Below are 283,996 nucleotides of genomic sequence, written 5' to 3'. Positions count from 1 at the left end.
TTAAGTGCCTTTTTCTCAGAGCCACAGTGATCAGGGGAGTTGGGTTTTTCATCTTGTCACCAGCCTCATTCTTTGAGAAGAGGTTTTGTTTTCTCCCTTTCATCTGGAGACACAGTCTCAGAGTTCTACCCAGGCGTTGGCTGGGCATGGGATGTACAGAGCGCTTATTTGGGCAGAGTGACCTTCTGAAAATGTGTTTCTTTTGTTTTAAATCAGTCATTATCTTATTTGAAAGAATTTTTACTCAAAAGCTGCTTTTAAAGTGTGACCTAAAGGTGGGTTTTCCATGTGGCAAACTCAGCAAATCCCCTACGAGCCCCCAGTTTGTGAAGCACTGAATGTCATACTTAGGGCAGCCATGTGCCCTCTGCTGTTGAGGATAATTTCAATTTAAAATATTTTGGCCCATTGTCAAACCATGCAGACCAATTTGGGTTTGAAAAATCCGCTCTTGCAGTTAACCCCACTCTGCGCTGAGAAGCTGCGGGAAGATAAAGTGGTGCTTTGGAGAAGGACGTGATTGCGGCCCTCCCTCTTTCCCTCCCAGCTCTCCTTTCTTTTATGGTTTGTAGTTATAACCAAGATTTATGCCTGTTGCTCCACAAATCTCTCTGCCATTATGAGTTTGTCTGCACAGTCTAGAGACGGGGCCGACGCTGAGCGACGCTTGAGGTAAACCTGCGTGGGGTGCTCCCTGACACCGAGGCCGACAGGAGCCGACTCCTGGCCCCCCTGGATGGCGCTAGACTGCCCCTGTCGGGGAGAAGATGTGCTGCCACCTTTGTGGCCTCTTGCCTTTGGTGGCCCTGGGGGCCCCGCTCTCCTGCTTGTGCTCACAGAATCTGCGGGGTGGTGCCCTGGGGTGGCACCGAGAGGCCTTTCTCTGTGTGTCCGCCGTGGTCCAGTCAGGCCATGACAAGAGCATCTTCAGGGGCAGCGCTGCCTTTTCCAGCTTGGAGGGGAGGAGCTGCTGATAGAGTCAGGCACACAAGTTGATCATACGTATATACGTGGTTTAGTTTTTCCACAGTTTGCTGAAAATGGGTTTTGATGGAGAAGCAGCAGAGTAAACGACATTCATTAAACATCTTTTTTTTCCCCTTTCCTTATACCTTCTGTTTGCTGTATCCTTTTCTTTGACTCATATCAGACCTCTTGTGAAATGAAGTGGCAGCACCAATAAATACCTATTTTTAAGAAAGTGTCAAGAGCTTTCATTAGAAATGGATTCACTGTCATGGTGCCGGGTGCTCTTGACTGGGCAGCTCCTGGCTGGTCACATCCACACCCACACCCCTTCTGCAGACCAGGAGGGTGTCAGCTTGTCTTGAACCTGTGGGCCAGTGGATTTGTTAGCGAATTAGGCAGTTTTGTTAAATATGCTATAAACAGGTGAAATATAATGTGAACAGAGTGATCTATAAATGTTGTAAACATAAATGTAAAAGGAGGGTTCTGTGAAAACTAAGCTGAATGTTTTGGTAAATGCAAACTGCTAAAAGGATTGCTGTCTTTTTAGGTGTGAGTGGGGAAGATCCTAACAATCTAGAAGTATTCTGTGCTTCAGTTCGTTTTGCTAATGTCTTTTAAGGGCTCGCTTTGCTTTAGAAATTGTGAAGGGTGTGTTATGGGTGAAGTTTATGCAAGAAAGACGTCTGGGAACTCCAGTCTGTGGGTCCCACACTCAAAGAAAAGGTCTTGGCTCTACATCAAAAGATTAGCAAATGACTGCAGGTTTGTTTATAGGTTTTAAGTTAATGTGAAACGTTTAAGGTATGTAGATAAGACCCCATTTTTAATGATTCCCTGCTTTAACTGGTTTTTCAGTTAACTGACCAATTGCTAGCTCTGATCACATAGGCCAGGAGGACTTTTGCCGTATGATGTGCTGGACTCCGTGCTGGTTTCCTTTATTTCTGTGATCTTGTTTCATCCCAGCAAACCGGCGAGGATCACTCTTCCTCAGTTTACAGTGAGGAAACAAGCCCAGGGCAGTCAGGTGCCCACAGCTAGTCAGCGGCAGGGCTGGGATGTAAACCCTAGCGCCCACACTGCTGAGCTCTTCTCTCCATCAGACTTGAGCAGGGTGGGAGGGCAGGCAGGGGCAGCGTGCCCGCCCCGCAGAGCACAGAAGTCTGGGAGAGGGCTTTGGCTTGTTCAGGTGCTGCCTGGTGAGTCTGTGCTTCCTCTGAAGCCTCTGCCTTCACGCGCTCTGGCTGGTTGGAGTCTTTTGTATGCATCTTAGCTGTTGAAAAGGCACCTATTAATTTATCAGAGGTGATGTGGGCCTCCTCGTGCTTGGAGGAGGCTTCTGCACCCATGTACCTCACTAATGACAGGCTACGGGATGGAGGCGAGATAATAGGATCTTTCATCTCTGTCTGTGGAGCAAGGTGCTATGTCCCTGGTAGCTTCTAGGGGGCAGCAGCCGCTTACCGTTCCCTCTCCTGCTGGCGGAGGGAAGGGTCCACAGCTGAGCGCTCCGCTTTTGACTCCACATAAGAAACCGCAGTGTTGAGGATCTTCCGTCTCTGCTTTCTCTGCCCCCTCAGATAAATCCTTTATCTGTGTCCCCATCAACATCCACACATCCTTCACTGTCAGAATTAAGGCGGCAGAACTCACTTGCTTTGAAGATAGGAGAATGTCTTCAGGAGAGTAAAATCTTCTTGTCACATCTTACTTGTTGCCATTGATAACCCACTCTAATACTGTTTGGATGTTTTGAAACTTTCCCCTGTGGACACGGGTCTTTACTCTGTTGGGAACACCACTGTCATGTGGTTGATCGTCTGTCCTTCATGTCGGCAGCATGTGCCCTAACTTTCCCCACCCCCACTCCCAAGCCCGGCTTACGGAGGTTTCTCTTCAATTCTAAATGACTCATTTCATAAGCACATTACGGAGGAAACTCTGGATTTGCCAATCCTTTTAGCCTTTGGGACCCAAGATGCATATGGCCAGCTTGTGCCTTGCTGAAGTGAACGACTGACTACCCCCATCCCAGAAGCACATATTTCACCGTGGCCCTGACTCTCAGGTCTTCTTCCAGTTGTGTGGCTGAAGCAGGGGACAGGAAGGAGGAGGGCTGGTTGCAGGCAGAACCGGGGTTTTGCAGTACACACGGAGAAGCAAATTGGCCGCGACGTTTCAGCCCTGTGAGGTTTATCTAGGACTAGCTGAGACTTCTCAGTCCTGACTCCACCGTGGGAGGAGCTGGTGACCAGTGCTCCCAGGCTCTGCCTTCTTGCAGGCTTTCATCCGAGGACCCTGAGGACCCCGGCACGCTGGGGAAGGGTGGGAGCTTCCATCCCGGCTCCGAGAGTGGCTTTCCTCAGAGACAAAGGCACGCCTCCTAACCTCACCTCTCCAGCTTGCTTTCTGTCGTCTCTCTGAAAAATGGCGGTTAATAGAATCTGCTAATGAACAGAAGAAATAACTAGAAATAGTGGCAGATCATTTGACAGCAAAGTGGTTTATAACTTTTGTTTATCAAACGATGATGATTATCATTATTGTTATTTCTTTTGGATTTTTGAAGAATTCAGCCTGGTCTCCAGAGCCCCATTTATAAGACACTTTATTTCTTCCTTTGTACTGTCTAGGAAGAACTTTATTCCAGTGAAATCCAGGTCTGTGGTTCCGCACCCCTCTCCAGCCCCTCCCAGCCCCATTTTTCCGCCTTCCTCTCTGCTCGGCTTCCATTTCCCTCAGCGGGGCATCCCCTGCTGACCAGACCGGCAGCGCTAATACCAGCTGGAGGAACGCTGCCGCGTTTGTTTTTGCAGTTCCTGGGTTTGGTTTAATGTACAATTGATTTTTTAAATGTATTTAATCATTTTTTTCTTACCTCATAAGGATTAACCTGCACAAACCTCATTTTATCCTAACTGTGGCTTTGGGAGGAAGGAAGAAGAAAATTGAGTTTCTCTAGCTTATTTTATTCTTTCACTTTTTATTTTCTGAATGGCTTTTCCTGCCGAAGCACCTCAGTAAAATACAATGTATTTTAGTGGCCATTACTTACTCATTACTAACTGGTCTCTCCTGCTTCCCTTTGTCTGTGAACTAAATACAGGGGGTCTAATGATAATTGGTAGCTCTATCATAGACTCGCCAATTATAGATCAACAGGGAAGACAGCCCAGTGATGGTTTGTGGTTGGCACTGGCTCCCCACCCGGCAAACCTGAGTTACCATTCTGCATCTGCCCCTGAGTTGGGCTTGACCAGATCGGTCCTTTCCTAACTTTGTACCGTGGCTTCCCTAATTGCATCACACGGTCTCCCTGATGTACAGATTTCAACTTCATTTTATCCCTACATGTGCTTTTCATGTCCACGTTGTCCTTTCTTAGTTCCTGCCTCTTTGTCATGTCTACACAGTATTAATGCGGAGAGGTTTTTGTTTCTGTTTTCTTTGCGGCTCCCTGGTGCCTAGAATGGTTAGGTGGCAGGCTACAGACAAAAGATTCTCTTGAAACCAGCGGTTTTCTGTATAGTTTTGTCTGCCGAGTCCAAGTAAAGGCAAGTCTTGGTGGGTGCCCAGTTCAGCCCCCTTTTTGAGCGTTTATCTGAGTTGTATTCCAGCTTATCCACTTTGCTCTGGCACAGGACGGGGAAAAGTTGCATCTCACTGTTAGGCTGCCAAGCTCTTGTGTAGGGCTGCTAGGTGCTGAAATGGCAAAGGAGTCCCTGTGCTGTATGGCCACATTTCCAAGCAGAATACATTTTTCGTTTGTTTGTTTCCTGGGTATTTCGCACCTAGGCCCCTTGCTGAACCCTGTATGCAGTGGGCACACATCCTTATCCCTCAGCTCCCAGCAGGAAGTAGGCACTCAGCACATGCTTGTGGCGCGCACGTGTGTGTGTGTGCGTGCGTGCGTGCATGCCCGCGCGCGCTCACTTATGTAGATGGTGATGGTGAGCCAAGGGGCTGGAGTGCCCAGTCGCTGCCTGCTGGGAACTTAGGGTGCAGCATTCCCACTGGTACGCAGATGTTTAGTGTACCATTGCCACGTAGGCAACATAAAGCGGGCATTTTATGAAAGGGAACATCAGAGGAAACATTATGGCTGAGACCTTTATAGCCTTTCCATTATTATGGTTTAAATCTTGACAGTCTTTATTCACAGTGACACTGAGACCAGCAAAGACAGTGCTCACTCCCACCTCCCCGTTCTCTCTCTCCACATCCTGTTCTGTAGCTGTGATAGGCATCGTTAAGTGTGCAGGCAGCAGTGCTGCTTTGTAGTTTGTCTAGAAACAGCCCCTTTTGACTCAGAAGTTGGAAACCAGATGACTCACCATTCTGTTTGTTTTATTGCAACTGTCATTTCATAAAATGCCCTGAAACCTTTAAACTGCAAATGCCTAAGTAAGGTTTTCGTCTTTCTGTTTTTATTTTGTTACCTCTTCTGTTATCTGTGATCTTTTCTTTCATGTCTCTCTTTTCTCCTTCCCGTTCGTAATTATTTTCCCTTTCATTTGTCTCTCTTGCTCCCTCTTTCTCCCCTGCACACCCCCCACCCTCCACCCACTGCTTTGATGATGATCGTGATGGCATCTGTAGTTGAAGTAGTCTCCGCTAACATCATGATGAGTTCTCTCCAGGTTTACTGCCATCAGATTGAGAGTCTACGCCCCCCGGTTTTTGTGTGTGGTTTAGAAATGGAAACATCCACATACGTTGAATTTTATAAAGTACTCACTGGCTTCAGCTCTAGAAGCTAATGCCATGTCAAATCGTAACAGGAACTCACTTTTTGTGATACTGCATTTTGCAAAATCGTGGGTCTCCCCGCATATCCATTTCCCCCCTTGAATGGGTACCAGGATCACAGTGTGACTAAGATTGCTAGGCTTTCCTAGGACGGCCCGTAGGGTTCCTACACAGAATGTTGATTGCCAGGAGAGGGCCTTGATCTTATTAACCTTTTTCTCTCCTAAGATGGCATTTACCTGGAATTCCTGAAGTAAAAGAGAGCATTCTTACGGCTTGGGTGGGGTGTCGGGATCTAAATTTTTAAGCACTTGAGCTCTCAAACTAAGACTTGTCGGATCTTTCTTCCTGCAGTTTCTGACACTGTGGCACTTGACTGAGTCACCTGATTGATGACATGAACATCATTGGGTGTTAAACACCTGGCCAGGGAAACAGGGACCCTCTGTGGATTTACTCAAAGGATGGCAGACAGACTGTGGAATTTTAATGAAGGTGGGGTGGGTCCCTGATGTTCATCTGCTTTGGAACATAACCAAATCCCAGCATTAACTTCAGGAGTATTTGTGGGAAACCTGCACTGGTGTCAGTGGTCATATTCCACATTTATCAGTTTCATAAATCCTACTGAACTAATTTTAGAAGTAGCTAGCTATAATGAAAAAGAGCAATTACTTCAGATGCACAGGAGCCTCTCTTAAATGTTCCTTGTTGTTTTTCTTTTTCTTTTTTTTAAAGGCCTTTGGTCTATTTGGGCCTTCAGAGTGAGCCATCCTCTGAATTCTGTGGCAGTAAAACTTCTTTCCTATGTATCTCTAAGGAAGGAGAGTATTTTCTATGCTGTGAATGGGGGAAAATATGATATCATTACAGTATTTAACAAATTTGATGGCTGTGAGTTTTAAACATGAGTTCTGTTAATCTGCAGGGCAGCTTTCACCATAGAATGCTGTGTTTTCACCCACTTGGCTCGATGTCTGTTCCTGACACAACCACTATTCCTGCTGCTGGAAAATAGAAAACCACAGGCTGTTAACTTAATACTCTTCCCTTCTGGGGCTAGGGTGGGAGCAGGGCGGGGGCAAAGCGGGGGTTCAAATCAAGATACTCTCACTCCCCACTGGAGAGAGATGTTCCCTTGTTCCAGCTGACAGTTTGAACAAGGATTCTAGAGTTTCTGGCCGTATTAATTAAACCTCAGTGAGGGGTGCCCTGCACATTGACTCCTTGGGACCAGGAGCAGCCTGCCAGTGTCTCTTCACAGGCTCCCTCTGGATTGCCTACCTATGGATGTTTTCTCCCTTCCCGGGCAGGGCCTTTTGGAGGAGCAGGAGGATCATTTAGTGCTTGTGTCCTGTTCATTCGTTGGCTTCTCTGCTGAGCTATCCAGCAGGGGTGCCAATTCTTCCATTTAGCTGACTATTATATAGCCCTTAAAAGGGAAGGGTTTATTTTAGCTGGCTGCTATATTGATTGCTATAGGGCCATTTCTGTTTGCACTGGCTGCTATATTGACTGGGAAAGGGAAAGGGGCCGTATTGCCGGGAGCTGTCATACTGACTGTTACAGAGAAGATCTGTATTTAAGCAGTACCAGTGCACTGGGATCTCCCAGGCAAGATATTAATGCTAATTCATCCACTCACCCCCTGCTGTGAGTGTTATTTGTTTAAATCTGTAGATTCCCACAGCGCGTTTATATCCTCACTAGAGTGAGCTCGGCTCCCTGTAATTATTTAACATTATATGCTGATATAAATTGTAACAGTTAAAGAATGGTAATGAGTAGCCAAAAAAGAAAAGAAGAAGAAAAAAGAAAGGAAACAGGAAAAAAAAAAGAAAGAGAGAAAGTATATTAAAAACCCATATAGCGTATACATATTATAAGTTTGTCGTGTGTGTGTGTGTGTGTGTGTGTGTATCTATGTGACATTTGAAATGGCAGAGTCAGATTCTGAAACAGCAGTGAAGAACGTCTGGCATCTTTTCTCCTACTCCCAGTTGATTTGTACAGTGTGGCTGAGTCCACGTATTGTGCACCTGTGTGTGTGCATGTACGCATGTGCTCATGTCGCCCGCCAGAAAGACTGTACTGACGTGTGCTCTGATGTGCTGTTTGTACACATGTGCGTGATTACATACTGTGTGTGTGTTCCATGTAGTGGCAAGAAATTTATCCATTAGCAATTCAGCTTCTTGATGAGTAGCTGATACTTCATTCTAGCTTCCATGCTGGCACAGGAACTCTGGGCCTGAGACCCACCTTGGGGAGAGCCAGGGGGAGTGCTCACTTGGGATGAACTCGTAGGCCATTGGGTGTCACTGTCGCTCTATTGTCTATAGTTGAAAGAGGGCTGTTCCGCTGGGGAAACTGGATTTCAAAAGAAAGTTGTTTTTCTGCCTAAATGGAGCTGTCGTTTGTTTGAGCTGTTTGCATTTTGCGATCCCCCGTTAAAAGTAGTTGTTCTGTTGGCTGTTTTTGCCGCGCTAAGCTGGGCATTTTGATTGTTCTTGAAAATTGTGTGCTGACCGTGAGCTCTGTTTGGATATCAGCTGGAGCACACCAGAGGAGGGCTTCCGATGAGCAGAAAAGTTCCACCTTAATTGGAAACCCACTTAACCAAGGAGAGAGGACCTGGGCAAGAGCTTTAAAAAGGTGGAAGAGAAATCTCCTTGCACGCCCGAAATTCGGCCGCCCTCCTGGCCCTCGCAGAGGTGGGAAGAGTGCCGAGCGCTGGTGGCAGAGAAGCAGGCGCGCCTCTCCCGCTGGCGGCTCCCGCAGCGTGGGGCCGTGCCAGGCTTCGCCACAGTTCCTACTGTGTCAGTTTAATAAATGCACTACTTAAAGCATGAAATCACAAAAGAAGAAAGAGAATGCACTTATTCAGACTCTTAATACATTAAAAATAAGGCATTAAAACTCGGACTTTTTTTTTTTTCTTCCAGAATCAATAATGAACAGGAAGGGTTGTAGACATTAACAGTCATGGACATTCAAACTCTTATACATAAATTATCTTAGAAAAATGCACATAAGACTTGAATAATGTAAATACATTAATGCATTTAATAATTTAAACATTAAAGAGCAAGGAGGAATTTGAGGCAGAGGCTGTTCTGAGGTAAGGGATTGGTCCTAGAACCAGTGTGTCCCAGGATCGATGGGTGATTTCCCCTTGAGACACCCTGGAAAGAGAGTGCCTGGCCGGCTGCTGTGAGCTCCCATGCCAAGACTCCCTGGACATTCCTGAACTCAGCTACCTCTCTGCTCCTTATTTTGGCATATCCTGACCTTCTTCCTCGATTCTTCGTTTTCTCTGGTCCTGTGCTTCCAATTGTTTGTTTGAAAATTAAATGCTTCCACTTCAAAGAACAATGAACTTTGAGAATGTCTTGGTTGGAAAACCAAACCAAATTAAAAAATCCTTCACCCAGCTCTGGCTGCTTGTGGTTTGGAAACACGGAAGCAGTGGCTCCTACAGTCAGTCTGTCAGTCGTGCTCTCAGGCTGGAGCTCTACTGCAGCACCAAGGGTAGTGGATCCAGGCTGGGATATGCTGGTGGATTTGGAGCCAGATCTAGTGGGAAAGCAGAGATGGTGTGTGGTGTTAGCCTCTGGGGGTTGGCCATCACGATGGCAGGTCGCCATGCCAGGAAACAAGACAGGCGCTACGGAGTTAGACTCAGCCATCAGTGATCATGCCTTGCTTTAATCTGAGGGTTTAACCATTGGGTAGACTGATGTTACTGTTTTTTTCCCCTTTCTTCCGAAATTGTATTCGCAACGGCAGAAAGTCACTGGAACATTAAAGCCGCCTTTCCTGGCAGAATACAGACGATCAAATTTAGTTTTTGGCACCTACACTGTAAAGTCCCCTGGGAAGAACTAAGAAGCTAGGATAACACAACTCAGATTTCTATGATCCACCCCAGTGATGTTCTCCAGTAGCGCCTTACCCTCGTTTTATAGCCCAAATCACGAATGAGAAACTGGGAAAACCTCAGACCGTGTGTTACTGGGTACATAGTCTGACAACTTTACCTGTGGAAGAGGTATGTTTATTTGGTCCGTAAAACAACTGTTGCCCCACTGGGTTTGCTGTGGGCCTGAGGGACCCTTGCGAAACAGTTGTCAGATGGTAGTGACTGAACCAAACCTGTTTTTATTATTGACACATCCATTGGCATCTTCTCCTGGATCTCAAATCTCCTACCTGAAACTTTACCTGGGGTCGTCTTGATTTGACCCAGGCCTTGTCTGTTCCAGCATCTGTGGTTTTGTTTGCAACCATTTCCAGTCTTTGTTATAGCCAAAGGCAGCCTCTTTTCCAGCGAACATGGTTACAAGCCAGCTTTTAACCACTTTCAGGAGGGTGGCTATAGGCTGTCCTGGCATGTGCAGCAAATACAGACAGCATGAGTCTGTGCTGCCCAGAGCAGCCAGAAGGAAAGCCAGTTCTTTAAAAAGTGCTAATCGGGTGTTGGCTTAGGAAGGAGTAGTATCAAGAATCAGCGAGGACCACCTGGGAACAGCTCTTGAGGTCTGTATATCGTCCTTGGGATGTGCTCAGATTCTTCTCCAGACCTGTGAACAGTATCCTCAGTATCATGACCCCTTTCCACCTGTTTTGCTTTAAAGAGGCATGGCTTTTCTTACCAGTTGTATTTCAGCTTTGGGATGCATGTCAATCCCAGGCCTGTTGTGTTCATTTCTTTTCCGGAGTTTTCAAAGCCCAGGCTGCTCCCTCTGTTGCTTGTCCAGCCTTGAACAGTGGCTTCTGCCTGCACCCTCTGCTTTTCATCCCAGCAGAGGGACGAGAGGAAAACCAGGGGAGCATTCAAACCGGGGAGAATCTCATTCTCTTTGGATTTTGCTGGTCACACCCAGGAAAGCATCATTCTCTTCCCTTAAGTTCCAAGAAATGTCTTATGGCCTTAACTGCGTCACGGGCTTGTGCCGGTCGGGTTGTATGGTGGAGCGGGGTGGGGGCAACTTCGTGCTCCTGTTGGAGGTGCAGTGCTGGCTCATCCGGCAGAGAGAGCCGCTAGCACCGATCAGGGGCCAGTTCACCCCTGTGACACATCCCTTATGCAGATTTCCTCGGAAGAGAGAGGAGTCAGGTTCATTAATTAAAGGAGCCTGGCTCGAGCGCCCTGTAATTATAGGTGCTAGAAATCTGAATTTTAAGAGGTCTGTGCAGCTGCATTTTGAAAAATGCAGGGAGGCACCGAGAAGTACAGGCTGTGGGCAAGAATGTGGCTGAACCAGATTTGGGAGGTTTGGGATTTGGCAGAATTCCCCTTCAAATTCATATTTATTCGTCCTATCTTTCTATCTTCTTTTTTTTAAATGGGAAGCTGAAGCTCTGATTTTTTTTTTTTTTTAAATGAAGGTTACACCCTGTGACAGAGAGGCTGGCATTGTCAGAGTATGGAGGGCAGAAAGGAGTTGCTGTAAACTGGAAGATGCTTAGTTTTTAAGGAAGCAAAGGATATCTTTGGGCTCTAGGGATGCAGTGTCTGAAAAAATTAAATTTTTTTTTTTTTTGAAGTGAGTGAGGGGAACGGGGAGCAGAGGTTAACTGGGTGCAGGAAGCTAAGTCCGGGTGCATGTGGGACTGCAGTCCCGGTACCCACTTCTCTTCCCAGAACACTGTCTCCTCTGTCATAAATCACTTTTTGATGTGAACCCAGAGGTACAAGCAGACAATTTTAGACCTTTTGGGAAGTCCTGACCTGTCCCTTTTCTTTCTCATTTCCACAGTTATTGGTAGCATGACCTTTTGCTCTGGATACTTTCTCTCCCTCCCTTTTCTTTTTTATTTTCCTGTATGATTTATAAGGTCTCTTTTTACTTCTTGTTAGAGACGTTTATTTCAGTACGTGACTATTTGCATCTCTGTTAATTAACCATGGCTCATCTGGGATGTGGATAGGAGTGGAAAGAGTTAGGATGAGTAGGGATTCCCTCCTTGCCTCCCCGAGGAAGGAAAGAAAAGACTAGTGGTGAATGGGGGCTTATCAAAGGCCTGTGTGCCTGAACACTCAGGCAGCTGCCACCAGCCTCCTTTCCCCTGATTGGCTTTGTCTCCTTGGAGGTATTGTAAGCATCCTCCCATGTCACAGCTTGGACCCTCTGCCCCTCCTCTGGAGTTTGCAAGGGGCTGAAAAATTTTTTTTTATACAATATATATATTTTAAAGCATTAAAAAAATATTTATTTTTGGCTGCATTGGGTCTGCGTTGCTGCGCGCAGGCTTTTCTCTAGTTGTGGCGAGTGGGGGCTACTCTTCATTGCTGTGCGCGGGCTTCTCATTGTGGTGGCTTCTCTTGTTAAGGAGCACGGGCGCTAGGTGCGCAGGCTTCAGTAGTTGTGGCACGTGGGCTCAGTAGTTGTGGCGCACGGGCTTAGTTGCTCCGTGGCATGTGGGATCTTCCCGGACCAGGCATCAAACCCATGTCCCCTGCATTGGCAGGCGGATTCTTAACCACTGTGCCACCAGGGAAGTCCCTATATATATTTTAAAGGATACTCCTCTGTACTCTTACATTCTTGTATGTATGTTGGGAAACCTACTGATTGTGAACCCATAAACTGCGGAGGAGAACAAAATCTCAAAGACTGTCATTTGGTGTGTTTACAGTATGCAGATTGCAGTTCCAATTAGATTGAAACCTCCATTTAGCAGAGTGGTTTTGTGAAATAAATAACTTTTGAAGAAGGCCTACTATATATAATAAATACATATTTTTCCTTCAGTTGCTGGCATGGAGCTTCCTGCCTTCCAAACACTTGCCCTGAAATGCTGATTCAGAAGCAGGCAGCATCCTTGGGCTCTTTACAGAAGAAATGTTTCTCCTTTGCTTTCCTGGCACAGGGATTTCATCCTTGATTTACAGTGCTCAGCTTGTTAGCGCCAGCGAAGGGGAGCTGGTGTGAAGGTCATCATGTCTGTTCTGTCCTCTCAGAGAGAGAGCGAGGGGGGGTGTGTTTCTCCCTGTGCGCTTGCAGTGGTAGTCGTGGGGTTCAAGTGCCCCCCCACCCCGCTTCTGTGCGAGGGAGTTGGTCAAAACTCTGGCGTCTCCTTTTCCACCCTCTGTACTACCTGTCATTCAGCAGGGGGTGAACGATTTTGAAAGCCTGATTCAGAATTTCAGGAAGACTAGTGGCACACCTAGTAGAGAGCTTTCTCCCTACACCCCTTCTCGTAATCTTCCCCTTCTCAGGCCAGCTGTGACAAACTGACAGAAAATTAACAGATCCGGTCCTGCTATTAGGCGAGTCCCTATGCTGGAAGCCTCTCTGGCTTTATGCAGGTCCTTAGCAGCCCCGTGCATGTGGGGGGTGGTGCTCTAAGTGGGCCTAGCAGAGAGGGCAGTGAATGCTGTGGGAAAAGCAAACAGAATGCTCTTTGGAAGAGAGAGTACTTAAAAGGGAGAGAGGGGCAGTAGGTGCCCAGCTTGAAAGCACCTGGTGGAAATACTTGGACTAGCAGGGTTGCGGTCCTGAACACCACCGCCTGTCTCAGGGAGTGGTGAGCTGGGTTATAATAGGATGCCTAATTACAAAGAACATTTTGAAGGCCACTTAGTCCCAGGTCAGGCTCTGCATTAAGCGTGCTAATCCTTTGCCGTAACACTGGACTGGAAATTGCAGAATTGGAAGTACGCAGTCTGTTGTGTCTCAGCTTTGGCTTTAAATATTTCTATATGATGCTGCCCTGTGTGGCTTTTTCTCAGCTACCCAACTTCTCTTTCTCCTGTGGAAAGAAAAAATACATCGTGAGAATATTTTCGTCTACTCACCGGTGACTTTGAAAACTACTTTTCTACTTCTGTTATGTGGTCACTTTTCTCATCTTCATGATTTGAAATATTAACATGTAGGTAAATATAGTAACATGTAGGGGCTACACATAGGTTTTGGTCCTAGGACCTGGCATGTTGGAACAGAAAGAAACACCTAATTGCATCAAAACCACTCTAAGTTCATGTATGTGGAGCCCATCAAGCTGAAAGCATCCAGACAGCATCTGCTGTTATCAAATCACTCATGAGTCCAGCTAATTAAAATAAAGCTTCATTTTTCTGAACCATTGTTTGGCAGGAATTCGAAACAGGTCTAACCCAATTTCTGCGTGTTTATGAGCCTTTATTATATCAGAGGTACTTTTCTGTAAATGTACAGGGCAGTGTTAAATGAATTGATCCACGCGGTATCACTGTAGACGCGCTGTGGACTTGCTAATGATTTCCCTTCCAGCTTTCTGGTTTCCAGACATACTCTTTAAAGCTTTATGTTCTCTTTCTCTATCCTCTGCTCTTTGTCCTCTGCTTTTAAAAAAAATTAACTTGAAAAAAAATATTTGGGCTTCCCTGGTGGCGCAGTGGTTGAGAATCCGCCTGCCAATGCAGGGGACACGGGTTCGTGCCCCGGTCCGGGAAGATCCCACATGCCGCGGAGCGGCTGGGCCCGTGAGCCATGGCCGCTGAGCCTGCGCGTCCGGAGCCTGTGCTCCGCGATGGGAGAGGCCACAACAGTGAGAGGCCCGCGTATCACAAAAAAAAAAAAAAAAAAAAAAAAAAAATATTTAACCTTCTTTTTTCATTGAAAACAGGATACGCTTTATATTTGTTCCCTAATGAAGTTTTCTTTTCCATTTCTCTCTGTTTTTTTTCTTCCTCTCTTCCTGTTTTTGCTCTTCTTCTAGGGGTTAGGATTTGCTTCTCTTGCTACTTTCTATTCCCTTCTTGTCCCCCTTTCTTAAAAATTTTTTTTTTAATTTTTTAATTTATTTATCTTTGGCTGCATTGGGTCTTCATTGCTGCACGCGGGCTTTCTCTAGTTACGAGCGGGGGCTACTCTTCGTTGCGGTGCGTGGGCTTCTCACTGCTGTGGCTTCTCTTGTGGAGCACGGGCTCTAGGCACGTGGGCTTCAGTAATTGTGGCATGCAGGCTCAGTAGTTGTGGCTCGCAGGATCTAGAGCGCAGGCTCAGTAGTTGTGACACATGGGCTTAGTTACTCCACGGCATGTGTGATCTTCCTGGACCAGGGCTTGAACCCATGTGCCGTGCATTAGCAGGCAGTTCTTAACTACTGTGCCACCAGGGAAGCCCCTTGCCCCTTATTTTTCTCTCTTCTTATCTCTCTTCCCTTTTACGTTTTCTTCAGTGCCTCTCCTCTCACCTTCTCTTTCTCCCTGCTCTCTTCTTTCCACCTCCTCCAATTTTCCCAATAAAAGGTTTATATCTTTGTCTCTACATGCAAGTACAGATTAGGGCAGAAAATGGCTGCCTATGGGGGTAAAGGGATCTGGCTGTTGGGAGATGAGGTCAGCCTGTTTTGCTTCTCTGAATTTGCTTGCATACTTTATTTTAGGTTTTAAAAAGATTTTTCAAACCACATCTACTCTACTTTATAGTCTAATGCTACTTTGAAGATCAAAAGTATTATATAAATGCTAACTAATTATTCCTTGTAACACTTTGGTGAGTCCCTATGCAGTTATAGTTCCCTTTTACAGATGAGGAAGCAGAAACAAGAAAGGTAAGCAACTCTCTGAAAGTTATTGAAGAAGTTAGTGACTGAGTTAGAATTAAGCCCAGGTTACCTTTGGCTTTGATTCTTTTTTTAAAAAAAATATAAATTTATTTATTTATTTTTGGCTGTGTTGGGTCTTCGTTGCTGTGCGTGGGCTTTCTCTAGTTGCGGCGAGTGGAGGCTACTCTTCATTGCTGTGCGCAGGCTTCTCATTGTGGTGGCTTCTCTTGTTGCAGAGCACGGGCTCTAGGCGCACAGGCTTCAGTAGTTGTGGAACGCAGGCTTCGTAGTTGTGGCTCGGGGGCTCTAGAGTGCAGGCTCAGCAGTTGTGGCGCATGGGCTTAGTTGCTCCGCAGCATGTGGGATCTTCCCAGACCAGGGCTTGAACCTGTCTCCCCTGCATTGGCAGGTGGATTCCTAACCACTGCACCACCAGGGAAGTCCCTGGCTTTGATTCTTGATTACCACCTTCTGGGAGTACTTTTTACTTTTCTCTCTCCGTAAGGATCATATATCTTTAAGATGAGGGTGAGAGAATACGAGCCCCTCTGCCCTTCTCTTCATGTACTTTTAGCCTTCTAAAGTTTCATTTGTAGTCTTTAGATGTTAAATGAATTTCTAGGTAATTCCTGGGAAAGAAGGATGCCAAACCACTTATGGGCTGGTAAAAACTCTGTCCATTACAGTCTCAAAGCAGAGCACTCACTTTCTCTTTCCAGCGGCTTCCAGTAAGTGGGCCCACGTCACACGCGCTGGCCCCGGTGATCATAGCGTTGTAGGAAGCACTGCCATATTTGATTGAATTTAGCTATTCTGGAATGACGTGTGTATGAAGTCGTCTCTTGCATTACTGTGGCCTTTATTATTGCTAATGCATTCTGACATTACAGGTGTAGCCTTGGCTCCCCAGAAAGGGCAAGGCTGCTCTTACCAAGCTTAAGAGCATGAAACTGTTATACAGTGAAACGGGTGTTCACATTTAGTTAATAAGCAGAGTAAGGGAAATGCTTTTATAGAAAAGATAGCCAAGTGACAGAGACCTATCCTCATTCCTTACCCAGCATTATTTCAAAAAGTGGATCAGCTAGTAGTATTCTCCTACAGAAAACTAGAGTCAATGGATAGAAGGTTCAGGAAAGCAGATTTCAACTCAGTTTAAAGAAGGACTCCTGAAATGAATTGGTAATCTTTTAAGAGAGTGAGTTCTCTGTTCATTATAAGCATTTGAGTGGAGGCTCACTGATCATTTGTCAAGGTTGTTGAGGAGGGGAGTCCTAGGTCAGGTATGGGGCCGGATGGCTTTCCTTGTCCTAGATTGTAACTGCAAAAGCAGCATCTTTGCTTGTTCTTCTTGGTTTTTTTAAGTGCCTGGTGTGCTGTGTGGACCCAGTGAATGCTTAGTAACTATTCATTATTTAGTCTTTGGCTTCCTGCTTCTTAAATAACTTGAATAAAAACTGTTTTTGTTCAGGTCAGGGAAGCCACCATCTCTGCCAGCCTCCTGGAATAAGTCACTCTGGATAGCCACGTTTTCCAGATGGCCATCGAGATCCGTATGAAAACAGAGCAAAACACTTTAAAACTTTTGGCTGGGAATTACATAAAATGGGTTATATGCTTTCTCACTTTATTAGGCAGAGTAGACTATAATTTAATCCTGATGACTCAGTATCATCATTTTAGATGTACATGTTTATATTGTGTTGGAAGTGTAGCTCTGTTTTCAAAACCTGTTGAAATAGAGATCTGTTGTGTATTGGCCCCTCCTCTGAATGACTCCATCTGTGCCGAATGACCCCGGGCTGATAGACTCTTTGAGTTGTCTGTTTGCTTTTCATAGATGATTCTCTCCTGACATTTGTTGCTAGGCTTTTTTCACTATCTGGTCTTTGGTCTGTGAGTATCTCTTGCTAGCTGGCTCAATTCTCCTTTCTCATTTGCAGTTTTTAATCTTCTGTGATTTGGACATCATTTAACTAAGCTTGTATACGAAATAAATAGTAAGTAATGTGAATAAGTATTTGCTATGTGTAATATATGTGGAATTTGTCATTTCTTTTTTGGCAGCAGCGATTTCTTCTCTCTTTCCCTCTCTCCTTCTCCTTCTTTATTTGTTTCCTCCTTTTCTTGATTGGGTGAGATTGGAGAGCCGAGCTCCCGAATGGTTGTTTCTGGTCCTTGACCCTTGCCCATTTCCCTGGCCTGGGTATCATAGGCTGCCTGCTGGAGTCAACTGGAAATTATAAAATGATGCAGTTTGGAGGGTCCAGAAGGCCATCTATTTAAGCCCTTATTTTACAGAAATGAAGGACTCTGAAGCACAGAGTGGGGGCGTGAGGGGCCGGGTTTGAGGACATAGCGTCAGGGTTGGACTCGGTGTGCAGGGTTCTTGAGACCTGGCCCGCGTTCTGCCCTGCCACTCTGCCACGTTCTGTTCCCTGCCAACTTTGAACATTTATTTGTTTCGCTGTGCCAGGTCTTAGTTGTGCACGCAGGGTCTTTAGTTGTGGCATGCGAACTCTTAGTTGCAGCATGCATGTGGGATCTAGTTCCCCGACCAGGGATCAAACCCAGGCCGCCTGCATTGGGAGTTCGGAGTCTTAACCACTGGACCACCAGGGAAGTCCCTGTTTCCTACAAACTTTGAGCAAAATGTGTGCGAATGCGGAAATAGAGCGTTTCCACTGGACCACCAGGGAAGTCCCTGTTTCCTACAAACTTTGAGCAAAATGTGTGCGAATGCGGAAATAGAGCGTTTGTGTGAGGTAAAATCATGGAGGAAAATTCTCTGCTGGCTGTGGGCAGGTTAAGGATTAAAGTACATAAACCAGGGCTTCCCTGGTGGCACAGTGTTAAGAATCCGCCTGCCGGTGCAAGGGACACAGGTTCGAGCCCTGGTACGGCAAGATCCCACATGCCACAGAGCAACTAAGCCCGTGTGCCACAACTACTGAGCCTGCACTCTAGAGCCCGCGAGCCACAACTACTGAGCCCACGTACCACAACTAGTGAAGTCCGCATGCCTAGAGCCCATGCTCCTCAATGAGAAGCCCACACACCGCAACTAAGAGTAGCCCCCGGTCGCCGCAACTAGAGAAAGTCTGCGTGCAGCAAAGAAGACCCAATGCGGCCAAAAATAAGTAAAATAAATAAATTTATGTTTTTAAAAAAAGTACAGGGCTTCCCTGGTGGCGCAGTGGTTGAGGGTCCGCCTGCCAATGCAGGGGACACGGGTTCGTGCCCCGGTCCGGGGAGATCCCACATGCCGCGGAGCGGCTGGGCCCGTGAGCCGTGGCCGCTGAGCCTGCGTGTGTGGAGCCTGTGCTCTGCAACGGGAGGGGCCGCAACAGTGAGAGGCCCGTGTGCCACAAAAAAAAAAAAAAAAAAAAAAAAGTACATAAACCAAAAAAGGCTTCTGTATGTTGCAGTGTTTGGCTGTGTTTGCACTCAAAGCTGATATTGATATTGTAGGAGAAGCTTTAATCCTTTCATTCAAATTTACAAGAAATGCTGTTTCCTTTTAGTTTAAAAAAAAAAAAGTCCAAGAGAGCATTTGATTTGAGGAACCAAAAGTCTAGAAAATGTATCCGGGAGTCCTCGTCAATTTGGGGCATAATGAAATATAAAAAATACTCAATAAAAGCTCCTTTATTACTTTAACTGTTTAAATGTGGAGTTTTTAGCCATCAGGTTAATGTTTTGGTATCATTGTTTTATTTGATTGTGAGCACTTTTCCAGGTAGCTCTGCCACTAGAGCGCTAATCAGATTCCCACAGATGAATGGTGCTAGCTGCAGCCTGACATCACCGCATTTTTGCTTCGACATTATTTTATTTGGTTTTCCTGTAAAAGTTAATAACTCTGTGTCCATGTGTTTAAACAGGCAAGAAGAGAGAGAGAAAGGACAGTGAACAGAAAACCATGAGTGATGTCTCGGGAAGCTTTTGCCAAATTGAGGAGATGTAGGGATTTTTGTGATCTCAGGGTCTTTCACCCTAGCACAATTAGGGTGTGGAGAATCAAGAAGATTGCAAAGCAAGATGGTGATTCTTAATCCTTCCGATAACAAAAAGTGAACCTCTCTCTGTTTCCCAGACAGAGCTGGAAGGAATTAGAAATGAGTTCCCATTGATTTAGAGGAGGAAGAGGGTGCTCAGTAGGATGGATTTGCTTAATAGTGAAAACTGTTTAAGTTTTGCGTTAATTGTAAGTAAAATACATGCTCATTTTAGGTGACCGAGATTGCTAGCAACATCAGATGGAGGGCAGAAAGATCTTCTTTTTTATCTTCCTGTTAGAGGTAGGCGATCTGTACTGAGAGCCTTCATGGCCAAGATGGCTCTGGTGTCTAATAGGCCTTTGTTGAATCATTTATTTTTAAAAGTGTATTTGTTTATTGGAAGCTGTGGTTGTTGGTAATAGGAATGTTTATGGTGTTTAGTGAAAGGTTACTGAATGGTTCAAAGCCATGATGATTACCATTTAATTCTTTTTGTGTGCAGCGGATTTTTTTGCTGAGCTAATAAACATTTCTAAATTGGGGTTTATCAGAGGAGGCGACTGGACTGATATCTCTTGATTTAGATTCTCTTCCAGATTTACATCTTGGTGCTAAAGACTGTCTGTGGGTACAGGTCTGACAATGGGTACAAGAATCAGTTCCACAGTCCTTATCTCAGTGCCTCTGAAAGATGTGTAAAAAGCGGTGACTCATTCATCATCTGTGTCAGAGGCACGGCTTGTCTTGCTTCTCTGTGCTACACTCGTGGGGATGGGTTACTCCTGAAGTCGGCGAGAGAGGCCTGACCCATGTTAGATACCCTTTTTTAGACGGTTGAACTGGCCACCAGCTTACTTCATACAGATGTGACCCCACTTGCTGCCAGAGCTGGTTTCCCCTGCTCTGACTGTCTTGGCAGAGGGTCTGTTCCTGTGCATTCTCCGGGGTCAGTGTGCTTGGTGAAGAGGACGACTTTCCCCTGCGAGGAGCTGATTTCATTTGACTGTTTGAGTAGAAACAGTTTCTAATTCCTGTCATCTTACCGTAAATTTGAAGATTTTTGAGTGCCAGCTTTCTCTCTATTCTGAATCATACTTTTGGAACTCCTACTTCTAGTTTTTCCCTCAGACCATAGAAGAATCTAAGATAATAGCAGGAACCAGGACTTGGTGGTCTTCTCTTAGTAGCAGATCTTAATCGTTCGCTTTTTTTCTGCTTTCTAGAGGATCTGAAGACGATTTAAAGGCTACCCACATTTGTCATTTCCAAGTTTTTTCTTGCTATCTTTTTGGATTCGAGCTGTTTCTTAGCTGTGACTACTACTTTTTTGGTATTCAAATCTATTTTTTAACATTTAATCTTTCTCCAACTTTCTTGTAGGAGTGCCATTTAGCGACTCCTCAAAGTTTTAGGTTTTTGCTCTGTGTGGGGTGATGCGAGACAGAATTCCCTGATCCAGAGCTTATCTTCCTTGGAAGGCAGGAGCCCATGTTGTTGCCCTCAGAGCGGAAGGTGCTCAGCCCGTCGTGAAGGGACCCCGCCCTGCACCACCTGCTGGTCATCTGTGCAGCGTCTAAAACCCCCAGTGATAACTTGACATGGGAAGGTGTCACTGTCCATCTTCATCCCCTTCCTAATCATCCCACATCTCAACAGTGCCTGATCAGAGAGAGCTTTACCAGTCTGTGTCTGGCCTGACTTCAGAAGAAGTGGGAACTGAAGCTTCGTCTGCTGAGCCTGCGAAGGTGCTGGAGTTTGGGAGAAGTAACCTTCAGAAAGCATCAGATCCAACGTGTGGTGGAGAGAAGGGATTAGGAAGTAGAGGCAGTGGTATCATTAGGAAGGTCCTGGGCACCGTCTGCTACATGTTTTTAGTGTTGGAGTCACCAGCCACCGCCGCTGAGTGAGCTCACAGTTCTCCTAGGGAGCATCTTGGACACTGAGTCATTACATTCCTTTGCAGTGATTCAGCTCAACAGCTTGACACCTTCATTAATTTTACAACATGAAGCCTCGGTGCTCCCTGCTTCCTCTTTCACGGGGCAGGGGAATTAGAAGAATATGGAAAATACAAAAGCAAGGGAAACGGGAAAAAGGAGCAGTCAGCGCGCTGTTGACAGGCACCGTGTTAGGAAATCGAACTCCTTGCCTTTTCTTGGCATCCCCTGGGACCGAGCACCCAACTCTTGCCACACAGTGCTGGCACACATAAACCTTTTTCTTTTTGTTCCTGGCACACCCGCCACCCCTCCAACTTGCAGCCAGCTCGTTTGCCTTCTCTGCTGAGGTCACTGCTACCGTGATCCGTGTATAATGGCATTTTCCTCCTCTTTTCAGTGTGGAGGCTATTACGGTTTCTTCTCTAAACAGGACTTCAAACAATTTGCTGCCAGTTGGATTTCAAAGCTAAGGAAAAGGCAAATGTCATCCTTTTTTTCTCTCCTCTTTGGGTAACTGCTTTGTTGGTTGCATCAGAAATTAGAGGGGCTGCTATCTAAATTCAGGTGGGGATGCACGGGGACAGGCATTTAAATTTGCTTTTCTTTCTCCCTGAAGGAGAAAGTCCTTTTCCTTCTCAACCTTTCCTAAAAAGGAACTTTGATCTTCTCAACCCAGAAACAAGGGTTTTTATTTCCTCTACGGCGGGCATGTGCACTGCAGCGCTCTCCATGGCGCGGTTACGGTTGCCCTCTGCATCAGCAGCTCTGCTTGTCAGGCTTTGCTACTCAAGCACCAGCTCCTCTGGGCTGCAAGTCGGCACCCAAAGTACTCTCCAGAGTCACCTTTGTGTCCCTAAAATCACTGTCACTTGATATTAAATAGTGCCTGTTGGCTTAAGATGCTTTTTATTTCCACATACATTTCTGGAAGAACTAGTTTAATAAGATAACAAAACAATGACATTCTGACAAGTAGTTCATGCAGTATTTTTAACTAGGGCCAAGAAGAAAAATTTACATGCAGAGATAGTTCACTTGGAAGGGTAGTTTTTGTGCATATGACGTTGCCACTCTTCATAAAGGCTTTTACTACATATATCAATGTGTTTTAAGAAGAGACTAGGGTCAGTAATGCATGCTGTGGAATTCATGCAGATTTACACAATAGGCCTTAACAAATATTGTGTTCTATCATGTCAACTTGTGCACTTCTACCAGAGATATTTTATTTCTTTAATGTGAAAAACAAAAGGACAGAGGAAAGTAAAACAAAGGAAATTAGGGCCCACAGCTTAATTAGTATAGGGTTGTAACCCAAATCAACAATGGGAAGGATACAATGACAAAACCCAGGAAATTCCAAGTTGAAAGAGAGGCTCTTTCCGTTAACTCCTTGAGCACCAGGGCAGTCGCTAGCTCACTGCTCACCCAGGTTCAGGAGGCTGGCTCAAGTACAATTCACTGTCTTTATTTTTGAACTTCCTGGCTTTTGTTGACTTTCCCCTCTCCTTTTCCCTCTCTGATGTAAATGAAACATACCTCTGTGTGTGTGTGTGTGTGTGTGTGTGTGTGTGTTAATTGTAGGTAAACGGGCGAAAAGTACCTCTTGATTTTGTAACCCTCAGAGAAGGAGAAAGGGGGAATAATCCCTGTCACTGTCATCTGTTCATTTTTAATGAGCAATTTTAAAAAATTGAAAATAAAAGAGGAAAATGAATAGGTGTTGAACCAGCCCGTGATATGTAAATGCCAACTAGTAATTACCTAAAACCTCAATTTTCATTCTGTTTCATCTTGCAAAACATTTCATTTTCCCCGAGTGAAAACACTTCGTTCAGGCTCGCGTGACGGCTAGGGGGCACTTTGGCTCCGCGCTGCGGCCGCCTCGGCACGGCCGGCTCAAGGTTATTCCCCTCTTGCCATTCCGGTGGCTGTGCTCCGAGCGGGCGTGGTGCCCTCCCCCCACTCCCACGAGTCTGGTTTTGGGGAGCCTTGTTCCTCCTTGTCCTTGCAGAGGATCGTATTGAATTTTGGCTGATCGAGCCTTCCTCTGCATATTAACTTTCCCCTCTTACCTGCCTGCTAGACCCTCGGCTTCCCTGAGTTGCATTTCACACTCTGAGAGCAGCTTTCTGCCAGACTCCCTTTCTCCCTTGGAGATTTCAAATGCAGCAGTCTCTATATTCTGTTTATTGCTTCCTCTTCTTACCTTTTTTTTTTTCTTTTCATTTTGGCGGCTGGGGGCAGCTCTCCTTGACTGCAGCTCTCCTGACACACTTAGAAAGATGATTCTGACATTTCTTTTGCGTACTTATAGGTTTTCTCTTATTCTGCTTTAGGATCTGACACCTTTTGGATGTATTCGTGCAGCATCTTGGAATGTGGTTTGGGGATGCCCCTACTTCAGGGTGGTTGCCCTCCCCAGCCTGTTCCCTACCTAGAAAGAGGGCAGGTAGAAGTGAGAAACAACGGTGAGCCTGGCTGGGACTGTCAGCCGCAGATAAGAAAGAATTCTGGATGCAGAAAACCAGAATTATGTTGACCTAGGACCCTGGATCCGAGAGTGCTTTGCCTGGAGTCTCAAGGAACACGGCCTCTTTAGTGAGATATATAGCATCATAATTAGCCCGTTGCATTTTTTCACGAGTGCTAGCATCAGCGTTCTACGATGTGTTTCTCTGATTAACAGCTGCTTTGCAACTATTTCCTTGTGCCACCGATGACCGTATTTGTCAGGGAACTCCTGACAGAGTACTGATTTCTTGCTAAAACGCAGCATTTCTGTTTGAAGAGGTTTCTCTCATTCTAGGCACTGCCCGGCTTTTAGAGTCAGTCCTTGTTAAACCTTGAGTTGGCTTTGGTCTAACGGTTGTTAACAGGATTCTGGGTATCTATCTACTTCAGAGTACGAGCGTAGGAACCTTTCACGGGCAATTTAATCTTCTGAGATGCGCACGTGTGGCGCTGCAGTGTTGGAATGGGGTTTGGGGCCTGTGTGTTGGTCATTTTCTTTTGCCCTCTAGTTGTGATCTGTCTGGGTTAAAAAGGACTTGGCTTTGGTTGTTAGCGTCATTAATTTTTGAATATTTTTAGTATTTTAAAATGGCTAATGAATGCTCACATTTTTAGGAGATAGCTGTATATGTAGCACACAGGAGTGCTGGAACTGGTGACATTCCAAATATGTGTCACTGGAGACAGTGCATCAGGTTTACGTGTCAGGTGCAAAGTGCCAAGGCTCCCTCCAACCCCGGTTCGTTATTAGGCAAGCTCTGTCCTCCCGCCCCCCTTGTGCAGAAAATACAGCATGCGTTCTGGAGGTTACAGCGTGCAGGTCTTTTGTAGGAGAGTAGAAAACACCTAGGAAGCATGTCTTCAGCGAGGACTGTCAGGAACCACGCTTCTTCTCACCAGGGATTACTTACCCTACACAACGCATTTAACAGCACATAGTTCATCGTAGATAGCGCCTGAGTATCCTGTATTCCATTGATTTATACAGTTACAAATCCTGGTCTCTCAAGCACAGATCTCTCTCAATTGGCCAATCATCTTGGATCCAAAGGTGTTTTTCAACCTGAAGTCCCCTCCTTTTTTCTTGGGTTACTGGCAGTCACTCCAGTGTAACCACTGCAAAGGCAAGGATTTACTCCTCTTTGCACCTTGATTTATCTCTAGCTTTAAGTGATGAACGGTGAAAATTAGCAAATTTCCCTAAAATTGCGGAGTTGATGGTGACAGGGTTGTTTTATTTTGCTTTTTGAAGGAGGGAGGTGGAACAAAGGGTCACAGGAGTAGAGGTGATGAGAAACTTTGCTTCTGTTTTCTTCTGAGTTCATCATCTTTATTTTTATGAAACCAGCTACTGGTAATTCACCATGCACTCATTAAGAACTCTCTTAGTGCAAGAGAAGGGGAAAGGAAGGCCAATTCCATATTTATCACAGACTCAACAGCAAGTGGCTCCAACAATGGCATCAGGTGCTTTGCACCAGAATTTTCCCTGGCTTGCTGCACTTCCACAATGTGTGCAATAAAGTTCCCGCCTCCGTTTTACATCTTTGACATTGAGGCGGAAGATTTGGCCTGAATTTGTGTAATTTAGTTGGGCACAAATATAACCCATGAATAGTTACATTCATCTCCTAATTAGAAAATCAAACGATAGTAAAGGACAGGCAGCAGGCACCCCATCATTTCACCCAACAAAAGCGTGTTGTGTGTGTTGGACCTTTGCAGAGGGGAGAGTCAGTTGAATTGATTCATGAAGTTAATGAAAAGTGTCCAGCAATAGTCGAGTGAAAGATGCAAACTGAGGGCACTGTCAGTTATCTAGAGTGTTCATATTGTTGCAGTATGGGGAAAGGTTTTGGGAAATCTTTTACCGTCTATGTGCGAATCATAGGGCTTGTAAAATTCTACGTTGGTCGGGCCCTTTTCCACCCTATTGAAGTGCCAGGTCCTTATCAAGGAGAGAGGAGAAGAGTAAAGAGTAGCTGAAGAAATAATTAGCAGAAGGAGAGCGGTTTTCATATCTGGATACCTTTCTTATAAAGCACATTATGTTGAGGCTGTTAGTTTGGATACTTCATATTTTTGCATCTGGCCTAGTGATATCGGTGCTGTTAAATATGTGATTTGCCTGTCGCCTGCCTTTTCAGACAAAGATCGAGAGGAATGTAAACAGGCCCCAAATATACTTGATGTAGGTGTTTGGCAGTATTATTTTATATGGCTTGAAATTAGTGAATGGAAACTTTAAAAGAAATTGTTCATATTTTTGCAAGTTTGAAGTATGCCGGGACTTTGTCAAATTCCCCTTAAAATAAATACGTCAATTTCACCTCCCTTCCAAATTCATTTATCTTGCTTTTTTAAAAGGTGTTTTCTACTTTACCTGATGTTTAAATTGGATTCGCTCGTTTATGCTCTTCTTTGCTCTATCCCCCACGTTTTTCTTAAATGAATTACTAATGACAGAGCACTCCATCATTCCCTCTCTACAGCCACTTTAAGGAAAGCATGGTGATCTAAACCTTTTAACCTATTAAACATGATTTTTCCCAATTGAATCAGACCCACCACAGGTGTAATAACTAATCATTTAAACTACACCTGCTATTATGTATTTTTAAGCCATTATGCATGTTGGATAGATGATAATTCATGTTTATTGCATTGTCCGATGGATCCGTTTTGCCTACACTAGGCTGATTAATGTATTTAAAGAAATAAGAGATGCAATTTTAAAAAAAATTGATGGAATGCGCCAAGCACTGCATTGAGTGCACCATTAAACCCATCAGAACTTTGCTCTCTGACCAGAAATGCATATACCAAGGACTGTATTAAAAAAGCAAGGTGAAACCTGTGCTTTTTAGTGGTGGGATTCTGTTATCTTTCTCTGTCATGGAAAATTTTGGAAGGAGGAAGGAAAGGTTTACGCTTCTACTGGTGAATGTCAGGAGCTATGCTGTCAGCATCTCTGGCTTAAGACCTGCTTGTCCACAGTTCCTCTGATGCCTGGGACACGTACCAGGGCGCGTGAAGCCTGCCACACGATACAAATGCCCTCATCGTCTTGGGCATTGAAGGTGTATTTTTTTCTCCAGGTGAAGAGCAATGAACCCTGAGGCATCTGAGCTGTGCAGATTGGCCTTGACCCCGTGGGGCCTGGGGTGGTGTAACTGTGGCCAGGCCTCTCCTCCTCTTGGTTTTCTCCTTCGCCACTTCCCCTTCGCTCTTACGCCCTTTCCGTTTTCTTTCGCCTTCCTTTCTGTTCCATCTCCTCTGCTCGTCCCTCTGCCTTCTTCTGTCATGTTCCCTCCTTCGCCCCACTCCCTTTCCTTTTTCTCTCTTCTTTCTTCCCCCCGTTCCCATCTCTTCGTTAGAACGCATCCGTTTTGTTGGCGTTTGTCAGATTTTTCTTGATTTCGGTGCAAGCTGAGGAGACCCGGCCGAGGGGCGCGGGGCTGCGTATATAGCTTTGGAGTTTCTAAAGTCTGGGGCATCGGTTTTTCTCTAGCCCAGAACTGGTTGGTTGTCAGTGCAGTTCACGGTGGTGCGTAGTACACTCGCAGTGTTGGACAGACTCTAACCAGTCTCAAGGAGCACTCGTGCGTCTTATCACTGACGGGCCCAGGTCTGCCAGTCTGGCTACCTGGTCTGTCCTTGAGGGAGAGGGTCTGAGGCAAGCCTCCCATGGAGGGATCTCAGGGAAAGTATATGAGGGAATTGCCGCCAAGTTTTTTCTTTCTGCTTTATCCTATCTTTTGTTACCAGAGAGGTCTGTCTGGTCTCAAGATTAAATTCATATAAAATATGAAGAGGAGATTTGTAACTTGTGTTCCATTTATAGCCACAGTACTTTCTGTTTGAATCTCTGTTCAACTGCTGCCCTTAGTTTGAAGGATCTTAGAAAACTTCCTTATGTTTGGCCCCTTAGAAATTTTTTCTTTCAACAACTTATGAGTGAACTGCAGGACCTGTTGACTTCACCTGTACCTTGAGACTACATCATTCTTTTGGTTTTGATGAGATCATTTACAGCGGCCCCTTTCCTATCGGGGGGCAGGTTGGCATTTCCCACCCGTTGGACTTAGTGTCCAGGGTGGAGAGCAGACAGGCGGCATGCAAGCACACGCTTCGTGTGTGCTGAGTGGCGTGAAGGTTAATACCATCAACAGTTTTCCTTCCATCCCCTTCATTCGTAGGTTAGGAAGATTTCATTAAATAATATCATTACCAGAGGTAGGTAGATAATCTGTCGGTCTGACAGCTTGTAGCCATGAAACCCCAAACTTTGTCCTTTGAGGGCTCTTCAGAATTCAGCTCCATTGCATGAGGGGGACCAGTGTGAGTGGCTCTGTGTGTCACGTCTTCCAGAAGCTTTCCCAGCCAGCGCGTGCTCAGCACTTTGCCAGTCTCTGTCTCTACAGCGTGCTCTCTTCCTTTCAGACACTAGCAGCGTAGCTGAGGAAGCAGCCTGAGCATTGGAAGACAGCGCAACTGTGTCTTCAGTTACGTGGTGCACACTGTAAGCGCTGAAGAATTTAAGAGAGTGGGGAGACCAGAGATGGCTTGCTTACTTAGGGAAGGCTTCGAGGAGTTAACACAGCCTGTGGAGGGGCTGTGCTGCTGCTGCTGCTGCTGTATGTGTAATGTTTACACAGATAGAGGCAGGAAAGGGAGGCCTTCTAGAAAAAGGGCATGGTGTGGGCACAGGTGTAGTGACGTGGATAAGCACGGCCAGGGGAGGGCTACCTGCTGAGGAGTATGAAGAATCAGCTTGAACAGGGAGAACAGGAAAAGATTATTGCAGCTCTTAAAAGCTAGGCCGAGGGGATTAGATTTGATAGAACCAGATACAGGAAGCCAATGAAGGTAGGGAACCGACATAGTCTTTTATTTAAGCAGATTTTAAATGTGAGAAGTAAGTGGTTAATTTGACCACAGTATTGTGCTTATTTCTATGGACCTGGGATAAACTGGTAGGATTTTTAATCTTGAAATGCAGACTACTGACGTTTACTTTTCTTCTCTGTTTTATCTCCCCTACCAGATTGCCACAGCAGTGAAGTTTCTGCAGAATTCTCGGGTCCGCCATAGCCCACTTGCAACCAGGAGAGCATTCCTTAAGAAGAAAGGTACAGGTTCCCCGTGGCCTTGCGCAGTGGCCTACACAGAGGGGCTGGGGGAAGGGCGGATGGAAGCCACAGTATTGATGAATGATCTCCTATAGCTGTCCCACCGTTGTACGGGTGGGGGTGAGGGGAGCCCCCCGGTGGGGATGCAGCTTCTTTCCTTACAGTAGAGCAGAGGTGATAGGATTCAAATAATTGTGAGCACCAGACGTAAGGCCAACAACTTAGCCCAGGACAGCCTGGCACAGGCAGCGTTCAGCAGCAGAAGAGGTCCATGGATAAGACTGGGGAGGACTCCTGCTTTCTGGTCTGTTCTTCTGATAATGACCCTGGCTGCAGAATGACTGGCTTTAGGTTAGGAGGTCAGCTACTTCAGTAAAGAATGAGGAAGAAAGAAATGAAGGACGAGGGAGACGAGAGGACTACACAAGGTCAGGTTAAGGTCAAGCTTGGGGTCAGTCTGATGTACGGATTGAAGTGGTAAATGACTGGTTTTATGGTATTTCTGTAAGCAGGGATTAAATGGATCTTGACAAATTCAGTATTGTCCGAAGCAGACAGAATCTATTTTGGTCTTATTGAAATTTAGGACATGTTTCTTTTTTTTGCGAAATATAAAAAAAACCCAAATCAAACAAAAAAAGAAATCTGACTTTTCATTCTTTGAACGTTTAATTTTCTGGAAAGCTAGGAAGTTGTTTAAAGGCCCTTAAACACCATGAGGGAGGGAAGTGAGTTTTCTCCACCCCCACTGAACAAAACTCTTTCTCCTTAAGGAACCGGAATGTCGGCCTCCAAATTCTGGGTTTGGGGCTTGAAGTCATTAGTGGCTGGAATAGAAGACAGTGTGGTTTGGTGGTATTTCTTAGGTCTGCTCCACGGTATCCCACTGAAGTGATGCCGCAGAACCTGGTCCCAGGGCTGTGCTCGCAGGGTTTGGGCAGAATCAGCCCCAGCATTTCATTCACAGGCAGCTGTTTAGAGGCAGCCTCAAGGCCGGTCCCTGTGACTGAGTTGGTGATGAGGGCTGCTGGGCGCTTCCTGGCGGCGTGATGCTTGCCCCCATCAGTAAGAGATTATTAAAATTTGGAGTGCGTTGGCTGGCCCCCTCCGCTCTGCAGCCATCATGCCGTAAAAGAGTTTTTCCTTGAAATATGTGTACCTATGGGGAGTAATTAATCATAAAAGCTTAGGGATTTCAGCTCTCTCATCAAAGCATTGAAGCTGGGGAAAGCTGAGCCTAAAAGCTGTGCTGATTACCCGGGGTAACCTGAGACAAAATCTATGGTTGCCGAGAGATCCTTCGCCCCAGTATATTGTGCAATATTATAACTGCCTGATCTTCTCTTCCACTGACAATGACCAGTTATTCCTCATTTTCTCTCAAACGCAGCTGGGTTAGAATTTCATTTGCAGAAGGTATTTAGAGCAATTTAGAGACAAATGTCTCTGGTGTTTGCTTGGCACTTCCCCACTGCAGGCTTTGCTGAGCAGTTTGAGTATCAGGAGCTCCATCTAATCTGCTTAATTTTAATAAATCCCTGACTGGGAGAGGGGGGGAAACAAAGGAAGAGAGAGAAACTCTGGGCCAAATAATACTTCTTTTTACTTAGTTGGCTAATAATTACTGTAGAAACTGTTCTGTACAGTTACTATTTGTTGCTCCTTAAAAAAAAAAAAAACCGCAAACAGCAATCAATTAATTAATTCAACTAAGAGTGTTTACGCTGCGCTGAGAACAGAACAGACAAAATCCCTGCCCTCTCAGAGCTTCAGTTCTACCAGGGGAAGGCAGACATAGCCAGTGCTGTGTGGGAATGGGTTGCACTTCTCAGTGGGGTGATTAGAAGGTGTCCCTCGGGGAGGGTGACATGGGCGCAAAGACCCGAAGGAGATGGGTATTTGTTGGTACAGAGTGGGCAGAATTGCTTCCCAACCCTTAATGTGGTTAGAGTTTTTCGAATTTTTGGCAGCAGGAAACTGGAGAGACATCCTACCTTTCTTCTTCTAAAGAGAGTTTACCCCACACTCAGACCTGGAGTCACTGGACTTAATCATCCATCTCCATTATCCTCTAAAACGCTGCTTCAGTCAGTAATCATCTGCTTCCGAGTTGTATCCCAATAGGGTAAGTTCTAGCAGGACCTTTGCTGGGCAGAGAATTCCAAGGTTTGATCGGCATCTGGGGAGGAAGAGCCCTCTGTGGATTTAAACCTCACTTTTCACATTTCCGGCAGTTCCTGGGGTCAGGCATACAGGATCCTGGAGCTCGGCACCATGGCTGATGGGTTGAGGGAGGAGGGGCTGTTGTGAAGGAGCGCGTCTGCCCTGTCCCTGACAGCAGCTGCGAAGGAAAGGGAGTTGGCTCACTGGTCTTTGGGGGTACGGAGCGGAGCGTGTCTTGAGGGGAGGGACCAAGGTCCTGGCATCCTCCGGTCCTGTCTCCCCACAGGACCCGTTGCAGTGGTGGGTCGGAGCGCTGCCTTCGGCCGAGCTCACAGCTACTGGAGTCTCGGCTTTTCCTAGTAAATGTCACTTTGGGGAATTGCATCGGAGCACTGTCTTGAATTATGATCTCGACTTTCTTTGTTGTTGTTTTTTTTTTCTAATAAACATCTCTTTCCTGAAAAGGCAAATCCAATTTTGTTTTTCTTTTAATATTATTTAATATTAAATGTAGAAATTGAGGCCCCTGGAGTGCGTGTCAGTTCAGCGGAAAATGGGGGTTACTTCAGGCACATCAGCTGAGGTTGTTTTATTGTGAAGCCGCAGCCCCGAGCAGGGGCCTCGTCCCCTCTGTTACTGACAGGTTAAATGTGTGCCCTCTGAGTTTGGGGCTGGGGAGGCCGGGGGCAGTGGATGGGATAGGGTTGGAAGAGCATTGGTTTGCAAGGGTCTTTTGTGTTCGTGTTTTTTTTGTTTCTTTGAGATCTCTTTTGGATGCTTTAAAGTCTGAACATGGAGTCATTAATGAGAAACATGACGTTATTAGAATCATTTTCTTTGAAGCTTCTACTGCCAGTTTGTGTAATTTACAACATTTCTTTCTTTTATCGGGAATTTTTTGGATGCAAGAGCAAAGCAGCTGTTCACCTTCAGAGTATTAGAATAAGTGTTTTTGTTTTCCTTCCAACCTCTTGATTCTGCAGATGACATCAACTGCAGACTCAACCACACATGAAGATAATTGGCCTGTGTGGGGTGTAAGCCCTCATAGAACTGGTCTATATATAGAAGCAGTTCTTGCCAGGCAGGGATCACATCTGGGGCTTTAAGCAGGCTGCAATCCAGGAGGTTGGAGTAACTTAAAAAACAGCAGTAGGGTCAGTCCAGAAAGCTAGAGGCTTGGATATTGTTGTCAGTAGGCTTATGTTGACTTGACACCTTGTCTGACCACAAAATGCAGGAGGCAGTCTGCTTGCAGACACGTGGCAGGCTGGGTATAAGGTGGGTAGAAGCGATGCCTGTTCTCGTTGGATGAAGAGGTAGATGAGGTGGGGAGAAGACAGAGTCGTCTGTTAGCCCCCTCTAATACATCTGTTGCCAAACAGGGTTCTAGAAAAAAGCTGAGCATCATCTGCTTTTTTGTGTAATTCTGCATGTGGGGGGCCGGGGTGGTGCTGGCTGACCCTTTGGCTTATTGTGCCCTTCTCAAGTGTCTAAATAAAGGGCTGTGTTCTCCCTCATCTAATACATAGTCCGGGGTGGGGGGAGGGTGAAGGAAAACGAAACAAATAAAACACACTACCATGCTTTCTTATTCTAGAAGGTGAAACAAGATCTTATCTTTCTTCTGTTCCTGGAGGCGGAACCCCCAGTAGCAAAACTGCCTCCTTGCTGGAAATGAGCTTGAGGAAGAAACCTGATGGTCTTCACCTTGGTAGTGGGGTAGAGGTGAAGGGCTTCTGTCACTGGAGTATTTTAAGGGGGAGTGAATTCTTACACAGATTTCAATTTAACTCTCTTTTATTACTTTTCTTTTTTTATCATTTACATCCATTTCATGAGGTAGTTTGCATGTCCTTGAATGGAATCTCGTTACCATGAAAGCTTTTTTAGCATTGATTTCATAACAGTCTTAATTTAATAGCTCCATCATTACTGAGTAGCTCTGGGAGTGGGGCCTTGGCTTTCCAGGTCACTGACCTTTTAATTACAAACCTTGTTCTGATGGCCAGGTTATCGACTGGACAGCTCCCAGCTTGTGCCCCCAGGATGAAAACGAAAATAACTGTGTTTTCTCCCCCATCTCCAGGAAACAAAATTGTAACCTCATGTGTTTCTAAAATTAATTTTCTCCTTCAGCTTTGCTTTATAATTAATTCTTTAATGTGTCTTAGTAAAGCCAGAGTATTTTTATAACGCTGTTTTTTCTAGAGCTTGGGTCCAGCGGATAGTGGAGAGGGGGCGGGGAAGGGGGACGAAGAGCTTGCCAGCCACCACCCCATGCTTGATCGGGGCCGTTTCCTCGTCCTGTGGCTGAGCTGGAAAGAACAGTATCGGCCCTTCTGATTCTTTGTTACTGAGATGTGGATTGTGGCATCAAGATGTGGATTCATTCCTGCATTTGCGGGGGTAATTGAGCCTTGTGTATCATGGACATTTTAAAGAGACGTTCCTGTTCTGAGAAAAGAACAGGGTTGGTTGAGTTTTCTTTACTGTGTCTTAGCTCTCTGCTAGTTTTGGGTGAGTGGAGGGAACTGGGACCCTCCATGCGGGGTTTCTGCTCAGTTAGGAGCTTGGGTCGATCTAGGTTCTCTCTCACTGATGATGAAGAGGGAGAGAAAAAGGGGAGGACTGTGGCCTGTAAGTAGGATGACCATCGGTTCTGGTTTGCCCAGCACTGTCCTGGTTTTAACACTGGAATTCCTACCTCCTGGGCAGCCCCTCAGGCCATACAAGCCTTACTCAGGAGTGAGAGCTCCCGAGAGAGGCGGGTGTTTTTGGAAGCCGGGGGAAGAAGTCCACTAGCAGTCGGTCCCCGCGAGTTCAGCCTGCCATCGAGTGGCATCTTCCTCAAACGTTGCCCACTTGCACTGCCCCGGCCCGGCCCGGCCCGGCCGGCCGGCTCTGACGTGGGTTCAGTGCAGGGGCTCTCTGGTGGGGAGGCCGTGCCCTGCAGGCGAGGGAGGGCTGCCGGAGCCGGCGCAGACAGGGCTGTGTGTGGCAGCCGCATGCGTTCCCGAGGATGATTGAGCATCTCCATCCATCTGTTGTGAACGGAAGTCTTCCTTCCGTGCCAGTCTTGCATCTGCGTATCCGTCACCTGCTGTTCTGGACCAGCCTGTTCATCACACTGACTGGTGTTCCCCCCATCAATTTTCGTGCTCCCCTTGTAATCCAAACTTGTCTTAACGCCACAGATTTTTCTCAGCATCCAGGATGAGAGCTAGAGCAGCCAGACTAGCTGAGCGTCGTGGCTTCTCCATTCAGAGGGGGAGCTGGGAGCACTTGCTCCCTGCCAGAGGGCTGAGTCAAGTGGGTTTCTACACTTCACCCTGCGACGGGGGGACGGTAGCACTGAGGAGCTTGGAGGGGGAACCAGCTCTTTTAGATTTACCGAGTTGTTCTGAGATTTTTCTCTGAAAATGAAGAATGACTCTTCCTTTCTTAACTTGTGTGCCTGGAACAATATTACAAAGAAAAGCAAAGCGACACCGTCATGTACGGTAGTATCATTTTTAAAGGTTTTTTTTTTTTTTTTTTTTTTTTTTTTTTAGAAAGGTAAGATATGTATATGGTTTCAAAAATTCAAACAGCGAAGAAGGATAGACAAGTGAAGGAGTCTTCCTGTCATCTCTCTCCTGTCTCCCTCACCATCCTCTGTCTCAAGAGGATGCTGCTTTGAACAGTTTTTGTGTATCATTCCAAAGATCTATCCATATAAAAGCACGTTAATATTTATTAACATAAACACCTTTTAAATACAGTGGTAGCATATTTCACACTTTAGCTTATACTTGCCATTGTATCTTGGCACTCATTTCACATTAATACGTACAGATTTGCTTCATTCTTATCAGTGGCTGTGTAGTATTCCATTGTATTCCTGTATCATAATTAATGTTTGAGTCAGTCCCAAGTTAGTGGACATTCAGGTTGATTCTTGTCTTTTGTTGTTTCAAACAATGCCTCAGTGAATATTCTTGCATATACATTTTCTTAAAATTTCAGGAGATCATGTCCCCCCCAAGAAAATAAAACTGTTTTCTAATATAAACATGACTATAGGTAGACAGAAATTAATAAGAGAAAAAAAAAACAGTGTAACAAATTATAATTAACACAGCACAGATTTGGATTCTGAGGGGACATTCTGGTCACTGGTTACATGAAAAATGCGTGCTTTCTAGAAGAATCCTTTTTTAATCCCATTTTTTGAAGGGATATGGGCTCATAAATTTAATTTGTGATTCAAAATAAACATTCAAATAAATGGAAAGCTTCAGAAACTTGAAAGTTAGTACCTGTTTTCGAATGAAGTACATACAGTTCATCAGTATCCATGGGGGATTGGTTCCAGGACCTCCAGGGATATCAAAATCCAAGGATACTCAAGTCTCTCATATAAAATGACATAGTATTTGCATATACCCTACACACATCCTCCCATATACTTTAAATCATCTCTAATTTTACTTACAATACCCAATACAATGTAAATGATGTAGTTCCCTGTGTTCAGCAAATTCAAGTTTTGCTTTTTGGAACTTTCTGGAATTTTTTTCTCGAATACTTTTGATTCATGGTAGGTTGAATCTGTGGATGTGAAATTGGATAGGGAGGGCTGACTGTCGTCCCTCAGTATCCAAGCAGGGATTGGTTCCAGGACCCGCCAGGGATACCAGAATCCATGGAAGCTCAAGTCCTGTAGTCTGCCCTCTGTATCCAGCTTCAGCATCCATGGATTCAGCCCTCCTCACGTTGTGTAGTACTCTAGTATGTATTGACAAAAATACGCATGTAAGTAGACTTGCGCAGTTCAAACCCGTGTTGTTCAAGGGTCCACTGTATGGCTTAGTTTTCTTTTGTCGTAGTTGGATGTGTGTGGGTCCTGGGCCATAGGTTAGGTGGTCACCCTTTATTCAGTGCCTGGTGTGTGCAGAGTACTATTTATTACATTAGGGCTTCATGAAAGGAAAATGAGGTACTTGTTTTACAGACGAGAAGCTCCTTGGGAGGTGGGAATGGATGCTGAGTGCTTATCAACCCTATCTATGTCTGTCCATGAAACATAGCAGTACCTCAGAAGTCAGCAAAATCTGATGAGGGAGCCATGGAGTATAAAGTTCAGTAAGACTGTGAGCTCCTCAAGGGGGGTGACCACGCCTCACCCTCCTGGCGTCCTCAGCAGCGACATAGCAGCCTGGGTCAGGGGCTCACGAACGAGGGGTTGAGTGACTGGGTGGCGAGAGTTAGAAGACACTTACTGGGGAAAGTTTCAAAAGGACGTCAGTTTTCCCTAAGTCTACAGTTTGTTTATTTGTTCAATCCTGCATACCTGTAAAATGGTTTCAGAATTGCTATCCCATAGGCCTTTACCCAATACTCTAGTGTTTATATAAACAGTGTTTATATGCAGTTCTTTTGTCTTTAGTCTTATTGAATCCAGTGAAAACACTCTTTTTTTCAAAGTTACTTAGGTCAGCAGAGTTCAGTTTTGACCTAGACATTGAGGGAGGCAGTGGGTGTAGATGGTCAGAGAGGAGCGGGAAGGGCATCGTTCGCGAGGGGAGGCTCACACAGAGACATGTGTGCTGTTGGCTGGGTTGGCCCATGGGGTCCTCGAAAAAGAAGAGAACTGAGGTTGGTGAGATGGGCAGTGAGCGAGGAGCCAGTGTTAGAACTCAATATTATAAGTAACAGTTGAGAACGCTTTCTGAACCGGTTGAAACTCTGTGAAACTCTATTTGAGGACATTACTGTGGACTCTGTATTTAAACCGAATTGGCCTGCCGATAATAAGACCAGCTACAAGGAAGGTCCTGTCAAGTCCTTTGTTAGGTGTAGAGGGTAGCCGTAGAAATGGAAATAGAAATGACAACATATTTATGTAGAGAACTTTGTGGTTTACAAAACACATATATTAATTTCTTCTTCACTGTAATCTTCTCCGTGATTGTAGGCAGGTTAATAGATATTTGTTGAATGAATGACTACATGATTTAAATCTCCCATTTTACAGATGAGGAAACTGAGGCACAGAAAGGTTAAGTAGTGCACATTAATGGCAGAAATAGAACTAGGAGCAAGTCTTCTGACTAGAGTTCTTTGAACTACACAATCTGCTTTCTGGAAAGGAAGGACAGAACCACAGACATGGTAGAAAAAAAGAGTAGGCCACGCTCAAATGTAGATGGGGTGTGTGAGGTGAAGGAGATGGGACTGAAGGTGACCCTCAGGGTTGTTATATTGTGTTAAGAGGCTTTACTGATGTGTAACTGACATACAATAAACTATACATATTTAATTTGTACAATTAAAAAAACTTGACCTATGTATATGTACCTGTGAAACCATTGCTGTAATCAAGAAAATGAACACACTGGGACTTCCCTGGCGGTCCAGTGGTTAAGACTCCGTGCTTCCACTGCAGGGGATGCGGGTTCGATCCCTGGTCAGAGACCTAAGATCTTGCGTGCCATGTGGTGTGGCAAAAAAAAAAAAAAAAAAAAAGACATACTGATCACCCCCCAGATGTTTCCTCATGCCCCTTTGTTTTCTTCTTCCCCCCAACCCCCAGTAACCCTGGTTCCCAGGCAAACACTGATCTGCTTTCTTTCACTGTAGATTAGCTTGCATTTTCTAGAATTTTATATAAATGGACTTGTGTGGTATGTACCCCGTTTTTGGTCTGGCTTTTTTTTTTTAACTCAGCATGATTATTTTGAGATTCATCCATGTTATTACATGTGTTAGTGGTTCATTCCTTTTTCTTGCTGAATAGTATCCCCTTGTTTGAGTATCCTACAATTTGTCCATTCACCTGTTGATGGACATTTGAGTTGTTTCCAGTTTTTAGCTATTAAAAGTTAAACCTGCTATTAACATTTCTGTATAAATCTTTGTAGGGACATATAATTCCTCTTCTCTTGGGCCAGCACTGAGGGGTAGACTGTCTGGATCATATGGTAGTTATATGTTTAACTCTTTAAGGAACTTCCAAACTGTTTTCAAAAGTGGTTGTTCCATCTTACGGTCTCACCCGTGGTGGATGAGTGTACCTAGGGTTTTGAGCCTGGAGAAGAGGAAGCTGCCGGTGTTATACTTGTAATTTGTTTTCACTATTAACACCACGTGGCTTTTGGAGCAACTAAGTAATAGGTCCAGTTTGAAATACTTCAGCTTGGGATGTAACAGGGCATAGACTGCCTGGGTTCAAATCCCAGCTACACCACTACCTCACTGCGTGGCCCTGGGTAAAATAGTTAACCTCACTGTGCTGTGGTTTCTTTATCTGTAAAGTGGCGTTAATGGTAGTATTTACTGCAAAAGTTTATTGTAAGAATTAGATGAAAATAATGTGAAAAGTGCTTAGCAGAGTGCTGGGCACTAAAATAAGGGCTTAATTACCATTGACAGTGATCAACAGTGTATGTCCTCTTAGAAGGTATATTCTTAATAGGCCATAATCATTTTGCTGTAATGTTATGTTAAAAAGTCAAACTTGGGGCTTCCCTGGTGGCGCAGTGGTTGAGAGTCCGCCTGCCGATGCAGGAGACACGGGTTCGTGCCCCGGTCCGGGAAGATCCCAGATGCCGCGGAGCGGCTGGGCCCGTGAGCCGTGGCCGCTGAGCCTGCGCGTCCGGAGCCTGTGCTCCGCAACGGGAGGGGCCACAACAGTGAAAGGCCCAAGTAACGCAAAAAAAAGAAAAAAAAAAAAAGGCAAACTTGTTGGTATCATAAAAATTCATGCAACAGGAACCTCTAGGAATTCTGAGCAGAGAGGAATTTAATGTAAGAAGTTAGGCATTTACTCCCTTATGAAAGGGCCGGAGGGGCGGGCACAAGGACAGGCCTCCAGGAGTGACTCCAGACACTGAAGGGCTGACTTGCCGGGAAAACTGCTCCTCTGCTCAGCCAGGAAAGCAGGGAATTAGGAGGCTGCCGCTTGGAACTCTTGAGTTCAAGAGCACACCCTTTTTGCTGTGTCCCAGAGATCAGGAAGTCACTGCTGCCACCACTGCCGTCCTTGTGTCCTGACGTCCGTAAAAACAGCGACAGGACTTTGGAATATGAACTCGGCTTCTACCTCTGACAGAATTGCCTCTTGACCCTCATGAACGAAGCTGGAGGCTAGAGATTGGACACTGTAGTAGGGAACCTTGGTGTTTCCAGTATTTGCTTGACAGTGTCCTGGTGTTTGCAACCTCAAATGCAGCGGGTACAGGTCTTTTGCCTCATTTCCACTTTCTGAATCACCTATGAGTGCACCTAATTCCCAGCCAGAGTTCTAGTAGCCGAGGAGTCTGGGAAGTGCTGCTGTTAGTGTTCCAACCTCTGGTGTCAGAAGTCCCACTAGAAAGAGGTGGGAGTGGATGCTGAGTGCTATCGGAGGAATCCATAGGAGAAAAAAGATTCACAAATGCAACATAATTGCCCCCAAACAGGGTACCAGCACATTTATATCACAAGCCTCTTTCTTACTGAAGGCTTAACTTGGTATTTTTCAAGCCATTTCGATAACAGCCTACAAAATGAGGGAAGCATTCATTTTGCTGCAAACGATGCTAACAGAAAGAGTCAGCCAAAAGAGAGTTCGTGTTTTCAGTCTGGAAGCAGGTGGCAGTGGTTTATGTGTAAATATAAAGTACTTCATTCACCACAGAGCAAACTGTGTATATATAGGAGAAAAGGATACTTTTTTAGTTAACTGTATTTGTTGTTTTCGAGAAGAGCTGGGCCTTTAATTGTTAAGAAAAGCAGTAGTGATGTATCTCCAGTTTGTTCCAGAGATAAATATTGATGTGTTCTGTATCACCACTGGCCTTCTGAGATGATTTTAAGAATACTTATCCCTCCTTTCTGGCCTCACTTGGGGATGTGAGTTCTTCTAATGAGATTTGTCTGCTAAGGGTAGGCAAGGGAGTTTTCACCAGAGGGACTGTGTGAGACGTGGGTCTGTTGGAGCTGCTGGAAAATGTTGGAAGTAGGGAGGGACTTCTGAAACTTAGCATAAGGTAGAACTTAAGGCCATCTACTGAAAAATATTTTATGTTGATTGGACTATAATTAGAAAAATTTTTAATTAACTTTGGATAGTAGTCATTCACTAATCCATTGTTATATTAACATTTTTGAGTCTATGTATGCCTTATAAAAATAAATTTATCTGCTGCTGCTGTGTGTGTATATTAGAGTATGTGATTTGTGGAGCATAAGTTAGCGTGCTTTTATTTTAAATGTACTTTTCATTGTAGACTTGCTGGGTTGGTCAGTCAACAGCTTTATGTTCTTTCTCCATTTTTGAAGTAGAGGTAACTCACTAAAGGTCTTCAATAAGTAGAGCGTTGGGGCTGGCGCTGTCTCTCTCTCTCTCTCTCTCTCTCTCTCTCTTTACACACACATGCACACACACACACCAGCTCATATTTAAATTGCGCTGAGAACTGAATGACTGTACTGATTTTTCCATTCCAACTTTAAACAGACCTGTGTTTGGTTTCTAAAACATTCTGATAGGAGCTGGGCTTCTCAGATCTCACCCCTTTCATCAGTCAGAAGACTTGGGAATGCTCTAGTCTCTTACTGTTAATTATTCTTTTTAGTTTTAAAGCCCTTTAAAGTAATCTTTCTGTAATTAGATTGTTGAGTAGATTGTCTTTAGCAGTCTGGTGGTCTTTAAATTTTGTGTAGATTTTCAGTTTGTTAAATGATTGCAAAGGCTTTCATAAAATTGAAGTTTACCTTATCATGGCATTTCAGGGGAAAAAAATCATGACCCCCGGTGATAAATTAAATATCACAACCGTATAAATGTCATCTTTTCAGTGAAACCTACAGTGCATAGGAATGGGACTCTCTTGCACTCTGTTTTTGGCTTCAAGCTGGATATGTATTCTTAACCAACAAGAAAAATATTTTGCCACCAACAGTGGTGAACCTGTGGAGCTGAAGAACAAAGCCATACCTTCTTCTGCTTTGTCAATCACAAACAGAATTGTCAATTAAATTATTCTAATTGCAAAATTTGGGGTCTTGGCCGAAAGAACACAGGTTGAGTTTGAAGAAGAGGCAGTTTGAAAAATCAGTTTAACTTTTACAAGCGGAGCTAATTTGTACAGAATGTAATTGGAAGAGAGTAAATACGGAGTTTCATGATGACCTCTTTTGAGTTCATTTCTGGTATTTACTTATTTTTTTTTCAAAGGCTGTCCTTTATGCAGCCTTGGAAAGAGGAGACTAACTACTAAAATAGAAATAACAGAAAATAGCACTGTTCTCTGGAAGCCCTTAACACCTGATTTTGAAAGAGTTTTACCATTCATTCGTTCATCCATCCAAGTATTTATTGAGTGCATATTTTTTTTACTGTGCTGGTCCTGGGACTGAAACTATAATGGTAAATAAAACAGCATTCTGGGGTGGAGACAGACTCCCCCAGAAATGTGAAATGTGCAAAATTGTTACAAGTAAGCAAGGTGCTACCACAGAGAATATTGGGAGGGCTGAGGAAGGCTTTCTTTAGGAGGGTTGCTGAAACTAGAATGTGAAGAACAAAAGCAGAGGGACAGCCAGCTCAAAGACGCCAAGGAAGGAAAGGAGGTTGACTTGATCTAGGGACCCATGGTGGGACTGTAGTTGTGAGTGAAAAGAAGAGGGACCTCTCAGCAGCTTCCATCTGGAGATGCCATTGGAAAAAAAAGTTTCTGTTGGAGTTTCATATCCCCCAATCTGGAATCTTTCATATCATCAGTTACCAAGTTCAGCTGTATTCACCAGGCATTCCTAGTCTACCGTCTGCTGAGCTCTATGCTAAGTACAGTTGGGACACAAATGGTCCATGCCCTCGGAGAACTTGGTGATGAGACAGTAGGAACTACTTAGTAATACAGTTACTGTAATTTATAAGCAAGCCTGAGATGATAGATACAGACTGTGGAGTAACCACCAGCATATGTATTCTGCTTTATAATTTAAAAGCATTCTCACATGCATTTGCTCATTTAATCTTCACAGTAACCAAGTTATTTCCTCAAAAAAATGTGCATGTGAGCGTGGAGATTTACGTAAGTCCACCATATTTGAGGAGCGGGTCTCTATGTTATCACCAAGTCATTGAATTTCAATGCACCGTCTGCTCATGTGGACCAGGGTGTTGTCCCTGAAGAATCATATTATTAAAAATGAAATTATTTTGCCCACGCCATTTCATATACATTTCTATTATCAAGAATAGAAGATGAATTTTAGTTTTATTTAGTTCTGGAGGTTTTCTTCTTGCTGCCTTCCACAAGGGCACAACCCAGAGAGTCCATCCTGATGTTTGAGAAGAGGAAGGCTTGGACTTGCGGAGGGCGGTTCTGTTAGAGAATGCCGTTGACTCTGGTGTTCTGTACGGAGCCTTTTATCAGGACAGGAAAGGGTAAATAGGGCTATCTCTGCACCGGAGGAGAGGTCGAATGGTTGCATTACACAATCTTCTAGAGCATCTTGCAGCAAATACATGGGTTATATTAAAAATTGCAATCATATCATTTTTTATAGTAAATTGCTGACCTTATGCAGTAGAATCAGCTTTATTGAATTTCGCCAAAAATGCGTTTATAATTCTGCCACAGACACGTGATATTCATGTCCTTGCTGTCCATGTGGAAATGTCCCTTTTTACGATGTTAACCAGATTAAGTCGAATGTCTCCTGAGCTGCTGAGCCTCACCTTTAAGATCCGCTCTCAGGAGTCGGACCTCCACGGAGCAGCGCTCGCCTCCCTCAGTTCGGACATCAGCGCACAGAACGCTGCAGTCTGGCACACTAGGAAGCCTTGCCCCAGTGGCACAGGTTTGGACTTGAGATTATTTCCAGGTGGTACCAGGGCAGTTAATGTATATCGTGTATGCTGAATGCTCACAAGGCCTTACCATAATTACTGTTTGTTTTGAGGGAATGGTAGGTATTTGTTTAAAAGGATTTCATGCTGAACCAAGAGTATACAGGTACAGTTAGTTCTCAGCTATTCACTTGTGAATATTCATTGCAAAAGTTTAATCTTAAACCAGTTTTCCTTTAATTCTCTGTAGCTCTGCTCCCTCTCTAACCAGTGTGGGATCACGAGGCAAACTAATTTTAATGTTAATCTAACAGAAGAAGCACAATCAGGAAGTTGTAGTGCATATTTAAAGTGAAACGTCAGACTTTTTAAGTTATCTGCTTTTTAGAATCATTTGCTTTGAGTTTATCTCTCCTTTTCATGTATCTATTATCTACATACCTATACGTGTGTTTGTATAAATTGCTGGTTCCCAGATAATTTTGCATACAGAGGCAGTATGATACAGTGGAAAAATCATCCATCCATCTATCCATTTACTGACCATTTATTAAATGTACATTTTCTTCATGTCCCAGCGTTTATGCTAACGCTGAAATTACAGAAGTAAAGTTTAACATCAGAAGTCTAGTGAGATTCCATGGTATGCAAACAAGTGTAGGATGGGTGATAAAATGTTACAGGTGCTGTAATAGGTATCGGTATAGAGGCCCAGAAGAGGGAGCGATCGGTTTCGTGGTGGGTGAGGAGGGCTAGCAGGGAAGGGTTAAAAAACGAGGAGGGTACCCTTATAGGAGTCCTCCAAGAGGATTAGTAGTCTTTAGGGTTTGGGGAGTGGTGGTGACTTTAATCCATGCCAGGGTGGGATGGGAACATAATCTCCAAGGAAGAAGTGATCCGGAGAATCAGGAAGCAGGCTGGTAAATTGGAGAGGTAGGCAAGGGTCAGAACTTACATGTGTTAACGCAAGGGTTTGGATTTTATTGTGTGGACAGTGGGGAAGCCATTGAAGAGTTTTTTGTGGCGTAGTAATGGATCCTATTTGTGTTTCAGGAAGCTTGCTCTTCGGGTAGGGTGGGCAGTTAGGAGTTCACTGAGAGAATCCAGGTGAGAAGGGCAGTGTGGGGGTGGAGAGGATGATGAGTTAGGGAGAGTGAGGAAGTAGAATCTGCAGGAATTGGTGGCTGAATAGAGTCAAGGAGTGGAGGAGAGGGAGGAATCCGGGCCTGGGGAGCTGGCCTGGAGGAGAGCAAGTGAAGGAGTGGAGGAGTGCTGGACCCAGAGTCAGATGGCGTGGGGCAAGGAGGCCTGGAAGGGAAGTCCTGTAGACCCCGGTGACGTGGCCAGGGATCCTGCGGCTGGAGCACCACAGTCTGTGTCACTGTCATTGTCAAGCTATGCAGCGTAGGTCCCCTGGCTCTCAGAGTTGCTTCCACAGGGTGACCGGTAGGCTTACTCTCTCCACATAGACATTAAGTGGTTTCACTGAAATCTGAGGCTCTCTAAAGAAAGAGAAGATGGCATTTGTGAAGCAAGTGTTATTTTATCTGGACGTGGCTTCTCGGTGAGAAGCCTGTCACTGCTTCCTGGTGAAACCTGCCTCTCCTGCCAAGAAGAGGGTCCCAGTGAATTGGACCATGGTCATCGTGGGCTGCTGCTCCCACTTGCCCCTGAAAACGTCCTCCCGAAAGCCCCTTCTCCCCCCCGTCACCTACTCCTCACTTGCTCTTCTCTGAGTGTGTCCATTTCTGTCATGTTTGTATGTATTCCCGCTGATCTTTTCGTTCGTGACACGTGGCTTTGCTGATGTGGCCTCCAGGGGCTCCCCGCACACTGGATGATGTGGTGGTTACAATGGCCTGACCCTGCAGGTGCCTTGGTTTTCTGGTAGCAGGTGGCCTTCTCGGTACCTTAACTCTTACAGATCGATGAGTCAGAGGGGTAAAAAGTTGTGGAGCTAAGGCAGAGAGCCCAGTGGTCAGAAGCTCCAACAGGAGTGAGGGTGAAAAAGATCTGGTTAGTACATGAAACGACTTCCTGGGAGACGATACTAATTTCCAGGTCACCTGTAAGAGGGATGGAGAAGAGCGTTTTGCTTCTTCAGGCTCCTCCTGTGGCGGCGGTCCAGCTCTCCTGTAGGGCTCTCAGGCACTGTAGCTGGAGAAGTCTTCCTTCCCAAGGGCTGCGGCCTTAGACGCCCTTGCAGCTCCATCCGGTTCCATGCCCGGGGCCAAAGTCTACTTGTGTTGGCACTGAATTGTGATCTGCAGTTTCAAAAAGCATATAGGTTGTATACTTTTAAGTATATCTGAAAGCAGATTTCTTCTCTATAGGCGCCTTGCTCATTTGTCTAGCCTTTCCACGGAAAACAGCCTCCTTGCTTGATTTGGGGCTGCTTTAAAGCACATGCTGAGCATCTCTGGGTCTCACCCCTCCCGCCTCCTCATTAAAACCACCCGCAGGACTGACCGCCTCCCCCAACAACTTACACCAGCCCTACCTCGTGTCTCTACATTGACCATTTCTGTGTGAGACCCTGGCTGTAGCAGTTCGCTTGGTGGCTTTCGCCTCTTCCTTCTGCTTTTGTTGTTGTTGTTGTTGTTAAAAACTTTAAATAAATATTAAATTAAAAAAATTTTAAGTGAATGGTTTGGCCCTTTGGTATTGTTATCCATTCATCTCTGGTGGAGTCTTCAAGACATTGACCTAAAGAGCCTTCCTCCTTCCTCCTTCCCTATGTACATAGTGGGGAGAAGAATGGGGAAAATTACAGAGAAAAACATGTTAAAAATGATTTTCAGTGTAAAACAAGACAGGGAAAAATCAATCTTCAAGGAAACCCAAAAAAAGCACCTCTCATTACAGTAATTAAACGGCAGCATTTAACCTATCAGAATATGCTGTATGTGTGAGACAAGCCAGGGAGCTGTGTTTGAAATTAGAGCTCTAATCCTCAGGGAAGAGAATAGTTAAATAATTTGTTTTTGAGGTGCGAGAGCAGACCTGGGAAGGTGTGAGTGTGTGTGTGCATGCGCTTGTGCTCGTGTGGGTGCAGGGCTGGGGCTGTGTTTACCCGGAATACCCTGGAGGTCGATATTTATCAGCACCTGTGTGCTGTCAAGAAGCACACAAGCTGCCGTTGCCCGTTCATTAGGTTTTCAGAAGAGCCCAGCGTCACCTGTGGCTGGGCATTGCATCAGAATAGAACTTGCTTCATTCTGGCCCTCTGGGACTCACAGGAATAGATTTGAGAGACAGGATGAGACAGACGGAGAAAGAGAGACACAGGAATTGGGGGAAGGAAGAAAGCGGAATAATTTTCGAGAATGCACGGCACAGACTCTCCAGGACAAAGCGTTACAGCTTGTTGGGCTGGCACTTGGGAAGGGTGGACATTTCGCAGAGCACTGGGCAAAAGGGATGGCTCACAGGCAACCTTCTCCATGCAGGGGTCCCCTGCCAGTGTCCACTGATGTTGGCAGGGTCCCTTTTGTGCCGTGAGGCAGTGTTGGGGTTTATGTGAATGACAGAGATTGGCACAGTGTCCTGTCTGCCCGCATTAGTGGCTTAACCTCTGTCTTTCTATACCCCTGGCTGGAGTTTGGGGCATTGTTCATGCCCTGCCCCTCTGGAAGCTGCTGCATTTTTCTCTAGATATTCTCAGAGCTTGGCAGCTGCAGTCGGAATTCCACAGGATAGGCTGCCATGTGGCAGAGGGGAGCCTGCCCATCTGTTCCTGCACCCCCCTCGTTAAGGGATGTGTTCTTTGGTGACTTGGGGGGTGGGGGGATGCTGAGACACATGTGATCCTTTTAGGCTCCCAGTCTCTGTGGTCCCTGAGACGGCAGGAAGGGTTTCTATTATACTAATAAGGAGCCCTGGGGATGCTGGTTACAGTGTGATAATCGTCCCCTTGGAGGGCCAGAGGCGTGGTGTGCACTAACCTCGTCCTGGGGGAATGCTGATGAAACCCGGACTCTGCCTCAGTGCCTGATTCGGGGCCCGGGGAGCGGGGGAGGTTGCCAGTGTTTCTCTTGGTTCATTATTACCAGGCTTGCTTGTCTTTGGGGCATTTCATCAAAACTTCTTTAGTTTTCCTTAAGAACTTTGAAGAGCTGATGAGCCTGATGGAAAATTTTCTGTAATAGCTCACTACAGCAGCACCTTTTACAGATACCAGCTGATTAATCCTCAGAGCGTCCTGGGGGCGGTGGAGGGGACACTAGTGGTTCTGGTGTTTTTTATCCCCATGTTATAGACTGAGAGACTGAGTCACCTGGAAGAGACTGTGGCTTGGGCCAGAGGGAAGGCGCAAATCTGAAAGCTGAGGTTTAGAGCTCCCTACCTTTTGGCTTCTGTTGTAACTACCTTAAGTCATTTAGGAAATCACCCTGGGTTTTGCCTTCCCATCCTTTTTGTTTTTTCCACTTGCCTGCTGTGTCTTAGACATAACTTCATATCCATAAGTATAGATCTCGTCAGTTTTGATCATTGCCAGGTATTCTGCTGAGAGTATATACCATAGTTTATTTTAACCCATCCCCGTGATGGACATTTGAGTTATTTTCATTTTTCACCATTATAACATCTCTTCTCTAATATCCTTGAGGAATGGGTATTTTCTTACTTTTTGGGATTACCTTTATAGGGTAAAATCCTTTGAGTTGGAAAAGAAAATGGGCTTGTTTTCATTTTCCTGTGCTTTGCTGAACAGCCCCGTAAAGAGGCTGCTGCAGCTTCCAGCCTCAGCACCTAAGGTCAGTGCTCTGAGCATGAGTTCCAGCTCCATGGTGTCCCTCCGGCCGGCTTTCAAGATTTCATCTTTCAGTTAAGCAGTGAAACTTCCTGACCTCAAGAGCTTAGAGATGCTTGCCTGTTTGTTTCTTTTATCGTTTTTGTTTTCTTTTATGGAATTTGTTGTTAGTAGAGCAACGAGGAATATAACAGTTTTTTCCTTGGGACCAACCTGGTTGTTCTAGTATTCATTGAACAATCTATGTCTTCCCCTACCCATTTCACCTGTCACCCTTGTCATGTACTAGACTCTTAAAAATACTGATGTGTGATCAAGGACATTCTTTGGTACACTTTTTGTTTGTTTTGCTAATACTGCAGTGTCTTTATTACTAGGGATTTGTGATGCATTTTATCTGTTACTATAAGTTGTACTCTTTCTACATTGTTATTTTTTAGAATATTCCTGGCTTTTCTGGCTCTTGTATACTTTAAAACTCATTTTTAGAATCACTTTATTGCATCTCCTCTTGTCCTTCTTGATCCCACCCTACCCCTACCCATGGCCAATTAAAAATAAAATCCAGGCTTCCCTGGTGGCACAGTGGTTGAGAGTCCGCCTGCCGATTCAGGGGACACGGGTTCGTGCCCCGGTCCGGGAAGATCCCACATGCCGCGGAGCGGCCGGGCCCGTGAGCCATGGCCGCTGAGCCTGCGTGTCCGGAGCCTGTGCTCCGCAACGGGAGAGGCCACAGCGGTGAGAGGCCCGAGTACCGCAAATAAAATAAATAAAATCCTTTTGAAATTTTGATTATGATTCAAAATAGAAATGCGGCTTCCCTGGTGGCGCAGTGGTTGAAAATCTGCCTGCCAATGCAGCGGACACGGGTTCGAGCCCTGGTCTGGGAAGATCCCACATGCCGCGGAGCAACTGGGCCCATGAGCCACAATTACTGAGCCTGCGCGTCTGGAGCCTGTGCTCCGCAACAAGAGAGGCCGTGATAGTGTGAGGCCCGCACACCGCGATGAAGAGCGGCCCCCGCTTACCGCAACTAGAGAAAGCCCTCGCACAGAAACGAAGACCTAACACAGTCATTAAAAAAAAAAAAAAAAAAAAGTGTAATAACTTTAAAAAAAAATAGAAATGACTTTGGAAAGAATTGCCATCTTTGCAATGTGTTACTCTTTCTCTCCATGAATGTGGTGTATCTTTAAAGTAAAACCTGTTCTTCATTGGTGACATTTTACAAAGTTCTTGCATAGTTTCTGTGCATTTCCTTTATTTTTTTATATTTAAATATTTTAATTTAAAAATTATTTTAAAATATTTATTTAAAATATATGTATATATTTATTCGGCTGTGCTGGGTCTTAGTTGCGGCATGTGGGATCTTTTCTCTTTCTTTTTTTTTTTAGTTGCAGCATGCAGGATCTTTAGTTGTGGCATTGCTGGATCTAGTTCCCTGACCAGGGATCGAACCCTAGTGCCCTGCATTGGGAGCACGGAATCTTAACCACTGGGCCACCAGGGAAGTCCCTAAAATTTAAAAAAGTTTTTTTTTTTTTTTTTTTTCGGTACTCGGGCCTCTCATTGCTGTGGCCTCTCCCGTTGTGGAGCACAGGCTCTGGACGTGCAGGCTCAGCAGCCATGGCTCACGGGCCCAGCCGCTCCGCGGCATGCGGGATCCTCCCGGACCGGGGCACGAACCCATGTCCCCTGCATTGGCAGGCAGACTCTCAACCACTGCACCACCAGGGAAGCCCTAAAAAAGATTTTTAAATTATTTTTTTTATTGGCGTATAGTTGATTTACAATGTTGTGTTAGTTTCTGCTATACAGCAAAGTGAGTCAGTTTTACATACACATATATCCACTCTTTTTTAGATTCTCTTCCCAAATAGGGCCTTACAGAGTATTGGATAGAGTTTTCTGTGCTATTCATTAGGTTCTTATTAGTTATCTCTTTCACATAAATTAGTCTGTATATGTCAATCCCAATCTCCTAATTTATCCCTCCCCCACCTTTTTCCCTGGTAACCACAAGTTCGCATTTCCTTTAATTCTAAGGATTTTTTATTTATTATTGTTGCTGTGGGACCTTGACTTTCATTATATTTTCTAACAGATCTTTGCTAATATTTAGGAAAGGTATTGATGTCTTTGTTTTTTATTTATTTTTTTTGCGGTATGCGGCCCTCTCACCGCTGTGGCCTCTCCCGTTGTGGAGCACAGGGTCCGGACGCGCAGGCTCAGCGGCCATGGCTCACAGGCCCAGCCGCTCCGCCGCACGTGGGATCCTCCCGGACCGGGGCACGAACCCGTGTCCCCTGCATTGGCAGGCGGACTCCCAACCACTGCGCCACCAGGGAAGCCCCGATGTCTTTGTTTTTAAAAGTCATCATTGTATTCTCTTTAATAGTCCTAATTGTTCTTATCAGATCTTTTAGGTCTTCTCAGTAGTGTATCATGTGAAAAATAGTAATATTTCTCACTTCCAGTGTTACTGACTTCATAATTATTTTGGCTGGGCCTTCTAGAACAGTATTAATTGAATATGTGTGCCCAAGGAGTAAAATGGTCTGATTTCATTACCTCCTTCTCTTCAAAGCATTAATTTAGAAGTGAAGGGCGTGGCAATAGAAAAGAAATAGAAGAGAAATAAGCATCATGATCCCTAGACTTTTCAAAGCTCTTGTTCTCCATGGGACTCTCTTTTTCACCTGTATTGGCCAGTATTTATTCTTTGCTCAAAATTGTTTGACATGCTCATAGTGGCTTTGTATCAGAGGAGAAAGTCAACGTTATTTCTGTTTTTTCAGGCAGAAGAACTGACAGTAGACGTGGCTTCCAGAAGTCACTTGGCCAGTTTAGCTTAATGAGTAGATGTTGAGAGTCACTGCTCCTCATGTGAAACAAAGCCCCACCAGGGAGCGGAATGTAGGGGCGCGGGTTCATCCTCGGAGTTGCCCTGTTTGCTTGCACCACTGCAGCCCTTCCTACAAACCGTGTAAGGTCTGAGTAGGAAAGGGCACATTTTTGCCTGAAAGAGCACATAAATACTGTGGGACATCAAAGTAACTGTTTGTTCTACGGAAGTGGGTACCTCCCCATCTCAAGGACAGGCATACTAAGGGCAGCCTCTGTGTTCTCAGGACACCGATTATGTGACAGCGGAGCAGTGGTGTGTTGCGGGTAGGGCACAGGTGTTTGAAGTCTTCGCCGTGTCTGGTCCCCTCTGTGCACTGCCCCCAGATTGTAAGATCCGAGCTCTGCTTTTAGCTCGTCTCTTCCCCGCATGGAAACTTGGGGGTAGTTTTTCATTTCTTACAGGTTAAAGTCTTGACTGCGAATACTCTTTCCAACCTCATTTTTATCTCCATCTTTTTATTTTGAACAACTTCAAATTTACAGAAAAATTGAATGGCGCACTGAGCGCTCAGATACCTTTCTCCAGTTTCTCAGTTGTTAACATTTTGCCACATTTGCTTTCTCTGTCTGTCTCTCACTGTCTTAAACACACACACACACACACACACTTCAGATATCATGCAATGTGGTATCTGAAACCATATCAGTAAACTTGCATATCCTGTTGCATTAAAATCCCTTGGTCTTAAAAAAAAAAAAATCCCTTGGTCTGTCTTGCACTTTGAGTGTATATTTTACTCATGTAATTTTGTAAAGTCCTGCGTTGATTTTAGGAAAATATCAGTTCACTAAGGTATGCACGGCTTCCAAATGTTCACATACTATACAAGATAGAAAAAAGCACCCTCAGTATCACCATGATCTCATCAGAATTCTTTAAGTATTGGGAAACTGCCTAGCTCACAGTGGTGGATACACGTTTTCCAAAATTCTAATTTCAGTTGAAAGTTCTAATTTTATTACTGACGACAAATACTGTCAGTATGTTTTCCTTGAAACAGCAGAGGCTCACTTTGTTCAGTTTTGAGGAATAGTTTCCAAATACCAAAGTCTGACTTATCACAGTTTCTGTGCGCCTCACTCAAGTAAAACTGGTATCCAAGGAGTTGAGTTGAGCTAGGTCAGCTCAACTCAAAACAGTCGCCCAAGTGCTTGTCTGGGTGTGTGTACGGGCCCACCATTGTACTTCAGCACACAGTGGAAGTACTTTATTCTGTCACACAGAATATTACGAAGATGCATACTCAAGTAGCAAAGTTTAATAAAATTAATCATTTTTACTCTTTCATCAAAGACAATCTTAAGTGAAATGGGCTTCTTTTTTTTGCGGTACGCGGGCCTCTCACTGTTGTGGCCTCTCCCATTGCGGAGCGCAGGCTCAGCGGCCATGGCTCACGGCCCCAGCCGCTCGGCGGCATGTGGGATCTTCCCGGACCGGGGCACGAACCCGTGTCCCCTGCATCGGCAGGCGGACTCCCAACCACTGCGCCACCAGGGAAGCCCTGGGCTTCTTTTAAACTGCAAGTGCACAGGAACAGAAAATACAGTGAGAAGCCAGTAGTTTTCCCTACCACTGCTTTTACACTATCACTGTAAATGTCCACACAGTGAAAAAGGCAAGTAATGTCTCACTGCTGGCTTAGAGAACAAATTAGTGGTTACTGGGGGGTGGGGAGGGGCGAGGAGCAATAAAGGGGTGGGGGAGTGGGAGGTACAAACTGTTGGGTGTAAGATAGCCTACAAGGATGTATTGCACAACAGGGGAATACAGCCAGTATTTTGTAATAACTGTAAATGGAGTGTAACCTTTAAAAAAAAAAAGTGTGGCCGGGCGCGGTGGCGCGCGCCTGTAGTCCCAGCTACTCGGGAGGCTGAGGCAGGAGGATCGCTTGAGCCCAGGAGTTCTGGGCTGTAGTGCGCTATGCCGATCGGGTGTCCGCACTAAGTTCGGCATCAATATGGTGACCTCCCGGGAGCGGGGGACCACCAGGTTGCCTAAGGAGGGGTGAACCGGCCCAGGTCGGAAACGGAGCAGGTCAAAACTCCCGTGCTGATCAGTAGTGGGATCGCGCCTGTGAATAGCCACTGCACTCCAGCCTGGGCAACATAGCGAGACCCCGTCTCTAAAAAAAAAAAAAAAAAAAAAAGTGTGATAACCATCTGAAATAAAGAGTATAAAGTGATACTCAAAAGAAAGGAAGTGCAAGAGACAGAAGAGGGAAGGTAAGAAAGCTCTTCTTTAAAGATACTGATAATAAATGCTTAAGAAATCATAAAATTAGAAAAATCATAATATTTAAAAATGCCAAAGACATAGTTGATTCAAGCAAGGATCTCCAGTGGATGCTAAAACCACTGAGTGAAAGGTAACAAGATAATATGATCTCAGAGAAGCACTTCTCAGATTACTTATTAATTACAAAGTGGGGAGTATACCTTTACAATGGAGAGATCTGGTAGTCACCTCATCAACAATAAGAAGAATGTGACATTTCTCACCTTCTGATGTGATGCAGTATTAAGTACACAACATTCTTATCAAGCATTCTCACCAAAACTGTTTACTCGTAATCTTATCAAGAGGAAACAGTGAAACAAATCCAAAATGTATGGTATTCTATAAAACAACTGACCTGACCTCCTCAAAAAAGTCAGTGACAAGTAAGACAAAAGGCAAGAGGACAACCGTATGCTAACACATATATATGGAATCAAAAAAAAAGGTTCTGAAGAACCTGGGGGCTGGACAGGAATAGAGATGCAGACATAGAGAGTGGACTTAAGGACACGGGGTGGGGGAAGGGTAAGCTGGGACGAGGTGAGAGAGTGGCATGGACATATATACACTACCAAATGTAAAATAGATAGCTAGTGGGAAGCAGCCGCACAGCACAGGGAGATCAGCTCGGTGCTCTGTGACCACCTAGAGGGGTGGGATAGGGAGGGAGGGAGGGAGACACAAGAGGGAGGGGATATGGGGATATATGTATACGTATAGCTGATTCACTTTGTTATACAGCAGCAACTAACACAGCAATGTAAAACAATTATACTCCAATAAAGGTGTTAAAAAAATAATAAAATAAAAGGTGTAAAGAGTGTGTAAAAAAAACAAAGGAAAGAGGACAGTTGTAGGTAAAAGACACAGCAATGAAATGCCCTGCATGAGCCTAAATTGTCCCCTGATTACAGGCTACTAGAGAAATTTGGGGACAACTGGGGAAATTTAAGTATAGAATGTATTTATCAGACGACTTATGGACTTAGTGTTAATTTTCTCAGGTGGGATAGTGTGGTGTTGTTATGTGGGAGAATGTCCTATCTTAAGAGACATATGCTGAAGTAACTAGGGTTGAAGTGTCATGATACCTGCAACCTATTTACAGAACAGAAATAGAGTCACAGATGTAGAAAACAAACTTACAGTTACCAAGGGGGTAAAGGTGGGGGGAGGGGTAAATTGGTAGATTGGGATTGACATATACACACTACTGTATATGAAATAGATAACTAACAAGAACCTATGGAACAGCACAGGGAACTCTACTCAATACTCTGTAATGACCTGTATGGGAAGAGAGTCTAAAAAAGAGTGGATATATGTATATGTATAACTGATTCACTTTGCTGTACAGCAGAAACTAAGACAACATTGTAAATCACCTATACTCCAAATAAAAATTAATTACAAAATAAACCCCATAATTAAAGTTCTTTGGGGTCTTTAATACTTTCTAAGACCATGAAGGGGTTTGAGAACCACTGCCCTAGAGATTACAGTATGCATCCCCCCCCACCTTTTTTTTTTTATGGAAGCATAGTTGATTTACAATGTTGTGTTTCTGATGTACAGCAAAGTGATTCATTTATACGTACATATATTCTTTTTCATATTCTTTTCCATTTTGGTTTACTACAGGATGTTGAATATAGTTCCCTATGCTATACAGTAGGACATTGTTGTTTATCTATTTAATATATTAGTAGTGTGTATCAGCTAATCTCCAACTCCTAATTTATCCCTCCCCCACCCCCTTTCACCTTAGGTAACCGTAAGTTTGTGGGGTTTTTTTAAAATTAATTAATTAATTTTTATTTTTGGCTGCGTTGGGTCTTCATTGCTGCACACGGGCTCTCTCTAGTTGCGGCGAGCAGGGGCCACTCTTCATCGCTGTGCGCGGACTTCTTGCAATGGCCTCTCCTGTTGTGGAGCACAGGCTCCAGGCGTGCGGGCTCAGTAGTTGTGGCACACGGACTTAGTTGCTCTGCGGCATGTGGGATCCTCCTGCACCAGGTCTTGAACCCGTGTCCCCTGCACTGGCAGGCGGATTCTCAACCACTGCGCCACCAGGGAAGCCCCATAAGTTTGTTTTTTATGTCTGTTTCTGTTTTGTAAATAAGTTCATTCATATCATATTTTAGATTCCACATATAAGTGATATCATATGGTATTTGTTTTTCTCTTTCTGGCTTACTGCATTATTTCATTCTTTTTTATGACTGAGTAGTATTCCATTGTGTATATATATCACATCTTTTTTTAATGTGGTTTTTTTACTTTTTATTTTTTTAAATACATTTATTTATTTATTTTTGGCTGTGTTGGGTCTTCATTTCTGTGTGAGGGCTTTCTCTAGGTGCAGCAAGCGGGGGCCACTCTTCATTGCGGTGCGCGGGCCTCTCACTATCACAGCCTCTCTTGTTCCGGAGCACAGTCTCCAGAAGTGCAGGCTCAGTAGTTGTGGCTCACAGGCCCAGTTGCTCTGTGGCATGTGGGATCTTCCCAGACTAGGGCTCGAACCCGTGTCCGCTGCATTGGCAGGCAGATTCTCAACCACTGCGCCACCAGGGAAGCCCTAATGTGTTTTAAAAATATATTTATTTTTTATTAAGTTTGGCTGCATTGGGTCTTTGTTGCTGTGTGCAGGCTTTCTCTAGTTGTGGCGAGCAGGGGCTACTCTTCATTGCGGTGTGAGGTCTTCTCATTGTGGTGGCTTCTCTTGTTGTGGAGCAGGGGCTCTAGGCACACAGGCTTTGGTGGATGTGGCTCGTGGACTCTAGAGCTCAGGCTCAGTAGTTGTGGTGCATGGGCTTAGTTGCTCTGTGGCATGTGGGATCTTCCTGGACCAGGGCTCAAACCTGTGTCCCCTGCATTGGCAGGTGGATTCTTAATCACTGCGCCACCAGGGAAGTCCCACATACCACATCTTTATCCATTCATCTGTCGATGGACATTTAGGTTACTTCCATGTCTTGGCTATTGTAAATAGTGCTACTGTGAACGTTGAGGTGTGTGTATCTTTTCGAATTATAGTTTTCTCCAGATATATGCCCAGCAGTGGGATTGTTGGATCATATGGCAACTCAATTTTTAGCTTTTTGAGAAACCTCCGTACTATTCTCCATAGTGGCTGCACCAATTTACATTCCTACCAACAATGTAGAATGGTTCTCTTTTCTCCACACCCCCTCCAGCATTAATTATTTGTAGACTTTTAAATGATGGCCATTCTGACTGATGTGAGGTGGTACCTCATTGTACTTTTGATTTGCATTTCCCTAATAAGCATATAGTATGCATTTTTTGACTTAGATAGTCTTCTATAAGTGAGGATCTTATCACTTTCCAACAGTGCTAGCACCTTAGAATACTTCAGTTCCCTTTACCTGCTTCCTGTCGTTTGTGTTACTGTCGGATTTTATGCAGTTTAGTACCAAATATATTTCAAACCCTTCAAGGCATTATTATTATTTTATATAGTCAGTATTTCTTTAAATTTGTTCTTTCCTTTACTCCTTGTACCTTCCTGCATGTTCCACACTTCCAGAAAGGATCATTTTCCTTCTGTCTGAAAAACTCCTTTAGTATTTCATTTAGTACAGGTCAGCTGTTGATGAATTCTCTGATTTTGTTTGTCTGAAAATGACTTCATTTCACTTTCTAATGGGCTTTTATATTCTGAAATGATCCTTTTAATACTTAATAATATTTTAAAGTAATTTGCAAGAGTAGTACAAAGAATTCCTGTATACCTTTCACCCAGATTACTGAAATGTTAACATTAGCTTCCTCGTATACTCTCTCTCTTTCTCCCCACTTTTTCCTCCCTCCTCCTGTCCCTCACTCTCCCTCTCCCCTTCTTCTCCCTCCATGTACACTTTTCACACACACCTGTGTGTGTGTGTATCAAAGTCAGGAAAATAAGTTGATAAAATTCTATTATGTAATCTATAGACCTTACTCAAATTTAGTCAGTTGTCCTAGTAATGTCCTTTATAGCAAAAAACAAATTTTTTTTCCAGTCTGCAATCCAGCCCGTCCTTGTATGAGTTGCATATGATTTTTGTATCTCTTTAGCCTCTTTTAACTTGGAACTTTCTTTGTCTTTTATGACCTTGACATTTTTGTAGGATATAGGCTAGCTTTGTACCCTTACCTCAGTTTGGATTTGTCTGCTGTTTCCCTATGGCTAGATTTAGTTCATGTATTTTTCGTAGGAATACCACAAAAGTGATTACTGTTTTTCTCAGTGCATTGTATCAGGAGGCACAGGACATTGATTTGTTCCACTGTTGGTGATTTCACTTTGATCTGTTGGTTGAGGTGGTATCTCTCAGGTTTCTCCACTCTAAAGTTATATTTTTCCCTTTGTAATTAATAAGTGTCTTTTGAAGAGATACTTTGAAACTATATAAATATCCTGTTTTTCATCAACTTTCACTCAGTATTTTTAGGATCCATTAATGATTCTTAATTATTAGGAAGGTTGCTGAGTCCTCATATCAGTTGCCTCGTATCAGTTATGATGAAGCTTGCTGAATGCTGATTTTCTAATCCTTTCACTTTTGAAATATACTGTTACTGGCGTAGAATTCTAGATTGGCAGTTATTTTCTTTCAGCAGTTTAAATATGTTATTTCATTATTTTCTGGCTTCCATCGTCATTCATCAGTCTTACTATTGCTCCTTTGAAGTTAATATGTCTTTTTCTTCTCTGGCTGCTTTAAAATTTTTTTCCTCTCAGTTTTTTTTAAGCAGTTTTACTGTGATTTTCCCTAAGGTGGTTTTCTTTGCAGTTATCTTGCTAGAGTTTCATAGAGCCTTTGAATATGTAGCTTGATTGCCTTTTGTTTTATAAAGTTATTGACCATTTTGTCTTTTGTCTTTCTATTGTTTCTGTCTTGCTCCTTTTCACTTCTCTTTTTTGGACTCCAATTTTAATTACATTAGAGCATTTTCCCATGTTTCATATATCTTTTGTGCTCTGTGCTGTATTGTCCATCCTTCTCTTCTTTCTCTTTACTGACCTGTATTCTGGTTACTAATACTCTCTTCTGCTATGTCCAGTTTGATGTTAAACCTGTCTACTGAATTCTTAATTTGAATTAGTGCATTTTACGTTGATGGAGTTTCCATTTGATTCCTTTGGATCTGCTCTGTTTGGCTTGTCACTTTGTGTACCAGTGTCACACTATCTTATGTTTTATTATCTGTTAGAGTTAATCTTCCCTCATCATCTTTTCAGTTATTCAGAATTTTCTTGGCTCTTCTTGTTCGTTTCTTTCTGTATAATTTTCAAACTAGCCTGCCCGGTTAAAAAAGAAAAATAAAGATTGTTGGTGTTTTAAAAATTGGAATCACATTATTTTTATATATTGATTCAAGACAGATGACATCTTTATAATATTGATACTTCCTATATAAGAATAAGGTTATCCTTTCCAATTTTTCAGGTTTTCTTTAGTATTCCTTGGTATCTTTATACAGATCGTGCCCATTTATTTTGAAATTTCTATCTTGATATTTTGTCTTTTGTTGCTGCTTTGAATAGTATCTATTCTTTAATTATGTCTTTCATCTAGTTTTTAAATTCAAAGGTGATTTTTATATATTAATTTTGAATGTAGGCACCTAGCAGAATACTTATATTGCTTATAATAGTTTTTTTTTTGGAGTTCATATTAGTTTTCCAGGTACTATTTGGAAATAATATTTTTACCTCTTCTTTTCCACTGTTTCTATCTCTTCTTTTCTTGTCCAATGGCATTAGCTAATACCTCCAGAAAAGTGAAAAATAAATGTGATGCTTTTGTGAGTATCCTTGCTTGGCTGTAAGTGAAATGCTTTTATGAATCCCTGTTAAACATGATGCTTCCCTGGTGGCGCAGTGGTTAAGAATCTGCCTACCAACGCAGGGGACACAGGTTTGAGCCCTGGTCTGGGACGATCCCACATGCTGCGGAGCAACTAAGCCCGTGAGCCACAACTACTGAGCCTGCTCTCTAGAGCCCATGAGCCACAACTGCTGAGCCTGTGAGCCACAACTACTGAGCCCGTGACCCACAACTACTGAAGCCCACATGCCTAGAGCCCGTGCTCTGCAACAAGAGAAGCCACCACAATGAGAAGCCCATGCACTGCAAGGAAGAGTAGCCCCTGCTTTCCACAACTAGAAAAAGCCCGCACGCAGCAGCAAAGACCGAACATAACCAAAAATAAATAAATAAATTTGTAAAAAAACCCCAACATGATGTCAGCTTTGGAGGGCTATGCTAACTCACATGTATACAAGTGCTTACCCCCCTCTGTCTCTCCTTCTCTTTCTCTCCCCCGCTTCTCCCCTCTGTTTCTCTCCCTCCTTACCACTACCCCGCCCCTGTCATATTAAGGAAATATTCAGTTTTTTTTTTTTTTTTACTATTTGAGGAGTGGGGCAGATTGCTTAGTGTTCTGTGTACTTGCCACTTATTAATTAATTTTCAGACTTCCTGCCAGAGCTGTAAAATTTCCCTCAGTACAGTCAAAGATATCAAGTAATAACCTATTTTTTTTTTCTTGGTGCCATTTGCCCTCCTGCTCCAGTCTGAACTATTTGCTTTTTAGGTGTGCTGTATAGCTGTCATCCTTTCACTACTATTCTGGGTAGTCCTTTTTTCTTTCCCCTGTGATTGATTTCCTGTTTTCTGGCTTCTTTTCATTGTTCTTTCTTGGATTGCTTCTTTGGTTTGGTGGAACAGAACCCTCAAGAAGCTTCCTAAGAAGGTGTGCATGAGAGGTAAACTTTTCTACATCTAGCATCTCTGAAAATGTTCTTAATTTACCTACATAGGTCATTTTTAGGTTGGCTGGGTTTAGAATTCTAGATTGGAAATAATACTTCTTCAGAATTTTGAGGGTACCATCTATTGTCTTCTAATCTTTTAGTGTTGCTGCTGAGAAGTCTGATGCCATTCAGATTCCTGATCCTTTCTGTGTGAACTGTTTATTTCCCTTTCAAAACTTTACTTGTTATCTTTTTAAAAAATTTATTTATTTATTTTATTTTTGGCTGCGTCGGGTCTCAGTTGTGGTTAGCAGAATCTTTGTTGCGGCATGCGGGATTCTCCGCTGCGGCACGTGGGCTTAGTTGCCCCACAGCATGTGCGATCTTAGTTCCCCAACCAGGGATCGAACCCATGTATCCTGCAATGGAAGGCAGATTCTTAACCAGTGGACCACCAGGGCAGTCCCTACTTCTCATCTTTATTCTACATATTCTGAGATTTCACAGTGATGTGCATCAGGGAGGTTTTCTTTTTTTTTTTTCTTCCGCATTCAGTGTTGGGCACTTGGTAGACCCTTTCATTAGAAAATCCATATCCTTCAGTTTTGTATTATTTTAAAAATAATTTCCTCTCCTTTGTGTTCTATGTTCTGTTTTCCTAGAACTCCTGGTAGTTGGATGTTAGGTGTCCTGGGTTGACCCTCAAATATTTAAATAACTTTCTTTCCTGTTTTCCATCTTTTTGTCTCTTTTTGCCCTATTTCCTGGACAGTCCCTTCCAGTAGTTATCTTCTGAAAATTTTATCTTCCAGTAGTCTCTTGAAAGCTTTTTTCTGCTGAGATATTTAATTTACAGTAAATTGTGATATCTTTTTCTCAGAATATTCCTTTTTTTCTAGCATTCTGTTCTTGCTTTTTGAATGCAACATCTTTTTTCTCTGAGAATATTGTTATTTTCTTCTGTTTTCTAAGTAATTTCTGTTTCCTCTGAGTTCTTTTTTATTGTGTTCTTGGAAATCTGATTGTCATTTCAAGGTTTCCCTCAAATGTCTGGTGTTCCTTGGCTGTCTGTTATTTAAGAGAGAGGCCTTAAAAAACTGATTGGAAGGTCTCTGGGCATGAATCCCGTTTAGCATGTTAATGTAGGATGAGTTAAAATCAGGATCAGAGCTTTGTGTTCAAGCTGCCATGTCCAAATGGAAGTCTCCTTAAAAGGAAATTTCAAGAGCAATTTTTTTTTTTTTTTTTTTTTTTTTTGCGGTACGTGGGCCTCCCACTGTTGTGGCCTCTCCCATTGTGGAGCACAGGCTCCGGACGCGCAGGCTCAGTGGCCATGGCTCACAGGCCCAGCCACTCCACGGCATGTGGGATCCTCCCAGACCAGGGTACGAACCCGCGTCCCCTGCATCGGCAGGCGGACTCCCAACCACTGTACCACCAGGGAAGCCCCTCGAGGAATTTTGACTATAAAGATTTCACTGTATGTGTAACTTTAGAGTCTGCAGCTATGGTGTGATCCCATTTTATGTTCAAGATATTAATTGCTTCTAGATGGTGGGCATGTAGGTGATTTTTCTCATCTGGTTCTTTTCAACTTTTCTCTATTTAAATGGTTGTTTTCAATTTCTGAATATTGCTTTCATAATCAGAAAAATATCAAAAGGAGTGAGTTTTATCTGTGCTCCATCTCTCAACCACCATCAATATGTAGGATATTTGGGAAAAAATGAAGTAGAACATGGAGTTTTCAAGTTAATTTAGTGCAGTCAGGTGACTAGATACTGGATATAAGTTAAAGAGATTTTACTCAGCTGTTTCCTTAGATCAAGAATTTTCTGAAATTAAGAGCTGACAGACTGAACTTGTTAATAAACTGCTCACTGGATTCCATGAGGACAAGAGTGATGCTTTAATCCTGTTCACTGATTTATCTCCAGCTCCAGCACAATGTTTGACTTAGTAGGCTCTCTATAATTATATGTTGATGAATAAATCAATTAACAGAATGTGCCACTGCTCTGAAAAATGTTACTGGAGTAATCAGATACTTACGTGAGAAAAATTAACTTTGACCCTTACCTCACAGCATATATAAACGAGAAAGGTAAATCTATAAAGCTTCTAGGAAAATACAGCAGAATATCTTCATGTCCGTGAGGTAAGCAAAGATTTCTTAATTAGGCCATAAAGCTCCCTACCATAAAAGAAAAAAAAAAGGTTACATCAAAATAAGAAAAACTGGGCTTCCCTGGTGGCGCAGTGGTTGAGCATCCGCCTGCTCATGCAGGGGACATGGGTTCGTATCCCGGTCCGGGAGGATCCCACATGCTGCGGAGCGGCTGGGCCCGTGAGCCATGGCCGCTGAACCTGCGCGTCTGGAGCCTGTGCTCCGCAACGGGAGAGGCCACAACGGTGAGAAGCCCATGTACCGCAAAAAAAAATAATAATAAGTAAAAAAATAAGAAAAACTTCTATTCATGAAAAGATAACAGTTAGAAAGTGAAAGGACAAACCTTATACTGGAAGAAGTTATTCATAATATAGGTATCTGAAAGAAGTCTTATATCTAGAATATATAAAGAATGAAAGCAGGAAGAAAAAGCCAAATAACCTAATTTTTGTAAGTGTACAAAAAACTTGAACAGGTATTTTAATAAACATTTCTTAATGGTTAATGAGCCTATAAAAAGATTCCTAAAAAAAAAAAAAAAAAAAAGATTCCTGACATCACTACTCATTAGAGTAATCTAATTTAAAACCACAGCAAGTCACCACTGTGTACCCACCAGAATGGCTAAAATTAAAAAGACTGAGAATACCAAGTGTTGCTGTGAATGTGGAGCAACTGTGACTGTCATACATTGCTGGTGGGAGTGCAGCCACTTTGAAAAAATGGTTTGGCACTTTCCACAAAAGTTAAATATATGCTTGTTCTATGCCCTATCAATTCCATTACTAGATATAGACCCAAAGGCAATGAGTGTATATAACCAGGAAAAAAACCATGCAAGAATGTATGTTGCAGTTTTATTTGAAATAGCCAAAACCAGGGGGAAATGTCAATCAACAGAGGAATGGGTAATTCATGGTATAGACACCCAATGGAATATTACATAGAAAGAAAAAGATAAATTACCAGTCTGTACAGCTACATGGATGAATCTTAAAGAATTCTGTTAAGGAAGCCAGATATAAAAGAATACATACATTTATATGAAGTTCAAGAACAGGTAAAACTAATGTTAATGATCAGAGTCACAGTGGTTATCTTGAGGATGTAGATGGGAAGGGCTGCTTTATGGGGTGCTGGGAAATGTTTTGAATCTCAGTCTGAGTGGTGGTTACACAGTGTATTCATATGTACAAATTCTTCAAGCTGTATACTTAAAGTTTATTATCTCGCAATTAAAAAAAATTAGGGCGTACCACTATTATACTAGAGGTAAATAGGATTTAGAACTTTTAAGCCACATTCAGAGGGAAGAAAAAATGATCAGATCAGGAAAGGGTCAGGAAAGGAAAAACAAACTATAAAACTAGGGGCAGTGAGCACAAATACTCATAGGATTTTTTTTTAAAACCCTTATTAAAAGACAGATCCCAGACTCAGTAAAACCTGAGGAGAAAACAAAGACCAGCTTTATGCTGTTTGTAAGAGATACACCTAAACCAAAACAACATAGGAATGTTGAAAACAGGGGATGAGCAAGGTGTATCAAGCAAATGCAAACCAAAAGGAACAGAGTTGGCAGTATTCACGTTAGGCAGATCAGAAATTCCAGGTTAGAAAATATTAAGAATGCACGGTCAATGTATACCATTACAAAGTTCATTCCATCTAGAAGACATAATCATGAAACTTATGCACTTAAAAATATTCTAAGTATATAAGGCAAAAGCTATTAGAAATATAAGAATTTAAAACCACATAGTTGAAGATACTAACACACTTCAGAATTTAATAAAAGGCAAAAAGTAAATAAGAATGTGAAATAATTGGGTGACATCATTAATAAATATTCCATATATAAATATATAAAATCTTAAATAAAACAGGGAATATTCAATTTTTCAGTACCCATGATACATTTATAAAAAATTATGTAAATTGGCCACAAAGAAAAATCTCAATAAAGTCCAAAAGGCAGAAATCATGTAACTCCCCTTCTCTGATCATAAGGCAGTAAAACTAAAATTTACAATAAGAAGCCCTGCAAGAAAAATTTGGCCACTTGGAAAATTTAAAACACTCTTCTATAGAATTCCTTTCCTCTACTTTGTTTGGATTTTTCTGATGTTCTTCTAGCTTCTTGAGATGAGTACTTAATTTATTTTCTTTCTAATTTTTATTTATAGGAATTAGGGAAAAATGGTGAATAGCACTGTCTGATATTCCCTCAAAATAGAATCCTGAAGTGAAGTATTAAATCACAGAGTATGATCTTTTTAAGACTCTGGTTATGTAGCATTAGTTTTCTGAATAGCCATACTAATTCCTTTACCAGGGTCTGAAAGTATCTGTCTCAATATACTAAATGTGTCTGGTCTCTAAAAAGCAACAAAACAGCAACAAGACCACTTTATCAGATTGTTTTAATTTGCATTTATTTGATTAATAACAAAATTGAACCTTTAAAATATGTCTATTTCTTCTTAGAAATGTTATTCCAATCCTTTATTTTCCACTGGGCTATTAGTGCTCTACTTCCTGATTTTTTTTTTTTTTTTTTTTTTTTTTTTTGCGGTATGCGGGCCTCTCACTGTTGTGGCCTCTCCCGTTGCAGAGCACAGGCTCCGGACGCACAGGCCTAGTGGCCATGGCTCACGGGCTTAGTTGCTCCGCGGCATGTGGGATCTTCCCGGACCAGGGCACGAACCCGTGTCTCCTGCATCGGCAGGCGGATTCTCAACCACTGCGCCACCAGGGAAGCCCTCTACTTCCTGATTTTTAAATGCCCTTTGTATATTAAGAATATTAATTCTTTGTCATGTTTGTAAACGTTTTCCCCATTGTTCCCTGCCTTTTATGTTTTTTAATATATAAAAGTGATTATTTTCACATAATCAAATCTATCAATCTTCTGATATTTATTATTTTTATGAAAGAGGTTCCTTCCTTATAATTATTAAACAATAATTACAGTAACAACAATACCAACAGCTAACATTTGTTGGGGGCTGATTATGTGTCAGGCAGTGAGCTAAGTGCCCTTATTTAATCACAAAACTTTTTGAGGTAGGTTTTTTTTTTTTTTTTTCATCGTCTTGCATTTGAGAAAGAAACTAGGTTCTTTCTCAAGAGAGATTTAGTAGTTTACCCACAAATACAAACCCAGTGATAAGTTAATATTCACCCACATTTTATGTTAATTTTTATGGTTTATGTTTTTGTATTCAATTCTTTAATCCTGAAATTAAAGAAGTGATATGAAGTGAAATTCCTTTCAATATCACTTTCCCCAAAACAGTCCTTCAAATAAATAAATAATTTTCCCCTTTTCTTTGTTTTGCTTCCTTAATATAACAGTATATAACAAGTTCCCTTTCAGGGATATCTATTTTGGTGGGTTTTTTTTTTTTTTTTTTGACCTATATGTTCTTACACTATATGCCACAGTGTTTTAACTGCTATATCTTTATCATCAATTTTAATATGTACAAGAACAAGGCTCACTTTATCATTCTCTTTCAAAATTATTCTGATTTAGAGATCTGGCTTTCAGTATTGACTGAATAGCTTGTATCAGACTAATATTCCCACCAATAACAAATGTAAATTCTGGGCAAAATATTTTAAAACATTGGTTGAAGGCACGGGAGAACAACCAGAAGCTTAGAGTTTGAGTCTTATCAAGTTAGAGGGGTAGGGACTTCCCTGGTGGCGCAGTGGTTAAGAATCTGCCTGCCAGTACAGAAGACACAGGTTCCATCCCCGGTCTGGGAAGATCCCACATGCTGTGGAACAGCTAAGCCCGTGCACCACAACTACTGAAGCCCATGTGCCTAGAGCCTGTGCTCTGCAACAAGAGAAGCCCGTGCACCACAATGAAGAGTAGCCCCTGCTCGCCACAACTTGAGAAAGCCCACATGCAGCAACGAAGACCCAATGCAGCTAAAAAAAAAAAAAAAGAGGGGGTATTGGTAAACACCTTGGGCTTTCCTTTGAAATCCCAGAAGGACTACCCTTAGAAGCAAACACTACATTGTACGACTGTGGCATTTTTCCTAGGACTGAGCACAAAAAAGAAAGAAAGAAAGCACAAAACTGAACCTGCCCCATATCAAGGTGATTTGCCAGCAATTTAACTGCCTACTATAATAAACCTCAGTGCTTTAGAAGGAGAAAACAAAATTCAGAGTCTCTATAGCCTGTAATCCACAATGTCCAGTATAAAATAAAAACTTACTAGATACGTGAAGATGAAGAAACAGGAACCTGTGACTGTTTCAGAGTGAAAAGTCAATCAATAGAAGTAGACGCACAGACCAAAAAACCTTTAAAATAACAATGAAAAATTATGTTTAAAAATACATTTTTAAATGGATGAAAGGGTGAAGAGTTGGTGAGTTGCTATAGAAATATTGAAGATATAAATAGAATGAAGTGGAAATCTTAGAACTGAAGAATATCAGACCTGTCACTGAACTTTCACTGGATGGGATTAACAGCAGATTGGGCACAAGAGAAGAAAGGATCAATGATCTTGAAGACAGGTTGATAGAAATCATCCAAACTAAAGTACATAGAGGAAAAAAGATTGAAAAAATAGGACCAGTGCCTCAGTGACGTGTGACTCAATATCAAGTTGCTTAACATATGGGTAATTGCAGTCCCATAAGTTGAGAAGAATGAGGCAGAAAAGAAATTCAAAGAATGTTGACTGAAAATTTTCCAATTTTGATTAAAACATACCCACACACAGAGCAACCCAGGAAGCATGGCCAACCCCATGCAGGATAAATACAAAGAAAATTACATCTAGGTATATCATAGTGAAACTGCTGGATACTAAAGATAAAGAAGGGGGCTTCACTGGTGGCACAGTGGTTAAGAATCCACCTGCCAATGCAGGGGACATGGGTTCAAGTCCTGGTCCGGGAAGATCCCACATGCCGTGGAGCACCTAAGTCCAAGTGCCACACCACTGAGCATGCCTTCTAGAGCCCGCGAGCCACAACTACCGAGCCCATGTGCCGCAACTACTGAAGCCAGCATGCTCTAGGGCCCACATGCCACAACTACTGAGCGTGCGTGATGCAACTACTGAAGTCCGTGCACCTAGAGCCCATGCTCCCCAGCAAGAAAAGCTACTGTAATGAGAAGCCCATGCACTGCAGCAAAGAGTAGCCCTCACTCGCCGCAACTAGAGAAAGCCTGTGCGTGGCAACGAAGATCCAACACAGCCAAAAATAAAATTAAAAGGATAAAAAGAATAGTGATCAGAATGATGGCTGACTTAACAGTCAGAAGGCATGTAGCCCAGTAAACAATGGAATGATATCTTCAAAATGCTGAAAGAAAAAACAGTCAGCCTAGAATTCTACACACAGCGAAAATATCATCAAACATGAAGAGGAAATATATTTTTAGGTGAAAGTTGAGAGAAGTTGTTGCCGGCAGACATTTATTGTAATAAATATCAGTAGAAGACCTTCATACTGAAGAGAAAATAATACCAGATGGAAATTTGGATCTTCAAGGAATAAAGAGCATGGGGAATATTAAATACGGTGGTAGCTATAAAACACTGTTTTAATTTTTATTCTTAAATTACGTAAAAGCAATAATAAGATATTGCTGGATTTGTAACACACACATATATATGTATTTATGATGAACGTTAAAACACTAACACAAAGACAGAAGAGAATGTAAATGAAATTGATTCTTAATAAAATATATTAATGCATACAATTTGGCACATATATGTATAGTGTTAAGGTTCTTAATATGTAAAGAGGTGCAGTATTAATTCAGAGTAGACTCTGATAAGATAAGGATGCATATGGTAATCCCTAGAGGAACAAGTTTTAAAAAAAATACAAAGAAGGATATCTAAATATCTAGTAGAGGAGACAGAATAAGCTACCAAACATTCCTTATTATTATTATTTGTTCATTCTTATGTGCTTATACAAGGTAAGCTTTTAAAACTTTTGAGAAAATTTAAAATAATCGGGATTTTTATTGGAATTGTGTCAAACTTTTCAAATTAGTTTGAGAGTGCTTTCCCCCTTATTTCCATATCCTTTTATTCCTCTTTGCAAGATTTTCTTTATGTACATCTAACATACTTTAAAATTATTCATAGTAATTTTGTTTCATAATAAATTTGTTGCTACTGTGAAAAGAATTTCTTTTCATTTTACTTTTAAATTATTACTAGTGCATAGAAGTGCTACAGAATTTTATTATTTAATTTTTAAAAATTTTGTTTTATTTTTTTGTACATCAGGTTATTAGTTATCCATTTTATACATATCAGTGTATACATGTCAATCCCAATCTCCCAATTCATCACACCACCCCCTCACCCCCGGTTCCCCTCATTGGTGTCCATATGTTTGTTCTCTACATCTGTGTCTCAATTTCTGCCCTGCAAACCAGTTCATCTGTACCATTTTTCTAGGTTCCACATATGTGCGTTAATATACAACGTTTGTTTTTCTCCTTCTGACTTACTTCACTCTGTATGACAGTCTCTCGGTCCATCCACGTCTTTACAAATGACCCAATTTCGTTCCTTTTTTATGGCTGAGTAATATTCCATTGTATATATGTACCACGTCTTCTTTATCCATTCGTCTGTGTATGGGCAGTTAGGTTGCTTCCATGTCGTGGCTGTTGTAAATAGTGCTGCAATGAGTATTGGGGTGCATGTGTCTTTTTGAATTATGGTTTTCTCTGGGTATATGCCCAGTAGTGAGATTGCTGTGTCATATGGTAATTCTATTTTCAGTTTTTTAAGGAACCTCCATACTGCTCTCCATAATGGCTGTATCAATTTACATTCCCACCAACAGTGCAAGAGGGTTCCCTTTTCTCCACACCCTCTCCAGCATTTGTTGTTTGTAGATTTTCTGATGATGCCCATTCTAACTGGTGTGAGGGGGTACCTCATTGTAGCTTTGATTTGCATTTCTCTAATAATTAGTAATGTTGAGCAGCTTTTCATGTGCTTCTTGGCCATCTGTATGTCTTCTTTGGAGAAGTGTCTATTTAGGTCTTCTGTCCATTTTCTGATTGGGTTATTTGTTTCTTTAATATTGAGTTGCATGAGCTGTTTTATATATTTTGGAGATTAATCCTTTGTCCATTGATTCGTTTGCAAATATTTTCTCCCATTTTGAAGGTTGTCTTTTCATCTTGTTTATGGTTTCCTTTGCTGTGCAAAAGCTTTGAAGTTTCGTTAGGTCCCATTTGTTTATTTTTGTTTTTATTTCCATTACTCTAGGAGGTGGATCAAAAAACATCTTGCTGTGATTTATGTCAAAGAGTGTTCTTCCTATGTTTTCCTCTAAGAGTTTTATAGTGTCCGGTCTTACATTTAGGTTTCGAATCCATTTTGAGTTTATTTTTGTGTATGGTGTTAGGGAGTGTTCTAATTCATTCTTTTACATGTAGCTGTCCAGTTTTCCCAGCACCACTTACAGAAGAGACTGTCTTTTTTCCATTGTATATCCTTGCCTCCTTTGTCGTAGATTAGTTGACCATAGGTGCATGGGTTTATCTCTGGGCTTTCTATCTTGTTCCACTGATGTATGTTTCTATTTTTGTGCCAATACCATATTGTCTTGATTACTGTAGCTTTGTAGTATAGTCTGAAGTCAGGGAGTCTGATTCCTCCAGCTCCATTTTTTTTCCCTCAAGACTGCTTTGGCTATTCGGAGTCTTTTGTGTCTCCATACAAATTTTAAGATTTTTTTGTTCTAGTTCCATAAAAAATGCCATTGGTAATTTGATAGGGATTGCATTGAATCTGTAGATTGCTTTGAATCTGTAGATTGCTTTGGATAGTATAGTCATTTTCACGATATTGGTTCTTCCAATCCAAGAACATGGTATATCTCTCCATCTGTTTGTGTCATCTTTGATTTCTTTCATCAGTGTCTTATAGTTTTCTGTCTCCCTAGGTAGGTTTATGTCAGGTATTTTATTCTTTTTGTTGCAGTGGTAAATGAGAGTGTTTCCTTAATTTCTCTTTCAGATTTTTTATCATTAGTGTATAGGAATGCAAGGTATTTCTGTGCATTAATTTTGTATCCTGCAACTTTACCAAATTCATTGATTAGCTCTAGTAGTTTTCTGGTGGCATGTTCAGGATTCTCTATGTATAGTATCATGTCATCTGCAAACAGTGACAGTTTTACTTCTTCTTTTCCAATTTGTATTCCTTTTATTTCTTTTTCTTTTCTGATTGCTATGGCTAGGACTTCCAAAACCATGCTGAATAATAGTGGTGATAGTGGACATCCTTGTCTTGTTCCTGATCTTAGATGAAATGCTTTCAGTTTTTCACCATTGAGAATGATGTTTGCTATGGGTTTGTCATATATGGCCTTTATTATGTTGAGGTAGGTTCCCTCTATGCCCACTTTCTGGAGAGTTTTTATCGTAAATGGGTGTTGAATTTTGTCAGAAGCTTTTTCTGCATCTATTGAGATGATCATGTGGTTTTTATTCTTCCATTTGTTAATATGGTGTATCACATTGATTGATTTGCATCTATTGAAGAATCCTTGCCTCCCTGGGATAAATCCCACTTGATCATGGTGTATAATCCTTTTAATGTGTTGTTGGATTCTGTTTGCTAGTATTTTGTTAGGATTTTTGCATCTATATTCATCAGTGATATTGGTCTGTAATTTTCTTTTTCTGTAGTATCTTTGTCTGGTTTTGGTATCATTGTGATGGTGGCCTCATAGAAGGAGTTTGGGAGTATTCCTTCCTCTGCAATTTTTTTGAAGAGTTTTTGAAGGATGGGTGTTAGCTCTTCTGTAAATGTTTGATAGAATTCACCTGTGAAGCCATTTGGTCCTGGACTTTTGTTTGTTGCAAGATTTTTAATCCCAGTTTCAATTTCATTACTTGTGATTGGTCTGTTCATATTTTCTCTTTCTTCCTGGCTCAGTCTTGGAGGTTATACCTTTCTAAGAATTTGTCCATTTCTCCAGTTTGTCCATTTTATTGGCATAGAGTTGCTTGTAGTAGTCTCTTAGGATGCTTTGTATTTCTGCAGTATCTGTTGTAACTTCTACTTTTTCATTTCTAATTTTATTGATTTGAGTCCTCTCCCTCTTTTTCTTGATGAGTCTGTCTAATGGTTTATCAATTTTGTTTATTTTCTCAAAGAACCAGCTTTTAGTTTTATTGATCTTTGCTACTGTTTTCTTTGTATCTATTTTATTTATTTCTGCTCTGATCTTTATGATTTCCTTCCTTCTACTGACTTTGGGTTTTGTTTGTTCTTCTTTCTCTAGTTCCTTTAGGTGTAACGTTAGATTGTTAATTTGAGATGTTTGTTGTTTCTTGAGGTAGGATTGTATTGCTATAAACTTCCCTCTTAGATCTGCATCCCATAGGTTTTGGATTGTCGTGTTTTCATTGTCATTTGTCTCTAGGTATTTTTTGATTTCCTTTGATTTCTTCAGTGATCTCTTGGTTATTTAGTAACGTATTGTTTAGCCTCCATGTGTTTGTGTTTTTTACATTTTTTTTCCCTGTAATTGATTTCTAATCTCATAGCATTGTTGTTAGAAAAGATGCTTGATTTAATTTCAATTTTCTTAAAGTTACTGTGGCTTGATTTGTGACCCAAGATGTGATCTATCCTGGAGAATGTTCCGTGTGCACTTGAGAAGAAAGTGTAATCTGCTGTTTTTGGATGGAATGTCCTGTAAATATCAATTAAATCTATCTGGTCTGTTGTGTCATTGAAAGCTTGTGTTTCCTTATTAATTTTCTGTCTGGATGATTTGTCCATTGGTGTAAGTGAGGTGTTGAAGTCCCCCACTATTATTGTGTTACTGTCGATTTCCTCTTTTATAGCCATTAGCAGTTGCCTTATGTATTGAGGTGCTCCGATGTTGGGTGCATATATATTTATAATTGTTATATCTTCTTCTTGGATTGATCCCTTGATCATTATGTAGTGTCCTTCCTTGTCTCTTGTAACATTCTTTATTTTAAAGTCTATTTTATCTGATATGAGTATTGATACTTCAGCTTTCTTTTGATTTCCATTTGCATGGAATATCTTTTTCCATCCACACACTTTCAGTCTGTATGTGTCCCTTGGTCTAAAGTGGGTCTCTTGTAGACAGCATATCTTTTGGTTGGAGCATATAACCCATTCACGTTTAAGGTAATTATCGATATGTATGTTCCTATTACCATTTTCTTAATTGTTTTGGGTTTGTTTTTGTAGGTCCTTTTCTTCTCTTCTGTTTCCTGCCTAGAGAAGTTCCTTTAGCATTTATTGTAGAGCTGGTTTGGTGGTGCTGAATTCTCTTAGCTTTTGCTTGTCTGTAAAGCTTTTGATGTCTCCATCGAATCTGAATGAGATCCTTGCAGGTAGAGTAATCTTGGTTGTAGGTTCTTCCTTTTCATCACTTTAAATATATCGTGCCACTCCCTTCTGGCTTGTAGAGTTTCTGCTGAGAAATCAGTTGTTAACCTTATGGGAGTTCCCTTGTATGTTATTTGTCATTTTTCCCTTGTTGCTTTCAGTAATTTTTGTTTGTCTTTAATCTTTGTCAATTTGATTACTGTGTGTCTTGGTGTGTTTCTCCTTGGGTTTATCCTGCCTGGGACTCTCTGCGCTTCCTGGACTTGGGTGGCCATTTCCTTTCCCATGTTAAGGAAGTTTTCTACTATAATCTCTTCAGATATTTTCTCAGGTCCTTTCTCTCTCTATTCTCCTTCTGGGACCCCTATAATGCGAATGTTGTTGCGTTTAATGCTATCCCAGAGATCTCTTAGGCTGTCTTCATTTCTTTTCATTCTTTTTTCTTTATTCTGTTCCGTGGCAGTGAATTCCACCATTCTGTCTTCCAGGTCTCTTATCCGTTCTTCTGCCTCAGTTATTGTGCTGTTGATTCCTTCTAGTGTAGTTTTCATTTCAGTTATTGTATTGTTCATCTCTGTTAGTTTGTTCTTTAATTCTTCTAGGTCTTTGTTAAACATTTCTTGCATCTTCTTGATCTTTGCCTCCATCCTTTTTCTGAGGTCCTGGATCATCTTCACTATCATTATTCTGAATTCTTTTTCTGGAAGGTTGCCTATCTCCACTTCGTTCAGTTGTTTTTCTGGGGTTTTATCTTGTGCCTTCATCTGGTACATAGCCCTCTGCCTTTTCATCTTGTCTATCTTTCTGTGAATGTGGCTTTTGTTCCACAGGCTGCAGGATTGTAGTTCTTTTTGCTTCTGCTGTCTTCCCTCTGGTGGATGAGGCTATCTAAGAGGTATGTGCAAGTTCCCTGATGGGAGGGACTGGTGGTGGGTAGTGCTGGCTGTTGCTCTGGTGCGCAGGGCTCAGTAATACTTTAATCCATTTGTCTGCTGATGGGTGGGGCTGGGTTCCCTCCCTGTTGGTTGTTTGGCCTGAGGCCACCCAACACTGGAGCCTACCCGGGCTCTGTGGTGGGGCTAATGGTGGATTCTGGGAGGGCTCATGCCAAGGAGTACTTCCCAGAACTTCTGCTGCCAGTGTCCTTGTTCTCACGGTGAGACACAGCCACCCCCCGCCTCTGCAGGAGACCCTCCAACACTAGCAGGTATGTCTGGTTCAGTCTCCTATGGGGTTACTGCTTCTTCCCCTGGGTCCTAATGCACACACTACTTTGTGTGTGCCCTCCAAGAGTGGAGTCTCTGTTTCCCCCAGTCCTGTCCACAAGTCCTGCAGTCAGACTTCAAAGTCTGATTCTCTTGGAATTCCTCCTCCTCTTGCCAGACCTCTCAGGTTGAGAAGCCTGACATGGGGCTCAACACCTTCACTCCAGTGGGTGGACTTCTGTGGTATAAGTGTTCTCCAGTTTGTGAGTCACCCACCCAGCAGTTATGGGATTTGATTTTATTGTGATTGCACCCCTCCTACCATCTCACTGAGGTTTCACCTTTGTCTTTGGATGTGGGGTACCTTTTTTGGTGAGTTCCGGTGTCTTTTGTCTTTGGATGTGGGGTATCTTTTTTGGTGAGTTCCGGTGTCTTCCTGTCGATGATTGTTCAGCAGTTAGTTGTGATTCTGGTGCTTTCGCAAGAAGGAGCGCGAGCATGTCCTTCTACTTCGCCATCTTGAAACAGTCTCTGAATTTTAAAAAATATGTATTTAGCCATCTCATTAAACTTTCTTATGGTTTTGATTGATTTTTCTAGATATATAGTCATATTGTCTACAGTTGATTATTTTGTGACCTTCTTTCTAGTTCTTAAACATTTCAATTTTATGTCCTGCCTTATTGCATGGGATAGAGCTTCAGGAATAATGTTAAATGTTAATGGTGAAAGTGATAATGAGTTTTATAATAAATAAGACTTTTTCAAAAGAAAGAAAGAAAGGGTTGTCACTAATTGTTACAAGTACCTCTTTAGAGTTACTAAAAATTTGCAGTCTGCTAAAAACGAATATGCTTTATTCACACTTACACAATGAACAGATACTCAGTGCGTGCCCATTTCAAGTCAGTCAGTGTTTTAGGCTTCAGGGGAAACTGTAATGAATAAGGCAGACAGTGAAGTTCAGCAACATTAGAAAGCTGTATGAGAGAAAAGAAAGGTTACAAAGCCATCTGTGTTTGACAACCAGAGAAATATTATATAGGTAGTAATCACTGTAGAAAAATGCTTCTGGCTGGGGTGATCAGAGAAAGCTCTGGTGGTGGATGAGATAACCCAGAACAACTGACAAGCTCCCAGAAGCCCTGGGAGAAAGCTACTGCAGTGGGTGGAGCCCCAGGGGCAGAAGACTGGAGAGTGCAAAGCATGTCATGGGCTGAAGGACAAAATAGTGTGCCTTAGCACAGGGTGAATATATGGCAACAGTTTGTACGCTCTTTTCTGGGGCTCCTTGGAGGTTCTAAAGAGATGCTTCAGGGGCAAAGAGGGGATCAAGAAGGTGGGACTCTGGGTTTTCTCCATGCTCTACCTGGCTCTCCCAAAACCTTAGCAGCATTACTTTTATGTGTTTTGGATATCAGGTTCCTATTTATTTATTCTTTCTACATAGTTTTATTGAACATCTGCCAAGTACCAATAGAACCTGAGCAGTGTTCTAGGTACTGGAAATATAGCAGTGCATAAAATCACCCCAAATCCCTGTCTGCATTGAGCTTACATTCTAATGTCAGGGAAGAAGAGAGACAGCAATAAGTAGAATAAAAGGTAAATCGAGGAACTTCCCTGGTGGTCCAGTGGTTAAGACTCCACTCTCCCAATTTAGTGGGCCTGGGTTTGATCCCTAGTTAGGGAGCTAGATCCCACGTGCCACAGCTAAAGATCCCGCATGCTGCAGCTAAGACCCGGCGCAGCCAAAGAAAGAAATAAACATTTAGCAAACAACAACAAAAGGGAAATCGAATCTAAGTGGAGTAAGAGCAATAGCAAGTTCTTGGACGGTTGCAGTTTCAAATGGAGCACTCTGGAAAGGCCCTACTAAAATGAAATGTGAGTAAAACCCTGAGGAAAATGAAGAAGCAAGCCATGCAGATTTCTGGGGAGAAAGAGTTCTGGGAAAAGGGAACCATTTGTGCAAAAGCCTAAGGAAGGAGCGTGTCTGACAAATTCTAGGAACAGAAAGGAGGCTCGTGTGTAGGCAAGGTGGGTGTGGTTCATGGTGAGAGGTAACGTCACAGCATCGACAGGAAGTGAGTGTTGATCCATGTGAGAACTTTGTTTTTACTTTTAGTAAAATGAGAAATCATCCGAAGGTTTTAAGCAGAAGAGTGGTATAATCTGATTTAAGCTTTAACAAGATCACCCTGGATGCCCGTGTTAAGAATGGACAGTTGTAGAGCCAGGGTCGGAGCTGGGAGAAGTCCTCAGATCCCTGGATGTTATTTGGAAGTAAATCAACAGAATATCCTGATTTGTTAGATCTGGAGCCTGAAAGAGAAGCAGAAATTAAGGATAACTCCAAGGTTTTTGGTGGTGTGACTAGAAGGATGGAGTTACCATTAACTAGGAATGGAGCAGTTTGGTGGAGCAAGATTAGGAGCTCAGTGTTAGACATACTAACCTTGAGATCGCTATTAGACATCCAGGTGGAGATATCAGGTGGACACATGGATTAGTATGAGAGGTCTGAGTTACAGGTATAAATTTGACAATGTTAACTCCCTGATTTTGATAATTGTACTGTGATTATGTATGAGCATGTACTCCCCCCTCTCCAAATCAGGAAAGGAATACTGAAATATTTAGGGGAAAGGGGGCATCATGTCTGTAACTTAGTCTCAAACAGTTCAGGGAAAATAATTATATAGACAGATTGATAGAGAATGATAGTACAAAGTGATAAATTTAAGATTTGAAGAATCTGGGTGAAAGATATGAGAGTTCTTTCTACTATTCTTGCACTTTTTCTCTAAGTCTGAAATTATTTCACAATAGAACACTTTTCAAAAGTGAAGGATACATTTCTAGATAAACAGAACTGAGAGAATTCATTGCCAGCACACCTGCACTGAAAGAAACACTAATGGAGTTTTCAGTCAGAAAGAAAATGATCCTACATGAAGACACAAATATAGGAAGGGCAAAGAGAAATGAATATAGGCTGTGTAAAATACTGTTTAAAATACATGTATGATTGAAATGTATGGCAATAGCACAGAAGGTGGTAGGAGGGAGTGAAAGTGTTCTGAGTGTTAGAATTGTTGGTGAAGTGGTAAATTTCTCATCTGTATGGAACTTCAGTAAGTCAAGGATGTACAGTGATATCTAGGGCACTGCTTCTTACACATCTTAGTCTCAGGACCCCTTTTACTCTTAAAAATTGAGGGTCCCCCATCAAATACCACAGTAATTATCACTGCAGACAAGATAATCTACTGACATGTGCTAAAATTAGAGGGTGAAAGTTCAAAGAGAAATAGCCAGGTATCTCCCACCTCCAAACCTATTCTAACAACTACAAAAGGGAAGGTAGTAACTTGACGGTGGAGAAATCCATCAAAACCCACCTCGACTACAAGCTAGTAGAGGGAAGAACTGAATTTTAAACGGTTGGCAAGAAGAGAGAAAAGAGGACATTAAACGGGTCAAAAGGAAAATGAATTGTAAGATGAAATATACAAACTTTAAAATTTTAGTATTTACATTAAATGTAAATAGACTAAATACTCCATTAAAAGCAGAGTTTGTCAAGATTGGATTAAAAAAAAAAAAAAAAACAACTAAGCTCCATTCATCAAACACACCTTTAATGAACAGACAAGGGATTAAAAGTAAAATGATGGGGAAAGATACCATGCAGACATTAACCAAAAGTAACCTGGTGCTAATATCAGACAAGATAGACTTAAATGTGGAGTGAGAAATAAAGAAATTTCAGAATGGTCAACCACCAGGAAGATTTAACATTTCTACATATGTATGTCCCTAGTAACGTAGTTTCAATATACTCAAAGCAAAAATGGACAGACTGAAAGGAGAACTAGACAAATCTATCATAAAGGAAAGTTTTAAAACATCATCCTCAATAATTGGTAGTATAAACAGATGAAACAATCAAGATTCTAACAATACAATTAACAAACTTGCCATATTATATACAGGTAAATATACCATATTTATATAGTATCTAAATATTATACATACATATATATAAAAGACACTGTACCCAATAAAGACAGTAAATATTTTTTAAAAAGATGTTTAACCTCATTAGTCAACAGAGAAATGCAAGTTAAAATCAGAATGAGATGACACTTTACACCCACCAGAATGGCTAAAATTGAAAAAACTGAGAGCTTTGGTGTTGGATGTACCCTTGGTCTAAGTGTGAGCTGGTGTAACCATTTAGGAAAGTGTTGGCAGTGTCTGTTAAAGCTGATAATATGCATACCCCATGCGGTCCAGCAGTTCCCCTCTAAAATATATGTATAAGGATCTGATTGCAACACTAGTTATATAGATTGTTCAAAACTGGAAACAAATAGATAAATTGTGGTTCATTCTTATTCTATATAAGAATACTACACAGTAGTTAGAGTGAAGGAACCATGGTTGTATGCAACAGCATGGATGAATCTCTCAAGCATAATGTTGAGTGAAAGAAGCTCTTTGTAAAAGGCTGCTTCCTGTGTTATTCTATTTATATAAAGCTCCAAAATAAGTGAACTTGACCCGTGGTATTAGAAGTTAAGTGGCCACTGGGAGGGAACAAGAGGAATGCACCTGAAGGTGTTCTAGTTTGGATCTGAGTGGTAGTTACATGGATGTTTCACTGTGTGAAAATTCATTAAGCTGTACACTTAACATTTGCATGCTCTTCTGTATGTTTATAGAACACCAAGAAATGTTTATTTAAAACTACAGTGAGACCATCTTTTTACCTTTCAGAATGACAAAGATAAAAAGCTTTGATAAGATCATGTAGGCAAAGTTGTAGGAAACAAAACACGCACACACTGGTGGGAATGTAAGGGGAAATAACCTCTAAGAAGGGCAGTTTGTCAATATTTATCAAAATTTAAACGGCACCTATCTGAGTCTACTTCCAGGGACATACTTGCACACGTACAAGTGGTACATGCAATGCCTTGTATTGGGGCTTTGTTTATAACAGTAAAAGTTCAATAAGGGACAATTTAAGTTGTGGTACATCCATATGATGGAATACCTTATAGCTGTTAAATAGAGTGGGAGGGCTCTATAGATACTAATAGCATGGAATGCTCTCTAAGATATAGTAATTTAAAATAGCAAGGTGTGTAGAGTAGTATTTATACCATGCTATTATTTGTATTAGAAATATATATGTATACACATAAATACACACATACGCATGTAAAATATATAAAATATATGAACGCACTTTCATATTCATGGACTACCTTTAGAAGGTATATAAGAAACTAGTAGCAGTGGTGGCCTCTGGAAGATATAACTAGGTGGCCTGGTTACAGGAGTGGGAAGGAGACTTAACTTTTCACTGTTTTGCATTTTAGAATACAGAATTGTACTATGGGAATATATTAAATATTAATTTTTAAAAGAATGTCCGTGGGGCTTCCCTGGTGGCGCAGTGGTTGGGAGTCCGCCTGCCGATGCAGGGGACGCGGGTTCGTGCCCCGGTCCGGGAAGATCCCACATGCCGCGGAGCGGCTGGGCCTGTGAGCCATGGCCGCTGAGCCTGCGCGTCCGGAGCCTGTGCTCTGCAGCGGGAGAGGCCACGGCAGTGAGGGGCCCGCGTACCGCAAAAAAAAAAAAAAAAAAAAATGTCCAGGGGGCTTCCTTCCCTGGTGGCGCAGTGGTTGAGTCCACCTGCTGATGCAGGGGACAAGGGTTCGTGCCGCGGAGCAGCTGGGCCCGTGAGCCATGGCTGCTGAGCCTATGCATCCGGGGCCTGTCCTCTGCAGCAGGAGAGGCTGCGACGTTGAGAGGCCCGCGTACCACAAAAAAAAAAAAAAAAAAAAAAGAATGTCCAAAATCCCTTAGAAAGATGTGATGCAGGGGAGTGGTGTATTACCTTTCAGTAAGGCCCGTGTAGCCACATCTTCCTTCACAGTGAACTAGACCTTTGGTCTGACACCAGATGCATAGGGGTGCCAAGATGTGTGGGGAGAAAACACCCTGCAGCAGGGCGCTCAGACTGCCAGGGTGTGTGGGAGTGAGCTGATGAGCGGACAGTAAATTCAGACCTCCTGTCTCATGTTTACTTGAAGACACAACACTCATTGAATGACAGTGTAGACCCCTCTCCACTGCTGATAGTTTAATTTTTCCTTCACTCCTTCCTTCTGAACGTGTAAAAGTTGAATTAAGATTAAGTTTAAAATGATGCAAAACTGCTTCCTTTTGTGCTTTTTAAAAAATGTATTATAATTGAGATCATGCTATGAATATAACAACACCTGCTTTTTTATGTCTTAATGTCTCAAAAGCATTTTCCCATGCCATCAAAAATTGTTCATATGACTGTGAGCATTTGAATAATATTCCATTACTGAAATATGTCATAATTTGTCTAATCATTCCTCTTTGGACATTTACGTTGTTTAAATTTTTTGCTGTTATTCAAAATATGGTGACAAGCCATCTTCGTATATTAGTCTTACACTATGTTATTATTTCTTAGGAGTAAAATCGTCAAAGGGTGTGAACATTTTTAAATACTCTTGAGATAGAGTGCCAAATTGTTTTCTAGGAACTTCTCAGTTTGCTCTTCCACAGCACCCTCGCCAGCTTTGGGTATTCTCATGCAAAAATCATTTTTAATTTGAAAAAAATTCAGTCTTAATAACTTGACCAATACATGTGAGTGATATGCTGGAGGTCAGGGATATCAGTGTCCCTTTCAACTGGAATAGAGATTTGGACTGTTTCCTTTTGAGTTGTGTGGAGTTGTGAGGAAGAACTGTCCGTGTGCCTTGCTTCCCCGTCTGTGAGGCGGGGAGAATAAGGCACTGTTACCACTTGTGGCCACTTGGGTTATGAGCTGCATGGGTCCACGATGCCACAAGCACAGTGATGTGGGGGCCTGGAGTTGTGCATCTCCATGGCCCTGCAAAGGGTGGTGTTGGGATTCAAAGAGTTTAAAATGTAAAAAGCTCCTCAGGAATTCCCTATCCCATGGTTAGGACGTGGGATGCTTTCATTGTTGGGGCCCGGGTTCAATCCCTGGTCGCAGAACTAAGTTCCTGCAAGCTGCACGGCATAGCCAAAAAAAAGTGAAAAGCTCCTAAAACTCTTTGACACTTGGTTTTAGTCAATTTTGGCTGTTATTATGGTTGGAGAGTGGAAATATGAGTGATTTTTAACTTTTCTCTATGCTTTCCTTTATTTTCCATGTTCTCTGTAGTTGATGTGCTATTTTTTATCAATAGATAGATATATATGTGTATTATATATCATATGTCTACATATCATAATATTACATGTGTTATATTGTACTTAGAAGATAGACAAAGTATTCATCCAATGGGAGAAATTGGGGGGGGAAGAGGGAAGATGCCATTTAACAGGTCAGGAAGATGAGGTCTTGGCTCTCTCACATTGCCTGGCAAAATAAGCACTCAAATATTTATAGATATGGTTGAGTACTTAATATTTATCTCTACACTAATAATGTTGACAATAGCAACCAATACCAGATTCATTGGAGCTACACAAATAGGCGGTGACAAAATAATGTATTGACCTATTAGAACATAACATGTTTTAATGTGTTCATGTCAGATTAATATGAGGACTTTTAAAAAAAATCTGATAGCTGCACGGTAATTTAAAACTTCAAGAAGTAAGTTGAATGCCAAATAACAAACCTTCTGATCATATGTTTAAGATTCAAGATGTAAAAGAAAACCCCACATGAACATTGAACTTTTGTAGCATTCAGCTAAGTGACAAAGAGTGTACCTTGGTGCATGGAACTCTTGTGATGGGGTTTTCTTTAAGGAACAAAAATCTCCACCTAGGTTTGCACCCTACAGTAGGGTTGTTTCCCAAATCAGGCTGTTTCAAGTAACATATGAAACGGCGTATGGCTGTCCCTACCATCCCCAAACAAATGTTTGTTTTGTTGCAGTGATGGAAACATTTCCATTGGTGAAGCAAATATTTAGAGCTGAAAGAAACATTTGGGCAGCCAGGATGTGTCAAAATAGAACAGATGCCTGCCTTTTAAAAACACAATTAAAAAAAAAAAGCCACCTTGTACTTGGCTGCTGGTGGTACAGCCACAGTGGGTTAAGCAAGAAATTAGATACTGCGGATGTCATTCTAATCCCAGCTCCTGGGTACGTCTCTGCACCTATTTCTGTCTTGGTTTTTCTCTTCCAGAAAATGGGGATAACCATTCTAAGTGATTTTGTTCACGGTTAAGGTTTTTTTTCTCCCTCCACTTATTTTCTTTGTTCTTAAAAATTAATTTATTCTTTTGAATCAGAAGTATGTTCACATGGGACACAGTTCATAAAAATATACAGTGAAAAGTCTGCCTTCAGTCTCTGTCCCCAGCTACCAGTCTCCTCTCCATCTGGGATCAGCATTACCTGTTTCTCGTCTGTCTTTGTTTTATGCATATACACACAACTACATAGATGTGTTTGTGTGTGTGCATACATAGATTCTTTTATTTAACACAGAGGTCCCATGTACCCTTCGCCCAGCTTTCCCTGTGTCCCGTATGTCCTTTTCGTTTTTCCTAGTCTCTGAGGTGGTTGGTTCTAAGAGTTTGCTTATTTAAAATGTGCTGCGTCGGGTAGCAGAGTGGGGGAGCAGGTATGTCAGGCCGCCCTCTCGTGACCCCTCCAGAGCAGTAAAAAGAGCGCTGTGTTGGGGGTCGGTTCTGCCCCTGGGCTCACCGTGGCTGTGAGTGAAGTCACCGCCCCTCTCCATGTTCTCTTATCTTGATCTGTAAAACAGAAGGAAAGGAAAACAACAAGAATACGAGATAGACTAAATGAGCTTCAACTTTTCATTCAGATCTGAACTACTTCGGTTATCAAAGGTGAATTTTTCTTTAAAAAAACTTCACTGCCTCTTCTAAAAGGAGCAGGTTTCAAGTATAGTTAAAGGTATATATTTGCTTGGCTTTCCCACATACGTACAACCATACGTTTGGCTTTCCTGGCCTTTGGCATTCAAGGAGCAGTGATTCCTGATTATCCTACTCTTCAGTCTTTAAGACACAGTTCCTTTCCCTAGGGCTTGTTCACTGCACTGTGGGAAGGGCTGACTTCCCTGCCTGTTGCCAAGGACCCTGCAGGGTTAGACGCTGCTGTCCGGGACAGCCAACAGCAATGTTTGCCGTGCCTTGGAATTGATGATCAAATATGAGGAGCAACTCCTCTTTGTTTTTGTTTTTAATTTAGCAGAGAGGAATTAAAAGAAAAAAAAAAACCTTTAGACTATAGATGTAAAAATAGACATCACAGATGCTGATTGGAAACCCTCCCAGTCTTTCACATGAGAGATCTCAATTTGTGTTACACAGAGGGGCAGCTCACTTCTGTCTTGTTCACCAGTTATACTACTCCCCAGAGAAGCTCAATAAATTTTATAGGGAAGTTTCCTCCTTATGCGGAAGGAGCTAAGCTCAATGAGTGTGGCTGAAATAATTTAGGGCTCCAAGGGAGTCAGTCTACCTTGTAGAGTCACGTATTGGAAGTAAATGTGCAAAAACTTTTGGTCTTGGTTGATTTGGCCATGTCACTGATAGTACTGGGCCCTGGCTTCTGTGACCCCATCCTGTCTGATTTGGAATAAAACGGCTCCCTAGAACTCGTATTTAGTTCTCTGTTAAAATCGTCCTTCTGCATATGCTTCACTGGTGGTAGCTGCGTGCGGAGCTTGCCTGCTGATCTGCCGTTTTCACCACTAACCCTTTGAAACCTGCCAACTTGGACTTGGCTGAGTTTACATCTCTCTTCTGCCTCTCTGAGCGGCACGGAGATCCTCTCCCACTGACATTAGGAAAGCAGAGCTGCCTTCTCTTTTAGACTGACAGTGGACCAAGCCTGGCTGGTTGCTCAGTCTCTGAGCTAGCAGTGCAGTACATTTTGCGCTGGCTTTTTACTTGGTGATTTATACTCGACGTGGCTGGGTGATATCCAGTGTCCTTTTGTCTTTGTGTTTATTTTTCTTGCACATTTAATGTATTTAAAGGATATAGTGTCTTTATGGTCCCCCTGGGATAAGGAGGGATTGGTGCAAGTTTTAATGAGAGGTTCCCGGCTCTCTGTTGAGATGAAAATTATATTCTCGATTAGATATCTTTCTTTCCTTAGGTGGCAGGAGGCAGTGTTTTGCTGCCTTTCTTTTTATTATTTATTTATTTATTTATTTATTGGCTGCGTTGGGTCTTCGTTGCTGCACGCGGGCTCTCTCTAGTTGAGGCGAGCGGGGGTCTACGCTTCGTTGCCGTGTGCAGGCTTCTCATTGCGGTGGCTTCTCTTGTTGCGGAGCACGGGCTTCAGTAGTTGTGAGGATGGTCTTAGTGGCTCCGCGGCATGTGGGCTCTTCCCAGACCAGGGCTCGAACCCGTGTCCCCTGCATTGGCAGGCGGACTCTTAACCACTGTGCCACCAGGGAAGCCCCTGCTGCTTTTTGAAATAGCATTTCTGTCTAACGATTTTTAGAAGGATACTTGGAGGACATTCTGTTTCAGGGCATCATCAACAACTTTTTCTCCTGTTGTTTGAACTTCCTTTTTTAAGGAGAGGGGAGAGTGTCAAGTCTTGTTCTTGAATTTACATATCAACACCAAGATGGTGGGAACCGGGCCCCACCATCAGATCAAATTTTATAAAAACTCATTCAGGGTCATGATATTTGGAACCAATTTTCTCAAAAACTGTTTTTGCTGCTTGGGAATAGTCGGCAGAGAAGAAAGCATTTGGCTTATTTGCTTAATATTTTAACCAAGTGAATTAGGTTGGGGGTTGGGGGGAGGGGATAAAAAAGTGGGTGGGGGAGGCCCCATAAACAAGGTGATATATAATATTTTTTTTGTTCTCCTTTTAAATAAATACCGATCAGCTTTATGTTCAGAGACAATAGGAGCCGTTGGCTTAAATTTGCAGTTTACTGTATTTATGGCTGTAATATCAAGGTGCTGCCGTCGTAATTTCATGCCCCAATGAGAAGAGCAAGGTCGAAGCAAATGCTTCCATCGGCATCTGCTAACACACTAACTCATAAACAAGGCCCGGCTGGATCAGGTGGCACGGAATAATACAGGCTAATGAAATACAGCACAGCTTTCCATTACTGTTAGTTTTTACAGTGTCGTCATTACGTGTAATTTATGTTTAAAAAATTCAATTTTATACAAGGCACTGGGAAATAGGGGTCTACAGGTCATCCAACGACTTTTAGAGGCTCTGAGAGTCCTTATTGTACTCCACTGTTCCAACAAAATGTTAATAAAATAAAATAAAAATACTTTTTCCCTTTCCTCCCCTAACCTTTTCTGAGAGAGTTGATTTTTCTTTTAATTTAGGGAGTATTTTTAGCCAGCTGTCTTCTCTGCCTCCTCTCCTCCCAGAGTGCCTGGGTAGATAACTAGCTGTGTTCCGAGAGAGGTGACCTCTGCTCAGTCTCCCTGCGTCCCAGATGAATCTCCCAAGTCCTGTAAATAGAGGGACTGAGACGGGGCGGGGGAGGAAGACAGCCGAGTGGCCAGCCCATAACTGCTGCCCGTTGCCACTGGCCCTCTCGCCCTGTGCCCTAGTCCCCGTCAGACTCCACGTTTTTATTATAATACTCGGACTGGGCCCGGAGGTGCTGTCGGGCATTCATCACCTTGCTTATATCCAAACTACTCCTAACCCTGCTGTCCTGGTGGTTGTTTGACCTGAGGGATACAGAGAACACTGCTGTCTGCTGTCACCCCTCTTTCTTCTGCCCCTGCAGGGAGCCAGCGGTCACTGGGGAGAGCGTCGAGGCTCCTTTTATTCTGAGAAGCCCTTGCGCTGCCAGTCCCACAGAAAGAAGTCAGCCCTTCCCGGTGCCCGGTTTGTCTGAGCTGAGTGCTGGGAACGGACCCAGTGGCACTGTGAGCCAGTTGGCTGCAGCTTACACAGTCAACTGGTTTGGTTTTGTTTGCATTTTAACAGAAATCTTTAAACAATTTTGTTTATCTTCTGAAGGATAAAAATAAGCAGGTGTGGCAGCCCCGAGGCAGCTGACTTCAGCTGCTGCAGCGGTAACTCAGGGCTTTATTAATCAATAGAATGTAGCTCTCTTGTTTCTGTTCTTTTAGAAGAATCCCACCCTGGAGAAAGTAATGGAAGAGAAGTCCTTGGCCCGGCATCCACACAGGGGCAGTCTCCTGGGAAAGGGAACTGTTTGGAGAAGTAGATTGCAGAGAACCGAGGGAACTAGAAGTCCGTCCTGGCTCCAGGTCTTCGTCTGCACGGCTCCCTTTGAATTGAGCGCAGTTTTGCAGATGAGGCAGCTGTGGTCTTAAAGGTGAAATGATAGAGGCGGGCGTCCTGCTCCGTCTGCTCACCTTGGACACGTCCCCTCGGCCGTCTCTCCTCCTCCTGAGTAAAGCTAGTGAGTGGATGGAACAACCGAGCAGGACTTTCTTAGTTTTGCTCTCTATCAAGAACATAGTTTAATTGTCAATGTCACAGACTGGGGGAGGGGCTGGTAGCTCCTGGAATCACCAAGTAGCAGAGGTGAAGTTACTGTGAGAACATCTAAATGCAAAGTGCTAGTGCTAAAAGAAAATTTTAGCCTTTATTAAAATTGGCTAATTCTTCCAAAGGCAGCAGCTAAAGGACATGTGAGGCAGGGATGGGAGGGGAGGAGGTTTGCCTGCCACAGGACGGTGACACCCTTTCCTCCTGTCTCTTCTCTGCTCAGCCCTTGCTCAAGTCCCTCTGCGGTTAGATTGCAGATAGCAATCAACTGGAAGGAACTATGTGTGTCTAATTTGCATGAGATTATTTAAAACAAAACAAAAAAAAGGTCTGCATTAGTCAGGGTGATGGTAAACAACGCAAAGAGCTGCCTTTTATAATATAGCCTGTGCCTCAGCTTTCAGAGCCAAATATAATTCACTTACAATTGGCAGTTTCCTTTATTATTCCTTTTAACCTTTTGGATTCTGCAAGGTCTCAATCTAAGTTCTCCACTGTTTATCTCAGTGGGGGTGGGTGGGAACCTGGCTGTCTTATGTGTGGGCCCTAAGGCAATACCCCATCCCTAAAGTCAGGGTCTGTTCAGCGCCAGGGGCTGGTGATGGGGTCGATAACATGCTATGTTCTGAGAGGAATGACACTCCACCCCACCTCAGGTTCTGTGAGTCGATCTTCCCGAAGCTGGGGACACGCCAGAGGAAAAGGCCACTAAGGGAAGCGTAGGCACCCGTCTGTGAGAGGCCTTTGGATTTATTTGATTAGAATATTAGAAGGAGATGAGGTCGCTCTACCCTTGTCACTCTGGTAGTGTGCAAAAAGTTGTCCAGGTTTCATTTGCAAATAGGACCCAGGTGTTAGGTTCCTGTGTTGTTTTGGAATAGCCCCAAAACAGCATTCACTGGCTCTTACCTGTGGATGGGGTGCCGGAGCTGGGGGTGGCTGGGGGAAGACAAGTTAGTCTTCGTATTTTCCTTAAGATGGAAGACTTTAGGCATCGTTTTGATGTGTGGTAACTCTGTGCTGTCGTGGGAGGCCACCAGGCTGGGGTTTCCTCTGGCGTTGTCAGGCTTTTACTAGCATGATTTGAGGTATAGTTTTCACCCTCCTTAGCCCTCGGTTTTTTGTTTTTTGTTTTTTAATCTGTTAAATAAGGGCAATGGCTAGGATAGTGGCCCAGCTCTGACATTATCTTATTCAGTGAGATCGTTAAAATGCTTATTTTTTTAAAAAAGAAGAAGAGTGATTCGTTTTCTGTAACTAAATAAAAATCCTGACTCTCCAGAGAACTAGGGATATCAGAATTCCAGCCAATGTAGATTTAGAGCATCAAATGATAAGGTCTGTATAAAACAAGAGCTTGGAAGGAAGTGCTGATGCCCTTTAACCGGGGCTTCACTAGTGGCCTTGGCTGCAATAATGCAAGGAACATGTTTTATTAAGAAAATAGGCTTCGTAAAAGCTCAGGGCCAGAGGGCAGGACAGTGGTCAGGGAGTCCTGTCCCTTTAACCAGCTCCAGCTCTCAGGGCTGCAGCACAGCCTGTAACCTGCCGTGTATTTCCCCAGCGTTAAACATTATCGTACTTGTTTATATTTGAAAGAGCCAAAAGGGAAAATGAGAATGCAACCGAATGCTCCTTTTGGGAAAATTATCCTCATTTGCAGCCCGTGGCTGACAAGGCACACGAACCACCAGGTTTATGAAGTCCCATTGTGTACCAGTGACCAGCAGCTCGTGCTGACACCGCATGTGCCACTGTCTTCTTTCGTGGCTGATTATGACTGGTTAAAACCGTGTCTTTCCTACTAGAACTCTGAAGGGGGTTCCCCTTTCTACCGAGGAGTGACTGTCAGTCAGCGCCCGGGCTGGAGCCTGGGAGGCGCTCGCTCAGCCAAGCGTGTTCTCTGTGTTTGCCTGGCTCGTTTGTCTGTCCTGCCCCTGTCCTTGGGGGGTGACATCACAGTAAAGCGGTCCTTTTGCAGCAAGCTGGGGGCTTAGGGAGGAGGAACGTCCCCTGGCTAGCCCCACGTGTTCAAATTCAGCTCTTGTATTTGAAGGTGCCAAGCGCCAGTAAATGATCCTCTTTGCCCCCTGCCAGCCTCTCCTCTGCCCCGTCAGTCTGTTGAGAGGATGGCGCGCTTGCTCCGGCGACCCAGCAGCACGGAGACTCCACGGAGGTGTGGCCTTACCCAGTGGTCGTGTGCTGAGGGCAAAGAGGGAAAGGGATGCAGTGTTAAGTGGGGAGGGACCTTGAGTGCTCGGTGCAGAGAGGAGAAGAGAGGGTCCAGGGCCATTTAGGATAGTTCAGGAATTCTCCCTTGACCACTTGCGGTGGGGCGTGAAGAGTTTGAGGGGCGGCTGCAGCCAACTCACATATACCAGCGTGGTGTGGGGCAGTGCTGTGCTTAGAGCATTAGTGGGCTCCGCCGGCCAGACCCTTGGCACAGAGCTCGAGGCACCATGCTTCGGGAGGTGCTGACCCTCAGAGCCTCCTTGTACTTCACTGCCCCCGGGGACAGAGACCATGCCGCGGGCCTCTAGTGGAGAGCTGCCGGCCCGATGTGGAGGAGCTCTTGGCTCTAGTTGACAAGTTCTGTGTTGGGGCTGGACTGGATGTCGGGGTTCCCAGAACAGCTTGGGCCGGCCAGAGTGCTCTTTTGCAAAGACTAGCAGTGACCTCCCCCACCTGCTTCTCCCAGTCGCAGCGCCTGGAGCACTTTTGTGCACACGGTTGCTTCCCCTGCGACACAGAGCTGCCCTGTGGGGAAGTCTCTCTCACACCTGCGCCCCACTCCTCATGCAGATGCTTTGGATTGGTCAGTGCCCTCATCCTCTTCCCCAAGAGCTGGCGTCCCTCATCTGCCTCCGACCTGTTGAAATATTCCAGCTGTGCGCCCACTGGAAATGTCGTCTTCCTGGGTTTTTCACTTGCCTTTTATTCCTTCTTGGGCAAAGCCTCTCCACGTCATAGCCACCGCAGATGGCGCCCTGCAATTTCCTGATGTCCCAAGTGCACTGTGGTTTAGAGTGTTGGGAGGATATTTTTTAAAAAAGGAAAAAGAAAAACTAGCCAGAGGCGATATAGGCAGCCTATGATAGTCTAGAGTAATAATCATCTGAAAGTTTGGGCCTGGCCTTGTTTTGATCTATTTTCTTGTTTTATTTTCTTCTTTACATTCTATATCCCATTCATACTAATCACAGTCAGTCCTGATTTTTCTTTTTATTTCTGCATTTGTCATAAAATAAAGCAAATTATTCCCGTCTTCAGAAAAGATCTAGACTAATTAGTCGTCTCACCCAATAATTAGTTTTTTGTTTCCCTGTCTGTTTTCATGCATTATTGTTAGTTTTTTCCCCTCTTTTTTTTTTTTTTTAACACCATTACAGATTAAAATGAGCCACATTTGCAGTTGATGGTATCTGTTTTCGGGGAAGAATGGAGAATTACAGTACAGAGAGACTTCAAAAGCAGCAATAAACTCAAGGATAAATTAAGGAAATTGAATGAGCCACATTTGGAAGCAGTGTTGAGGCTAATATTCTGTCGCTTAAGGTTAAATTGCAGCTGAGAGAGGTTCCAGAGAATCCGAAATCGGGGAAGCGCCTTACCAGGATGCTGGGCATCCTGTGACTCTAAGGTCTTTTCTCCAATGATTTTGTTGCAGCCATGGACAGTGGCAAAAGGTACTCACCAGCAATTATGTCCTCTTCTCCCCCAGGGCTGACGGATGAAGAGATTGATTTGGCTTTCCAGCAGTCGGGCACGGCTGCCGATGAGCCTGCGTCCTTGGGCCCAGCCACACAGGTGGTTCCTGTCCAGCCCCCTCACCTCATTTCGCAGCCGTATAGTAAGTCACCCACTCAAACTCTGGCTTTAACCTTGACTCTGGCCAAAGGGCAGCGCTTCACGTCTCCTGGAGTCAGCAAGCGTGGCGGGCGTGGGGAGCGGTGGGGTGGGGAGCGGCGGGGTGGGGGTGGGGGGGCGGACACTGGGAGTAGGAGATGGCTCTTGGGTTTTTCCAAAGGAGTGTGACACACCCAAATCCTCTTCTAGATGAACTTTTAAGTATGTGACAAAGGTTTAAGACACAAGGTACCAGAATAAATGAAGTTTATTGTATTGTTTCAAGTATTTTGGTTTCAAGCAGGAATCTGTAAAAGTATTTATTGGTTCAGTTTCCGTTTTCTTATGTCAATGCTTTTTGCATGTTACTGTTTCACTAATAAGAACATAAACATCTGATTTATGGGTGCGTTCTTGTTTGGTCACTGAAATAACTTGTCTCCTAGTTTTATCTTTTAAAGTTAATATTAGTAGATTTAGGCTAGCCTTCCTTGCCCCACCCTCCTTTCCTTTCTTCCTTCCTTCCTTCCTTCCTTCCTTCCTTCCTTCCTTCCTTGTCCTGGCTATACCATTTATATTTATGTAGTGGCAATCTGTTAGAGAATTTCACATTAAATGTGAAGGTCGTTTTTGAATGCAGCTTTTAATTATTACGTGAGAACATGACCCATGAGAGGTTTTTGTTGTTTTTAAATGAAAGCTGCTTTTAGCAATGAAGCTTCTTTAAGCTAGTAATAAATGTACACTTCCAAAATATAGGCAGAACTCCTTCTTTAATTCACTTATGAAAAACCTAAAAAGGTTAAAATTGACCCCACAGCAATGGAAAATTGCTCAGTTTTGTGTGTTTAACATAAGACTTCAGCCTTTGATCTGCTGTCTTTCAAAATGCCTTTTCTGTAATTGTCTTCATTTTAATGGTCTATCTCTGAAGTTTTCCTTTTTCCAAAACATGATTTTAAAGTGTCACATATCAGATTTTAAAAGGCGCAATTTTAAATGCCAGACTTGTTTTGATCCCCACCACGTGGCCTGGAACTGCCTTCTTGGCCCCCGCTTCACTGTCCTTCCCACAGCAGGGAAGTGCAGTCTTCTGTATAGATAGCGTGGGGGCCAGGCAGTAGGTTAGAATCTGCTTTGTGTGTCACAGGTCTCGTTTAGATACCACCTTTCTTTTGCTCTCTGGAAAAGGCTGAATGGGTGAGGCCAGGTAGCACGAACTCAAGTTGATCTCATCCGTGGTCACCTTGTCTAACCAGACCACTGGTGTCGTGTGACCTCTGAGACCAGTGCTCAGTGATGAGCCTTGTACTGGGGCTGCTGAGTCAGTGGCAGCTATTTGTCAGCCTGGGACTCATTCTCCGTCCTGGCTGACATTCTTTTCGATCCATTGTGTTGCTTTGGGTCACTAAACATAGTCTCTGTGTTTCTTTTAAACCAAAGGCTAAGTCTCCACACTTTTTCTTCAGGTGTGTCCTTGGGCCCAGGGTTTGATGGGATTTGTTGAGGACGGACAGCGGCCGCTGGGGTGCAGAATCTTCTAAAATGCACATCTGTTCTCTTCCAGCTGTTTCCTCCATGGCTTAATACCAAACAGGTCTCTCCGCTACTTGGAAACTTCTTGCTCAGAACAAATTGTTCTGTTGGTCACAGAGTTGGCCTAAAGCATCATGCGTTTGCCTACTTTCAGTGGGCACAAAGGGTTAAACTGCTAGTCTTTCTGAAGAGGCAAAAGAATGGGGCTGGGAGGGGCGATTCAGTCATTTAAATCACTCTCCTGCCCAGAGCTCTCTGAGAAGAAGCATTAGCATTACGCGTTTAGGTATTTAGGTAGGAGTATTTTTAAGTCTCCCAGCCCTAAAAATAAAATACATCTTCTTAGAGACAGACTCCTTCCTGCTTTGACGCTAGTATAAAAACAATGGTAATGGTAATTTTAAATACCTGGAGTTTTTTAGTTGTCACCCTCGAGCTTCATTCTTCTTGTACCGTTACCCCGCTCCTCTCAGCTTGGGGGTGACTCTACCTCTTCACTTCTGTACTTTTGCCAAGAGGTGTCAAAACTACTACAAAAAAAAAAAAAAAAGCTTGATTTTGATTAATATAGAGAAACAAGACTTTGCCTGACTGATAATAAAACTGATAAATGACATTTGAATTACTTGTAGCGGTAATTTATTACATAAAATATCTTTTATTTGACATGCGATTAGTTGCTGGAAGCATCACTCAATCTGACTAGTTTAAACATGCTCTAAAATGAACCCCAGTAAAAACCAGGGCTGTCTGCTGCTGGCGTTATGAAATATACTAATCCTGGAGTGAGGAAAATATCTGACTTTAAGTATTTAAATGATTAATTGGGTTTATATATATTTTTTTACCTTTCTAACCCCCTTAATTACAAGCAAACTCAGGGGAGTTTCTCAACTAGGTGTGCAATCTGCATGCTTATCACCGAGGCATTGTCTGCGTCCTGGGAGGGATTTATGGCCTCCATTCGTGTGTGTTCCTGCAGATTTTACATCTGGAGCTCGGGCAGCCCTTTCCTTCCCATTTCTTGGCTTTTTAAGGACATTCCATCTCTGAGCCCAAGCCTAGAAAATGGGATTTTCTGGGCTCAGCCCCAAATGCTCATGTCTCCAGGAAGGGTGGATTTTCCGAGACCACCCCTGGGAGGCCAGTGCTCGGGGATCATCACCTCTGGACTTGCCTGCCCTCCTGCTTGGTGGCAGGTGTCCCACTCGGTGCCTCTTTTGATGTCTCTGCTTTTTGGTGAATGTGGTTGACCTTGAGATGTTAGTGAATGCCAGCATCAGCAAAGAGAACATGGAGACCTAGCAGAAATGGTACCAGTTCATCACTGTTTATTAAGAACCTGCTATGTGCTCAGTAAAGTATCATGAGAGATTCAAAACATGATCTTTAAGAATCTTGCAGGCTCTCTGGGAGAGATAAGATAAACTCTTAAGAAAAAGATAATAATATAAGACATTGTGATTTAATGCCAAAATTAATTATACAGACAAGAAACTCCACAGGAATACAGAAAAGAGAAAAATTAATGTGGGCTCGAGAAGTCAGAGAAGGCTTTGTGAAAGTGGGAGGAGGTTGACACCAGGGGAAGCTTGGTGTCACCTGGTGTGAGAATAAACCAGAGTTGTCAGGGCTTAAAAGAAAGTCGGGTAGAGTTCAGGAAAAGTCAGGCCTGGATGCAAGAGGAAATCTGACATCTTCTGTTTCTCGTTTTGGTTTCTTTTTGTTCGACGTTGAAGCAGGAATCGGTGTGTGTGTCTATGTGCAGAGCCTAACACAGTCCTGAACTAAAGTCCTTGTAAATGCTTGACTGATTCATTCATTCTAAGACGACTTTTCTTCTTTCCTTCCAGAGAGACAAGAAAGCAAGGTAGCTTTGAAATACAGGCAAGGCCAGTGCAAATTTTGTACTATAATAATTTTTCTTAGGCTTAAATATCCCCACCCCCACTGTCTTTGGTAAACAATTTAGGCTTTTTCAAAGACTGACCTACAGCTTCAGTTGCCTCTTCTTAAAATAGGATGTAAATATCTGAGGTTGGTGAAAGGCTTTGCCATTTCATTAGAAATCCTGAGAGAGTGTTGTGTGTTCTTTCTCAGTTTGTTTCTCTTCTGGCCCTGTTTAGTAACATAAACTTTCCCTTGATTGTCTTAGGTCTCTGAGGGAGCATTGATTACTGAATGCCTGCTGTGTGCCAGGCACTGTGCCGGACCCCTAGGATGGGACGATTAAGGCCTGGCTGGTCTCTGTCTCCAGCCCTCCTGTCCAGTAGGAAAGACAGTTAAGGGAACACAGCAGTGCTATGAGGTCAGCCCAGGATGGTGGCGCAGACAAGGTGAAGGGGCGCCTCAGAGAGCGGGAGATGCCTAACTGGACCTGGGGCATGATTGGTACGGTGACCAGACAGGATGGACCGGAGCATCCAAGCTAAAGCAAAGCCACGCGGGCGTGAAACCATGCGATGGTCAGAGCGGCGGCAACATGGGATGGGAGTGTCAGAGGAGACGGCCCGAGGGAGGTGGCTGCCGGCTCGAGCCCCGACGGAGGACAGTCAAAATCACGTGGCTTTTTTACTTTGAAATGCATTGTGTAATTATTTTTGAGCCTGTATTACCTATTTGACTGTATTATTCTTAGACTAATATTAAAATTATTTGTACCACTGGAGCAGATGCTGCGTGGGGAATTAGAGAAGACTTGCTGGGTGTGTGCTGGATGCGACAGGGGTCCAGATGCTCTGCCCGTAACTCCCTTTCAAATGCCTCCATTCCAACTAGGATGGAGGTTCCCCTTGCCTTGATCAGCCCCCTGCTCGCCACCACACTACACTGAAATATTTACTCACTTCCTAGTAAACTGTGAGTTTCTTGAGTTCAGAGGCTTTTTAAAAAATCTCTGGCCCGAGGTTCTGACTTAGCAGGTTTTCCAGAAACACTTGTTGAATGAATAACTGATGGTGGATGTGTGCTTGAGAATTGCAGGGCTGCCGAGTAATACCATCAATTCGTGGGGTTGATGCCCAGGTAGCCAGGCAGTGAGGCCTCCTGTGTGGTCTGTGTGGAGCAGGCCACAGAAGTAGAGGACAGGCCTTGCCTCAGGAAGCCCCGGTGTAATGTAGAGGGAAGCCCCGTGCTTGGGCAGGACAGCAAAAGCTAACCCATGCCATCTTGTATGGTGTGAATGGTGAGAGTTTTCGGGAGTTAAGAACAAAGGAACTCCCAGGGTGCTGATCTCAGGCCAGGCCTTCTGGAGGACGCAGGTCCATGGAGACACCTAGAAGCTGGGGGTGGGGAGGGTGTAAGTGACTCTGGAGGTGAGTGTGAATGGAGGTGGCGCTGTGAACAGCCTCTCTGTTCCCACCAAGAACTGAACGGGGAAGAATCTCTGCCATTTCTTTCTCTCTCTCTTCCATTTCTCTGTCAGTTTAGCACACAAATCTCACTCTTTGCTACATAAAAGTTACTGGTTTGTATATGAAGGAAACATTTCTCTAACTTTGAGGCGATGGTATTTTTCTTCTTTTGTCCATGTGACTGGTTTGGAATAGCAGCTCATCAAGGGCCAGCACCTGTCCGTTTTTTTTTTTTTTTTTGCTTTGTGGAATGCCCAGTGTGATGCCTTGTGGATGCCGAATAAATGCCACGTGTGGATATTGAAGAGGGAAGGCATTACAGTCTGAGTGGAGACATCCTTACCTTAGATTTCTTAGACCATTGAAAGAGCCTTTGGTGTTGGTGGTAGCTAGGATCATGGCTGTGCTGACAGTGCAGCCTGTGTTGGTTGTATAAGATTCTGCAACAAATAACCGTGGTTTAAACAAAACAAAGGACTCTTTTTCTAAGTAAACATAGGCAGTGCAGGCTGCCGTACTGGCCCTGTGGTCCTCAGGGACCCCTGCATCCCTCACATCTGGCTGGCATCCAGCTTGTGTTCCAGTGTAACTGCTCCAGCACCGGCTGTCCTCTCTGCTGTCCAACAAGCAAGAACAGGGAGAAGGAAGGAAAAGGGCAAGTCACCTTCTAAGGACACCTCCTGGAAATCGCCCACATCCCTTCCCCTTTCTCCCCGTTGGCTGGAACTCAACCACGCGGCCACACCTGTCTGCAAGAAGGCTGAGAAATGCAGTCCTTGTTCTGGTGGGCATGTTCCCAGCTTTTATATCCTATAGAAAGTTTGAGTTGGAATTAACACTAAAGTCAGGATAATGGTTACCGCTGAGTGAAGAGGAAGATGTGGCTAGTTTCCATGGTATTTGGAAAGTTTTAACTGGTAAAGTAGGTGGGTTTAGGGTTGCATCTTATTATCGTCTTTCGTAACTTATCTAAATGTTACATTCTTTTGTAACTATCAAATAATACAGGGTACCTTTAAAAAGTTGAATCAGAAATCTTACCTCTTGCTTCTTCCCGTGGTCTCAGCTGCTTGACTGAGCAGAGAGAGAACTTAGAACCCACCCTGCTGGCTACTGTTCTCAGTCACTGCTAACTTCTTTTAGCTCTCTCTCTTTTTAAAAAAAAAAAAAAAAAAAAAAACAAAACCTGAACAGACTTAAAAAACAACCACAACAAAAAACAGCTTTATTGAGGTATATTTTACATAAAGTAATGCATCCATCTTCGTTGTACAATTTGACTTTTAACAGGTGCACGCTGCCCTGTAGCCGTCGTCATTGTAGAACATTTCTGGCACCCCAGAAGATCCCCTGTGGCCTGTTCCCAGCCGGTGCCAACCCGCCCTGACGCTGGGGCAACACCTGGGCTGCCCATTAGACTCATCTTTCCTAGGGTTTTGCATGAATGGTACCACTATGTCCCCTCTCACGCCTGGTTTCTTTCGCTCAGCATCATGTTTTTGAGCTCCATCCAACTTGTACGTGTCAGAAGTTGCCTCCTTTTTATCACAGAGCCATATTCCATGGTTAGGACGCACTGTGGCTTTGTTTTATCCATTTACCAGTTGGGCTTCCGGCTTTGGGCTGTTTCCAGTATTGAGCTGTTACGAATAAAGCTCTTTTAAACATTTGTGTACAAGTCTGTGTCTGTTTTTATTTCTCTTGCATAAATGTCTAGGAGTGGAATTGCTAGGTCAGAGGTTAAGTGTAAGTTTCACCTTATAAGAAACTGCCAACCTGTTTTTCAAAGTGGTTGTACCATTTTACATTCCCATCAGCGGCGTATGAGTTCTGGTTACTGCGTACCCTCGCTAATGGTTGGTATTCTCAGTCTTTCTGATTTTAGCGGCTTTAATGTGTGTGTAGTGGAGACGCAGTCGTTTGAGTTTACATTTCTGTGAAGACTAATAATGTTGAGCATCCTTTTATGTGCTTGTTGCCCATTTACATATCTGCTTTTGTGACGTGTCTGTTCCAATCTTTGTCCTTTTAAAATTATCTTCTTATTATTGAGTTGGAAGTGTTCTTATATATTCTAGATTCAAGTTCTTTGTCAGGTGTATGCATGGTTAGTATTTCCTCCCAGTCTGTGGCTAGCTTTTTCTTTTGCTTTACGTTGCCTTTTGAAAAACAAAAGATTTAAAAATTGATGACATCCATTTATCTTTTTTTTTTTTTTTTTTTTTTTTTTAACAATTCATGGTTTTTGTGTCCTACCTGTGAAGCCTTTGCTTACCCCAAGGTTGGAGAGATTTCCCCCTGTGTTTTCTTCTTGAAGTTTTATAGTGTTAGCTTTTATGTTGAGATCTGTGATTCACTGTCAGTTAACTTTTGTATGTGGTGTAATGTGAAGGTCAGGGTTCATTTTTCCCTAATGGCTGTCCCCTTGTGCCACCACCAGATGTTCAAAAGATTATCCTGTCCCCAGTGAGTTATGTGTCCCTTTATCAAAATGCAATTGTTTATATATACATGGGTCCGTTTCTAGCTTTATTTAAAAAAATTTTTTAAGCTATTGAAGTATATTTTACATACTATAAAACCTGCCCATTTCAAGTGTCCAGTCAAATGGTTTTTAGCAACTTTACTGAACGATGCAGTCATCTATCAGTCTTAGAGCACTTTCATTCTCCAAATAAGATCCTTTGCGCTCGTTTACTGTTAATCTTACCTCCAGCTCCAGGCAACCACTAAGCTACTTTCCACCACTGTAAATTTACCTTCGCTGAGCATTTCAGGTAAATGGAATCATACAGTATGTGATCCCTTGTACCTTCCTTCTTTCACTTAGCTTGTTTTTGAGGTTCTCTGTGTTGTATCTGTTGTATCATGTAGCATTACTTCCTTCCTTTTTATCGTTGACCTAGTATTCCATTGTATGGATGGACCACATTTTGTCTGTCAGTTCACCAGTTGGTGGACGTTCAGGTTGTTTCCAGTTTGGGCCACAGGACTCATGCTGCTGAGGGTGTGTGTGGGCAAGTGTGTGGACGTATGTTCTCATTCCTCCTGGGTAGCCATCTAGGAGTGTGATTGCTCACTCATATGGCAGTTCTATATTTCTGGCTTCTTAATTTTTTAAAAAAAATTTATTTTATTTTTGGGTCTTCGTTGCTGCACGCAGGCTTTCTCTAGTTGCAGCGAGTGGGGGCTACTCCGTTGCAGTGCGCGGGCTTCTCATTGCACTGGCTTCTCTTGTTGTGGAGCACGGGCTCTAGGTGTGTGGGCTTCAGTAGTTGTGGCACATGGGCTCAGTAGTTGTGGCTCGCAGGCTCTAGAGCACAGGCTCAGTAGCTGTGGTGCGTGGGCTTAGTTGCTCTGCGGCATGTGGGATCTTCCTGGACCAGGGCTTGAACCTGTGACCCCTGCATTGGTAGGAGGATTCTTAACCACTGCACCCCCAGGGAGGCCCTCTAATCAGGTTTTTTGAAGTATAATTTATATACAATAAGATAAATCCATTTTAAGTATACACTTTGATGAGTTGTACATACTGTAACTCAACTCGTATAACCAATACTATAGTTTCATGTATTGTAATGAAAGACTAAAATTTCACGTGAATGGAATCATACAGCACATAGTCTTTTGTATCTTAACGTAATGCTTTTGAGATCGATCCAGGTAGAAAATATTTTAGACTTTGTGAACTACACGTTTCTGTCACATATACACCCACCCCCCCCGACCCCCATCCTTTAAAAATACGAAAACCATTCTGAGCTCACAGCTGAAAAAAAAGTAGGATGAGGTGGGACTTGGCCAACTGGGCAGTTTGCTAAGTCCCGTGACTCCGATATATGGTTATTTCACAATTTGTTTATCCATTGACCATTGGTGGCTGTTTGGGTTGTTTCCAGTTTGGGGCTATTATGAATAATGCTTCTCTGACATTCATGTACAACAAGTCTTTGTGTACACAGATATTTCCTTTCTTTTAGGTAAATATTTGAGAGTGGAATGCCTTAGTCACATGTTAGGTGTATGTTTAACTTTGTAAGATATTGTAAACCTATTTTCCAAAATGGTTGTGGCATTTCACTTTTTTAAAACTTTTTTTCTATATTATTCTTTTTAAAAAATTTATTTTTATTTTTTGGCTGTGTCACGAGGCATGTGGGATCCCAGTTCCCCAACCAGGGATCGAACCCTCGCCCCCTGCGGTGGAAGGGTGGAGTCTTAACCACTGGACCACCAGGGAAGTCTCCTGGTTGTGCCATTTTACATTCCCATCAGCAATGTGTGAGAATTTCAGTAGTTCCACATCCATGTCAGCATTTGGTATTCTCAGTTTTTAAGTTTAACCAGTCTAATGTGTAGGTAATAGAATCTCATTGTACTTTTGTGTTTCTCTAATGACTAGTGATGTCAAGCATATTTTCATGTGTTTATTGGCCATTCATGTATCTTTTGTGAAGTGTCACTTTTAAAAATCACCTTATTTGTCTTTTTATTATTGAGTTATAAAAGGTCTTTATATATTCTGGTTACAGGTCCTTCATCAGATACATGTTTTGTAGATGTTTTCTCCCAGCCTATGGAGATATTTTCTTGACAGTGCCTTTTGAAAAGGAAAAGCTTAAAATTCTGATGATGTCCATTTTATCATTTTTTTTTCCTTTAATGGTTCATGCTTTTTTTGTTTTGTTTTTTAAAGATTTTTTGATGTGGACCATTTTTTTAGGTCTTTATTGAATTTGTTACAATATTGCTTCTGTTTTATGTTTTGGTTTTCTGGCCTAGAGGCATGTGGGATCTTAGCTCCCAACCCGCACCCCCTGCATTGGAAGGTGAAGTCTTAGCCACTGGACTGCCAGAGAAGTCCCTGGTTCATGCTTTTTGTATCTTGGGATGTGTTTTCCTACCCCAAGGTTGCAAAGATTTTCTTCTGTGTTTTCTGTTTTCTTACAGTTTTTTCTTTTTTGTTTAGACATATGATCTATTTTAAGTTTTATGTATGGTGTAAGGAAAGGGTCAAGGTTCATTTTTTTACCCCCCTACAGATATCCAGTTGTCCCAGCACAATTGTTGTGAAGATTATCCTTTTCTCATAGAACGGCCTTGGCTTCTTTGTCAAAAATCAGTTGACCATGCAAGCATGGTTCCATTTCTGGACTCTTCTGAATTCTTACAGTTTAATTAGAGCTCATATTTTTTAGTCTGTGAGTGAGGATATGGATATGCCTCTCAGTGTCCTTCCTGCCTAAAGATGACACTGCTGATAGCATTGCAGCCCATGAGAAGTGGAAAAGATCGTCTTTCACAGGACATTCATGTGAAGCCAGGCCTTGGGTTTTCAAATGTGACTTCTGTTGGGCTGCTGTGGTGCCTTTGCCTTCCAGGCTGCCCAGGTGCTTCTCTTCAGAGCAGAGCTGCTCTGTTACTAGTTGCTGTGCTCTGGGTCGGTTTGTCTTTCTGGCCGCTGCCAGCCACAGCTCAGCCTGTGGTACCTTTCAGCTGGTCACCAGTCTCCCTGCCCTGTGCATTTAGCCTGGCAGTCCTTCCCTGTAACAAGCACTGATCTGGCGGACTGGCTTTGTTCCAGTACCTCACTGTGGACGAACCTGTCTTGTCATTCCGTTTTCAGCGCGCCTTGTGAACAAAACGGATGGGATGGTTTGAGAAACCACTGCTGTGCGGAGTCGCGGCTCCAGCCTTGAAGGGCCTGGAGGGGACCGCAGCCCGGCGTGCCCAGCGCCCTGCCCTGTGCTCAGGCTGCCAGCCTCCCCAACGGCTTGATAGCGTCTCCCTGTTGTCAGCCAGTACCTCACTGGATCCAGATTGTCTCAGCAGGATGATTTCATGACAGCTTTCAGCTCTCTTTCGTTGATGACTCTTTACTGGATTGTGGGATTTGCTTGGTGTCCGAGAGTCCCTGAGTCGGTGGTTTCATGCTGTGTCGTGTGCGCGATTCCCGCTCCACGTGTGTCCTTATTTGGTGATGTCTGTTCTCGCCTGCTAGGTGAGACTCTCTTGGTAGGTTGAGATACAAATAAAGGAGCTGAGTAATGTCGGTTTAGTTGGTGATCAGTGAAGGGTTAGGGAGCCCTAGGGTTCAGCTTTTCTGCCCCCGAGGCGGCTGCCATACACCATGGATTCACCGGAAGCCCTAGCCTTTTGGGCAGGCAGGCCCTGTGGACACTGTGAGAGCTCAGGCTAGTTGATGGAGTCCTTGGGAGGGTAAGGAAGGCGTTGAGTTCCAAAGAACCTGACGCTCTTCTCCCTACAGTAGTCTGACCTCTGACCTCATTGCAGCCTCAGACATGAAGGCAGTCCCAGAAATGCACAGCTGTGCGGGAGGAGAAGTGCTGCTGCAGTCGACTGCCTGTTCATCCTCGGGAGAGGCCAGCCATGAGGTGCTGGTAAAGTGCTGGGCCCTTTGGCGAGTTGGCGAGTCAAGCCCGTTGGCCGAGTGCTGGAGACAATTGGAATCTGAATGACAGTAAACAATATCATTGTCCCTGGGTTCTTCATCTTCTGTTTTTTATTTTTTGGGGATTTCAGTAAATTTTTGTTTAAGTGGCCAGAAGTATAGAGCATGGTACTTCAGTAGAGTTCTCCCATTTAAAGGTACTTTGATGGTAAATGTGTAACAGTGGAGAGTGTGCTGGTTTGGGATTCAGAAGACCCAGGTTCTAATTTGGCACGAACTGCCTATTACCTTACAGGCATATACATAATATCTCAGAGTCTTTGTTCCCCATCTGTCCATTGAGAGATTTGGGTTAGAAAATCTTTAAGACCCTTGATAAACCTGATGAAACTTGAGTTGTCTTTCTTTTCTACCTCATCGAGATAGGCAAGTGACAAGATGTAGAGAGATTATTCCGGGCACTGAATTGCCACAATTATTAGCAACACAAGAGAAGTCAAAAAAGCTGTCCTGTGAGTGAGATTACTGATTCTCTTTGTGCAGTGATGCTGACAGGTAAGCCCGGGCAAACGGTGTGAGTTCACAAACGTGTTTATTTACCTTGTTGTTCCTAAGCCTGTGGAAGAACGTAGGCAGGCACCCAAGGCAACGCATTCTGTATGTCACAATTTCAAGGCACCCTTTTTTACTTAAACCCTTCTCTGTATATTCTAAGTCATTTTTCTCTGCCCGTACACCTCCCAAACTTCACTCAAGTTCTGCCTTTTCTCTTGTTGTCCTAAGAGTGTCAAAATTATTGAGTCTTTTCATTTTTATTATGCTGGTGTCTCTGAGAAACTCACTGACAGACACCTGTTGTGACTGATGTATTAATGTTCACTGTCCCTGGGTTCTTTAAATCTAGCAAAGCTCTGCCGCCTTCAGTCAAATGGTCTGTGCTTGGTGAGAAGAGAGAACTGTCTCCGGGGCCATCTGGCGGCGGTGGAGCCAGGCCTCTTGCCAGCTTGGCTCCCAGTCTGCCTTGCCTGCAGGCGGGCGTCTTTGTCAGGCTAGAGGCTCTGAAGCTTTTGAAAGCCTCATTCATTCCACTCCCCTTACTTTTGAGCTGGGGCAGAAGAGCGACTGGCCCTATTTTCTGCCCTCGACTGTATTTTCTGGACATTCAGGAGCATAGTGACAAGAGGCTGTAGCTCCCAGGTGCCCTGGGTTCCCTCAGTGGGGGTCTGCACTGGACTTGGAAACAATTGGCCCCAGGGTGGGCAGCAGGGAGGGCTCCAGGTGGTCGTGGCTGGGGTCTGAGCTAGTTTGGGGTCATGCCGAGTGCTTTCTCAGTTGTCCTGGTCTGTACCCCTTGAAAGGCATGCCGTGGATAAGAGTTATCTCCGTCTTCGTTTTTCTCTTTTTTCATTTTGCCACAAGACAGGATTGTATCACACATCTCCAAAACGAGTAAAATGGCATTTCAGCTTCTTGTCTTTATAGACTCTCTGAACTTTAGGAAAGATCATTCTGGTCCCTTTTCATTAATAATGAAAACCAGGGGGCAATAAAATGTTCTTAACGCGAGCATGGCAGAAACAAGGAGCCATGTGGGGGTGAAGGTGCGGCCGGCAGGGAGCCACAGGTGTTTCTTGGTGCTTGAGGAGATCAGGCTCCGGAGAGGGGGGAGCAGCGGTAGGAGAGGTCCTGGTTCTTGGACCCCTGACCTGCCAGCATCTGCCCAGCCTCGGCTCTGGTACCAGAACGAAAGGCTGAACTTCTCAAGGCGTGCACTGTGTGTTTGCAGGAAAGAAGAAGGATGCAGCAAACTTTGGGTTCTGGTCCAGTTTTCAGCCCAGTTGCAGCTGTTTTCCTGTAAGATATTTAGTGGGTATTTGAGAAGTCACTGGTGAGTAGAACTTTCTGGACATGTGCCCATTTTGAATACTTTCTCTGGGGATTTTTGCAGCACAGATGGACGTTCTGGGTGTGGATTGAAGCCCCACGGAACAGCATGGGGCTTCGGTCCACAGCGACTCCTTTGAAAAGTGGCAAGATTACTCTGTCTTTGCTTTTTCCTCCTAAAAATGAACTTGCACCAGATGTTGGAATCAAGGCAGTCAGAGCAGAGCAGGCTGAGCCAAGAGAGGTGCCTGCTTGGGGCCCGGAGCCTCCTGGCTGCTCAGGGTCACAGTGGAAGGTCTACCTCAGTGGTCTCAGAGTTTTCCATTTCACCATCAGCGGTCACTCCTCTATGTCGCTGCGCATCGGGTGGGGGTATTCACTGCAGGTCAAAGCAGCAGAGCTCCCTTCTGGAGACAGTGTGTAGACGTGAACCCTGAGAGTCACTGTGCAACCCTGGAGAGGAGTGGGGAGTCTTGGCTCGCCGTGCCCCAAGCCCCAGAACCCGTAAAAGAATAGATCGATAAGTTTACGTAAACATGAAAGCACTCCGTGCCACAAAAAGCAGACCATAAGCAGAGTCAAAAGAAAAATATACTAGGAATTTTTACAACTCCTTTCACAGACAGAGGGCTAATTTCCCTTTTTTTTTTTTTTTTTTTTTTTTTTTTTTTTCAGTACGTGGGCCTCTCACTGTTGTGGCCTCTCCCGTTGCGGAGCACAGCCTCCGGACGCTCAGGGCCCAGCCGCTCCGCGGCATGTGGGATCTTCCCGGACCAGGGCACGAACCCGCGTCCCCTGCATCGGCAGGCAGACTCTCAACCACTGCACCACCAGGGAAGCCCTAATTTCCCTTTTGTATAAGAAGTTTCCATGAATTGAGGAAGGAAATTAATAAAATTGAGTAGAAAAGTAGGGAACGAATACTATACCAAAAAGGAGATGCAGATGAAAAGATTGCTCAGTCCTCACCTGTAATAAGGTAAATGCAAATTAAAGCTAGAGGGAGGTACTGTTGTTTTGCTCTAGTACTGGCAGAAATCTGTGCGTGTGCTTAACCCGTTACGTTGGGGTGGCTGTGAGGAAACAGGTAGGAATGAACTGGTTCAGCCCCCGTGGAGGACAGTGTGACAGGCTATCTCAGACTGCACTGGCCCCGCCTCCTAGGAGTTCACGTTTACAGATAGACGTGTACATGAGATGCTTACTGATGGCAGCGTTGTGTGAAATAGGAAAAGACTGGAAATCATCTAAATGTCCATCATTAGGGAATTGGTTTAAAGGAGTATTATGCAGCTTTAGCAAAAAAGAAGAATGAGAAATGGGGAAAAGAGAAGGAAAATAATGCCCATGTGTGTTGCCTCATACTTGCATAAAAATTCTCTGCAGGATAAAGAAGAAACTATTAACTCAGTGGTTCTTGGTGGTGGAGGAAGCCTCTCTGCAGTAGACTGACGTGTGCTGCGTGATGTTTAGACCGTGTGCGTGTGTTAAGCTCAGGAAGGCAGTTGATCACAGTCTGTGCAGGAGACTCTGGGCCGGGCCGCATTGGGAAACTTGTGTGGAATCCACAAGCGGGGGCAGGGTCGGGTGGCCAGGGAGAGACACCGTTCCAGGCTCTCCCATCACCGTCGTCTCTGCCTCCTGAGAGCCCCCTTCAGCAGCTCAGGGAGGGGGGAGCATCCTCCTCACCCGCATGGAGGTCTTTGCCACTTGGATCCCCGGTCAGACTGTATGCCAGCAGCCCCTCCTCCCCGTGTGCTCACATCCTGCCAAGGACTTTTAGAACCGCCCCTCTGCTGCTCTCCTTTGGTCACGAAGCGCCAGGATGTGGCCAGTATCTGCAGGCCCAGGGGAGGGGGACGGCTGGAGCCACCGGTGTCCGTCTCGGAGGAGATGAGGCGCCCGGCCGCGTGTGCAGTGCGGTGGCTCTTCCTCCCTCACCTTCTCTCCTAGATCCACTTCCAGATCCCAGGTCCTTGTCGCAGCAGTGTGCCTCGGGTGGGTGCCTTCTGGGTCACTGTCCTGGCACCTGGTCTGAGGCCACAGACCGGTGGTGTCCTGCACCACCGATGGTTCTGGAAACGGTGGCCCACGCACCACCCCCACCCCTCGCCGCCCCCTGCCCAGTGGCTGGTCCCTTGAGAGGAGGCAGCTGGGTGGCCTGGACATGGCTGCTCCAGGTAGACATTCCAGATGGAGCTCGTGCTTTCCCGTGTGCCTGACAGAATCGCTGGGTGTCACATCAGATTGTGGACCTGAAGGCACTCGTAAACAGTTCATGGGGAAGGTTGTGAAGTAGAGAACTCTCCTGTCCTCCTCTGGAACTAGAAGTTCGTTCAGGGGTTGGAGGGGACTTTGTGTTCCGAAGGGCTTGATTCTGCGTGAAGACCGGCCGCCCGTGTCCGGATCCCCTGAGACGGTCCGTCCTGGGCTCTCAGTCCCTCTTGCCTTTGGAGGCCCCTCGCGGTAGCCTCTCCCTGCTCTCCTGCCTCCGCGGCCTCCCACCTGTAGCTGCCCTCGGTGCTCGCTGCTGATGTTCTCCCAAAACCCAAGAGCTGACCACCCCACTCCCTGATTCAGAGCCTTCAGTGACCCCGCTGCTTGGGAAACGATGGCGAGGTTCCTTGGGTGCGCTCACCGCCGGGCCAGCCTTTCCCGCCCTCCCCCCGCCCCGCTCCCCCCACCGCTCCCCTCTCTGCTCCTGCTGCCTCTTGGCCAGCAGTAGCCCCCTCACCCTGGGTGAAGCCCAGGGGCTCCCCCGTCTGCTTGAGCACAGGTCAGCCTCAGCCTTTGCACTTCCTTGTCCCCCGCCTGGAGCGCCGTGCCCGGGACCGCACAGGTCTCGGCCTCCCCCTCCACCGAGGCCCCGCCGTCCGCACTCTCTCCTGGTCCCGTTCGGTGTTCGCGATCGCTGTCTGGAGCCACCTTGTTCGGTGGTTGGTATAGGCTGTCTCCTCTCCGCCAGGCTCAGTGTGAGAGCAGAACAGAACAGGGCAGGGGTCTCACCACCGCTGTAAACCGCGCCTACGCCACCGTTGTGCACCCTGTCAGGGCTTCATCGAGTTGAATAAACAGGTGGTGCGGCCTTTGCCCTGCTCTGAGGTGGCTCCACGCTCACGTAGGAGGGCGTGTGGACGTGTACTCGTGCACACCTAGGTGTGCTCATGGCAGCCTCACTGGATCCTTTATTCCTCGAGAGTGGAGCCTGTGCCCTAGGTCTTCAGATCGCCTCTGCCACCCACCTCCCACGCCGGGCCTCAGCCCGTCTAGACAGCAGCCCACGGCAGCTGCACAGTCCAGGGGCCTCTGGGAGGAGGAGTGAGACGCAGCCCGGCCGCGTCCTGATGCTCACCCCCATCTGAGTGCGAGACACGCCCCCTGACTGACATGAGGAGCCTGAATCCACGTGTGCTCTCCTGCCGCAGGGGGGGCGCCAGTGCCTCTGCTCCTGACGTGCCTTTCCCCCGACCTTAGGCCCTGCGGGTTCCCGGTGGAGAGATTACAGCGCCTTGGCCATCATCATGGCAGGGATAGCGTTTGGCTTTCATCAGCTCTACAAGGTAAGCTGCCCCTCCCTGCACCTCCTTGGCGCTGCCCTGAGCCTGGGGCAGCAGTGGGCCTGCCTGCAGAAGGCTGAGCGCCCTGATGATCTCGCTCGCTGAGGGGCGTCCAGGTCAAGTTCTGGTCCTGTTCCCACCCGGGTGGGTGCGCTTGGCAGGTTCAGATCCGCCTCATCTGCTGGACTCGGTATCTCCCCTCCAAGTCCCTGCTGCACAGGGTGACGAGGCCCGTCGATCAGCGAGCCACATCAGGTGCTGAGAACAGTGCCCGGCACTTACTGAGCAGGCCAGACCTTTTTGAGAGACAGTGACGTGTGGTTAAGAGCGTGAACGCTGGAGCCCGGCTGCCTGTGCTGCCCTGGCTCTGCCGGTTGGCAGCTGTGTGACCTCAGGCTCAGCGGTTCTGTGTGTAAAATGGGGACAGTAGTATATACCTTACTAGGCTGTTGTGATGCTGAAAGGAGTCAGTGCTCCTCTGGAAAGTGCTCTGCACCCAGCACACAGGAAGTGCTCTGCACGCTCTTGAGCATCTCTGTATTTACGGGAGCTACCTTCCCCCCCTATGTATCCTGTTGGCATCCATGTAAACCTAGGGTTTTTCATGGACTTCGTAGTCAACCCTCAGGATCCCAGAGTTCATTGCTTACAACAGAGCTGCAGGCATGAAGTAACGTTTACTTCCTTGATACCAGATCTAATCAGATACTAATTACCAGCTACTAACTTTGATTTGAAGCTAGTTGAGTCTTTTTTAGAAGATGAAGAGCCAGGGTAGGTCCCTAGAGACAAAGGGTAAAAGAGTGGCGGGAGGAGTTACTCTCTGCTGGTCCTGGAAAGAGAAGCCCCCTTTCCTTCTGAGGCCACCTGCGACTCCATCTCTGATTTGGAGAGTTTTAAAAAATGACTCTCCAGATTCATGTTGTAACTTTTTTTTTTTTTTTTTTTGGCTACGCCACACAACTTGCTAGATCCTAGTTCCCTGACCAGGTATCAAACCCGTGCCCACTACAGTGGAAGCACGGAGTCCTAACCACTAGACCACCAGGGAAGTCCCCCCCATGTTTAACTTTTAGCACATGAAACATGTTTCAGCATTGCACTCTGGGATTCTTAATTTTTCACTTAAGTGCAAAAGCTATTGACAGAGTTGTAGCAGAATATAATCTTTTCAGTGTAACATTTATTCTTGAAGTTGGGAATCTCCACGTTAGAAATCCAGAAGCAAGATGTTCTGGGTCCTGAGACTTCTCCCTCTGATGCCATTGTGGGCTGAAAGCCTATTTCCAACCACTGACTGCATACAGTCACCAAGAAGAAGAACATGCTAAGACAGGATTCTCGCATCAGTGTCCCAGCTCTGCTAAGCGGTACCTGATGGTCACGTGGCTGCCCTTGGGCGGCCTGTGACCTGGTGGAGACAGAAAGCACAGCTCCCCTTGGAGCAAAGCAGAGGTGTCATCAGTTGTTTCCACGAAGCTCTCTCTGATCTTTAGTCTCTGCTTTAAAAAAGAAGAGACATTGAAAGATCAGTCACGATGGTGAAAAGAATTTTAAAAACATCTGCTAAATTAAAAAACAAAAAGGAGAGGTAAGCTGTTATCTTGTTTTATAAATATGTAAAGGTTTAGGCTGGGGTAGTCTATGTGTTCGTTTCCTTGGCACTTTTGATCTTAGAAATGGAATTTTTAGTCCATTACACGTGTAAGAATTTCTTGACTTTTATACTTAGGAAATTTTCAACCTGGAACGTAAGGTTCCATTTTATGAGTTTCGGCTCAGCTGTGGGTAATAACTCACACGATGGTTGAAAAGCACTTTGCAAAATAGAACATGCTTCTATACGTATGCTAAACAGTGATCTTCACTTAGGAGTTGCTCTTGAAATGAGTTCTCTGACAGGCCCCTTGTGAGAGACCTCCTTTCCCTTCCCCAGTACAGAAGCCTTAATGGAGAAGTTGCTGTCTTTTCCTGTCTGGGGCCCAAATGGAGTAAGAACCAAAGTCTCCTTTGGTCACACCTGCCAGTTACCACACCTGCCAAGCGTGCACTGTGCCACCCCTGGTGCCACCCCAGTAAAGTTGGTGACTGGTCTGACGCTCCTAAGATGGGGGGGCGCCATGTCCTGGGTTTTAGGAGTTTGGAGCCCATGTGCTCTCGTCCAGCTCTCCCAGCGGCCACCTTGCCGCCCACCTCTATCCCTTCACACCTCCAAGCAGGCAGTCAGTTACCAGCCGCGCCCCGTCTGCCTTCCTCCTGAATGTTCCGAGATTCTCGGAGAACATTCGAGATTGCCCTGCAGCCTCAGCTTCCTTTCTCCCCGACGGTCAGTTGGTCAGTTTCTCCTGGTTCTGCCCCTTGCTCCGCCTTCTGCCCCATGTCTCGGTTCTGGGAGAGTCTGGCTGCATTTAACTCTTACCTGAAGGAAGCTTCATCTGAGGATTGAAGGCTTTTCGAAGAAGAAGAATGGGTGTGACTTCCTTAGGCAGCCCCGGAATACCCATATTATTATCCCCTCCTAGTGAAAGAGCCAAAGGCCCCACAGATCTGTTGTGGATTTTGATCTTGTTTCTTGAATAATTTTTTGGTTTATTTTTACTTGTTTGTTTCCGCACGGAGAATTCATTCACGTGGTTCAAAATGTTAAAGGTTCAGAAGAGTGTACAGCAAACTTCCCTTCCACTCCCCCCTGGAAGGCACCAGTGGTGTCACTTTCTTGTATAACCTTTTGCATTTTTATGATATACAACTTTTAAAGTAGAATTTTGAGTGTATTTGGACACAGAAGTATTGTATACAGCAACATTTAAAAATCTAACAGAACCAAAAAGTGCTCCATCATAGTGGGTCAAATGGATTTTTTGTGCCCCTGTTTCCTGGTTCTGGTCCTGATTCAGACAGAGTTGTCTTTTTTTTTTTAATGTGGTTGTAATCACAGCCACATACTTTTCAGATGTCTTGTTCATTTACGGTGTTGGCGTAGGGTTTCCGAAAGTGGGTTGGCCGGAGAGAAAGTTGGTCGGCAGAATTTGGGAGACTGATGAAGAGTATCCCAAGTACGTACCCGTTCCTCACGTGCACCCTGCTTCCTGCAGAAGTACCTGCTCCCCCTCATCATGGGCGGCCGGGAGGACAGGAAGCAACTGGAGAGGATGGAGGCGAGTCTCTCGGAGCTGAGTGGCAGCGTGGCTCAGACAGGTAAAGATTAATGACTCCACCAGGTCACCCCTCAGAACCTTCACCGAGCAGCCCCTCTTTGCCCCTCCCCTCTCCCCGCCGTCTCCACTTTATGTGGTGACTTCATTTATCTGCTCTGAGAATCTGTTCACATTTGCAAATGAAGCCGCCGTCATTTCGGTTTAATTTGAAATTGCTTGTTTACTGTCGGCACGGCCTCAATTAATTATGTTTTTACGGAAAGGCTCCCAACCTCAGAATATTAATAAGGGGAATAAAATGACAGCCTTTCTAAGGGCTGTAAAGTTCATTTTTAATTTCTGCTTCTATGAGGTTTTCAGGGGGGTTTTCAGCAATTTCCCCCCTTCCCTCTAAGAATCCAACACAGGGTCAAGAGAGGCTGTAATTACTGCGGCTCCAGGGACCCCGGCCACCTCCTCTGTCATCGACTCCACGGGGCTCACGTTCATTACCTGGTGCCCCAGTGACGGCCCAGATTAGCTGGGCCTGTCGCGCCATTGGTGGTTTTCTCCTTTATAAACTTGTTTACTAGATGGAGCCTCTGAATCTAAAAACTCTGGCAAACTAGAGAGCCACCTGTCCCAGGCAGGAGTCTGTCCCTCGGGGGCATGTTTGTGAAGCCCTCGGAAACCCTCTGGAGCATGTGCCCTTCTGGCATGTCCCCTTGGAGGCTGACGGTGGACCGGGAGCTCCAGCAGCCTCTGGGTTGGGCGGGGAGGACAGGAAGGAGCCGTAAGGAGGTGGGATTTGCAGTTGGTAACCACTCCGGGATGTTGTGGACTGAGGTGTCCCTCTCCCAGGACTGGAGACTTTCCATGAGTTCTGCAGTGGCGTGGGGAGGCCCGGGAGATGGGGGATGCAGGCAGGATGGAAGTTGCAAGAGCCAAGCGAATCATAGACAGATATAATTAGAGGGGAGAGGTTTTGGATGGATATACTACTGTTGACCACGGACAACTACACAATAGAAGATAAAGTAGAACTACTAGAGGTTAGATACAGTGCAGGTAGATGCCCCAGAGTGCAGATGAATTATATGGATTGCACGGGCCGGGGGTGGGGTGGGGGGGAATGTCTGCAGATAAATTAGATGCAGCAACTTATAGCTGTGTGGACAGAAGGAAGAATCTGTATCATTTAACAGAGATGCAACTGCTCTTTCCTCCCAGTGACTCAGTTACAGATGACTTTAGCCTCTGTCCAGGAGCTGCTGATTCAGCAGCAACAGAAAGTCCAGGAACTCGCCCACGAACTGGCCACAGCCAAGGTACCTGTCCCTGACCCTCTGGTCCCTCTAGGTCTGGGTCTGCCCTGCATGGCTCTTCACTCCCGTCCTTTGTGCCCAGTTCACTGCATCCACTGGGGTCTGATGTTGTCTCTTCTGACACCGGTGACCCTGCCCTTGTAGAGACAGGAGGTGGTCACCGTGTGGGTGATGTGGCATTCAGTGACGGAGGCTGTCCCTTCTGTCTCCGTGTCGCCTTCCAACAGGAGGGAGGAAAAGCAGCTCTGTGCCTGTGGCCCTCCCGTGGCAGCACACGCCCCAGATGTGGTGGTGGCCGGTGTCGACACAGGATGGTCTCCACCGCAAGTTAGGTCAGAGGTCCCGGCATTGCCAAGAGCGATTGCAGGGAACAGGGTGGGAGGAGAGTGCCAGACCCTGGGCTGAGATGCTGCCGTGGGTGGGTTCTCCAAACCCAGGCCTCGGGATCCAGCAACCCCCAGAGGAGTGTAGACCCACCTGGGGTCGACTGAGGCGGCTTCCTTGCCTCACTTTGCACATCTGGAGCTGTCTTGGCAACATCAGACCCTAGGATCAGACCACCGGGGTTCAGGCTCCCCTGTACCCTGTGCTACCTGTGTGACCGCAGACAAGCGACTTGCTGTCCCCTCGTCTGTAAGAGGGAGCTGTACCGCACCTCCCTCGTCGCCTGTCCCCACTGAGGACAGAGCCTGGCTCCCGTCAGCCCCAGGATGGCAGGCCTTGGGTCTGGGTTCTGTGCGTGTGTGACAGGGTGTTCCCGAGACAGACTAGGCCCGGGAGACAGTGTCCAGTGGCTCCAGGGCGTCCACTGCCCCCCCCCACTCCATCCCCACCTCCCGGGTTGCTTTCTGGCTGCTTCCACTCAGCCGTGCTGTAAAGGATCTCGCTCCAAGCAGCTCTCCCAGAGGAAGCCCCACCCCAGCGCGCAACTCCGTGTGAGCCGGCGCTCCTGTGGAGGGGGTCCCTGAGAATCCTCTCGCGGGGTACCCCACCCACGGAGGCCAGTGGCCGCCGCCGGCCGCCGTGCACGCTCCCCGCAGGCCGGCCGGCGGCCCATAAAGCAGCCGAGGAGGCGGTCACAGCCTGCGACCACCTCTCCTCCATTGTCTTTTGAAGCGGCAGCCTGCCAGTGGCCAGAAGCCTTTCCAGAAATTGGAAAACTGTTTTCAGACCTTAAGCATTAAGATTAAGACCACATGTTGCATTTTAGGAGTGGAGGGGGCCCGGGGTAGCGTTTGGTGGTTGAGCGCCGCCTCTGAGGGTGTCTTGTGCTTGTTTTTCTGCTGCGCCCCCCGCCCGCCCCCAGCCCCTTTCATTCTCTGCTGTGCTGAAGCCGTGCTTACTGGTGTCTAAACCCATCTGTGTGAAGGCTTCGGTTACCCCATAAACCAAAGACTCAGAGCTGTGTTTTCTCAGCTGTAATGTAAGTTTTTATATCTGGCTTCCAAACCCCTACTGCAGCACTGTAAAAAATTAAAAAGAAGAGCATTCAGTAATTAAAAAACCTACATAAAACTGAAGGCTGGGAGTTTTCTACAACTGTTTTTTAGAGACTGGCTAAAAAGCCCCAGATGTCAGATTTTATTTCGAAATCCTGGCATCTGGCACCATATGCGTTTGGAAATTTGAGTCCTTTGTAGGCCAGTGAGTGGAAATTGCTCCCTTGTTAATGGGCTGCTATAGCTTTCAAGGTCTCAGAGAGGCCAGAGCAGTGGCTCCTGGGTCTGCGCTGTCTGGTGGTCTGGAGTAGGGACCCCGAGGGGATATGCGTGAGGGCGGCCGAGCGCCTGTGTGCGCTCGTTCCGAGGCTGCCCGGGGTTTCTTTCCTGAGGCCTGCAGCCCCCGCAGGGGGGCTTCCCGCTGCAGAGCCGGGCCAGGCTGCCGGCTGAGACAGGACCCACAGCACCCCCACCCCACCTTAGAGCCCCGCAGGCTGGTGGGAAGGTGCGGGGCCCCTCTGTGCTGCCGGCCTGGGGCTTCCGCACGCTCTCCTGAACTCAGGGCCCGGGTGTTCTGTGGCAGGCAGCGGGGGCCTTGTACCCGTAGACAGAGGCCCACGCACCCGAGGCCATCACACCTGGGACTGGCCCGTAAACACTTCACAGGCAGCTTGGCCGAGGCAGCTGCCGTTTGGGGGACCTCCTCTCCATCTATCCCAGCAAGATTGCCAAAGAAAGGTGTGGTCGTCTGAAGTTTATACAGGAAGCGGTGTCAAAGGGGAAGGAAGGTGTGCGGGGAAGGGTGGCGTTTGTCCGAGGTTCCTGTGGCTGCTTCCCCTGTGGGCCCTCCTCCGGGACGTCTTCGTTCCCTCTGCTGAACCTTCAGGGTCATCCCGAAGAACAGCTGCGGACGGGCGGCCTGGCCCTCGGCTCCTGGCTGTGCAGACAGCGGGGCCCAGCGCGTGGCTTGACGTTACAGCTGCGTGCGAAAGGGTATCCTGGGCGAAGCCTGCCTTCTGGGCATGATTGAGGGTCGAGCTGGGGATGGGCCAGGCAGGCGCTCAGGTGTCTCCCTTGACACTCCAAGGTGGCTCCAGGTACCTGTGGTTGAGGGGTGTGTGTGTGTGTGTGTGTGTGTGTGTGTGTGTGTGTGTGTGTGTGTGTGTGTGTGTGTGTGATCTCTCTGCAGGGAGAGGGACTTAGGTGGAGGGAGTACTTTGTGTGTGTGTGTGTGTGTGTGTGTGTGTGTGTGTGTGTGTGTGTGTGATATCTCTCTGCAGGGAGAGGGACTTAGGTGGAGGGAGTACTTGTAGTAGAGATGGAATTTATTTATCTTAATAGTTTTGTTTTAATGGAATGTTTCAAATACATTTGGAAATGGGGGGGTCCCCGCACAGCAAGCCCACGTGTTCTGGCTACACAGCTGCTGCTGCTGCCTTGGGCCCGTCCTGCGTCCTGCCGTACCCCTACCCGCCGGTGATTTTGAAACACATCCCAGACAGCATATCATTTCCTACTTCAGACACTTCAGTGTGTATCTATAAAAGATAAGGGCTCTTTTGTTGTTGATGTTTTATTTTACATAACCAGGATGCCACTATCTCACCTGAATGCATGTCATGATTCCCTGATATAGTCAGCTATCCAAATAGATTTGTGGATTGTTTGTTCTAAGGGAGTCGTCACTTAAACGGAGATCCAGGCAGGCAGACCCCTGAATGGGCCGCAGCAGAACCGTACCGAGGGGGTTCCCGGCTGGCATGCAGGACATGGTCCTGCATGGTCCTCCTTGCCACCCCAGCAGCCTGAGCTTCAAGGGGTGGGAGGAGGTGCTGCTCTGATCCTCCGTCCCCGGTGTGACTTTCAGGCCACCACTTCCACCAACTGGATCCTGGAGTCGCAGAACATCAACGAACTCAAGTCGGAAATTAACTCCTTGAAAGGGCTTCTTTTAAATCGGTAGGAGCTGAAAAGGCGCGGGCTTCTGTTCTGCTCTGTGACTTCGACTTGGGGGAGGGAGCTCTTGGGGCCCATGCAGCCGCCAGCCACTGGGGGTGGGGTGGGGGGCATGTCTCCCTGGGGGGCCCCTGTGCGTCCCACCCCAGATCGAGCTGCGTGATTCAGGCATTGAGTTTGGGAATCTTGCGCTTCCACCATCCCTCCCCGGTAGGCCCCTCCCTCCCTGCTCTAGGGGTGACAGCCTGTAGTGCCCACAAGTTTTGAGATACAGTCACTTGGTCCTGTCAAGACCCAGTCAAGGGCAGCTGGAGCCAGAAGCAGGGCCTTGAGCAGAGGAGAGAATCCCCACCCCTCCAGATAGGGCCATCTCCTCCCCTGTCCTCAGCCCCGGCTGGACCTTCCACTGACAGCTTGGTCCCAGAGAAGGTCCCCCCAGAGGGCCAGGCCAGGGGTCTCTGTTCCTGCTCAGTTTGAAGAGCCCTACGATTCAAGGCAGAGGCAGACGCAGCGCCTGCCTCCCCGCGCCCGAGCTCCTGTGGCCTCACTCTTGTCCCTCCGTAGGGACAGCACCAGCACGGCCCTGACAGGAGGGTGACCAGCTTGTCCGGGCCACCCCCCCCCCCCCCCGCCCATCTGTCTTGAAAACTGAAAGTCCTGTGTCCCGGGTCACCCCTCCTGCAGGGCGCCCTGGGGGTTAGCGGGGGCCTTCACTCCAGGTCAGTGATGGGGGCTGGCAGCGTCTCGTGGTCCCAGCCAGAGGACCCAGTTCTCCAAGCCATCCACTTCCAGGCTGTCTGTGGGGGAAAGAGCGTGGCTTTCAGAGAGGCACGGCTGAGCTCGGGGCACCAGAGGGCTGTCCACTGGGGACACGGTGAACGCCGAGGCCCTGACTGTGCGCTCCGCACGGCAGGGTCTGAGGTGGAAGGGCTGTCCGGGGCCAGAGCTGGTGGTCGGTCTGGTGGGCAGCCCAGGAGGCGGCAAGCCTTTGTCCTCCCAGCTCAGGCAGGGGTGACCCTGCCTGTCCTCGAGCTTGATTTCCAAGCCCTTGCCAAGCGGACCTGACTTCCCAGGTCTGGGCTGGGCTGGCTGCTGGCCCAGGACCCAGGGCAGGGACGCAGGAGTGGGAGGGAGAACTGGCTCTTCTGTCAAGTGTCGAGCTTGGAGGTTTTCTAGAAAAGTGCTAGGTCACCAGCATTACCCTTCTGGTTCCGATGTCTCTGACCCTGAGACCAGTGGCCAGGCTGTCCCCCAGCCCCTGCCTTGGCCCAGGCCACAGGCGAGTGAGAGTGGAGGCCCAGGGGTCTCGGCTTTCCAGCCTTCTGGCTCTCCACCGTTGCTCGCTGCCCCTCCCAGGGCTGGAGGCTGGGACAGTGCCGTAAGGGCGGGAGGAAACGGGCGCCAGGGCGTGGCAGGGCCCCCAGAGCCAAGTGTCCAGCAGCTGCCAGGGAGGGCGGGCCTGGCCCCAGGCAGAGGGGACCCCAGGAGGCACCCTGAGTGGACCGGGGGCTCTGCAGGCAGCCCCGGTGCCTCTGGCTTCCGTCTCAGCCGCTCCCACCTCAACGGGCCAAGAAGCCTTGTTTCCAGAGGAGGGGGAGGGAGGGGAGGTGGGAGTGGGCGGCGGAGCTCCAGCCTGTCGCCTGGCCCTGTCCCCTGCTCAGTGGCCCTGGGGTGGCTGCTCAGCCTCCGTGAGCGCTCTGGGTCGGGAGGGTGCGGCTCTTCTGAGGGTGACCCTGCCGTCTTCTCCCTCCGTGGCCAGGAGGCAGTTCCCCCCTTCCCCGTCGGCCCCGAAGATCCCCTCCTGGCAGATCCCGGTCAAGTCCCCGTCACCCTCCAGCCCCGCGGCCGTGAACCACCACAGCAGCAGTGACATCTCGCCCGTCAGCAATGAGTCCACGTCATCCTCCCCCGTGAAGGAGGGCCACAGCCCCGAGGGCTCCACGGCCACGTACCACCTGCTGGGCCCCCAGGAGGAGGGCGAGGGGGTGGTGGACGTCAAGGGCCAGGTGAGGATGGAGGTGCAGGGCGAGGAGGAGAAGAGGGAGGACGAGGAGGACGAGGACGTGAGCTGCGTGGGCGAGGAGGACCGCCTGGGGGTGCAGAGGGAGGACCGCCGGGGCGGGGACGGGCAGATCAACGAGCAGGTGGAGAAGCTGCGGCGGCCCGAGGGCGCCAGCAACGAGCGGGAGCGGGACTAGGTGGCCGGGGTCGTGGTCCAGGTGCAGGACGTGGCCTTGAGCCGGCCGGGGGCCGGGCTGCCGCAGCCTCGCGGCCTGGGCGGCGTCAGGGCGGAAGCCTGTCCACCCCGCCCGCCGCAGACAGACAGGCCTCTGATCTTGCTCTCGTGTCAGGCCGAGGGCTCCCAACTCTCTGGGCTCAAGCCCCCCCCAGCCCCTCCCAGGCAGACGTCCCGTCCAGGGGTGTCTGCCGGGCGTCTTAGCCAACCTCACGCCGCGCATGACAAGAGGTAGCTTTATTACCTGACTCCTGACCCTCTGGAGGAGGAGCCGCGGGGCCTGGCGTCTGCCGTCCCTTCCCTCCGCCCCGGCTCCCTCACTGCTTCTCACCAGTGACCAAGGGGGCCGCGCTCTCGTGATCCCAAAAGCAATGGCCCTGCGCTCCCCTCTGGGCGAGGGCCCCCGGGCCCCCCAGCCAGTCCCTGCCCGGACGATGCCACCCTTGTGTGCCCGTCGCAGCCGCAGCCCGGTCGTCCGCCACCCACGACATCACGCCGCTCCCGACCGTTCGCTTGCCGCATCGTGGCTCAGCTACTGCCGTGGCGAGATGTGGTCCCACGTGCACTAGGAGCCAGGCACCGGGCCTTCCTGTCTGTCCCCTGCCCCGCCCTGCCCCGCCCTGCCCCGCCCCCCAAACACGTGTTCTTTTGTGTGATCAGGTATAGGTTTCAGAATATAAGATACGACTGTATATAATTGTAATAAATATGAGTTGCCACTATTTAATTCCTGCCTGTGGCTCCCTGTCTGCTCACGGCACCCCGTGCCCAGGGGTGGATCTCAGCCAAGGCCGCGCCAGGTGGGCCCGGGGAGGGGCCGCGGGGGTGGCGTCCGGCAGCCCTGCGGTGGGCCTGATGGGGGCAGCCCCTGCTTCCCTTGGGCAGTCTCTCCCGTAAGGCAGGTGTCGCAGCCGCTCACCCACAGCTGGAGGGTCTCGTCCTCGGTCCCGAGTGGCTGCCGGCGGGTGACGTTCTGATCCAGGAGGCAAGGGACCTCACGCTACTGTATATAGACCTGGTGTGGACTGTGATGAGCTCACCTTCCTTAAATGGACGCATGTGCTCCCAGGAGAGTGTGTCTTGTTCCCTCGTCCTCCCCCGTCTCGTCTCCCTCTCACCCTCCCTGTCTCCCTTTACTCTTCACACAGCATTTAGCTAAACCCTGAAAAACAGCACGGAACGCGCCTTCCCAGGAGCACTTGGCTCCGGTGAGCCCGCAGTGCCGTGGCCCAGCGTGCGGGGGTCAGAGGGCCCGGCCCCGTCCGGTGCCTCGTGTAGACACGGGCTTTAGAGACAAAGTGCAGGCACCCGGGCCGCCGCGGAGGTGGGGCTGCAGTGGGTATGTACCCTCCGGGGAGGCCCTGGCCTCCTGACCGCAGCGCTGGCCTCCCACCCGCCCGGCCCTGGGGAGGGAGGAAGCCGCTGGCCGAGGGTGAGAGACTTGGCATGGGGGCTGTTTTGTCTCAGAAGACATTTCCCCTCCTGCCCTGGCCCCTTTTTCGGGCTCCCGCGGTAAACTCCTTCCTGGCTCTCAGGCAGGGGGCCCTCGCCCTGACTCTCTGAGTATCCGGCCCTCCAGCCTGGTTTCCCAGGTTTTGTCTTTGATGCTCATAACCTCATGTGATGTCCCGGCTCGGCTCGTGCTCCACAGGGACAAGCGGAGACCACCCCCGCCCCCCGCCGCCGTCGAGTCACCTCTGCCTCTTGCCACCCCCGAAGAAGCCAGGTTTTTCCATCCCCAGGGGCTCCCAGCCCGGTCTGGACGAGGGGCCCAGCGTCCGGGAGCCAGGCAGGCAGACGGACCCGGGACGGCAAGCAGCAGAGAGGGCTGGTGGCCCGGAGGGAAGCACCCCTGGGCCTCGGGGGCCGCAGACGGGGTTCCCCGCTCTGCCCTTCTCGGGGAATGGAAGCCGGGTCCCGCGTGGGCTGTCTCGGGGTCTCCCCCTCTACTTGGTGACCGTTCCTCCCAGCCTCTAACTTTGCAGAGGTCCCTCCTGCAACGGGACCAGACCGGGGTGGGGGCAGAGGGCAGATCGCCTGCGACGGAGACGCAGCCAGAGCTGCTAGCGCCGGGCAGCGGGCGCTCGGGGGACCTTGTGGAGTGTGTCTTCCCCAACCTGGGAGGTCGGTCGTCTCGCAGGTCCCCCGACTCGGTGCGGGAGAAAGGGACGAAAACCCGGGCCCAGGGGCCTTTTGCCCTGCGGGTCCTGAGCGCCGGATTTCAGCTTTTGAGGACAGAGGGTCTGGCGTGATTCCAGGGAGAGAGAAACCCCTCCCCAAAACGGCGTGAGTGCTGCCTAATAAAGGCAGCTGCTGGACGAGGGAAAACAGCCCTTTGAAAAAAAAAGCCTTTCATTAGAAAAATAATGCATTTCATCCAAATAAGGTAAAAATATTTGGAATGGGGCGGAAGCGAGCAGCGGGCCCGTGCTGGAAGGGAGGAGATCGTTCAACTTGGTCACAACGTACTTTTTGCAAAGTGTCCTTTAAGAAAGAGCTTGCCCAGCGCTCAGAGGCTGCAGGACGGCCCTCTGGCCCCGGGAGGCTCGTGGCTCTGCCGTGGGCGGGGTCCTTCCTCAGGCAGCCCCGGCTCCCCTGCTCTTTGCGAGGCCCCCGGAGCGGAGCGGGCGGGGCTCCACCTGCCCGGCCGGTCGGCCTCCTTCCGCAGGAGCCCGGCGTCAGTGCCCTGGGGCACCCTGGCGGGGAAGGGCAGCGTTGTGGGGCCGGGGGGGGGGGGGGGGGCGGGGGGGGAAGGGATGCTGAGTTTGTAAATAGTCGCTTTTTTCATGCCGCGGGAGCACATATCAGCTGTTTAAAGCATCCAATCGCTGTTGAAGGGGCTGAGAGGATACAGAATTCCTCCCCCGCCGCCACTCGGTTGACAGGTGTGCACACGTCGTCTCTCTGTGTCTCTCTCTGTCTCTCTTTTTTAATAAAAACGGGAAGTTCCTCTTCAGCGTTGTGTGACTTGCTTGTCTCACCGGCAGTATAAAGTGTGTGTCCTCGGGGGGCTCACACCAGGTGGGAAGAGAGGGGTTCTCTAGAAGGCGCCTCTCCTGGCCTCCCCCTGTGCTCAGCCGGTGCCCGGTGCCCGGCCTGGCCCAGGACCTCCCTCTCCGCAGGTGACCGTCCCTTCCTGCCCCAGGCTCAGCTTCTACCCCAGCCTCAGCCCCGCCTCACACCGCCTCTGCCCCAGACCCAGACAGGCTCTGCCCGAGGCAGACGCAGAGCAGGCGGGAGAGGCAGACGCAGAGCAGGCGGGAGACTGGCCGACAACCTGATTCTCAGGACTTGACTTAATCCTTAGTGAGTGCTGCTTCGTCTGTTTGCTTAAAGTTGCTTCTGCCACGGCACCCTGAGAAGAGGGTCGGAGTCTCCGCACAAAGCAGGCAAGAAGGCGCCAGTGAAACCCCAGAGGCTGCCGTAGCTCCGGCTCACCTGAGGGTGGACCCAGTCCTGGCTGACCCCTACCCGCCGGGACACCTCCCTGGGCCCTCCGCTCCTTCACGCTGCACAGGTGTTTCCCACCCCGGGGATCGGCCACCCCCCGCCAGGGACAGACACCTCCAGGGTGCCCGCGGTGCTGGTGGGTGACCGCCACGTTCCCCACTGAGAGCTGGCACGTCCGTCCTCCCAGCCCCGCCCTGGGCTCCAGGCACGCGCTCTAACTCAGAGAGGAGTTTAAATCTCCAGCCGTGTTGTGTCGGGTGCTTTTCCCTGAATGGTGAACAAACCTTAATACTGCCGTCCAGCACTTTAAAGCTCATAAGAGGAGATGAGATTTGGTTATCATTTCATGAGGACGCCTGCAGCCTTTCCTTGCCCAACAGATCCTGGGAGGATCTTCTTTATAGTGAAGGGGTCACATTTTAAAACACATCTTGGAAACTCACATGCCCAGCCCTCCACGTCCGGGCCCGGCAGCTCTGGGAGGATGTTTCCAGGGCATTAGTTCCAGGGTCCTCTGTAGATCCAGGGTGTGGCACCCGGGCCTCAGGGAGGCTCTGGGCAGGGCCTTGGGGCCCTTTGATGGGGAAAAAGCCTTGGGCTCTCCGAGGTCCTGGTGTCTCCTCCGAGTGGCATGGGTGCAGGCCTCACAGGAAGAGAAGCCGCTGGGTCTGGCCCTGCGCTGGCTGTGCACCCCTGGGAGGCGCTTCCTGTCTGCCCCCCTGCAGAGGATGGGGCGGCTCCTCCCGCCGAGGGTGGCACAGGCCTGGCCCTGTTCATTCCCGGCTAGGTCCCCAGGACTCCAGCTGGTCCGAGGGGCCCTGCTTCCTGGAGGCCTTCCTGGGGGCAGCAGCACATCCACTACCCCTGTGCCCCGGGGCCAAGGCCGCCTCTCATGGAGGCGAGCAGAACGCCAGGCCGTCTGTGCCCGGGGTGACGGGACGTGCGGGCCACGCCACCCGGAGGGCACTGTCCTGGTGCGGTGGGTCCAGGTGGGCTGTGAATGCCGAGGCCCGACTCCCTTGGGTGACTCAGCTGCTAGTAGGACCCAAGCCGGGCCAGGTGTGTGGGAGGTGGGCAGGCGGCTGAGCTCAGCGCGAGCCTGTGCGTGGGTTCGGGCTCTTTCCAGGAGGTTTTACCAGACTCTTGAATTTGCCCCAGTTGGGGTGTAGGAACATCACACCAGCAGAGCTAATTAAATTCCGGAATGAAAACATGTTTTACCGCGATTCCTATTGAGCCCAGCAAGCCACAGGGAGCAAGCACTGTGCGGCCTGGGCCCCCTCCGCACCCTTGGGGCGGGGCACGGCTGCCGCTGCGGGCCCCGCCCTCCTGGGGTCGCAGTGGGCTCCAGGGACACGGACACGGTCTCAGTGGGCAGTGCCTGCGCGCAGCGTGCTCACGTGTCACAGGTCCTCGTCTCCCTGAGGCTCGGCGCCCCCTTCCCTGGGCCCCGTCTTGTCCTGAGCCGAGCCTGGAAGCTGGCCCTGCCCTCAGCTAGGCTGGGCCTCCTGTTTACCACGTATGGGTCCGCTGAGGTCCATCCGGCCCCAGAAGGCCTGGGGGCCGCTGGGGAGGGGACAGTCTTGGGGGTTTCCCCGGCCCCGCAGCAGTGCCCAGAGGGAGCCCTGTGTTAGCATCACCCACCCAGCCGGAGGCGGCGGCGGTGGCGGCGGAGGGCTGCGCTTTGGGCCTGGCTCCCTGCCTCGCCTCAGGCCCTGCGGGAGGGCCTGGGAAGCTCCAGTAATGGTTTTAATTTGTTGAACTTGTGTTTTATCCCATAAATTAGTCACTGTTTTATTTAACAGAATCGAGATATCCACAAACAATAGGCGAGTTCCAACTTGAACATTTTAATGAGACAGAAAAAAGTATATATGTTCGAGTCTGTTACAAACGTATTTATGTAAATAGCCCGTGGGCTGCGTGCCAGGAGGAAAGAAGAAAGGGAAGGGCCCTCTGTGCTGGGGGTGGGGGGGCTGGGTTAGAAAAGAGGCTTTTGTGGTGGAAATGACGTTAGGCAGGGCCCGGGGAGCAGTGCAGCCCCTGCACCTGCTCGTGCCCCCTGCTGTCCCGGTGGTAACACCTGGGGCGCCGCTGGTGGGACTCCCCCTCCCCAGCCCCTCGGCCCCTCCCCAGGAAAAAGGGGTGTGCTCCTTGCAGGGATGTGACATCCAGTGAGATGCTCCGCGAGGCGGAGGAGCGTGCACGGCCCGGCACACACATCTCCTCCCCAAGGCCCTGGGCCACCTGGCCACCTGGAAGGAGGTTAGCCCAGGGCAAGGCTGGCAAGATGGCACAGATGAGGTTTACTGAGGAGGGGGGGCTCACCATCTAGAAGCGTCGGGGCAGACGTGCGGCCTGCACTCTGGACGGGGCCTGGCCGTACAGCTCAAGCCACCCATGCTTCTGAGGGAGCCCCAGCCGTGGTGCCACCGGGGTCGGCAACTCAGGCAGGCCTGGGGCTGGCGGCTACGGACCCAGGAATTGGCCCCCGCTGGCTCTGCCCCTGCGTGCTCCGGGCAGGAGCCGAGCCAGCATCCGGATGGGATCCGGGTACGCGCCGTTCCCAGCCCGGGCAGGTCCCTGCAGGAAGGAGGAAGGAGCCGAGGGAGGAGGCAGAGGGATGACCCTGGCCAAGCGCCTGCCCAGTAGCCCTGGCCGCGCTGGGGGAGAGCCGGCCAGGCTGGGGGGCCTCTGGAGCCCTTGCCGGAGGCCTGAGGCGGCCGTGCCAGGCGGCTCCTGAGCCTCCGTGGGGCCCTGAGGCGGGAGGCTGGGCGGGGCCCAAGCCCCCCACCATCTGTTCCGGGCAGCCCAGGAGGACGTGGCCCCCCTCCCAGGGGTGAGCCCGGTCTGCCTCCTTCCCTGCCACGGCTGAAAGGTGACCGACACCCTCCTCCCCTCCCTGCCTTGGCACATGGAGCCCGGCTGGCCATGGCGGCCCTGCCATCCTGCACAGCTGGGTCCCCGCCAGCCGCTCGGGACTGACTTTAAAAATACAAGATAACTGGATAGATTTTTTTTTTCCAGTTTTTATTGAGTGAAAATGTCAAACCTTGCATCAGTCATGCAAAAAAAAAAAAATCAAATAAATAAAACACATATATTAAATTTCTAATAGCACTAAATTCAAGTGGAAAAATATTCAGTTCTTAATAACCAGGTGCCGAGGAGACCAGATTCAAGTAATCAGAGCACACGCTGTTCAGTTCGGTTTTCACGTTCTGCGTTTTCGTCTCAAAACCTCTCTATATATCTCTATATATCTATATATGTATATACATATAGATATATACACACACATATGTGCATACATATTATTTTATATTTATATATATACACATACATAGTTATAAAACATTAAAAAGAGCATTGGTGGATCAAGCATTGTTTTCCCCACAGAAAGAAAATAAAACAAAAATTACACATTAAAATTCAAAATGAGCTAGCAATGGCTTATAGTCCTAGTGTGCAATATGAAGGTTACAAAAGGCTAGACTTCGCACTGTCGGCATCTTCTTTTTTTCTTTTTTCTTTTTTTTTTTTTTTGTTTGATTTTGCTACATTGCAAAAAAAATTTTTTTTTTTTTTCCTTTACAAAACTCCTTCCACAGACTCCCCGGTTCTGTGGTCGGGCACAAAGTCTGGGCGAATGCTCAGCAGCAGCACGTGGTGCCCACAGAATTCAGGAGGCTCTGGTAGGGGCTGTTCTAGAAAACCATTTGTTTCCTGTTGAATCAGGTACACTCCTTCTGACCACTCCTCCCTCCTGCTCCCTCTCCAGTTCAGATGGTCCTGGCTTTCTGGCTGTGGGCAGCCAAGAGGACAAAAAAAAAAAAAAAGAAAGAAAAGAAAAAAAAAGTAAACCACTGCCCCCTGCAGCTGGTCAGGCTCCCCTTGGAGCCCTCTGGGGAGGAGGCTCTGGGTGACGGCCCCTCCCCCAGGCTGGGCCTCGCACTCTCCCTGTGGCCATGTCACAGGGCCCAACCTGAGACAGGGCTGGTGGCCCGGCCTGGAGTGAAGATGAACAGGAGCGGCCTTGGGCAGCCTGCCCCTCCGTCCCTGTCGCCCTCAGAGCCATTGGCTGGGCACGTACCTGCCAGGTGGGCCCAGGCTGGCTCTGGACTCGGTGACCTCATTGCTGAGGGAGGGTGGCAGGGGTGGGGGGGCTGGGATTTGCAAAAGGAACCAAATCCGGGTGGGTTGCACCAGCAAAGAAGTATCCCGAAGAAAATAATAAAACAAACTGGGAAGAAAAAGCCCTATAAAGCCACACGCATAACCAATAGAGAAAAACTCAAATTAACTACAAACTTGTATCAGTAATAACAGTCTTTTTTTCTTGTCTCTACGAAATTCAAGTTAAAAGTTGGAATCACGCAGCTCCCATCAGTGCTAGTGTAAAGACGGACAGCCTCAAACTGGTAAGGCCTCTTAAACGCTAAACAAAACCCCACGTGAGCAATTGCACTCGGGTCTCCAACCTCAGGGCTGGTCCGGAGGCGGTCTGCGCTCTAGCCGCCCGCTTGCTTTTTTTTTTTTCTTCTTTTGTTCTATGTAGAATAATAACCTTTACAGGAAAAATACTGTACAACTTTCTCGTATTTTTTTCCATGTTGACTATTAAAGCCCCAAACAGTCGCATCCTTCCTGTTCTCACCACCTGGGTGGCAGAGACGCCCTGCGGGCCCAGCAGCCCAGCACCAGCGAGCAGAAGCACCCCTTCCCAGGCCCCAGCCCTCGGGACGGACACCCCGACCAGGCCCCGCGCTGGGGGCAGAGTGACCCGGAGCTCCCCGCTCTGCCGACTACAGGAGGTTCCCTCCGCGGTCCCTGTAGTGTCGCCCGCCGGACGCCTCCTGCCCCGCCCTCCCCCAGGGCTGGGAGGGAGGGTCTTAGCTGCACGAATGGGAGGCCCTGCCAGGTGCCGCAGGTGCCGACCCGCCTCCGGTGGTGAGGGGCGGGGGTCGCCGCGACCCCCGGCGCCCGTCCCAGCCCTGAGCAATGAGGAATCCCACCGGCGTGCTCGGGGGGCCCGGGGTCCGGCGCGGGGAGGGCGCGTGGGGCAGCCGCCCGGGGTCGCCGCCCTCCTCGCCCTCCGGGCCTACTGCCCCTCGTTCCCACCCCGGACAAGAGCACCTTCTATTTCCCTGAAGAAGATCCCCGAACTGCGACTGAGGAGGGTCCCGGGCAGCCTCTGTCCTTCCGGCCGCCCAGCTGCCGCGCGGGCGGGGCGGGTGGGCGCGGGGGCAGCCCCGGAGCACCAGAGGGAGGCCCCCGCCTCTGTCCTGAGACGGACTCGGGGTCCGGAAGCACCGGCGGGGCGGCCCCGGGCCCGGAGCGCCTCCCGACGCCGGGGCGCGGCGAACACCTAGCTCTGTACAAGGGAAGCTTTACATATAAATACCGTTTCTTACAAAATTGATAATAATAACAACAACAATAGAATAAAGCGGCAAGATCCCGAGGGCGCCGGCCGCGGCCGGCCCCCCACGCGCCACGGGCCCCGCGGCTACGGGGAGGCGGCGGCGGCAGGCGCGGGGCCGGGGGGCGCGGGGGCGCCGAGGGCCGCCAGCTCCAGGCTCCGCGCCCCGGGCCCCGCCGCCGCCGCCTCGGAGAGCGACTCCTCCGAGTCGGTGCGCAGGTCCTCGTCGTCGTCGTCGTCCTCGTCGTCGTCGTCCTCGTCCTCGTCGTCCTCGTCCTCGTCGTCGTCCCCCTCCTCCTCGTTCAGCTCCAGCTCCTCCTCGTCGTCCTCCTGCGACGACTCGCCGGCCGCGGGGCCGGCCGCGGCGGGGCCGGCGCGGGGCCCAGGGGCGTCGGGCGGGCGGGAGTCGCCCGCGTCGTCCGGCCCCCGCCCCGGGCCGGGCAGGAAGAGCAGGGCCGCGGCGGGCTCGGCGCCGGGCGGGGGCGCGCAGTCCAGGCTGGCGGCCGGGCCGGGCGCGGGGCCCTCGGCGCCGGGGGAGGCGGCGGCGGGCGGCTCGCCGCGCTCCTGCTTCTCGTGCTTGCGCTTGTGCGAGTCCATCTGCGACATGCCCACGACCGTGTGGCGGCAGCCGGGATAGGTGCAGTGGAAGTGCGAGCACTTGAGCTTGTACTTGCAGTCGGGCACGGCGCAGTCCGCGCTCGAGCTGAACTGGCAGAAGCCCGCCGCGCTGATCACGTCCTGCTTGCCGTGGTGCTTCCGGTGCGCCGTGACCTTGGTGCTGTCGGTGCAGCGGAAGCGGCAGCGCAGGCAGTGGAAGTGCGTGCTGGTGCCCGAGAAAGGGCAGTCGGCAAAGTGGCAGCTGAGCGAGGCCTTGAAGCGCTTGAAGTCGTCCAGCACGAGGTTGTCCACGCGGTCGTGGTGCTGCGCGTGCTTGTACATGTGCGTGCGCCCGCAGAACTTGTAGCCGCAGTTCTCGCGCGTGCAGTGGTAGTGGGTGACCTTGAGCGAGAACTGGCAGGCCACGTCCTTGCAGTCCTCGTAGAGGTCGAAGCGCCGGAAGCCCTCCAGCATCATGCCCTCATCCAGCATCTTGCGCGAGGAGGCCGTCTTGCGCCGCTTGCCGAACGGCGACATGTCCTCAATGATCCAGAAGCGCTTTTTGGCCCCGGAGGCTGTCGGCATGGAGATGGTGTTCCCTGGGGAGGGGGGCTTGGTCAGCGCCCACGTACGCACCCTACTCAGGATTACACCCACCCACACGAGATCCCCGATCTCGGCGCGGTGGGCGGGGGAGGGGCGGGGGGAGGCTGCCCTCGAGGACAACTCCACTTCCCGTCGCTCTGGGGGCCTTTCCCATGACCACCCCCCCCCCCCAGGATAGCTGGGGAGCCCCAGGCTTCCCGCTTCGTCATCCGCATCTGCAGGCTGACCGCACCGGCCCACCCTGGTGGGTGGCGGAGCAAGCAGCTCTGGGGGATGTGGGTGGGAAGTGAGGACACGTCCTGGCGCTAATTGAAGCTGAAGGGGGAATCTAGGTCGGCAGAGTGTAATTACCCAAGTTGGACGGGGGCCAGGACACCATCACGCACCCGCCTCTAATGAGGGACAGGCCGGCTCCTTCTCCCGGCCGGCTAACCAGTTTCCCGGGCTGCCGGCCTGTCTGCGCCTGGGACCAGCCTACTCGCAACAGGGATGCCGAGCGCCCTGGGGCTGTTTGGGGCTGTAACTCCCCGCCCCGAGGCGCACCTTCTCCTTGGTACCAGAAGGTTCTTTCAGGTGTTGGGGTGTCCCGCCCCCAGGGGACTGGGAGAGGGCAGCTGTGCTGCAGGGCCAGGACTGGAGCAGGGGCTCGCTCGGCCGGCGGATGGGCTCCATCTGCGCCCTCCCCCTCCTGGTCCCAACTGCTTCCCTCGGCTTAGGATGCCCCGTCGCCAGGGCCGCTTAACCCACTGCGTGGTTGTGCTTCCCGTTACCCCCCTTTCTGCGCAGGCAGCCGGGGAAGGGGTCGCCGTCCCGGCACTGCCTGCTCCTCGCCCCAGGCCTAGCCCTCCCCGGAGTGCGGGGTGGGCACCCCCCGGGCTTCTCCCACGCGCTGACCCTCCCGGCCCTCCCAGAACCTGCCGAGAAGGCTCAGCCCAGGCACTAGCCTGCTGCCCCATCCATCCATCTGGGGAACAGACCTCGTCCCCGCCTCAGCAGGTGGAGAGAACAAGGACTCTGATGGGCTGGGGGACCCAACAGGGGGCAAGGAAGGGTCTGGGGCCTGGGGATCCGGGTGGGTGGGGAGTGGCTGCTTTGGGTCGGAGGTCACAGGGCTCTGGCTGGTTACGCCAGCGACAGAACAGGGGCTGAATTCCTGAGGAGGAACCCTCTGCCTTGCTCCCTGCCATCACCCTGGGCTGGCCCCGTGCCTGGCGGTCGGGCAGAGCGTGAGGTGAGAATGCATGGAGGAAGGGGCAGAGCCAAGGCGGTGATGGCACCAAAGGGCAGGGGAGGGCAGGTCCTGTGCCTGCCAGGCGGCAGGTACAGGGTGGGGCTGGGAGGCGCCTCTGCCGTGGAGCACTGCCCGCCACGGCCTGGGCCTCTTCCTGCTTGGCTCCAGGGCTGGGGGTTCAGGCTGGTGTCAGGATCCTGCAAACCTGGGCGGGTCCCAGGCACCAGCAGCTTTTCCCAAGAACATCTCGGCCCCTCTCTCGGGCTGGGCCCCGGGTGAAGTCGTCAGAGCAGGAGGACAGGCTCTGCCTTGCCGCAGGGTTAGGGGGGTGGGGCGGGCACGGCCATCTTGGGGCTCTGGCCAGTCGCTGAGCTGGGGTGAACCCCAGGGAGCCCTGGCAGTGATGTTCTGGCCTGCCCAGTGCTGAGCAGGAACCGAGAGGAACTGTCCTCGGGACAGGGACCAGGCCCTCTGGTCTTGGCGGGTGCTGCGCTGTGAGGGGTGCAGAGTGGCCCTGTCCTTGACCCAGCGGGCCACAGAAAAGGGTCAGGTCCTGGACCGTGGCCTCGAGGCTCGGCCAGGGTGACAGACAGCGGTGGAGAAGGCGTGTGTGAGTTACCTGCAGCGTCCTGAACTAGGGGGGCGTCACTTTTTACTGGAGTTGGAGAGGCAGTGACGGGCGGGAAGCTGGGCGGGCTGCTGATGGGGTGGGCCGGGCCCCGGGTGGCTCCGAGAGCGGCACTGAGCAGAGAGTATGAGAGACAGGGTGGAGAAAAGAGGCATGGGAGGGAGGGGAGGGGCGCCCGGAGCACGGCCGGAGAGAAGGATGGGGTCAGTGGGGGCTGCGGAGCCACGCGGGCAGCCTCGTCACCAGCGGCAGCAGGAGGAGGAGGAGGAGGAGGAGGAGCCGGGCAGCCTGGAGAGGGTGGAGAAAAGCAGAAAAAAAAAAAAACCAAAACAAAGAACAAACAAAAAAGAACCTAAATGAGAAACCCAATGGCAGAAGCAAGTATGATATGAAAATCCGTGGACAGAGGAGGAGCAGACAGATGCCACGAAGAAGAGAGGGGAGGAGGTGGCAGAGCAGAGCGAATGGGAGGGAGAGGCGGCGCGGGGAGAGGCCGCGGCGGGCTGCGGAGGGCCTTCGGCAGAGCCCAGCCCACGGAGGACCCCACTCTGGGGCCCAGGGACCGTGCTGGGGACAATGGCAGAGGGGCCAGAAGAGGGACCAGGGCTGGGCGGAGCCCACCTGCCCCTCTGGCTGGGGGCTGTGCTGCTTTATTCTGTAGCTCACAGCGCAAGCCCGGGTTCTCTCCTGGAAACGGAAGCCGAGGGCAGAGTGCTGGGGAGATGGCAGGGCGGCAGCAGGCGGGGACCCGCGTCCCACAGACCAGCCAGCGCCGCCACATCCCGGCCCGTCCTCCTCGGAGGCCACTTGACCATGAACCTCGTGTCCTAAGCCAGACCCAGCACTGCCGGGCCTTGGAAGGAGGGGCCTGTCCCGGGCTGGGCGCTCCCGGGCCCCCGCCGGCCCTTCCTGGACGCCCGCTCACCTGCTGCTGTGCTCTCATTGCCCACAGGGGTGCTGGAGCAGCTTCGGTCCATGGTAGAGGACTCAGAGGACATGGCGCCCGGGCTGCAGCCAGTATAATCCATGTACTCGTCCGTCTCGGTGTCCATCAAGCTCGGGGGGCCCTGAAAGGAAGAAGGGGGGGGCCTGAGGAAGCTGGGCTGGGGGCCGTGCTGCCCACAGGGGCAGGCTGTCGCTTTGGGCGGCCTGGCCCAGCACCTGGAAGCAAGAGAGGGACACGAGTGATGCCCTCTTGCCACCCCGGGTCGGGGAGGGGCAGCCTGCCCGCTGGGCTCACCTGGGAGGAGGGCACGCGATCGAAGTTCTTCCCCAGCATCCTCCGCATGTGCTTCCGGGCGTGGGAGGTCATCTGGTGCTTGAGGAGGAAGGAGAACTGGCAGCCCTCCCGGATGCAGTGGAAGTGGCTGTTCACCTGGTTGTACTTGCAGCCTGTGGACACAGCCCCGCTCGGCCGTGAGCCTCCCCCGCCGGCCAGTGCTCACGGCCCCCCCTGCGTGTTGGGCACTGTTCTGGGCACGGGCCTTGGTGGCCAACCAGGCAAATGGCTTCTGGGGAAAGGGCGCGTCCCCTGTGGTGGTGTTCCCGTGAGGAGGGCTTCTAGCGGCCTCTCACCCCAGCCCCAGAAAGTCCCAGGCCCCCTGGCTGTCCAAAGCCTGGCTCTCGCCTCCAGCCTGCACGCACGGGTCAACAGCAGGCTGGCCCCCGGCCCCTGCCCCACTGAGAGGTCCCCGGCCCCAGCGCAGGGGACCCTAATGACCTGTCCACTGGATCAGCCGCCTCCCAGCAAGCCACCTGTCCCCACATCTCCTTTGGGGAGCCCAGGCGCTGCCTGCCCCCGGACCTGGTCAAGATGGCTGCGAGCCGGCTGGCCCTCTGCCCTGCCCCGGCTTTGCTCTGGGCGGAGAACAAATAGAGCGAGCCGGACTGAAACGGTATCAGCAGAGGGCAGGTGAAGGCCTGCCTGTTGCCATGGCACCGGGGCCGGCCAGGTGTCTTATATCATCCCCCAGCTTTGTTTGGCCCCAGCTACCACCCAGAACACCCAAACTGAGTAAATAACGGCAACTGCGGAATACCCTGACACCTGTAAACTGAGCCCAGGGGCAGCACCGGCCACCGGGGGTTGACATCTGTTGCCGTGATTACCAGCCCTCTCTCAGGCCATTAATGATTTCTGAATGAATTCTTGAAGGAAAGGTTTGTTCCCGTTCTTTTCTGGCAGTTGACTTTTGACTGCCTCATCCTCCCCCTATGCAATGGCCGGTCGGCTGCAGGCAGCGGCCCCACCTCTGCTCCCCCTGGACCCTGCTGCCCTGACCACCTGAATCACGGCAGGCCTCGCAGGCAGCCCACGTGTCTGCACCCAGCCTGCCTGGCTCCCACCTGCCTTCCAGCTTCCGGTCTCCTCGTGGGCGGACTCCTGCCCCACACCTGCAGGCCCGTGAACGCGTGGCTCCATCCTGAGGCGGGAGGATGGGCTCTGCCCTCTCTCTGCTGGTCCTGGAGCCCCCTCCCCACAGCATCCCCAGGGCAAGCTGGGGCCAGCGAGCTCCTCGGGGAGGCCTTGTTCCAGGGCCGGGGGGCAGCCTCCCTGCCAAGGGCTCAGCTCTCAGCAGCAGAGTTAACTCCGAGGCACCTGCCCCTGAGCTCAAGGCCACTTCCTTGCCCCGTGGCCACCTCCTTCCAGGTCACCCCAGGTCACAGATGCTCTGGGCTGAGCCCACAATGTACCTGCTGGTCCCACCAGATCCCCAGCACCAAGCACACTGCCGGCCACAGAGGACGCTCAAAAAAGACCATAGCTTCCACTTCTACCCACCCCTCACCTCCTGCAAGAGCACAGAGCCTGGCACACGGCTGCTCCATAAACGTCTGCTGAGTGAGTGAATGAACAAATGAACAAACCACGGTCCATTTGGGATAAAACCCTAGTAACTTCAGGAGCTCCTAAGACTTACCTGCAAGGCTCTCTTGAAAAGAAAAGAAAAAAGAACCAGGCCTGGGTGCCAGAGATGAGGCTCCGGGCATTTTCACTGGGGTGGGTGCAGTGCTGGAAGTCACCCTCACCCCTTTTCCTAGGCTCTTGGGGTTTTGACCGTTCTCCTGGTTTGACAATGCCTGGCCTGTGATATTGTGACATTTTCCAAAAAAAAAAAAAAAAAAACACGGAGCCCGATGTGCGGGGACAAGAAGTGGGTCCCAGGGCCTCAGGCGCCAGAGCCGCGGCCCTGCCACCTGCTGTAGTTCCCTGCCCCCAGCCCTGGCCTTTGGTACCTAGCCTGCCGCACTCCTCACGCTTGGTGAAGTACTTGAATCCGTTGGCTGCCCGCCGCTCAGCTTTCTCATGCTTCTTTATGTGCCACGGCAGCTTGGTGGTGATGTTGGTCACAAAGTAGCAGCCGGTCCTGAGACAGTGGTAGTGCCCGCGCATCCGGAACTCGCAGTGCTGCAGGGAGGGACAGGAGTCAGGGCCAGGCAGGTGACTTCCGTTAAGCTCCCACCTGCTCCAGGCCTCTAGAGGGCTGTGGCAGGCATGCGTCCTTCCACGCTCAAAATCAGCAAACACAACTGTGTAAAGACCTTTCACGTGTTAAAAAGCAATAAGTCCCTTCTGTCATTTGATTAAAACATCCCAGCTGGTATTGTTTCCATCTCTTTCTAAACCCACACCCAGCGCAGACATCACTAATCTATCTGAGCACTCTTGTCTGTGTGCCCAGACCTAGGCAGACATCACTAATCTATCCTAGCACTCTTCTCCGTGTGCCCAGATGGAGGCTCAGACTCCTTCTCAATGTACTCTGCCAGGCAGCCCCTACAAGTCTTGGGAGTAGGCCTTTATAATGAATCTGACCTGCCCTTCCTGTCTGGGGCACGGACAGTTCAATCTCTTTATCTGTCTAATGGGCCTATTTTAAAATCCTAGGCCTCTGGGGAAAGGGAGCATAGCTGTTCCAGGACGCACGGAGGGATGCCAAGTGCACAGTGGCTGCCCAGCATACAGTCATCACTGAGGGTTAGGATGAAGTGACAGACCTCACCAACTGAGCACCAAGCTGAACTCCTGCCTAGGGGTCTCCAGGGACCTAGGGGCAGACGGTGTCCTTTCCAGACTCTGGAGGAGGCCACTTACAAAAGGGTGTGAGACACGGAGCCTCGGCCAGGAGGAGCTGGTCCGGGGCCCCGCGCTTCCCTGCCCCCACCCCAGGCCCCACCCTGCCCGCGTTGCTGACCTGGTTGGGACAGAGGCACTGCAGGGAGTAGTACGCAAACTGGTCTCGCACGTTCACCAGGTTGTTGTTGGGATTGATGTGGTCCAGGCAGTGGGACTCGGCCTTGCCGGAGGTTTTGCAGACGTACTTGCAGTTCCCAAAGAGACAGTGGAAGTGGAACTTGTTGGCATACTTGCAGTCCGTTGCGAGGCAAGGATCGCTGGAATGAAACCACGGCCCAGAAGGTCATTGGCATTCCTGGTGCCCTCCCTGCCGGTGTCCTGACATTTGCTCATGTTGGGGTTCCGCTCCCCACTCCCCTGTGGTGTAATCAAGAGGAATGGCCCCTGGGCTGCCCTCCTGCTCAAAAGGACGATTCCGCCAGAGACTACAGATCCCAGCATGCAGTCTTGCCTTCTTTTTAGAGCTCTGATGGCACCGAAGGGACTGCAGTACGCAGGCTGCCCAGAGCACTGCATGCTGGGACACGTGGTTTCCGTGGCCACACCCCAGGGTTACAGATAAGGATGGCCGCAGTCACTTCGTGGACATGAAAATGAGCGATGGTGCTGCCAGGCCTGGCTGATGTGGCCTGGGCAGCGCCCTGGCTGTGGCTGACTGACAGGGTGCAGATGGGTGGGCAGCCCTACCAGGAGGCTTTGCCACCACGGGGCCTTGGCCAGTGGGAACGTGTGCCTGGCGTCAGGTCCTGCTGAGGCTCAGCTGCTGGGGCTTCCAGGGGCAGCTCGGGGCTCGGGGCTGTCACCCACTCAGAGAACCTCCCGAGCCAGCTGAGTGGTGGGGCGGCTGGGGTGGGGAGGGGTGCTGGGCGAGCCCCCATGGCTGGCCTGCCCCGAGCAGCAGCCCCGGCTCCAGACCTCTGCCTTCCAGGCTCCGGGCAGGTGCAGAGCGGCTGCACCCGTCTTCTGCCCTGGCTGACAACACGGCCGCCCCCGACATCCACACCGGACCTGGGGTGGGAACTCCGCCCAAGGCCAGGATGCTGAGAGGGCTGCCACTTTGGGGAGGTGACAGGGGAAGGGAAGCTGGGAAAGGGACAGAGAGGAGCACAGGTCCCCTTCCACGCCGTGGGCCCAGCCCCAGGCGCTCAGAGAGGGAGGACAGCTGCCACTTAGGCGGTGTGTGTTCACGTCCAATTTATTACTTTTATTGAGAACAGGAAGCCGCACATATCATGATACAGAGTCACCGTTCTCGCCGCAGGGAGACACCACCATCCAGCGAGGAAGGTCCCTTCCACCCCTGAGAGCTCAGTCCATTGTGCAGGTGTCGGGGGGTGGCCCAGAGGAGGGCCTAGCCCCCTCGCCGCCCACCTATGACTTTGCCTGCCCTGCAGAGACTCAGCCATGGGTGTGAGCCACAGAGACCAACAAGGGGACCCCGGAGGGAGACGCGGCCCGCCTTGCCGAGCGAGGACCACCACTCCCAGCCCACCCAGGCTGGTCCTCACGGCGTCACCACTGGCCTGTCTGGAACAGTGGCCACTACCTCCACAATCTCCCCCCACCCCGGCCACCTGCTCCGGGAACAGGCAGTGGGGTCTGAGCAGCAGCAACTTTGGCTAGAAGGACATCACCCAGTGACCGTGTCCCAGAGAGGCTGGGGACAGCCAGGGCTACTGCAGGGGAAGGGGCAGGGCCTCCTCAGCTGCCCTTACTAGCACCTACTCCCGAGACACACGGGGGACACAGGACTCCCGGCTCATCGAGGGACTCACTTCTCCTGGAACTGGAGGAATCCGGGTTTGACCTGGGGCTTGGCGTTTTCTAGAGAAGTCGTTGCCAAGGGCGAAGTGGGCAGGTGAGGCACTGACGCTGGAATCTGAGGCATCTGGGGTATGGTGGAAGCCAGCTGCTTCCAGGCGAGCAGGGTGGGGCTGGAGGGCACGGCGGCCAGGCTGGGGATGGGCCCCTCGAGAGAGGAAGCCGTGGCCGTGGTGACGGGAGGCGCTGGAGGGGATGAGGGGGCCAAGGAAGGTTTGGTCTCAGTAGCCGAGGTCGGGAAGGAAGCCTCCGCATTTCCTTTCACTGCTCCTCCCTCTGTCCGGAAGTGGAAGCTACGAGAGACAGGAGAGGGGTCTCAGGTGGGGGAGGAGAGGGCCCTTCCCTGGCACACCTGCCTGCCTATGTATGGCCCCATCACAAGCCTAGGGGCCCAGTGTCCCCACCGCATCCTCAGTGCCAGGTGCCACAGGCCTCCCACCAGGAGGGAAGGACTGAGAACACACTGCTGTGTCTGTCCTCTGATCTTGAACTTGGGCTCCTGGCTCTGCCCTAACTACACCTTCCTACCTCGTGACCTTCCTGATGTGCTGTCCCTAGCTCCTCCCTACTCGGGACGGGTTGGGTACAGCAGGTCCTGACTCATGAAGCCCACCCTTCCAGAACCTGCTCCGACATTTAAAGGGGGGGGTCTCAGACCAGCAGCTGGGGTTGCCTAAGCAGTGAGAAGAGCCTGACCCGGGGCTTAGAGAGCGGTAAAGATCTGCTGTAAATGTTTACCAGTTCTGGGTTCAATTACAGTAGGCGGCTGGGCTTGCTGCTCAACGAATTGTACAAATTAATTTCATTATTTTTAGGTCAAAGAGAATCTACAAATGCCGTACTGTGGCTTGGAAAAGCCTTCACTTAGGGTCCCTGCCCGGGTCAGAGCTGTGTCTCTCCAGCTGCCTCTGCAGGAGCATCTGTGGGAGGGAGGGCGGCCGGCTGCATGGGCCCCGCGGCGGGGAGAAGCAGCTCTTACTCGAGGCGGGGCCTGGGTGGGCTCAGAGGACCCGGCTCGGGGCTGAGCCAGTGGGAGATGAGGAAGCCTGCCTTTTGCCAGGCAGCACCTTCTGAGAAGCCAGCTCAGCTTCCGAGGTCTCATGGGAACCACACATGGGTCCTGCTTGGAAGGCTGCTAGAGGCCTGTGCACCCCCCAAGCCCCACCCCGGCCCACCCAGCCCCGAGCCAGGCTGGGACAAGTGGGGCTGGGTTTAAACGGGCCCCTGGACCCCAACTCACTTGGCGTGCTTGATGGCCCCGTCCAGGGTGCTGAAAAGCGCGCCGCACTCCTCCACCACGCAGTGGAAGTGGGCCTTGTGGAGGAAGTCACACTGGGCGTTGCAGAAGTCCTTGGTGCCAAACCTGGCAGAGGGGCCGGCTGCTCAGAGGAGACCCTGGCGCTCTGGCGAGGCTGGGGGAACAGCCTCGTGGGGGGAACACGTGCCCCCGGGACGAGTGGGCGTGGCCCTTCCCTCCCCCTTTGCTCACACGGCAAGCCCCTCACCTGCGAAGGTAGACCTTCCAGGGCTCTGACAGCTTCTCCTGAACCAGCGCCTTCACGGCCTTGCCCAGGAAGGGCGAGGCCTCCCCAGCGGGGCTCCCCTCCGCTTCTGTCTTGATGTTCAACAGGCTGCCGAGGTTGGGATTGCCCTGAGACATCTGCGAGGAGGACAGGCCCGTGCTTCAGGCTGGGGACCTCAGGACACCTGAGCTGACTGCCCTGGGAGGCGTGGCAGCTCTGGGCCGCTTGGGCCTCTCCAAACTGACCAGGGCATCGCGCTGCTGGCAGCCGGGAGGAGAGGAGGCCCGACCCCACGCGGCTCTGGCTACGGAAGAGCGCTCACTGAATGGACGCTGCCGCGGGCGGCCTGCGGCGCTGCCCCGGCCCCGTGGAGCTGCCGGGGCTTCCGCCACACAAACGCCGTGCTGCTGGGAGCCATCACTCGATCTGAGGCCGAGACCAGGGCACACACTCCAGCCCAGCTTTCCCCAGACTAAACGGCTCCCTGGTTATTCTCCTGCCAGGTTTTCAAAAGAAGTGCAGGAGGAGGCGGCACTGGGGGGAACCCACACGAATTCCTTGAGAACAAGGGAAGGCACACAAAGGAGGAGGAGAGAGGGAGAGAAGGAGGCTCACGGGGTGAGACCAAGGAAGGCTCGCTGCTGCTGGCGGAGGAGGGGGCGGGGGGTCCGCGCAAAGGCTCGACCCACCCACGTGGGGTGTGGGTCTCCGACAGGAAGGAACAAGTGGGCGCAGGGAGCAGTGACCCAAGAACGGAAAAGGGGAGCAGGAGAGCGATCCGGGGAGGGCGGAAGGCAGAGGCCATTGGGAGGCCATGGGCCCAGCAGGAACCCACTCCGTGAGGTCCGGCCCCGGCCCAGCTCCCTCCTCCACAGTCACTTGTGTACGGTAACCTAATTAATCTTGCTGTAGTCAAATTTATCATGTGAAGGGGGAAAATATATTTGCGATGATGTATAATTTACAAAGACCCTGCATTATTTAAAATAAATATTCTGAAGCGACCTCTGCAGAAGGCGTCCGAGACCATTACTCAACCCGAAAAGTGGAAATTGATGCTTTGCTCCCACTTTGGTCTCCCCCTCCACCTTTTTAAACAAACAAAAAAATATATAAAATTAATAAAATTAATAACCAAGAGTGAAAGAAGTTAGAGGGCTCTGGAAAAGCTTTCGGAGCCCTCCATCTGAAGGGAAAAAAAGGGTGTCAGAGGCTGGAATATATTTCTTCAGCCAGTTCATTAAATTAATTTGTAAGCAGTGGCTCTGAAATTATATCCGATGAAAAATGGCCTCAAAATTTAAATGGTACAAACTCATCTTATTAGAGGCAAAACATTAAAAAACAAACACATCCCCCCCACCCCCCCAGCACAGCTTTAATTTCTCTGGGTGGGGGAATGGGAGGCGTGTGATGGATGGTTCTTACCTTATTCATAAGCGAGGATAAAAGAGATGAATTTGCCGGGACTGCGTGGCCATTTGATTCATTACTGGAACACACAAACCGAGGGGCTTTAGCTCAGACAGTACGTGGGACCGGGCCCAGACTCACCCCGCCCAGCCGGCCCCTGGGGCTCTGGCCCCGCCTGCTACATCTGCCTGGGCAGGATGACCCCTTGTCAGGAGGGGTTGGCCCCTGGTCCCATGGAGTCTGGCTCTCAGGGTGCTGTCCCCAGAGCCTCCTGCAGGGGAGCAGAGCTGGGAGGCCTGGGCCTCGCCTCACCTGGGCTCCTTCAGAGTCAGGTCTAAACTGCGGTCCTGGGAGGCCTCGTGGGGACCTGGGGCGCCAGCACTCTCACCGGGCTCCTGCTTCACCGGGGCTGGGGGGAACCTGGCAGGGGTGGCCTGCTGCCCATTTCCTATGGGGGAGGGGGGGAGGGAAGATGGTGTTAGAGGGACCGAGGGCTTCATATGGGCACAAACCGGAGCCCCACGAAGGGAGGGCAGCGGGCCGGGTGGGCTGGGGGGCCCTGGCCGCTGGTCAGCGGTCCTCCCCACTGACACGATCACTTGTGACGCTTCCCCCCGTGTGGCGATTCTTCAAGTGATAATTATTGCAAAATTATGTCAAAGTTGTCCTGGCTCAGGGCCTCCTGGAGGAGAAGGGCGGGAGGATGAGGAGGGGGCTGGGACGGGGGCGGGGGCCCTTCCTCTTCTCCACCGACTGTCAGAGTCAATTTGTGGAGCTGCCGCTTAGGCTTTTATTAAAGACTCTGTTAATGCTGAGGGAAAGTGGCAGATCGAGACTGGGAGCTGCGCCCCCTCCACAGGTCCCATCCCCACTGTTGCCGGGGCGACGGCCCTGCCTTCCACTGAGCATGCCCAGGAGGGGCATCTGCTGTGTCAGGGCTATGGAAGCTGACAGCCAATCAGAGCGGTTCAAACTATGTGACCTCGCCCGTCAAGCTGTCCAGGGCAGGGATATGAGGCCCACCCTGGCCAGGCTGGGCTGGACCGGGTGGGTGGGGGAAGCGTGCGGGGTGTAGGCATGGCGGGGAAAGGCTGGAGCTGAGCGGGCAGAGGATTCGGGAGGCCAAGCAGAACAGGGCAAAAGAAGTTGCCGACAGGAACATGTCCACTGAGCCTTTCCCCACAATCCCCAAGTGACTGAAATATTAATCTGCCCCAAGGCGCTGCAGCTGACGGAGAGCTGCTTCACAGACAGCAAGTGGCATTTTATTAAAAAATGAAGGGAAATGGCCCCCTTCCCTTCACTTGACCTTTCTTTTCGGGGAAGGAACTTTTTCTAAAGAAAAGAAAGTACTTGACAGTCTGGCCACGGAGCCCAGCGCGGTCCCAGCCTGCAGGCACCTAGCCGGAGGCGCACGGCCCCGGGCACTCAGGCCTGACACCCACACTTGGGAGTGCAAGGTGCGTCACAGCTGATAGGAGCGTCCCACCGGGAACATGATATTCAGTTTTCAGAATTCAGAGTCCACATCCCAGGAGCTCCCCAAAGCCACTTGCCCAGGGTCCCTAGGGAAAACAGGGCTCTGACCCTCCCGCCAAGCACTGGTCTCTCTGGGGGCACTGCGCAGAGCCCTGGGTGGGCTGCAGGGACCCTCAGTCTTGGCGGGTCTCGAGACAGTCTCACAGAGGAGCAGGGCGCGCGGGCTCAGAAGCCAGCTGTTGAGGTCCAAGTCTCGACTTGGCCACCCCCCCAGGGGGTACACTTGGGGACAGACTATGCCCCTCACTCTTCCATCAGCTCCACAAGGCAGGAGTTTGTCTGTCTTCTTCCCTGCCGTGTCCCCAGCACTGGCTTGGTGCCTGGCCCGCCAGCAAGCTGCCCTCAGTGAGCACCAGTGGTGGAAGGAAAGAAGGAAGGAAGGAAGGAAGGGAGGGAGGGAGGGAGGGAGGGAGGGAGCCACGTCCCAGATGTGACCCGAACTCTTCTTAAGGATTTGACTAATGCTAATTACCCGGATGGGGGAAAACAGAGGGAGAGGAGTGGGGGAAACAGAAAAGCCAAAAAAAATCCAGAGAAAAAGAGTAAAAAATGTTTTCAAGAGCAGAAAACTTGGGAGAAAGGAGAACCTCTCTCCACGATGAGCCAGAGGAAGGACACAGATGTGACCTGGCGACTCTGACACGGCAGCCAGTAGCCGGGTCTGGCTCAAGTGAAAGAAATTCCAGTTGAATTCCAGGTCCCTGGGTCACGCTAGCCAATTTCAAGCTCTCAACAGCCATGTGACCAGTGGCTACCATATTGGACAGTGCGGAACAGAACGTCCCCACTACCGCAGAAAGTGCGACTGCAAAGCGCTAATGGACAGGGAGACCGTGGGAGGGGACCCTTGGCCTTGACGGGCTGTCCAGGCACGAATCCGCTGAGCATCCCTGTACTGCGGCCACCCTGCCCCTCAGCTGGACTCACACGCCCTCCCAGTCACCTGGAAGAGGTCCCAGGGAAGCCGGGGATGCTGGGACTGCTCCCACTGGGGGCTGGACTAGTGGGAGTCCTTACTAGTCCAGGGTGACACAGCAGGGTGGGGGGGGGCTAGCAGTTGCCCCGGGATGCACAGGTACCCTGCGAGGCCGGGACTACCGCTTCCCCTTCACAGATGAAAAAAACAGAAACAAGAGTCGCCTGGGGTGGGTGGGCCAGAAAGAGGGGCCCCGAATAGGAAATAAAGAGGATGGAGGCAGAGACCAGGCAAAGACGGGGGCAGGGGTCTTGGGGGCAGGGAACAGAAGACACTCCTGCCAAACCCCCGCTGCTCGGCTCTGCACCGAGGCCAGAGAGCTCCTGGGTTTGGAGAGGTGCTCGCTTCCCAGGCAGGGCCCGGCCTGCTCACCTGGGTCAAAGGTGGCAGAGGGCTTGAGGGCGGCCGCAGCCAGCCTGGCCATCATGGGCGAGATGAGGCCCTTGCTCGCCGAGATCCTCTCCATGATGGAGGCGGGGGCCACCGGGACAGAGGCAGTTGCCGCTGCGGCCGAGTCGCCAGCTCCCGAGGCGGCCAGAGCGGGTGTGTCGGGGGTTACTGAGGCCGCTGTCCCTGACGACATGGTACCCATGAGGCCGGGGGCGCCCACAGGCAGGGAGGTGTTGCCCCGGCCCGGAAGGATGGGGAAGTAGGGCGCGGCGCCGGGCAGGCCCGAGTTGGAGAGGGCCAGCGCCAGGGGGATGGAGCCAGGCAGGCCCTGGGCCAGCAGCCCCGAGATCTTGCTGTTGGGAGGCTTGGTGGCACTGGGCCCAGCCTCGGAGGTGGCAGTGGCGGTGACCAGGGAGGCGGAGGACTGCTGGCTGGTGGGGGAGGCGCTGAGGCTGGAGTTCTTGCTGCTCAGGGCAGAGAAGTCAACCAGGTCGTCGTTGCTGGACTCCTCGTGCTCCGTGTCCTTGGCGCCCGGCAGCGAGGGCGGCAGCCCCAGCACGACGCCCGGGCCCGAGGCGCGGAGGTGCCGGCGCTCGTGCTTGCGCTTGTGCGAGGTCATCTGGCTGGTGGAGGTGAAGGTGAAGCCGCAGCCGGCGCGGATGCAGTGGAAGTGGTTGGTGGCCTTGCTGTACACACAGCCCTCGTACTTGCACTCCTCGTACTTGTAGAACTTCTTGAAGCCATCCTTGGCGTAGGCGTCGTCCTTGATGTGGTAGCTCTTGTGCTTCTCGATGTCACACTTGTTCTTAAAGGTGAATGTGCAGCCGGGGCGCCTGGCAGGACATCGGGAGGCTGTCATGGGGCCTCACGGGGCCAGGGGGAGGCCCTGCCCTGCTCCCACGGTGGCCCTGGGAGGGATGGGCCTCTGGATGGAAGACCAGGCCAGAAACTAAGGCGGGGCCTCCGAGCAGCCCTCTGCTCCTGTTCCTACCCCCCGAGGAGGTGGGGCCCCGAGCCACCCACGGGCCTGGTGCCCTGCCTGCCGTCCCTCCCCGGGCCAGGAGGCCTCCCTGGCTGCCTCCCGCTCACCTGCAGTGGAAGTGCGTGGTCTTCTGCCCGTAGAACTGGCAGTCGGCCGTGCCGCAGTCCTCGGTGGCTCGGAAGCGCTGGAAGCCATCGTTGATGAGCTGGGTGTTCTTCTTATGGAAGTTCTCGTGGGTCATCACGTCTGACGTGCTCGTGTACACCTTGTTACAGCCCACCTGCAGGGGCCAGAGTGGCAGTCAGGGGGACTGAAGCCGGGCACCCCGGCGAGGTCAGAGCGGCTGTGCTGCTGGGTGCAGCCGAGCCTGCTCGGGGGAGCTTCGGCACCTGTAAACATCCGACTGGGGGCACCGAGGTTAAGGTAGGACGACCCCTCAGGCCCCCAGGGCCTGGCCCGTGCTGGGCGTGGGTCGTCCTCAGAGAGCCCTGGCTACGTCCCCACACAGGCGTGGGAGTCCCATCCTGCAGGAGGCGGCTTGGGGGTCCCCAGCCTGTGGCTCTACCTCTAGAGCCCCCGGGGGTGAGCAGGGCTGGACCCTGGGGCCTGGCGGTCACCTGTAGGCCGGGGACTTGTCTGGCGAACAGTTTCTGGCACAGGGCCTTCCCTACCCCACCCTGGCTGGGCCAAGGCAGGCAACGTTGCCATATTGAGTAAAAACCAGTGGAATCTGAACACTCTTGAGGGCTGGACCGTGCCAGTGTCTGCACCATCTCAGAGCCCAGAGAGCGAGCCCCCCTCTCCTCCTGGCCCAGGTTGTTTCACGGAGGCCATAACAACCCCCTGACAAATACCGGGGGAGGCGCAGGGCTGCTATTTGCAAACCAAAGTCGCTCCCCCTGGACCTGACACCTTGAAAAAGCCCAGACTCTGCGGGGCATTAAAACAAAGAATTAAACAAAAACCTCCTCAGGAACCATTTGCAATGCTGCTCTTGGTGTTAAAGGCTGAAAAATGTCGGTCTGTATAAACAGCTCGCTGAATTTCACCCGCACCAAGTATGGCCATGGGGAAGGCCCCACCCTGGCCCACCGGACACTGCCCAAGCCTGAGCGAGCCCCCCGGGACTCTCTCCTCTGGCCGTCCAGCCCTGGGAAGGGACAAAGGGAGGGGCCCTGCCCGAGGCAGGCCTGCCTCTGGGGGTGGGGGTGGGGGAGGGGGAGGGGGAGGGGCACCTGCATGCAGTGGTAGTGGGTGCTCTTCCCGTTGAGGTGGCAGCCGTGGTAGTAGACGCTGCAGTCGTCCAGTGGGCTGAAGCGCATGAAGCCGTGCTGCAGGGAGTTGTCCCGCTTCTTGTGCATGTTGTAGTGCCGGATCACGTCCTGCTTGCTCGTGAACCTCTGCCGGGAGAGGGCCTGGTGGGCAGGAGGCTGGGCCTGGCCCCAGGGCCCTCCGGTCTCCTTATGAATCATCCTGTTGGGTCGAGGCAGCCCAGACTGCCCCAGGGCCAGCACCCTGGACTTTGGAGGGAACAGTTCCAAAGGTTCCAGAGCCACAGACCCTTCCCTGACCTCCCCGTGGTCTCCCCATCAGCAGGCCCAGAAGCAGAGAAGATAAATCGGGCCAGGCCTTTCAGGGAGGAGCTCTGATAGGTGACGGCTCATTCCGTCTACTGCCACCCCGGGGGCTCTGCCAAGCTGGGCTCCCTGGGGAGACAGAGGCAGCGGCCTCATGCAGAACACCCGCACCCACCTCCCGCCTCTCGCTCACCTGCTCTGCACCTACCAGAGGGTGGCTTTGAACGTAAGGGCCGATCTGTCTGAACCTCAACACAACCATCTATAAAATGGGGCAGTAATACCAGCCTCTTAAGGACACTGGGAAGACTCGATTAGATAAGGTACGCAGGCTGTCTGTGCAGTCCTTGTGCGTGGTTAAGACTCAGCGAATGGGAGCTTGCATTACTACCACTGGGAACGCAGGTGGCTCCAGACCCTATCAGATGCCTGTGGGCAGCAATCTGTGAACGAGAACAGGCTGGGAGCTTTTCTGGGCTCTCTGCCTGCCCAAGTCAAACTCAGGTGGCCCGAGCAGAACCGAGTAACCTCGTCCTGCTTTCAAGAGGCCCCTCCGCTGCTGTGCCAGCCCGCGGGAGCGGGGCTGGTGCCCGTGGGACATACCTGGTAGTTGCACTCGGGGTCAAGGCAGTGGTAGTGCTCGCGGTACTGGTAGGCGCAGTGGATGTGGCCACAGTGCTGACTGCCTGAGAACCTGCAGGGAAGAGGGGGTGGGCTCAGCCCTCTCTGGATGCCAGCTCCAGGGTCCTCGGCCTGAGCGGCTGAGCAGAGTCCGTGCCCGTGCTCCAGGGAGCTGCTGCTGCGGTTCAGGGGCCCTGGGTGGACATGTGGAGGGGCAGAGGTGGTCTGCTGGGGTGAAGGAGCAGAGGCTGAGAAGGCTAGGGCGAGCGACGGGGCCGCTGGGAACCCCAGACCCACTGAGCTGCAGACCCAGCCCGATCTGTCCCGGGAGGGAGTGCCAGGTGGGGCACAGAGGCCTGGCACCAAGACGGGAGGAGGAAGCTAGGCCAAGCCAGAAGCCAGAGCAGGGTCAGGGGAGGAGCCCTGGGATGGGATGGGATGGGATGGGATGGGATGCTGAAGGCACGAGCCCATGAGGTGGCCCAGTTGCCGTTTCTGCGGGTGCCGCCCACCCACCCATGACCCACTGCTGGGCCAGGTACTGGGGACTCCAGCTGCGCCAGCCCAGGGCTCTGTTGCTAAGAGGTGTTAAAGGGCTCTCTCTGTTCTGGGCTTTCCTGACACTTGAAACAGTCCAAGAGTTATGAATTTTTAAAGCGCAGCATCTGTTCGGCTTCCCGTGGCAGGGAGCGTGTGCTCTCCGGCCAACTCTGTAGCCGGGAGCCCCGTGCCGCCTGGCCGCCACCTGCCCTCCCAGAATACCCCAGGCCTTCTCCAGGCCCCGACGCCGCCAGGGCGGGGGTCTCACAGCCCGGACGATGGCCCCCGGGGACGGCGCCCCGTGACAACTGTGGAGAAGGTGGAGGGCTCAGCCCACCTGCCCCACTGCGCTGCGCATGGTGTGGGGCCCCGGGAGGGAAGCCCCTCGTGGGGGGAGAACCTCTTGCAAATAAACATTTAAGTTGAAGCTGCCAAAAGGGCCATCTGCTGAGGCACTAATAATAATGGTAATAATAATAATAAAGAGAGCAGAGCAAAGCTGAAAAGACAGGGAGGGACAGGGGAGGGAGACACAGAGAGCGATGGCAAAACTATGGGAGATCAACAGAAAGACGGCTGCCGGGGCACAGCCCCGGCCTTGTGCTGCATCCCCAGGGGCTGGGCGCTGGGGGCCTGAGCGGGGCGGGGTGGGGGGGAATCTGAAGGTTCTTCACCTGCCAATCCCACCGCCTTAAGGATGTAAAGGGGCAGGTCTAGAGTCAGGTGGTGAGGGGGAGCACACTGAGGCCACCTGCCCACATCCCTTCACATCCCCAACCGTTCCACAGGGGCCTGCAACCCCGCCTGCCCCGCCACCAACCACCCAGCCCCAGGTGGAGCCTTTTTTAAAAAGTAAATTTTAAAAAAATTTTTATTTATTTATTTATTAAATTGATTTATTTTTTGGCTGTGTTGGGTCTTCGTTGCCACGCACGGGCTTTCTCTAGTTGTGGTGAGCGGGGGCTACTCTGTTGTGGTGCGCGGGCTTCTCATTGCGGTGCTTTCTCTTGCTGCGGAGCACGGGCTCTAGAGCGCAGGCTCAGTAGTTGTGGCACATGGGCTTAGTTGCTCCACGGCACGTGGGATCTTCCAGGACCAGGGCTTGAACCCTTGCCCACTGCATTGGCGGGCGGATTCTTAACCACTGCGCCACCAGGGAAGCCCACAGTGAGCTGTGGAGGGGGGGACCTGCACTCACCTGTGGCCAGGCCCTGCCTTCGGGCCCTTTCAGGTACCCCAGTCCTGCCTGGGGTACAAGCTGCTTAAGGGCATGTGGCCTGGACCACATCAAGGGGGTGGGGGCTCTGAGATGGGGCAGAGGGCAGGCCTGGGGAGGGTTTGGAAGCAGGAATGCATGGGGGCGGGGAGGCAGCAGGCACCTTGGTACTAATGGTCACATGGACGTATGGTCCCATGGTCCCCAGGCATTCCTGCCCCCACCCACCTTCTCTCCATGGCAGTCTCCTCCCCAGGGGCCTACCTGGCAATATATTTCTGGTAAATGTTTACATCTTCAGTGACAGCTGGTTTATCTGTGGGCAATCCGTTCCTGGTGAGAGACACACAGGGCACAGCTGATTAGCAGACGAGGTGGCCTCATGCCCCAAGAGTGTCTGGGGGCAGCTCCCTGCCCTGGGGCCCTGGCCCTTCTCTCGCTCACTGTGTAGTGTTCTGGGCGCTTAGGGTGGGACTGGAAAAATCCTTTGGCAGAAAACTAGCACAGGTTCAATTAGCCCACCTTTGGCAAGGGCTGGGCCATCTTCAGCTGGTAGGGTTGGAGGGCCCTACCTTGGGTGTGGATCTGACCTAGAGTCCAACAGCATAGGAAGCCTGGAAAGCTGGGGCCTGGCCGCCTTGCACACAGAGAGTCAGGATGCTGCTGGCTGAAGAGGGGTACCAGGTACCACTGGGGAAGACGCCAGGGGAAAGGGCAAGAACAGCACCAAGCAAGTGTGGCTGGGTGGTCGGAAAGGCCTCCCCGAGGCCGAGGGCAGCTCCCTAGATCTAGTCCCAGGTTTCTGGACCCGCCTCCAGGAGGGATGGCTGAGGGGAAGGGTCTCACTCAGCCCCACACATTGATCCATCGATTATTTTGCCACTGTCTAGGGCTTTGCGCGGGGTGTGCCCACCCCACCCCAGCCTCCTACCTTCTCTTGCTGCCTTCCCCATGGAGCAGGCTCTGAACCTGGGAGCCCTGGCCACCAGCCTGGCACCCAGAACCCCCAGCCCAGAGTAGGGCTTTCCCAGCCAACCATAAGCTGGCAACTGGCCCTCACGGTGGCAGGCAGAGAAAGCCTGTCATGGGCACATGGGGGTTACAGTACCCTGTGGCATGTGTGTTAGCAGATGAGCACGTGCACAGAAGTACAGGCAGACCCTGGAGATACTGCAGGTTCACTTCCAGACCACCGCCATAAAGTGAATATCACAATAAAGCGAGTCACACGAATTTTTTCGGTTTCCCAGAGCAAAGTTACGTCTACACTACACTGTAGTCTATTAAGTGTGCAATAGCGTTATGTCTGAAAAAGCGATGCATATGCCTTAAATAAGAAACGCTTTATTGCTAAAAAATGCTGACTGTCATCCGACAGTGCAGGGTTGCCACAAACCTTCAATCTGTAAAAATATGCAATATCTTCGAAGCGCAATAAAACAAGGTGTGCCTGTACCCGCTGTGAGAGCGTGTGCGCACAGCAAGATGTATAGTGTGCGGGTCCACGAACTGAGTCTGAGCGATTATGTACGCAGAGGAGTGTGTGCGTGTGGTTGTGTGTGTGTGCGTGTGTGTGTGCGTGCGCGTGCGTGCAGAAGCATGTGTGTGAGAATCTGGGTGCACAGTGGATGTGCATAAGATGTGGGTGTATGTGTCCGTAAGTGTGAGCTTCAGAGGCAGGAAGTGGGCCTCCGGGCCACTCCAGTCCCGGGTGCAGGGCTGGCAGTGAGGGTGGTGCACGCCTTACTTGACAGTGGAGACGGTCCCCGTGGTGATGGAGTCTGTTTTGGAGAAGGTTGACTTCAGGTACTCGGGAGTGTTGAAAGGCAGGGAGGCAGGAGGCTCAGGGCCTGGCCCGGGGGCACTAGGAGCAGCGGGCACGCTGGCGAGGGGCGCAGGAGCCAGGCTGGGGGTGGGCGGAGCCTTGGCGGGGCCCGGCTTCTGGATGGCCCGGACGTCGTACTTGGAGGGGCGCCCCACCTTGCCCGTCTTGAAGGCGATGGCCCCTCCCATGTCGGGGCTGCCCTCCCCGGGTTTGAAGAGGTGCAGGTACTTGACGTTCTCCAGGTCGTACTTAGACGGCTTCTTGTAGGCGCTCCCGTTCTGGGGCCGCAGGTTCTCACCTGTCTTCAGTTTCTGGATGAAGAAGTCGTACTTGGAGGCACGGGCCACCAGGCCCTGCATGGGGACACTGCTGTGTGAGGGCAGGGGCAGGATGGTGGCCTTGGTCTCCAGGTGCGCGGTGCTGCTGGGCAGCCGCAGGCCAGGCAGGGAGCCCAGGGCCTCCTTGCCGGACCGCCCCTCGGCTGTGCTGCCGTGGGCCGGCCAGGACAGCTGCTCGCCGGCCTTGAGCTTGCGGATGTACTCCTCGTACTTGGAGAACCGCGCCCGCTTGCTGAGGGCGTCCTCGGAGGTGGGCGGCGCAGAGGCGGCGGGCGGCGCGGAGGAGGCGGCCGCGTCAGGTGTGGGGCCCGCGCGCAGCTTCTCGAAGCTGATCTTCCTGGCCAGCTCGTCCCTCGTGTTCTGGTCGTCGTAGCCAAACATGCCAAGGAACTCGGTCATGGTGGAGGCCGCGTAGTCCCGCAGCGAGGAGGCCTCTCCTAGGGCAGTGGGGAGAGGCGCCGTCACCTCTGGGAGGGGGCAGGGTAGCCAAGGCACAGGACACGCCCCCCCCAGCCCCTGACCACCACCCCCCGCCGCCCCGCCCACAGAGGGAGGGGCCGGCCTGGGGGAGGGGTGGAGCGGGACATGATCTATGGACATTTGGCTCACTTGTTAGGTTTTACGACTCTTAAATTAATTTGTTTTAAAAAAAAGTAATTAATACTGGGGTAAAATAAAACGAGTTCATCAATGCCAGGAAAATCAATTTCCTAAATGTTCTGGCCGATGGCTTTTCAGTACATTAAACAAAGTTTCATAAATGTCTCCGCTCTCTTGCCTTGGCCTAATATGAAGGAGAAGTCATTTTACTGGAAGTAAGGCCAGATCCCAACCTGCCTCCCAGGGTGGGGGTGGGAATGGGGGCTGGGGACAGGTAGGGCTGTGAGCCAGTGGCTGGGCAGTCAGGAGGGACCCCAGGGGCTGAGGGAGCCACTGGGGATGGGGTCAGGGGTGGGCCTGGCTGAGGCTGCCTGGAGGACCCTCCCTGGCCCCCATAAATGGACACACAGGCCCCTTATCCCTGGGAGGATGTGAGGCTCGCCCCAAGCCTCCTCAGGACCTGTCCTCTTGGCCCTTCCCGGCCCCCCCAGGCTGCCGATGGCCCCAGACAACAGGGCTGGCGGGCAGAGAGCCTGCTGATGTGTTCACTCAGACTCCCTCAGGGCCCGCCTACCCCAGCCAGGACTTATGACGTAGAGAGTCCTTCAAACCTCCCTGCCACCTTCTGGTCACTTGTGCTCACGCACGAGGGTGGGCCACCGAGGAGAGTCAAGGCCGTGGAGGCAGTGGCTGCGTCTGTCCCATCTATCGCCCCACCGTGTCCACCGTGGGGCACACGGAGAATCCCCCGAAGCAACCTCCCCACAGGGACACGCATGCACGTGTGCACAGTCAAGCTCGCAGCCCTAGCGACCTTCCCCGCCCACGCACACACGTGTACACAAACCACTCCAAAGTCCACAGTCAGCTCCCCAGGACGAGTCTCAGGATGGCGGGGGCAAGATGACCCCATTCTGCCCGGGGCTGTTCACTGGAGACAAATCCCCTTCCGCACACCACCTTCCGCCACAATGGGCCTGCGACTCCCCAGCACACGCCCTCCCGCACAGAACACTCGCTGAACACCGACTATGTGCTACGCCCTGAATCAGGAGTGGGTACACACAGGTGGGTGAGACTCACCTGGGCCCCAGGGCACACGCGTGTTCTCTCCACTCATGCCCGAGCCTGCACACCCGGGCACACAGAGCGGCAAGACCCCGGGCTGGGGGTCCTAAAAGCACGGCCAGGGGAAGGCGTGGCGAAGCAGGGGTGGGAGGACCAGGACCCAGCCGGGCAGCCGGTGAGGGCTTTCCTCCCAACCACACCTGGAAGCGCTGTGAGAGCGGGGCTGGGCTCTGGCACAAGAGAGAGCCTAGCAGCATGTACAAAGAGCCTCGGAGCTCCTGGGAAGACAGGGAGGAGGGCAGTCCTGTGGGGACCGGGACGCGCCAGGTGAGGAGAGAGGACAGTCACAGGCAGCACCTGGCACACAAGGTGGGCAGGGTGACCCAAGGAACCGACGGACAGCTGTCCCTCTGGGCGGGGTGGCCGGTGGGCTGCTGTCCTGGCCTCCAGCTACTTGGGGTTGGGGACCCAGTCTGGGAGGAGTGGGCCCTGGCTGCTAGATTCAGCGGCTCAGGGACCAGGGCAAGGGGCTAAAAATAGCTGGAGGCAGCTGAGCCCTCACTATATATGGCAGAGAAACAGAAGGCTTTGAAGGGCAGGCGGCTTGGAGCAGGGAGGGGGCCAGGCAGGGGTCCCAGGGGCAGCCCAGAGGCCTGCATTCCCAAGCCCACGGTGGGCAGCCTGGGCTCCGGCTGCCTGGCTCCAGTGCCCGGGCTGAGCAGGCCGCCCTGGCTGTCACCCTGCAGTCCCACTGGGCCTCAAACCCGAGGGGCGAGGCCTGCGGCCACGAGGCCACTGGCAGTTCTAGCCCTGCCTCCTGCCATCCTAGCTCTCCACTCCCCCGGGAGGTGCTGGGGCCCTGAAGGGACAGTGGCCCTTGTCCCTGTCCCTCCCCTCTCCTCAGGCCCAGCGCAATCACCTTGCGTCTGGGAACGGCAAGGGCTTTTCCTATCAGAGGAAACTGAAGGTCACACTTTTCCTCATTGATCTTGCAATGTTTGTTAATTACTCTGTCACTGATGTGGCGAAGGATAATTAAACAGCTCTGTTTATATCTTATATGCATAATTATGTGGCTGCGCAGGGCTCCCCGCGTAGGGAGGAGATGCGCCCCTTGCTGCAGGGGAAGGGGATCGGGAAGCGGGCAGGGGGGGATCGGGAAGCGGGCAGGGGAGGCTCGGGACACCAGGCACAGGCTGGGAGCTGAGAAAAGACCCCAGGCCCAGAGTTCCAGTCCTAGCGGAGACCCCCTCCCACCCAGAACCTAGGAAGGGCTCTGCATCCAAGGACAAGCAGACACCAGAAAAGCCAGCTCTTAGCCATCTCGTGGGAAAGACGTCAGCCAGGGGACCGTGTCGGGGGCAGGTGGGTGTCACGGGATATGCCGGCTGGGTGTCGCTCCCCACATGCATGTCCAGGTACTGCGCCCCCCAACAGGCTCCTCCCTACGCAGGTGCGTGTGGACAGTCGTCTACCCACACGCAGTCCGTCCATCCATCCCTCCATCCACCCGTCAGCCTGTCCACCAGTCCATCCGTCCATCCACTGCTTCCTGAAGACCCACTGTGTGTTCGGCAGCCCACCCCAGCCCGGCTCACACGTCTGGGAAGCTGCCTTCTCAGGCCCTTCCCTCCTCACCCCTGCCGCCCCTCCTCAGGAGTCCTCCCTGGGTCTGAATGAGGGGTCACTGTCTGGAGCAAGAGTGAGGGAAGAGGGCACGCTCTGTGGACACACACTCCACTCCTTCCCCGCCGGGCCGCCCTCCTCGTGGGCTTATGTCCCATCTGGGGCTTAGACACCCACCTGAAGCCTGCTTGGCACTGGGGCCACTATCGTCCTTGGCGGCTGCCCCGTCCGAGTCCTTCTCCTCTATGACGCTGCCGTCCTTGGGGGGCTCTTCGCCGTGGTCTTCCTCGTCGCTGCAGCCCTGGGGCTGCACCATGTAGACGCCCTCGGGTGGCAGCTCCAGACCCTCCCGGGCAGTCCGCCCCAGCACGGGCGTGGGTGCCGGCTCCTCGCTGTACTCCCCGTTCACCCACTTCTCGATCACCGCCCGCCTCTTGTCCTCTTCGCTGCGGGGGGCCCGGGCCACCCCCGACTCAGGGCCACCGCGCTCTTTGTCCCGGGGCCGCAGTGGGCTGTCCTCGGCCTCCGCTCCCTTCTCCACCACCACCTGGCGGCTCAGCTTGGCGCAGATGGCGTTAAGCTTCAGGCCGCCTTTGCGTTTGGCCGCCATTGCGGGCTTGCCTGCAGGCGGGTCGGGGCACCGGGTGCCTTCAGCTGCAGGGATGGAGGAGAAGGGTCAGAGGCGTGTGTGCCAGGCCCGGCCACCCACCTCGACAGCGGGGCGGACGCCCTGCCCCCGCATCCCCCAAGCCAGAGGTCTCCCCAGTGACAGTTCCACCACCCCATCCCCAAGGCCAGGGTGCGTTTGTCCCCTCACTAGACCGTGAGCTCTATCCTCAGAGCCTGGCGCATACTAGGGGGTTCAGGAATATTCTGTAAACGAGCAAAAACGAACGGATGAACGAATGACTCTTCAAATGCAAGGGGCAGTCTTCTTCCCGGCACCTGGCTTCTGGAAGCATTTCCTCCCCTTGTTTGGCCCCAGGAGGCAGGACAGACATGCCACAGGACCTGGCTCCGCCTTCTCTGCCTCGGCCAGCTCCTGCTGCCCTGGAAGGCCTGGCTGGTCCCACGAGGCCCACTTTCCAGCCCCGAGAAGCTGGGACAGGTTGGGATTCCTCAGATCCCCAGCGGGAAGCCCAGAGGCTGCAGTTCCCGGGCCTAACCCCTCAACACGACAGCCCAACGCAACCGGCCGGGAACTGCTAACTAGGCTGCCCCAGCGCTAGCCGCCTCCCCCACGGCTGCTGAGCGGGGGGCGCACAGGGTCCTGGCGGGTAAATGGCAAGACCACTAACCATACAGCCTGGGACCCGCCACAAAGGCCAACAAAAGTGGACACACCTCCACCTGTTTATTTGTACGTCCTGTCTGTCCACGCATCCACGCAGTGAGCTCCTACTGTGCGCCAGACCCCGAGGTGGTACCAGGGGCAGGGCAGCGGCCATGGCAGGCAGTCTTGGCTCACACTCCCTCTGTGTGCACAGGGAGCCCCACTGAATGCTCCCAAGGCAGGGTTCCTCCGTGTGGCCCTCAATAGAGAGGTGGGCATGGCCGAGTCTCCACACAGGTCGGAAGGCTAAGCAAAGGGACTCTGCTCCCAGATCCACGGTCAGAAGGGGCTTCGCTATAATGGATCGAGACCCTAAAAACCCACACGCCTGGAACACACTGAGAGGCTTACTCAGACAGGGACGGCCACACCTGTGCCAGGACCTCATCTACAGGCAGACTTGGCTTGCACACACAGATGGCTGCCCCCCGATACAGACAATGCCCAGCTGCCCCGGACCCTTGCCTCCAAGCCAGCTGTCCAGGGATCCCAGCCCAGCCCAGCCCAGCTCTCCCAGTCCTGCAGCCCTGGCTCTGCCGGGCCCCACCCTCACCCCTAGCTGGATGCCCACTCTACCCACGTTGGTCCGCATCTCCAGGTCTGTGCTGCCCACACCCCAAACTCCAAGCATCATCGTGGGTTCCTTCTCAAAGCTCAGCCGTGGGGCCCCACATCATGCCACCCCACCCGGCCTCAGGGCCAGCCGCCAGGCTCCGTGACACCAAGTTTCCTCCAGCGGGCCTGTGGGGAGCTGGCCTCACCTGGCCCCCCTTCGTCCCCGGCCCTGGTGGAGAAGGGAAGGGTGGGAGTGGGGAGCCTGCTCTATTTTTACCGGGAGGTAAGCAGCCAAGTGTGTATGGCAGACGGCAAATGAATCTATAAATATTTATCCCAAGGAAGAGGGAAGCAGAAGCTCCCAGGGCTGCACTTGCTGCTGGTGACACCCCCTCCCCGGGCCCCCACCCATCCTGGAGCCTCCTGGCACTTGAGCCCACCCAGCCCCACCCACCCGCTCCTGATCTCGGCTGTGTGCCTGCCTCAGTCCCTCACGGGCCCCTGCCAGCTGCGATGCAGCTGTGCACCCAGGGCCCACCCCCGCCCGCAGGCCCCTTTGCTCCGCCCATGCCCCCTACACCTGCCCTCCAGCTGCTGCTCTGCCCCAGCCCACCTGCCTTCCAGATGTTGCCCTCCCTCTGACTCTACTGCTGGTCCCAGAGGTGGCGGTGGAGAAGGGGTGGGGGCCTGGGGTGCAGGGCAGGAGGCAAAAGCAGGCCTTACTCAAAAGTGCAGACGCGTGTGAGTCTGGGGCTGCGAGCTGGGGTGTGTGTGTAAGAGCTGAGGTCCAAGGTGCCTGCCCGCCCGCCTTCCGGCCCACCCTGTGGGGCCTTCTCCCCTCCCCCTCCATCAGGGCGCCCTGGGACCTGCAGACTACCCCCCTCGTGGTCTGACCCCAGGCTCCCGTCCATGTAAACATTCCCTTGACTTTCTTCCCTAAAATATAAACGCCGTGTCCAGGCCTCAATGGGAGGAAGCCATCCGTCCCCGGCCCTGTCACTGCCCCTTTCATCTCCTTCCCGCCACCAGCCTGCCCGCTGCTCTATTTACACTGGACACTTCCTCTGGGAACAATACTGCCCAGGAGGCAGGCTTGGGCCGGAGGGTGGGAAGGCGCGGGGGCTGCCGTACTGCTCCCCCAGGGCCGGGCTCCAGAGAGGAGGCAAGGGGCGGGGCGGCTGCAGGGAGCCCAGCCCGGCCTGGGGAGAGGAGCGGGTCAGTATCTGCACGCAGGAAGCCAGCCCAGGGCTCCCCCAGCCTCCCGCCTCGGGCCCCAGTGATGCCGGATGGGCCAGGGCGAGCCCTGGGAGGTGGCCCAGCACCATGGTTTGGCCCGGCTTTCGGGCTCAGACAGTCGTGAGTTCACGGCCTGGCTCCGGCCCCGCGCTAGCCCTGGGGCCCTGGTCGAGCTTTCTCCCCGTGAAAAGGGCTGCAGGACTGTAAGATGAGAGAGGGTGCTTGTCTGTGCCAAGCACATGGCCTGACAGTCAAGGACCTGAGGAAAGGCAGCTGAGCCCTGGGAGGGGACAAACAGGCAAGCGTGGTGCCATATCTGGGCACGAGATCCCTAGACCAGGAAACCACACCTGACCCAGAAGAGGCAGAGGGGACAGGAGAGGCTGGAGGGCTGGGCTGCGGGCAGGCTGTCTACTCGGCAACAAATGGTCCCTCGCCGGCTCCCACAGTCTGAGCCCCCCCTCCCAGCGCTCCAAACGCAACAAGCGCCCAGCAGGCAGGCAGCTCTGTCTCCAAGCTGAGTGGGTCCTGCTCAGGGTGGAGAAAGGGAGGGGCGAGAACTGGACTGTCCCTGCACCTGTTGGACGCTAGCTCACGACCTCTCATCATGATCCCGTGAGGCAGGTACTGTCGTCGTCCCATTTGACAGAGGAGGAGACTGATCCTGGAGCCGTGAAGACACTCCAGAGCCCGAGCTCATGAAGGCCGGGGCTCAGCAAGGTGCGGGGCCGCCACCATGTCCCCACAAGGGCTCCAGGCCTCCCTGCCCACCTCCTCCTCACCCTCACTCCCGGTTCCCATAACACGGAGCCCCCTAAAGTGTTAACTGTGATGGGTAAAATGGTGCAGCAGATTGCTACAATAAATAATTTACTGATATTTATAAATATGCAAATCAGCCAGCTTCAGAAATCGAATGAAGGGAGGGCCTCGGGAGAAGGGCCGCTACGGCAGGAATCTCATCACTCCCTCCAAAGGCTGGGGAAGGCCAGGGCTCCTGCCACTTCTGAGGGAGAGAGGGGGGCTCCTGTAGCTGCACCTGGGCCCCTCATCCCTGATCCCTGGGGTCTATGGGGGTGGCTGGAACGGCCACTTCCTCGCCTGGTCAGGGCCAGGTCCTCCCCTGCCCTGGGCAGCCTGGGCTCAAGGGGACCAGAGGCTCCAGTGCCCACTGCCCGTGGCTGGGTACCTCAGGAAGTCACTTGTCCTGCCTTGGGGGTGGGGGTTAGTCCCCAGGGGCTGGGCAGGCCTGGCAGCCCCTCCCCACCAGTGAGTAATGTGTTTTGGGGCCGGGCGGACTGTCAGCCACCAGGCTCCGGGTGCTTTATGGGCTCTGCCTGGTGGCTCTGAACTCCCTGGTAGGAAATAAAGTTCTCCCTGCGCGTCCCTTCTAAACATTTCACTCAGTGGAAACGGTGTTTAAGAAAAATGAGGACATATTTCTTCCTAAGGATGCAGTGTCCCCTCTGGGCAGCCTAATGCCCGCTGTATATCAAGAAGTGGCGAGGCAGGGGCCAGGCACCCGTCCCCTCGAGTTGGGGTGGTCTGGGCCCTCCTGCCTGCTGCCAGGCGGCTCGGGGGCCATGGGCACCGCTGGGTCACTCTGGTGGCCGCCCTGGCCCACACTGCCTAGAGCAATATGGCAGCTGGCACCCTCTGAGCACTACTCCCTGTGCTGGCGACAGTGCCAGGCAACTCGGAGCACCGCCTCAGTGGCCCCACAGCATCCCCATACGGCCGCTGTCCTATCCCTGTTTCCGGGTGAGAAAGCAGAGCGCACAGAGGTTGTCAACTGTCACGGTCACCCAGAGAGCGTGCCAGAGCCGGACTCCCCCTGGGCTCCGATGTCTCGCCATCTGAAACCCCACACATACCTCCCACAGCCTCCCAGCTAGGGTGGCAGCAACGCTGGAGCTTCCCTGCAGCCCCTAAGAACTTGAACCTGACAGGCCACAAGCCCCAGTGCTGGGGTGCTGTGCCTATGTTCAGGCTCTGGGCTGAATTCTGAGGATATGAAACGAGCAAGCGGACTGTCCCGGTTCCTGCCATGACGGACTGTTCAGTTTAGACGAGGGGGCAGACGTTCAAGTCATTACAAGCGTGATCACGGCGGTGAAAAGTCTCGGTGCCACAGGAGCGGCGAGTCTGGGAAGCAAGGAAGGGTTCCTAGAGACATCTGCTCCGGCCCTGCTCCCCACGAGCTCCCTCAGGGGCCCCCTGCCCCCCACCCCCTCCCCCTCCACACAGTCCATCTCCATCTTAACAGCTCCCGCCCCATCTCCGCAGCCAGGACCTGTCCCCGAGGAGAGGGGTGTCCTTCCCTCTTGGGCCCAAATCCCATGCCTCATTTTTGCAGGTGGGAGGAGTGGCCACTGCCCCTCAGGGCTCTCAGCTGGGTCCCCTGGTCCCCAACAGCTCCAAGTCGGGAAGCGGGGGGCCCAGCCGCTGGGCCCTCCTCGCCCCACTTTGTTTATTTATTTATTATGATTTTTTAGTCCAGTTAAAAGGTTTACTATCCAGACGCGTCTAAGTGGCCTCACTTAGCGTAAGTAACTCTATAAATCAGAGGAACTGTTAGCATCCACCGCACAGGCTGGCTATCAATCTCCCCCAGGTCACAGCCAAACAGGAAGGGGAGAAAAGAAGAGTTACCACCCAGGAGAGATTTAAAACACACACACACACAGACACACAGACACACACTGACCGTGTGCACGCACACATGCTTGGGTGTCTCTGTATTTGTACAATCATATTATATTCACACGTGCACACGAAGAGCGGCCCGGAAACCGGCTGTGCTGTGTGTGTCATGACAACAACGCACACATGTGGCTCCTGCAGCCTGAAGGGGACACAGCCTGAAGGAGGGGTGAACCCCCGGGGCCACGCTCTCCGTGCCCGAGCTGCCCTGCCCAGGCAAGCAGCTCTGGAGGGCGGCAAGGGGGCTCTGCTGGGTCCCCTACCCTTCTGTGGCCCCTGCCTCTGCCAAACCCCAAGGGACCAAGCTTTCCCCTTTTGTGTGCCAGGGGCAGGGAGGTGGAGCCCAAGGACGGGGCAGGGAGGCTGTCAGCTGCAGGCCACTGACAGGTCCTCGCCCACCGTGCCCAAGGCTGGGCACACCCCAGACACACAGCACAGGGCTCCAGGAGGGCAGCACCATCCAGAGGAGCAACCGGCTGCTGTGCAGAGCCCTGGAGGGTGCCCAGGCAAGGCGACCTTTCCGCAGCGGCCTCAGGAATGCCTCACCTTCTCTTCGAGTAGGTGTGGCTGGATGCACGCAGAGCTTGGACACAGGCTCCCACCCCGTCCCCAGAGAGGCCCTGGTCCTAGAAAGCCGCACTAGGAACTGGGGTGGAGAGGCCACTCCTGGGTGCCCCTCGGCCTCTCCTGGCATCCCCCGGGGGTCCCCACGGCCGGGCCAGGCAGGCCGAGGGTGGAAGACCCGCCCAGGCCCACCTCCTCTCCCGCCTCGCCCAGAGGCCTCCCCGGCTCACCCGCCCGCCTGCCCGCTGCATCTCCCCATGAACTCTATTTCTCTTTCCTCTCTGAAAACAACTGAGCTGTAAATACTGTTTAACCTTCTCCCCCCCCTCCCCCCCCACCCCCTCCCCTCCGCACTATAAAAACACAAATATGCCATAACTCAGCCGGCCGGCCGCCCAGCCTCCAACATGCCCTGCGCCCGGGCCTCTCAGGAAGGTCATTACAAACGACTTTCCGATTCACTGCTCCTGAAATAATTTTGTGTATTAAAACCTGAATCTGCACTTTCTGGGGCCGAAAGCCTCGCTTAATTATGGCGGGTGTCCTTGGGACGGACAGTGATCCTTCACTCACCAGCCGCGCTCCAGCCCTCCGCCCGCCAGCCCGCCCCCCTCCCTGGGCCCAATCTGTTTTCAAAGTGTGTCTGTCCTTTATTAAATTGTTTTCTTTTCCACATTATCAGTTGCCATGGAGACCTCATCTCTCGGATTATTTGAATTTCATTATATCTATTGATTTGGGAGCATTTCATCTTTTTTATTGTTTTTCTGTCAATTTTCAAAACGAATAACCATCTAATTTGCGTCAGTGCTGATTATGTTTGTCCCTCAATAGAGGTCGGCAGCTGCGCTGGGGAAACAAATCAATGAAAAACCATCATAAAACTCCCCACTCCAGTCTCCAGGATGTGTGGGTGACATTCCACGCCTGCGAGAGACACACTCATCAGCTCCAAGTTCGGCTACGGTGGCGGCAGCTCCGCTCCACGTCCGCCTCCTCTGGCCTTAATATTTAATTCCGCGATTTGGGGCATTATTAGTGGTGTTTTTATTAGTGCGCGTGCATGTGAGTGTTCGGTGGTGGGCTGGCTGTTTCACTAATTTGTGGGTGAGGCAGGGAAACCCCGGAGGAGGGCAGGGCGGACGGTGTTGGGGGTGTGGTGGGAAGCGGAGGAAAGGGGGGACGCCCTGGGGAGTGGATGGGGCTCGGGACCAGGAGGTCCACAATGAGAGACTGGAAAAGGGGGGGGACACAGCGGGGGGACCGAGCGAAGGGGAGGAAAAGAGGGAATTCAGATGGCTCACTTTGTTGGTTTTTTTTAAATAATTTATGCAATTTTAAGCATTTATGTATAAATTTTTTAATAAGCCACCCTGGAGCAGGATGGCCATTAACATCCCAACGTCCTTCTGTCCAATGGGCTGGCGGAGAGGATCAATTTCTGAGAGTACTTTCCCTTTTTTATGACATGATAAAATGCTTTTAAAGCAACTTACACAAATACGGAAAAATTTTTCCCTTTTTTCCCCCGTCCCCTCTCCCATCCCCTAACAGGCTTCTTATCCACCAGGGAGAGGGGTGTGCGCGCACGCACACTTGTGCTGCGCTCTCTCTCCTTCGGGGGAGGGGGCTGGAGGGGAGGCTGGCCGGGAGAGAGCCCCAGTTCTAACTGGAACTGGCCGCCTGTCCTTCTAACAAGGGCATAAACTTTCATTACCCATGCACGCAGTCAAAGACAATTTAGGGAAACGCGCTGCTCGGAAAAGGAAAACCTCAGCGATTCGTGGCCCACGCTGCCGCTGCCATCTGGGGGGCTGCTGTCGTCTCCAGCCTGAGGGAGCGGGACCCTGAACCTCTGGCCCTGCCTGGAAGGAGGCGCAGAGGGGCCCTCGTGGGATGCAGCCAAAGAGGGAGAGGAGGGACCAGACGGAGCCCTGGGAGCACCTAGCCTTGGGCAGGGGCCAGGCCCCCTGGGTCCTGCTCTCCCCCGACATCCCTTCGCTAACCCCAGCCGGGCGTGGGCCCTTGAGGGCAAGCACAGGACTCGTCATTTCTGCCACCCAGTGCTGTCGCGGAGCAGAAGCTCAGCTCTGTGGATGGATGGTCAGACAGAGGGACCAAATGAAGATGAAGTAGGAAACTGGGCCCAGATGGCCTGGGGTCCGTGCAGGAGACCCACAGGTGCTGGGGAAAGGCTCCCTCTCCAGGGGTCACCTGCTTTGGAAGTGGGTCTGGGGCGGGAGTACCTCTGGGTGTAAAGGATCGGGGACACCAGAGCGAGAGGGGGTGGCCTGGCCACCATCACCCCAACCCTGGACTCGAGCCCCTAACGCCCTGAGACGGAGCCAAGCCCTTGTGAGGAAGAGGGCAACGGCCCGTGCCCAGACTTGGGGACAATCCTTATTTCCATGTCCCCTTCACCTCGTGGACCCTCCTCCTGAGAGGGGTGGGGGGGTAGGTGGAGGGGCCTGAGGGGTGAGCCCTGTCCCAGGGCTGCGGGGGATGATCCTGGTTCCCAGGGTGGGCCCTTCCCTGCCACTACGGGACAGCGTCCAGCCCGCTGAGGCCACGCCTGGGCAGCTGGACTTTGGCAGCTTCCAAATAAGACGAACTGACATTAGGAACTTGGCCGCCCTCTTAAAAACCTCCCACTTTAAGCAAGTTACATCTCTGCCCCGGACATCAGCGTCCTCACCTGAGATGCAGGGTTGTTGAAAGGAGGACATGGGGTGACATGTCTGGCACAGAGCCGTGCAGCATGGTGCCTGCCACCGTACTGGATGGTGACTGTGGACAGGGTCCCCGCCCTCGGGAGCAGGAAGTGCTGGTGCGGTCAGGGCAGAGTCCAGCCCTGCACGGCCCTGCCTTTGCCCAGGGACCTGGGAACCCTCAGCGTCCCCCTACTTCCCCACCTGCCACAAAGCCCTACTTTCTCCGTGGGCCCTCCCACCCTGGAGCCCCCGAGCCCCTCTCACCCTGGAGCCCCCGAGCCCCTCTCAGGATGCATCCCACCCTCTGGGCGAGCCTGCATGCGGGCAGCCCAGGAAGGGCCCCACGGTATCCTAGACACTCAGCGGCAGAGCAGCACGGGAGCACCCTGGTAAGGTCAGGCCGCCCCCAGCCCTCGCGGGACGCAAGCGGAACAGGGCTGCGCCCACCCTCCTCCTCTTCGCTGCGCAGCCCACCACCCCCCCAACAGTCATTAAAATAACAAGTTTCTGTTACAATCTAAACATTCCCACATCGCATAAAGGGTTATATTACACCCGAGTCACTCCCAGGCCCGTGTTTGCATAGAAAAGCTCACGGCAGGTCCCCCCTCCTGACGAAGTGACTTATTAAAGTTTAAACAGTAATTAACAGAACAATAAAAATAAAGGGATGTTTGGGGAGTCATAGCGCACACAGGGTTTTTGGCAGTGCCAGCAGTTTCTCAGTGCCCTGAGCTGGCAGCAAAATGCGACTGTGAAGCCAGGGGGCACGGAGGACCGGGCCAGCGTTGGGTCGGGGAGACTCCACGCCTAGAGGGTGAGAAACTGAGGGCAGATGGGAAGGAGGGGATGAGGTCCGGGAAGCCCTTCTGGAGTCTGTACGGGGCCACCAGCCCCACTGGGATCCGGGTAGCAGGGTGGGCATGGTGGGAGCAGGAGAGGAGGTCTGACACTGGCAGGAAATCCGCCGAGCCAGGTTGCGGAGGCTCTGCGATGCCAGAGCCTAGCTTGGCCCCAGGCACTTTGTGGGAGCCCAGTGCCCTGGTCACATCCAGCCAACTCCGGCATGGACCTGACTGGGGGAGGCATTGGGTACCCAGGCACCATGAGCATCACTAGACCCTGTGGTTAATGATTCCTGGGCCTGGACCCCAGCCACTCTGGGCTTCTCTCCCAGTGGGGCAAGTACCTCTCCCTGCTCCCGTGGCCGGGGCAGCACAGTGTACACCCCTGAGAACTCTTCTGAAGCCACTGGCCCCTACTAATAAGCATGAGTTAGGACTCAGGGGACAAGCCTGCCTCTCCATCCTCTGGGAGGGGGAGACCAGATGGCCCAACTAATGCTGGGCCCCACATGAAGGGAGGAAGCACCCGGCTCACTAGGCCAAGGTGGGCCCCACTGGTGGAGTCCTCTTTTGCAAAGGTCCACAGGGAGCCGGGCCTGGGGGGCTGGCCTAAGGCCAGGACGCCCTGCAAGTAGCAGGCCAGGCCACTCATCCTTCGCCTCTCCTGTTCTCCCTGCACAAGTTCTACCCAGAGGCTCAGACACCTGGGCTGGGTGCGGGCGGGTGGGGTGGGGGGAGGTGGGGGTCGGGGTGGGGAGAGGCAGGAAGGAGCCTCAGAGAAAGGAGGGGCTCCACCTGGACGAGGCCAGTGCGCTCAGTACCTTTTCCCTCAAAGCCCTGGGGGCTGGAGAAGAAGGGACAGCAGGAATGCTTAGTGGCAAAACAGTGCACGTGTTTTATCTCATGCCAGCCAGGTGATGGGCACCAAGGTACCGCCAGGCTGGCCCTAGACTTACCAGCTCCCCAAGCTGCCCTCTCACTTCTTCCCTCTCCCAGACTCCCTGGGCCCCAGCTGTCATAGGCTACATTGGTGGGGTGCTCTCCCAGGGCCGTCCTCTGACCTTGCAACCCAGAAGCCACGGCCAGCCTTGCCGCCCTCGCCTGTCCTTCCTCTCCAAGGAGAGCCTCTGTAAAATCAGTGTTCTCTCCTCACCACAGAACATTAGCTCCCAAAAGTGTTTTTTCCGTATAGCATCCCCAACTCAGGTTCTCCCAAGTAGGGCAGAGCAAAGGGTGCGACACGGGGACACCGCGGGGACCATGACAGTGCCCTCCACCTTCCTCTTGGCCTTCTCCATCTCTCTCAGTGCCAACCTGCCCGGGCCTGCCTGGGTATTCTAGTTCTGCCGTAGCCTCCCTCTACCCTGGTGCCCGCCGTTGGCAGCCTGGCCCAGTGTCAAGTCCAGAAGCCAGCCCCGGGCCCAGGCAAGCAGCCCCACCAGGTTCCCCTGCTCCTTCCTCCACACCACAGCTGCAGGGGCTGACGTGAGAAGCTGCCAGCCCCGCGTGGAGGTGAGACGCTGGGCTGAGGCCAGAGGCTCTCTCTAACCTCGTGTCTCCTAGGATCTGGTTCCTGAGCCGCCGGTGGGCACAGAGGGCAGGAACTCGCTTTGGCTGGGCCTCCATGGTGCCCACCCATGCCACTGCCTCTCAGCACAAGGCCCCAAGGACCTGGGATCTGGGCACAAACTTTGCTTCAAAGACGTGGAGAAGAGCCAGCAGCTTTCCTTTCCCTCTTTTCCAGGCAGAGCTCTCTGGGGCTCCACTCCCTGCCCCAAGATGAGGGACCCTCGGTGAGGGGAGGGTAGAGGGTCAGGCACAGAGAGCTCAGGAAGGGGGCAGGCGATGCTTCCCAAGCACCCAGCTGCTCTGCTCGGGAGCCAGGCTGCGAAGAAGAAGAAAAACGACAGGAGCTCCAACCCCCTCGCCAGGGGAGGCTGACTGAGTCGCCCAGGGCACAAGGTTGGGGGGTGGGGGCAGGGAAGGGGTGCTGGGGGTTGGGAGAAGGACTGGCGGAACGCGGGTCCCCGAGGAGGGAAGGTGGGGACAGAGGCCTTCTAACTGGTGTGCTCTAAGGTGGGCAAACTGGGAGCAGGCTGCTCATCTTAATCTGCTGTTTCCAGAAGCCCCAACTTCTCCCCTGCCCCGACGGCATGGCAAGGAGCTCCGGCTGGACAAGGAGCTCCGGAGGGTGGCAGCTGTCCTAGATTTGTACAGAACTTCAGAACTGGAAGGGGTTTGAGGCCCGAGAGGTTGAGAGACTTGTCGAAAGCCCAGGTCACTCACATGTCAGGACCAAACAAATCCAGAGGCCCATTTCCTGACCTAGGCCTTGTCATGACCAGCAGATCAAATCGCTCCATGTCTGTGTTTTAAAAGGGAATTTTCTGTGACCTTGGAGACCGCTCCAGGGCCCATCAGCCCCAAACACCCCACGGATTCCCTGCTGGAGAGGCTTCAAGCCCCACATTTGCCCACCTGGGCAAGGACCCCAAATGGTTCTGAACCAGCACCGCTAGGGCGCAGGGCCCGGAATTCAGGCTCCTCAACTCGCCCAGGGAAGCACACGTGGCATCTGGCTCTATGACCTGGCTTACCCCCGGAAATGGGCAGGACACGTGGGTGGTCGACCATGTGGGAGGGAGTGCCTGGGCACATGGAGGGTGCTCCGGTGTTGGTGGGAGGGGCTTCCTCTTTCAGGGACTGAGACACCCCCCAGAACTTGTGAGCTGTGCTCTGAAGGGAAGACAGGGCAAGCGCTATTCTGGGATTAGAGGAAGGGCCTGGGAGAGGCAGGCCCCGGGCAGGTAAGCACAGCCTCCAGGAGCCCCAGGAAAGAAGGCGGGGATGGCAGCAGGTGGCAGAGAGGTGCTATGGATGACACTGCCACCCCACCCTCCCTACAGCGCATCTCCACAATCCCCTTGCTGAGGCCAATGACCATGACATGAGGGGCCTAATTTAGGAGTATTTTTAAAACTGTGGCCCTGGTGGAGGGGTTTAGCAGTTGCCAGCCATCTGGAGTAAGGAATTACTGTCACCTCCCTGATCCTATAGTCCCTAAACCCAAAGCTGGCTACGGCTCAAGCGGGGGAGGCAGCAGGTGGGTGGGGGACAGGGCCCATTCCAGGGCGGGGCTTCCCACAGGCCAGGAAGCACCTTCCCTCACCCTCAGAGGGGGCCTGGGGCCAGGGGAGGGGGCCGGAGAGCCGCGTGTCCTCTGTGCCCACGCGAGCTCTCCCACCGACTCACGCACGCTCACTCCCTGGGCCATGCCGGCTCGCGCAGGGGCCGTCAGGTAAATTAGATCTGAAAGCTGACAATTTCTGACCATATTTCCTTGATTATTTCAAACAAATGCACAGCAGCCGCTGTAAGGAGATTAAAGTGACATAAACGTCCCGAGTGGGAGGGGGGAGGGCAGAGGATTCAGGTCACCCCCATCCGTCCCCCGCCTGACAGACGCTATATCGCTATCCAATCCAATAAAAAATCCCCCCCTTTTGCTTTAATTAATTTTACAGCTAGCTTGCTTAATTACTTTCAATCAAAATCCTCCTGCCATCGCAAAATTAGAGATGGTTGAGCTCCATTAGCCTAAATTCTTCATTTCCATATAGAAAAGAGGCTGTCTGCATAGCCAGCCTGGGCCCCTGGCAGGACAGACGCCCATGTGCCCACCCGCTGCCAGCCAGCCCACCCCTGGCTTCCGCTCCATGGCTATCTCTGGCCTGTGCATTTCCCCTCATTCTCCTCCGTCCTTGCTCCTTGGGCTGAAAGAGGTGAGGTCTAGAAGGGGTACACTCCCCCGCTGCCCCCAACTCTTCCCCTGATTCATGCAGGGGCTGCAGAGCTGGGCTGGACCGTCAGGGTTGGGCTGCCCCGGGCAAAAGGAGAGACGATCCTGGGATCCTGCTACTCTGCTAAGGGGCCTCTGCTGCTCCCAACCCAGGGCCGACAGTTCTCCTGGGCTCTCTTCCTCATCCCTCCTCACGAGGCAGAGCTCCCAGCAGAGCAGGACCACTTCTAGCCTTGGACTTAGGCCCAGTAGGTAAAGACCCCTGGAACCAACATCATCCAGGGTCACCTCTCTGCTGTTCCCTGGCTAAGGCCCTGCTCACTATCAGAGCGGCTCCAGGGCCAGCTGTCTCCATGGTGCTAACAGGCAACATGGCGGCCCCCACAGACTCCCGTGTTCTCCAGGGGGCCCCACGTGGGCCCCTGCTCATCCTCCCGTATCCCCGGTTCCCAGCCTGCGACAGCTGCTCTGCTCCTCCACCCCCAGCCTGGGTCGGGTGGGTGGCAGGTCTGGGCTCTGTCCACATCCTGTGCCTGCACCAGCTCCCTTCTCTCCCCTCCGCCTCCTCCTCCTGACAGCCCCCAACCTCAACTCCGGAAGCTCCACTTCAGGCTTTCCAGGCTACAGCCCTGAGTGTCACCATAGGGTCCAGCCCAACCTGGGCTCCAGCTGATTAAGGATCTGCAACAGGATGTAAGGATTACAGTAAAACCTGGCTCCGGATCTACGGGGGCAGAGGGCCAAGTCCGGGCTCTGGGACTCCCCTCGCCTCCCCTTTCGGCACGCCCCCTCCCTCTGAGATGCTGAGGGCCAAGAAAGGCTGGGCCTCTGGGCCCTTCGCGGGATCTTGGCTGGACGCTGGCAATTGGATGACAAGGGGTAGCATGTGGGACTCAGGCCAAGTCTGGCAGGAAGGCAGGACTGGGATGGGGTGAGGAAGGGGATTTATGGCTGAAACCTGCCCTAGACCCTCTATGGGGACAGGAAGCCAACCTGGCCCTCCCTCTCAGGGGACCCGCATGGAGGTGGGGTGTCCTGGGTCTGACTTCTGGAAGCTCTCAGTGAGGCCCTTCCAGGAAGCAGGCTTCAGGGCTGCCCCATCGCTATGGCTGAAAGATTCTAGGGTTGGGTGAGGTAGCTGAACCTGGACCTGAACCTGGAGCCAGTCTTCCTGGACACCAGGGACCCACGGTCAGTCTGCAGGCTCCTCGCGGATCTTGCGCTAAGGGTTATTTAACCCAAGTCCTCCTCTTCCTGGGTCAGTTGAGTTTCTCAAATATATCCCAAGTACCTTATGGGCTCTGTCCCCGCTGGCCCTAGGGATCCAGAGAGGACGGTTTCAGGTGTCAGGGAGCTCAGATTCTGATGGGGAAGACACACCAGCTCCAAAGCATTCCCCACGGCACTGGGGGCACAGAGGGGAGGCCAACTGTGAGTTCCAGGAAGGCTTCCTGGTGTCCAGGCCCAGGCTCTGCCTGGGAGGCCAGCAGGTGCAGAAGGAAAGGGGGGCGGCTCCGCTGGGCTCCTGCTCCTCCAGCCACTCTTCCCTCCACACAGGGCTGCAGCCTCTCTCCTGCCCTCTCTTCTGTGAGTCATCAGCAGAGTAGGCTAGGGAGCCCAGGAAAGGCAGGAGCAGCCCCAGGCCTCGGGGGCACTTACAGACTTCCTGGTCACTCTCCCTCCCCCTGGGGCGGAGCTGAGCTGAATTCTGGCTCTGCCCCTGATGCACCATGCCTGGCAGGAACGGAACAGCCAAGTTGGTAGAGGGGTGGTTGGCAGAGCAAGTTCCGGGTCAGCTGCCCAGAGCTCAAAGGGGCACAGCCACAGTGGGGTGGTGAGGTTCCCCCCCAACCATCTCCGGCCTGCCAGCCAGCACCTGTGCAGCAGGGGCACCTGCCTCTCGCCCCACTCACTCCTTCAACTCAGGAAACACTCCTTCGATTTGGGCCTGGCTACCCCTCCTCCTATGCATCCCTCTGGGGTCCTGGTTGAAATTCTGCTTCTTCCGGGAAGCCCTGCAAACTGCAGGGCCCCCTTCCTCTGCCCTCCCATCATACCCTGCTCCGTTAGATGGCACTTCTGTAATAACTTGGTTAATGAGCCCTCTATTTTGCTAAACTGTTAAGATCTGCGGGACGGGACCACTGTTCTAGCACAGCGCCTGACCCAATAAATATTTACTGAATGGATACAGAAAACTAACTGCTTCTCAAGTTCATCAGGGGTAGAGCTGGGATTGGGGGTGTGGCCTGACTTCTGTACCAAGTCCTGTGGAGCTCCAGGACCTTTCCTATCGGCGAGGGTAGGACTGGGTGGGACTGAGTCTGAAACCCCTTCTCTTGGGTCTCTGGCCCTCTTGAGCCTCAGGCTCACCTCCAAATGCCCTTCGCAGGGCTCTGCCTGGAGAACAAAAGAGGCCCCAGTTGTTCCCACATTTCTCTGGGAGAGGAACAACTGTTGCCAGCCAGGCCCTTGCTGAATAAATCCAGCAACTGTTTGCAGTACAGTGCAATTCTCTCCCGCTACTTCTGTCTGTGTCCCAAAAAAGGAGAAAAGGAAACTGAAAAAAAGATGGGGGAAAAATCCCATCCCAAGCCCCACGATCTCCCTTCCCCCGCTATCAAGTCCGTCTGAAAATGTTAACACACAGAGGGCACGGGGACAGCCACCTGCCATTGCAGACAACTGGGACAGCCGCAGCAAAGGGTGAGGCTGTGAGATCAGGACCCAAAAAAAGGAGGTGAGGGAGTGAAGGATGCGGGGGAGGGGGGGCGATCAAAGAAAACGGAGAGACTTTGGAGGGCAGTGAACGCCCAGCCCAGCAGTCACGGGAAAGGGCCCTGAGGACGAGTGGAGGGAGAGGCCAGAGACCTGCAGAGACAGCCAGAACCAGAGGGCCCAGGAAGGCTCCAGGAGGCCAGGCTGAATGGGGAGGCAGGAGGTTTCTGTGGGAGCAGCAGGTACAGTGAGGGGAGGCGAGGGAGGGCAAGAGAAGTTGACTGGGTAAGAGGGAGGGAGGTCTATTAAAAACCTCTCAGTGCATAACACAAAATGTCAGGGTTTATAGCTTCATTCTTGGCATTGCCGGGACTGAGAACCCTGCACAGAAATGTCACCGCTTGTCATGTTTAATCACCTGCTGTTTGTTAACACCTTCCCTGCAAGGAGCCTGTCTCAGTCTGCCCCTGGGCCCCCAAGGGACCCGGAAACAGAAAACATCCCCGGCTCCTTCTTGGTCCCGCCTCAGGGTCTCAAGGGAGAAGCTCCATTTGCCATCCATCTGAAGGTCTCCCAGGAGCCCCAAAGTGACCCTTCCTATCAGGCAGGCCAAGGAAAGGGACCCATATGGTCCTAGCAAGGGGCTAGGGCCTCTGGCCGGGGATGGTATGTTGCAAGCGGCCAGAGCCAGGGTGCTCCCAGGCTGACTACCTTTCTCCTGCTCCTTCCACCTGCCTTTCTAGGGCTGCCTGTCCATTCTGTCTAATCCACTCCTGTCCCCCAGCCCTGGGTGGAAGAGAAGATAACTAAAAGACGGCCCGCTCAGAATCGCTGCCTGGAATTCACCAATCTGTCTGCTTGAACAGCAACTGCCACATAACATCTAACATTCAAAGCCACCATCCTTCCAGTTACAATCCTGGATCACACCATCTGTGGTTCTGGCTTGGCTCTCTCTCGGAGCACGCTTTGCTAGGTTGTTTAGACTAGGAATTCTCAGTCCTACTGCCCCATAATTCCTCCCTCTGGGGTGGGAGGGTGGAGTAGGCCACTGAAGCAGCACGTGTCTTCCCAAGAACACCTGGCTGTTCCCCACCCGTGAAAGCACGGTATGGTTAACACCAGGCAAAGGGCTGGGTCCTCTCTCGGATGACACCCACACAAACTCAACACAGCCCCCAGACGCACACCCCATGCGGGGACAGCTGTCTGCAGAGAAGCAAGTTGATCCTGTACAGTTCCCGAGGTAGCCCCGTTACTTCTAGAAGCAGTGAGGGCCAGTGGTGAGCTGAGCTGCAAGGGTCTCCCGATCTTTCCTTCCAACAAAATCCATGCTTACACAGAACCATATCTGACAAACATGCATCCCAGGAGAATGCCCGTTCATTTAGACTTTCTTCCTAAAGAACGCTCTGTCCAGTCCATTCATTCCCATTTCAACAGAAACAAGTCAGAATGTTTTTCAACTCCCCTTTGATACTTCCCTGCAAAGAGACGGGAGCACCCCTTTCTCAGGAGATAGGCAATAATGAATGCTTTTAGAGGAGGCTTCCTCCAAAAAATTCAAAATGCATCTGCGTCAACAATTGCCTTTTACCTCGCAGGGAAGGCCCGGGGACGCGTCCACGTGTTACAGCTGGGATATAGGTGGAGCCCAGAGGTGGGGATGTGGGCCAGGCAGCACAGTTCAATAACCAGGGCTGAAAGTGGCCTCCACTCCATGCTGCCACTGGAACGGTCCTCGGGGAAGCCCTACTCTGGATCTGTCTCCCTGCATTTGGGAACAAATCCCTAAGTGTCTCTGGGCCTCCCGTTTCCCCACTGGTGAAACGGGACAACTCCCTGTGTCTTTCTCCGAGGGAACTGATGAGAAGAAACGGATAGTAGAGGTGGTGTGCCTGGAGTCTCTTGGAAGGAGGGCACTGGGTAAACTCATGGGGTTTCTGCCATCATGATTCTTCATGTTGCACCCCAGCCACTACGGCGGGGGAGGGGGCTCAGCGTTGACAGGGTGGGGAGGAGTGGGGCCTCAGCTGCAAGACCTTTCCTATGCCCAGCAGAGGTCTTCAGGCAGTAGCCTGTCGTGCCTGGGGAGGTGTGTGTGCACACCCGCTCGGGTCCACAGGCACCTGGCTGAACGCAGCCCACGGAGCCGGAGCCAGGCGGTTTTCGGGGGCGCCAGTTGTTAAGTAACCCATCCTGGACTGAGACTATTCTAGTTCCGGTGCTCAGGCGTGCCAGGACCCTGAGGGAGGGGCTGCGTCAGTAAGCCCATCCTTCTGCCTCCAGGCCTGAGGGGGTTCACGGGACATGGGTCTTCCCAGTGCTGGGCAAACCAGGGCGGGTGGTCACTACATCGCTGACTACATGGAGTGACAGCTGGAAACTGCTCCCGAAGCCCCTCCTTCTCGGGTGTCAAGAGAAGCTCTCCACCTCCTGGGGGCACTGCCCACGTGGGGTGGGAGGTCAGACTGGAGCCCCTCCCACCTTGGGGATTTGAAGAGCTGGTCCCCGTTATTGAAAGGGACCCTGAGCATACATGGAACGTGTCCTCCCAACTCAGCAGGCCAGGGCGGAGCCCCAGAGGAGCCAGGAAGCAGGGCCCGGCCTGAGGTTCAGGGGAGCCCCCTGGTCCAGAACTGTTTTGTCCAAGCCACTCGGATTTATCAGATGAGCACGGCCTCCCAGCCGGCCCCCTGGTATAATCCTTTCATTAATTTACTATTCGATGGGAAATTACTCCTTACCCAGGAATATAAGTTTTCATCTTATTTTAAGTTAGATTCTTAAAGCAATTACCCAGGCATCTGGCGATGACTTCACCACTGCGGCCAGGCCCTGGAGAGGAGAAGGGCGGCCCTGAAGCTGCACAGACCCCTGGCTCCCGGCCCCGAAGGGGAGTTCAAGGAGAACTGGGAGCCCCTAAACAACCGTCTTGGGTCCTGGGAGGGAAGTGGGGGGCACACCGTCATCTCTGATATTTGCTGTTTGTGAAAACACTCCTCTCTAGCACCACCTGCCCCATGAACCTACTGGTGACAGTTGCTGAAAAGCCTCAGCAGCTGGTGCCGTGGGAGCATTTTCTATTTTTAATTGTTTGATCGGAATATTAACTCATTTAGGACTGTTCCCAAGACACACTTCCCGGCCAGAGGGTTTCCCCCATTCCCCACACCTTCTTCTCTCCCTGTCCGGTCAGAAATCAACTTTGAAGTTAATAACCGAATGCACAGACCTCTGCAAGTTTGCAAAGGATCAACACACCGGAGAGAAAGAGAAAGATGGTCCTCGTCGGCCACAGGGTGGCCCCAAGCCATCCTCTCAGCCACCAGGCAGGGGAGGTGGCTCAGACACCCAAATGCCCCGCTGCTCCCGCCTGACCCCACTTTTCCTGGCCAGCCTCTCCCTCTCCCCTCCGGTCGGCCCCCCACTGACCCAGTCTGCTCACTTGTCAACCTCAAGGGCGGGGATGCTCAGGAGGCTCCCAGGGAGGGGGCGCTGGGAGGGAGGCACGTGGCCCTGGGCTCAGAGGGGCCGGGCCAGAGGCTGACTTTCCTTTCAGCTTCCACTTCCCAGAGGGAGGGAGAGAGGGCAGCCTCTCCACGGAGCCACAGGAGAAGCTGCCAGCCAGTCCTCCCCGGCCCAGCCCCCGATGGGAGAGTCACCCTGCTCAGCCTGAGCTAAGTGTCGCTCCCCGTGCTGCTGAGGACAAACCTAACCCCGGTGGCCCCCTTACCCGTCCTCGGAAGGCCCCCGACCCAGCACTGGGGCCACTTGGCCTCTTCGCCCTACATGCCCTTGGCCCCCCTGCCACGCTATCCCCTCTCAAGGTCACAGGGCTGTCCACACCAGGAATATTTACTCACCAGACTGGCCCTGTTAGCAGCACTCACCACAAATATGCTTTCTGATAAAGTTGGCAGAAAAAAGTTCTAGAGCTGGAAACAGTGTCAGAAATCATCCCCCACCCGCACAGTGTGAGGCTGCGAACAGGTCACACAACCAGCCGGCCAGAGTCCTGGGGGAGGCTTTTGTCGCTCTCACTTTTCTCCTTCCTGTTTTACTTCCCAACATACAGCCTGTTGCCAGGGGACCAAGGGCTGGGGATGGCTCTAAGCTCGTACTGGGTCTTGGCCCCCAAAGGGCGCAGCCCAGAGGCAGGCGCGTGGGGAGCGGCCCTCTGTTTCCTCCTGCCAGGAGCTCTCTCAGTGGCCTCTGGAGGACGAGGCCGGGAGGCCTCTTACCTCGGCTTCTCTCTGGGCCGTCTCACCTCGCTGAGCCCCCTTCCCACCCGCCCGCCCTTCCTCTGCGCACATGGGCTTTAATGTTTTTATTACCTGTTTGACTCACTGCCTTATTGCTTCTCCCCTTAATGGGGCCGTAACCGTGGAAACAAGGAATAAACGGCCACCAGAAAATGAGATGATTAAACAGGTCACCCTGGCAAAACAAACTCAGCCAAGGAACCTCTGGGGGTGGGGAGGGTAGGCTCCTCCTCCCCTCAGCCTCGGCCAGAAGGTTTGGACCAGACCTGGGACCAACGTCCCCATGCCTGGAACTGGGGCAGATGCAGTGGGGCGCCCCCTGCCGGGCAGTGGGACACCTGGTCTATCCCTCCCCAGGCTCCCCTACCTCCCAGGCAGCCCTCCTGGCTGGCCTTGGGCCTTGAGCTCTTTGGCTGAGGGGTGGCAAGGAGGAAGGCACGGGCCTAGAGGGAGACGAAGAGCAATGCCAAGGAGAAGATGCACTTCCTGGTGACACAAAGTTCTAGAATTCGCTCCCTGCTGGCTTCCTGGATTCCTCCTGCTTTCTCACTGGGCTGGAGTCCCCCACCCGATGCATCTCCTGCTCTCACGCAGCATATTCCCCACCCCCCCCACCTCCAGGGGCCCCTTAGTTCATGGAGAAAGCCCTATGCTAAAAGGCCAACGTATGTCAAGGTTCAACTCGGGAAGCTTTCCTCTGGGAATCCCTGGTCCTTGGAGCCACACAATGGGTCTGCGTGGCTCCAAAGCCACATCCTGGACCAACCTGCTCCCACAAAGCCTCAGGTCAGAAGGCTACAAGAGAGGGCCCTCGTGACTTCAGGAAGGACTCCTTGGCCCCTTGGCACTGGCCAAGACTGTGGGTCCAGAAGAGGCCCCAGGAGGCAGCCCATGGGAAGCTCTAAGAACAGACCCCACAGCCCGATCAGGAGCAGCCCAAACACCACGCCAGGGGGCAGAGGTCCAAAGCCCCGGCAGCGTGGGGTAGGCCTTCGTACGAGCCACCCCTTCCTTCTGGCCTTACTCCCTGCACTGCGCCTACCCAGCTGGAGGGGTCCTGGGGCTGTGAGCAGGACCTAGAAAGGATGAGCATGCCGTAGTGAGGTCCGCTGCACGGAGACGGAGACGGGCAAGGGAGGAGATAGAGGAAAGCCCTGGACCACCCACTGGCTACTGCCCCTGTCCCCTCCAGGGCAGCAGACTGCGTGTGCAAGTGTGACCTCACGGCAAGAGCCCCCCCGCCCCCAAACCCAGTCATGGTGAGCAGCTAATGGGCCATCCAGCGCTCAGGCCTACCTTCATCCTTACGCCCACTTTCCCCCTTCGTGTCATCCCTCACCCCAGCCCCACTCCTTCCTGTAAACCAGGCGTAGAAAGCTCTCGAGGAGCGAAAGCCCGGGTCCCAAGGGAATCACCAAATGTTTCCTGCCTGCCTCCTGCTGCCCCCACTGAGAAGCTGGCGAGGCAGCTGGCGAAGAGGCACACGAATCAATCAATTCCACCAGCACTAATTCCACCAGCGGGAAGGCGCGAGACCAGCCCTGTACCGCGCACCGGGAGGAGATGTGAACGCAGAGCTAACTCTAATGATGGCCACCGTTACAAAAAGCAGCAGCGGAAGAAAGCAGGGTCCCCGGCCTTGGTCTCTTGGGGCAGAGGGTACAGAAGCCTGAGTGCCGCCCTGCCACACCGACGTCATGGGTATAACTAGATGCTCAGAGCAGCAGGCCCCCAGCCAACCTCTGATCTCTTGTCTCTTTCCAGGGCCAACTGGGTGTGAGGTGGCAAAGGGGGAGGGGCAAGAAGGTAGGCAGGAGGGTCTGGCTTTAGGGAGCTGGGGGGCCTGGGCCAGAAGAGGCAGAAAACTGGTTGCACAATGGGAAGCAGACGGGGCGGTGGGCTGTGGGGTGGAGGAGGGAGAGGAGTACAAGGCAAGAGAGAAGAGGCTGGTGGAAGTCTAGAAGGTGTGGGTGATACAGGAAACATCGTTTGCCTATCTCTATCTGTCCCAATACCTCCCATCCTTTGTCAAGTTCAAAGACCACTCCTTCACAAAGCTCCCTGGGCTCTCGGCCCCAGCACGCCCACCTGGTGTGACAGATAAACGCACCTGTCTCCCTCCACCAGGCAGACCCCAGAAACCTGGGAAGGACCAGGCGGCCTTCATTTCTGCAGCTCCTACAGCAGGTGCTCCCCAGTGCTTACTGAAGTGCAGCCCTCACTACTTGCATGGGATTTCCTCCCCTTCAGGGCACGATATGTCCTGATGAGTGTGGGGTATGAGGGTGCTACGCTGCGGTCAGGCAGCCAGAGGGGTGAACGCTGGACCACCAAGCTGCCACTTCTCCCAGTCAACCCCGGAGAAGCGGTCTCCTCTCCTCTGCTCGCTGGGACCACCAGCCCTCCCCCTCCTCCTCTTCCCTGGCTCCTTGCTCTTCCTGCTGTACTCTGGCCCAGCTACCCCGGAACAGCTGCTGCTTGCCTTGGGGACCCACAGGCTGTAATTACTACAGAGCAACTTCCTTCCCCCCGAAGATGAGGAGGAGGAGAAGGAAAAGGAGGAGCAAGAGGAGATGTGGTAGCAGCCAGGGCGGTCAAGGTTTAAAAACCAGCTCAGGGAGCACAGTGTAAAGGACAAGCCTTGGGGCCTGGGGTGGGAGAGTGAGAGGGTGGGGAGCAGGGGTAAAGAAATGGCCCGACTCTTCTAAGAACGGTGGGCCAGGCAGAGGAGCCTGACGGAGGGGGCAGGCCCATCACTAACCTGGCAGGGCCCAGGAAGAGGAGGAGCCTGCGCCCAGAGCCTCCTGGGTCCCACCCAATCCTCTGCCCAGGGACTTGAGCCAGGGGCAGCAGCTTTAATGAGGAGATGCTGCTGCCGTGACTCAGCCCTCCGAAGGTGCCTCCATTTATTTTATTTTTCCATCATAAAAACCCAAGCTGCAACTCAGCCAGATTCCCTGGCTCTGGGGGATGGGGGGAACACCAGCAGTGACGGCGAAGCCCTCAGAGAGGTCTGACTAACTGGACCCCGTGCCCTTCTTAGACAGGAGAGTTAATGGGGTCCCCTGGCCGATCCCCAAGGGAAAAAGGGCCCGGGATGGGGTCCCTCTAGGGATCTTTCAGACCTGCCCTCACTGCCTCTGCCTCCTGTTGGAGAATGGCTACTCCAGGCCTTATATCCAGAGTTTTGCTCTGTTATCTCATAACCAGTGCCAGGGCTGGTTCAAGGGGACCCTTCGCAATCCAGAGCTGCCTGTCTCGAATGCTTTCTTCCAAAGAGAAGGTGCAAATGTGTGCTTCTCACCTCGTCCACTCAACCCCGTCCCCCAAGATGTCCCACTGAACCCTCTCAGTAAAATCAGGTTGGGAGCTGGAGAACCAGAGACCTTAAAGGTCATGTGATGCTCACGCCCCTCCAGACGTCACAGCCAGCCTCTGTCTGAACGGTACCAGGAAACTCGCGAGTTCGGAGACAGCTCATTCTGTCCTTGGCTCTGACTGCTCCTGCCTGCCAAGATGGCACCGAAGCACCTACCCCCTGCAGCAGACTGGCAAAACCGGTGCCCAACCTGACCGTAGGGACTGGCCCCAGCTTAGACTGGTTGAGTGGGTGTACCTGGCTAAGGAAAGGCTCGAGGAAGAAAAATTGAGGACAACCGGCTCTGGCCCGAACTCAGCATGGACTCTCTTCCTCCAGAAAGAGCACAGGAACCTTCCCAGGCCCCAGTGTGGCCAGAGCCAGCAAGGTTCCTGGAAGCCTCCACCCCTGGCCAGGCCCTGGCCTTGAACCGGTCGCTCACAGCAGTCCTGAGAGTCTGGAGGTGGGCTGACACTCAGAGCAGCAACTTTGGGTTGGGGAAGGCAAATTCTTTGCTCCCTGGGGTCAGCTACTGCCTGGAAGAAGCCTGCGGCCTTTCCCCTCCCCTCCTCGAGACTGTCCGCGAAGCACGTGGCCAGCATGTGGACGTCCCACTCCAAGAACCAGGCTACTAAGCCAACATGTCTCAGCTCCCTTGACCCCATCCCTTGACCCCTGGCCTCGTCCACAGCCGAGGCTGGGGCCAGGATACAATGTGGGGTGCGGGTGGGGGGGTAGTCTGTATGCAGTGTAAGGGGGTCCAGGCCTGGAGTCCCAGCAGAGCTTATCCCAGGGGAAAAGAAGCAGGCCTGGCTCAGCGAGCAGCACTGGTTCCTCCCCCCGACTCACCTCGACAACACAGCTACAGCCACAGTGCCAAGTGGGCAGTGGAGCCCCTCATGGCTCCCCCTGTGGTCCCTGGGCAGCCCTTTGAACTTGATCTCTTGCCTGTTTGGCCCTCTACCTGGCAGAGCCTACCTTGGATCCTCTGATGGACAGCTCCAGCCCTGGACAGCCCCTCCCCCTCTCCTCAAGACCTCCCTAGGGAGAGCGGAGGGGTGGGGGTGGGGGGGCAATTACAACCAGATCCTTAAGAATCAAGGGCAAGTTCCTTCTCCGAGCTCTACTGCTGTTTCAAAGCCATTTTTCGACCTGGCCTCCAGTTTTTTTCAGGGCCTAGGAATCAGCCTAGCGGGGCCTAATCCTGGGGAGCTTCCCAACTGCAGCATGGATTTACCTGTGTCTGAAAGCTTCCCCCCTCCTCCCCTGCCCCTCCTGACTCCCTCCCCCAGGGAAATCACTCTAAAAGGGCCTAATGGAACTATGTCCTCCTCTCTTCCTCTCTCTCCTCCCTCCCTCCCTTTCTTTCTCTTTCCTTTTTTTTTTTTATTAGCATTTGTGGAATTTATTCCCAAACTCTCCTAATCTTCCGTACACAACCATTTGATTTGCATAACCCAACCCCCTCTCATAAAAACTGGCTGCTAGTTTAATTAAAAAATGTAAATTTGCTGTCATCTCGGGGCCTGGTGAATTAGGACGACATCGGCATTTTTTATTGCTAAAGACGTCCAGATTGATCCAGCCCTTGGCTGAACTATGGTGGAAGAAAAGGGGTCCTCATGGCCCCTGAGGGTCTTGAGGTCCTGCTGTCCCCTCCTGAGAAGCCCTGGTTCTCCCACCACTGAACTACTTATGGCTGCAGTGCTTCAGAACCTAGACCTGGAGTGACATTAACCCACGACCCAACGCTTACTGGGACCCTGGTGCCAGCAACCCTTCGGGGCCTGTGTCTCCAGCCTTGTACTGTGCTAGAGAGGCCCTCGGCAGAAGCTGCCTGTGGTCCCCCAAAAGAATAGAGCCCCTCATCACAGCAGCAATGAGTCCAGGCCAGAAACGAGGCCCCTGGCCCTGGCTGTGTGCAGAAGTACATCCCAGAGGTTGAGGAAAGAGGAGATGAGCATGCAGTGAGCCCAGAGACAGGCTCAGAGGGGGATCTCAGAGCTCCCCACTTGCTTCCCTTTTTTTGTGAAGAGGAGAAAAAGTGCTTTTTTTCTGAAGTTCTGAGATTAAGGGAAACTTTCAAGTTCAAGGAAAAGCCTGAGATGGTATCACCAGATGACTTCTCCAGGAAACAGTCAGAACTTTGACACCCTGGACCTCCCCTCACTGAGCGGCCAGAGTCCAGGCCTGGGTCCTGCTGGGAGGGCCCTGCTCCAGCTACGGGAGGGGCCAGCTGACCACAGGGGCCCTTCTAACTTCTAGGAAAAGTTTCCAGAGCCTGTCCCTAGAAGGCTGGGAGAAGTAAGTGCTGGGAAAGATGCTACAAGAGGTTCTGCCACCTGCAGGCCCAGGAGGCCCTCTCTCCAGTCGGGGACACCCTACGGAAGGGCTTTGGAGTCGTGCCCCAACAGCAGGTGGGTATAGGGCAGGAGGATGGACTCCAGCTCCAGCTGGCATCTGGGTTAGAAGTTGGAAGCTGAGGGCCCGACTTCCAGCCGAGTAATGCCTAGGTCCCCTGTGCCTGCCCACAAGCAGAGGCTCACCTGCCCCAGGTAGGGGGTGGTGCGTTACCACCACCGGCCCATCTATAAGGTCTGTTTCTTAGCTGGGATGGGGGAGGGCCCATTTCTGAAGAAAGGGGGTGGGGCCTGAGAGGGAGGCGATGAGACACCTGATTAGAGGTGGGTGGGGGGTGCTGCTTCTCTGTGGGAGTGAAGCGCAGGGAGGGGCAGGGTGGCAGCAGTAGCCTTAGACACCTTAACCACTTTGCCCAGCAGGGGTTGTTGCACCCTTCCTGGGCACAGAGGTCCCCAGGACCTCCACGTCGAATTCTCCAAGATCACACCTGGCTGGACACAGTATTAACATTCCTTCCCCAACAAACACACTTCCCTCCTTCCCAAAGCCGCTGCCGTGTCCTGTGACCCATCCTGGGCCCCCTTGTGCTGCCTCCTGCCCTCTCTGCCCACTCCCTTTTGACTTCAGGAGGTCAAATGTCAGCCCATGGATCCCAAGGGGCAATGCCATGAACTTGGGCCGTTATAAATAACCACTCTAACAGCCACCCATACCACCCTCTATAAATGAAACAGAAGGGTTCAGAGATCAATCTCAATGAATTATGAACCTGTTTATCACTGACTTCTTTTAAAAACATTTAGCAAGAAAACAGCGCTTTTGTCAGCCTAGGATGAGGGTCCTGGTCAAAATTCCATTTCAGTACAGAGGGCTAAGGGAAAGCCTGAAGAACGTAAAGTAAACCTCACTCTGGACTCAGATTGGAACCTCAGATAGGAAAGAGAAGAGAAATGTTGAATACAATTAGATTAAAACCAATAACACACCAAAATCTCAGCATAAACTCTGCTCCAGGCCAGCACTATGCTATGTGGAACCCTAACCTAGGCGCCATGCTAGGCCCCCCAAAACCCATTCGTCCAAATTCAGTAGTTTGTCTGGTCTACCCTCTCCCAGGGTAGGGGCTAAGGGGGATGGGAGAGAGTCCTGGGCCCCTCACTTTGAACTGATAACAGCCGCCTCATCCCACGGATTCTCAGGTGAAAAATACTCATTAGCCATAATAAGCAGCTTGATCATCCGACACAGCCTTGTCCCACATAAATTAAATTCCTTTACCTTGAGAGAGTCGCCCCGAAACCAGACTAACCGCCTTTCCCAACAGGACGCTGCTTTCAAAAACTAAACCATCCCCCACTAAAAAAATAAAAACACACACCCCACAGCCAGACACCCAGAGATCTTTGCTGGAGAAGAAAAAAAAAACAGAAAAAACACGCAGCCGTTCAAAAAACACGGAGAACAAAAAACAAAAACCCCACGAAAACCCCCTAAATCCTCTCTCTGGGTGCCCCCCAGCTCCCTCTCCCCTAGGTTCTTTCACAATGACAAGCATCAAATTAGTCACAGTCCCTAAGCAAGTAACAAATAATAACAATAATATCATCGGAAGCCTCACAATCCAGAAACCCAGGCAAAAAGCGCAGCCCGCACCGGACCCTCTCCAGACCAGCCCACCACCACCCCGCCCCGCCCCGCTCAGCTGCTACCTCATTGGGCTAAAAATAATAACTTCCGTAAAAGAACCGAAAGAAAAGTGAAAGAGCCACCCCAGGTTCCCACCGGCCGGTACCTGTACCAAGATCCATTCTCCTCTCTTTGGTCCCAAACTCTTCGAGGAACGCCAAAAAAAGAAGAGGAAAAAAAAGAAATCTGTTTAGTCTCTTGCAGTGCCCCCCACTACCCACCCCAGCTTTCCCCCTCCGCTCTCCGCACCCTCCCCCCATCGAGGGGCGGTCAAGTCCCCGGGCCTGGGGGAGAAATGAGAAGGGAGACCCGGAGGGAGAGCGAAAGTTTCTCCCTCCCGCCCCTCTCTGTCTGGCGCTCCGGCACTGCACACTCAAAGCAGATCCTCTCTGCTCTCGAGTTTATTAAACTAAAAGAGAAACTATTTATAGACGCGGCCCGGGTCCGGGGGCCCGGCCGGCCCCCGAGGCCGAGGGGCGCCCCCACCCGCGCCCGGCCCCGCTCCCGCCGCCCCCGCCCCCGGGTCGAAGCCCCGCGGCGGCGCCCCCTGCCCTCCCCCGCCCCACTCCGGTACTCACCATAGTCGGAGAGTCGAAAGCCGAATTCACTTAAATAATCAACTTTCATAATACTTAATTAATGCCTAATTGCGACTGATTACTCCCCGAATAACAAGTTGTCTTAAAGCCCTGATGTCATTGCTCCTGACGGTAACACTCAGGGTAACAGTTTGGCAGGAGGGAGCGGGCGGGCGGGAGCGGCCGGGGGCGCTGCCAGGCGTCGAGGTGATTGGCAGGGCGGCCGCGGCACCGCCTCCTCCCGGCCCGGCCCGCACCGCCCCGGCAGGTGAAAGAGCAGAGCTCGGCCCGCCCGCGCTCGCGCCCGCCCGCGGGAGGCTGGAGTGAATGGGCTCGCGCTCGCCCGCCCCGCGCCGGCTCCTTCAGGCGCGCCTCCGTCCGTTCCCGCGCGCGCTCCTCACGCGCGCGCCGTCGCCCCGCGCCCGCTCCCTCACGCTCGTGCGCGCGATCAGCGCACCGGCCCGGGCGGCCCGCCTTATTGGCTCAGCGATTGCCCCCAAACCTTAGACTTCGGAGGAGGGAGGCGGGGACTCGGCGCCCGGGGACGGGAGGGAGGGGGAGGCGGGAGGGGGACGCGGCGGTCCGAGAGGACCCGGCGGCCCGCGCTCGCGCCCCCGCGCCAACTCTGGTCGGACGCCGGCGGGCGGGCGCGCGCTCGCACGCTCTCCTCTGCGCTCCGGCCCCGCGAGCGCGACTCGATGGCGGCCGCGCGGACTCACTCCCAGGCGCCGGCCGGCCGAGGGCTCGCGGCGCGCGCAGCCGAGCAAACTTTTCCGCGCCGGCGGGCGCAGGTGTGAGCGCCGCGGGGTCGCGCCCACCGAGCCGCGCGCCCTGGTGCGCCCCCCGGGCTCTGGGTGCTCTGGAGTACCAGGCGTTTTGTTTCCTCCCCATCCCTGAATCTCCTGCTGCTGTTGGTGGTGGTGTTTTTTAGCTCTGAGGAGGAAAGACTCTGGGGCCTTGGGCCTGGGTGTCCCGGGGAACACTCGCATCGGCCACGCGCTGTTCCGCACACCGTGCCCGCCGCAGGCTTCACGAGTGCGGGGACCCCCAGGGCTCCGCTCCACCACTTTGGTTTGGCTTCGCCTTTAAATGAGACCTGGCTCCCCCGCCCCCACCCCGATTCCGGGTGGACCCCGGCTCCGCGCCACATCACTGCTCTCCAGGCCTTCCGCCCCCAGCCCCGCAGCGGGGGACGGCACCTCCTTCCTCCCTCACCCGGCCTTGGCCGCCTGTCCTCCGAGGGCCCCCACCACGGATCCGCACTGTCACTTGGGCTGCCAACCGGCCCTCTTGCCTCTGCCACCTCCCATGCCGGGCCCTGGCAGACAGGGCACAGACAACCCTCAACCAAGGAGCCAGCGTCCTGCCACCTGCCCCTCTAACATCACCGCATTTCCTGTCTGCCAGTTCATCGCTGGACCAGGGCAACTTCTCTCCTTGCCCTCCTTTCCCCTCAGAGAAAGCACTTGGGTGTATCTTCCGGTCCCCAGGTGTCCCTGCTGCAGCCAGATATGTTGAGATTCCTTAAATTTTAGTCATCTAAGTTACCCACTGGGTGGGGGGCAAGCGAGCAGGAAGGTGGGCAGTTTTGCTTGTGAAGTACCTGGATCTCACTGTCCCCAGCTCTCCCTCTGTCCCTTCTGCAGCCACCCTGCTGCCTTCCTCCCCTCTCCTGTTTCAGGGGAAGCCACACTGCCTTCAATGAGGGGAGGAGACCAGAACCCAGGCTTGCTTTTCTCTGGTCTTCGGGCAGCATTCAGCAAAATGGCGCTGGACTATTTTTGCAGCATTTCTATTTTGCAAAGGGAAGGGTCCAGGGAGGCCTTGGGGCAAGTCAGGGAGTTAACAATCTACTCTTTTCCCCACTTTCCCCTTATTTTTCTTCTCCCTTTATTTACTTATTTACTTTTTTAATTGCACTTTAGTTCCAAATGGCCTCACAGGGAGATTAGCATCCCTCCCCCGTTCGACTGCTCTCCCTGTTGCCTTCTTGGCAACCCCCATTCCTGGCTGTCACACGACCCTCTACCCTTCAGACCTGCCCCATGCCTATGGAGGACGAGTAGCTGGAGACGCCCAGGAGCTCTGAGTGTCCCCCAGTCCTAAAACCCTGAACAAGGGAGCAGAGAGCTCCTTAAACAAACCAAGCCCTGTGCTCCCCAGAGGCTGGTACAACTGCTGGCACAGGGCAACCAGGCAGCAAGGACCATGAGATTCTCCCCAGGTGCGATCTCAGAGAGGGCACTGCGGTGTCCAGGACTGCTCTGGGGTACACACATGCCGCTGGGTTCTCCCACCCATGACTGCCCAAAGCAAGGCTCACAGCTTTGGGTTGTAACAGCAGTTAGTCAAACCCAGATCCCAATCCTGAAGTGTTCTGCTTCCCCACCTGAGCAACTGGGATGTAGAAGGAAGCCTGAAGACATAGGGGTAGAAGGGTGATTCATGGGTGCATCTGAAATGTGCACGTATGGGGAGCTCCCTGCATATGTGACCCACACAGCCTATGGGCTCCCTATGAATGTCCTTCTCGGCTTCTGCTGATGGTGGTCGGGGCGTGGGAGGGCATGCCTTCCAGTCACTCACGCAGGACCAACAGGATTGGCTGCACAATAACTTGGGGGCCTCTGGTGGACAAAGGCCGGAGAGGAATGGCTGAAGGGATAGAACTGAGAGAGCCGGATGGAGCGCGGAACAGGCAGGGCGGGCGAGAGGGGCTCGCCAAGCACAGCCAGTGGTAGAGGGAGGCGTGAGCTGCCCGGAGAGCCTCAGCTCTGCCAAGACGATGGCCACAATCAGCCACTGCAGGCTTAAGAGGCTCTGCCCAAGAGCGAGGGGCCTTCCTGAGAGGCACAGAAAATGAGGCCATCTTAGCATGGTGTGATTTGAGATTTGAGAAGGCTGAGGCCGTGTCATGGAGGGGTCCCCCGATTTCTCTTTCTCTCCGTGTGTGTACTCATACCAAGGCCCAGAACCCTGGCACCTCTGAGTCTACGGCCCATTTTGCCTTGAGAGCCCTGATGTGGTAACACCTCTTCGACCCTGAGGCCAGGCCACAGTTTCTGTGCCTCGGGCCCGGGGAATGGAAAGCCCAGTGCCACAATTCCTCCTGGTCTCGAGGCCCTGGGCCCAGAGCCACCAGCTGCTCCTCTCGCACCCCACCTCCAAGGGAAAACGTGGAGCCCTGCCCGGCAGTGCCACCCACCGGGCCCCTCACACGGGTCCAGGGGAACCTGTCGGCTGTCCCAGGACAACCTTCCCTCGTTGGCTCCCGGCGCCCTCGTGTCCCCAGTTTGCCCACTCATTCTCTCTCCCTCCCGCGCCCGAGCCCGGGGACTTCTCACTCACCATCCTATTTACACAACAGGTATCTCATGCTTTATCTGCTCTCATTTTGAATTTGTAACTTTCACATAAACTTGAACAAAGCTCCTTTTGTTCCTGCACCCCACCCCAGGATCCCAATAAACTGGTTCCCTCTGAGGCGACTGGGCCAGGACACAGGAGCCTTGGCCAGACGACTGCGGGTGCATGTGCGCAAGCATGTTCGCACCTGCAGGGGAGTCCGTGTGACTGCGTGTGACTGCACTCCCCAGGCGGGCGGCGGGAGGGGTCAGGGGGAGCCTTGAGTGAGCAAAGTGCGGATGGCGAGGACGGTGGGGACAGAGGGCAGAGCCCAGATGCCGTGGCACGGTGATGGCATGGCCTGCCAGTAGGGCACGAGAGGTCGTGGGCCCCGATGGGTGGGTATCGGGGTAGGGGGTAAACGGGGATGAAGAGGAAACAAAGAGCGGAGAGGCACAGCAAAGTGGGTGGCGGAGCGAGGGGCTGAGGCCAGGCTCGAGCTAAGTGTAAGGCAGATACAGGGATCGCATTATGGCGGTCTAGGGGCTGGCACGGCCGCACGCTCAGCCCTGTAATCCTGTTAGCCAGCAATCTCCATTCCGAAAGAGCTTCATTTCTTTGTGAATATTTGTAAACTAGATATCTAATGGAAAATTATAGGAAAATTATAGTGAAATTCATGACGGAGAAATCCGATTATCCCTAATTCAATTATGCCATCTTAGCCCACACAGCACATTTCCCATTTTTTTCCCATAAATACCGATGCCAGGGGTCCCGGTAATCAAATAAAATTGAAAATCATCTTCCCATTAAATTCAATTAGCTGCAATTTCTAAAGCCTATCAGAGATTTTAATTACTAAATTATAAAATTCTCCAATGCTAAATTGAAACCAAAAAAATTGCACATCCTTATATTTCAGAGAAAAAAAGGGGGGCCAGCAAAATCCTCGGAAAATGCCCTACTCCCTGTGCCCAGCTCCAAGGCAGGTTCCCCACCTGGAGGGACAGCACACCGCTGCCTACTTGCCAGGTTGAGGACGAAGCCAGCGGGGCAGAGGAGAGGGCCCTGGGGGTGGGGTGGGGCTGAGGCATATTAATTTAACAGAGGGGCAAAGCACACCTCCAACCCCAAGCAGCTGGAGCTGGGCTGGCCCCTAGAGAGGACTCGCGTCCTCACTGGCTGTCCTGGCTCCTGAGATGCCCTCAACTTTGTCCCCCACGGAGAGTGAGGTCTATAACTGCTACCTTCTTGGCCCGTGGACATGGCTCGGGCCCAGGTCACAGCTTGGCCTCAGGGCAGGAGACCAGAGGCAGCCGGCTTCTTACTCAGTGGCTGGCTCTCTGACCACCCAGCCGGGCCCCCAGATGGCCTGGGCTGGGTCAGAGGTGGGAGTAGGACGGAACCCGATGTTGAGGGTGGCCAGACATCACGGGAGGGTTCCGTGGCCCCAAGCCTTCTCCAGAGCATTCCCAGGAGCCATGGGTCCTGGCTGTGTACCAGCCTCCTGAGAGAAGAGCTGGGGATGGACATGGCCCAAATTTGGCCTCTCCCTATACTTCCAGCTCATTCCTCGTTCTTACCCTCTTCTGGGAAGCTGACGGCTGAACTGGCCAGAAGGAATACCCTTGCCCCGCGGGAGAGCTCTCTCTTTCGCCCCCATCTCCTTTTAGGGAAGTGCTGGCCATAACCACCACGGTAGCCCCTCCTCTCTCACCCCCCCTGTGCCCCCGCACCCGCAGGCCACTTACCCCACTCTAAAGCCTGCTCTAGGAGTCAGAAGAGCCTGGGGAGGTGGCACCGGTGGTAGCATAAAGGGACCCTAGATCTGAAACCCAAGGTGGGTGGCTGGGTGGGCAGCTGCTGGGCCCAGCAGTTTCAGGGCAGCCAGGAGCTGAGCTGCCAGCAGCCAAGCTGCCAGCAGCCCAGCACCCAGGGAGCAGGGAGCAGGTTTAATTTGCCAGGCAGTCAGGAGTGCCAGCAGGGGAGGCACCCGCAAACAAAACAAAAACAAAAAAGTTAATTATCTTTGGCTTTTTCTTAATAAATATCCAAACTGGCCCGGCCGGATCCTCCGCTTTGGAGGGAGAGAGAAGAAGGAGGAAAAAAACCCCAAACCAAATCCAACAGACTCATTCTCTACCTTTCCCTTTGTCTCTCATCCTTGTATTTATGTCTTATCAGAGGCAGCAACAGTTTCACATTAATTCCCAACGTTTGCAAACGCAAGAGTGTGGTCACAAAAAGTTGTTTTGTGTTGTTTTGTTTTTTTAAAGTTTTGAGGTGGGAAAGTGGGCATGTGAAGAAGAAAGAGGCAGGCAGGAGGAAAAAAAGGCGAGAAGGAACAGGACAGAAGCAGAGGGAGTGAGAAAAAGACAGAAGGAGAGAGAGAGAGAAGAAAAAACAGAGAAAGTGGGATGCGGGGAACTGAGCTCGCTGCGCTGCCCCCAGGGACATGGCCCAGCCTGTGGCCCCAACCTGGGGAGGGACCTCTTCTGGAATGTTATGTTGGCATTTTATTTCAGTTACAATTATCAGCTACAGGAAATAATGGGGATTTTTCATCTTAAAGCTCCAAACCACCTAGGTCTCATTGGCCACTTGGGCTCCCCTGCTGCTGCGAGTTCGTGTGGCAGCCCTCCCTTCCAGGAGCTTGGCTGGGGAAGAGGGGAGGCTGGCTGTCCTTCTGAGGCGTGTGGCTTTTTCTACGTGGAATCCCAAGTATACCTGGGGAGAGAGATGCGTGTTGCCACCTGGGCCTATGTGTTTGGATGGTGCTCATACAGTCCTGAGCCCATGCTGTTAGAAACATCTGGTAGGGCACGTGGTGGGGGGTAGGCGGCCAGGACATCGGGCAGTCCCTCACGGAGCACGGGCACTGGAGTCCCACTACCTAGGTTCAAACCCCTAGCTCTATCTCTCACCAGCTGTGCAACCTCAGTCAAGTCACTGAGCCTCTCTGAGCCTCCATTTTCTCAGCATCAAAGTCAATAATAATTAGTGACTGCCGAGGGCTGAGGGTTGGGGAGAATGGAGAGTGACTGCTAATGAGCATGGGCTTTCCTTCTGGGGTGATGGAGATAGTCTAAAATTAGATAGTGGTGACAGAGGCACAGCCTTGGGAATATACTAAAAACCACTGAACTGTATACTTGGCATGTAAATTATGTCTCAATAAAGTGGTTATAAAAAAGTGGGGATAAAAAGGGGGAATGATAACAGCACGTACTGCATCGAGCTGTCATAAGGGCATACAGAGCACATAGCCTAGCACAGAGGAACACTCAGTAAGGACTCACGAGTAGTCACTCGTATGGATCGCGGAGGATGGGCTGGCATCCTGGGGCCTGGGCTCTTATCCGTGAACTCATACTGCTGGGGCTTCCAAATGTCTACCTGGGGCCTTGGGGCCGGGCCAGCAGGTTGTCAAGCAGCTGAGCTGCCCGCCCCCGGTACTTGGTTGGGGCTCCTGGGCGACTGCTCCCTGGCAGGGATGGGAGGGTGCATGGCCCTCCTCCTGCCTCCCCTCCCGCGTCCCTGGAGAGGAGGCTGCCCACCGTGGCGGGCAGACTCTCTGCTCACTCTCCCCGTCTCACAGAGCACTCATATTTTCCATGTGCAGCAGACCGTGAATTCACCTTCATACTAGTTACAGGGTTATTTAGCTTCTCCTGACACTGACAATCACCAAACTTTAATTCGCTGCTTGGTTTCTCCCTGCTGCGCTCTCTGCCCACCCCCAAAATCACTGGGAGAGGATGGGAAGAACCTAGCTCTGGCCCCCTCTTGCCAAAGCCTGCCCTTCGGAGTGATGGAGTGATGGGAGGAGGGGGGTCGGTCACAAGGAGAAGACGATGTGGGCAGAGAGCAGAGAGAGGGCAGTTCGGGGGAGAAGAAGTAGCACCAGGGCTAAGGGGAGCTTCCATCCTGCTCCTCTGGCGTGACACTAATGTATTCAACCTGATGTCCATCCCGTTCTGAATGAAGACTCAGCTGACTGGGCTGCGGGTCTGAGGGCTGGCAGCCCTGGCCAGGACCTCCGGGGCCAGGACTCACTGAGATCCCAGGACTAGGCAGCTGGCACGGGCTGGCTCCTCTGCCTGATGCTGGACGAGCAGGTGCCCATCTGGGAACTCACCAGAGGCAGCCCATTCTTACCAACCTGAGAAGCCAGCTCTCATTTCCTCCCGCCTCTCTCGTGCCAGTCTCCGGTCAGGCCAAGCCCTCCTGCCCCGTAGAGGTTTCTCTCTGGCTTACAGACCTGTTGCCGGGATCACGTCTCTCTTCCTTTGATAAAGCCGGCCGGGGGGGGTGGGGGTCTGCTCAAAGCTACTGACAAGCATCAGATGAGAAACAGAGACTGAGACGTCGCCCACCAAGGATCCCAATCACACAATCCTGGGAGCAGTGCAGGAGACAGGGCCCAAATGTGGCCACGAGTCTGCTTCCTCGCCCAGTGGGAGGAGCCGCTGCGGCCCTGAGCACCCCGGCCGGCCCCAGCAGGGTCTTTGTCTCTCTTCCCTTGCCTTCGGCAGGTCCCCTTCTTTCTGTCTCCTCTGCGCTCCCACACCTTTCCAGGAGTGGGCCCAGCTTCCAGAAGATCCAAAGAGGCCTCTGGTTAGCTCAGGGGCCAGGCAAGCCCAGAGGTCTCAGACGCTTCCTCCCAGCTACTCTCCACCTCCTGCAGTGGTCACCACCACCTTTCTGCAAAGCCTCCCGGGCGAGCGAGGTTTCCTCTGAGGACCATTGGGTGGAAACAGGGGACTCTCTTATTCGCCGAATCCAAGCTGGCTCCATCAGCCACTCATTGGGCGGAGAGTCCCAGGAGCAGAGAGACTCACAAGGCAAGGACCTGGGGGACTTGCAAAAGCAGAGGCAGGGCCAGGGGCAGAGCCAGGAGGGGAGAGGCTGGGAAATCCACGGGTGGGTCCAAGCTCTTGCCTGCTTCCTCCCAGCCCTATTCCACTGCCCCACCCCTGCTGTCAGGGGAAGTGGCCATGGTGGCCTGGGCGAGAGAGATGTCAACGGGAGCGATGGCAGAGATGGGAGAAGGGGCTTGTTGACTGCAAACTGTCCATTATGGCTCAGATTATAAGCATATTGCGCAGGGCTCTCTGCACGATGCCGAGGAAATCCAATACGCTGAAAGGTTAATGCAATCAATTAGGGTGACAAGGAAGTAAAGTAAAGCCTTCGGAGTAGATGAAAAGGAGAGAGAGGGAGAAAGAAAGAGCGCCATGGAGTTGGCGGTGGGAAGGTGAGGAGGAAGAGAAACGAACGGGATGCAGAGAGAAGGCTTGGAGGGGAAAACAGATCTACAAAAGGCCGGGAGCCCGTGAAAAGAGGACAGTAAGATAGCCGGCGACAGAGCAGCAGGAAAGGGCAACGGGTGAGCGGTGCGGGGACCCGGCTCCCAGCTCGTCTCAGACCTCTGACTGCTGCACAGCTTCAGTTTCCTTCCCGCTCCCCCCTTCCCCCTCCCTGCCAGCCTTTCCTCTAGGGCTTGGAGCCTGGCTCCCGGATTAGCTCACAGCGCTAGCAGTGTGCAGCCTTGGTCCCTGCCCCTGTACTGAGCATGTGCCCACCATGTGATGTCCAGGGCCTTCTCCACAGAACTGCAGACTGGGTCCCAACTGCCCCAGAATGGGCCCAAGTTCAGACCCGGACTCTTCCCTTGGCTTGCTTTGCTCTCAGCAGACCCCACAGCTTTCCCCTATGCATCCTAGTTCATATTTGCAACAAGCCTGCAAAGCAGAGAGCGTGGTGGTCAGGGCTCCGTTTTACAGAGAGAGAAACTGGTGCTCGAGAGGTTATGCGACTTCCCAGGGCCCTGCAGCAGACATGGAGGACCCGGGACCGACCTGAGAACTCCAGTGACTCCCAGTCCACCACCCGTGCGGCATTTTCTTCCACGGCCCTCGCTCAAGCGAGGAGCCTCAGCTTCTCCAAGGTGAGGGACTCAGTGGTCCCGGGGCAGGGGTTGGGGGCTGCATGGAGCCTGCCTAGGGATGACTGCTGGCTCCTACATGCATGGTGGAGACCCAGGCTCTGGCAGGTGAAAAGGAATGAAGGAAGGAGGGAACGCAGGCGCTACCTACTTGTCAGGCCCCGGGCTAGACACCTTCGGCCCCATTAACTCACTCGCTTGTCTCAATAACCCTGCAAAGTAGATATTCTGCTCACATTGCAGAAGAGGAAACTGGATCTGAGAACTCGCTAAAGGCTACAGGATGGAGACACAAGGCTCCTGGATGCTGGGAGCAAGAGATCTGAGGAAACAGTGGCTGTCAAGGAGAGCACAAGCCGGGACTTCTAGGTAGGTGGGACTGAGCAGGAGATGAGGTCCTACAAAGAATAGAGAGAGAAAGGGCAGCCCCAAAGGGACCAGGACTGCAAGCAGCCCCGCAACCTCAGGGACAGGGCTCCCTGACAACCGCCCGGGCCCCTCAGAGCAAGACACGAGCACAGAGCAGGATGATGGTTGCACGGCACTGTGAACGTACTTAATGCTAGGGAACTGCACACTTAAAAATGTTTACAGTGGGGCTTCCCTGGTGGCGCAGTGGTTGAGAGTCCGCCTGCCGATGCAGGGGACACGGGTTCGTGCCCCGGTCCGGGAAGATCCCACGTGCCGCGGAGCGGCTGGGCCCGTGAGCCGTGGCCGCTGAGCCTGCGCGGTTACAATGGTAAATTTCATGGTGTGCATATTTTACCACTGGAAAAAAAAAAAAAGAGCCGAGGGCAGGAGCCAGAAACCCCAGAGGGAGAGACAATAAACTTTTCCTATAAAGGGCCAGATAAATATTCTAGACTTTTCAGGCCAAACATGCTCTGTTGTAGCTACTCAGCTCCGCCATCACAGAGTGAAAGCAGCCATAATTGATATGCAGATGAGTGGGTGTGGCTGTGTTCCAATAAAACTTTATTTACAAAAACAGGCAGTGGGCCAAATTTGGCCCTCTGGTCGTACTTTGCCAAGCCTTGCTCCAGAGAATGGAAGCACCTGAGGCTGACTTTCAGGACAGAAGTAGCCAATCTGAACCTTGCCAAGAAGTGGAAGGAAGGGCTGGGCAGAGGGCTCAGGAGGAAGTCAGGTTCTCATTACCAGCAGAGGGTGGAGAAAAAGAAGGGAAAGAGAACAAGGGCTGGATGGGAAACAGATGTCCAGGAACCGGTCCATCCCAGCTCCCAGCATCCTAAGCCCTCCACTGTGCTTCAGAGTCTCAGGGATGATATGAAGGGGCGGAGAGTTGAAGCTCTCAACATGCTAGGAGTCTTTTTTTTTTTTTTTTTTTTTTTTAATTTTTATTTTTTTGCGGTACGCGGGCCTCTCACTGCTGTGGCCTCTCCCGCTGCGGAGCACAGGCTCCGGACGCGCAGGCCCAGCGGCCATGGCTCACGGGCTTAGTTGCTCCGCGGCATGTGGGATCTTCCCGGACCAGGGCACGAACCCGTGTCCCCTCCATCGGCAGGCGGACTCCCAACCACTGCGCCACCAGGGAAGCCACCAGGGAAGCCCCATGCTAGGAGTCTTGATGCCAGGAGAGAGGTGTTGGGCTCTGGCTAAGAGAGGACGGGAGTGGGGCAGCAGCAGGGTCGGGCTGGCCAGAAGGGATGCCAGGGGAGAGAAAGGCGAGGAGAGAGGCCCGGGGAGCAGAGCTGTAACCAGGGTGGTGCTGGCGGCAAAGGGAGGAATCCACAGGCCCCAGTGAGAGCGCAGGGCGCGGGCCGGGCCTGCCCTACACCGGCCGCCTCTGATCACGTTTTCAGGGCCACTGCCCGCCGGCACAGACAATGCTGGGGGAGCCTTTGAAGTCCGAAAGGGATGCCGCGGTGGGAGCCTCGCGGATCTCCTCCCTTCCCCCGTCCTCCCGGGGGAGGGGGCCAGCAGGACAAAACCCAGAGCCGGTCACAGCCGGGCCCCCGAAATGCGTGAGACAAAGGGAAAACAAACAGGTTTGGAGCCAGGCGCACGGTGCCGTGTCTGTCCCCCGCCCCGCCGAGCACGGATGATGGATGGCTGCAGCCAGCCAGCTCGCCCGCCGGGCAGGCCCCGCTATTTACATAACACTGGCGTTCCACCGGTCACCTCTGACACGGCGCTGCCTGGGGCCGAGGCCCGGTGGCCCCGAGGTTCCTCGAGCCACCACCCGAGAACTGAGACAGCCTGTGAAGGCCCGGCCAGGCCAGGGGAGCCCAGTGCCTGGGGAAGGGAAGGGCAGCAGCCTGATCTGGGCTCAGGGCCCGGGGCGTCCTCCCTGCCAGCCTCCCACGGAAGAAGGAGGAGGCCACGGGGCCGGCCGCTTCCCAGGAGAGAGGACTTCTAGGGCTTTCAAGTCCACGCAGTTACCCAAGCACGAGCCACAAGCAGAGCTTCCAGGAGAGTTGGCAGCAGCCACAGCGGGCAGACAGCACTGCGGAGAGCCGGGCACGGTACTGCCGGGTGGCTGAGCCCTGGCACCGCAGATGCCCCTTTGCCTCACGCTGCCTTGAACACATTCCACGCCCAGAGTCAGCGATCCCCGGGTCCCCAGCCCATTTCCAGCCTAAGAACGAATCTGAGACCCTTCTACTGGGGTCATCTTTTCCTGCCAGGTTCAAATGGGCAGTGTGGTTCCAATTCCCTGTCTCCATCTTCCAGACCCACCCTGGGGGCTCGGCACGACCGGGCCCAGCCCAGGGTGACACGTGTACCAGGTGCGTGGTCACCACTGTGGGGAAGGACCCACGGATCAGGGAAGGGCTCAGGCCTTACCTTGTAGCGGGTCCTAGAGGCTCCTCTCTCGCAGTGGGGGCGTCACTTCATCCTGGGGAGGGACAGAGAAGAGCCTCTTAGCCTTTCAAGGCAGGACACGTACAAGTCCCCAGTGTGTGCCCAAGGGCTCCCTGCCACCCACCAGGCCAAGGGGCTGATGCTCCAGGGTGGCCAAAAATTCAGACGCGCGGAGTGGGCACTGATCTTGGCCCATCCGAAAGGACGTGCCGACCGAAATTTGGAAATATTCAGAAAGCAGCAGGGGCTGATCACAGTGGAGGTATGGTCCTCAGGACACCCCTAACCAAAGAGAGAAAAGTCAGAGCATACTGCACACACCTCCGTGGAGGCAGAGATGCGGGGGTGCGGGTCGGGGTCCTCCCCTGGAGCTGCAGTGGCTGAGCAGCAGGGCCTGGGGACAATGACTGGATACAGCAGCACCCATCCCTCACTCTTCTCCCTTTTGGCCCCTGAAAATCTACAGCAGGTGGGTGACTGAGGGGCAGGGGTGGACCAGGGGCCAGGGCACCAGGACGCCTCAACTCCCAGGAATAGGCTGCAGACAGCACCTTCCACCCTGGGGTCCTACTGAGGAGTCACAAGCCATGCCGGGGGCCCACATGGGGAGAGGGGAAATGGCCCAGCAAGGTAGGGGGTCTTTAGCCAACACGTGACTCAGCCCAGCTTGCCAGGCCCAGGCCCTCCCGTCCAGCGCGGGAGTCTGGGGAGCCAGGTTCAAATGGGACAGACGCCTCGCGTGGACAGAAAGCCCAAGGAGCCCTCTGCCTGCTGACCTGGGCCCACCTGCTCTTGCCCGAGCCCGCCCCGCTCCCACCCCGTGGGCCTTCAGAACTCCACCCATACCCGGGAAGGGTTTTCTGCTTATTAGGGTTTCTTTTTTTCTCCCTACTCTCTCCTTTGTGGCTTATCAATGATGCAAGAGGAATAACACCAATTTCCTTAGGCTGTGTAATCCCCAAATCAGATTGGGGGGATTGCGAGAGGTGAGGTGACCTTGTACAGGGCTCTGGGAATGCCACCCAGTCCGGCCACCCGCCCTCCCGTTTCCCAGGACATATTTAGACAGATAATGCTAATTGTACTTGACGCATCCTCCTAAGGAGGGCTGGGTCCTCTGCCAGCTTTCGCTGCCTTTGCTGGGCTGCCTGGGCGGAGGGTGCCCACTGAGGCAGAGCCCACCCTGCTGGACACCGGGCTCTGGTGGGCATCGAGCAGTTGGGGGGGGGGGGTCACCCCATGAGCCTCTGATGCCCATCTGACCCAGATGGTAGGAAGCTAAGATTCTGCAGAGAGCTGGGCAGACAGAGAGAGGGGGCAGCAGAGAGGAAAGGGGAGCCCTGCTGAGATGGAAGAGGGGGCCGAGGTGGGGAGAGTGGAGAAAACAAGCAGTGGGAGAGGAGAGCTGGAGGAAGTGGAGGCCAAGCAGGGCTGGGCCGCGGGGCAAGGGAGAGAGACCCTGGGCCTCCGCTGAGAGGCGCTGGGCAGGCTTGGCTGTCAGAGCTCACAGCCCAGCCAGCTCGCCCACGGGCCCAGCAGGGCGTCATCGCGGTCCGGTCCACCCCACACCCGCCCGCCTGAGATCGCTCAAGGCACCCCGGCCAGCCTCCCTTGAACCTCCGAAGCCCCCCAACTCCACAACTCCAGTATCTCCCTTCCACCACCTTTTTCTCCCCTCCCATCCTCCCCAGCAACTGTGCATTTATTAATTCATGAGGCACTAATTAGTTCTTTGTTTAATTTTGTGTTAAACAGACTGACCAGAATGATAACGACTCACAGCGCGGTGTTGCCATCCCCAACCACCCCTGTTTTCTGACAACAAGGGAGCACGGGAGACCGGAGCGCTGAACCCAAATCCCTCAGCAGTTGCACTTCATTAAGTCAAAATGTGACAAGAAGCTTAGAGAGCAACTTGCAGATCTGATCACACAGAACAATCGGGGAGGAAACTTTCCAGGAGTTGGCTGGGGGTGGAGGAGGGATGGGGGGGGCGCAGAGATGCTTACCGTGCGGGGGCTGGGACGTGAACTGGGGTCCTGGCCCTGGGGCAGGCGGCCTGGCGGACGGGAGCAGGGAGGCTGTCTCTGGGTGGGATCTGGGACACGGGGTGGATTTTGGAACCCCCGTGGGAACCTGAGAAGTTCAACTTTCTCTCTCCATCCTGCCCACGCGTCTTCCCCTGTCACTCTTTGCCTCTCACCGTTCCCGCTGTTTGGTTCTGGCCTGTGTGAGTGAGTGACCGGGCACACCCAGGGCCTGGCAGAGAATCAGAAAGCTGCTGCAGTTAAGGAAGGATTCTGCAAGGCCGGGGGGTGGGGGGGAAACACAGAGGAGACCAGGAGCCCCAGCACTCAGGAAGGCTGGAGTTAAGTGCACCCCTTCCAGGCTAAGAAACAGAAGTAACGTGCTCAGGGATCCTGGCCAGCTACTCTCGGCCAGCTGTCCACCCGTCCACCCATTCTGCACTCATCCAATGTTCTTCAACCTAAGTACTCTGACCAGAAAACTGAGGACCAGGAGGTTGAGTTCTATGTAGAGGTACACGGGAAATCAGAAACAGAACCAGGTCTGCTTGGCTTCCAGGCTGTGGTAGCTGACTGCAGGCAGGCAGCTGAGCTAACAGTGACAACAAGCCTTGTCACCTGCTCCCTCTCGTCCAGGTGACAAGGCAACATCTTGGCCCAGACGTGTCAAGCTGCTAATCCCATAGGTCCACAGGGAGGGATCGGAATTAAGCCCCATCCCAGACTCAAGACAGGGCCCTGCTCTCCTTTTACCTCACCCTAATCTCAGAAGATGTGGACAATGTCTTACATAAATGAGAACATGGAGGGGGGTGTGAGGAAGAGAATAAGAACAAAGCACACAGAGAAAGTTGACAGACCAGAGCCCGGATGGTGTGTGAAGATCCTCCTGCCTTCTTCCCATTGGCCACCGTGCCAGCCCAGGTGTGGCCTGACCCACCCTCTGAGAGCCGAGGCCTGAGGCAGAGTCTGCAGGCCAGCCTTGCCCTTGCCTTCCCCCGGCCGGGTTCGGTCCGGAAGTGCGGTGGTCTCTCACCCGAGCCTGGCAGCCCTGGGCTGGCTTCTGTTCATTTGCTGTCAGGCTGCCTAAGCCAACCAATTAAAACTAATCATTAATTATAAAAGAGAGCAAGAAGAGCAGAAGAGAGGGGAGAGGGTGAAAGGGCGAGGTGGGAAGGAGGAGAGGCAAAGTGGGGTAGAGAGGGAAGACGCGGAGGGCCTGCAGGGAGCTCGGAGTCGGGGACCGCGGGCCTGGGCGCTGGAGGGGACCAGAGGCACAGGAGGTGCTGGAGGCGAGGGAGGGCAGGAAGGGCACCAAAGATGGTAGGGAGGGGGCTGCTGCGAGCCGCGGGAGGGTGGTGGAGGGAAAGGCTGGAGAGGGGGGAAGGGGGAGAGGGAAGGGTGAAGAAGCTGCTGTGACCAGCGTACCAGGACCCGAAGAGGCCTCATCCGCCTGCAGTCCCCTCTGGCTGGAGCCACCGACCATCCGGGACGTGGCTTCCGAGCGTCTCAGCCTGGGCTCCCCGGCTCCATATTTATGAGGCTCAGCTGATTACGCAGCAGCACCGAGCCAGGCTCCTCAGCCCTGCCGCCCCTACCTGCTCCCCAGCCCTCGCAGGCCACAGAGGGGAGGCTCGGGGCAGCTGTCGCGGCCCATCTACCCCGCCCCCCCATGCTGTCTCCTGCCCCCTCCGGCACCCGCACACACCCCGTCCGTCTCCAGGCCGGGCCCTTTCACAGGGCTGAGGCCGTGTCAGCGGGCAGCTTGAGGAGGGGGGCAGTGCCATGGAAACGGGCACTTTCCCCGAGAAATATTCTGTTTGGCCTCCTTCCTGCATTGAGGAGCTGTCAGGAGCCTGAGTGAGAGCCAAACCACCCCGGGACCAGGCGTGACAAAACCTATTTTCTGCCTCAAATTTGATTGATTAAAAAACTTTTTAGGAAAACCATGTTAAAAGAGTGAAGAAAAAAAAAAAAGAGAGCGAGAAGGAGAAAGACAGAGAAAGAGAGAGAGAGAGAGAGAGAGAGAGGAGGAGGGGGCGAGAGAGAGAGAGAGAGAGAGAGAGAGAGAGAGGGAGAGAGAGGAAGGAGTAGGAAAGAAAGAAAGAGAGTGAAAGTGCTGCGGGCTCAGGGCCACGGGCAGGGGCCGCGCTGTTGCCCCGGCAACGACGCCAGGGCCGGCGTGTCAGCCCCGTGGCCACCGCATAACCAGGCACAACGGAAAGGTCAAAGGAAGCCCCAAACTTCTACACAGTGGTTAGCAGGACAATGAGGAGCCGAGGCGGCCAGGGCAGGCTGTCCGTCCGCGTAGGGGAAGGAGCCCAGCAGCCGCAGGCAGGCCGGGGACAGCTGGGGGTCAGCGCCAGGCCTCCGGATTGGCTCTGAGGAGGCGGGCAGTGGTCCGCAAACAGTCTGGGCTGAAATCTGGCCAGACTCCTTAAAACCCTGTACAGGCTCAAGAGGAAGCATCTAGTAGTTTGGGGGCAGGAAAGGGGTTTTCCCACCTTGTTCTCGAGAAAGTCCTGGCTCAGAGAGGTACCCAGCTGACCCGCCCGTCCTGCAGGGGCTGAAGCCTCTGCTGCTCCAACACCTCTAGCTTGCTCTCTCGGTCTCACACCTTCCCTGCCCAGGCCCTTAGTTCCTTTACTGGATGCTGTCCTGTGTGGTCCTCACACCTGCCTTGCCCTCTCTCTTTTCCCGTCTCAGAAATTGAGACAGGCCCCGCCATGGGCTAGGACTGTGATGGGAGGGCGTGCCTTTCTCCCTCAGGGCTGCAGGAGAAGGGCCAGCCTCTGCACCTTTCCTGAGCCCCCGCAGGGGGAAGAAACTCCTCCATCTCCCAGAGGCCCTGCCTGACCACTCCAGGCGGAGGTGGCTCAGATCTTCCTGGTGGGACCCATCCTGTCCCCAGGAAGAGGGGTCCAGGTGAGCGGCTGGGTTTGCTCTTCCCCGTCTAAGGGCCTTGGAGGTCGAGGTGAGGAAGAGATCTGGCGAAGATGTCGACAAGAAGGTTTCTCTGGGGTGCTGGGAGCCGTGCGTCCAATCTGGTCTCTGCAGCTCAGGGCTCAATGTGGGTGAGGCAGTGCCTCCTAGGACAGACAGCGCGTTCCACCAGACAGATGTACGGAAAGACAACACCTGCTCCGGGCCCTGCCCAGCCCTCCTCCAGGTCATTGGTTTAGATCTCTCCCCGTCCCTGCTCCACAGTGATCGTCAGGACGTACACTGAGTACGTCCTGTGCTCATGACACTGTGCTAGGCCCGAGGAAGATAAAATACACAGCTTACACGAGAAACAGCAGAGGAGGTGAGACCCAGGTCTGAACCCTGCCTCTGCCACTTACCCTCCATGGCATCTGCCAGGGCAGGCTGCTTAACCTCTCTTGGCCTCAGCTTCTTCAACTGAAGAGGGGGGGTTATGAGACCCACCTCACATGCATTTCATTCAGTAATTTTTCTTGAACACCTACTATATGCTGGGTACTGTCCTAGACCTGGAGAACACTGGTAACCAGAGACAGTCCTCACGGAGCTTCCGTCCTACAGTTGTTGTGAAGACCCGCTGAAATAACACACAGCACCATGGTCTCTCACACAGTAAGTGCTCAACAAATATTACCTGTTACTAGCTCTCAGGGGCCCTGCCTTTAATAAACTGGGGAGAGGTCCAGCCATTCCACTCCTAGGCATATACCCGAAAGACTGGAAAACAGGGACCCAAACAAAAACTTGTACACGAATGTTCGCAGCAATTCCCTTCACAATAGCCAAAAGGGGGACTTCCCTGGTGGTGCAGTGGATAAAACTCTGTGCTCCCAATGCAGGGGCCCCGGGTTCAATCTCTGGTTAGGCAACTAGATGCCACGTGCCTGCCGCAACTAAGAGTTTGCATGCCACAGCTAAGGAGCCCGCCTGCCACAACTGAGGAGCCCATGTGCTACAACTAAGGAGCCTGTAAGCCGCAACTAAGACCTGCTGCAACCAAATAAATAAATATTAAAAAAAAAAAAAAAAAAAGACTGAGGCATCAGCTCTGGGCTTCCCTGGTGGCGCACTGGTTGAGAGTCCGCCTGCCGATGCAGGGGGCGCAGGTTCGTGCCGCAGAGAGGCTGGGCCCGTGAGCCATGGCCACTGAGCCTGCGCGTCCGGAGCCTGTGCTCCGCAACGGGAGAGGCCACAACAGTGAGAGGCCCGCGCACTGCAAAAAAAAACCCAAAAACAAACACAATAGCCAAAAGGTGAACACAACGCAGATGAATGGATAAACAACACGGGGTCCCCACAAAACGGAATATTATTCGGCCGTGAAAAGGAATGGAGTTCTCATACAGGTTACAACGTGGATGAACCTTGAAAACATTATGCTAAGTGAAAGAAGGCAGATGCAAAAGACCACATATTATACGATTCCCTTTATATGAAACACTCAGAATAGGCAAATCCATAGAGACAGAACACAGATTAGCAGTTGTCAGGGGACGGGGGAAATAGGGAGTGACTTCTAATGGGTATAGAGTTTCTGTTCGGGGTGATGAAAAACTTCTGGAACCAGATACTGGCGATGGTTGCACAACACTGTGGATGTACTTAAGGCCACTGAATTGTACAGTTTAAAATGGTTACAACAGTAAATTTTATGTTATGTGCATTTTACCACAATAAAGTAAAGTGATACAGCTGAAGAAGGAGGAGGAGGAGGAGGAAGAAGAGAAGAAGGAGAAGAGGCCGCAGCAGCAGGCGAGGAGAAGGCTATTCCCAAGTGGCAGCTCAGCATGAGTATTAGACAAGCCAAGCACGGGGGCGGAAGGTGAATCATCCTAATTTCAGACGGGTCCCCTCTCCTTCCTGTCCTCAAGAACGGCGTGCGCTCCCGCCCGATGCACTGAAGGAAAAGACAACATGGGAAGGCTAGGGTGCCTCCAGGGATGGGGGCACACGTCACTCAAGAGCCCACGACGCCATCTCCCCAGCGCTGCCGTTCCCCTGCACACACGTGGCCGGGCTCCTCTCGCGTGTGAATCCCAACACGCACGGCCCGCTCCATCCGTCTCTCCGCCAGGCTCCCCAGACAACCTGTGCTGCTGCCCAGCATCTCAGTGCAACACGCTGCCCCCCACGTGGGGAAAGAGGGTCTGAGGCAATGACTTCCCCACCCACAGGGCTCTCAGGCTCCCCAAGGACGGGGAGTTCCACCTTGCAGGAAAAGCTGAGGATAACCAGGGAGCCAGGCCCTTGGGACAGCCCTCCCAGCCCTCAGCCTGCCCTCCTGGCTGCTCCCGAATGCCTGTGCGCACAGAAACCCCTGCCTTGGCCCGGGAACTGTCAGGAGATCAACAAACAAAAGCTGCTTCTTGACAGGGAGTCATTTATATTTTAGCTTCGTTCCATTATCCTAACGAATCCTTCATCAGCAGATGCAATATTAACAGCAGAAAATCAGCTCATTACATCCGGGGGGATTTCATCAAGACGGCAATCATGTATGCAGCTCCCCAAGCCTTCGAGAGGCCAGTATGGCTGTTATTTATTTATTTTGTTACTTATTTATTTAATTTTGGGGGTTCTTTCCACATAATTGCACCGCATCTCAGATCTTTAATAAATAATTTGTAGGTCCTGAACTGCAGACAGCTTTGCTCTCTGCCATGAGAGCCTGCATTAGCCAAAATATTTACCAATATTTGAAAGCCATTAGAATCAAGAGGGAAGTGGGGAGGGGTACTCTGTTCTTCCAGAAACAGCCTGCTCTGGGGCTACGGTGCTAGGCCCTCGCTCCAGTCCCCCAGGCCGGCCTCTTGGTATGGGGAGCAGGCCTGTGTTGCTTCCCTGGGCTCACTTAGTTTCAGCAAGGGATTCCTGAGAGCTCTTCGAGAGGGATGCGGCCATCTCCAAGGATTCCTGCGGGCTTCTCATGGCTGACGTGGGCTGGTTGCTGGAAGGGACCCCCTTGGTGAAGGGGCAGGAAGCTTCACATGCTGAGCTGGAGCAGTCTGTCGGGATGACACTCCCTGGGTTCGCCCGACCGCTGAGCAAAGGGAGCTCAGCGAGGGAAATCATCGTGCTACGGCAGGCCCTGGCTCTGCTGCGGCGGGGCGTGAAGAAAAGTCTGACCCGGGAATTCCCTGGTGCTCCAGTGCTTAGGACTTGGCGCTTTCACTGCCATGGGCCCGGGTTCAGTCCCTGGTCAGGAAACTAAGATCCCGCAAGCCGTGCAGCGAAGCCAAAAAAAACAAAGAAAGAAAGAAAAAAAGTCTGACCCATCCCTCTCGGCTCCCCGCGATTATGCCTCCCGCTTCGAAGGAAAGGAAGGTTGAGTGGACCCAGAAGGCGGACTTAGTGGGCCCATTCTACAGACAAGAAAACTGAGGCTCAACAAAGTGAAGCTTTCTTCCCAAGGCAACATAGCTAGGAAAAGGCCCAGAACCAGGATTTAGACTCAGAGGTGGCTCTGCTGGGCCTCCATTCTTTCCACTAGGCCAGAGCCTTCCAGTAACATAGCCCAGCCTTCCAAAGGCTCCTGGCTCTGACCCACAAGCCTGGAGTGGCCACTAGGGCCGACGGGCACGCCCTGCCACCACCACTGGGCTGGCCATGCTTTCACAGGTTTTTCCCAGCGGGGGCTGGATTTCTGCCCAGCCAGGAATGTGCTCCCAGGATGTCAGTTCTAATCTCCCCAGTGCTCTGACAGAATTAAGCTCCAGTTTGTCCGACAACATCCCAAAGTTTCAGAAATCCAGGGCAGACTCTCTAATCAGGCTGCAGGACAAAGGTCTGGCCTGACCCTGTCACTTCCATTTACTCCTCCTGTCTGTCTCCCAGTTGCTGCCTTTCTGCAGCTTCCTCCACCCTCTGCCCTTCCCTGGCCAGCTCAGCCTCCACCCTCTCCTCCAAGCTCCCCTGTTTCTCCGCCCAGAATTTCCCCTCTCTGAGCAGCTGGGCTAATCCTGTTGCCCCACTATCTAAAGCCGAGGAATTCCTGTGAGACTGACCTGCTGCTAGCGCGCTGGGCCTGCTGGCCTCACCTTGGCTGGGGCTCCCTCTGGTTCCGCCACCTCTAGGGAGCGCACAGGCTCAGGCCTCGCTGGCTCGGGAGAAGGTGCAAAGTTATTCTCAAACTCTGCTTACCCTCGCCTTCGGTCAGCCTGACTTTGGGCCCCCTAACTGCCCCCGAAGCATTCTCTGGCCTTGCCCAGCTTCCACCCTGTTTGAGGGGTCAGTTCGTGGGCTCTGGAAAGCCTCGGCCCTTTGGCCATGCTTGGGGACACCCCTCTGGGCAGAGACTTCCCTTCCTCAGCAGAGCCTGGGGGGCCCCAGGAGGAACACTGGGTGGAGGCACAGCACCAGCAGCCCTGAACATGGGATGGGCAGGGCCTGCGGCGAGAACGCCAAGCCCCTGGCTCTGCCTGGCTGTGGCGCCGTCAGGAGGGGGTGAGGAGCTGGGCAGCTGGGCCAGGAGAAGCACTCCCGTGCAGCGAGCCAGAGGACAGGCCCCCCGGACGCCGTGGAAGCACAGGGGCCTCCTTCTCCACTCCTCGCTACGCCCAACGCCCAGCTTCCCTTCCACTCGGCTCTCAGGTGGACCCAGAGCGCTGACGCCTGGCTCGGTTTCCAGGGGAAATCATACGCACAGGCTGGTGGGAAGAGGCAAAACCTTACAGCACGTTCAGAGGGGCCTGGATGGGGGACCGTGAGCTTAAATTTGTTTGGTTCACATCAAAAGACTCCCGGGGATCAGAGGGCACGGGGAGCAGTGTGGACAGTCAAGGGGAACCGCAGGGGCTGCCGCACTTGAGCCTGTGCGCTGACCAGGGGCCAGAGCAGGGGATGGGGCTCCTCCAGACGAAGCAGGGGCAGGAACGCACACACGGGGTGCAAAGAGGAGGCTCCAGGCGGACAACAGAAATGGGAATGTCGTTCTGCTCTCTTGTTGACCCTCCAGAGGCGCAAGAAACCTAGAGTGGCCAGGGTAGGGGCGCTCCCCCAGGGCCGCCCAACTGGCAGGAGAGTCCTGGAATGTGGCAGGTAGGCAGGGCCACGCCACAGCTCCTCGGCTTCCCCTGTGACCTGGGTGGGGACCTCAGCCCGGGCATGGAGCTCTGTCCTACCCAGGCTGTCTCACGCCCTCCCCTCCCCGGCTTCCTCGGCCGCGGCCATGCTGTACGGAGTGGGGATCCCCTTCTCAGAGCTGCCGTGAGGGGCGGCTCCTCGCTCCCTGATGGTCCCTCCTGCGTCCTGCCTAACGTCCCCCACCGCCCACCCCACCCCAGGGCTGGCCCTGCCTTCCCCGGCACGGCCAGCCGGGAAGCCTGAAGGATTCACCTAGAGCCCTGGCTGAGAGCTGGGCTGCTGGAGGGACAGGAGCAGGAGATAAACGACACGTCTCTGTAATCAGCCCTTTCTCTAGAAGACTGAAAATAATTATTGTTTTTTTACTTAATAACAGAAAAATCTACAAACGTCACCGGCGGAGAGCAGAAGAAGGCCCACCTATCTCGGTCCTTTCAAGGAAGTCCCTGCAGATTCAGTGCACCCGCCCCACTCCTGACGACTCCACGATCCCCCCAAACTCCCCACTTGGCTTTCCTGCCCTTCCTGCCGCCTCGTCTTTCCTTTCTTGCTGTGCTGGGTGTTGGTGAGATGTTGGGTTTTTTTTTTTCTTTTTTGCAATTTATCAGCAGATTGTGTGGAGCTGAGTGGTGTGAGCCTCACCCTGCTAAATAAAGCTTTGGTATTTCTGATAAAGCCATCAAATTCCTTATCACACTGACACAAAGTGCATTTAAAGAGACAGACACCCTGTCCCTCCCTTCCCACCAGCCCCTGCCCCCTCCACTCAGTTCAGATTTCCAGCTGCTCAGGCTCTTGTGGATCAGACATCAAATATGGCTCTGGAGGATGTGGGGAGTGGGGGAAACCAAGGGGCGGGCTGCCCTCTCCAACTCCCACCCACCCAACGTCAGAGCCGCCGGCACCCTGACCAGGGGCTCAGGTCCACAGGGAGGGGGCACGTGCTTCCTGCCCCAACTCGGAACCGGAGGGAGCAGTCAGTAGACACGCCCCGCGACAGGGGATGTCCTCACAAACAGCGCAGTCCTGTGTTAGGAGAAGCCCCGGCAGCTGCACGAGGAGCCCCCAGTAGACTGCTGGGCCTGCAGGGCTGCCCACTGCTGTGAACACAGCCGGTGGCTTCGGCCACTGCAGTAGCCACACGGGGTACAAGGACGGGGCCGAGAGGGGCCGCTGATGCCCACACCACCCGGGACCCACCAATGTGCCCACCGTGCTTGACCACGGGTTCAGCAAAGCCCTGACTCCTCACGCAGCCCTGCAAGGTGGGCGGGACGATCACCCCATTTGACAGATGAGGAAATCGAGGTTGGCCTGAGGCCACAGAGCCAGCGGCAGGCCCAGCTGAGGCTCCAGCGCAGGCCAGCCAACAGCTCTGCTGAAAGGCTCTCTCCTTAATTGATTGCAGAGCTCATGCCCACCTCCCCATACAAAGACAGGCCTTCCTGTTTCCCAGTGCCCCCTCCCCCCTCCCCGGCCCGAGCTCCTCAGTCCAGCCCCTGGGCCCACACACAGCCTGGTGGTTGAGGAATCAAATTTATTATTTTTAATTATTTTGATTTATCAAAGCAGCAGCTACAATCATATTAAAGCAACTTGGCTTCTTGGCATTAAACAGATACAGCTGCCCAAGGACCCTCCCACACTCTACAAATGCCCGGCCTGTCTGTGTGCTTCCCAAGGAGGGCACCCGGGGCACCTTCTCCAAGGACCCCAAATGTGAGGACCACTAGGCCTCCCACCCGCCCCGCCAGAAGCACATGCAGCCAAAGTCGCCGAGGTCCAGAGAACGGGAAGGAAAACGCTGGGGCCAAGCTGCCAGATGCTTTGGGAAACCGTCACCTCCATCCCCCAGCCCGGGAGACCCTTCCAGACTCCTGACTCACTGGGGAGTCACACGCCCCTCAGCTGGCATTTGCGGGGGCCTGTTCTATCCCAGGCCGGCGACTGGGAACTCAACGTAGATGAGCCAGATCACTCCTCAGACCCTGCCCACAGGGATGACTGCCCCCTTTTTGCAAGGGAAAGAAACTGAGGTTCACAGAAGGGAGGCGACCTGCCCAAGGTGTACAGCTAGAAACACAGCCAGGCTGGAATCCAAACTGATTCATTTTGAATGAAAACTCCTTTCGACCATAGCCCTCTGCTTTCCCCTTAGATCCGAGAATAGTGTTGCTGCCCAAGTGCCGTGGCTACTGGAAGAAGGTGGCAGAAGAGAAAAGGCCCCTGAAGTTCAACGTGATGGCCTTGCGGGGCAGTAGCACCAAACCAACAAGTTTCCACAGAGTGCCCAGGCCCACCTGCAGGGCATGGGGCGGGGGGGTGGGGGGTGGGGCACAGGTGAGCAGACGCACAGCTAGGCCAGGGAGTTGGGCCATGCCCTTGGGTACAGCCCATTCCCTATGCATCCGGGAGCCTGTGGCACTGCAAGGCAAGGAGCAGCATTAGAACCAAAATCCTAAGCCAAACTGCACACAAAGAGCGTGGGGGATTCTGGCAGGTCTGGAAGGGGCACCTCCACGGTCCAACAGCCCACAGAACACACTGGAGTCAGCTCCCCGCCCCTCAGGGAAAGGCAAGTCTTGGGAACACGGGCAGGGCTTCTTGGTGGGCTGAGAGGAGGCAGCAGTGCAGAGACAGAGTCTCAGTACAAGTCCTCTGACTTCACGGCCAAGAATTATAGCTGGCTGCCACCAAACCAGGAGCCAGACTCCTACTGGTCCCCACGGCCCGGAGACCCCGCAATCTGGTGTGAAGAGCTTGGCTCTGACTGCAAGTTCCGAACCTCGATGGACATGAATAGGCGCGTCACCTGGCCTCCCTGAGGTCGAGTTTTCTTATCCGTCAAATGTGTGCAAAGATAGTGCCGGACCTCGGAAGACTGGGGTGAGGATCTGGGGACACAATGAGTGCAAAGCTCTTAGCCAAGTGTCTACACATTTTCTGTGTGCAAAAAGTGGTGGCAGTTGTCACTCATCATTGTCACCATCATCACCATCATCACCTAAACCCCCCTCTAACCGGGATTCGGCACCTAGGATCGTGCCTTTGGAGCTGGTGATGGCAGAGAGACTGAGGAAGCTCAGAAATGTCTAGAAGAGGCCTTGCCCGGCACACTGGCTAAAGCAGCCGACGAGGGCCTAGAGTTCAAGGCAGGAGGGGAAAGCAGGATGACCTGTGACAGTCACATTTGCCTATCAAAAGTATACATTCACTCAGCTTTCCATGGGGACTCATGCCCTAATATGGGCCCAGCAGCTTTCTGGGTTATTTCGAGTGTGTGTGATAATGACTCCAGGCTTTGTGTCTGCTGCCCCCAGAAAACCTTCCATGTGGGGAGAGGGAGGACGGCTGGCAAAGACTGAGAAGGGCACAGGGGAGTCCAAGGTCAGAGAGTGTGCAGAAAGTAGGCACAGATGGGTAAGCCGAGGGGAAAGGAGGAGCTGGAGCGGGGAAGAGTGGGCTGACCCAGGGGTGAGGCTGAGAGAGGAGGGACAGAGAGCTGGGCAAAGCCAGCCAGAGCTCCAGGACACAGGTGGGCACTGGACCACTCCCAGCAGGACAGCAGTGGGGCCTGCAGCCCGTCTCGTCCCCGACAACGCCAGTGGGGGACCCTTTAGTACAAGGGCCAAGCTGGGCCCCTGGGCCCTGGGCGCCCACTCGATGCCTGGGGGCCCCTGGCTCCTGGATTTGTTTACGTCTAAATGATCTTCTGCCCAAGCCTGGCCCATCAACTCCAGGCTGCACAGGGTTAACTCCAGATGGAAGGGCTGGCTGGCTTTGCCTTCACTCTACCTCAATCTCTACTGCTCCCATCACCTACCTCCCCCACCCCCTGATCTTAGGAAAAAAACCCATCAAAATAACTATTTTATGTCTCCAAATATGCAGATCATTTTCTTTAATGAAAGATGCTTGACGTCTCCGATCCAATTAATATGCAAATGCAGGAGAGGATTTATTTGTGACATTCTGTCTGGGTGAGAGAAAACAAAAAAGGCCTGTTAACCAAAACACTAATTGCTGTGACTGATTGTCACATATCATCATTTTCCTAGGATCTCCTCCATCCCCAGCTCTCGGGGAGCCTGAAACCAGGACTCACCCACGAGGCATCAAGGAGAAACAGGGTGACCGGCTACCTGGAGGCGTGGCCCCTCCCGCCAGAACTGTGTCTGGGGCCAATGAGGGTGGAGGCTCTGACTGGTTTTGGTCCCACAGCGGTGGTCCCGACCATCTACAGAACTTGCCAGTTCATCTCCCTTCCTGCAACGCACTTCACCACTGAGGCACCGATATCCAGACCGGAAGGGAAGAGGCCTGGTCTCCACTGGATCTGATAGGCCGGGGGAGGCCTCAGCTCACACGCCTTCCTGCCCCGTTCCAGGCCAACTGCTTTTTTGCCGCCTGCTCCTACCTGCTGGGAGGTGGAGGCCCGCCAGTGCTCCAGGAAGGAGAGAAAGCCTCTACGGGTGCTGCTGGTGACTGCCCTCCACTGCCCCTTCCTTCACTTCTCCTGCTGTTTCACCTTGAGGTCCTGGCAGCACTTGTTGAGAGAAGCCACCTGGGGAAACTGAGGCACGGCATGGCATCCTCTCCTTAAGACGACACAGGGACTCTATGGACATGTTTGAAGACGACCAGGGACCCACTGCAGCTGGGCAGATACCTGCATGTCACCCCCCGGCCCCACGGCTGCACTGAAGTGGGTGGGTCAGCTGTCACAGCCTCATATCTCCCTGAGCAGCTCAGAACCCTCAGTAGGACCACGGGGTCTCCTTTAGGGAGAGAGGGGAGGGGAGTGAGTGTTGATGGATATCTTTGTTCCCAAAAGCCAAGGGGGAACTGGAAAAGATATGTTTTGCTCAAGATACCGGGCATAGGACAAGAGGGTTCCGGGTGCCACCCAGCTCCAGACTCAAGGCCGAGGGGCAGGAGAAGATTTGCGAAAGCAGCTTTCTTTCTTTTTTTTTTTTTTTTTGCGGTGCTTGGGCCTCTCACTGCTGTGGCCTCTCCCGTTGCGGAGCACAGGCTCCGGACGCGCAGGCTCAGCGGCCACGGCTCACGGGCCCAGCCGCTCTGCGGCACGTGGGATCTTCCCGGACCGGGACACGAACCCGCGTCCCCTGCATCGGCAGGCGGACTCTCGACCACTGCGCCACCAGGGAAGCCCGCGAAAGCAGCTTTCTTTTCGACCCAGGGGCCAGCGGACAAGAGGAGACCGGAAGGCACAGACTTAGGGCCCTAGTAGCTAAGAAGGCTGATCCCTCACCCTTTGAGCACAAACATTCTGGATGCTCAAGGAAGGCCTCTCTACCTCCCTGTCTCCCCTGTGGAACTCCCCAGAGATTCCAGACACCGAAAACTGGGGGTTGGGGAACCAGTGTGGCACGGTCAAGGGGCCACGGGGGTCCCTGAGCTCCTCTGTGGGTGCTGGGCCCAGCCGAGGGCACAGTGAGGGCTCTGCATCTCTCAGGAAGAGTCACTGAAGGTCAGCGAAGCAACAGCGACCTAGTGAACACCAGTGCACACCAGCCCCGGGGCCAGAGGCTGCCACCAGCAGGGCCACGGTGGTGGCAGGAAGGTGGCCTCGTCCCACTGACTCCCATCTCAGATGTCCCCAGTCTCCTGCCCTGGCCCAGCTGTCTCCCTCTGGCAACTCCACCACGGCCTCCAGGGAGAGCTGGCGCCAGGGCAGCACAGGGCAGACACTCTCCCCCCCAGAAGGCCTGCCCCCGCACCCCAGGAACAGGCTCAACGGGATGCCATGCGGGGCAGCTTGGAAGCCTTCCGGGAAGAGTGCAGCCCTGGCACCAGTCCCGCCGGGAAGGAGGTGAGCTGGGTCTGCCGCTCACCTGACTCGCGCCCACGGCGGCTGAGCACCGGTGGGGTGTGTTGGGGGGGCAGACGGGAGGCAAGCATCATGGCGCCAGGAGCCAAAGGGGGAAGGGTGGGCGGCTGGGGAGCAGCAGCAGGTCGGCTGGCCAGTTGAACGGTGCCCCGGCTGTAAAGCTCCAGGTGTGAAGGCCCCACCCCCAGGGTGGGGCCAGAAGAGGGGTCCTCATGGAGCACTGAGCCTGTCTTACGCAACCTGGAGGTACCCACTTTCCCCAGCCTTCCTCGCCACCGTGAGCCGACGAGAGCAGGCAAGCCTTGCTCCTACTTAGCTTGTGCCCACCTGCGGGTACTCACAAGCACAACCTATGGGGCTCTGGGGTTCAGGGAACGTTGAGATGGTCCCAGCGTGCCATGATTTTGAGCCCCTTTAAAAACCCAACCCATCTGGTCACTAAACCTCCCATAAAGCAGAGGAGTAAGTGGCCGTGGCTCTGAGTGGTCTAGCAAAGCCAGATGCCCGCCCGCGCTCCACTACCTCCTCCTCCCCCTGGTGCCAGCCTGGGGCAGCACAGGGCGGCCCGGGCTATGGGAGGCGTGGTGAGCGAGGTCGGCTCGGGCGAGACCAGCTTCCTAGCACTGGGCAGAGAGGCCCTGCGCTTTGCAGGGGCCCCTTCACAGCTTAGAGGGAAGGCCCGGACCCCAGTGCATCATATGGGAGGCTCCCTACCTCCTTCAGTCTTCCCTGGCCCTCCTTCCCCATGGTACGGCTCCTCCAGGACCAGATGCCTAGAGAACACACCCCACTGATGCATTTCCACCTAATTCCCTGCCACAACCTGGCTGCTCTCACAGTCAGCTTTACTCTGGCCATCCCAGGTGGCGCTGCCTCAGCATCACGCACCCCAACCCCAAAGCCCTCCTTCCCCTGGACCCTGGGGTTCTCCCTAAGTCCAAGCCACACGAGCATGGGTCGGCCCCCAACTCACACCCAACCTTGCACCTGCCCAAGTCTCTCTGTTCATTCGAGTTCTGGGTGGGGACAAATTTAGAATCTGTTTCCCAAATCCACGACCTCGGAGCTCTTTCTCCATGGGGTACTTCCAAAGAGCTGGAAGAGTTCCCCCATCTTTGTGGAAAGGGGTGTAACGTTAACGCCACACCGGCTTTAAAAATACCCCAGCATACAATCCACAGGGTTAGAGCAAAGGCCACGTGGTCAGCGCCGGACTATAAATAACCAGCCAATCACATCCCAGAGCCACAGCCCCTCCCCAGCACCAAGAACCTTTCTGAGGAAATCAAAGTGAGCGCAACTGTTACCAAGTCACTACTAAAATATTTACCAGCCTGGCGAGGTGCCGAAGGTGCTTGGCACTGAGTGTTTGCTTATTTACAAGGCTGTTTTAAAGGGTAGAAAGCAAAATAAGGTAACCTGAGCTATTAAACCAAGGGGGCCAGGTGGTACCTACCAGCTGTCAGCTGTCCCAGGCACAGAGGGAGCTGGAACAGCACTGGTGTAGATTCCCCCCAAAATGGGTCAGGAAAGGGAACAGACAGGCCTTGGTGCTCTGGATTATGCCAACCAGCAGGGGCGGGGGCTCAGGCAGCCCGAGGGAGCGGACAGAGTGCTACAAGTTAGAGGTGCTTCTCCTCCAGCTGCCCCTGGCCTTCTGCGTCCTCACTCGGAGGGGTAACCTGGGACACTGCCCTAATCCAGACGTGGGGGCCTCTGGTAGGGAGAGGGGAGGCACAGAGGAAGGCAGGCCCCCAAGGATGACATCAGGGGACACGCGGGACCTGGGACCTGAGAAAGGGAACGCACTCGAGTGTTCTTTTCATCCTCCTCTTCCTCTTTCTTTGAAGTTCCCTTGTGGTTTGAATTTAATTTTGATTTTCTCAACTTTAGCAGATTGAAGTTGAAATAACCTACAAATTACTTAATGTGTTGTAAATCTGGGGGAATTCGGGAGTAATGGGGACCACATGTTGGCAGGAGGAAGCCCACCGAGGGCTGAGGGGAGGCGGCCCCCTCAGAAACGCAGGTAGCTGTCCCAGGCAGGGACACTGATGCCTGTGCCCTCCCCTGGAAGGAGGGGGCTTGGGCTCCCCCAGGGGAAGGGGTAGGATTCCCAACTGGCCAGGGAGCCCTGGATGGACACAGCCAGAAAGCGTTAAGACGGTGGACGGACCAAGTCGCCGCCCGGGGCAGCCCGGTGACCGCGGACGGGGGCAGCCAAGTAGGCCGTGTGCCAGGCGCCTGCCAGGCCCCTCGGCCGCGCCAACACCGCAGCGCTGGCCCTGCTCCCCTCTGGCCTCTCGCTGCATGTGTGTGGCTGTCAGCTGAGCTGCCACCTCCCTTCTCCCCCCTCCCGCCCTTCCTCTTCAGCAGATTTCTCTCAAGTACTAAGCCATATGGTTCCAGTTAAGCTCCATATTTTTCCTTGTCGATTGAAGAGACACACTTTCCTCTTTGCCAGACAGTTTGCAGATTGCTCTGTTGGCTCAATTTCTTATTGGATTTCTCAAAAAACCTGACATTTTAAATTAATTTATAGCCACAACAAAAAGAGTTCAGAATTTTAATGGTGTTGTAAGTAATTTTTAGGTAATCCACTCCAGATTTTGATATTAACCTTTGAAACTGGAGTTCATTCAGCTACTATGTTACAATAGCCAGTCAGATTCCAGGCCCGGGGGAGGCCAGGCTGGGGTAGGAGGCAAAAGCAGTGTTCCGGGGGACCCCATTCTGCCAGGAAACCCCAAAAGGGTGGTGCCTGGGGAATCCCGGACCGGTGAGTGACAGTGACAATGGGGCGGGGAGGGGATGGCAGGGGGCCTGTAAGACAGCAGGGCAGGTGCTGGAGAGTAAGTGTGGCGGCAAGGGGGCCTGCTGAACATTCTAGAAGGACAGGCAGGACTCAGCAGAGGGCAGCATCCCCAGGTCCCTCAGTAGCAACAGCAGGGCTCAGGGCGTGCATGAGGCTCCACCTCAGCACGCCAGGAAATAATAATGACAATAGTAATAATAACCAGGACAGCTAACATTTGCTGAGCACTCGCCGTACGTCAGGCAATGTATGGAGTGCTGTATATGCATTATCTCACTGACACCTCAAAACCACCTATGGGGGACTTCCCTGGTGGCACAGTGGATAAGACTCTGAGCTCCCAACGCAGGGGGCCTGGTTTTGATGCCCGGTCAGGAAACTAGATCCCACATGCATGCCGCAACTAAGAGTTCGTGTGCTACAACTAAGGAGCCCGCCTGCCACAACTAAGACCCGGAGCGACCAAATACATAAATAAATGTGTAAACTTAAAAGGAAAAAAAAAACCCCAAAACCCCACTTATGGGGTAGCTACTATCACCACAACTACTAATACTAATCATATTAATTGTTAACATTTTTTTGAGGGCTTACCCCTGTCCCAGGCATTAAACGGTAACAGAAACCATGTAAAGAAGATATACTATTCTTATCCTCATTTTACTTAGGAGGAAATGAGGCTCAGAGAGGTGAAGTCAGGTCCCTGGCTCGCCTCACACCTTGTTTCTCCTTTCACAAAATGTTACAAAATATTTACTGCCATCGTGGTCCTTCTGGCTGGAGCTAGAGGGAGGTGGTGTGGTCCTACGGGCTGGCCAGGCCGGGGCCTGCCGAGGATATGCCACCTCTTCCCTGTGCTGCCTTGGGCTCGGCTGAAGGCCACACGCCAATCCGGATAGAGGAAAATCCGGGCGTGGGGAGAGAAGCCCTCGCCAGCGTCTTTACTAGGCTCTGGCACTAAGTGGCCCCTGCCTGGGTACCGTGCCAGCTTACTACAGCAGCAGAGTGTTAGCATTCCTTTCCTGCAGGAGCTTCCAGGGCACCCAGGAAAGGAGATGCAGAGATGGGGCCCCGGCCAAGGCCATTCCAGTCCCTGGAGGGTCCTCACTCCAGCAGGGATCCAGGGCTCTGAAGGGAGGCCAGAGAGAGGCTGGACAGGGCTGCCCTGAAACCAGGGGCTGTCCTTGGCCTTCTCCTCATCTTGGGGGCAAAGGGTTCTGGGGGGTTAGTCAGCCCCTGCCAACCCACTGAGATGTCACGTTAAATGGCACCGGATGGGGCCTCAGGCCAGCTTCTCCGCCATCGAAGCAGGGACAAAGGAGAGAGTAGATGGCCGGCAGGAGGACTGGAGCGTCACCGGCAAGGTTTTGACTTGACTCGCTTTGGAAGCGAACAGAGCCTCGGAGCACGCGAGTGAGAAGGACTGAGGGCTGAGTGAGGGCGGCGGGGGCGCCCGTGGGAGCCAACGTCAAGCCTGAGGCCCGCTGGGGAGGGCGGAGCGGGAAGAGCCCTGGCAGAGGGAGGGAGGGGCCAGCAGCAGCTCTGGGCCGGGCAAAGCTGGGCAACCGGGGTGTAAGGCAGAGAAGTGGCTGCAAGACCACGACCCCATGTCTTTCAAGCCTGGTCTACAGCCCTCAGGACACGAAGTGGCCGGGGTTAATGCCTACTCTGGCTGGGTCATCCGTCCATCTATCCATTCACAACTATCTGCCGTCTGCTATTCTGGGTGTCAGGTTCATGCAAGGCCTTGGAAGTCCAGAAGAAAATCCAGCCTCCCAGAAACTCACAGACTCAAGAATCTCAGCCCCCTTATCCCCAGGGCCTGGGGATGCAGCATGGCCCAACAGCGCCCGGGATGACGCAATCTCAGAGCCTGCTCTCTGAAAGGTTCTGCTCTAGGGTCCCCTTCCTTACGCCCCTCAGGCCTCAAGTCGGAGTCCTGGACTCCACGAGTGAGACAAACCTCCCCCAAGGTGCTGGGAACCAGGATGGGAACCCAGTCCCCCCGACACTTCCATGGAGAAAAGGAGCCTGAGCCCTCAGTTTCAGGTGCCCGCAGCTCTGAGCAATGAGGGCTGGGCCGAGAAGCTGGCCTTCACCGCCTTCCTGATCCGAGCTCTCAGGAGGGCCCGGAAGCAGCTGCCAGGCTGCCCGCTGCCATGCCCAGACTGTGCCCGTGCCCAGACCGTGCAGACCTCAGAACCTGTGGAGCCTCTGGCTAGCGGCCAGACACCATGTATGAGTGCCAGGGGGTGGGGGGCACGCTCGGGCTTTCCATGCCCCCGGCACCATGCCAACATGTGGAAGGTTGAACTCACCCCTGGCGGGATGCCACGTGCCCACGGAGTGGGCATCTGCTGGCACGGCATCGTATGAAGAACAAGGGGTCCCGCCACCGCCTGTCACTCTGGGCTCCCCCTGACACGTCACGGGGGTACGTCCACTCCTGCCCCGCATGGCATGGTGCGTGGGGGCCCCCAAATGTCCCCTTGGCACCGTGCCCACCACATACCGCGGGCCATCCCCACTGGCACCGGGCTGCACATGGAAGGACTCAGACGCTCTGCTGGACTCCAGCCAGGCTCTGAATGGCTCTCCCTGCTGGCTTGAGGCCATGAACTGGGCCTCTCTGGGTTTGGGCCCACGGTACCATCTATTCACTCTAACAGCCCATAGGGCTTCCCTCCCTCCCACTCTGCCCACAGACAACCACGTTCCATCATTTTACGGACCACAGGCAAACGCCAGAAGCCTTCGCAGAATGAGTTGCAACGTGCAAACTATATGTGAAAATTAAAATGAACATCCTTCCCCTCCGGTCACTGGGACAATCCCATCCGACTGATCAAATTTTCATTTGTGTTCCAATTGATGAAGCAAACCCCAGAAACTTTCTGAATTGTTTCCCTCCCCAGTTGTCTACTGGCCTCTCGCTCTCTTTCCCAGTCTTTCTTTCTTGGCTTTTTAAAAATTTTTTATTTTTTATTTCCCCCTCTTGGTCAGGTTAAAGCGCTCCTGAGGGGTGATTGACGGGGGTTGCCATGGAGACCCCGGCTTGAAAAAAAGCCTCGTTAGTTGCCAACTCTGTGTGTTGTTGTTTTACAACTGTGACCGACCGTCACATGAGAGGGGGGACAGCTGGGGGCCGGGCGGCACAAAGGGGAATGGCTTTTTAATGGAGTGCCTGGCCGGCGCTTGAAGACTCAATAAAGAGTAGCTGGTGAGTCCCCTCGCTGGGCCCGGCCCAGCGCACGGGGGCCAGAGGCCCTTTGTTCCTCGGGAGCTGGGATGGGAAAGTTGGGAAACCAGCCGCTGAGAGGTGAAAACAAGAGGCCTCCCCCCACTGCTCACCGGACAGCTATTTTCTCTCACTCTCAGGGTGCCCGGATCGAGGGGACAAAACCCAGTGTCTTGGACAGGCTGCCATGCTGGGGGGCCGGGAGGCAGCTGGGGGAGCGGCGTGGGTTAGCAGAGGGAGGCGGCAGGCCCGCCTCTGGCTCCTGCGCCTCCACGGCCCCCAGCGTGAAGGCAGGTGGCCGGCCGACAGGAAACTGGGCCCCGCGGGGCGGGGGCGGCCAGAGCCCAGGCTCAGGACAGGCCGAGCCCTGACGGAGCCAGAGGCTGCGGGAGGGTTTTCTGGGGGAGGACGAGGCTCTGCAGGAGAGACTCACGCCACGGGCCAGGAGGAGGCTGGTGCCCACAGAAACGGGCCGCCGGGTGGTTCCTGCCCCTCTCCCAGGCCTCCCATGAGGAAGGACCCCAGTGTTGTCTCACCCCGTGGCAGCTCCTGATGGGCCCTGCACCCAGACAGAGGCCGGAGGAGCCAGGAGGAGGTGCTGAACGAGGCCAAGAACTTAGCCTTTCTGAGGACAGAGACCAAGTGCCAGAGCAAAGGCTCTTCTCCGGCCCTGACCAGAGAGAGAGAGAGAGAGAGGGAGAGAGTGTAGCGGTTCTCAAAGTGTGGTCTGCGGGCCTCTGGGGTTCCCGAGACCCTTTCGTAATACTACTAAGATGCAATTTGCCTTTTTTGCTGTGGTGACATTGGCATTGATGGTGGAAAAGCAATGGTGGGTTAAACGGCCGGCGCCCCAGCACAGATCACAGCACAGCGCGGGTAATCACTGCGTTCTACGGTGCCGTCCACTTCCAGTTAAAAAAAAAAAAAAAAAAAGCCATATTCACTTAAGAATGTTCTTGATGAAGCTACAACAATTGTTAATTTTTATGAAATCTTGACCCCTGAGTACGTGTCTTTTAAATATTCTGAGGGATGAAAAGGGAAGTACACACATAAAGCAGTCGCACTGCATCCCGCAGTCTAACGCTTGTCTCCAGGAAAGCACTTGGGTGACTGGGCTAAGGCTGAACTAGCTGCTCTCTTCACAGAGCCCATCTTTACTCGAAGGAGCAACTGACAGAAAAACTATGGTTTTTCAGATTTGAGTATTCGGCAGACATCTTCTCAAAAGTGAACAAAGTAAGACCGTCACTTCGCGGGGGTTAAAAACTGACACTATTTGTTGCCGGTGCTGAGCTGAGCTTTCAAGTGAGAATCAGACTTTTGGAAAAATATTTGCCACTGTGACTCTGACAGCGTCTTAAAACTGAACAACTTTTCTGATGAGACAGGTGCTGACAGTAATGAACATCATTTTTTTTTAAATGTCGTGCAATGAAATGTGTCAACATTTGGAAGATCTGCCTTCCTCAGTGAACCAGTATTTTCCAGATGACCCATGCAAGAGGTTACAAAATATCACGCACGGGGGAATGATTCATTCAAAGGGCAAGACAGACCAATGGGTTTTCAAGTAAGAGTCCCCAGAGTTCACTGATGTGGTTTCAGATCCCACATTGCAGCTAACTTTTGAGAAACTATCACTTGGCGAGTTTTAGCGTAGTATCAAAGGAGAATATCCACAATTATCTGCAAAGACTATTAAAATAGTCCTCTCTTATCCAACCACACATCTGTGGGAAACTGGATTTTCTTCATAGGCTAATGTAGACAATACATCAGCAAGGACTCAATGCAGACGCACATCTGAGAGTCCAGCTGTCCTCCGTTACGTCAGGCATTAAAGAAACTTGCAAATATATAAAGCGATGCCACTCTTCTCACTAAAATTTTGTTTTGGAAAATGCAGATCTTCTTATGAAAATATGTTCTTAATGTTAACATGTAATGGATTTATCACTGTTATCTTTTTTTTTAACCATTTAAAAAAGTCAAGTATAGGGCTTCCCTGGTGGCGCAGTGGTTGAGAATCCGCCTGCCGATGCAGGGGACACGGGTTTGAGCCCTGGTCCGGGAAGATCCCACATGACGCGGAGCAACTAAGCCTGTGCGCCACAACGACTGAGCCTGCGCTCTAGAGCTTGCGAGCCACAACTACTGAGCCCGCGTGCCACAACTACTGAAGCCCGTGCCCCTAGAGCCCGTGCTCCGCAATAAGAGAAGCCACTGCGATGAGAAGCCTGCACACCGCAATGAAGAGTAGCCCCCGCTCGCCGCAACCAGAGAAAGCCCGCGTGCAGCAACGAAGGCCCAAAGTAGCCAAAAATAAATAAATAAATAAATAAAATTAATAAAATTATTTTTTAAAAATTCAAGTATAGTTAATTTACAACGTTGTGTTAGTTTCAGGTGTACGGCAAAGTGATTCAGCTATATCTATCTAGCTATCTATACACACACACACACACACACACACACACACACATATATTCTTTTTCAGATTCTTTTCCATTATAGGTTATTACAAGATACTGAATATAGTTCCCTATGCTGCAAGTCCTTGTTATTTCATTATCTTTAAATGAATTAATATTGATAAATACGTTTTTTAAAATTTCTGGGTTTTAATTTCTAATATGGAAAGTATCGATCGCAATAACCCACATAAGCCAAAGCTCTTTGGGATCCTCAGTACTTGTTAAGAGTATAAAGGGTGCTGGACCAACAGTTTGAGAACCACTGGCTCGGGAAAGTGGGAAAAGAGAGAAAGAGGGCAGAGAATATGCCATTGTCGGGCTCTATGGAGCGGGGCTCGGCAGGGATAAGTCTCTGCCCTCACAGCTGGCCTTGGACTGGGTGAGGGCTGCCTGCCCAGCACTGCCAGGACATTTGAGGAGAATTACGCATCACAGCCTATGGCGAGCGATATAACAGCGGGCAGGATGGTGACTGGGGAAGGCAAAGGCTGAGGCAGGGTGAAATGGTACTGGCAAATATTGAAGGAACCACCCAGAGGCCCTGGAGGAGCAGCAGGAGAGTGAGAGGAGGAGGCCAGTTTCGCCCTTGGCTTGAGAGGGCCTAGCCCCGTGGGGTGGCAGCCCAGGGAGGTAGGCGAGGTAATGGGGGCCTGAGCCCCACTGCCCCATCAGAACGTAAAGAGGAGCTGGTGGAGGGGATGCCAGAGAATTTAGAGCCCAACAGGGATTCTTGCCACCGGTGTGCAATTCACAGGATGCTCTGGGCCCCTTCCCAGGGACATGTTAATTATCTTCCCCCACTGGTCCCCGTGGGCAACCAGGCTGGAAAGGGGCAAAGGCTGGCTCCAACTCACTTTGCTCTGTTCTCCCTGGGAAAACCAGTGGTCCTCAGCCCCAAGCTTGGCTCTAGTGCAGAGATGTGGAATTTTCCAGGAAAACTTCAAAATCATCACTGAGAGGGGAAGACATTTGAAAACTATCTTGAAGAGGAGAAAGAAAAGAAAGGGCAGGCCAGGCTTCCCAGGGATGCCTGGGACCCCAGGGCTGGGGAGGCGAAAGCGGAAGCTATGTGTTTTCATCTCATGCACAGAGTCCCCAGAACAGCACTCAGACTTGACCTGGCGCCCCAGGTCATCTCTTCCTCCTGGGATTTGAAGCTCAGGGACCCCCAGGCCCTGTGGCTTCTGCTGAGGGCAGCATCTAAGAGGGCATCTCTGGACGTCCAACCAGCTGAATGTCTACATCGAGTCCCTACCACCTGACACCCCAAGTGGAGGCTCAGGGTGCAGCACCCTACCAGACACACCTGCACGCCTTCCTACCCCACAGACTGCACTGAGAGCCGGCTTTGTACAGGCACCAAATTACATGCTAGGAGTCCATCAGGGACGATGGCAGAAGCCCCTTCACCCTCACTGGTCTCTGCTCTTAGAGAAGTAACTGGGGACAGTGGGACAGGTGCTAGGACTGTGAAGCTGTGGGAACACAGAGAGAGAATGCTAACTCAGTCTCGGGCAATCTGGGAAGGCTGCTGGGAGGAGGTGGCATCTGGAGGACCTAGTAGAAGAGACAGTACAGTATAGGCAGTTGGAGCCTGGGCTCCGGGGACAGACTTGGGTTTGAATCCTACTTCTTAGCTCTGTGATCCTGAACGTTGGCCCCCTCCTCTGTAAATCAGAGATGTTACTAGTATCTGCCTCATAGGGCTGCTGAGGGATTAAGTAAAATAATGCAGGTAAAGAGCATGACATGGGGCCTGGCACATACTAAACACTCAATAAGTGCTGTATTTATAACCATGCCAAGCTATATTCTCACTCCTGACAGGTCCACCCTGGCCAGACCCCCAGACCAGCCCATACCCGGTGGAGCTGCCAGCCCCATGGAGGAGCACTGATAGACCCCTGGCCCTATCAGCCTCAGCCCTGACCCTGTCCACGTATATAGGGAAGAGGGGGAGGGACACCCCCAGAGCCTAGTCCAGCACATGACAGGCAGAGGCGGCGCTGCCCACCTCTCCTGAGCCTGTGGGGTGCTGAGCACGACTCAGTGCTGATCTTGAAGAGTATCTTCCAGCACAGAAACTCCAAGTCACCTGCCTGGGAAGAAGCAGGGGAAGAAATCCCACGGCCATGCTCTCCCCTGGAAAAAAAAAAATTCTAGGAAACAAAATACAACGACATCTTTTTATTTTGTTTTTTTTCGGTAATTATACTAAAGATGAAAAACTCATAATAAACATCTCCCAGTCCCCACCTGCTAACAGTAATTATAATAGACTCAACAATAAATGGTAAAGCAGGGCAGAGCTGCATCTCGGGAATTCTCTAGGGCATGTGGATTAGCTAGGAAAGCCTGAATGATTAAAATACACTAATTAAAATTTTGTGTTCCTTGGTAACTCGTCTGCCTGGGCCCCTGGTGTTGGCAAAATGGGAATTAACGTGACAAAAGCAACACAGAGGGTTTTTGTTTTAAATAAAGAAAAAAGAGAGAGAGAGAGAGAGAGAGAAACAGAGAGAGAGGGAGAGGGAAGACCTATATAAACAAGTTAGACACCAGGAGAAAAGAAAGACGAGGTGGTTTTCTCTCTTTTTCTAACTGGAGCACCAGAATGCCCGGGACAGGAGAGTGTAAGAGAGAGAGTCCGGGTCTTGGAGGGGAGGCCCTTTGCCTGCCCTGGGGTCCTGTGGGGGGCAAGGGGAGCATGTGTCCAGGGGTCACTGTTTAAAAATAATTACGGGAGAGAAGAGGATGGGAGGGGGAGAGAAGTAGGGGGCAGCAGGCGCCCACCCAGTCCGGCTTTCCAAGGGCATTCCTCCAGGGCGGGCCACATACCCCCAACTCCCCGCCCCACGGCCAACGGGACCCTGGGAGGATGCAAGGGAGCTTCTACCCCAGTGCAGTTGCACAAAAGAAATTGAACACTTTTTAGTTGCCCTTAGCAACCTAATTGCATCAGTACATTGCACACAGGAGCCAAAGTAACTGAATTTTGATGAAAAGACGGCGGTAATTTACGGCATCACAAAATTAGTTGTCATGGCGACAGGTTAATTACATCTCAAATTAACAATGCAAGTGTGGTGAAATTAAATATAAATCATATTTTCTGCATAAATTATAGGGGTTGATTAGACCGGGGCTCTGGGAGAGAGAAAGGTTGAGCCGCCACGGGCCCCAAGCTGCATTCTGAGCTGACGAGAGAGGCGCCTGCAAGCTCGGGCGCGGATGGGGAGCTCCTGGAGGGGACAGGGGACCAGAGGAGTCAGGCACCAGGGCTGCCGGGGCTGCCTCCCTCTGTTCCCGCTGACACTCTCAGGCTCAGCTGGCTCCACGCAGCGCCAGGGCTGTCCCCAAAGTTTGCTTCTGTTTGGATCAAACTTCGGCTGGGGGAGGGGGTGGGCACGCAAGAAGGAGGGACGGCGGCTGGTGCTTCTTAGCTTAGTGCCAGGGACAGAAGTTCTACCTTCACCCATCCCAGACGACTCCCGGCTTCTGAGCCCTGAGCCCTCAGAGAACCCACCGCAGATGGCCGGCTTAACCCTGCGCTCTTCAGTTAAATGGGGTCAAACGGTTTCTGAGTCACAGGCATCTGCCTAGCAGGGGACAGGCCCCCTGCCACATGACAGGCAAACAGCACATGGTCAGGGCTGCACCAGGTGGGCAGGGTGCATTGTAGGTGCCCAGGGTATCCAGGGGCAGCAGCTTACGGCCTCAGGTGGCGGCAGGCACATCTGGCTGAAGGATGAGCTTTTCTGGCTAGCCAGCTCTGATCAGGCAACTCCAGTACTGACCTCACTCCCTCCTAGCCAGGGGCAAGACACTGGGAACCTGCCTACCTTGAATGGGGAAGAACTGCAGAGAGCCAAAGGCCCAAGTGACCCCACAGAGCACTACGTCTGGGCCCTCTGGGGCTCTGCCTGGCACTACCCTGCCCAGGTCATGGGAATACCGAAGAGGCCACAGCTGGAAAGCGGAACGTGCCCCAAATGCCCTTGCCCTGGTCCCACCCGCCCGTCGCTGATGGGCAGCGCCAGGCAGCCTCGCCAGAATGCCCAGTCAATCAATGCTTCAGAAGCATATGCCTCTCTCCTCACGCTCCTGGCCCCGCTTCTCGGGTTCTGGAGAACACAGAGGAGAACCCCATTTGCTACCCGGACACAGGTGTCGTGAGGCAATATAACAGGAGTTACAAACTTTAGTGAGCGGAGCATCACCGGAGAAGGTCACTAAACCTGTAGAGTCCTCAGGCCCCTGCATCGGAGATTCTGATTCGGAATCTGGAGGGACCCAGGATCCAAGTTCTTAACCTGCTCCACCCGGGAATCTGATGCAGGCAGTCCCAGGCCCACACTTAGGAAGCACCAGCAACTCCGTTATTAGTCCCATTTTGCAGACGACGGAACTGAGTCCCAGGGAGGTTAAGTCACTTTTGAAGACAGGGCAGAGCTGAGATTCAAAGCCACCTCTGAATTGTTACCCATCCTGTGCAATGCCTTCTCAAGGCTGTGTCAGGCACCTGGCCAGGCCATGTGGGAAATAGGGACCAATGAACCACAGACTTGTCCCTGAGGACACCACGGCCTAGCGGAGACACAGAGTGTCAAGCAAACAGCAAGACCCCACATGCCCAGTACATCACTAAGGGACAGGGACATGGGAGCACGGGAGCAAAGGTGGGGACAAAGGAAAGGCAGGGGTCAGTATGCACTGGCAGCCAGCCCAGGGTAGGAGGCGCTCCCTCAGGGTCCCTGGGCCGGCTGAGTGGCCATCAGGGCTGCGCCACACTTCACCTGGCCCAGGTGGGAGGAATTTCCTGAAAGGCTTCTGCAGAGAGATGGGGCGAAGGAAGGAAGAGAAGGCCCTGGGGTCCCCCTGACCACGGATGTGCATGTGCAGCTCATGAATATTTTAGTGGCCATTTATTTATCCCTGCACCATCCAGCTGCTGGGGCCACAGACCCAAGGTGGATAAATATAGCCACTGGGCGATCAATGAGGCATCCGCTCCACACCGCCCCCCCGCTCCCCGCCCCGAGCCACATCCATTAGGCCCCTTGTTCCCACAACCTGCTGGCTGGGCACCTTGTCCTGCTCAATTGGTTTCCGATTTTCATTAGCGGTGGAGGCACAGCCCCGCTCCAAGCCTGGGCGTCCCCCTCACCCTCCTAGGCCCTCCCTGCTTGGGCTGGGCATGGAGCCCGAGGCTGCCGTCAGCCTGGAGGGGCCTTTCAGAGAGCCCAGCCGACCAGAGCGGCGAAGTAGAGATGTGCAGAGCCCAGCGGCCAGACCTCACTTCCCTGGCTGGCCCCTGCGCGACGCAGAGAGAGGTGGGCTTTCCCTAGGACTCTGCCCCCCAGACCAGGGCCAGCCGGCAAAGGTGACGTCATTACAGAACACTGGGGCTCTCCTTTGCTCACCTGGAAATTTCTGGGGGCCTCCAACGCCTTACACCTGGGGGAACGGTGCCAGAGAGGGAGCTCCATTGGCTGTAGCGTTGGGGTTCCTGAGGCTGCCACAAGGGGACCCCTGTTCCCCTGGGCTGGAAGTTACCTACAAGCCACCCTGGCCTCCTGTCCTCCAGGGCCAGGCGTGGCTCCAACCTACCATCCAAAGGAACAAGAGTGAGCTGCCGTACTCTCTTTTAGGGCTTCAGATCACACTGGAAGGCGCTGACCAGATCCGGCCTCTGCTCCTGCTGCCAGGCTGAGGACATCTCAAGCAGGGTGGGGCGCAGTACCCAGGGGCACCGTGTCCAGCCAGGCAGTGACGCCAGGGGTGGTCTCAGCCCTGACAGGGGTCCTGCCCCCGCCCCCCTCACTCATTTAACAAATAGTTCCTAAACCCCACCACATGCCAGACATTGTCCCAGGGGTACAGCTGTGAAAGAGGCAAAGCCACCCAAATGCCCTGCCTTCAGGAGGTTTAGCCTTGGTGTGTGGGTGGGTGGGGGGGGACAGACAAATAACTAAGCAACTAAAGAGTTCTAGAGGACAATAAAACAAGAGACAGTAATAGAGAGTTACAGAGGAGAGAGGTGGGGCTACTTCAGCCACCTCTGAGTAGGTGACATTTGAACCAGAGATAAGTGAATGGGCCTTCCGGCTGAGGAAGGTGGGAAGGGGGTGGGGAAGGTCTCAGTCCCAAGAGCTGACACAGGGGAAGATGCCAGAAGGAGTACCCACAGACCCCCTTCCTTTGATGCCAGGTGGCCAAGGGCTCAGGCCAGTGGCTAGCGGGACAGTGCCTCTTGGCAGGCTGGTACAGAATCAACATGGCCTGGGGAGGGGTAGGAGAGGAGAAAGGACAATGGCTGGCAGAGGACCAAGGGCACGAGGCCACCTGCCTGCTGGCTGTGAACACAGGCCCCTCCTCCAGAGTCACTGCCATGACACAAGGGAGCCCAGCCAGGCCTGCATGGGGTCCTGCCTGCGCTGGGAGCTGCAGGGCCATGGGGTGACCAAGAGCCAGGGCTGTCTTCAGCCCCTCAACCCCTCCCTGAGCCAGCTCCAGAGACTAGGGCCTTGACTCTCCCGTCCATGTCCATTCACAGCGAGGACACAGAGGGTGGGGTGGGAGGTGAGAAGAAAAGATCAGGCATAAATCCCAGAGGGAGATGAAGAGGGAGGCAGGCCTGTGCCTTTAAAAGAATTTTCATTTAAAGGCTCTTCTCTCTTCCACCATTTCAGTGATCTATATGCAAATATGCTAATGCATGCAAATTAAGACACCACTTTTAGTCCCAATTTAATAGAAAGCATTAAAATACCATTTTTTTTTTCCAAAAAACTCCATATGCATGAAGGAAGGATTTTTTTTTTTTTTTTTTTTTTACTTTTCACTAAAGTCACATTCCGGCAGCTATTTTATGCTGTCAAAATGTTCTCAACAAGGGGAGATTTGACTGGCTTCTCTGAGAGCCAGTCATAGGAAGCTCAGGCTCTGCTTCTCGTTGAGTTTTTCTTTTTCTTTTCTTTTTTCATTTTGGGGGGAGAGGAAAGAAAGACAGAAAAAAAACAACAAAAAAACAGGACACCCAAGAGTCTTTTGAAGGGCGCTTTTATTTTCAGGCCAGGCGCCTATCCCCTCTGCGTAAAGTGTGTGTTAAACCTACAGCTGCGGGAGATGCACGCGTGCGATCTGGTTGGGTGTGCTTGTGGTCCGTCACTCCTGCTCTCTGCAGCGGGTGCAAATGAAGCACGCGGGGCCATTCTGTGTGTGCCACTGGTGGGAAGATCCTCCTGGGGGCCTGAACCGCCTGGGAGGACAGTGCCCTTGGTGAGGGTGCAGGAGGGCAGGCGGGCACCAGAGCAGGGGGTGGGGGTGGGGGCGCGTGGCTGGCGTTGCCAGGGTGGCCCAGCTCAGCAGCCCCAGCTGCGCATCGAGGGCTGTCTATTTTCACTGCATTCGCTGCTCTGTAATTAAGCTCACTGCTCCCACTTGGGCCAACAGACCTTTTCCAGAGGGCGCCCCCCACCCCCACTGGGCCCATTCCCCCTTCTCCCAGCATTCTTGGCCACTCTGTCCTCCCACAGACCCTTCAGGAGACTTCAAATCTTGGATCTGAAGGGCCTTTGTCAGAACAATGGCACCAGCCCTTGAACTGCGCTGCAGTCCACCCCTCCCCTTCCTCAGGGCCCTCTCTTTGGGTTTACAGTTCCTGATTAGACCTCAGTACTCCAGCACATGCATTTTGCCAACTCCTCCACTGTTCCCGGCCTTTCCTTCCTGGCTGAAGCTGGTCAGGGCCTGACCTCCGGGAAGCTGCAAGGTGCTCTGATCCCGGCTGGGTTCCCCCCCAGAGGGTGACGGGCCTCTCACAGGGAGAAAGGGTCAGGGCAAAGGCAGTCCTGCCACGTGGGCGTCGCCTTCGCGGGCCAGGCTCAGCCCCGGCTCACAGCGAGTTGCCGTTTCACGGTCAGGGTGAATATCGACCACCACCAACTTATGGGCACTGGCCTAGGAGCTTGTCATGGGTTGGTTCATTTACTCTTCTCAGTGACTGTACAGACGAGAATGACCGATTCCAAGTCACAAATACAGAGAAGCAAGGCTCAGAGAGGTGAGACCACTGGCTCCAAGTCTCACAGAAACGGTTGCCAGGGGCAGAGTGTGGTCTGTGTGTCATCCACACTCCCAGAACGAGCTGAAAGTCGGGGGGCGGCGCCTCCCACCCCAGTCTGCCCCCACCATGCATGAGGAACCCCAGCTGCCGCACCCGGGGCTTCAGCCCCCCATCCGCAGAATGGGAGAGGGCGGGCACGGCCATCCACGGCTCCTTCTGGCTCCACCTGCTCCCGACAGTGAAGCAGATGGAAGAGAAGCAAGGGTGGGGTGGGGGTCTCCCCGAGCCGGGCAGGGAGGCAGACTGGCTCCCCAGGGCCGCCCCACACTGCGGTAGAGGCCCTGCAGGCAATGGCCAGGAGGTCAAGCAGAGCTCAGGCAAGCGGGGAGACAAATTGAATATTGGCGGTAGAAGGTAATTAAAGAAATCAGAAAAGTACTTAGGTTGGGCCTTAAGGAACGAGAGCGGAAGCCCCACTCCAAGGAACTGTTCAGAGGGAAAAGAGCAAAGATAAGAAGAGAGAAGACCCACTGGCGTGGGCCCCAAGGCTGGCAGTGGGTGGAGGGTGGGGACCTGGGACAGACACAAGGGGCACAAGCTCCGACTCCCATCTGAGGCCTGGAGCTCGGGCTCAGGGTGGCGGGAGGGGGCTTTGCACACATGTTTCTCCAGCGAAAACGCAAAGGCAGGAGAGGAGACCAGTGCGGGGCCGGCAGGACAGGGCTCATCTAGCAGAGCCCACGGTGGAAAAAGAGAGCTTCAGATATTTACGGGAAATACATTTGTTGGTGCCAAATGCCTGGTTTTACTGTCGGGGGCAAAAAAACAAACCCAACCGCCGAAACTCGTCCTCAACTGAGAATCCGCACGGAGGCAAACAATTTCCCCATCAAACCAGTTTTATTGGATATAAATATCTAATTATTCGTACCAGGCCCTGGAATGCCAGACATTTTACAGCTTTTACAACATGTGTAGGAGTCTTTATAAATGACATATATACACACATACACACACATATATATAGTTATATATTAACAAATCTGATGTGAATTTCATCTGAATTATTTTTTGCTTAGTGGGTAGTTGTTTTTTTTTGTTTTTACAAACCCAGAAAAGCTAGAATGTTTTCGGTGCTGCTCACACCCTCTTTCTGCGGAGGCATTTTATGAGCCTTAATGTGCCGACCCAGAAAGCTCCGGGGAAAGGGACACACTCCCCCGCCCCCCGTACCACTTTGCAGTGACCCACACGTTCCCCTCACCCCCCAGGGCCATTTGGAAATGCACACGTACTCGCTCACAGCACTTTACAACCACAGGACCCACGGCTGCACGTCAATACCTCACATGTGACACAAACATGAGGTCCCAAACAGACACACAGAAGTACTGACTTTTCGAACGTAAAGCGCATATTCCCCGGGTCGGCGTCCACAAGCCGTGGATGACGGCAAAGCGCTGGGCAGAGGGGGCAGGAAGGCAGGAGGGGGAGGAGGAGAGAGGGGAAGTTGTCTTATGGGGAATAACGTGGATCAGCCTGTCATCTGGAGACCCATCTTCATCTAGAATTAATGCACTAAAGTTCTTTTGTTTTTCCTCTGAATGGTTTTAAAGAGACAGTGGATCCTCGGCCCGGACGTGGCGGCTCGGTGTGCAGCTGGTCCAGCCTCCCTGCAAGGGGAACGGGCAGCCGATTCTAGCCAGGCTGAGTCCGTTACCTGCCCACCCCTGCCCCTGCCCCTGCCCCAACCTACGACCACTGTGCTTTCTCCCAACTCTCCCAACTTTCCAACTCGGTGGAAAGAAGTTAAAAAATCTCTGGCTTTCACGGCGCCTGACCCAAAGGCTGTGTTCGAGTGAAGACTGCGAAAGCCCTTGCCTGGGCGGGATGAGGGGCGGGAGAGGAAGAGGAGTGGGTGGGCGAGGACTCGAGAGCTCTGAGCAAGGTGTTAGGGCTCGGCTCCGAGGCGGCAGGCGGCGTGCGGACTGGAAGCAGCCCCCTGGAGGCAGTGCTAAGACGGCGGTGCAGTGAGCCCCGCAGAGGCCTGAGTTCCCCAAACAGGAGCGCCCAGGCTGCTGAAGCCGAGGGCACAGGGGTGGGGCCCGGGGGAAAGGAGCTTGGAACCAGACAATCCAGGAGGACCCTCGGGGAAATCAGGGTCAGGGGAAGCTGTCCCTTGAGGCCCAAGGGCCGAAGGAACCATTCTAGTTAGAGTGGTATTTGGAGAGACTCTAGCCAGGGGCTGGCTGTCCGCACGAGATGGAAAACCAACCCCACGTCCAAATGCCCCCCACCCAGACCTACAGATTCACAGGGAGAAAGGGCTTGAGATTGAGGAGGGCCCCGGGCCTCTGCCGAGAACCTTCTAAGAATGCCCACACATCCTCTGCTCAGAGACCCGCACTCAGGGGGATGGGCTGGGGGCCGGGGGAGCTGAGAATAAACAGCAGCAACAGGAACAGAGTTGAGCCGTTTCAATTATTCATATGCCAGATGGGTTCTTTTCCTGCCTTTTTTTCCTATAAAAATAAGCAGGGAGGGAGAAGGTCTTATGACCGTCTCCAAAATGGGAGAAGGAAGGGGAAAGGGAAGGGAAAAAAAATCGAAATCAGGCCCCCCATTCGTACCCACCCCCTGCCCTGGAGACCCCCGATCTCCTGACAGGAGGGCAGGAGGGACGGAATGCCCTCTGTTGGGCAGGGACTAGAGGTGTCTTTTAGTTTCTCTGTGAGCAGAGAGCAAGAAGCAAGGAAAATTGTCGAAGAAAGGGAGGGTGAGGGAGAGACAGAAGCACGGAGCATGGGGTGGAGGGGGGAGGCAGGCAGAAGAGGGTTCCGACCTTCTGTGAAGGATATAAAAAATCCAGCTGCCTCAGGGGACACCCAACTATCTAGCATATTGCTGTTAAAATGTCTGCAAAATTTAATACACTTGGCATGCCATCTAATCAGTCCTTGGAAACTCGGGCACTCTCCCCCTCCTATGATCAAAGCGCCTCAGAACTTCCGCCTATGGGATTCCCACCCCCACCCGTCCCCCCATTTTAGATAAAGTAGATCTCCCCCTTATAAAAACAGCTGCTGTGGCTTTTAGGACACATTTCATCCCGAAGTTCACCCAAGGTCTAGACTCTAGAAGGAAACAGAACAGCAGGGAGAGCCGGGGGTGGGGTGCTAGCTCCAGGACTTTGGTACCCGGGCTTCCTCTCCTTCTCAGCAGGAGAGACGAAGGGCAGGCGTGCGCTGACAAGGTCCCTGGTCCCGAGACGGGCGGGCCAAGGCTGCTCCTTCCAGGGAAGCTGGCAAGAGCCTGACAGCTCTTATTTAAATAGCTGCCCAGCACACAGAGGGCTGCGTCCTCACCAGAACACAGACATATGCCAGTGTACCCATGGACACACGCCCAGCCATTTGCTCCATCAAGCCACCCAGTGTCGGGAAACTTCTGTGAACCCCACAAGATTCCGAGGCTACTCCAAGTCCCCAACAGCCATCTAGGAAGTTTCCAGGTTAGCCCAATGATGGCTGCCTGACCTTCTACCCCGAACACAGCAATTAGAGCCCTGCATGACCTGGATACTTCGGCAGGTCACCTGACGTTTAAGCTTGACAGAGACCTTGTAGAGTTCCTGAGTGGGACTGGAGGGATTGATCCCCCCAAATCTGCACCCTCCACCCAAGGAGAGCTCTTGCCAAATCCTCCTCTTAGTCCTTTCTTTGAGTTCCTCACCTCTGACTGACCTAAAGCCTCAGGCGGCCTTAAACGGTCCTGGAGGACCCTAAGGGGCTCAGGGAACCCCAGAAAGCCTGTGTCATGCTAAGTAAGGTACAGTGCTTCCTCAGCAGGCCAAGACCGGGGAGGACCTGAGCACTGCATCTGCAGGGAAAAGCCGCAGAGGCCCAGACACAGAACACAGGTGGCCCCTATGTAGTAACTTCCCTGCCCCTCACCACGCAGGTGGGAACAGAGGCAAACAGGTGAAAGGGATTCAAGGGCGTGCGGGCAGGGCCCCACGCTCAGAAGGGCACGTGCTTGGTTCAATGTCCTACAGCTGCCATCGTAAAATTCTTAATTTTAGAAAGAGGGGCCCTGCGTTTTTATTTTGCACTGGGTCCCGCAAATTATGCAGCTGGCTCCGGGTGTGGGTTTTGGAAGATCAGAGGACCTGGGTTTGAATCCCAAGGTTCTATCCCCTATAAGCCAAGTGACATCAGAAAAGCCACTAATTATCTCTGGTTGCAGGGAGCCTCGTCTATAAAGTGGGGGTGATCACGCTGCTCTCAGGGTGGCCGCGAGGACGAGGAGGGTAAAGCGGGGAGAGAGCTTGGGGAACACGATTACACGCTCCTATTCAAATACACGGCGTGCTGACCGGCAGGGGAAAGCACTGCCTGTTGGCGCTGGTGGCTGCTTCCCACACCCCAGGGAGGACCTACTCCACTGTGGCAAGAGGTCTCCTTCCAGAGCAGCACAGCGGGGGGGCCTCTGGCGGGCCCAGCCCGGCTGTCTCCGTTCACAGGTGAAGAAACTGGGACAGAGTCAGCAGCTGACCTGCCTGTTGTCTCAGAGCTGCCTCCAGGCAGGGCGATGCTGAGGACATACTGTTCCTGCTGTCCAGGCTCGGCCTTGGCCGCAGGACACTTGAGATGGGGACAGTGAGAAGGAGGAGGAGGAGGTAGGATTTGGAAAAGGGGACGAAGGAAAGGCCTCTTTACACTTCGCCACACACACGTGCGCATACACACATACACACACGGCAAAATTAAAGCTGAGAACTTGGCTAAAAAGAAAACTCCTACCCCCGCTCCATCGAAACTTATTTTAGGGCAGGAGGTAATTGCCAAGGACCCAAATAAAAAGCCGACCGCAGGCTGTAAGTGGCTCCAAGTCTTTAATTAGACCCCAAGAAAAAATAGTGGCGAAAAGAAAATGAAAGTAGGTGAAAGCTCCCCGAGGAGGGAATATGCATGTGGTCTCCTCCCTCCCCTCAAGTCCAGTGGCTTCAGATGAAGGCGACCATTGCCTGTGACGGACGTCAGAGTGCGCCCTGAACAGGCAGGCACTGCCCACTATGGGGGCTGGCACAGGGCCAAGAGGGCACCGTACACCTGGTCCTGGGTCCTTCTCCCAGGGCCTCCCTCTGCTCCAGCCCACGGAGGCTGGCCTGGGGTCAGAGCGCCATGGGCCAAGGGGAAGGTGAGCTGCTTCTACCAGCCCTGCAGCAAGGAAAGGAGAAAGCTTTGGGTCTGGAGTGGACTCTGACCCCCTCAAAGACCTGCCCATCAAGCCACAAGGCCCAGCTCCTTGGCCACTGACCAACCTTCCCACTCGGCAGCACTCCACCCACTCCCTGGAGCTGTCTTCAGGCTGCGACCCGCCACTCCCCAGCCCCTCTCCTGGGCCCGTGCGGAGTTGGGTGGCTCTGAGATCCTGTGGGCAAAGCAGGCTTCTCCCCGCAGGGACCCTCCTAACCAGAGGTGCGCTCTCAGAAATCCCCTGGGTGACAAGTGGCATGTGACAGAAACCCCCAGCTGCTGTGCCATTCCACCAAGGCAAGGAGAGCAAGGAGGCACCAGCCACTCCATGACCCCCTCCCAAGTCCCCATCCGGCCTCTGGCCTTCGAAGAACACAGGCGACCTTGGACTAAGGGCGGGGCTGGGAAGAAAAGGATAGGCGCGCTTGGGAAGGTGGCGGCCTGCAGAGGCTGTGTGAGTCCGTGCTCTTGCCTCTCATACACACAGAACCCAGTGGGCCAATCAAATCCCACAGGTGGGGGGAACTTGCTAAGCGCCAAGACCAGCATGTGCCAGATGTGGCGGAAGCAATGGCCTCCACTGCTGTTATAACAAAGGCCAGGTCCCAGTGGCAGGAGGGGGGCATTCCACCCAGAGTCTGCGAAGGAGCCCGGGAGGAGAACACATCCCAGCCCACGTGGAGGAGGGAGCAGACGCTGGCGTCCCGGTCCTCGCCTTCTCACGGTGGCAGGATGGTGGTGACGTGGGCTCACAACCAAAGCCCAGTGCACTACAAGCGGGCACGACCAAGTGGGGGAGGGGGAGGCCCTGCCTCACCACAGCTGGCATTAGAGGCAGCAGGGGCAACCATGCTGAAGACCCCTGTCCTGCTCCCCACAGCGGCCCGGAACCAGCGTCACACCTACACGTGGCTCCCCTTTAGAACGGGCACTCACTGACAGCGGGGTGCACTGTGCCCCCCTTTCACAGGCTCTCCTCCGTTCCTGCCCCTTCTAAGCCGAGTGCAGGAGGACAGGCTCCAGAATCCCCACTGAGTGGACTGGACTCCCAGCCGGAGTGGCAGGCCATGCCCTGCTGCGTCACACACTGTATTCTTCAGCCATTTCCTCTCCCCTTTCTCAAACAGAACTTTAACACAACAGATTAGGAGTAGGTCTAACAGCAATAGGGGGGCAGCTACCCCTCAGGCAGCATCTAAGGGTCCCAGGCCCTGTCGCAGGCACTCTAGAGGTGACATTCCTGCAATGAAGGTACTACCGTGCCCATTGTACAGGGGAGGACGCTGAGGCTAAGCGTGGTGGAGTGACGGCCACACGTCTACAGAACGGTGGGCCTGACTGCACCTCAGGTCGGCCTGGTTCCAAAGTCTGTCTCTCTCCATCACACATTTCCGCCGACTAGTTCTCCCGTCTGACCACTAGACCCAGGCGGAGGCGGGCCTGGCTGACCTCTTTTCCCCTGTTGCTCTGTACCGGGTTCTCTGGGTGCTGGTTTAATGTACGCCAAACGTAATGTAGCTGACAAGCATGACCCCGTTCCCAGCCACCCGCCATGCGCTGCTGTGATGTCCGAGGCCTGCACGGCCACAGCAAGCTGGAAGGTCTTCCCAGGAGGAGAAGCAGGAGTGAATCCGACCTTCCGCGGCAGTCCCGGTTATCATGCCGGTCAGGAGGGGCCTCCCTGCCCGCTCCCCTCCTGCTTGCTTTGCTCTGCGGGGGGCGGTCAGACTTCCAACCATTGGGATAAAGTGGGGCTCCTCTTGGGAGGGGAGCCCTGTGGCTTCTGCTCACCGACTTCCTTCCCAGCTTGGGAATGTGCTGGGAGCAGCAGTCCAGGCCCCCCGGCAGAGGCTGCAGGGGTCCCGCTAATTAATTAGCTCTCCATCCTCCCCAGGTGCTCATCAGACACAACCAGATGGTCCCAGCGACGCGCCCTCTACCGCCATCCTCCCCTTGGAACCACACGGCATCTTCCCCTCAGGCTCCCCTCCATCTTTCCCTTCTACGCTGCAAAACCCCGAGAGAGCCCCTTCTCCCCTTCTGCCAGGCCTGGGCCCAGAGAGCCCCGGATGGGAAGGGAGGACAATGAGAACCCTGGTTCAGGTTTGCAGGACTGAGAGTTCTAGGTGGGGCCCAAGTTCAGACAGGTTCCAGTTCCTCCTCCTGCCTTCAGTCAGCTCAGTTAGGGAGCTGGGGTGGGATCGGTGCGGGTGGGACCCGGGGCTGAGTCTCTGCCCCTATTTCTTGCAAGAGTTAAGAGATGGCTCTACATCCGAGAGACTCCAACTTAAAACCCCAAACAAATAAGGCCTGGCCGGTACCCCCTCCCCCCAACAGGAGGGCACCACACAGAAGCTGCTCCAACCAGAAGCAGAAGCCCACTGGGGCCTCTACGGCACCACGGACACCCCACTGGCTTTCTGTTGGCCCCTCTAGGTCCTAGGAGGGGTGGTGGCCTGCAAGGTGCATGGCTGTGCCCTCTAGACGGCCAGCCTGTACAGGCACACTGGGCCCAGGCAGGGGTGTAGAGTAACAGAGCAGTGGGGTCCCAAGGGCAAGGAGTTGGAGTCAAGCAAGGCTGGAGCCGCAGCTGAGAAGCCCTGGAAGGGTCGAGGCCCAGGAGGCGGGATGGCCCTCTGCAACGGGTCCTGCTTCGGGGGAGACCGCACAATGACTGGAGCCCGGCATCGCTCGGCAGCCCGTGCCCCGGTGCCAGCAGCTGTGTGACATGGGCTCTAGCTGGTGACCCTGCTTCACTTTTCTGGGCACCGGTTTTCCCACGTGAAAAATGAGCCTGAGCCGGACGATCCTTGGGGTGGCCGGGAGCTGGTGCGCGTGCAGAAGGCCCGCGCGCGGTTACGCCCAGGACACGTTCGCTGAGATAATGACTGTTGTTGTTATTTTCATAAGCATCACTCTTTTTGATTCGGAATAGTCTATAAGCTTCCTTTCAGACGGCGCTACAGAGTAATGGGGAAGATCTGAGCTTAGAGCCCAGAAAGCCACATTTCCTGAATTTTTTATGCCCAGAATGAAAACTAGTGAGGAGAGGGTAATGATGAGTTGATCAGAAGCTGTGAGGGGTTTGGCCAGGTTTCGTGAGCCCGAGTGACCCAGGGCTGGCCCGCCCAGGATCCAAGAGGCACTGACCTCAGAGCTGTCAGGAGAATGCAGACGGGTGACCGGCTCTTCCGGGCCCATCTTCGCGGGGATGATCTTTGGGGTGAAGCATCTTTATCTGGGGCAGCAAGGGTTAATGCAGGGCTGGGAGAGGCCAGGCAGCACGGAGCACTCCCTGTTTATTAATAAGCTATTTATCACCAGCTTTGCTTTTAATGCCATTTGGGTTTAATGTCGTTAATGAAATATAAATACCCATGCTAACGATGTCGGTCAGAGGCAGCCATGGGCAGCAGACGGCTTGCAAAACAGGGCCAAACCGCGGGGCACGCTGGGGAAGAGGCCGAGAGCTCGGGAAGCGGAAGAGGTTCCCCCCGGGCTCGGCAGCCCTAGCCCCCTTCTGCTCCCACCACAAGACTCCCCGGCTGGCTGTGCCGGGAAAGGCTCGGGGGAGGGCAGCCTGGGGCTGGGGGAGAAGAGGCCTCCCTACACGGGATGCCGTTAACTCCCAGGGAACACAGCGGGAGCCAGAGCTCGCACCGCAGGGGCAGTGCCCACCTGGCATCAGGCCCCTTGGCTGCAGGAGGCTGGACTACCACGAGCTGGCAGCAGGCCCCTCTCGCCGCCCTGACTTCTCTGACCCCTGGGAATGGAGCCCGGGTGACAAAGGTCATGAGAGGGAGCAGTAAGGATGCCATCACGTTTGCCAATAAAGACCCCCTCCCCACCCCTGGAATGACACCCCAGGCAGCCTAGTCCCAGCGGGTGGCACACCCTCCCTGAGAAGCTGGCAAGGGGCTCCTTGGCGGCCTCCAGGGTAGCTCAGAGAGGTGGGCAGACGGGTATTTCCGGTCAGTGCTCCGAGGCCTCACGACATGGAGGTGGCCCTGCAGGGCAGCCTGTTGTCCCTGACCTCGTGCCTGGCCTGGCCCCCTCGCACACAGGGAGCCATCCCCCCGGCCTCTCCCTGGGCTCAGAGCAGATGCCCTTAGCGGATGACCACCTAACCCAGATGACCCCAGGAACTTCAGGCCTCAGCCTCAGGAGACGCCACGGACTGTTCCCAGATGACAGCCTCACCTGGCGGAAGTGGCCCTGGGACTTGCTCCCCAGCCCGGGGACCACAGTGTCTTTGGAGGGAACTTGGACTCCACTCAGCCACGGGCCACCTTGGCCCAAACAGAGGTTGGAGGCTTTGGCAGGTGGCTGACCTTCGCTCCATCCTCCTCTCCCAGTACCGTGGTGAGGGGGTCGCTGTGCCGCAGCCCCACCCTGCTTGCCAAGCCCCCAAGCAGCCCCACAAGGGCGCTGCCTCTTCCAGAGGGAGCTCCAGGCTGTTCCAGGGAGGGAGTCCCACAGCCTCTGGCCCTAGGTGCTCAGGGTTGCCTGAGAAAACGCAGGACCACTGGCAAACTCTGAATTTCAGATAAACGGCGAATACTTTTTTTAGTGTAAGTATGTCCAAAACATGGAACATGGAACATACTTACAACGAAAATGATTTGCCGTTTGTCTGAAACTCAAATGTCACCGGGCATCCTGTATTTTTATTTGCTAAATCTGGCAATGCTCTCCCACTCCTCAGCAGGTAGCTCCTGGACGGTGGGGACAGTTTCTGGAAGGGGCAGCAAGGGAGAGCGGAGATCCTCGCCGTCTCAGGACAGCAGCCTCCTCTCAAGGGACCCTGTTCAGAATTGTCCTCACCTGCCCTCTCCCCTCACTGGTCACTACTTCACTGCCCAACACCATGGCTCACCTGCGGGGGTCCCCTCTCCCCGCACCCCCCAAAGTCACCTCCATGTCCCCAAGGAGTACAGGACTCATTTGCTGGGGCTTGGTGGAGCTCGGCTCAGCGGCTAATCCCCTGGGTGGCTCCTGTCAGATTATTAATTAGCTAAAGCAGATCGGTCCTGGAACAACATGCGCTCGGACTTCAGATAAAGCAGGCCAGGGAAGCCGGGCCGGGGGCAGCTTAAAGCGACAAGACCCCGTTTCTGAACTGCTCCCCAAGGTGGGGCTGTGCCGGCCAGCAGGGCTGGGGCAGGGCGACTGCTGACAGCCCCTCTGCGCTCCTCACGCCCGCTCAGGAGAGCACCTCGGAGGGGGCTCGGGGGTTCGTGCAGACGCACCCGGACAGGGGCGCAGGCGGCCCGTGAGAGCAGGAGCTAGCCACAGTGGTCCTTGCTTTTTAATAAAGAGCTTGTGCCTAAGCAGATCACGTCACTCAGAATTCTTCAAAAAGCTTCTTATTCCACTCGGGGCAAAAGCCTGAGCTCTCACGACGGCTCCAAGGCCTGCAGGATCTGGGGGCCCCGCCACCCGACCCCCTTGAGCTCACACGACATCTCCCCAACTCCAGCCACACCAGCCTCCCTGCTGTCCTCCAACGTGCCAGGGGCGCTCTCGCCTCTGGGAGCTCACACTTGCTGCTCCCCAACAGGAATCCTCTTCTCCCGGATATTAATCAGGGTGGCTCGCTCCCTCACTTCCTTCTGTCCTTACCCACATGTCACCGTCCCAGGGACGCCCTCCCCAGACGCCACACCTAAGCGGACAAGCCATCCACCGCCACACACACTCCCTATTCTATTCTATTCCCCAAACGTGCTTCAATTTTCTCCCCGACACACGTCCCATCCAACATCTACTTTATTTCTTTATCTCATTTATCATTTGCCTGCCTCCACGAAAATGCTAATGCCACAAGCACAGGAATTCTTACCTTGTTGGTTCACTGCTGCAGTTCCAACCCGGTTCGTAGTGTCACCAAGCATCAGTAATGCTTGACAAACAGACGAAAACGAAAAATGAATGACCGGAGGTTAGAGGTCAGGATCTGGACCACCACCTCTTCTGGCTCTGGGTCCCATGTGGCTGAGCCCTGGTCGACCTCAGTGGGCTCCCCAGACACCCATCTTTCCCCCACAACCCTATTCGAGCCCGCCCTTCCCTGGCTCTGCAGCACACCAAGTGTTACTTGTATCCCGGTCCTAGCATCCCCTAGATGCATTTCCACGTTCCGGGCCTCCCAAGGATGTCCTAGAGGACCCATCTCCTCGCCACCCCAACCCTGCCCTACCAGCTGGGACTGCTACTCTCTCTGTCCGGGAAACAGCACGGGGTGGGACGACGGTGACGAGGGAGGAACACCAGGGCTCCCAGCTGCTGCCAGGGCCCAGCTCTGCTGCCGGCAAACTCCTGGGCTTGGATTGTTTTGACTTGAGTCGGTGAAGCTGAAATATTGAGTCACAACGGCCCTAAACTTCATTACCAGCTCTCAACACAGATTACTAAGGGAAAAAAGTTACTTTTAATTGCTTTTCCCGATTAGCATTTCTGGAGAAAATACTAGTGATTAATTACACCTTCCCTCCCTTCAATCGCCCAGGGCCACAGGGGTCCCAAGCCCAGGCTATCAGAAGAAGGCTCAGGGTCAGAAAAGGCTCCTGCTCCTGAAGGGCCAAGAAACCAAACTAAACTGGGTGCTGAGCGGAAGGTGGGGACCATCCCCGAGGCTGATTTAACAGAGAACCAGCAGCTGGCGGTATGGGGAGGCCTGGGGGGTGGGGGGGCGGCCTCATGCCTCAGCGTGGTGTCCTCTGGGCTGAAGGACCTTCTCCCGGACCACGACTATACCTGGGTGGATTCTAGAATCAGAGAGGCCAGGGAAACTGGGAGAAGACAGAGCGGGGGCACCTGAAGATCTGCAAGAGAAGACGACGCGTTCCCAGCCACTGGGACTCCCCTCGTGTGCAAAGCCTGCCGTCGCTTCTCCGACTCCGGCATGTTCTCCCTGCGGAGGCACCAAGGTCACAGGACGGAGGCAGCGCAGAGCGCTTCTCCCCTCGTCCACGAGACGTTAACCCTCCCAGAGCCATGGGCCGCTGTCCCCTTTGGGGTGAGCGCATCACCCCGGGTAGCTCCAGGCGGGCAGGCGCTGCCAGCCTTGCCCAATCCCTCACCCCTTGGGTCTGCGCCTGGTGGAACCCAGAGGCTTCCAATGCTGCTAGGAAGGCGGGAGGCTCAAGGGGGAACTGGGGAAGGAGGCCCAAGGCAGGGATGTCGGCAACACCAGGCAGAATCCTCACACAGATTAGAAGCCAGAAGGATCAGTAACACTTCCCACACCATCTCCCCATCACGTCTCTGGCCAGCACAAAGTGGCTGAGAACTTGGAGTCCACTGATCCAGGGTGTCACCTGGCGGGGGTGGGTGGAGGACAAGGGCCCCCGCTCCCCTCCACCAGCACCTCCCTCTCCAGATCCCGCCCCTCCACGCCTCCACCCCAGCTGCAGCCTCTGGAGCAGCCAGCCCCGCACCAGATCAAAGCCCTGGAGGACGGAGTTGGAACTGTCCAGTCCAGTTAGGAGTGAAGGCCATGGATCTAGTGCAGGCCACGGAGGCAGAAAGCAGAAGAGCCTCCCACGCATGCACGGACACACACGCCTGCCCACCCAGACGTCCCCTCCCCCAGGGCTCAGGCCAGTGTTTTGATGCCGGCAGACACACCCAGGAAGACTGGCTGACACCCCCTTGGAGCCAGAGGCACCAGCTGCGCGCCTGGGACATCCCCATCACCCCCCGCACGACGTCATGGCCAGCCCGCCCTTCTGCTCCCTCCTGTCACTCCCCCTGGAGGTCAGGCCTCCAGAGTTTTCCTGGAGGGCTGAGCTGGCCCATACTGCTGCAAATATGTTGTCAGCATGGGCGAGTCCTCACTGGGGCCTCCGCAGCCGGCCATGACAGCTTCACACGCACTCCAGCCAGGCTCTGGCTGCCGTCTGGGCTACGCAGCGCCCACTCAGGGGGGTCGGGGATGGCTTGGCTGTTACAGCATCACTGCTGGGACTGCCTGCCTTGTCCTGGCCCAAGGAGACGATACCAGGACCCAGGAGAGTGGAGCCTCAGCTCAGGATCCCTGGAAGAAGGGAGAGCGGCCTAGGTCAAGTCTGATGAGTTGCGTACGGCAATTCACACTGTGAACCGTGGAAAGACTTTCCGTGTGGAAAGACGGCCAGGATCCCTGCCCGTGAGCTGGGGCTGGAGACTGTGCTGGCCGTCTGGAAGCGAGGGGGTCTTAGACAAACCCATTTTTCAGCTCTCAAAGCTGATCAGCTGAGGTTCTGTGCATCCAGGCACAGAGATCACATTTAAAGCCACAGTGAGAGGAACTATACGAACTTCTATACCCAGCACAGAACCCGTGGAGCAAAGGCACAAAACAGGCTTCAGTGCAGCATCTTAGGGCCAAAAGGACAGTGAACTGGAAAGTCCCTGCTGAAATCGGTGCTAGATACAAGCAGGCCTTGGGCCTTCCCTCCACATGGTGCTGACCCAGGGGTGCCTAATGCACTCCAGCAAGCTTTCTTAGCAACCAGCACAGTGCCCAGGCCGGTGCTTCTCCCCTTGGCACTGTCAGGTGAGAGAGAGGAGACGCGGGGCCAGGCATCGGGGGCCTGGAATGCCAGAGTCACCCTGGGGTCTTGTCTCTTCTTCCCCCATTCAATCCATCAGCAAGACCACTTTACTCTCTCTTTAAACACACATGGCCCCTGCCCCCTTCTCCCCATTTCCCCCTTCTGTCTCAGCCACTTTTACTGATGTCAAACGGAGGAAAGGAACAACAACAACAAAAACCTGTCTGTGGGACATTCCCAGGGTGAAGAGAAAGGTTCCACTTGGTTCCTAAAATCACCAAAAGCCCCATCCCAGAATTTAACCCGGGGGCTGAACTCAGACTCTCACTCAGGCGCCTGCCTCCTCGTTTCTGCCCGTGCTGCCGCCAATCCGTTCTCCCCACGGCAGCCCCAGCCATCTTTTTAAAACAAAATCAGATCACTTCACCTCCCTGCTTGAAACCCTCCAGCAGTTGCCTGTCACCCAAAGAATAAAGTCCCAACTTCCCCTGGCACATCACGTCCTACCTACCCCAGCCCCACCCCATCCACCTCCCAGCACTGGGGCCTCTCTCTGTCCCCTGAGCTCCCTGAGCTCTCGGCCTCAGCTCCTCCAGACTAGCTCTCCCCTGCTGAAATATTCCACTGCTCTTCGGATGGCTGTCCACTTCCTATCCTTCCATCTCAGCTAACTGTCACCTCCTCAAAGGAGCCTCCTCTGACTGCCCAGTCATGTCCCACCAGCTCATCCATTTCCATTCCGCACTAATGATTTCCTTGTTGCTTTCTGGGGTTTGTTTGTTGTCCACTTACCCAACCAGAACTCCATGAGAGCTGGTCGTCTTATCACTCTGTCCCTAGTGATCGGAAGACACCAGGCCCTCCGTAAGTGTTGAATAAACATAACCAGATCTTCTGTGGCGTAGCCAGCAGTGGGGAGAATCTGAGTCAGGCAGGAGCAGGCCTGCAGACCAGGCCTGAGCACAGACTTGCCCCAAGCCCACACTCTGGTGTGGTGAGGCAGGCCACCTCTGAGACTACGGGTCACCCCTGCCACACAGGACCCTAGCCTGTGACCAAAGGGCCGGGTGAGTGAGAAGGGGCTCGGCCATGACATTCCCACTTGGAGCCCTCTGAGTTCCCAAGCTTCATTATCAAGCCCGAGGCGGCCGGTGCCAGGATGCGGGAGTCCCAGAGGACTCGTGGAGCCCATGCCCCATGCTGGGTGCAAATCCCAGCTGGCACAGCCCCTGGGAGTCAACAGTGAGTGGAAACTTCAGAAAGGGAAAAACGAATGGGCATGTTTTGCCGAGGGAATGAAGAAAACAAGAAGCCTGCCACTGAGGACAGAACCGGCAAACACTGCCCCCTGGAAAGGGGCTCCACAGGCACTCTGGCAACCTGCTCGCACACAGGGTACAGGGGGCCGGGGAGACCATCCGGAGGCTCAAAGGCGCGTGGGCTTGCCATCCCAAGACCCGTGATCGTCAAGGAAGTAGAGTCGAGCAAGAAGAGCCCAGGAAGGAGCAGAGAAGCACAGGTGCCGGTGCTGACCCGGCCAGAGGGCTGCACAACCAACAGTCTACATGGCCCCATCGCCATCCGGGGACAACAGCCGTACATCTTAAATGCGGATGGACCAATTCTTGGAGGGTGATCGCTTTCTGGGCACCAGGAAGAAGAGTCTCAGACACAAGGTTGCTCCACCACAACAACCAAAGGCCCCACGTTTACATCTGATTTACAAATCTCTAGGCCTTATGCAGGGCTTCTGCTAGTTCCGAGGTGGCATGGCCCCAAATGACCAGACCTGCAGCTCTGGGGACCACTCAAAGCCCAGTGGGCACCAAGGCACCCATCTCTACAAGTGCTTCCTCCTTGCAAGTTCAAAGTCCAGAGTTGCAGCACTTGGCCACTGGAGGGAGGGGCAGGACACGTCTTCCCTCGGCGCCCATGGGAGGGAGAGCACAGGTGTGTGAGCCAGGGCTGCGGACTCCAGCCTGGCACACGCAAAACAAGCAGCCCCCCGCCCTGCCCTCCCAGCCACGCTCTAGACCCTCAGCCTCAGCCCCCACCCTAAGACGCTGTCCGTCAACTTTACCAACGCCCAACCCCTCTGGGCTGGTTCCCTCCAGATCTTAAGAGAACGTTGACTAATGATCAATACGTGGTAAGTCACCTGCTGTGTGTCAACCCTCCACCCCAAGAACTGCCAAGTTTGACACCTGCAGGTAAATATCTGACAGTACCAGCCCTATAGACCACCCCCGACCCCGCAGGCGTTAAGTACTTGCCTTAAGCAAGGGCTACTTCTGAGCCGGGGTCAAAAGATACCTGTGGCCTCTTCTCTAAGGAGGGTCCTGCCTGGGCTGGCGGGCCACCAGGAGAGCCCCAACAAGTCATGGATGAGCTCACGGCAGAGCAGGAGCCGCTGGACACACAGACAGGCTAGACTTACCGTTCCCAGAGGTGCTGTTCAGAAATGACCTGACACGTAGCTCCAGGAGCAGCGTCTGCCAGGGCACAGGCCTCACCCGGAGTACCTGGCACGCTGCTGGCACCATTCAATGTCATACAATGGTAATGCTGGGAGGATTCTTCAGGGTCAGTTATTCCAACCTCTTTCTTTTACAGGTGGGGAAACAGAGGTCCAGAGGGGAAAAAGCAGTGAGTCGACAGCAGAGCCAGGGCCAAAATGCAGATATCCTGTTCCTAGGCCCCAGCTCTTTTCTCGAACTTGCAAATTCTCACTTTCACTTGGGGTAGCTAAGCCACCACCGCTGAGAAAGGCCTATGCAGTCCCTCCCCTAAGAAGGAAGCCCTGACCCGGTCAATCACAGTTCCCACCCACGTCTCCCAGTGGCATCTTGGGAGTGGGGAGCAGCTACCTTTGCATCCCAAGAAGCCGGGGTCCGAAGTCCATTCCAACACACACCACAAGAGTTGCACGACCCCCTTCTACAGGACGGGTTGACGCCGTAACAGCGGGAAAGGCAGGTGGGCCGGAGAGGGTCTTTGCCTTCACTCAGAGAGGTCTGTTTACCTACCAAAAGGAGAAGGGAAAACAGATTATTAGGCTACAGCTGAGACCCACAAAGCTACTCAGAGAGAAGGACAATGGAGGGTAAGGTTCGGACACCTTGCCCGGCGACAGGCCAGCGAGGTAAGAGAGTCTTGGACCTTGCCTACCAATCTGCAGGTGGCGTTGCCGTGGTAAGTGCCATGCCTGACTCTACAACAAATGCACCCTTTGCACAATTATTAGCCAACTGCTATGCAGTCATCGCACCTAATAAAAGAATCAAACAGGTAGAAACAAAAATAGGCCAATCAGGTGCCACACCAGGTAACAACAGTGATCACACCCTAGATTTGGCACCTGAGGTGAAAGGTCAGCCTGACGATGAATCAGGCTGACACTGGAAACCAGATCAGACGCACGCAAACAAACTAACCCTTGGCCTCCCCGACCTCCTGCTCCCTCCAGACTTTCCCTCCACCAGCTCCCAGCTGCTCCCATGACCCCCGGATGGCCTTATGGGAGTCTCTAAAAATGGAATCAACAGGTGTCCCTGCAGCTACCAGGATGGTGATTTTGGCTACTTCTCTTTCTTTCCCCCTCCCCACTCTGGTGCTGTGCCCTTACATCTCATAAAAAAAGAAAAGAGGGTGAGATTCCACTGTGATAGGTGTTGAGCCAAAAAAATGTGGCCAAAGAAAGTTGGTGCCCTGCTACCGGCAACCTTTGTGTCAATTTAAGCAAATATTGTGGTGTTTCCATGGTGATTCCTGTTTTGAATATCCACTACACTCACTTTTTAAAGGGCTTTTCCTGTTTGCGTTTCAACTTCAAACCTGTAAATATTTTCAGCCTTTTTAGAAAAATTAGCCCACGTGCGTGCAAACACAGACACACCGCCACCAACCTCGGCCTGGAGTCCCAGCCTCACGGATGTGTGAGTGGGGTGCAGAAACTCCGAGGGCACTGTCCATCTGCTCTCACACCCACCCTGCCTACAAGGCTGCCATGAGGGAAGGTGGCGGCTGAAACGCCAGTCCTTTCCTTGCCCCTCTGCCGGGGCACTGCAGTACCCACAGGGCCTGGCCTGTGCATTCCCAAAGCCCGCGAGTGGGCTCGGCCCTGATTCCACAGTGTGGCACGGTATGGGCAGCTGCCTGGCAGGTTCTCCCACTTGGCCCAGCCCCTGGATCCCCTGGGGCCTCCCTGGAGTGCACGAACCCCTCCCCTCTTGCCTCCCAAGGTCGGGCCATGAGTAGAAGGGGTAGTTGGTGCTTCGAAGGCTAGAGCTTCCAGCATCAGCTCCACCCTACCTCCACTCTGGGCAGTGCCACCGAGACCAGCTCCCTGGGAGAAGCGTCGGGGAGGGCTTGGAGCAGCCCAGGTCCCACCCCACCCTTCAGCACCATACAGGGTTAACAGCGGGTTTCCTGGTTTCCATGGATTCCCGCCAGGCCCCTAATGTGAGTTTCGTGTGATTTGGGGGAAGTGGATTTCCTTTGTTTTCCAGTTTGGGAATATTTTTTTCTTTAAAAAAGAGGAAAAAACACTTTAATGGGAACTTCAGGGCCACTGGGAGACTCATTCCTCTGGGCTCTGACACTCCCCTGACTGTTGGTCCAGAATCCCCAAAGCCCGGGGCAGGCCTCCCCCACCGACCAAACATCTCTGAACTGGAGGAAGGGGTGATCACCTACAGATCCCCACCCCCAGAACACATTTCTGCTGGGGGCGGGGTGCTCCACTCCCACATCCCACCAGAATGACCGCTACCCTACCTGACAGCCAGCTGCTTACACAGTCGGCTATCTCTCCTCCCCTTCCAGGCACACACGTTGCCCCAGACAAAAGGCAAAGACCTGGAAAGACCAGAGTCTGACCACACATAAATGGTGAACGTGAATGATACCAGGGCCTTACGTCCTGGTTCAGAAGGGGGTTCCAGTTACAGGGGAAGAGGGTCTTCCAGACCCTGGTGGGGCCCTTGTCCGGCCTCCGCCAGCTGACGAGGGGCCTGCCCAAGGCAGAGGGACCTTCTCAGCTTTGGCATCAAGGACAACTGAATAAAGGGTGTGGCCAGGCCTCCTCCTCCTCCTCCTCCGTCCTCCTAACTCCTGCTATCCTCCAGCCCTGCCAGGGTGCGGCCTTGCTCCAGGACTGTCCCCAACCAAGCAGCCTGACCCAGTTACCATACCAGGGCGCAGGCCACAGGCCTGCGTGGACAGGCCCTGTCCACGACAGGCCCTCCCACAGCACAGGCCCCAGGGCCACGGCAGCAGCAAGAGTCCTGGTCAGTAGGTGCACAGCCCAATCCAGGACTGTCCCCAACCAAGCAGCCTGACCCAGTTACCAAACCAGGGCGCAGGCCACAGGCCTGCGTGGACAGGCCCTGTCCACGACAGGCCCTCCCACAGCACAGGCCCCGTCCACGACAGGCCCTCCCACAGCACAGGCCCCAGGGCCACGGCAGCAGCAAGAGTCCTGGTCAGTAGGTGCACAGCCCAAAGGCCGGAGCTCTGGCCAGCAGCTCCGGGGTGAAGGGGTGAGAAACCAGGTGCAGGCACGGAAGTAACACTGGGCCAAGAATCCGAAGATAGGGGTCTGAGTCCCAGTTCTGTCTCTTAAGTCACTGCAGGCCCTGGGACAAGCCATGTACTCTCCCCAGGGCCCATCTCCTCGCCCATCCAGTGGAGATAACACCTTCTTCCCTCCCGCCTAGCCGACACGGGGGATCAACAAGAGACGTGAAAGGCGCTAAGAGTGCTCCAGAAACACTCTCGACTAGCAGCACCCTCTTCTTCCAAGTCTCTTCAAGGTAACCTTCCCGAATCTACCCCAAGCAGGCCCATATGCCCCTCCACGCTGCTCCTCACGCAGCCTTCCCTGTGGCATTTAAATCCATACTGGACTAAAGTCATTTGTTCACAGGTCTGTCTCCACCATTGATTTTTAACTCCTCAAGGGCAGAGACCAGGTCTTAATTATCGTTGCGTCCCCGGCATTTAGCACAACAGCTGGCCCACGGTGTGCAGCGTAAGTGCTCGTGAAACTGAACTAGTCCCTGATTTCATGTCAGAATCAGATGGGCCTGGCTCAGCTTCATCTCTCTCCTCTGACAGAAAACTTCATCACCTATTTTCATGCTCCCTTCTGTTTCGTTTCCCTAAGCCCCAACCTGTGTCCTGGGCTCTCCCGACTCCTCCATCAACACCATGAATTAATAACTTTCAGGTTCAAGGAGACCGCCTGGTTACTTGACCCTTCTCCAGCTGATTCCAGTAAGAATTGACTGAGCACCTACTATGTGCCAGGGAACATGCTGGGAGTGGAGGGCACACCGTCTGCCAATAGGCCTATGTGAGAAGTAATGATATTCTTTTTCTGGACGCCTTCGGTTCTCCAAGCAGCACGCTGAGCGCTGTATGATCTCATTGAAGCTTTACAACACGAAGTAGGAAGGATTATGATCCCTGTGGCTAGATTAGGGAGGGCAGGCACAGAGATATGAAGGGACTTGCCAAAGGTCACACAACCCGCAAGTGCTGGACCCAGGCCTGGACTCGGGCTGACGGACTCCAAGGCCCACCTCACTTGAAAGTTCCTCTTGGTCCCCACCCATGACCTCAGCACCCACCCACACCTCATGCTGTTCTCCCTCCTGAATCTCAGTTCTCCTGACCTCCAAACTGGTCTCCATCAAATCCCCCAGAGCCACCCCAAAGCACTCCGAGATCACAAGCAGAGGGAAGGCAAAGGCCAGGCTTAGGCGCTTCCTTCCGGCTGGGCGGCAGGTTGGAGGGAGGTGAGGCCTACGGTGACGCACCTGGTGAGCAGGAGGAACCCCTGGATCCACCTGGTAAACAGGGTCCCAGCTGTGGGCGTGACCTCCTGGCGAAAGACGGGGCTGAGCCACCCAACGCTGTCACCTGATGGGATAAGGACAGGCAGCCAGTCGGCAGAGGGCCACTCTAAGTCCGGAGGCCCTGTGGGCTCGGGACAACTTCTATGTCTTCTCTCCAGATAAAGGGTAAGCTAAGGGGCTTTACCCGGGGGGGGGGGGGTTGGGTACACAGAGATTTCGGCTACCTCCCCCAAAGCGGTACCTCCTCCTGCAATGAACACCCGCCTCAGAGATGCAGGACTGAGAAGCAGGGCCACAAGATCCCCTGCTTTTCACTGGATGAATGTGCAATGTGGGGGGGGGTGGCACCCATCATCTCCCCAAAGGCAAGAAGACACTGGGGGGGTGGCAGGAAAAGATCTACATCCGAGAGGATAAAGGGGTGGCAGATCAGGCTGGGTGGGGAGAGGACAGAGCCCTAATGAGCAGATTTCATAAACCACCTGGAGTGAAAACAAAAGCGCAGACATGCACGTTGCCCAACTTCAGGGCTGTATGAAAAAGGGAAAAAAAAAAAAAAAACCAATAAAAAAATCCACATCTTAATACAAAAATCCTACATGATGTGTCGTGGCACGAAAGTGTTTTTCACTGCATTTTTCATCTGTGATCTCACACAGCCTACGATGGGTACGCCCAACGCAGCAGGTATTTGATGGTACACAAACAGGGCAAACGCATACACAACCAGAGCAAGGGCAGCAAATATTCAAATTGGTCCAAGCTGGCATCTCACGCCTTCAAGTGGCCTCTGGAGATGGCTACGGTGGCTCCGAGAATGGGCCCCTTTAGATTCCTGAGGGAGGAATAAATGGGGTAGGAACACAGCTCAAATGGAAAGAAATGTGGAGTTGTGAATTCTCAGAACTCCACCAGCGGAACTCCGGGCCGGCTGGTTATGTGGCTTTCTGCACTTACGGTGCTGTCCTGCTGCCGACAGCGGCCAGAGAGGGAATCCACACGCCAGAGGCCCCTCCTGTGTGTCACTCACCCCACAGTTACTGTCTGTCTCCTTTTTGCCCCACCCCTCCCCCTTTTTAATTGTTGGATGAGTTTACAGAGCTGTGTGCCAAAAACAATCAACTCTAGGGAACAGAGTTATACAAAAAAGGGTGTGTCACCAGAGGGAGACAGATATCCATGGAAACCACCACCTTTTCACAGTAGCCTAGGTAAAGCCAGGGGGAGGGGGGCAGTGTGGGCGTGGGGTCGTAAGCTCCACCCAGAACAGGGCCCCCCGAACTGCTGGGGTCACTGAGGAGCTGAGGGAGCCACGTCTAGTGCAGAGGGTCAGGAAGTGGGGTCAGCCAGACACCACCACCAGGGCAGGCTGCTGGAACTCAAGTGTGCACACACGTGCCACCCCACCAGATCACTGGGACAGCAGTGGCTTAGTGGTTTAGTGTACAAGCTTGGGGGCCAGGCTGCCAGGTATGAGCTGCCATTTGCAAGCTGTGTGACCCTGGGCAGACCACTTTAACCTCTCTGTGCCTCGGTCTCCCCACCAATAAAATGGAGATAATAATAGTCCCTCCTACATACGGTTATGAGGATAAAATAACGTATGATGTGTAGCATGCTGAGAAAAGTAACTGGCACATAGTACGTGCTGTAAGTACTTAATAAATAAAATCCATCAAAAGGGCTAAATGAGGAGAACGGGGGAAAGGTTTCCAGCCTCTGCCCCTGTAGAGGAGGAAAATAATAATAGTTCACATGTATTAAGTACTATGTACCAAGGACCTTAATACATTAATGCATGTAATCATCACAAGAATCTAATGAGACAGTTTATTATCCCAATTGGACAGTTGAGGAACTAAGACTCAGAGAGGGATGTGACCCACCCAAGGTCACACACACTGGGAAGTGATCTGAACCCAGGCCTGTCTGATACCTGCGCAACACGCTGCTTGGCAAGGAGAGGGAGAGGGAAGCGGGTGGGGAGGAAGCAACGGGGGGATGATGAGCTTCCAGGAGCTTCTCTCTCCAGACTGGACTTAGATGCACAGCAGCGCAACCCAGATGCGTTTTTCCCAAGCTTACAAAGGAAAACGAAAATCCTCCAAGCCAGTGACTGCCGATGGAAGGAACATGAAGTAGGGGAAAGCTGAGATGGCCAACAGGCTCAGGTATCCACATTCCTCGGGAGGTCCTGTCCCAGTCCTGACCCCAGGAGACAAAAGATGCTCTCTAGAATCAGGAGGCCCTTCAGGGGAAGCAGCAGAGTTTGGGGCCCACCTCCCATCACTGAAGGCCCCAAGCCTGGAAAAGGTCCTATTTCTGGGTCACAATCCTGTGAACAACCCAAGCGTCTGCCTTTTAAGAACGTAGGCAGATTCCTGGAGGGGATAGGGCACAGGCGAGGAGAGCCTAGGCCTCCCCTGTTGCAAGGCCGGGCCCACGGAGGCCCAAGAGGCCTGGGAGGCTGAGAGCTGCCGTCAGAGGCTGTCCACGCTGAGATGTCTGGTTCTCACCCTGCTCGGAGACAGAGGCCACACAGGCTTGGTGGCTCAGCCCTTTATGCCATCGACAACCCAAACTCATTCAGATATTTCCTCTCTCCCTTGCTTTTTTTAAAAAAATTTAATGTTCTCTATAATTCATCCGTCCCAGAAGATAATCGATAGAGCCCGTAATGAAAATCCGAGCCATATTTTATGATCCGCTGCAAGCAGAAAGGGCCACATCAGCAGGTCCGGTTTCGGCTCTCCCTATCTGTCTTGCCCACTGCCCCGGGGATTTCTTATCCAGCCGGCCCTGCCCACAGCCCCTCACCCAGAGCTCTGCCCTTGGCCACCCAGGAGGGTGTGGACCACCCAGCTGGAGGAGAGGCTTGGGCCACCATCCCGCTGTCACCCTGGCACCCCGACGCTCACGCCACGAACTCCAGTCACAGGATGGTCACCCACCATTCCAGGGTCTTTCTGGAGCTGCCCCCCACCTGGGACACTGGCACTCCCACCCTGGAATCTCACAACCCTCTTCAGTCAGGGCCCTTCCAGAAGCCTGAAGACCCTCACCAGGACCTGGAGGTCTGCGCAGGCCTCAGGGAGCAGGCCAGCCCCGACCATGGCATTTGCTCCCCACCAAGAAAGCCCACCCGCCCCTGGGGGGGTTCCCCGGGGGTGCTCCTAGGAACACCTGGGACCCTCGGGTCAGTGGAGGCGGATCACGATTGCTCATTATTACTACCTCGAGGACTTCCCTCCTCTCCCTGGTCTCTGCCCTGTGAGGTGAAAGGTGTGGATGAGCCAGCCTGAGGGGACACACGGGGGGCTGAGGGGGGCAGCCCCCTCCTGCTCTGACAGGGCCCACTGGCGGGAAACAGAGCCCCGCCCCTTGCCCTGGCACCACCACTGGGAGCCAATCAGCAGGTGAGGCCCTGCTCCTCCCAGAATGCCTTGCTGCCTGGCACCAATCAGAGAGTGGCACATCACCAGAGCTGGGAAGGGTGACCCCGAGGGCCCAATCAGAACCCAGAGGATGCTCCAACATCCCAGGAACAAAGACTGAAACCAATAAGAAGTGTGACTCAGCCATATCGTGGACCACTATGCAGCCATTAACAGACAGGTACAGAAAGCAGGAACTGGGGAGATAGAACTCATATGACTCTATCGTTTAGAATGCTGTCCAATAGAACTTTCGACGCTATCCACTACGGTAGCCACTGGCCGTGTGTGGCTATGGAGCACTCGAAATGCGGCAGGTGTGACTGTGGAGCTGAATTTTTAATTTTATTTAATTTTAGTTTAAGTTTAAATGGCCACATGTGCCTAGAGGCTACTGTATTGGACAGCACAGGTTTAGAGAGAGAATTTTCATCGATGTAAAAAAAAATTCTTAATAAAAAATTTAAAAGCCTATTATCCAAGGCAGTAGAACAATCGTTATTAACTACAATAACAGAAATAGTTAATGTTCAAGTATGCTGTGTGTCAGGCTCAGTGCTCAATATTTCATACGGATCATCACCCTGAATCCTCACCACCCTTCAAGACACATACGATCGTTATCCCCACTTTATAGATGAGGAAACTGAGGTTGAGCAATGTTAAGTAACTTACCCAGTGTCACAGCGCTGGGGGGGCAAAGCTGGGGCTCAAACCCAGATCACTCTGTTCACCTAACCTGTACTTTTAACTACACTACATGTTTAAAAATTATTTTCTTCACCTTTTTTGGTATTTTCCAAGGAGCCATGAGCATGACTTACAATCAGGAAAAACATGTCTTTTTAAAAAAGACCTTAAAAAGAGGCAAATCCTTTTTCCCCAGGAGGGAAGTTTATGAAGAGATTACTGGGGCCCCTGGCCAGCTGGGCCTCCAGCTTTTGATCAGAGAAAGGAAAAGGCAGTGTGGTCACAGGTCCCCTCTGTCCCTGACCCTCCTATTGCCCAGATACCCAGGCCCACAGACAATGCTGGGCCTAGGATCCTCCAGCAGCCAGGCTGCCAGTGGGATCCAGTTTCCTCCCAGCCCCACCCTGGAGTCAGTTCCTGACAGGTTTCTCAGCAGTTTTGCAATCATCACCCAAGTCTGCATCTTAAAGAAGGCAGCAGGCCATGGGGCTGTCTGCAAAAGGCAACACACACCATTCTTACCATGGACCACCCTTTCCCACTACCTTCTAGAACAGCCAGGAACTCGGCCAGCAACCAAGGCTGGGACATGCTGTCTGCCCTCTGTGGGCATGGAGAGGCTTGTTTTTCCCAAGGGGGGACAGTCATAGCCCCCATTCACCCACTCTTGGGACTGCATCTTGGTTCAGAACAAGGGGGATGAAGAAATTCCCCTTGGGACTTCCCTGGTGGCGCAGTGGTTAAGAATCCGCCTGCCAATGCAGGGAACACGAGTTCGAGCCCTGGTCTGGGAAGATCCCACATGCTGCGGAGCAACTAAGCCTGTGAGCCACAACTACTGAGCCCGCGGCACCACAACGACTGAAGCCTGCGCACCTAGAGCCCGTGGTCCTCAACAAGAGAAGCCACCACGATGAGAAGCCCACGCACCGCAACGAAGAGTAGCCCCCGCTCGCCGCAACCAGAGAAAGCCTGTGTGCAGCAACAAACACCCAACGCGGCCAAAAATAATAAATAAATAAATTTATAAAAAAAAAAAAAATTCCCCTTGAAAAGTCAGTGATGAAAGAAAAAGGGCCAGCAAGTACCGAGCCCAGCCAGAAATGGAATCAGGGAGGATTCTGAGTTGTTTTTGCTTTTTTTCCATAGCACTAACCTGGAGGGTGGGGGACAGGGAGCGATTACGCCACTTGATCTGGTCTTTTTATTTTCCCTGAGATGCACAGATTGTTCTGGTTTCGGGGTAGGCAGGATAAATGTCCTTACTTAGAAGGTTTTTATTATTATTATTATTATGGATTTTTGGTTCCGTGCTGTCTGCAGTTCTCTGTCATTTCCAATCTACCTTAAGTTCCCCCTGGATTTATATATTTATTTTGGGGGGTTGGTTTCAGGTGCTTCTAGTTTATCAAACAATCAGCCCTGTGAGGTACACTGGGTGTTTCCAGAAATTACATCACAAAAAATCATGCAGTTAAGGTGTACGGGGGGGAAAAAAAAACATAGCTGGTGCTTAATTTTGTATTTTAATTAGCGACTTATTGTAAACGTAGACTTTTAAAATGGAGGCGCCTAAGCAAAGCCAGTAAACACATTTTTCTAATGAATTAATTTCACCTCTTCCCCCACCCTTCCTCCTCCTTCTCATCCTCGTGGCAAAGGTCATCTTCCAGATTTTCTTTGCCCTCCTTTTTTTCTACTCCACTTCTTAGTCCTTGCCCAACACATATTAGAAAAAGAATACCCTGAAATACCATCAGGAACCCTGGCACCCAGGACTCTTACAGGAGCGCCGGCGTCTATGACCACGGAAGAAGCCTTGACAGTGAGGGTCCTGGCTGAGGACCCAGCGTGAGGTCTGCCGCTGTGCCCCTTGCTCTGGCCCCAGCCCTGCTTCGCTGCTGCCAAACCCCTTTCTGCTGGGTCCCAGAGATGCCTCTGCTGTTGTCAGTGCCCTAAGCGCAGGAAGGGAGAGAGAAGAAAGCCCAGTGCAGTGCTGAGTGCCAAGGCAACAGGAAGAGGGTGGAGTCGCCGGCCACCTGGAGCCCGAGCAGGAATGAGGTGAAGAGACCTGGAGAGAGAGGGAAGCTCCTGGTGTTGTGAAACCCAAGAGACCTCTGGTTGCCTGGAGGAAGGAGGAGAGAGGGCACCGGAAGGGAAAAGGAAGAGGGAACACAGAGCCGGAGCAAAAGAAGCCGAAACTAGAAAGGTCTGTCCAGGTCACGTGGCAGCTCAGAGCAAGGACACATCCATCAGTCCCAAGCACCCCCTGAAGGGTGCTCTACCCCTCATAGAAAGTTCCCAGCTTAGGGGATAGGGGGCAGTGAAGGAGGCTAATTTGCCTCTTTTGGTCTAGTTTCTGGGGGAGAAGGCTGAGGATGGGGACAGAGTTCCCGGCTCCATCCCAGGAAGGGTAGACAAGCCTCAGATGTCCCAGAGAAGAGAAGACCCCCGGAAGCCGCTTCTGTCCATCATCCCAAGTGGATACCACGGGGTGCCTCAATGTCGCTGTTCACTGGGGCACATCTGAGCCCTCCTTGTCACCCCAGAGGCCAGGCCAGCTTAATGAGGACAGGTGTCCACCCAGAGCACCGGACAGGAGCACGCCTCCTTCTTAGCGCTCCCAAAACAGCGCAGAGACACCGTGGAGAAACAGGTTTGCTTTGCAGACTCTCTTCTGGGGCAAGTCAGGGTGTGACAGGGTGGGCAAAACCCCACCCTGGCCATTTTTATTTCGAGCAGGAAGAACTGTAATGCTGGGCTCAGGAAGGGCTGTCATTTACCTGCTCCTGCCTCGTGACCACACTGGTAGGAGAGGCGGGGCACTCAAGAAGGCTCTAGAACACCTGGTGGCAGAATCCTGACTCCTACTCCCTAAGATTCCCAAAGAAAGGAGGGAGGAGCGGAAGGAAGAACCTCCTTCCTCCAGGGAGGAAGGGGCTGGACCTCCATGTCATTATGCGCCGGTGGGAACCCAGACCCAACCTCACGACAGATCCTGTTCGGTTCAGCTTCAATGGGAAAGGAAGGCTCCCATCAAACAGGGGCCGGGCAGGGATGTGGGCACTGAGATTAGGAATTTGGAAAACCATCTGAGGAACCTGGCCCTGGGAAGACAGCAACAGGATTTAATACCTTATCCCGCTGTCTGGTAAACACCCTGAAGCACCCCTACACTCCGTTAGGCAGCCTCGGATTCTCAGGTGTGCCGGCGACGGGCAGGTAGAGACAGACGTGGGCAGAGACAGGAAGGGGGGCAGTGCAGGCCTGAGGGGTTGGGGGAGGGAGGAGGTGGCCTGGGAGGATAGGATGGGTGGCAGCCAAGCCAGACAGTCAATGAAACAGCTGACAGGTGCAAGGCAGGGGGGGTGCAGGGGGAAGAGAAAGGTGAGCTGGGGGTTCACAATACCGGGGGATGCCACCGTCACACCCCAGGGGGCCCGGCGGGATGAGAGGCAGAGTCAGAGGCTTGCGGGCCAAAGACCTAAGAGTTCTGGCAGCCTTTTCTCCCACCTAAAGGAGAAACCCAGGCCACAGGCTCCTCCAAAGCAAACAGGACAAAGCAGCAAGTGGGGGGCTAGCTTCCAGGGTCTACTGGCCAGCTATGAGAGCAATCTGCTGGTATCTTTAGGGTCAGCCCCTCCCCAACACAGGCACACATAGACCCCATGCCGAAAAGAATGTCACACCAATCAGAATGGAGCTTCCTTCTACTCCAGGCTGGAGCCGACACGTGACAACAGGCGTTGAGAAGAAGCGGGGAGGGTGGGGAGCAGCCCTGAGCTACTCGGAGGGGACCCGGCTCTCCAGAGATGGCTCAGGGAGAGTGAAGAGTAGACCAGAAGAGAAGAGGTACCCAGGCTGTTCCCCGGGGTCGTCCGGGCCAAACCCCCTTTGCTGTGATCCAAGCACAGAGGTCAAGCCTGCCACCTCTACCACCAGGCCCAAGCAGGCCACACCACTAATCCTCTTTTCCCATTTCCATCTGCTCCTTGATGTAATTAGGTTTTTTTTTTTTTTTTTTCCTGTATGCGGGCCTCTCACTGCTGGTCTCTCCTGTTGCGGAGCACAGGCTCAGCGGCCATGGCTCACGGGCCCAGCCGCTCCGCGGCATGTGGGATCCTCCCAGACCGGGGCATGAACCCATGTCATGTGGGATCCTCCCGGACCGGGGCACGAACCCATGTCACTTGCATCGGCGGGCGGACTCTCAACCACTGCGCCACCAGGGAAGCCCGTAATTACAGTTTTGAATTGAAATCCACCCGAGGTATAACCCCCCCTGCCTGATGCACTCTCCCTGCTCTCAGAGAATCGGGAACCATTTCCAAAACTAAAAGACGCACCAATTTTAAATGTTTTCATCTCTGGTTTCTTTCAGCAACACTCTCAAAGCTGTCCTGGCCATCTCCACCAGCACTGGTCCTCCCTCTCTGCCCCTTCAGAACCACAGGGCCTCCCGTGTTCCCAGCAGTGGGAAGGAAGAGGTTCCTGGCCTGTTATGGGTCTGGGCTCGGAGTCCCTTGAATTCTACACATCCTCTAAACCCCACGATCCCAAGAAATCCCATCCATAGCCCCTTGATCCAAGAGCCCCAGATGGAGAACTTTCCTACTCCAAATACAATCACATGGAAAGCTGGCCCTGCTGCTGGAGGCCGACCTGACCCTCAGACATCTCCCACCACCCAAGTCAATGCAGACCCCTCTGCTCCAAATGCGAGCCTGCAGGCCCTCGAGGAGCCACCAGCAGAGGCTGGGAGCCTGTGCCCACCCTCCCCTGCCCCAGTGCCAAGTTCCCCGCAGTCCAAGAGCAAAATGCTAACACCCAGAGCTCACACCGCCTGCAGTCAAGGGAAGCCTCAAGTGTCTTCCGCCACCATTTCTGCTCCAGTTTTTCAACTCTGCCTTTGCCGGTATCAACAGTTTGAATCTTTGCATTAAACACACACGCGCGTGCGCACACAAACACACACACACGCATCACTCTTGAACAGGGAGCGAAAACACATAGAGAAAAACCCCACAAGACCTAGGGCTGGGGCTGGAAACCAGCGTCACTGGCTCACCGTTTCCCCTGCACCAGGCAGACAGCCAGAGAACCCAGGGCAATACAAGCAACAGACCTCGCCAGACATTAGAACACTTGTTCGGATCCCTACCTTTTGGAAGCTGGTCCCCCAATGCAGCGCTTTGGGCCATTGCTGCTGATAATTTTTCAGAGATAAACAAACCGGTTTGGATAAAACAAGAACCAACCTGAATTCTCTACCCAAAACTCAAAATGAAACTCTCTCATCATCCCTTTCCTTCCCTTCTCCACCTTCCTGTGCTATTATCCAGTTCCCTAAAATTCAGACAACTTGTTTTTTTTTAAAAAAAATTCAGTCCTCTAGACTTTTTTGTGCATGGACACTACCATTTGGTCCAACCTTAAGAAATGCTGGTTTATTGCAAACATCCTTCGTCTGGTTTCTCAAGTATGCCCGAGTCAGAAAGAAGAATGGAGAAGGGAATTGTGCCGGGGACTCTGCCAGACTGATGTCTGGCCTGGGTCCTTTTCCCTGGCTCTTTTTAGGCTCAGTGTCTTTCTTTCACATTCCCATGGCTCCCCTAAACCTGCAGCCCCTTTTTAAAGGGTGCTGTGTGGACTGGACACCTGGTCTACCCCTCCTTTTGAGTAGCAGAGGAAAGAAGTTGCTCAGTTCCCCTGGGGGGTTCACCAGGTTAACTGGGGCTCAATGTCAAGACAGGAAGGAGGCTAAAGGGCAGAGAGGAAAGACACAGCCCTGAGGTCGGAAGCCACGTGTGTCTCCCTGCAGGGTCAGTGTGTGACGTGTTTGCTGACAACCATTGTCATTCATGCCTGACACACCCTCACCCACCACCCCGTCCCACCCAATCATACCCCCCATGTCCCCCCAGCCTCTCGGTGGGGCATCCTGCTTTACGCCCTAAGCTAGTCTGGAACCTCTGCCGGGGCCCCCGCCTCCCAAGTCACCATCAGTGGGGTCTGCTCGGTCCCTGTAGCTAATTTACACCCGTCAGGGTATAAAATAGCAGAGGCATAAATGAAAAGTCCAATTTCTTCAAATTTGCATTGTAAAACCATCCTTCAACTTCCTTGAAATAAATTTTACTATTTTATTAGTGCAAACAAAATGGTAATAAAACACTAATACAGCGCCTTGTATCCAGGGGAAGAGCTAAAATTAACATAGAGCGAGCAGTGTTTGCTATTACATTCAATTACCTTTTTACTTGAGATTTACATTCTCATCCCCTTAATCTCCATAGTAGTGGCTTCAAAATCATCCCTCCCAGGCTCTGCCCTACCGGAGCCACCACAGCTGGAAGCCAGGCCTCCTGCCCAGATGGTGCTCACCCCGGGCATGGCGCCTGCCCCTTTCACCACAGCTGCCTCTTGTCACAGGGTACCACTTCTCTCCCCTGCTCTTAATTTTCTCACGTCTCAGCCTCCGAGTACTCAAACCAAAGGGCTCTGACACGAGCCCCATTCAGACATGCAGTTACCGGTAAGCAGGTGCACAGGGCATGGGCCAGGGGCTGGCTTGCTGGGCCTGTAAAGGCTGTCCCCGGCACAAGAAAGGGGCAGGCAGCTAGCTCACGGGAGCCCTGGGAAAACTGGCATCTCTGGTTGGACAGGTTGTGGGAGACGGTTTGCTGCATGGCGCAGCTGGGGACTCTGGATTGTGGCAGGAAGCTCCGCCGTCCAAAAGTAGGAAGGGACGAGGAACCACTGGGTCCAGGCTCTTACTTGATGCATAGACAGCAAAGCTGAGGTCTTGGGAAGTGGCTGCTTGTGGGTGACAGAGGTGGGGCTAGAACCCCCCCCCTCATCCTGTCTCACCGTCCGGCACACGTTCCTCAGCAGAGACAGTCCCTGAAACCAGAAGCCCAGTCACCCAACCACAGCCACAGAGCGTCTGACCCACCAGGAGGGTCCCTTTGTTTCCTGTAAGTGGACGCAAGTAGGATTCCTTGTCCTTGGGGACTGGTCAGCCTTGCCCTGAGCCATCGGGAGAGATGACCATGTTTCCAAGTGGCACAAAGACTCAGTCCTGGTTCCAAATCTGTCACTGACTAGCTGTGTGATCTTAGACAAGCTACCTCCCCTCTCTGGGCCTCAGTTTCTTCTCCTGTAAAACAAGCACAATCATCCCTGTGCTGCCTTCTCGGGAATGGTCACAGTGACTGAGAGGTCAGGAAGTCACATTAAGGCCCACGTAGCCTCAGAGGGTTGACAGCAAATCTGCTTCCAAGATGGCCTCAGCAAGGGCAGATGGGAGCCCTGGAATGAGGCCGACAGCGCTGGGATCCTCATCAGCGTCTCAGACTGGGGCATCTGAGTTCCAGGCCAGGCCACCTCAGACCGCTGTCACTCCTCTGCCTTTAACCCACAAGCCTCCTTCTCTGACCGGTCACCCTGTTGCCAAAGACCCTGGATTACTCCGACAAAATCCTTTGAACTAATTCTGAAGAAGGAATTGCCAATCAGCCCAGGGTCTGGGCTGCCTGACAGGTTCACTAGGAGAACTGGTTCGGGGAATGGGGAAAAGGTAATATGGGAAAAAATAGACGTAAGCCCCCATACATTTTACTTGGCCTGGCTATTACTACTGGGGGAAAAAGTGATTAAGACTAAAGGGGACACATGTATACACGACCACAATCACCCACAACCATATCACAATCACACAACCGCACATATAATTACTTACACAATCATTCAATCTCTCTCACACACAATCACACACACAATCAATCTCACATACACGTTACACACGTTCATACAATTTCACGCAACCGTTTGCACAAATCACTCACACAACCATATACAATCACTCACACACTATTTTACACATGTACAACACATGCAACCACACACACAATCATTCACACACACACAACTACACACACACACCCCCATTCCCAACTCTCTCCTCCCAAGGTCTTCCTTCCTAAATCTTCTTCTTCAAATGTCTTGCAATGGACACTGGGAGGAACATTCTGGTCCAAACTGGTACAAGGCAAAGTTGTCCTCACCCCTGATTCACATGAAATGCTGAACACTAGCACAGGGTTGCTTCTGGGACACCAGGAGGTCGGAACCTTCTTTAAACCCAACCGGAAGTGAGGGCAAAGGCTGTTGGCAGTTGGGCGGTACTGGCTAGAAGAGCCAAGTGAAATGTTCATGTTCGCCAGAGCCCAACCTGGCCATCCTTGCTCCGGCCCTTTCTGCCTGGGTCCCTCCATTCCCACCCCCATCAAGTTCTAGCCCAGAGATGAGTGTCACGAAGCAGCTTTCATGTTCCACAAACAAAAGGCAAAACCCCCTGCAAGAGGCAACCCCACGCACAAAACGTGAGGCGTTTTATTCGGTTCAAACTGGTCCTCTGCATTTTTTTCCTCCTTATTTTTTTCTCCCCACTGGGGAAACAAAAGAAAGTTTGTTGCTGAGGCTCAAACGTTTCTTGGGCCTTGTCCGAGTTCTACCTTGTTTTTCTTTTCCTTTTTGTCTGCCCCCCACCCCACCCCGCCTTCCCTGCCTCCCCACCTTGAATAAATAAAGCACCCGAAGCTGGCACAGGCTGGTAAGGAAAGTACAAACTATCTCATAATTTTATAATTTTTTTTTTTTAATACACTGGCCTAGGGTTTTGGGCAAAGGACAAAAGCTATTGTTGAACAGCATAACACGAAGGTCTGAGTCACCGATACGCCTCGGCTTCTGGAGATCTCATAGGTTTCTGTGGCTGGCACAGCCGTGGGTGCAGGCGCCCTCTTGCCTGGCGCTGTCCCCGCCCCCTCCCCCTCCCCAGGGCTCCCTACTGGGCCCCCTACTGGGCCAACACATTGGCTTTGTTGGTTTTTAAATCATGGGGGGAATTGAAAGAAAATGTTGTGAAATAAAAACCAAATCACCGTCGTCCTGACACCCTCACTCTATCATCTTCATTTCGGAGGATTACCTTGCAAGCTTTGTCCACACGCATTTGCGATTTTTATATACTTTCTATCGTGGCGTTCACAATACTTGGCCTTCAGTATGTTGTTTTGTCTTTTCACTCATGTAATAAACATTTTTCCATGTTTCGAAATCACCTGCAGGATCATTACTTGCATAGGTGACAGTATTTCTTCTGCTGTGTTATTCTTGGGCTGACGCTATGAGGCGAGATGGGGAGAAGGGGGCCGGGGATCAGACCTCTCCTTGAACTGGATCATTTATCCACATGATTCGAACCAAGGTGGGGGCTTTGCCTGAGTGATCCGGATCACCTTGACCGTGGGGGCCTGGACTGGGAGTGTGTACCTGGAGGAAGGTGGAGGGAGCTCCACTGAAACCCTGCCCATCCTGTGCGGGGCCCCGAACGCCCGGGCCCCCGGGCCCAGAGAGATGCTGCTTCTAGCCACGGCCTTCACCCCCAAGCTGACCTTCACCCCCTCCCCAAACTGCTCTTTCTCTTTATTATAAAGCGCCCTGGCAGCAAAAGGCCCATGACAACACTCAGCTCTCCATTTTTATATCTGAATATCTCAAAGCACTTAGCAGAGACTTTCATTTTCTCATTACCCCAAGGAGAGGAGGTCATTCGGGAAAATGGTACAAATATTCCCATTTGTCAAAAGCAAGAAGGAAGTGAGTTAAAAGGAAAATTCTACCACTTAACTGAGCAAAACCAACCCAGGAGGGAATACAGGGGTCTTTTTCACCACGCCATTCACCCAGTTTGCTTTCTCCAGTGCAACTTCAGGAACCTCATTACCGAAAAGATGGCTCCGGGCCAAAACCAGGTTTCCATTTTGCCGAGAATCAATCACTCTCCAGCGGCCCCAGCTCAGGAGGCCCTCCCATCTCATCCTGGGTCTCAACCCAAATGATATTCTCTTATGATTATAATTATGTAAAATGTATATTACATACATCTCACACACACACACACACACACACACACACACACACATACAGTCACCAAAGGAAAAAAACACAGGAAGGAAAACTAAATACTAAACGAAGTGGTGTTACCATAGTTCAATTCTGGGTGAATTTTTTTCCTTTTATGAATTTTCAAAAGCCGTTTAAAATATTGGTTGTATTTTCCCAGTGTAAGGAGAAAAGCATGCGTGTCAGAGTCATATCACCCTGCATTCAAACTCCGATCGGCTCAGGTAAATTACTTAACCTCTCTGAGCCTTATTTCCTGATTGGGACAATGGGAATCGGACCACTAGCTGCCTGTGTCCTTCAATCCCACGGAAAGTCACAGCACAGCATCTGACACATAGCTGGTGCTCCGTAAATGTCTATTTCCTTCCTCTTTTAATAAAATGAAAATGTAAAACCAACTCAGCTTGCTTGCCGACCCTTGGAGACAAAAGCAGGACGCTTTACCTCCTGCCCGACTCCCTCCACATCCTTCATCCTTTCATGTGTCTTCCCTTGCCCCACCCCCCAGCAAGGTCCCAGCACACAGATCTGTGGATGCCGGCCCTGGCTCTCCTGTGACTCACCTGGAGGGCGAGGAAGGGGGCTCTGGGATGAGAGGACGAGCCTGACCCCCTCCCCCAGGACCAGCCCAGGCGAGTCCCTCCAGGAGCAAACAGGCCTCGTGCAAGGACCCAGAGGACACAGAGGGTGGTCCCCGGGTTTGCACCTTTGCTGGCAGCTGCCCTCCAGGAACAGGTGCCAGGCTACAAAGGCCACCTGCACCTGGGGGAGAGCAGGGGCCACGCTCCCGGTTCATCCCTGGGCCAGGCAGGCCAGGCCAGCCCAGGGGCTGCCACCTTGCAGATCCAAGAGTCCAGCCCTGGGCATGGCAAGCCTCCTCCCTGCTCCCTCCAGGGCTCCATACTGGACCAACACGTTTGCTTTGCTGGTTTGGCAAGTATGCTTCAGCAAAATTCCAGGGGCCACAGCCACGGCGGGGGGGGGGGGGGGGGGGGGGGCTCCAGCCTGGCCTAGGGTGTCCTGGAGCCCTCCCCCTTCCTGCCTTCCTGATGACAGATGGGGAGGATGGAGTAGTAACAGTAATAGTAATAATAGCAATAATAGCTCCCCTTTGTTACCATGTGCCAGGCCTTGTGTCAAGTGCCTCACCAGCATTATTTCATTTAATCCTTGTAGCGACACCATATACTATAGGCACTAGCCTTTAGGGAGGCGCCCAAAGTCACAGCACTAATAGATGAGGGACTAGGGGTCTGAACCTGTACACCTGACCACTGTTGTTCTCTGGTGCCTCCGCGTGGGGGCCTCTCCCAGCACAGCTGCTAACGTAACGACACTCCACCAGGCCTTTTCCAGAAGGGGGCTCCTGGGAGGCATGCCCAGCCATGGGGGGGATACATGCACCCCAAAGAGAAGGCTGGAATTCTGCCAGAATGAGCGCTTCTCCTTGCCTCTTGCCGCTCAGGAAGAGGAGAGATGCCATACCGCCACCGAGAGAGGACAGTCAGGCCAAAGAGATGCCATTTGACAAATATGGGGTGACTGGAGGAGCATCTGCGAGGTGGCAGTATTTCCCTCCCTGGCTCTCTTGGTAACGTTTAAGTGGCAGGGGGTTGGGGGGGTCTAGGGACATGGGACCATTGGCAAGAGCCGGGTAGAAATAAATATCTGTCGGCTGATGTACTGGTGTGGACGTGGTGGAGACGGAAATTATGGGGGGGCAGGGCCCACGGCACACACACAAACCCTCGAAATCGCAAGCTTCCCTTGCAAACCAGGGATGACACCAACTCCAAATGGTGCACCTTTTCTTTTCAAATTAAAACACGTCTCTGCTGGGAGGCTGGCCGTGGGGAGGGCACCAGACGAGGTCCCTGAAGCATGGGCCACCAGCCTCCCAGCTGCCAGCAGCAGGCCCATGGAAGCTGGTGGAGCCCAGCAGGGTGGGGGCCGGGTGGGCCACCAGGGGCAGACAGTCTCCAATCGTGCTGAGCACAGCACATCGCTTCATTCAGGAACCCAGAGTGAAATGTACAGCTGGGTCTAGAGTTGATTCAGCCCTTAACTCGTTCGGGATCGCTGGCGGAGCCACGGAGGCGAAGGGGAGTTTGGGGTGGGCTGGCGTGGGGTTACAGCAACCTGGGGGAGGGGGCTAGGCCATCCCTGGAGAAGGGGGCAGGAGGCTGCGGCAGAACCCCGGCTGATGATACACACCAAAAGGAATCATCATTATCTTCGAACCCCCTCTCAAAACCAAACAGGCACTGGGAGTTCAGGGAGGGCAGAGCAAGGGTGTGTTAGGTGGGGGGTACGGGCGGGGGAGCTTATTTTCTACCCACTGCCAGATTTTCATTTACTGTCAGCTCCAATCCATTCGGAACTCACTGACTCAATTGCCTTTTCACGGGGAAAGGAGCCTGCACAATGCAGGGGACTTTTCAGCTCCACATTAGCACACAGGGCACTGGGCAATGTCCAGGAATAAACACACACGTCCCTCCCAGAGGCCGCCACCCCCACCTCCACCCGCAAACAACCCAGCTAGCCCTGTCAGGGCCACATCTGCTCTCCCCTATTTCCCCCCCAAAACTATTTTTTTTTAATGTAGTTTGGCCCATGGAGAAGAGTGTGTGTGTGTGTGTGTAACACACACACACACGGGCACGCTTATACATGTGTTGGAAGGGGTAGGGGGTCTAATTCACAAGTATAATACAAAGGCCTGCAAGAGTTAATTCTGGGGCAGTTTCAGCTCTTCCTTGTGCCAGAAAAAGGAGGGATGGGGACAGATGGAAAGAAGGGATCCAAATTGGGATCTCAGAAGAAAGGGGTCTGGGAGGGGGCTCATTTAAAGTGCTGATTATGGAGAAATCAGCATTTGGTCAAGCAGTGTCCCTAAGAACTTAGCAGCCACAAAAGCTATTCAATAATCATTATGAAAATAATATCAACAACTATAATTATAATGATTATAACAAGAGTGGTCCCCATTTCTCAAGTGCTTGCTATGTGCCCAGCACCAGACTAAGTGCTGACACCCATCAGCTCAGTTAACGATCGCAACGACCCGATGAGACAGGTACTATCCGCCGTTAGCCCAATTCCACAGGGTCAGAGAGTTCAGACCCCTGCCCAAGGTCACAAAGACAGTAAGTGGGAGAAGGATTTTAACCCTGTTCTGCTGAACTCTAGCCCCACCTGCCCTGGGAGAGAGGAAACGTGTGGAATCTATACAGAAGGCGGCCCCAGCATGACAGAGGCCTTGGCTCCAGACAGGGAGGTCCCTTTGACTTGTGGGTACATCCCAGCCGCCCAACCTCCATCGCTGTCCCTTGGGGGCTCCTCCGTTTAGCTCAGGCTCTGAGGGAAGCACCCTTCTGTCCAATAGAACTTTATGAGATGGAAATGTTCCTTCTCTGTGCTGCATGCTATGGAGGACTTGAAATGTGGCTAGCTCATGGAAGAACTGAATTTTTTTTTTTTGGCTACACCGCACGGCTTGTGGGATTTGAGTTCCCCCGACCAGGGATGGAACATGGGACCTCGGCCGTGAGAGCCTGGAATCCTAACAGCTGGACCGCCAGTGAATTCCCGAAGAACTGAATTTTTCATTTAACTTAGTCTAAATTGCCACATGAGCTAGTGGCTACTGTAGTGAACAGTACAGATCCAGAATCCCTCTAGCTAGCCCTTTCCTTCCCAGCCCAAGAGCTATGTTGGAGATACATGAAAAGTAACCGAAGACAGAAACCTGGCCCACCAGGAAGACCCCCACCTTAGCCACCAGGCAACCCCTCCACTCTGTCATGGCCTTTCAAAAACCACTGGTCTGCCTCCAGCCAATCTGTCTCCCTCCCTCCTTTCCTTCTTTCTTTCTTATCTTTCCTTCCTTCCTTCCCTTCTTCCCTCCCTCTCATTCCTTCCTTCGGTTGCTCCATTTCTTTTCCCTCTCTCCCTTCCTCCCTCCCTCCCTTCCTTGCTTCCTTCCTACCTTTCTTTTCTCCCTCCCTCCCCTCCTTTCTTTCTTTCTTAGAAAAAAGCATCAGATCAGTTTAATTAGATAAATCCTCGGAGCACGTGGCCTGGAGTTCGTCATGGAAATTAACCTGCTCCCAGATCTCAGATAGTGAAACAAGAACCGGGGTGTTTGGGCATAGCACAGTGAAATGGGAGAGGCCCATGGAGTTTCATACACCTCATCTTCCATAAGTGCCCCTCGCCCCTCCAGCGCTCCTCGCTTCACAGCCCCCATGCCCTTGCCTCCTTAGGTCACTGCCACCAGGCCTCCTCTGTTTCTGCTCCAGGCCCTTCCCTCCCCACCTCCACCCATGCCTGGGGAGTGCTCCCCGGAGCAGGATCACCCAAGGGTGGGCTTAAACCTTGGCTCCACCCACATGACGCCCCTGCCCAGCTACTATGGCTAGGCCCTCTTGCACTCCGGTTAGCTCCAGGTCATCCAGGGACCCAACTGAGGCTTGGCCCAAGGCTAGTCTCTTAATCATCTGATCCTTATCCCGTGGTCCCTACTGTGTGCTGCTCGCTGGGCTAAGCTCGGTTCCTGAAACAAAGCTTGACATCAACCCTCAGCACGTGACAGCTACAATCACTATCCTCTCACCTAATTCTCACAAGGTAGGAATTCCAACTCCCATTTTACAGACACGGAAACAAAAAATTAAAGGAATTCATTTGCCCAGTTGAGAGAAACAAAAGTCACACCAGGCTCAGCCCGACTCCAGCAGCAGCTCTTAACCCTCTGCCAGCCACATGTCTCCCCCACAGCAGAGCCTCTGCACACTCGTGGACCCCGGGGACCCCCGGCATTCAGCACTAGGCTCCTGGGCCACAGGAACACAGGTGGAGGCCACTGGCACCCGGAGTGAGTTCCCAGGGTCTGCCCCCACCTTACCCCTCAAGCTCCAGGAACAGCCAATCTGGCCACAGTGGAAAAGAGAGACCAAAGGCCCCTGCCCCGCTTGGGCTCTGTCTCTGAAAGTGGGCACAGTCTCTTTCTTCTCATCCCCTTCTGATTCATCACCAAAAACACCAAGGCAGCCCAGAGAGGTAAAACACAAAATTCAGAATTTCCAACACCATCGTGCACCACCCCTACCAGGGTCCCAGCCCCCAGATACGTAGAGAGCGGCTGCCCCAGGCTCCCATCCACAGCACTACCCGGAGGGCAGCAGACACGACCACACGCACCCCCACCTGGGTCTGGAAGACACTTTACACGTCGTACCGTACCTAATCCTCACACCAACCCCACGAGGTAGGTCCTGTTATCCCCATTTTACAGGTGAGAAAACTGAGGCACGGGCTAGTTAAGTAACCGATGTTAAGGGCACGACTTTGATCCCCCAGCTAGCTGGCTCCAGAATGCATAATCTACAATACACACAGCTCCTCACTGAATCCATGGCTCAAAACAGCTAAGCACACCGCACATCCTGAATGGGCTCCCCCATACTGCCTGAAAAGCAACACCCACCCCCAACTCAGCCCCAAGCTCCCAGCGATTTCTGTGACTTGTTTGGGGGCTTAATATTGTGCTTTTGAGATTCATCCAGGTTGATACATTTAACTGTTCATTTTCTAAAGACTGAATTACACAACTTATTTACCACCCTCCCCCCCAAAAAAAGAACCAACCCACAACCTGGTACAAAAATGCAACCCCAGCACCACACAACATCCAGACTCAAAGCTTTCTGGAATGGAATTCATAGGCGTCCCCTTTGAGACTAATACCATATTATATAAAACGGGCTCATATGACATTGGGGGCACCCTATACTTGACAACGCGACCATGATAAATTCTTCATCACGCTTAATTATTTCAAAGGACTTTCACAGCTACAAGCTCAGCCGATGGTCAGGGCAACCCTGTGAGGGCAATAGTGTCAGAGGCCATTTGGTAAGAGAAGTAACTGAGGCTCAGAGAGGTCGAATGACTTGCCCAAGGCCACACGATGATTTACTGCAGAATCAGAACTGGAATAGGGTCTCCTGATGCTTACAACTAGACCTCAGGGGAGCTCTGGACCACCTAAGTCCTACCCTGTCCCCTCATGCCAGACCAGGGATGCTGGGGCTTGGCCCCTGGTCACCCCACCCACCAAGGATCAGATTTCCCTGAAATTCCCAAAGAAGCCTCCAGGACTAGTGGGCCCGGAAATGGCCCTCACATAGCGAGCTGCACAGCTGAGCTCCCCGGGGGCGAGGGGGGCGGGCAGAGCTAGAGACGCTGGCACAGCCCCCGTGGGTACTCTGCCAGCAATTAGTGCTGGGGAAGGGTGCCAGGCTGGCAGAGCTAATTCCCCCACCCCGTCTTCTCATTTACACACACACACACACACACACACACACACACACACACACACACAGAGGCTTACCCACCCCGAGACCAGCAGCAGAGAGGCAGCGCAGCTTGCTTTCGGTAAATCTCGTCAGCAAGGCACACGCAGGGCACGCAATTTGGTCATTACTGCTTTTAAACAGCAGAAAAGCAGAATCCACCCGCCATTAACCCGTCCTGCTCTCCCTCCGGGATTCAGCAGCTCAGTCATCAGCCTTCATCTCTAACTCCCACGCACCCCCTTTTGCATGCTCCCCAGAAGTTACTCTCCAAAAGAAAGAGTTTTAAAACACACACACAAAACAAACCGGACTACAGTAAGTCAAACCTGAATTGTGTCTCCCTGCCCACCTCTGTCCCTAGAGAAAACAATCAGTGGTTCTGACATGACCTTGGCTAAGACCCTTCAAACACCCCAGGAACCTGAGACAATGCCAGCCGGATGAGGGGGAGGTGGTCTTTGGCCCAGAGAAGGGCAACTATCTTTCAGGTGTGGTGCTTCAGATGGGCGCCTGAGCGTTAGCTCTAATCCACCTGCGGGGGGCCCAGTGGGTGTCACAGTTTGACATGGCTCTGCTCTCCAGGTACGGAGGCAGGCAGGGGCTGGAGGGGCGGTGAGAACTGATTTTGCCTCATCACTGCCCCCCTCCCCCCTACAGTCCTGGAGAACTGGAAAGAAGTCCACCAGAGCAAGGGACCCTAGAGGGTCCTTGGTTGGGTTTACAAGATCTGTGAAACCCCTCCAAGTATGAGCAGTATTTATGCTTATGAGATTTTTTTATTAAGAGGATTCTCCAAGGGGGCACGTGAACTCAAAAGGGGAAGAAGCAGAGACTGCCCTCCCCCCCACCACGGGTTCAGCAGTGCCTCATGCCCAAGCAGCAGAGAACACAGGGCTGAGCTCCAATTGGCCCTCCTGTAAGTGGCCCTGACCGGCTGCCTTCCCCCCACGGAAGCTGCCCCTGGCCTCCTCCTCGCCTTGCCTGGAAGCTGCTCATTGGGAGCGCTGGCCGCAGGAGTCATGCCATGGCCCCTGGGCCCATGCCCACTCGCCCTCCTGCCGGTCAGCCAGGGCTGCCCGGACCCGGCAGAGGACGGGCACAGCGGAGCCCACCAGCGGGGAGGAGAGAGGAAGCCAGTGGCTGCTCATCTTGGAAAACCTCGAAGATCCTCTAAGCCACCTAGTGTCCGGAGCTGAGCTCTGGCCGCTGCTCTGTGTGTCCCCCTCCCCCCCAACCGGCTTCCCAGAGCAGACAATGCAAGGGAGCCAGAAGAGCAGGACAAGACCCCGGGGCCTTCTCCGGGAACCCGAGGCCAGGGGGCAGGGGCTGAGCTGGCTGGGGAGACGGCGCCCAGGAAGGAGCAAAGGCCCTGTGGCCCCTGGCCTCCACCCCAACCCAAAGCAGGGCAGGCCCAGGGTAGAGGTTCCCATCAGCCCTGCTCCTGGTCCCAGAAGGTCACCCTCTCCTGGAGGTCCCCCGTGTCATCTCTGACGCCATCTCATTGGGGCTCCTCTGGGTGTCCCCACCCCAGCTTCCAGGCCTCCTGCAGAGCCCCCCAGACCCTGGGCCTACCACTCCCCCAGGGCTGCTTGGGCCCCCTCCCACCCCTTCCTCTGCTCTCTCTTTTCTCTGTGTCCTCAAGACTCCTCTCACCTTGAGAAGTGTTAGGATTACCCAGCATTTACACTCAATGCTCTCCTTTATTCCTTAAGACTTATTAAGAATGATAATGAGTTCCGAAGGAGCCACACGTCTCCCTCTCTCTCTCTCTCTCTCTCTCTCTCTCTCTCTTCTCCATCCTTCCCTCTCTTTCTCTCTCTCTCTCCCCCCCACCCCCCTCCTTTGCTCTCTTTCTCTACGTATCTTTTCCACCAAAGACACACAGGACAAATACAGACCAAAAGGGAAAAAAAAAAATTCCAACAATATGGAACAAGGGCACTTGAGGATTTATATTCAACAAATCCCTGTCTCTTCTTCCCTCTCTCCAGTTGTTCTCAATTATTCAGATAAAAAAACAAAAACAAAAAACAAACTCCCCCTTCCCTTCCCACCGTCCCAGCCACCCTGGCTCTGCTGGACTTTGAACAGGGGGAACAGGAGAAGGCCCGGCCTGCCGGTACACCCTTGTTAACGTGCAGCTCTTAAACGGTTGATTAATTTTTGCAGAATTTACGACAGGCTTTAGCTTCCCCCCGGCTCCCCCGACACTGTGGTCTCCGAACCACAGCAACTTAACTTGGTGAAGTTGAAGGGGGCAGAGATGGGGGTGCCCACCCTCTCCAGTGGTCTCACGTGGCTGGAACCACGGGCCACCTGGCAACAGAAGGAAGACGCATTGATGCCAAAGGTCAGGCAGCAGACACATCCACTCATGGAGCGGCGTGGCGCCCACAGGGCAGACCACCAGGCAGCCAGAAGCCACGGCTAACTTTTGGCGATTTGGGATTTTTAAATTCCAAAATGAGGAAGCCAGCAGAAAGTAGGCAGAAGGGAAACAAACGCTCCCTCGGAACTGAAAAGGATGCCCGCGTTCACGCCCACCCACACACCACGCATCCCAGCAGCACAGGGACCGGCCTTATCGGTCTGCCGGGCTGCCCTTCAGAGAAGGGGAAGAACAGATCCTAATGAAATTACGGTTTTTAAAATGTCTATAAATTAAATCTCTCTCTCTCTCTCTCTCTCTCTCTCTCTCTCTCTCTCTCTCTCTCTCTGTGAATCTCCCCCTGAGCTCCCTCCTCTACAAGGCTTGTTTGCCTCTCCTCCTCTGCTCGTGTCTGTTTTTCTGATATAGACATCAAGAGGTTACGGGCTCAATTACAAGTCCGCTGGAGTCTCAGCATCAGACTTGCCTGGCCTTCTCTTCTCCTCTTCAGAAACCAGATACCAAATAAATCTCTCTTCTGCTTTATATTTTTATTTTTAATGCCAAAAGCCTAAGGATTCATTCAGTTGACTCACAGCCTTTTTTAACTTACTTCAGATGGGGGAACTATCCTTTTTCATTGTGTCCAGGTATAAATATAATATAAATGCTTTTCTCTTTATTTCATTCCCTTTTCTTAAGGACACACACAAACCCTTAGCTACACCTGAAATTTCAAAAAGAGGGGCAACAGCATATAAATGTGCCTAATTAATGCATGTCTGTTGCAGGGCTGCTGGAGAATATCAGTTGGACACATAGGATATTTCTAAAGTTACCGGGTGACATCATAAGGCTTATTAGCAAAAGGTCCATTTGAAAGGGGGTGGAACATAAATGGTGATTTTTTTTTTTTAAAGGAAAACATTGCTTCTACCCTCCCTGATACGGAAGAGACATGGGCCATCTATATCATTTTACATCCTCAAAAGCTGCCCCCCCCAAAAAAGAAAAAAGTTTAAAAATCCAACTCATAATCAATCATCAGAGCTGTTGATTCCTGAGAAGCAGAAACCAGCTCTGAGTTGTAGGTCTAAGGGGAAAAAACAAAAACAAACCCCCGCTATAATGCTGGAAATACTAACCAGAAGGGATTCCAAAAGGTACTTTTCTAGGAAAAAGCACTTGAAACAAAGGCTGGAGAAAGCTGAAGTTCAAGGTGAATTGAAAAGAAAAACTTTGTCTTTCCAATTAACCAGACTGGGGAAAGGGGGGCGGGGGGGGGGGTGGGGGGAACGACAAGGACATTACTACCGACTCATTAATTCTTTCATGTACACAATTTAATTAAATTCCGCTAAATACAGGAGAAACACTCATTTTGGAGTGCCTCCCCCCCCACCTCAAAAACAAATTCCTTCAGGTTACTCCCCCCATGCCAGCACTTCCCCTGCTGTACAACCTTCAAATGGATTTCCAACCCACGCGTGGACCGCACTGCTCTCGGCTGCAAGAATGACAGACTCGTATGTCTGAAAGCTGACACTTTAGCTTTTAAAAGAAATGGGGGAAAATAAGCTGTTGACTTCTTGGTTAAAGTATTTTCTTGTTCTAACTCATGTTCTTATGTCACTGGGCTAAAAGACAGACAGAGAGAGAGAGAGAGAGAGAGAGAGAGAGAGAGAGAAGAGAGAAGAGAGATATGACTTTCCTTGAATGATCTGTTTAACCTAAGCCAGAGGAAAAAAAAGAAAGTCATTAATTACTTATGTGAGCTATTGCTTCAGAAAGACAATAAACCTGCCCGGTCGCCATGGATATGACATATTTGCTCTGAAAACAACACAATAATTAGCAAAGGGGAAAGATACAAGGAGAATATGCAAACTCGTGAGTTTAAAGCCACAGTGCTCTTTTCTACCGGTAAGCCTGTTCTGTTTGCAATCCAAATCAAACATATTTTTAAAATATAGCGGACAGGGAAATAACAGGAATGGGTCCTCTCTCCTCTGAGCTGAGCAGTAACAACCAGTCCACCCTCTTCCAAAATAAAATAATATAAAAGAGAACCATGATGGCAGAAGGAGAAAAAAAAAGTCAAGTATTGCCTCTGTTTTATTTCCTATAGCAGGGGTGGAGTCTGAGGTTTGCTTTTTTCTTTTCTTTTTTTTTTTTTTAAGTGTGCTCTTATTTAGCATTGGATCTTCGGGACAGATACAAATTTATTTATAAAAGCCAAATAAATGCCCTGTGTGGGGCTCATCCTTCCCCAAAGTAAGTGGAAATGTGAAGGGGTGGGAGGTGGTGGGCTCTAGCTGAAAAAGCAAAACAGTACACTCAGAAAGCATCAGCTCCAGAGAGGGACATCCACTCCCCCACCTCCAAGAAAATAGAACCCAGGCCTTACTTTAATATTAAAAATGCATTAAATGGTTTTACCTACAACTCAGTCCCAGAGGATCATTAGGAAATGCAATCGCTTTGTATCATATCTGTCAGCGTGATAAATATCTGAGTTCAGAGTGGGTTTGCAATTTTTCAGAGTGTCACAAACCAAGATAATTTTTTTTGGCCTTACTTTCTTAATGCACTGTACCCACCCCCTCAAAGTCACAAGTCTACAGAAAAATACCTGAGGAGAGGAGAAGAGGGAAAAGGAGGAAAAGTTGATATGCTCTCATACACCAGAGGTTACTGATATTCCCCTATAAAGTAGAAAAATTAAGACTTTAAAACATTTGGGTGAGAATATTTTTTAAAAATTTAAAGCACTCCATTAGGTTTGAGTAAAAACTCCTTTTCCCCTCTTCCCAGAGGCTAATTTTCCAAAAACAGATGGTCAGGATCTAAAAGAGAAGCAAATATACCTCAACCCCCGCAGGCAGAGAAATCTAACTTTGAACTTCTTTTTAAATTAAAAAAAGTGTGGGGGGGGCAAGATAAACTATTAATAAGTATGAAAAATTAGCTGAGCTACAAGTTTTGTTTTTCTTATGCAAAAAATTCTTTAAACACAAGGGAAGCAGATATATAGGAGAGGTTCACATTTGACTGACTTCCTTTTTTTACACAACAGTTTGTTGTTTTTTTTTTTTTTTAGATTGAACCCTTTGATCTTGAAAGAATTTTGCTCTTATATTATGGGAGAGAAGGGGGTGGTGGTGAAATGATCTGTTTTAAATGATGATGCAACTTAGGGATCAAAGCCTTGGCTTTCTACTAGCCATAATAAGCTGTACTTGCCACAAAGCGTGAGTCTCCGGGCTTCTCTCCTTCGTAAGAAGGAAATAAAATGCACCGAGACTCAGAGAAAGACGCAAAGTGTCTGCAAGGTGCAAAGTCTAGAAAACAAAACAAAACAAAAGTCAGGGGAAAAGAAAAAGGAGAGAGATACTGCCCCTTTAAACGTTTTAGTGCATATGGAGTTTGATTTCTGAAAGAGATCAGTTTAACATCTCCATAGAAACCAGCAACAGATTATCATCAACAGAATAAATAACTAGTCTAATAAATTAAACAGGAGGCATAAGATCGCTGGAAACCTGATTACTGAAGTTCAACAATATTCCCCATAAACTCTCGTTAACCGCCTCTAAGGTGGCTAACAAGATGGAGAGGTGGGGGGAGTCAGTCTCTCCAATTCGCCGGATTCCGGGCAGAGAGGCCGTGGCCGCTGCCGGGAAGGGAAAAGTTCCCCACCCTGCCCTGGAGAGGGTCTCAGAGCTCGAGTGAGGTGAAAACCATAATGCCGAAGTTTGGGAAGTGGGAAAGCAGCTGGGCGTCAGCAGAGGCAGTGCGAGTCGCCGGAGATGGCGCGGGATGCGACGCCCGCCCGGGACGCACCGCCTCGCCGCCACCAGGGCGCAAACCCGGAGCTCTGCGCTCGGGCGCCGAACGGCCCAGCGCCCCCTCTGGGCACGTGGAGCGCAGCCCGGGCGCAGCCCCCGGGGACCAACTACCCCCCTCACCACGCCCGGCGCAGCTGCTCCTGCTCAGCCCGGACAGCTCCCTTTAGGACGGCGACGTGTGTGTGTGTGTGTGTGTGTGTGTGTGTGTGTGTGTGTGTGTGTGTGTGTGTGTGTGTGTGTGTTAGGACGGCGACGTGTGTGTGTGTGTGTAGGACGGCGTGTGTGTGTGCGTGGCGTGCGTGTGTGTGTGTGTGTGTGTGTGTGTGGCGTGCGTGTGTGTGTGTGTGTGTGTGTGTGTGCGCGCGCGCGCGCCGTGGGGTGGGTAGGCGGGCAGACGCACCAATTTACCCGGCGATCTGTTTTCCAGTCTCCTCGCGCGCTCTCATCGCGCGTCTGTACCAGCTTAGAGGCGCCCTAAATTTACCAACTTTGCCCGGCGATTATCCTGGCTTTTTCCCCCTCGCCGCCCCCATCTCTTAGAGTGTACGGGGTGTTGGCGGGACAACCACACGCTCTGAGGGTCGTGGCCCCAGGCTCCGCCCGGGCAGCGACGCATAACCCCGGGTTGCCCCTTGGTCCAGCCGGGTTTGGGGGAGCTCCAGGCACGTTGGAGGGGTGTTTTTGCTGCTTTGCTGGTGGACAAATCATACACACCGCACACGCGCCCGCCCCCTCCCCAGCGCGCCTGGAAGGAGGTCCTCGCCGCACCCAGGGCCCGCTTCCCAAGCTGAAGCCGGGTCAGGAGAAAGAAACTTGTGTGGAAGAGTGAAGCGTCCCCCTGCCTCCCTCGGCACTCCATTCCTCCCCCAACTCCGGACCCGGGTCGGGGATGACTTGTAGGAAGAATCTGCGCCCACCCCCTAGAGAAAAATCTATTATTATTATCATCTTAATCTACGCCCCCGAAGTGTCCCTCCCGCCGTGATTGACGGCGCATACACCTGTTCCCCTCGCCGAGGAGCTCCCAACGCTGGGGACAGACATTCGCCCAAAAGCTCTGCAGCGGCCCAGAGCCCGCCCGCCGCCCTCGCCCGACCAGCCCCCGCCCGCCGCCCCAGTGAGCCCCTGCCCGTACCTTGCCAACCCAGGGCCGCCCCCTCCCCTCCCAGGCCCGGCTCCCCAGCCCGTTCGCTGCCGGCCGCGCTGGCTTCGGAAAGAGAGAAAGAACAGAAAGCAAAACTTCCTGGCGGCCGACGGCCATCAGCTGCACATTCTGCAAATGCCACCGAGTAAAAATAAACCGGCCGCCGCTCCGCCCGGCCGGCTCACCCCGGGCGCACGACTCGGCCCCTTGCCCCGGGACTGTCGGTCCGGCCGATCCCCCATTCCCGTGCGCCCCCTGGAGCCCCGCTCCCCGACACTCCTCCACCAGCCACCTCGCGCTCCTTTGCCCTGAAACTCGACCCCAAGTGACCGGGCAGCCCGGCCCTCTCCCCTTCAGTGCCCCTCCGTATTCCCACAAGCTACCATTCTCTGTCCTCCGCCTGGTGCCTATTTTAGCCGTGCGCCCCTGGATTCAGGGCTCCCTTTCCCCAACTGTTGAGCCCCGGGGTCACCCTCAGCCCACCCTTGGGGTTACAGACCCCACCGGACCCTCGCCCACCTCGGCCGAGCCCCGCGAGAGTGCACGGCTCCACACGCCCACCGGCCTGCCAGCCGGGCATCCCACGTCCCCGGGCGCAACTTCTCTTCCAGAGCACACGACAACCGCGGCAACTCCCCCGAACTTTTCCCGGGACCCAGGCGGGCTCCGGCCGACAGTCACACGGCCCTGAGCCGGCATCCCGGCTCCCTGTGCGCAGCACTGCCAGCCCTGCACCCGGAGAGGCTGGGGTGGGGGTGGGGGGGCAGTGAGGAGCGCCACTTGCCGCGCCCGAAGCAGCGCACTTGAGACAAACTTCCCAGGCACAAATGAAAAAGGGGGCGCCGCTCCCCCCAGCCAAGCAACCTCTTGCCTTCGTTTTCCCACCAGGAGGCACCCCCTGACACCCCGCGCCTAAGTGAACACTGCCTACCTCTGCCGGTAGCACCTACACCCTGGTACTGGGGCACAAGAGTCGGCTGGAGGGGTTCCCCACCCACCCCCTTCCCTTGAGCAAAGTCTTGCAAAGTCACCCCAGGCGCCCCTCACCCCTGCCTCCTTCTCTGCCCTGGAAAGCGCACGAACCCTTGCAGCTCGGGAGGTTGAGGGGGGGAGCGTAGGGGGAAGGAGTGATTACTGGGTATTGGCAAGCACCTGCCCCCCCCACCCCGGAGCCCGCAGCGCGGGGGGCGCCCCCACCCTATTTGCAAAGTCCTGCACTCGCGCCTGGCACCTCCCCCTCTTCTCCCTTACCCCGCCGCCCCCTCAGTTGGAGTAAGTGACCCCCAGGAGCAGCAGCCCTCCCCTTCCCCGGAGCCTCGCGCTGGGCATTCCCTGGCCGCGGCGGGCGACGCGCCACCCCGCTCCCGGGTGCCAGCCCTCCGTGCCCCCTGCCTCCCGCACGGCCGGAGTTGGGTGGCAGCCGCCGCTCGCAGGCTGGCTGGCTGGCTGGCTGGCTCTCTCGCTCGCTCGCTCGCTCGCTCGCTCCCGGCTGCAAGCGGCAGCCCCGGGGGTGGGGGGCTGCGCCCGGACAGGGGGCGAGGCGGGGAAGCACCCCGGGAGGCCCGCGGAGATGAGGGGCGTGGGGGGGGCCGCGGCGGAGGGAGCGCCGAGTCTCTTACCTGCACTTGGGGCGGCTTTGGGTGACTTTCCAAGTCCGGGGGAAAAATGTGTGTGTGTTTGGGATGGAGCGCCGCGGGCGCGCATGCGCTGCCCAAAGTTGCCGGATCCCGGATTTTTCGCTCCCAGTCTCTGCTCTCGCCCGCTGTGATTAAGGAATTCTCCGCGGCCGAGCGGGCGAGTGGGTGGCAAGCAAAACCCGGGCCGGATCGCGGGGCCGGGCTCCGCTCCACCCTCACACCCCCAGACCTTCCCCTCTCGGTTTCTTCCCACCCACCGCCCCGCGGAGCTCGGCGGGCGCGCGCGGCGAGACGCGGCCTGCGGAGCAGATCTGAAGCGCGCGGCTCCCTTTTGCAGCTGGAGAAGCTTCCTCCACCCCGGACTGAGTGGAGCAAAGGCGGGGGGGGGGGGGGGGGACAAGAGAGGAGAGACGGGAGTGGGTTACTTTTCACCTGTTCTGAACCCCGGGAGCCAGTCTGCTTCCCACTTTTCCTCTGAAGAACTAGCTCTTTCCTGCAAGTTAGAATGTTAGAACTGTCGAACTCAAAAGAACGTGATGTCCTCACTGTTTTGATATCCGCTTCGCACTTATTCTTTGCAAGGGAGTTTTTCATTGAGTCCATTGTGCAAGAAATAAATCCTTAAGTGAACAAGATAAGCCATGAAGAATGAACCTGGGGCCGGGCCGTGGGGCGGGGTGGGGGTGGGGGTGGGTACAGATAATGAACATTAAAACAAAAGAATAATATGATTTCAGAGAGTGAAAGGATCATGAAGAAAATAAAACAAGGCAATAGGATAAAGGGTATCTTGGGAGAGCTCATTTCCCCTGCCCGGGGGATAGAGAAGGCCTCTTTGAGGGGGACCTTCATACTCCATTGGAGATCAACCTCCCTTTTCTCCCTTTGCCCACCCTGGAGGTTTGAGGTGGCCACGCCAGGCTGAGCCTGGAGGTCAGCAGCGAAGGCTGTGGTCCTGGCTTTCTCAGCCTGGCCAGTGCCCATCCCAGGACTGACCAATCACTGTACGTGTTTTCCCTTCTGAACGAGGACAGAATGGAAACTGACTTGAAAGAAAGGAGGAAACACTCTGATGATAAGGAGAAATTGACCACAATAGTAATTAAACAAATAGCTAAATGACTCGTTGAATAAATGAATAAAAATGGAAAGTATGACCAGCAGCTTTGAGAAGCGTTCAACAGAATGCATGAAACTAGGAGGAAATGCCACAGGCTGGTAAGCACTGTTGCAGGCTGGTAGACTTTGGGGCCTAATCTGCAAGGTTGCAGCAAAGCCTCTCAGGACTGGTGAGGGGTAATGACCTGAGAAGCGGTGTTCTAACTTTTGATTCGGGGCTCATTCCACTCCTGGGACAGTGTAAAGACGTGGTTAACAGCTTGGGCTTTGGGGTCAGACTCCAGCCACTTACCAGCTGGGTAACCTTGAGTAAGGCATTTGACGCCTCTGTGCGTCGTTGCCTCAACAGTAAATGGGGATGATAATTGTACTACTGCCCGGGTGTGTTGAGAGGCTAAAATGAGTTAATGCAGGAAAAGTGCCTGGGCCAAGACAGTGATCGATAAATGCCAGTAATTGTCGTCGCTCCTTGGGACATCCAGTGTTCCCTCTCCTCATTTCTTCCTGCCCTCTCTCCCTTCCTTCTCCTCTTCTGCCCGTTTTTTCTCCAGCAACAGTCCTGTACTCATTCATTCATTCCCCAGGCATTTGCCAAGCCCCAGTGAAGAGCACATCTTTACCGGGGCTGGGGAGACAAAAATGAACCAACAGGGACTTCCCTGGTGGCGCAGTGGTTAAGAATCCGCCTGCCAACACAGGGGACACGGGTTCGAGCCCTGGTCCGGGAAGATCCCACATGCCGCAGGGCAACTAAGCCCGTGCGCCACAACTACTGGGCCTGTGCTCCAGAGCCTGTGCTCTGCAACAAGACAAGCCACTGCAGTGAGAAGCCTGTGCACCACAAGGAAGAGCAGCCCCTGCTCACTGCAACTAGAGAAAGTCAGCACGCAGCAACAAAGACCCAATGCAGCCAAAAATAAATAAAATTAAATCTTAAAAAAAAAAAAAGAACCAACAGGCCTTGCCTCTGAGAAGCTGGTTGAGGAGTTTGCTGGTCTCTCCCCTCCCCCCTTTCCCACTATAAGGCTCTGCCCCCCCGACACACACACCCCAACATCTGCATCTCACCCATCACACTTTTATTAAAACATTTATTATTCCCTCCATTTTTTCTCAGATGCTTCACAATCCTTCCCCACCCACCCCCCGCCCCCTGCCCCCCGCCAAGGAGCCTTTCTACCTCCTGTGAAGGAAACACATCTGGGGTGGGGGAAGCTGGAAACAGTGGCAAGTCTGGGAGGGGGAGGAGGACATTGGCGTGAGGTGAGAAGGGAGGCCTCCTCTTCCTTTCCCAACCACCACCCCCCACTCAAAAAAAACCCGAAAACAAAGCAAAAGGCTGGGAGAAAGCACCACACCCAAAAAGTAGCCCAGGCCTCAAAAGCCTCTAGTGCCTTGTTCCCCACACCCAACTCGCTTTGCAGAGACTGAAATCAGATGGTCTTTTCCTCATTTGCTTCATTTTAGCATTTCCTGAGCTTTCCCTAAAATAAAATACAAACTTTCCCATGGTCAGCAAGATCTGACCACTGCCTGCCCTTGGACCTCACCTCCCTCCACCCTCCCCTTGGTCACATTGTCCCGACACACTAGCTTCTTGCTTCCCTGGAAATCACCACGCCTGTCCCTACCTCAGGGCCTTTGCACTTGTCACCTCTGCCCAGAATGCCCTTCTTTCAGCTGCTTCCTTGCATCATTCAGGCCTCTGCTCGCATGTCACCTCCTCAGGGAGACTTTCTCCCTAAAGTAGCTCCCCAGCCTTTCTCTCTCACTTTACCCTGTTTGAGTGTCTACAAAGATTTTGCTTATTCATTTGTTTCCGTATTTCCTGTTCAGCTGCCCCTGCTAGAATGGGAGCTCCTTGGAGACAGGGACTTTGTTCTGTGTCCCCTCGTGTCCTCCGCACCTCAGCCTGGCACCTAGTAAGCCCTCGCTCTCTGGGGTGAATCAAGATAAGCCTCTGAGGTCCCTGCCCTTGAGGGACGTAAGCTGTAGGAGAATGAGTAGAAAGAGCCTGGGACAAAGTTTGGGGGAGGGAGGAGGAGCTGGTACAACCTGGGAGTCGCCAGGAATTGCCAAGTTTGAAATGGTGGCTTTGCCGAGTTTTCCACTCCCTGGCTTTTGGCCAGGGGTTGACAGTGGGGAAGTAGATGGCTCTGTTGACTTGTGCCTCAACAGAGGAGGCTGCACAGGCAGGAGGGGATGTGCGGTCAACTAAAGACCCTATGGAGGCCATCCTTCTAGCCCCCTACCTGCGGGTGGGCTGCGTGTGATTAAGAGCCTCTCCCATTTCTAAGACTCCAGGGAAGTCCCTCGGCACTAGACTGTGAGCCTTAGGGTCTGTGCCTTTGTCGCAGGAGCCGGGGAGCCAAGCACAGTGCCTGGCACCCAGGAGCCTCTCAATGATTGATTGTTGAACAAATAAATTTAAGTCTGTCTCAGTCTGTGTGATTGGGACAGGCTTGAAAGTAATCACAGCTCGGCTTCCTGGTCACAGTTTTTTGGCTTCTGGTCCTCTACAGTGATGCAAAGCAACACCTAATCGTACGTCAATAGCTGTTATTTACCAAGTGGTTATTATGTGCCAGGCAGCACGCTAAACACTTGTACGTAATTATCTTATTAGATCATCACAACAACTGTATCAAGTGTTTACTGTTATGAATATACCCATTATACGGATGAGGAAACCAAGGCACAGAGATTAACTTTCCCAAGGCTGAACTAGGCTGTCTGACTCCAGAGCTGATGCTTTTTACCCCCAGGACCAGCTGCAGGGATGGGGAGGTGGCCAAAGCCTCACTTCCCGACTTCCCCGAGTGCAACAAGCATTTTTACCTTTACTCTGAGATGAAACTTGAATGTGAGTGCGTTGGGAGAGGAGGAGGAAGGAAGTAGAACAAATCTGCTTTATAACCATAAATCTTATTTCAATCTAATAAAAGACAAAAGGAACCAAAGAAATCACAGAACCGAGCACCAGACTTTATACACATGAAGCACACAATCAGTGTTGGCAAACAATCACTATTTTTAAATTTAAAAATTACAGACTATGTACTTGTTTCCCTTTTTCCTAAGCTGCTCCTGGGTTTGAGGTCCTCCTTGGGTGAGGTCTGTGTTTTTCAAGTTCACTGGGCCTCTCATGGTTCTGGCATCACAGTGGGTGCTCAATAGACACTTAGTGACTGAATAATTAAACAAATGCCCAAGATAAGTGATTATGGTGATTACTGGGCAAGTTGTAATTAAAAATATAAAAAGCTGAGTGCATTTTTTTTTTTTTTTTTTTAGGAATGTCTCCCTTGGGAGTCCTGGGAAGGGAGTATGGGAGAGGGGCTTTTTCCCAAATCCCATCTAAGTTGACAAATTTGACAAGCCCTTCCACCCCCGAATTCCCTCATCCTTTTTGCAAAGTACATGATTATTTGTTTCTGACAATATAGATAACACGTGTTTATTGCAAAAAAATTCAGAAGATACAGATAAACAGGAAGAAAAAATTTTAATCGTCTGTAATCCCACCACCCATGAATAATCACTGTTGATATTTTGTTGGATTTCCTGCCAGTCTAGGGTCTTTGTTTGTTTTTTGTTTTGTTTTATAAAGTCAGCACACTGAACATTCTGGGGTTTTTTTAAGCCGGCTGGCTATGTGTACGTAGCATGGTTTTCTCACGTCATTAAACACTTCTACAGCGTGATGTTTTGTGGACCCATGGTAGAGCTTGATCACAATTTACTTAACCAGTCCCCCACTATTGGAAATCTTGAACATCGAGCTCATTTCCAATTCATTTCATTATGATAAAGAACGCTAATGAATATCCTTGTCCCTAAATAATCATGCACATTCCTTAAAGTGGAATTGTGAGTCAAAGAGCGAGCGCGCATTTCAGAGCTTTGACTCCTGTTGCCAGAGTGCCCCCTCCCCAGAAGGTGTATGAACTTGCCCTCCGCCCAGCTGCCTGTGAGTCAGCCCCACCTCTCCAGCCTTCGGTATTCTCACTCTTTTTTTTAAAACCCCTGTTAATTTAATGGGTGAAAGAGTCTGTGATTCCAGTAATGAATCCTTACTAGAACCGTGCTGGCCACAAGCAGGGGCTGTTTCAAGGTTTGAGCGGCCTTGTTCACACCTACCACCTCGGGCAGAGATGAGGACAGATGCCTGGGAGCTGGAGTGGAGAGCAGAGCCCTGTTACAGATTCTGGGGGTCTTCTAGAACATCTACCTGAGCCCAGGCTTCTAGGGCACCTGCTCAGCTCTTGGGGGCAGAGGGGTGGGGTCTATCTTCGTCTCCTACCTCTCCACCCAAACCTTCCAGAAACCTCACTGGACAGAGGAGCCTTAGGGATTTCTATGCCATAAATACTACCTGTTTTCCGAGTTCAGGATCCACACTGTGTACCTCCTTTCATTTCCCTGTCTGAGCTCTCACCCAGCTCCAGTCAAGGGACAGGCTGTTTTGCTCTCTGGTTCAACCTTTTACTTTTTCTAGTTGGTTCTAATTAATTCACTTTTTTGGTATTTATGTTTACCCCTACCTGGTAACGAGAAAGAATTGCAGGTGACTAATTTTTTCCTTTTAGGGAATGTTCCCTAATCCCAGAGTCTCTGACCTCTCTATCCCTTTCAGCTTTAATATCCTCTGAACATCTCTGTTTCTTAAATAGCTTTAAATTTCTGGCGGGGGGGGGGAGGGTAATTCGCATTTAATGCTAACAGTTCAGGAAACACAGAAACATACAAAAATAAATATAATGCAGAAAATTTCAAAACACCCACATTCTGAGAGTGCCGTATTTGGGTTTGAGTTGGACTTGAAAAATTAAAAGAATGAATGTAAGTGAAATCCACCAGGCACATCTTTTTGAGCCCGCCTGGGAGATTTAAGGATGTGTTTGGATAGGAGTGTCTTTCATGGCAAGTGGTGAGGTATGTGTCTGATTTTATCTGTATGGGAGAGTGTGTGTGTGTGTGTGTGTGTGTGTGTGTGTGTGTGTGTGTGTGTCTGCGCACGCGCACGCGCACACACATTTGTGGGACACATATCCCTTTAAAGGAGGGTTTGGGTCTATGCAGGTATAGCTGCGCTCTATTTGCACACTGGAAGATCATGCCCATGCTGTCAGCAGACACCTGAATACAGAGAAGTACAGCCAGGTGAGGGGCAGGGCTGACTGCTGACATCATCTCTTAAAAAAAAAGATCCATGGGCGATACCTACCCCCTCCCATGCCGGTCAGGGAGGGGCAGGCCTGGCACCAGAGCCCTGTGGAACAAGAGAAACCAAGTAATGGAGACGTCAACGGGACCACCTGTCCTCAGAGCACAAGCCACACTCCGGGGCCTGGTGGTTCCTGCCGCGTTGTACCACGTGGGGCATTATCTCAGCCCCAGCCCCTTCCTCGTTGCTCGCACCTCTCCCAGATCTAACATCAGCACAGACCTCTGAGGGCAGAAGCAAAATGGACTAGTCACGGCTGTGCTGCTCTGTCCCAGGATGCAATCCCGCCTGAGGTTGACGTGGCCAGGCCACGGGCAGAAGGAACCCGCCGTGAGACTCCGGAAGTGGCCATGCTGGCTCCCGACTGGCACCTGTGCAGGTGCTGGCCGCCGCCCATGGCACCGTGTCTCACAGAGGGCAGGGCAGGCCGGGGAGGCAGGAAAGAGTTGTTTTGCTGATGAGGGGCCCTCGTGTCACACGGACAGGCGTGCCAGGTAGCTGACTGTGGGTGGGGGAGGGCTGTCCCGCTGTGCCAACCTGGCCCGGATGTGAGCGACAGCCCTGCCCAGATCTCCAGCCTCACCTCTCAACGCTCCCTCTGTCACACCTTTACACACCCTCTGCCCCAGCCACACGGAGCTGCTAAGAGCTCCAAACATACCCTGCTGGGTCTCCCCTCCAGGCCTTCATCCAGGCTGTACCCAGAAGGCCTTTCTTCCCCTTCTTTACTTGTCCTCCTCCCACGCACCCATTAAGACCAAAACAAGTATCACCTCCTCCAGGGAGCCTTCCCTGAAGTCCTTCTGTCCCAAACTGGGTTAGATGCTTCCATGTGGGTTCCCACAGCCCCCTTGTTTCCTCTGTCACAGCACTAATCACAGTGTTTTCTATGTATCTTAGTAGACTATGTGTGTGTGTGGTTTTTAAATCTATGTTTAAATAATTGGCATATTGGAGCCTGGATTTCTAATTGGGTCACATGGGTTCAAGTCCCAGCTCTGGTACTTACTAGCTGTATGACCTTGGGCAAGTTCCTGACCTCCCTCAGCCTCAGTGTCTCTGTCTCTAAAATGGCAACAAGGTAAGTATCTACCTCACAGTGAAGAATTAATTGAGATCATTTACGCAAAGCACTTAGCCTGGATTCGCACATAATAACCATTGTTATGATTAGCCCCAGCATCTAGCCGAATGCTTAGAAAATGGCAAGCGAACGAGCAGTATCTACGTGTGTGATGTGCACGTGTGTGTGGATGTGTGGTATGTACCCGGGGAGACCCAGCCTATACAGGGAGGCAGGTCCTGTGTAGATGTGTGTGTCCACTCCGAAGGGTAATGCACTGGTTATTTATGGTCATTGTTTAAAAAAAAAAAAGAAAAAGAAAAGACAAACCAATGTTCAGTAATGACGAAGTTATTACCTTTTTATTATTTTTTCAGTAGGATTAGAGGGAGTGTAAGCTTTGGCCATGGCCAGAACAACCAGCCAGGCTTTGAGAATATCCCGATGCTCTGAACTACCCCCATTTCAACTGCCCCACCAGGGAAAAGGCCGGAGAGGGCTGAGCAGTGCTCTTAAACATGGAATTGCTTAGGGACAGAGGGAGAGGGGCTGCCCAGACTACAAAACAAGATCTCCAGAGGTAGAGCTCTTCCAAGCTCTGGCTGAGTTGTCCACATAGAAAGGGCCGGACTCAGAGCCCAGAACATTTAACAGAGAACATTTCAGAGTGGGAAATTGAGGCCCAGAGAGAGAAAGTCACTTCCTCACCTATGACCATGCAGCAAATTAGTGGCAGAGTGGGAACAGAGCCTGGGTCCCCTGACCCCAGGCCAATGCTCTTTACCACCACACGACTCACTTGAAAATGGGGGTCTGCCTGGCCCTAGAGCTTTGTCTCAAATTTCTACCTGAAAGGGCTCTGACTTGTTAGAAGGTGATTTTTTTCCCGGGTCCTTCAGGGGATTGTTGGAGACATAATTTCAAGGCATCAGGACCCCAGATATTAACTAGACTACACTATGATAAGCATTATCTATTAGTGAGAGCTAATGGCCATTGAGGGGACCAAACCAGCTTTAGCCTCTTATTTGTTCATCTATCCATACATGCATCCATCCAATCATCTATCCCTCCAAATTTTTGCCCAACCATCCAAACTTCCATCCATCCACCCATCCATCCATCCATCCACTCATCCATCCATCCACTCATACATCCATAGATCCAACAAACATCTGAATGAGTGCCCCATGTGCCAGGCACCTTGCTAGAACCTGACGGTCTGGAGATGCTGAGATGCGCGAAACAAAATATTGGGAACAGACTACGAAGAAAATTTTCGTGACATAGGAGACTTCTCGAAGACACCTAGAGATAAGTGCAGGTAGATGAGGGTGACCTGACAGGGAGTCAAGCTCCTGGAGTTCCAGGTCCAGCTCTGTCACTAGCTTACTGGAAGGCCTTGGGTATGTCCCTTCTATTCTCTCTTTGCTATGGTTTCTTCCTCTATCAATTGAGAGGGTCAGACTAGCTCAGAGGGCAGGTGGGCCCTGTACAGAGAAGATTCCCTGGATAGGTAGCCTTTTGAACGTAAGGTTGTAAAGTTCCAGGGGGACAGGGGACAGGAGTTCCCGTGGTTTACAGCAAGAGGATGAGGCCCAGAAGATTCAGGAAGAATAAGGACAAAGAGATGAAGGATGGGGAGTCTGTCCCAGCTCCGCTCCACTGTGTGGGTCTTCAAACCACTGATCTGCGTTTTTTTAAAAAATGTTTTTGACTGTGTTGGGTCTTCGTTGCTGCGCGCGGACTTTCTCTAGTTGCGGCGAGCGGGGGCTACTCTTCTTTGTGGTGCGCAGGCTTCTCATTGCGGTGGCTTCTCTTGTTGCAGAGCACAGGCTCTAGGTGCGCGGGCTTCAGTAGTTGTGGTACGCGGGCTCAGTAGTTGTGGCTAACGGGCTCTAGAGCGCAGACTCAGTAGTTGCGGCGCACGGGCTGTGTTGCTCCGTGGCATGTGGGATCTTCCCAGACCAGGGCTCGAACCCGTGTCCCCTGCATTGGCAGGTGGATTCTTAACCACTGTGCCACCAGGGGAGTCCCTGATCTGCTTTCCTTAATCTGCTGTGGGTCCCCTAGACCTGGATCTCTGATTCCAAGTAACTGACAAGGCCCCTGTCCCTTTGTCGTCCCTTCCCCACCTCTGAGCTCCCGTCTCCCGAAGCTGTGATAACCCACACGTAGCACTCTGCCCTCTGGAATTTATTTTAAGGTCTTAGCTTGTTTATTTATTTTATTTAGAGATTTCTCGGTGCTTTGTGGGGAGGAAAATTTGAATGGGATGATTATGGAATACTATTTCACCTCGCTGTTCATTCACAACAAACAAAGAGAAATGATTGGTGATTAAAAATGCATTCTCTCTGCTTGTTTTCTTTTGTTTTACCATTATGGAAATATTATAAATACTGAATACTAATCTGGACCTGTGGGGACCTCACAGACCT

General features: G+C 52.2%; 2 protein-coding genes across 9 annotated transcripts in view; one reads left to right on the top strand and one right to left on the bottom strand.

Annotated features, from left to right (window-relative positions):
• Window positions 1-117,260, top strand: part of PEX14 (peroxisomal biogenesis factor 14) — a 140,667-nt gene extending 23,407 nt beyond the window's left edge. The window contains exons 3-9 of the mRNA XM_059057959.2: window positions 28,764-28,848; window positions 89,574-89,702; window positions 106,358-106,443; window positions 109,536-109,638; window positions 110,808-110,905; window positions 114,209-114,300; window positions 116,057-117,260. Coding sequence (XP_058913942.1) covers window positions 28,764-28,848; window positions 89,574-89,702; window positions 106,358-106,443; window positions 109,536-109,638; window positions 110,808-110,905; window positions 114,209-114,300; window positions 116,057-116,495 — 1,032 coding nt within the window. The 3' untranslated portion in view covers window positions 116,496-117,260. The remainder of the gene's footprint in view (window positions 1-28,763; window positions 28,849-89,573; window positions 89,703-106,357; window positions 106,444-109,535; window positions 109,639-110,807; window positions 110,906-114,208; window positions 114,301-116,056) is intronic.
• An 8,232-nt stretch (window positions 117,261-125,492) lies between these two features.
• On the bottom strand, window positions 125,493-274,280 carry CASZ1 (castor zinc finger 1). 8 transcript variants are annotated; one of them, XM_067017601.1, is made up of 23 exons: window positions 274,129-274,280; window positions 240,699-240,853; window positions 240,269-240,435; window positions 191,476-191,527; window positions 178,901-178,939; window positions 150,838-151,314; window positions 146,951-147,803; window positions 145,468-145,536; window positions 143,430-143,520; window positions 142,485-142,649; window positions 141,357-141,529; window positions 140,250-141,100; window positions 137,675-137,810; window positions 137,378-137,441; window positions 135,932-136,086; window positions 135,667-135,789; window positions 134,381-134,719; window positions 132,664-132,862; window positions 131,705-131,876; window positions 129,708-129,859; window positions 129,393-129,534; window positions 128,459-128,755; window positions 125,493-126,601 (listed from the first exon to the last, which is right to left on the bottom strand). In XM_067017601.1, the coding sequence occupies exons 5-23, from the start codon at window positions 178,914-178,916 to the stop codon at window positions 125,493-125,495; spliced, it is 5,583 nt and encodes a 1,860-aa protein (XP_066873702.1). In that variant the 5' UTR covers window positions 178,917-178,939; window positions 191,476-191,527; window positions 240,269-240,435; window positions 240,699-240,853; window positions 274,129-274,280. The 8 variants fall into 8 exon arrangements, with proteins under 8 accessions (XP_066873702.1, XP_066873712.1, XP_066873728.1 ...); XM_067017611.1 differs by having other exon boundaries at window positions 240,269-240,431; XM_067017627.1 differs by lacking the exon at window positions 178,901-178,939.
• Window positions 274,281-283,996: the final 9,716 nt, after the last annotated feature.

The sequence above is a fragment of the Kogia breviceps genome, chromosome 1, assembly GCF_026419965.1.
Source record: "Kogia breviceps isolate mKogBre1 chromosome 1, mKogBre1 haplotype 1, whole genome shotgun sequence".
Taxonomy (NCBI): Eukaryota; Metazoa; Chordata; class Mammalia; order Artiodactyla; family Physeteridae; genus Kogia; species Kogia breviceps.
The sequence above is the reverse complement of the archived record's forward strand: the minus strand, read 5'-3'. Positions and strand labels throughout refer to the sequence as shown.

Excerpts from the sequence above, each read along its gene's own strand:
- CASZ1 (XM_059057711.2), bottom strand. The coding sequence starts at position 179,421 with ATGAAAGTTGATTATTTAAGTGAATTCGGCTTTCGACTCTCCGACTAT. Across the intron at positions 178,940-179,372 it reads CTTTCGACTCTCCGACTATG|AGTTTGGGACCAAAGAGAGG; the intron begins GTGAGTACCGGA and ends CGTTCCTCGAAG. Across the intron at positions 141,530-142,484 it reads CCCACTACCACTGCATGCAG|GTGGGCTGTAACAAGGTGTA; the intron begins GTGCCCCTCCCC and ends TGGCCCCTGCAG.